Source organism: Nuphar pumila, chromosome 8 (assembly GCF_984573655.1).
Source record: "Nuphar pumila chromosome 8, dmNupPumi1.hap1.1, whole genome shotgun sequence".
NCBI lineage: Eukaryota > Viridiplantae > Streptophyta > Magnoliopsida > Nymphaeales > Nymphaeaceae > Nuphar > Nuphar pumila.
In genome coordinates this window covers 54,613,753-54,902,110 of record NC_143256.1, presented here as the reverse complement: position 1 = coordinate 54,902,110, position 288,358 = coordinate 54,613,753, and the positions used below count along the sequence as shown (strand labels likewise).

At 39.4% G+C, this 288,358-nt stretch overlaps 1 protein-coding gene across 3 annotated transcripts; it reads left to right on the top strand.

The window, feature by feature from the left end:
• The first annotated feature begins 70,667 nt into the window (after window positions 1-70,667).
• Window positions 70,668-220,556, top strand: LOC149829939 (putative pre-mRNA-splicing factor ATP-dependent RNA helicase DEAH4). Of its 3 annotated transcripts, none has more exons than XM_090016178.1 (16): window positions 70,668-70,987; window positions 71,740-71,832; window positions 71,938-72,042; window positions 80,408-80,625; window positions 100,596-100,648; window positions 100,767-100,883; window positions 118,172-118,263; window positions 142,938-143,024; window positions 150,931-151,145; window positions 151,313-151,405; window positions 169,845-169,968; window positions 174,522-174,666; window positions 198,662-198,731; window positions 214,267-214,427; window positions 219,736-219,911; window positions 219,999-220,556. In XM_090016178.1, exons 1-16 carry the CDS (start codon window positions 70,791-70,793, stop codon window positions 220,159-220,161), a joined length of 2,109 nt encoding a protein of 702 aa, XP_089872304.1. In that variant the 5' UTR covers window positions 70,668-70,790; the 3' UTR covers window positions 220,162-220,556. The 3 variants fall into 3 exon arrangements, with proteins under 3 accessions (XP_089872304.1, XP_089872303.1, XP_089872305.1); XM_090016177.1 differs by having other exon boundaries at window positions 219,996-220,556; XM_090016179.1 differs by lacking the exons at window positions 70,668-70,987; window positions 71,740-71,832; window positions 71,938-72,042 and adding exons at window positions 78,710-78,884; window positions 79,090-79,172 and having other exon boundaries at window positions 219,996-220,556.
• Window positions 220,557-288,358: the final 67,802 nt, after the last annotated feature.

Sequence of the window (288,358 nt, the reverse complement as noted above, 5' to 3'; positions counted from 1 at the left end):
TTCTTTTGAAAGAAGTGAGGATGTCATTCCTTCTTAAGTTGCTTCCAGCAAGTTGGTTTCTGATGGAGTTTACATGATTCCATTTGCATTACTTATTTGGTCCTTCCCCATACCTTACCTCCTATCATTCAGCTATCCTCACACCTACAACAGTGCTCGGCACTGCTGTAGCCTCTCATGTGCTCACAGCAGTGCCCATGCACTACTGTGTCTCACCCTTTTTTTTTTCATAACGGTGCACAGACACTCTTGTGGTTCTGTTTCAGGCACCCACCAAGGTGCTAATCACCTTTAGCATACACCAGTGTCTACCCTTTCCTCTGCTACAACAACATATAATCATGCTGTCACATATAGCAAAGTCTAGGCATTCCAGTGACTGCCTCTTTGGTACCCACAACAGTGCATGAATACTGCTGTGATTTCATTTGGTCACCTACAATAGTGCTAAATGTTGTTGCAACTGGCTATAATTTAGCAAAGTAATTCAACTCATCATACCTAAGCAAGGTATGTGCACCCCTTCATTCGATACATGCATTTTTAGAATATCCCTCCTCACTAACCTAAACATGTCATATATAAAAGGCACATCTAAAATTTTCCTTTCATGAGCATATCACTTACAATATGTGTATATAGGTTTATATATATATATATATATATATATATATATATATATGTATTTAAGCATTTCACTTAGTATATACACTTCTTATTTAATATGATCATTTTAGCTCAAACATAGCATCTCACATCCTCCTCTATATCTTGTATTAGGCTAACTAAGTGTTTTGCAGGGAATATGTGGAAAAGGCCATTTCTTGGATTTGTATTTCAATTTTCAATATTGTAATAAGTTAGGCCTTAATGAGAATTTACATTTCTTGTTTTAGATAGAATGAATGAGCATTGTAAATATCATGAATTGCTTGTTTTCATGCATTTTTGTCTTTATTTCTCAAATTCTCACAAATGGCAACACGAATGGCACGTGCACCATTTCGTAAGAGGTAATTGATCCTAAGTCGATGATCCACATCAATGGCCATAGTCAGAGTGTGGACAACACTTAGGATTTTTATCTTTTACGAAATAACATTGGATCCACACTGGATCCGTCTTCAAAATTCATCATATTTTCCTTAAATATTTTTCTTTTATCAGAATTTAACTTAAAATTAATTCAAAATATATACCAATGGCCATAGTCAAGGTATATTGAGAATTAATTTCATTTTAAGTTCTATAAAAGCACCAAATGTATTTCAATCTTCACCTGAATTTAAATATAGATTATTATATAATACATTCAATGACCATAGTCAAGGATGTATTATATCTTCAATCTTGTTTTAATTCATTTAAAGAATGGAATAGCTTTTCAAAATCCAATTTCAAAAATTTAAATTCATTCATCATTTAGGATAGAACTGCATCATGACTTCAAAATTTTCTTTTTCAAAACTCCAAGTAATGTAAATATCTTCTTCAATCTATCTTCAATTCTTATAAAAACCAATTCATCCTTTTCATTTTCAAATTCAATTTCATTTTCAATCTCAAAAGTTCAAATTTAACTTTGAGATTTCAAAGTCATTTTTATTCAAATTCAAATCAGATTTCAAAGTTCAAATTAACTTTGAAATTCCAAATCCATTTTATATTCAAGACCCCAATCAAAATCAAAGTTCACTTTAATTTTGAGATTCTTGATTCATCTTATGAATTTAACTCCAATTCCTCCTTAGGATTCAGACTCCAATTTCACTTTGGATCTTAGACTTCAGATCCACTCCCTTCTAGGGTCCAGAACTCAAAATCTACTTTGGATCTCAGACTTCAGATCCAATTCCTCTTTAGGATCCAGAGTCCAATTCCACTTTTGGATCTCAGACTTCATATCCAATTCTCCTTTAGGATCTAGACTCCAATTTCATTTTGGATCCCAGAACACAGATCCAAATCCATGTTAGGATCCAGAATCCAACTCTATATTGGATCTCAGACTTCAGATCCAAATCCATGTTAGGATCCAGAATCCAACTCTATATTGGATCTCAGACTTCAGATCCAAATCCATCTTAGGATCCAGAACCCAATTTTACATTTGGATCTCAGACTTCAGATCCAAATCCATCTTAGGATCCAGAACCCAATTTTATCTCGGATCTTAGATCTCAGATCTTAAATCCATCTTTAGAACCAATTCCATTCCCAATTCTAGATTTCAAAATCCAAGTCTATTTCCAGATCTCACTTGAACTCCCCAAACCCATTTCTATTTTTAATACCATTTGATCTTCTCAGATCCATTTTTTTCAAATTCAATATCACTTCCAAATTTCATCTTCCTTCCCTAAATTTGAGATCAAATTCAAAGTCCATTTCCGACTTTAAAACTTCACTTCCTTTCATTTCAAAGCTTCAAATCATTCTTTCTCAAAATCAAGATTTGTTCTTCCAACTCTGATTTACTTCAAAGACTTAGAACTTCTTTGATCTATCTCAAGATCTAAAGTTAGATTCAACCATTTCTTCACTCCTTTTACTTGAAAATTTTCAAAAACATCTTTCAAAAAGAACATACATTTTTTGCATCGCACAAGCATGATTCTCTGTGCATTTAGAGTTAGAATAAATTCTTAGATTATATTTAGGCAAAATCAAAAGGCATAGATTCGATCCTTGGTTCGATTACCCCTAGTAAAGGCGCTAGGAACGGTCGAACCTCGTACCGACGAGCAAATCCCGTCTCTCCATTTTCCCACAAATTTTCAAAACGGAGGCGAGTTAAATTTCTAAATATTTTCAAATTAAGGTCAAGTGAGACCGCGCAAAATAGTTCCTCTTCTCTCTTTCTTTCTTTCTTTCTTTCTTTCTTTTCTTTTCTCTTTTTTCTTTCTTTTATTTCTCTCCCTTCAAAAAGGAGGAAAATAGAGGTTAGAAAAGGGGAAGAGAAGGAAGAGAGAAAAACTACAAGAGAAGGAAAAATTTTGCGATGATCACAGTTTTGGCGACCGAGATGGGACACGTCTTCGTCCGGTTGGACCTATGCCTTTGCTTTGCTTTTATATAATCTAAGTCTTCATTCTAACATATGTCAGCTACATTTCCATGCAAACCTTAGGAGCCTAGACTCTGTCCTAAGCTGACATTATTGCATATAGGATCTAAGTATGGTTTGGTAGGACCATATTGAGGAGATTATTCCATGTTCACATTATATCTAGGCCTTAAAATACAACTCTCCTCAATTTTAGGGATTGAATGCAAAACAATGTATGCAAGTGTATGCTTCTCTTTATTTAAATCTATCTCTTTAGGACTTGCATTAGAGCCTTCTGGTTTTATTTGCATGATTGATCATATTTTGAAAAACATCCCTACCTATATTGTCCCGGTCTTCAAGTTGCTGGGCTGTCTCACTGAACCATAGTTCGGGAGAGAGCCTCACAACTGGACCACTTATTTGGGTTCGCGCCCCCCTACCACGTACCTAAGGGCCTTAGTCCGAGGTATATCGGTAGGTGCTCAAAGGATGTTGGGAAGCCCTTACCTTAGAACCGGAGAAATATCTTATATGCCACGTACTTCGAGCTTCGGCTTGAGTATATCGGCATACCTTGATTGGAATCAGATAATCTGAACCGTAGAGTTAGGATTAAGGTCCTACGAGCTATTTCAAATATTGCATATAGAGTCAGCCTTTAGGGAGTGCTGTGTGCACATCCTTGTTTGTGCAGCTATGATTATGCGATGTTTTCCTTGTGTTATCCTATATATATCAACCTCTTTTAAAAACCCTGGGTGTACTCTTCAAAACTTCCTCTATTTTCAAAAACCTCGAGTGTATATTTTCTCCTTCACCTATGTTCTTCTCTCTTTTGTTGTCAATCTTTCTTTAAAAACCCTGGAAATTCTTTCTTTAAGTCCCTTGATCTTTTACAAAATTTCCAGGAAATTATGTCTGTTCCTTCTCTCATCAAAAGCCTATCCGTAAGTCTTGCATTCTATCTGACTCTTTTCCTCTTTTTGCCTCAGTATCACTCTGATGGCATCTGAATCTCCCGATGCTATCTTTCCTTGGGATCATGTCTTCTATCAAATAAGGGATGGAACCCCAGATCATCGGGTCATCCAGTCTCGTACCTTCTTCCCTCGGTGGTACTATTCTTGGTTCACTGCCTTCTCGCGTATGTTCTCAGACCACTTGGATGATTGTGGATTGGAGATGGCATCGGCAGTTGGCAGGCAAACCATCAACGGCAGTCTGATTCAAGCTATGGCAGAGCGGTGGAATCCACGAACCTGTACATTCTGGTTTCCATGGGGAGAGATGACTATGCTAATGGACGAGTTCAGTGACATCATGGGGCTGCCAGAACCAGCTGGCCAGCCAGATGATCCGGTCGAGCAGCAATTCTTGATCAATATCAAAGGAATAGATGTTCGAGAAGCATTGGCCAGAGCTACAGGGAGCAAATCCTGGCCCCTCGCAGAGATCAACGGAAGTCAGTTCATCGATCTGTTGGAACTCTACAACAAGTATGGAGCGTATGAAGAAGTCGATACCTTGTCTCGGGCAGCAAAAGAAAGAATCCAGCATGCCATGGTCCTATGCACAGTAGGATTAGCATTCTTTCAGGATGGTCAGAATTTCATCGACATCAAAGTCGCTCAACTCTTTCGAAGATGGGGAAGCAAGCAGACCCGTCAGCTTTCAGTATCCATGGCAGCTCTAGATTTTCTCTACAGAGATTTGGCTCGATTTGCCCTCGGAGAAACCATTTTGGTAGAAGGGTGCATGTATGCCTTGTAGTCGTGGTTCCTGCGACATGTGCCGTCAAAAGCCAGTTCTTTCAGATTCAGCAACAAACAGCCAAAGTCAGCCATTGAGTGCCGAACTTTGATCGAGAAGCTGCATCAGGAGGAAATCGTTTGGGATTGCTTCGACAGAAGAGAGATCGTTCCTCGGTACACCTATGCTTGTGACAAGCGCTACAAACTGCTCGGCCCTTTCTTCTGCGCAGACTATCAGCCAGAGAGATGTCTCAGACAGTTTTCGCAGCGGCAGGTTCGTGTCAACACTCGCTTCTCGACAGGCCGCATGCCAGAGTTCGATCTACGGTCGGATCAGTGGTCTGGAGCATACCATGTTGCCAAATACACTTGGGACTCTTTCATTCCTTTGTCTATATTTCCCAGTCCTAATGTATCATCAGAGTATCGAGAATGGTGGCAAACTGTCTGCCCACCTTCTCTTTGTATTTAAAATTTTGTCATTAATGAAAATGCAAACTTTTGTTCTGATAAAAAGCTTTTGTGGCCAAAAATCTTATTTTGTTTCATATAGTTACGAATTCATCCCCAGTGATGAGACCCATTTTTTGTATATTCTTTCTTCGATTATCTCTCGTCATGATAGACGACCTCACCTAGGTCATAAGGCGCATTTTGTTGCCGCAAAAGGTGACACAATCATTGCAAAAATGTGTGATAACCCATTCCCTGGTGGCGGGATAACTTACCTAAAAAGTTGTCTATCAATTCCTTCTTTCATGTCTTTTCTCAAAAATCGCACTTTCAAAATCTCCTCTAAACCCTAACCATTCCTTTCACCTTCACAGGAAATCACTAGCATTGGCAAAATGGTTGTAACAAGGGCAGGAAAAGAAACAGTTCCTCAACATGGCGACAGTGAGGCCGAAGGGATGGATTCCCCCAAATCAGTCAGGGGACAAAATCAGAATCAAGCAGATGATATAGATCCAGCCATGTATAATCTATTCAAAAGAATGATGACCAAAATGATGGCTGAGCAGGCCGAGGCTAGTCAGAAAGAAGTTGCTCCAAAAAGCAAGCCAAAGAAGAAGGCTGTAAAGAAGCCAGTCAGGATTGTTAGAAAGCAAATACAGCTCGACACCACTTCTGAAGAAACAGAATCAGCGGAAGAATCGGAAGAGGAAGAGCAATATGTTTATCATCAGAATCCTCCACCGCAGTTTGTAAAGACCGCTGCAGAGCCTGAATCAATCAACAAGCCTGTTCCGGTTAATGACCCAATGCAAGAACAGATGAAAGAAATGAATCGGGCTATCAAGGATATTCAGGCCAAAAGCAAGGGCAAACAGACCTACTCCGGTGAAGATTTTTACCATGGCCTGGACGGGGATGACAATCTCGAGAATCTCCCTCGGAAGTTCCTTAAATTTGATGGAACCAGCAACCCCAAGGCTCATTTGGCCACCTTTTATGCCGAATGCGGTCATTTCAGGAAAGACAATCGGGCGTTATTCATATGCTTTCCTCGCAGCCTTGAAGGGGTAGCGGCCAGGTGGTATGCAGACCACATTAATCCTATCGAACTACGAGAGTTCGATAAAGTCGTCAACTTGTTCATTGAGCGCTTCATGTTTAATGTCGAAGCCTCACCAACCCTCAATCATCTGTACAATTTAAAACAGATGGAGAATGAGAAAGCCAGCGAGTTCATCCACAGGTGGAGGAGCACCTGTAACAGAATGAAGGTTCCCATCCCAAAGGAGCACGCCCTGCAGATTATTCTGAATAATTTCGCCCAGCCCCTGAGGAACCTCATCTCCACTTCGCCGGCCAAGTCATTCATCAAATTGATTGAGAGAGACGAGTGGCTCTAGACCGGCCTGGATAATGGCCTGTATGAGGGTTACCCTTTCGTCCGAGGAAACCCTGAGCAGAAGAAAAAGGCTCATGTTGCTTATTCCACAGATTTTTCAGACAACAGCGGTAGTTCTGGCAAAAAGAAAAGCAAGAAGAATCGCAGCAAGAACTCAGGTCATCCCAGGGCCGAAAGGACAAACTCAGCAGCCTAGAAAGGGAAAATTGTTAAGCCACAGCCTGTTCAGTCAGCGCCTCAGCCAGAAGCAAAGCAGTCAGAAAAGCCGAAGCACGAAGGTTGGAGTTATGATCGGGAGTTTTCAGCTTTAGAGCAGTCCCGCAAAGACATCTTAGAATATATGATGTCGAAAGGAATGATCAAACTTCCCAAGGTGGCGGACCCTCCCGTCGCTATGGGTAAATGGACTGACAAGTTTTGCAAGTTTCACCGGACTGTGGGACATGACACCGAGCATTGCTTTGTCCTCAAAAACATCATTCAGGATTGTATTGACAAGAACATGCTGATTGAGGACGAGGATGAGCAGCAGCCAGAAATCTTGTCCAAGCCATTTCCTAAACATTCAGCTTCGGTCATCACGGAGCAGGCATTCTCTCTTCAAGATAGCATCCAACCATGTTCTAAACAGGATATTCAGGATCAACATCAGGTCCTAGTCCTTCGCTAGACACAGTCATCCGTCAAGAGAGCGGATGCCACTACATCTTCCAGCAAACCAACAAAGGCAGCGGCGGAAACTGCCAAGATAATCCCCAAGATCCCGAAGCGCTTTATCAAGGCAGCTTCGAAGAAGGAAGAAGCTTCAGGGTCAGTTCAGAATCCAATCACTGCTTTATCCAATGTTTCTATTTTAGACCTGACCCACGCTTCACCTGAGCACCAGCAAGTGTTAGAAGATCTGCTCAGAAAGATCAAAGTCAAGCCTAGCACGACTCCGCAAGACATGGCTCAAATCGTCAATCAGGCCATGACGAATGCACCAATCACCTTTTCTGATGAGGATTTGCCAAAACCTCACTCTTTTCATAACAACGCACTTTACATAGTGGTGCGAACCAGGGGCATGACAGTCCCTCATGTGCTCGTCGATGGAGGCAGCAGCCTCAATATTTGTCCGGAGATGACGGCCAAGGCTTTAGGATTGAAAGAAGAGGAATACACCCCAGATCCGATCACGATCTATGGTTTCGACAACCACGGGCAGACAGCCAAGGGGAAGATATTTCTCGAAATTTTTATCAACTATTCGGTGCATACGGTCCTGTTTCATGTAGTGAATGTGCCACCTACGTACAATCTATTGCTTGGACGCACTTGGATTCACAATGCCAATGCTGTTCCATCAACCTAGCACCAATGCATCAAGTGGTCGAAGGGAGGCTTGATCACTACGATCCTAGGAGAGGACCCGGAAGAACGACTCCCGCAGCCGATGATTCCCCGCCCTACTTTCACCGCCGACATCCCCAGCATCAGGGAAGTCGACGAGATCAATCTGAGTGAAAGCCTGGATATGCTGAAATTGAAAGAAATCCAGCCGACAGCAAATGTCACCGCAGTAGTTCAGTGGCAGGGACCTCGCTTCTTCAAGCTAGGAGGACGCCTCGATTGCACTTCATTCAAAGATCACCCTCTGTTTCCTCAGTTTGCAAAAGCTAAGAAAGGGTTTGATCTTCTGATGAAGCACGGGTATCAGCCCTTCAGGGGCCTGGGCAAAAATGAAGACGGCATCCTGGAGCCGATCACCCCCGCTCAGCATGTCACCGGCACAGGCTTGGGTTTCACAGGTCAGTCATCCGGCAGAAAGACCATCTTCGTCAAGGGAGCCCAGTGACGAAGACAATGCGAGTGTTTTCTGTTTTCTTTCCTTTCTATCATCTTGTAAGGGCAAGATCCGCCCCAGTTTCTTCAACAATCGCTTGTAAATATCAAAGTTTACTTAAATCAATGAAAAGTTTGTTTGCTCTATTCATCTTGGTGTACACGAATTCTTTGCTTATATTTTTTTTCTATGTTGTCATTCTCCGTTTCTGTACAAAAGGCTATTTTTCGAACATTTTATCTTTTTCTCAAAAGCCTTCTTTTCGCTAACAGGATTGCCAGAATCATGGCTCTTAAATCATTCAAAAAGCTCGTTATCAATACCAACTTTTTTCAAAATAAACCAGCCAGAACCTGCAAGGCGAAGGCAGGAACAGAAGTCAGCAAAGTGACAGGGCAGATCGGAGAAATAGCAGGGTTCGATCCAGCAATTCAAGAATTGTCAGAATTTACCAGTGTTCAGAAGCAGGATGAACCATCGTCGTTGGTTCGGGATCCGACAGAGGATGTCAATATTGGTTCGGAAGACGATCCAAGAATCCTCAAAATTGGTTCCAGTCTAAGTTTAGATGAGAAGGAAAGGCTCATCTACTTCCTCAAACAACATCAGGAAGTCTTCGCTTGGACTTATGAGGATATGCCAGGCTTAGACTCCAAATTAGTTGAACATTGCCTTGTGTTGAAGCCAGATTGCAAACCGATCAAGCAGAAACTAAGAAAAATGGATCCTCGGGTAGCACCGCAAGTCAAAGAAGGACTTGAAGATTTGTTAAGAGCAGGGTTCATTCGGACCATTGAATATCAAGATTGGTTGGCAAACATTGTGGCAGTCCCCAAAAAGAATGGCAAAGTTCGGATTTGTATTGACTTCAGAGATCTGAACAAAGCCACCCCAAAGGATGATTATCCACTCCCCAACATCGATCTTCTGATCGATAGCACGACAGGCCATGCCATGTTCTCCTTTATGGATGGATACTCAGGCTATAATCAGATCAAGTTGGCCTCTCATGACCAATCCAAAACTTCCTTCACCACGCCTTGGGGTACCTTTTGCTATGCAGTCATGCCGTTTGGACTCAAGAATGTCGGGGCAACCTATCAGAGGGTTATGGCAGTGATCTTTCATGATCAGATGCACAAAAACATGGATGCCTATGTGGATGACATCCTAGTCAAATCAAAAGAAGGAGAAGATCATCTTGATGCTCTTGGCCAAGTCTTTGAAAGACTTATCCCCTACAAGCTGAGGCTCAATCCACAGAAATGCGTCTTCGGAGTAGAGTCAGGCAAGCTACTTGGCTACATGATCAGCAAAAAAGGCATAGAGGTGGATCCTACCAAGGCAAAGGCGATCATTGATATGCCGCCTCCCACCAATCTTAAAGAGCTGCGAAGCCTTCAAGGTCGTATTCAGTCAATTTGGCATTTTATCTCCAATTTGGCCATGAGATGCGATCCCTTCAATCACTTGCTAAGAAAAGAAGTGAAATTTGAATGGGGACCAGAATGTCAGCTCTCATTTGAGCGCATCAAGCAATACCTTCTCAATCCACCAGTTCTGAAGCCACCCGAACTTGGAAAGCCGCTGCTCTTGTATATTTCTGTCAACCACAATGCTTGTGGTGGATTTATTGCGCAGTATGAGGAAGGCAGCCGGATAGAGCATGCCATCTACTACATCAGCAAGACTTTCATCGATTATGAGAAGAGATACTCTCAGATGGAGAAAACATGTCTAGCCTTAGTATGGATGTATCAGAAGCTGAGGCATTATCTGATGGCTTCAGAAATCAAAATTCTGTCAAGACTCAATCCTCTCAAATACATCCTTGAGCAGCCTTTCCTTACTGGACGAATTGCGAAATGGCAAGTCCTCCTGATGCAGTATGACTTGGAATATGTTTCTCAGAAGTCAGTCAAGGGTCAGTCCATCGCATATCAGTTGGCAGATTTCCCGTTGACAGAAGAAATCAAGGCGGAAGATTATTTTCCTGACGATCGAATTTGCAGTATTCAGGAATCTCCAGTCTGGACTCTATTCTTTGATGGAGCCAGAAATATGTCCGGTATAGGGATTGGGATCTTGTTGATCACTCCTGAAAAGGAGATGCTCCCTTATTCCCTTAAGCTCGATTTTCAATGTACTCACAACATGGCCGAGTATGAAGCTCTAATACAAGGCCTCAAGATTTTGCAAGACTTTGATGTCAAGAGAGTACGTGTCTTTGGCGATTCATTGCTTGTTGTTAGCCAAGTTAATGCTGAATGGCAAGTCAAGGATTCAAAGTTAATTCCTTATCAGAAGATTGCCTTAGCTCTCATAGGCAACCTTGAAGAATTTCAGCTCAATCATGTCAAGAGGGAATACAATCACATGGCCGATGGCTTAGCCTGTTTAGGCTCTATTTTGTCCTTTAAGGATAGTGAGTCTTGTCGTTCCTTCGAGATTGGCAGACTTGATCAACCCGCCTACATTCCAACTGAACAAGTGAACCAAGCCGCTCAGAAAGAGAAGCCATGGTACCAAGACATTAAAAATTTCATCAGAACCGGTGAATTCCCAGCGGAAATGCCAAAAAAGGAGCAACACGCGATTCAGCGCATGTCAACACGTTCTTTCATCCTCGCTGACATTCTCTATCGTCGTGGTTTCAGTTCTGAGTATGCTAGATGCTTAGATAAGGATGAAGCCATGGAAGTTGTCCAAGAGGCACACTAGAGAATTTGTGGTGGCCACGTCGGCTACCAAACACTCGTCAAGCAGATTATCCGTGCAGGATACTACTGGAAAACCATGCAGCAGGATTGCCATCAATTCGTAAGAAAGTGCGTCAAATGTCAGATGCACGCGCCTTCCATTCATGCGCCAGCCGCATACTTGCAATCTGTGGTCTCTCCTTGGCCTTTCTCAATGTGGGCCTTCGACGTGGTGGGTCCGATCACTCCTTCTGCATCAAATGGCCATAAATACTTCCTCGCAGCTACAGAATACTTCACCAAATGGGTCGAGGTTGTAACTCTGCGAACAGTAGAGGGCCGACATGTGGTTTCATTTATTCATAAAAATCTTCTTTGCCGCTTCGGCGTCCCACATGATATTGTGTCAGATAATGGCAGCCATTTCAAGAATGAGAAGATGAAGACTTTCTGCTCAAAATTCAGGATTCATCACCATTTTTCAGCTCCCTACTATCCCCAAGGGAATGGCCAGGCTGAGGCCACCAACAAGATTTTGATCCGCATTCTGGAAAGAACTGTGGAAACAGGCCGTGATTGGCATGAGAAGATGCATGATGCACTTTGGGCATACCGAACCACCATTCGGACTCCAACCAATGCTACGCCTTCAGAGCTTGTTTATGGGACGGAGGTAGTATTACCTCTACATGTTCAGAAGCCCGCACTCAAGTTTGCATCGCTAATTAAACTTCTGCTTGATCAGTATCAGCAGCAGAGATTGGTGCAGCTTGATCTATTAGACGAGAAAAGACTCAAGGCAGCAGAGCACGCTCAGGTTTATCGTCAGAGGATAGCTAGGCACTATGCCAAATCAGTTATTGAGAGAAGGTTTCGAGTCAATGATCTTGTGCTCAGATCAACAGCTCATTGCAAGCATCGGCCGAAGGGCAAGTGGTCACCCAATTGGGAAGGCCCTTATGTGGTTAAGGAAGCGTTACCTCGTAATTCCTATTGTCTGATCAACGCAGATGGGGTGGAACTGCCAGATCCTATTAATGCTTTACACTTGAAGAGATTTTTCACTTAAATTGGTCATTCTGAGCCTTTTGTACTCTTCAAAATGTCTTCTTCAATAAAGCAATGATCTTCTATTACATTCTCACATTTTCTCCCTGATACTGGGGCATTTTATTTTGATCTTCCTTCGTCATATGCAGGCAGGACTAGACGAACCCTTTTTCTGAAAAACTTGTCAATTTTTCAGTTAATCTTTTTATCTTTATTTAATTGCATCCATTTCATTTTCCGATTCAATTGAATTTTCATCGATTTGTTATCCATTTTATCATTTTTGTTAAGATTTATCAAGTTTTATCAAATTTTTAAAATTTTATCGATTTTCTATTCCACAACCCCTTCAGGTTAAGGGATAAACCTGATGCCTCTTTCCCATGAGGTATTTCCTTTATTCTTATTTTTCCCCTTCAGGATAAGGGATAATCCTGAAACACCGGCAATCATTCTCGCTTAATTCTCAAAGTATCTTCGAATGTCGGTCTCATTTTTCAAATCCACCTTTTGAAAAACCCAGTGCTCGTACTGGTATGCATTTCGAAAACCCAGTGCTCGTACTGGTGTGCATTTTCGAAAACCCAACGCTCGTACTGGGGCATTCTTTTTTTTGAAATCCAGCGCCCGTACTGGAGCATCTAGCGCTCGTGCTAGTGTTTGGCTGACTGATCAGTTAGCCCCCCAGGTTCAGTCTTTGTACTAACCAAACAACAACTCAAGTCTTAAATTCTCAATTTCAACCTTTGGGTTATCATTTTATCAAAAATTGATCTTTTCTTGCGAAGGACCCTCTTCAGGGAGAGTTCGAGGGAGCTCGTTCCTTTCGCATGCAACCATCTTCAGTTCGCAAGAACCCTCTGCCAGGGAGAGTTTGAAGGGACTCGTTTTCTTCGCGAACAATTTGCAAAACAACAACCAACTTTACACAAGAGAACCCTTTTTCTAGGGAGGGCTTCGACGGAAGCTCGTTTCTTTTGTGGCCCATGTTTTATCATCTTTGGCCAACCCCTTCACAGAGGACCCTCTTCTAGGGAGAGTATGATGGACTCGTTCCTCTGTGATACTTTCTCAACTTTGTTTTTCGGCCGCCTTTCCATAAGAGAAGCCTAGAGATAGGGAGTTTTGACGAAAACTTAATTTCTCTTCGAAAGTTCTATTTTGCAAACACCTCCTCTTTCAGGGAAGAGAGGAGTATTTCCAACTTCCCATTCAGGTAAGGGCTTAAGCCTGAGTCTCTCTTTTTGGAGAAAAAAGAGAGGAGAATTTTGTCATGGATGTGTCGATTCGATATCAAGTGATTTCTTTCATCAAGGATTTTTAGAATACATTGCCAATTCGCTATCAAAAAAAAAATCATCGTTGATCTCAAAGTTTTTATCACACAAAGAATTATCTCAAACTACCTTCAGTATCATTTTCAAAAGAGCAAGACTTTGGCGAAATAAGAATTAAATTCAAGCTTATCTGTTGGTCAACCAAGAGGATGAAGAAAAATCTTTGATATGACCGGCAAAGGAAAAATCCAATGATGCTGAAAAGCCATAAGTGAACTGATATTGATCTTAGCTGTGGCACATTCTTAAAGACTATTCTTTTGGCGATAAGATAGTGGAAATATCCTGGGCAGTAAAAAGAACCTACCCAATCCATATCTCCTCAGTCATCCCAGCTAAGCTGCAATCAAATATCCGCAAAAGGGATCTCTCAATTGTCGTCAAGATGAAGGCGAATTAAGCGAGTGGACCCCCGGGGCCAAAGAAGATTTGAAACATCTCCAAGATGACGGAGTTTGTGACGGATCCTTCCAGGGAAAGTTCGGATCACCGTCGAGATGAAGGCGGATGCGATGAACCTACCGACAAACCCTAAAAGATATCTGATTTATGCTATCATTTAGAGACTTCAACCCAAGAACCAATGTCATAATCCCTGAGAAAGAAAAGAAGGATCGGAGCATCTCCAAGATGAAGGAGTTTGTGACGTACCCTTCCTCGAGAAAGAGAGAAAAAGTCAAGACATCTCCAAAATAAAGGAGGATGTGAAAGAACCCAGAAAAGATCCATGGGTCAAAAGAGTGCAAAAAGATCATCATGGGAAATGCCCAGGATATCAAACTGCCTGAAACTGTCAAGAATCATCTTTATCTATGTGAAAATCTTTATCAATACCTTTTCACTTAATTGCTTTTATGAAGCTAAGAATGTTTCCTCTCTTCCATATCAAGGAAATTGATATCTTCCTTGAAGAAACTCAACAGCAACAAATTTGAATTTTAGTTCTCAAATTCTACAGAGTTAGCCCAATTGAAGCTAATACTCTAGGTAGAAAGAGGTGATATTTTCACACATGAGCACAATTCAATCATTCTGAATCAACTACAATTTTCGGCATCTTATTGGCAATATTTTCTGGTTATCCCAGCATGAAGTGTGAACTTGAAGATCGTTTTGACGTATTCTGACGTCATCCCTCCTTAGGACTGAAAAGTCCTTTCCTTCCGTCTGATCTGAGCGCTCTCAGATCCGCACACTTCCCTGTGCTCCCCACTGTCCCGCCATGGACAGTACCCGCTCAGGATAAGGGTTAAACCTGAACTTTTTGCAAAAGGTCTGTTATTGTCAAAAGCTATTTTCAGTCTCAGCAATGAGACGCCCAAGAACAACCCCTTTTCAAGCTTTAGGGACCCCCATTTTTATCCTTTTGCAAAAACCCCTCTTGGACTTGTTGTGCAAAGTCTAGAGGCCCATCACAGTTTTCCTCGCTCCTCGAGGATTCTGTATCCATTCAGGTTAAGGGTTAAATCCTGAACCTCGCTCCACGAGGTACCTTCCATTCAGGTTAGGGTTAAACCTGAGTCCCATTCCGACTAGATATCTTTTCTAGTCCCCCCATCGTTTCCTCGCTCCTCAAGGATTCTATATCCATTCAGGCTAAGGATTAAACCTGTTACCTCGCTCCTCGACGTACCACCCAAACCTTCTGCGAGAGGTCATCTGTTTTTAGAAAGCTGATTTTAGTCTCAGCAATGAGGCGCCCAAGATCATCCCCTTTCCAAGCTTTAGGGAATCCCTTGTTTTTCTCTTCTCGCAAAACCCCTTTCGGATTTGTTCGCCCAAGTTCTGAAGGTTCCATCACGGTTTCTTCATCCGAAGATTCTGTATCATCCCCCACTCAGGTCAAGGATTAAATCTTAAATCTTCTTCTGATAATATATTCCTTTCTGTCTCATCACGGTCTCTTCGTTTGAGGATTCCATATGGTCATCCCTTTCAAAATAAGGGTGAAGCTTGAATCTCGCTCCGCGAGGTATCTTCCTTTCAGGTTTAGGTTAAACCTGAGCCTCGTTTCGATGAGGTAATCCTTCCGCCCCATCATGGTTTTCCCCATAAAGGAATCCATGCTCTTTTTACTCCACCCAGGGAAGGATCGTCCTTGAGTTTTACCTCACGAGGCATTTCTCTCAAAATGTCCCATCGAGGTCCGTTTATGTTCCATTTCCCCATCCAAATTATCCTGATCTATCTTCGTCCCATCCAGGTTTAAGGGCTAAACCTGAGTCATTCCAAAGGGCTGATCTTATCTCACCCATGAAACTTGATCAAAATTCTTATCTTTCACCATCCCTGGGATTTTCACCCAAAGTCCCATCACGATTTCCTCATTTCTATCATTCAGTCGTATCATTGTCGAGGATTTCATCCCCCAGGACCATTCAGGATAAGGTTTCAAGCCCAACAAAGTCGTGTTTTCAAAATAATTCTTCCACACCCAGCTCGGATCAGCTAACTGGGGCATTTTTCAAAATTTGGAGTGTTTCTTTGCCACTAAGCTCGGCTTTCAACCGGCTTAGTAGCAAAGAGGGGCATTTGTGAACACCCCAAATTTTTTTAAAATATTGTAAATATCCCCTTTTTGCCCTTTTCCCCCATCTTTTGGGTAATTGAGTCGGTTTTAAATCTAAATTCCATTTTTATTTCTCAAATTTTGTTGAAATTAAATTCATTTTACATATCTGACTCAATTTCGGATCCGGATCTACATCAAAATCCAAATCTGAGCTTCATTATCCAATTTTAAATCAAATTCTCAAAATTATCAAAATAACTTTTTGAAAAGCTCAGACACTTCGTCCGGTATCCGTTTGGATCCATCATATTATAGTCCTCAAATCGAGGTTTAAAACTCGAATGTTTTCTCAAAACTTGGATCCAAACCCATTCTTCTGAAGAAATTTCCCCAAAATGGTCTGAAATTCTCAGAAAAATACTCTTGTATATATTTCTCAGAAAAATACAAAAAAATAGTGTTTAATCTTTGTTTTCGTGTAAAAAACTTAGATTTTGTTCCAAAAATACAAAAAAATGGAAAAATCATGCAAAAAAAACCAAAGAAATTAGGAAAAACTACGTGTTTTTTTGAAGATTTTGTCGAAAAACTCACCCTTAACCACCTTTTTAGAAAAACCTGAAAAGAAGGCCCCTTTTGGAAAAAATGACTTTCAATGTTTAAGGGTCGAGTTAGGGTTTTGAAAACCCTAACTCGCCTTCCTCCCTCGGTCGCCGCTCTCCTTCCCTCTCCATGATGCTCTCCCTCTCCATGGCCGAACCCTCCATCCGCCCTTCATCTACAGCGGCTTCCACCGATCTTCCCCCATCAAGTTCCTCCAAACCCTCCATCGCCAACAGAATTCCCCTTTCATTATTCACCTTCCGATCAATGGCTCCAGACCATCCGCCCTCCATCACCAACAAACCCTCTCCTTCTCGATGGTTCACCTCTTCCTATACGAAGAGGCATCGTGAAGGCGGAAGGGGATCTTTTCCACCACTGCTTTCCGGCCTCTGCATCCTCTTCCCCTCTGCTCCCTGTTGAGATACTGAAGAGAACTCTCGACCCTGCCTGATTCACGCCTTCGTTCTCCTTGTGCCATTTCACGATCCGTCATTCACCTCTTCGATCATCGGTTTCCATCCTCGGCTCTTCCTCGGATTCCCTCTGGTTGGACGAAGGAGATCAAATTCCCAGCAACCATCACAGTTCCTGCAAGCAAAAGACCCCTCCCAGTGCCACCGAAGGAGTATTGCCTTTCCCTTATCTGGATTTCTACAGCACTCCGGTAAATACCCCTTTCCTCTTTGTTTCCTCTAAATTTTCCTTGGGGTTTCTCTTGTCCTAATCCTCATAAACGCACCACGGATGGAATGGGATCGCCTATAGCCATCTCAAACTATCCTCTGTGCAATAATAAGGGAATTTTACATTCCAACATATTTTCTCTTTCTTTCTTCTCCACACTTCACCACTTTGTTTAATTCGCATTCTAGGCCATGGTGTATTTTGTCTCTGTTCTTTTTTTTCCTTTTTAATTTCTGGTTTATGCCCATTTCATGCTTTTCTGTTGACGATCGGCTTGTATTTCTCTTTCCCTTTTGATTTTCAAGCTTCTGTTTACCTATCGGCCATTCTTTGAGGTTAAATTTCCTTCTCTCCTACTTTGAATATTTTGCTGAACTTGTCATTTTCATGCATTGTTAGTTTCATCAGTTGTAGCCTCTGATCATGAACTTCTGTTATTCTTCGCATCCACCATGGTTCAAGTACCGTGCTTTGTGTTGGTTTCCAGCCTCATCGGATGTGGCTCAGCACTCCCTTGTGCTTCTGTATTTTTTTTTTCTTGTTAATAGTGATCTCCTCTTATTCTGTCATGGGTATACGTTTGTTTTATTAATATATTCAATGTATTTCATTTTGCCTGGTGTATCTCCTTCACAACAATTCTCTGCTAGGATGGGATCAGATGTCATTGCATTTTCTATTTTTGATGTGATCAACGACTATTGCAATGTTATTAATCTCCATGCGTCGAACTTACTGCTGCTTTGGAAGTTCATAGTCCAAACTGACATCCTCGATTTGATTGTTAAAAGTCGCACCCTTGAAGAAATCATCTGTTTGTTAGTCGAGAACCTTCTGCTAATTTATCATATTGGCATGGGGTCTGGAATCGGCAGATTCAGGCCATGTAGAGTTGGAATCCCAGTTGATAACCAGCGGGCATTGACCCCCAACCTCTGTCTTATTGGGATGATTGGTTAGCTCAACTATGCCATTTAAGTTAGTTGTAATGGTTCAATTAGATGGCTCGTCTGGTTCTCACCCCCATCTGCTATCTTTTCCTATCACGTTGTCTTCTTGATTTTTTTTTTTGTTCATTCATGCTAGGCAGCAGTTTCATAAGCTCTATGGTGGCGTTACCTGCTAAAATTGGCATGTAAAATTTGTTTCAACAGGACCCCTAAAACCTGCCATATGGTTGGTATCATTGTGTTATTAATGTATTTCACTATTAAAAAGGTGTGGCATGAAGCTTTTTTACATTTCCTTTTAATTTGATGATTGTCTCTCTTTCGATAGCATTGTACATTTCTTTTTCACAGTTAATTTGCTACAGGAACCTGAACATTCTGATATTAAAAGCAGGATTATATGAAGATGATATTTCTTGATTAGCTATGATGTCTAGATCTGCCTGTTACATTTTTTCCCTTTTTTTTATCATTTATTTGTTCTTATATGGTGTCATATTTATTGAATGTAACAAAGAAATGATCGTTTTGAGGAAAAGGATTAAATCAAAGGAGTTAAGGGATCTTAGATTCTGGGATGGAAATTCCAAGGTTGTTAGCACAGTATATGACTGCAATTGATTCTGATGTGTATTACTATGAGCCTCAGCCACCAATGAAACAAATTTATCTGCTGTAAATTCTCTTCAAGATCTTCTTATGCTGGGAAGATTGACGAGAATGTTGACTCCTTTTCGCCTGATGTCAATGTCGCTGGTATGATTAGGGCTCTCCAAGGTGATGGAAAGGAAGGACTTGTGGTGGTGACATCTGACAAACTCGAAAATCATTGAAATAGTTGATGCTCTTTCAGAAGGATTTGTGTGACCGAGCATCATGGCATGACAAGGATGTTGTCTGGCTGGCCGCAGGGCCTATATGTCTGGTGTGTCATAATTTAGAGTTTATGATGGCCCTATTATCTTCAGTAGTTTAGAGAGTGCCATCAAAACCATCAGTGGAGGCTTTATTTCTTTTGAAAGAAGTGAGGATGTCATTCCTTCTTAAGTTGCTCCCAGCAAGTTGGTTTCTGATGGAGTTTACATGATTCCATTTGCATTACTTATTTGGTCCTTCCCCATACCTTACCTCCTATCATTCAGCTATCCTCACACCTACAACAGTGCTCGGCACTGCTGTAGCCTCTCACGTGCTCACAGCAGTGCCCATGCACTACTGTGTCTCACCCTTTTTTTTTCATAACGGTGCACAGACACTCTTGTGGTTCTGTTTCAGGCACCCACCAAGGTGCTAATCACCTTTAGCATACACCAGTGTCTACCCTTTCCTCTGCTACAACAACATATATTCATGCTGTCACATATAGCAAAGTCTAGGCATTCCAGTGACTGCCTCTTTGGTACCCACAACAGTGCATGAATACTGCTGTGATTTCATTTGGTCACCTACAATAGTGCTAAATGTTGTTGCAACTGGCTATAATTTAGCAAAGTAATTCAACTCATCATACCTAAGCAAGGTATGTGCACCCCTTCATTTGATACATGCATTTTTAGAATATCCCTCCTCACTAACCTAAACATGTCATATATAAAAGGCACATCTAAAATTTTCCTTTCATGAGCATATCACTTACAATATGTGTATATAGGTTTATATATATATATATATATATATATATATATATATATATATATATATATATATATATATGTATTTAAGCATTTCACTTAGTATATACACTTCTTATTTAATATGATCATTTTAGCTCAAACATAGCATCTCACATCCTCCTCTATATCTTGTATTAGGCTAACTAAGTGTTTTGCAGGGAATATTTGGAAAAGGCCATTTCTTGGATTTGTATTTCAATTTTCAATATTGTAATAAGTTAGGCCTTAATGAGAATTTACATTTCTTGTTTTAGATAGAATGAATGAGCATTGTAAATATCATGAATTGCTTGTTTTCATGCATTTTTGTCTTTATTTCTCAAATTCTCACAAATGGCAACACGAATGGCACGTGCACCATTTCGTAAGAGGTAATTGATCCTAAGTCGATGATTCACATCAATGGCCATAGTCAGAGTGTGGACAACACTTAGGATTTTTATCTTTTACGAAATAACATTGGATCCACACTGGATCCGTCTTCAAAATTCATCATATTTTTCTTAAATATTTTTCTTTTATCAGAATTTAACTTAAAATTAATTCAAAATATATACCAATGGCCATAGTCAAGGTATATTGAGAATTAATTTCATTTTAAGTTCTATAAAAGCACCAAATGTATTTCATTCTTCACCTGAATTTAAATATAGATTATTATATAATACATTCAATGACCATAGTCAAGGATGTATTATATCTTCAATCTTGTTTTAATTCATTTAAAGAATGGAATAGCTTTTCAAAATCCAATTTCAAAAATTTAAATTCATTCATCATTTAGGATAGAACTGCATCATGACTTCAAAATTTTCTTTTTCAAAACTCCAAGTAATGTAAATATCTTCTTCAATCTATTTTCAATTCTTATAAAAACCAATTCATCCTTTTCATTTTCAAATTCAATTTCATTTTCAATCTCAAAAGTTCAAATTTAACTTTGAGATTTCAAAGTCATTTTTATTCAAATTCAAATCATATTTCAAAGTTCAAATTAACTTTGAAATTCCAAATCCATTTTATATTCAAGACCCCAATCAAAATCAAAGTTCAATTTAATTTTGAGATTCTTGATTCATCTTCTGAATTTAACTCCAATTCCTCCTTAGGATTCAGACTCCAATTTCACTTTGGATCTTAGACTTCAAATCCACACCCTTCTAGGGTCCAGAACTCAAAATCTACTTTGGATCTCAGACTTCATATCCAATTCCTCTTTAGGATCCAGAGTCCAATTCCACTTTTGGATCTCAGACTTCAGATCCAATTCTCCTTTAGGATCTAGACTCCAATTTCATTTTGGAAACCAGAACACAGATCCAAATCCATGTTAGGATCCAGAATCCAACTCTATATTGGATCTCAGACTTCAGATCCAAATCCATGTTAAGATCCAGAATCCAACTCTATATTGGATCTCAAACTTCAGATCCAAATCCATCTTAGGATCCAAATCCATCTTAGGATCCAGAACTCAATTTTACATTTGGATCTCAGACTTCAGATCCAAATCCATCTTAGGATCCAGAACCCAATTTTATCTCGGATCTTAGATCTCAGATCTTAAATCCATCTTTAGAACCAATTCCATTCCCAATTCTAGATTTCAAAATCCAAGTCTATTTCCAGATCTCACTTGAACTCCCCAAACCCATTTCTATTTTTAATACCATTTGATCTTCTCAGATCCATTTTTTTCAAATTCAAGATCACTTCCAAATTTCATCTTCCTTCCCTAAATTTAAGATCAAATTCAAAGTCCATTTCTGACTTTAAAACTTCACTTCCTTTCATTTCAAAGCTTCAAATCATTCTTTCTCAAAATCAAGATTTGTTCTTCCAACTCTGATTTACTTCAAAGACTTAGAACTTCTTTGATCTATCTCAAGATCTAAAGTTAGATTCAACCATTTCTTCACTCCTTTTACTTGGAAATTTTCAAAAATATCTTTCAAAAAGAACATACATTTTTTGCATCGCACAAGCATGATTCTCTGTGCATTTAGAGTTAGAATAAATTCTTAGATTATATTTAGGCAAAAGCAAAAGGCATAGATTTGATCCTTGGTTCGATTACCCCTAGTAAATGCGCTAGGAACGGTCGAACCTCGTACCGACGAGCGAATCTCGTCTCTCCATTTTCTCGTAAATTTTCAAAACGGAGGCGAGTTAAATTTCTAAATATTTTCAAATTAAGGTCAAGTGAGACCGCGCAAAATAGTTCCTCTTCTCTCTTTCTTTCTTTCTTTTCTTTTCTCTTTTTTCTTTCTTTTATTTCTCTCCCTTCAAAAAGGAGGAAAATAGAGGTTAGAAAAGGGGAAGAGAAGGAAGAGAGAAAAACTACAAGAGAAGGAAAAATTTTGCGATGATCACAGTAGGAAAGCGAAAAATCGTAATCCTTAAGAAACTCGAGCCATCGTCGCTGACGCATATTTAGATCTTTTTGAGAAAAGAGGTATTTGAGACTCTGGTGGTCAGTGAAAGCTTCAAACTGCACACCATATAAGTAATATTGCCATACCTTTAATGCAAAGACTATCGCGGGTAACTCAAGATCAGGCGTAGGATAATTCTTTTCGTGCGGTTTGAGCTGACGAGAGGCATATGCTATCACTTGGTTATTCTACATAAGCACCCCACCCAGGCCCGTGCCAGAGGCATCGGTATAAATCACGAACCCTTCCTGGCCAGAAGGCAAGGCCAGGATAGGAGCAGAGGTAAGTCGCTCCTTCAGAGACTGAAAGCTTGCCTCGCAACTATCGTCCCATACAAACTTAGTCTCTTTCTTCAGCAGCTTGGTCATAAGTTGAGCAATCTTGGAGAAATCCAGGATAAACCGGCGATAGTATCCAGCTAATCCCAGAAAGCTTCGAATGTCACGCACATTTCTTGGTTGTTGCTAGTTCAACACGGCCTCAACCTTCGCAGGATCCACGGACACCCCATCTTTCGAGATGACGTGCCCTAGAAACATCACTTCCTCGAGCCAAAATTCGCATTTGGAGAACTTAGCAAACAAGTGCTCCCTTCGCAAGGTCTCCAAGACAATGCTCAAATGCTCTCGGTGTTGCTCCCAACTCTCTGAGTAGACCAGGATGTCGTCGATAAATATGATCACGAAGGTGTCTAAGAAAGGCCTGAACACTAGGTTCATAAGGTCCATAAAAGCTGCTGGGGCATTAGTGAGTCCAAAAGGCATAACAGTGAACTCAAAATGCCCGTACCGAGTACGAAAATCTGTTTTCGAAACATCGCCTTCCTTAATCCGAAGCTGATGATATCTGGATCTAAGATCAATCTTGGAAAAACCCTAGCTTTCTGTAGTTGATCGAGCAGATCCTCAATACGCGGTAACGGATATTTATTCTTGATCGTGACCTGGTTGAGCATTCGATAATCAATGCACAACCTCAAAGATCCGTCCTTCCTTTTCACGAATAAAACATGAGCTCCCCAGGGTGACACACTAGGGTGAATAAACCCCTGAATCATAAGCTCCTGAAGCTGCTTTTTGAGCTCTTCAAGCTCTGCAGGCGCCATACGGTACGGAGCCTTCGAGACGGATGCGGTGCCGGGCAACAAATCAATACAAAACTCCACCTCTCGGGGAGGAGGAAGACCAGACAACTCTTGGGGAAAAACGTCGGGGTAATCACGTACTATATCCAACTCGCCAAGGGGGATAAGTGACTCAACTGACTGAATAAGATTCACGAGAAAAGCGGAACATCCCTTCTGTAAGAAGCTTTGCGCTTTAAATGCTGAAATCATCTTGGTCTCCCGCACCGACCGTGGAATTCGAAATTCCACCTTCGAAGAGCCTGGAGGAGACAGAACAATTCTACCCTCACGGCATAAAACCTTGGCATGGTATTTGTGCAACCAATCCATGCCCAGGACAACATCAAATTCAGTCATCTCGAGCAAAATGGCACAGGCTGGCATATGTCGCTCAGCCACGACCATATCTAAATCTGGCAAGTAGGTGACGCAAACTGTATTCTTCCCGATCGGATTATAAACATCTAAAGCAGAGTCTAATCGAGATACCGGCAATTTCAATTATGCAGCAAAACTTGCAGAAATAAATGTGTGAGTGGCACCACAATCGAAAAGAACAAAAGTTGCACGATCTGCAACTAAAATCGTACCATGCACAAGATCTCCTCTCGTCAACTACTCTGCCGTAGCTGCATAGACTCGCGCAGGAGCTTTCTTCACGCTGCTGGTATGTGGCTGCTCTGGCTGGGTCGACGGTGGTGCCTGCAGCTGCAGGGGAGGCTAGGACGCACCAGTGGCCTGCCTGAATTCGTCTGCCGCCTTCTTGCGACAATCGCGGATGAAATGGCCCATCTTGCCACAATATAAACAACCGCCTGTCTCGCGGGGACAAGGCTGGCCCGCATGAAATCTCCCACGGTACTGGTTTTGCTGCCTTTTTGTTGGGGGACTTGACAGTTTCTCTCCTTCCATCTTCACAGGCAGAAATGGTTGCTTACCTTCTTCAATTTTAACGGGCAACAATGGTTGCTTGGCCTGACCGCGTGGCAGCATCCGTCTTCGATCGCCACTTGTCGAAGGTGGCTTCCGGGTCTGAATGCTCTTGGAACGCTCCCAGTCATCATTGAGGAAAGTAGCTGTCTCGACAGCCGCTGCTAAGGTTGCAGGCATGCTAGTAAGAACTCGGTGCTTGAGTCCTTCCTTCAGGCCTCTGATAAACTTCCTTGCCCGTTCACGCTCATCTTCGAAAAGGTTGGGACAATGCCTCTCCAGCTGTTGAAACTTGGCCGCATATTCATTCAAAGTCAAGCTGCCCTAAGACAGCTCCAAAAACTCGATCTTCTTTTTCTCCCTTGCATGAAGGGAAAAATAATTGTCGAGAAATGCCTTTCTAAAAGTCTCCCAAGGCACAGTGTCGATGCTTGAGAATCGAATCCTTCGTGTGGTATCCCACCAAATACGAGCCTCATCCTTTAAACGAAAGGACCCAAATAAAGTCTTTTTCTCCTCAGGAACTGTGAGGACTTCAAAGACTCGTTCGATTTCACTGACCCAATATTCTGCTACATCCGGGTCTGCTCCACTGGAAAAAACAGGAGGATCTAACTTTAAGAATTTCTCGAAAGAGGCCCCCTGCTCCGGAGCCTGACTTCTCTGCGTAGTCCCTTGATTTCGGATCGCTTCAGCTAACGCATTTAGAGAATCCATAATGAATCCCCTGCGCTCGAGCCCGTCCTCTAACAAATCCTCATCTGGTCGACGAGCCATCCCTAAAAACAAACATAAGATACGTCAGAATACACCAAGACAATTAAGAAACAAAAGATATTTTATAGATCTTCAAGTCACCGCATATACAAAAATCCCAGCACTGCTGGTATACAAGCCAAAAGAAAGAACTTTATCCGCATGAGAGTTCACAGCCTCTCTTATAAAAATTGAACAAAAATTTACAAACACTCCTTTCTAGAGACGTTCAAACTGTCAAAGGTATTCTCTCTTATTCCCCGTACGCCTAAACCTGCGTCGAGGGACAAAAGGGAGTGGCTCATCCGAGGGAACCTCCACATCATACATCAGAGTCGAAGGCGTGTAGTCCAGTTAAATCGAACCACTAGTGGACGAATCTGAAATGTTGATTGGAAAATCGACACCAGGAATAGGGAGAGCAGGGCCCTCAGAGACCACTGGGGGCAAAGGTTGTTCGAGGACCGCCAAAGGTAAATCTGGCACATTAAGGTCAGGGATGACAGCTTCAGCAGAATCCTGGACTACAGTTGCTCTATCCTGCTCCTCTTTAAGGAGACAAAACTCTAAGGTGTGTCCGGAATCGCCACAAAAGACGCACTCAAGTGGTACAAGGGTGGGACCACTACCATCTGAGAATTCCGGCGTAGCTTGCCGACCTGCCTGTACTTGCGAGGGTAGATGTCCTCCCATCCGAACATATACCGAGGACCAGGTTGCTGCCAAACGTACCTGAAATTCTAGGGGCAGTGAGCTACCTGTCTCATCTGTGAAGACCGGTGGGGGTGGGCGATTAGCCCAACACTCTTCCCAAGACACCATACGTCCTCCTCTCTCAACATAGAGGCCCCTACCTCTAACCGAACGAGTGCGCATTCTACGCCCACCCCTGCCGTGGTGGCCACTCGGACCAGCTGACGGATCCATTACACACAACTACTGTTCAAAGTAAGAGCAATAAATTAATTTTATCAAAGCAAGAAAATTAAGCGTCTACTTACAGTACGGTGGGAAGCTCGATGATCAAGGTTCAACCGTTCTCATCCTGGCTCTGATACCAAAAGTTGTAACGCCCCAAAAGTTTGACTTGAGAGAAAAAGGTTTGCATAGAAATACGTTCAAAAATCAGAGTTTACAACAAGGATTTTCAAAGATACCAAAGGATTTTAAAAACATGAGTCAAATCTTCTGGGTACGTTAGCAAAAAAAGTCATCGCAAATACAAGTTCACATTCTAAGCCAAAATAGTGAGCAGAGAATAAAAAGTACATTTATAAAAGAAAGAGTTTAATTTATACAAGGCAGAAGGGTGACCACCCCCAAAACAACAAAAAGGTAAAAAAAAACCAAATAGCCAGCGTGTCGACGAGAGAGGCAAAGCTTTGACCATGTAGCATCTGCACCACCGCCTATAAGAAGAGCTACCTGTCACCTACACCCATAAAGAATGGGGTCAGTCCTGAAAACTAGTAGGTACGCAAAAGGAATAAAATGAACTAATCTAAAGCATGATTGAACAGAAGCAAGCAGAAACAGATACCATCTACACAAGTAACCAGTAAGACTAATCGATATATCATAAATTCAAGCAAACTAGTGGTACAGTGATATTAATGTAACTGTAAGCAATCATAACCAGGCTTATCATGCATACCTTCCAACTATCGTAAACAACAGACGAATAGTAAGGTAAAGGCAAGCAGTACGAGAATAAATAATTGTGAGCATGCCACACTGTGATCTGATTATTATCTGGACATTGTGGGTATGTGTTATCGTCGCAAAATTCTCCCGTCTTCCCTTGTGGAAGAGAGAGGGAATGCTTTCGCGATTCAAACTTGACCGGATTTTGGAAAATGTTTTTGAAATACTCGCCTCCGTTTTTAAAAAAAATTATGGGAAAATCCATGGGATGGGGCTCGACCTGTCGGTACGAGGTTCGACCGTTCCTGCCGCCTTTAACAGGGGTAATCGAACCAAGGACCAAAACTATGCTTGACTAAGTTAAATCATCAAAATCGTGTTCTATCCTAAATGCACAGAGAATTCAGGTATGTGCTATGAGATTTTGGAAATGTAAGTTGGAAAAACATGATGTATGCTCAGAAAACATTTAGAGTTGAAAGATATTTCTCAGGAAAAAGATGGAAATCAATTTCTCAGGAAAACTCAGATGGAAAGGGGTTTTGAAATCACGAAAAAGTTCATAAAGTTGTGGGAAAATCATGAATGGTTGAAAATCTTGGGAAAATGGAAAGGATTCTTGAGAAAATGTGAACATTTGAAAAGGGAAACACTTCTCAGGAAAACTCAGACTTTGAGAATTTTCTTAGGAAAATGATGGAAAATTTATAGGAAAACTCATTGGAGAAGAAAAACTGGACTTGGAAAATTGAAATCCTGGGAATCTTACCTTTGAAATACTTGGAAATCGATTTTGATCTTTGAGAAAAGTGAGAGACTTCTTTTGAAAATCTTGAGAAAATAACTTTTTCCATGGAAAACTGTGGAAAAACTTGACTTGGAAAAACCGATTTCAGAAAATCCTCAGAGTTTCTTGAGAAATTGATTTCTTGAGAATGAAACTTTCTTAAGAAAATCATGAGAAAACCAATGATTTCATGATGCAAATGATATGAGTGAATGAATGCACTTTGAAAGATTTTCTAAGAAATTTGTTGGAAAAATGTGTATTAAGTCAAAATAAATCCTTCACATATTCTGACTGTGGCCATGAATATGTTCAGAGTTTGATTGATTTAATGCACAATACTTTGAAAATATTAGAAATATGATGTGCATTTTAAGATAGCCTAAGAGTGTAGGCTCAATGTGACTGGTAGAAAGATGATGGATCTGGGTCTCGTCCATATTCTGACTAGGGCCGTAAATATGGATTCCACCATGTTCATCAACTCCCTAAGAGTTGGTGCACGTGTCATTCATGTACATCCATAGTGCTTTTGAAATAAAATGCATGAATCACATAAGCAGGATATTGCATAAATTCAAACTATATGATATGCATCCTAGTCTAAGTAGAAAATTAAATCTCTTATTCCAAAATTTACATTATTACATCACTAAATAAATGAAATAAAAGGAAATTGCAGACTTCAGCTCCTTCTTTTGAATATCCCTGCCAAACTTGAAATAAGGTTAGCTCAAATATGTTAGTTTTTCCAAGATTTTCCAATAATATTGTAAAATTATTGGACTTAATTGGATATAAACTCTATTCTCAAGCTTCCTTGATATTTGAAATGATGAAAATGCAAGAAATTCAGTAGAAAATAGTTTAAAATCCGAAATGGTGGTCAAAATGACAAAAATACCCCTAATTATAAAGTTATACCTTTAAAATCAGGGTTTTTTGAAGGAAAACTTGGTAAAATTGAGATTTCGAAATTCAAATTGAATCAAATGATGATGAAATGCAGTATGAGTCATGATGACATGCTGCTAAAGACATTAGGACTGTAAAATCAGAATTTAACATTTTGCAATTTATCCAAAATAACGAATTTCGCTTGTTTTTCGCTTGGATCCGGGTCTCGCGGGGCCCTGTTTTGATGATATGGCTAAAATAAACCTCAAATGAATTCCAAATTACATCAAATTCGGTATGAAGCATCTACATTCTTTGATAAACAGCCTAGAATGCTAAAAATCATGAAATGATATGATTTGAATGCTAAAATTTAAAGAAAGTCCTAAAATGGTGGATTTCGCCTACGGACCCGAACCAAATGCAATGCTTAATAAGATAATGCAAAATTTACACCTTAAAAACTTCTGATATTTTTTAGACTGCTAAAGGACCCTAAATGGAACATTTTTGGTTTTTACAGCTCCGGGATTTGAGCCATGGTGTGTTCGGTAACAGGCATTTGATTTTGTCGGAGGTAAAATCGACCTAATCTAATATAAAAATGCTACAAAAATAGAAAACAGCCATGGAAATTTCTGATATTTAACTGAGTTACTCACTACACATAGAGAAACAAATTACATGTTTATGACTTCGGCATTCAATCAACATAAATATGGATAAAAAATACAACTTTTCATGCCTGAAGCAACAGAACAGACAAATGTGACAAAACAGAGAACTGACAAGAAAAATCCGAAACAGATCTTAAAACTGTTCTAAAAATCAGAAGCTTTCAGATGCAAACAGAAGACATCTCTAACATAACATTCACTTTTTATAGATTCGGATTTGGAGCAATACCCAAAGAGAACCCATCGACCTAAGTTGATCCAAAGTCTCAGAGGCCCAAATCAGGCTCTGACATGTGTCCCGCACTCTTGGATTGTTTTCAGACATATAAAACATTAGAAAACTTTGAGAAAATCATGTTAAACACTAGACACCCTTCTGAGCTCATAACATCTTTTGGAACAAAAATCGGATCTCCCATGAGGGAGATATCGATTTTATAAGTCGGAAATAAGTTTTTAAAATACATCCCCGGTAAGAAAACACGACTTTCCATTTCGAATGTTTACCATAGTAAAAAAATTCAAATCCTTCCTAATTTTTGGCACATTTCTAGGGACACCTAAAGGCGCATTCCATGATTTTTTTGGATTTTTTAACAAAAATTAAATGCATAAAATGACGTGTGGACTGCCTGACAAAAACAGAGAACTACTGAAATTGAGCAGAATTGAAATAAATACCTAATTAAACCTAATTAACCTAAAAAAACATGCTAAATTAATGAAATTAAATACAAATTAAATTTAATTAAATGCATGAATGCTAAAAATCATCAAGGAAGTATAATTATATATTTTTATATTTGTCATTTTATGAGAATAGCTCAATTCATTCCTCGGATGAGCTCTTTCTTCAAACGACACATGAATCAAATCATGATATTATGAAATCAAGAGGAAAAGAGGTGCACCTTGCTTCGTTATGCAGCTTTGAAACTCTTGAAAGGGATGGCTACCAATGGCTTCATTCGTCCTTCGATCCGGACTTCGAATGATTCACCAAGATCGACCCACGCTTGAATCGAATTGGCCACTGCACGAGCAATGTAGGTACTTCACTGCACCTTCTCCACTAAGCCCAAGGGGGGCATGAATTCCAAGGAACACAATTGAGTTCTAAAAGGGATCTAGGCTGAAGTTCAAAATCAAAATTGGAGTCTCAAATTTGGAGTCCTCTAGGCTGGGTGTGAGCCCTTGTATTTGTAGAATTTTTTTGAAAATTTTGAATTTCAAACAGGCTCAATCTGAGCCCTCCATGTGGCGCCATCTCAGGGGGTGCTATTTTGATTTTTTGAGAAAATAAAATGGGAAATTTGTGGGTGAGACACCTCAGCAGAATTTGAAAATTTTCAAAATTGGGGTTTGCTTGATTTTCTCTGCAGGAGGCTCCCAAATTGCGCCACCTCAGGGGGTGCTCTCTTCGAGTTTGAAATTCAAACTTTGCTTTTCTGAAGCTTCTCAAATGGCGCCACCTTAGGGACTACTTTTATTAAAAAATATAAAATAAATATCAAAATAGAGCCAAGTGGGGTTCTTGAATGGCGCCACCTCAAAAGGTGTTCTGAGGTGTAAAGTTGAAAATAGTAGGAGCATGCCATGTGACGCTACCTCTAGAAGCTCTTGACACATGTCAGAAGTACAGGAATGGAAGAAGCAGACTGTGCCACCTCAGAGGAGTTCAAATTTCTACTTTTCTGCAGGAAAGGAGAGGCTGACATGTGGCAGTTCATGATGATCCTTGGTTTTGACAAGTGTCAGCTGTCTAGAGGAGCCTTCTCAAATGGTGCCACCTCAGAGGGAGATTTGAAATTCAAATGGAGGTTGTCCCTGGAGAAATGGAGGGTGGACATATGGCGCCACCTCAGGGTGGCTCCTACAATGCCATGTGGCAGTTGGGAGGAGCAAAGAACATGTGGCGCCTTCATAGACAAAGTAGGAAAAGCATAATTCAAGATTTGCGCCACCTAGGTCTTGTCTGAAAATTTTTGAATGGTTTGCTTTTTCTGAAGAAGGCCAAGAGTGACATGTGTCCTCTACTTTTTCTGAAGGAAGCTGGAGTGACACGTGTCCTCTGCAGGAGATACACTTCAAATGGCGCAAACTCAGAGGAGACAATCTTTACTTTTTCTGAACAGGACAACACATGACACTTGGCATCTCAAGGTGAACCTTGGAATGACACATGGTGCATGGTGAAGATGGTGGACACTGACACATGGCATGGAATGACATGTGGCGGCTTCTTAAGGTAGCCCCACACTGACACTTGGCAGATAAATGGGAGGAGAGAGAAAAGACAAGTGGCGCCAATCCAGGGGACAAGGCTCCTATATTTTTGGGTTTTTCAAAATTCAGGTTTTTTAAAAGAAAAGCCTGTGTGACACCACCTCAATGTGGGTCCCACATTGCTTCTTTATTGAAATAAGGACAAAAAAACAAAACCTCTTTTTGGAATTTTCACAAAATCTGGAGTAATTGGTAAAACAGATTTTTTTTTTTTTGGAAAAGAGTTTGTTCCTGTAGGGCGATTTTGTAAAAGAATGATAGTTGAAATAGATGACAAAAGGGCAAAATCTGAGGTGAAGTGGCTGAAATCCATATTGAAAACTATCCAGATCGTTTTCCTGAGGAAATATTTTAAAATTCAGAGCCTTGGGGGTAAAATGGGAAGACTTGATAATTTTGAAGACCTAGGGTTTTGAAATCGATTTTAAAAATAGTTGAAATTCTAATCTGGATTGAAAATTTTGAAATCAAGAGTTCTGGACCTCGAAATGACATGATGTGCAGTGCAGTGATATGAGATGCTCATGCAATGATATGCAATGTCATGTCTTATGCAATATAATCTTGAACCAAGACTTGGAGATTCATGTCTCCTGTTAGGAGTAGAATTTTGAACATCTGAGCTAAAATAGAGAAATTTTGAGAGTTGTAGATGAAATTTGGACTTTTGCGGGTTCCAAGCTCAGAAAATGACCATTTTGTCCTCTGGCGATCTCCGGGGAGGAGTTGTGATGTTTGGTGGAAATGTCGGGGAGGTGAGTGAAAATTTGGGGTGTTTACAGTACGCACAATGTATAAACGTAGAAACAGCCGAGATCCTTCTGAGGGTTCATTATGCCATGTATTTTATTATACCCTGAAGGACTGACTGAGTCCGCTCCTAAGGGGACGACCTGTGGTCGAGAGAGCAAGTCCCCAAAGGCTAGAAAGGGCCCACGAATGCATCCAACTTCTGCAGAAGTGTAGGGCGACTACCATCTAGGATACTTATGGTGACGCCATCTCCCTTACCTCTAATGACTGGGGAAACCGAGTCTTTGCCCGAAATGGCCATGAATAGCCTATCCACCGGAGGGTTTGTAACATCCATCCTCTCTCTTGATGAACCAGCCCGAACAAGCACGATGAAGGGTTATTCATCATCATCGCCTTGCTTTGTATGCCCTGGTCTATTCGACCCACTCGAGCATCTTGCCTGTGAAGGCGCATGTTTATCGTTTAGTGAGATATTCAGAAAGCAGAAGATGAGGCTCATTCACTTTGTGCTACGCATCATAGCATCGTATAGCACTGCCAAGAGATGTGGCTAAGTTTATAGCCACAAGTCACCAAGAATACTCAAAGGAGCTCAAGTGCTGACAGCAATTTTTAAAGGCACCTGCAAGGCAGAACAATAGCATAATCGAAGTCTATATGGCACAAGCAAGAAATAAGTCAGCATAAGTAAGCAAGGCAATAAGTAAGGTGCGAAAACATAATAGCCAAGGCACATAAAGCGCGGGGCAACAGAAAGTAAAGTGCTATAAAAGTAAACAGGACAAGGATCGCGAAACCGCATCCTTGAGTTTAAAAGACAGAAAAGAAAGCCTAGGCACATATAGCGCGGCGGCAGCAGAAAGTAAAATACTGAAAAGTAAACAGGACAAGGATCGCGAAACCGCGTCCTTGAGTTAAAAAGACAGAAAGGAAAGCCTGGGCACATATAACACGGCGGCAGCAGAAAGTAAAATGCTGGAAAGTAAACAGGACAAGGATTGCGAAACCGCATCCTTGAGTTAAAAAGACATACATATACGTATATAAGCAGATTGTTTAATTATCTTTCCTTTAGTTCAGTTTAGTTCATTTGAAGTTCTTTCACGCAACTTTCTCCTACCTTGGGGAGTCGTGGGTTCCTGTACGCCCGCGGGCGTAAGTTCAAAGGGTCTCAGGCCACGAGACACACGGGAGCTCCGTCGTGCAACCTGCACACGCTAAAGAGGTTAGCAGAAGTCAAAAGTGAAACAACCTGAACAGGAAGCGGCAGCAAGGGGCTGAGCCTTGCCGACAAACAGAAGAGACGACAGGGGGCCTCTGCCCCCTGTCGGCAAACAGAAACAATGACAGGGGGGGCGCCCCCTGTCAGAAAACAGAAAAGATCACAGGGGGACTTGCCCCCTGTCGGCAACCAGAGCAATGACAGGGGGCGAAGCCCCCTGGGGACATGCCAAACAACGATAGGGGGCTCTCCCTCTGCCTGTCGGCAAACAAAACAGTGACAGGGGGCGAAGCCCCCTACCGACAAACAGAAACAATGACAGGGGAACTACGCCCCCTGTTGGCAAACCAAAGCGACAAGGACACGACCCCTCTGTCGGAAAACAGAACATCAACAGGGGCCAACACCCCGTCGACAAACCGATGGTGACAGGGGGCCTGGGCCCCTGTCAACAGACCGAACAACGACAGGGGGGCAAAGCCCCCTGCCGGCAAACAGAGGCGACAGGGGGCTCTGCCCCCTGCCAGCACACAAACAAAGACAAGGGGCCAAGCCCCCTACCGACAAAATCGCTAGCGACGGGAAGCTATCCCTCTGCCAACCCAATGTCGGTGTCAGGGGGCCAAGCCTCCTCCTGACACACCGACGGTGGCAGGGGGAAGCCCCCTGCCGACAAACGGACCGCAGCAGGGGGGGCGAAGCCCCTTGCCGACGAACTGTCGGCGACAGGGGGGCAAGCCTCCCCCTGACACACCAACAAACGGCCGGCGACAGGGGGCTAAACCCCCTGCCGACCCACGAACAACAGCAGGGGGACGAAGCCCCCTGCCGACGCACCGTCGGCGACAGAGGACTAGACCCCCTGTCGATCGACGAACGCACAACAGCAGGGGGGGCGAAGCCCCCTGCCGACGCACCATTGGCGACAGAGGACTAGACCCCCTGCCGACCGACGAACCCGAGCTACAAGAAGGGGGAGTAGGGCGCTTACCTGCAGCAGTCCGGCGGCAAGTCGTCGGAGAAGAGGGAGAAGGCAGCGGCCAGCACAAGCACGGAGGAGGGGACACCACCCAGGTGGCTGCCGGAAGGCCCATCGAACCCTCTCCGGTCGGTGCGTCGCCGGAGAAGAGCCGAGGATGGGAGAGAGAGAGAGAGAAGAAAGAGAATCGAGCGAGGGCAAATGCCCTCGCCCGAGGCACCCTAACCCTTTTAAAAAGGGGGGTGTAGCGGCTTCTCAAAAATTCGAGAAGCCGGGTCCGGGTCCGGCTCAGATCCGGGTCCAGCTCGGATCCAAGATCGCCAGCTGACCAAGACACGTGTCTGACACGTGCCTGGCGCATGTTCGACACGTGTCGAACTCGGGTTTTTTTTTCAGACATTACAGATTGAACCTGTGCTAATGATGAAATGTATATACAATGATCAAAGTTTATGCCTATGCTAAATAAGGGATTCCTAGGCCATGCTTGAGGATGTTACTTATGCTAAAGGAGAAGCTTGTAGGTCATGATGGATTGGAGGCAAAGGCCATGATATAACATATATAGATGCTAAAGGGATCATGCAATTATGAAGGAAAGTATATATATATATATTATTCAAATTTATTCCTTAACTTCATTGTTGGGGACAAGCTCAAATCAAATGCAAAAGGCTCACATCAACAGACTGAAAATAGAGCTTGTGATCAGAGGTATCTGAGACAGGTATTTTGCCTTCACAGTTTTGAGTCACCCAGGCATCCTTACATTGGGGATCAACTTCTGAATTCTACAAAGCCAATAGGCATCAGACAGGCAAGGGACAAATGAAAGACAGAAACTCAGGCAAACATGGCCATCCCTCCTCACTCTACACCAGCAGATGTACACAACCATCAGCAGAGGGCAAGCTTCAGATGTGCTTTTGAGTAAACAGTGAGATGGGCATCAGATGTACCATCGCTCATTAGTTCAAGTTCAACCACTTTCAGCATTAGTGAACTTTTAGGAATACAGTGTCAGGGAAATCAGGTGTGTCGTCACTTAACAACACAAAATCAGTCATTTTAACACTAGTAAGTTTTAGGAACCCAAACCATCATACAGATTTTGAACACCTTGAATCATCCCAGCGAATCCATAAATAACTTTTTTTTAATGACATCCAGTCAATGTATATAGCAACCTTATAATTTACAGCAACTAAAAAAAACATAACTCTGCAGCTACCATTAAGTGACTTCAGTAAACATGCTGGGCTGCACAGAGACAATTATTTGACCAACTGATGGGTTGCGTGAAGGGGTTCCAATAGGCATATAGAGACTTAACCAAACTTGGAAAGAAGATGGCATGCGGCACTGTGGATTAACAGGAGCAAAGACACTGTGAGTGCTGGATATGCAAAGGCGATGCGAAGGTAATAATGTTATCATGTAATGCCATGTGTAAAAGGCAAGAACGATGTATACGGTGAAGAGGATGATGGACTGTCTCACTACATTAGCTTCGATACCAGCAAGCATATCATCCTGACTATGCTAGCATAGCAACATAAGATCTATCAGGTAAGTTCATAAAAAAAAACTAGTTATACAGAAATGCAACTGCAGTTAATCTAAAAGGCTGCAATATAAATTTTGAAAAGAGCATAAAGATGAGGAAGCATGGTAGATCTATAACGGTTTTAGTAGGCAACCAGTTTGGAACTAATAGAAGATTATTGAAATACAGAATCATTCATGCAATGGAAGTGATATCATCAGCTGCAAAGTGAGATGTGGTACAGAAGGTTGTGGAAATATTGAAAACTGACTATGATTAAGAAGATTTGAACCGATAAAAGATGTTGTGCCTGAGTTAGAGACAATTCATTTCACGATGGATTCGTATGGACATCGTTTAGATGCATACCCCTAATCAACGTTTTACGCAAATACAGAAAAATGAAAACAGTGAGAAGAGAAAGAGAGTTAAAAGGAGGTTTTATTTCATTGAAATGTTCTCTTATAGAAGGACTCTTCAAAAACAAAAGATGAAATAGCATTAATCTGTAGGATGACACTAGTAGGACCATGAAAATGATGGATGAAAAGCAGTTATTGTCTCATAAATCTTATGATGCTGGAGCTATCGAGAGAAGATTTTGGTCATGCGATGAGAGGTAATGTTTTAATGAAAACACAGTATTCAAATGGATCGATGAAGTCATGGCCAGGGCTCCTCGATCCTCAGTGAAAAAGCAACTAAAGATGCAAAAACACATTGATTAAGACAATGAATTTGCATGATATGTAATGCTTAAAATCACAGCTAATGATCCTGTAACCTAGTTATATCATGACAACGAATGTCAAATGACATAAATGAAAATCACACCTGATCTTTGTGTTGTGCAGCTCTCGGATGGGCTCTTGAAGACCGATGTAGTGAAGGAAAACAACCCAATGTACTAGATTGGTTGTTAGGAGCTGGTACTTCCTCAGGGTCTTGCGGCCTTTTCAACTTTCTTGACTCTCTCGTTGAAGAACGATGGAAGCAGGCGATCATGAGGGGGGGCACGAAACAAGTGCGATCAGGAGAAGATCAAAGGGGTTTGCCAGAGGGATTCGTGAGAAAAGAGCTTTCAGCCGATAGGAGGTCTGGAACCGTGCATCTCCCTTTTGCTGGAAGGAAGGAAGCAGAGAAGTAACAGGGGATTCCAGCGAAGAGGGGGAGAAGCTGCAGTCCAGGAAATCGTAGATTGGGTCCTTCCTCTCCTGTAGCAGCAAAAGAAAACGATAAAAAGGGGGATTGGGAGCAGAGGTCAAGGAAATCGCCGATCCCCCCCCCCCTTTTGGATGCTCCAAATCGTCACCTTTTAAAGATCATCAGCAGGTTTCCAAAAAAATCGGTCCTTTTTGAAATCTTCTAAACTGGATTTTGAAAACATTTGAAATCTTTCAACAGGTTTTTAAAAGGTCGTCAATCTTTGAAGGAAAAGGGGGCTGGCTCATTTTGAAGAAAAATTCTGAGTTCACCTTACCTAAAACTTAGGTAAAGTGAAAAACTCGGGTAGGGTTTCACGATGGCTCCTTTTTTGGGGCTGAAAAGTAATTAAAAAAAACAAAAAAAAATAAAAAAATGATAAAAATGAATTTTTTCTTTCTTTTTCTTTTTCTTTTTCTTTTTCTTTTTCTTTTTCTTTTTCTTTTTCTTTTTCTTTTTCTTTTTCTTTTTCTTTTTTTTTTTTTAAGGTGGTGCCACCTCACTGGATTTGAAAACTTTTTGGAGTATATAAGAAAGTTTGCTTTTCTTGGCAGGGAGTCTTAGTGGGGCGCCACCTACGTGGGCCCACTAATTATTTCATTAAAATTGAGTTAAATAAATAAATAAAAAATTATAAATCGGTGCCACTCCCGAATCGGCACTGTTTTGAAAATAAGAAAAAAATTTGAGAATTTGAGTGTGACACCACCTCGAGGCGGGTCCCACGTCACTTATTTGAAATCAAAGTCAGATGAGATATTTTGGAATTTTCACAATAGTAGGCTAGTTTAGAAAACACGAAGTGAATTTTGGTTTGATTTTAAAACTTGGAAGAAATGGTTCTTCAGGGCAAAATTTAGAAAGATGCGGAGAAATTCGGAGCCCTTTTTGTAAAAGTTTGAAATAAGGTCTTCTAAATTTGAAATTGTGTCCCCCTCTTTCCAACTGACGAAATCTTGAAAATCAATGTCCAAAACTAACCAGATTGTTTTCTTGAGAAAAACTTTTATAATTCGGAGTCCTGGGGGTAAAATGGGAAGAATTGGTAATTTTGAAGGCCCAGGGTTTTGAAATCAATATTGAAATATTCAAAACTCGAATCTGGATTGACATTTTTGAAAATCAGGAGTTCTGGATCTCAAAATGACATGTTGTGCAGTGAAATGATATGAAATGCTCATGCGATGTTATGCAAAGACATGTCCTACAAAATTGCCACTCTGAATTTGAATTTAAAAATTTTGACTTCTAGTTAAGCATGAGATTTTGAAAATTTGCAGTTTGAAGATGTCTCTGAGTTTAAATAGAGAAGTTTTGAGACTCGAGAATGGAATTTAGGACTTTCTGCAAGGTTCAATCTTGGAAAATGATCATTTTGCCCTTCATTGGTTCTGGAGATCCGAAATGTGATGATTGATGGATATATCAAGAAGGTGAGTGAAAAATTGGGGTGTTTACAGTTGTCGGTTTGCTTGAGGTCATCAGCTGCTTTCTTTCGGCAATCGCGTATGAAATGACCCATCTTGCCACAGTACAGGCATCCGCCAGTGTCCCGCGGACAAGATTGTCCTACGTGAGGCCTCTTGCACTTGGGGCAGTTATCTCCAGACGGTAGTCTGGGCAGTGGATGGCCCTGTTGTCGTTGGCGCTTTGCCGGAGGGAACTGTTTCTTCCCTCTCTCCGTCTTCACAGGTAGTGGTGGTCGCTGCCCTGGGCCGCCGGAATAGGTCCTCTTCTGATCACCACCTGTCGCGGGTGTCTTTTTTGCCTGAACACTCTTTGAACACTCCCAATCTTCGTTCAGTAGGGTGGTTGCTGCTACAGCCGCAGAAAAAGTCGCGGGCATGCTGGTGAGAACCCTATGCCTGAGTCCTTCCTTCAATCCATGAATGAACTTCTCAGCCCGCTCATGATCATCCTCGAACAGGTGAGGACAGTAGCGCTCCAACCGTTGAAATTTGGCGATATACTCGTTTAAACTTAAGCTGCCTTGGCACAGCTCCAGAAATTTCACCTTCTTCTTTTCCCTTGCATGAGGAAAGTGGTTTTCGAGAGAAGTCCTCCCAAGGAATCACCTCAGCACCTGGGGACTGCACCTCCCGGGTAGTGTCCCACCACTCGCGAGCGTCGTCCTTCAATCGAAAGAACCCGAACATCGTCTTCTTATCATCAAGAACGGACAACACTTGGAACACCCGTTCCACTTCTTTGACCCAACTCTCCGCCAAGTCAGGGTCAACCTTGCCAGAGAAGGTAGGAGGGTCAAGCTTCAGAAATTTTTCATATGTGGCGGTTGGTGTAATCCCCATAACAGAACATGGATCCTGCTGGGGGCGACCCTGGTTACGAATTGCCTCTGCCAAGGAGTTGAGGGTATCCATCATGAATCCCCTCTGCTCACGCAACTCATCAGTCATGTTGTTGCTTGAGTTCTCCGTCATTCTTAAAAAGCAACCAAGGTTAAGAGTCCAAAATTATTGAAGAAACACGAGAAGACATAAGTATAGGAGCAAAAGCAAAAATATAGATCTTTATTACGAAAGTCATTTATTTTGAATCATGTTGTGCTGATACACAAGCAAAGTTCTATTCTTCTAATGATAAATGAGTTCACAGACTCCAACAAAACTTGTTAGGTGCTACCTCCCCTTAGGGACGTCTAGAGTACTTCCTAATATATTCCTTTCTATTGCCCGTGCGCCTGAATCTGCGCTTAGGGGTGAAGGGAGGTAGCTCCTCGTAGGAGGTCTCCTGTCCGTAGAGGGGTGTCGCCGGAGTATATTCCGATGAGCCAAGACTATAACTTGACGAATCAGTTGCAGGCGTGTATGTGGGTGATACACCACCCACTGGGTCTGCTGGAGGTGGTGGTTGCTCGCCTATAGTCGAAATTGCGATCTTGCCATCGTGCTCGGCCTTGTGGAGGCAGGCATCCATGGTGTGCCCTGATTCTCCACAGAATACTTACTCCTCTGCTAACTCAGGGGGAACAAAATCTCTCGATGACTATTGTGGTGTCTGATGGTGCATCCGTACATGCGAAGGCGCGAATCCACCTTCTCGAGCATACACCTCAGCCTACGTTGCTGTCAAGGGTATTTGATAGGCGATCGGTAGTGGGAAGCCTTGATCATCCGTAAAAATGGGTAGATGAGGGCGGTTAGCTCAGTAACCACCTCCGACCATCCCATGCCCGCCCCTCTCCCTTACGGAACGGTCATGCACCCTACGCGTGCCCCTACCGTGACTACCACTAGAACCAGCAAACGGATCCATCTTTCGGACGGTACTACGAATAGAAGCAAGAATATAATTTAGTCTAAACATGCTATAAAATATTAAAGACTTACTTACAGCACAATGGGATGCTCAATAGTCAAGATTCACCTCTTTCTGATCTGGCTCTGATACCAAGTTGTAACGCTTCAAATTTTTAACTTGTGATTTCGAAAACATTATCGAAAAACCTTTCAAAGATTTAAAGTTTTCACTTTTAAAAACGACAGCGGAAGACATTTAGAAAAGAGCACAAGTCAACAATCCTGGGTACGTTAGCTGAAAGACCATCATTCACATAAACAACCACTAAAAAGGAATTAAGGAAATAATGCAATAGATTATTAATAAAATCTGGAATTTATTACAAAATGAGCAATTTCCCAAAGTTCCATAATCTAAAGAAAAACTCTAAAATTTAGAGCAAATACGCCAGCAGAAAGAAGAGAAATCTTCAACTATATTGGACCACGCCATCGGCCACCTGTGAAGTCCTACTCCTCACCTGCCCATGAAATGGGTCAGTTTCATAACAAACCAGTAGGTGCACGAATAGATAAGTAGAATGAAAATAAAGCAGGACATTCATAAGATAAGCAGTTATTATATTAAAACAATCAATACAATTGTAATCTATTCTAACAAGTGAAATATGTGCAAAGAGCTATTGTTTGAAGCATTTTAAGTAGTGTAAGTCTCAATCATCTACAACTATTCAAAAAGATATTCTTTAAGTTCTGATATTAACTGGTCTTAGGGTACGCACAGACGCGAGACGTAGAAACAGCCGATACCGATCAAAGGGTTTATTATGTCAGGTGTTTTCATTGACCCGGATGGCTGACTGAGTCTGCTCCTAAGAGGATGGTCAGTGACCAAGAGAGTAAATCCCCAAAGGCATTTGTGGCCCATGGATGCATCCAACATCTGCAGAAGTACCTCGGAGTTACCACCTAAGATAATTTATGGTAATCCCAATTCCCCTAACTTTGATGACTCGGGAAACCGAGTCTTTTGCCCGTGGGGTGGTTGTTAACAACCTGTCCATCAGAGTTTTTGTACCATCCATCCTCTCCCTTGATGAATCGTGAAAGTCGAATGGGTACGACGGGGGTTTCTTAACGCGGATCCAGAGCGGGGTTCGATGCAAAGTCTGCAAAAGTATGAGTATTCAGCACTACATTACTTATTATGCGAAGAATAGAAAGTCAGGCCTATCGATCGAAAAAGAGAGAGGCAGCAGGTGTGTTCCCCTGTTGGCCGAAATCAGAAAAGCGACAGGAGGTGAGCCTTTCTCTACTAACAACAGCGGGGCAACAGGGGATGAGCCCCTGTCGAAAACAGCGAGGTGGTAGGGGGCCAGCCCCTACCGATAGCAACGAGGCGGCAGGGGGGCCAGCCTCTGCCGACAACAACGAGGCGGCAGGGGTTGAGCCCCTGCCGACAGCAATGAGACGACAGGGGGCCAGCCCCTGCCGACAGCAACGAAGCGGTCGGGGCTAAGCCTCTGCCGACAGCATCGAAGCGGCAAGGGCTGAGCCCCTACTGTCAGCATCGAAGCGGCAGAGGTTGAGCCCCTGCCAACAGCATCGAAGCGGCAGGGGCTGATCCTCTGCCGACAGCAACAAGGTGGCTAGGGCCAGCCCCTGCCGACAACCGAGAGGCGGCAAGGGGCCAACCCCTGCTGACAGAGAGAGAGAGATCGGGACGGGGGTGACAGAGGGCAACCGACCTCCCGTCGGTCTCCCTATCACCCACAGGGGAGAGGGGGTGTCGCAAAGGCATTGGTACCCTACCGGCACTCCGGCGAACCCTCAGAGAAAAAAGGGAAGGACAAGGGGCCCCGTAGGCCACCTGTCGGGCCTCCGATGGGCACAGGGGAGGTGGGAGGTCGTGGCAGGGATCGTGCGCCACCTGCAGGCCTCCCGACAAGGTGACAGAGAGGGGGGGCGTTGAAGAGGCAGGAGAAGAGGGAGGGTACTAACCTGGGAGGAGACCAACGGTGGTGGCCGGCGTCGTCTATCGGCGTCGGCGAGAGTCACAGCGACGGCGGCGTTGGTGGTCTGCGCAGCGAAGGAGGAGGTCGGCGTGATGGGAGTAAAGGGCATTGAGAAGGAGGTGTGCCTCCCCTCGCACAGGGGGGCGATGAATGGGGAAACCCTGGTGGGTTTCCCAAATCCGCCTGATTTCGCAGGCGGGGAGCAGGACTCGAGAAGGGGGTTTTCTCAAAATCCCCTTCTCGAGTCGGGTTATTTTAAAACCCTATCGATGACGGGCCCAGTTCGGGTCCAGACCCGACCCGGCCCGGGTCCGATACAATTAAAATTTTTTTTGAACTGTGGGTTTTACATCCTACCCCCTCATAAAAGAATTTCGTCCGCGAAATATTTATTTCCTTGAAGAGTCAAAATACAGGTCAGGATATTTTTCCCTGATATCGCTCTCAGGTTCCCAAGTACATTCATCAATTCCATGATGTTGCCACCGAACCTTTACAAAGGAAATGATTTTTTATCTTAGCACTTGGTCACGACGATCGACGATTTCCACTGGTCTTTCTTCGAATGTCAAGTCCTCTCTAATATCCACATCATCATAATGAATAATGTGCGATGGATCATGAACGTACTTCCTCAACATGGATACGTGAAAAACATTATGGATCTGAGCGTACTGAGGAGGTAACGCCACGCGATAAGCTGCTTCTCCAATTCGCTCCAAAATTTTGAATGGTCTGACGTATCTAGGACTTAGCTTTCCCTTCTTCTCGAACCAAAATATGCTCTTCGTCGGAGATACCTTAACAAAAACCATCTCGCCAATTTCGAAGGTAAGCGCTCGTCGGTGTCTATCTGCATAGCTTTTCTACCGACTCTGAGCGGTACGGAGTCGTTCCCGAATCATTTGCACTTGTTGAGTCTATTGTTACAAGACTATAGGTGCCTCCAATCTTCGTTCGCCAACCTCGTCCCAGTAAACAGGTGATTGGCACGGCCTTTTATATAAAGCTTCATATGGGGCCATCCCGATGCTCGCATGATAGTTGTTGTTGTACGCGAATTCCGTCAGACTGATGTGGGAATCCCACTCTCCCTTCCAGTCCATCATACAAGCTCGAAGCATGTCTTCTAAGGTCTGGAACGTACGTTCCGACTGCCCGTCAGTCTGAGGGTGAAACACAGTATTGAACTTCAACTTTGTGCTCAAAGTCAGCTGAAGTTTCCCCCAAAACCTTTAAGTGAATCTAGGATCACGATCGGAGATAATCAAGACCAGAACACCGTGCAGCCTCATAATCTTTCTAACATAGAGATCAACGAGACTATCCAATGATTGGTTGAGACGGATAGGTAGGAAGTGAGCAGACTTGGTGAGTCTATTGATGATCACCCAAATCGCATTGTGCTTCCTCCGCGTCCTCGGTAGACCGACTATGAAGTCCATGGTGACATCTTCCCACTTCCATAGAGGGATCTCTATCTGCTGCATGACCCCACCGGGTCTCTGGTGCTCGATCTTGATCTGGTGACACGTCAAACACTTCGAGACATACTCAGTCACGTCGCACTTCATACCGTTCCACCAATAACTCTGTTGTAGGTCCTTGAACATCTTTGTGCCGCCAGGGTGAATGGTGTATCTAGACTTATGGGCTTCTGCAAGAATTTTATTTCGTAAGACCGGGTCATCAGGAACCCAAAGGCGCTCCTTTAACCATATACTTTCATCCTCTTTCAGACGAAACAGTGAATCTGCCTGTATCGCTCCAGCCTTCAACTTTTCGTAGTGTGCATCCGTTTTCTGCCCATTGATGATCCTCGCTAGTAGCTCAGGTTGGGCAACAAGGTGGGATAAACCGATTGAACCTTGAGTGATTGTGAAAGGTTTCCAAGAGGCTAGGTCTTCGACCAACCTCCATCCAGCAAATAAGGCATTAATCGAAAGTTCTGGTGCTTTGCGGCTGAGGAAGTAAGCCACGACGTTCGCCTTTCCTGGGTGGTAGGAGAGGGTGAAGTCGTAATCCTTGATAAAATCAAGCCAACTCCATTGCCTCATGTTTAATTCTTTCTGCGAAAATAGATACTTAAGGCTCTTATGATCGGTGAATGCTTCAAACTACTCCCCATACAAGTAGTGTCGCCATATCTTTAGTGCGAACACCACCGCAGCCAACTCTAAATCATGAGTTGGGTAGTTCTTCTCATGAATTTTAAGTTGCCGAGAGGCGTAAGCGATCACTTTCTCATTCTGCATCAGCACGGCCCTTAAGCCTGACCCAAAGGCGTCAGTATAAATCACGAATCCGCCTTTACCAGAAGATAAGGTCAAAATAGGAGCACTGGTAAGTGGCTCCTTCAATAACTGAAAACTCGTCTCGCACTTCTCGTCCCATAAGAATCTAGCCTCTTTTTTCAGCAACTTCGTCAGGGGTAACGCAATTTTTGAAAAAACCTGAATGAATCTTTTGTAGTAACCTGCTAGTCCAAGAAAACTCCTGATATCACGTGCGTTCTTTGGTTGCTGCCAACTGAGTACAGTTTCAACCTTTGCAGGGTCCACAGACACTCATTTCTTAGAAATAACGTGTCCTAGAAACATGACTTCCTCGAGCCAGAATTCACATTTAGAGAACTTGGCATACAAGCGTTCCTTTCGCAAGGTCTCCAACATGATGGTTAGGTGTTCCCGATGTTGCTCTCAACCTTCTGAGTACACCAAGATGTCATCGATGAACACAATCACGAAGGTGTCCAAAAATGGCTTGAACACCCTATTTATTAAGTCCATGAAAGCTGCTGGGGCATTGGTCAGTCCGAACGACATGACTGTGAATTCGTAATGTTCGTATCTCGTCTGAAAAGCAGTCTTAGGAATATCATCATTCCTAATTCTGAGTTGATAGTATTCAGACCTATGGTCGATTTTTGAGAAAACTTTAGCCTTTTGTAACTGATCGAACAAGTCTTCGATGCACGGCAATGGGTACTTGTTTTTTATTGTGGCCTAGTTGAGCATTCGATAGTCGATGCACAAACGCAAGGTCTCGGCCTTCTTCTTCATGAAAAGCACAGGAGCTCCCCAAGGAGATACGTTGGGGCGAATGAATCCCTGATCCAACAACTTCTGCAACTGCTTCTTCAACTCTTCAAGCTCAGCTGGCGCCATTCTGTAAGGTGCTTTAGAGATTTGTGTCGTACCTGGTAGCAATTCAATATTGAATTCTACCTCACGAGACGGTGGAAGTCTCGACAGCCCTTTAGAAAAAACGTCGGGATAATCGCGAACAACATCCAGCTCACTATTGGGAATAGGCATTGGATCCAATTGGATAACACTAACCAAAAAGGCAGTGCATCCCTTCCGCAAGAAGTTTTGCGCCTTAAGCGCCGAGATCATCCAGCTTGCTCGTACAGGTCTGGGAATTCTGAATTCTACTCTTGGAGAGCCTGGAGGTGATAAAACGATCTTGCCATCACGGCAAAATATCTTGGCATGATACTTGTGCAACCAATCCATGCCTAGGATGGCGTCAAATTCTGTCATCTCAAGCAAGATAGCACAAGCAGGCAAGTGCCGCTCTGCCACAACTACGTCCAATTCAGGTATGTAAGTGGTGCAAACTGTGTTCTTCCCAACGGGGTTATACACGTCTAAAGCGTTGTCAAGAGGTTTTACAGTTATGTGCAATTGTTCTACAAATTTTTCTGAAACAAACGAGTGTGTAGCACCATAATCAAAGAGTTTAAAAGCGGCTTGACCAGCAACAAGAATGGTACCTTGAACGAGATCCCCTTTTGTCAATTGTTCGACTGTGGCTACATAAACTCGACCCGGCTCCATGACACTGCTTGGTTATGCTCGCTGTTGTTGCTGATGAGGTGGTCGGGAAGGCTAAGATGCGTTGCCGGTTCGCTTGAGGTCATCAGCTGCTTTCTTTCGGCAGTCGCGTATGAAATGGCTCATCTTGCCACAGTACAAACATCCGCTAGTGTCCCCGCGGACAAGATTGTCCTACGTGAGGCCTCTTGCACTTGAGGCAGTTATCTCCAGACGACTGTCTGGGCAGTAGATGGTCCTGCTGTTGTTGGCGCTTTGCCGGAGGGAACTGTTTCTTCCCTCCCTCCATCTTCACAGGTAGTGGTGGTCGCTGCCCTGGGCCGCCGGAATAGGTCCTTTTCTGATCACCACCTGTCGCGGGTGACTTTTTCTCCTGAAACTCTTTGAACTCTCCCAATTTTCGTTCAGTAGGGTGGCGCAGCTACAGCCGCAGAAAAAGTCGCGGGCATGCTGGTGAGAACCTTATGCCTGAGTACTTCCTTTAATCTATGAATGAACTTCTCAGCCCGCTCATGATCATCGTCGAACAGGTGAGGACAGTAGCGCTCCAACCGTTGAAATTTGGTGATATACTCGTTTAAACTTAAGCTGCCTTGGCACAACTCCAGAAATTCCACCTTCTTCTTTTCCCTTGCATGAGGAGGAAAATGGTTTCCGAGAAAAGCCCTCCGGAAGGCCTCCCAAGGAATCTCCTCCGCACTTGGGAATTGCACCTCCCGGGTAGTGTCCCACCACCTGCGAGTGTCGTCCTTCAATCGAAAGGACCCGAACATCGTCTTCTTATCATAAAAAATGAACAACACTTGAAACTCCCGTTCCACTTCTTTGACCAAACTCTTCGCCAAGTCAGGGTCAACCTTGCCAGAGAAGGTAGAAGGGTCAAGCTTCAGATATTTTTCATATGTGGCGGTTGGTGTAATCCCCACAAGAGAACATGGATCCTGCTGGGGGCGACCCTGGTTACAAATTGCCTCTGCCAAGCAGTTGAGAGTATCCATCATGAATCCTCTTTGCTCACGCAACTCATCAGGCATGCTGTTGTTTGAGTTCCCTGTCATCCTTAAAAAGCAACCAAGGTTAAGAGTCAAAAATTACTGAAGAAAGACGAGAAGACATAAGTATAGCAGCAAAGGCAAAAATATAGATCTTTATTACGAAAGTCATTTATTTTGAATTCAGCCGTGCTGGTACACAAGCAAAGTTCTATTCTTGTAATGATAAATGAGTTCATAGACTCCAATAAAACTTGTTAGGTGCTACCTCCACTTAGGGACGGCTAGAGTACTTCCCAAGATATTCCCTTCTATTGCCCGTGCGTCTGAATTTGCGCTTAGGGGTGCAGGGAGGTGGCTCCCCGTAGGAGGTCTCCTATCCGTAGAGGGGTGTCGCCGAAGTATATTCCGGTGAGCCAAGACTATAACTTGACAAATCAGTTGCAGGCGTGTATGTGGGTGATACACCGCCCACTCGGTCTGCTGGAGGTGGTGGTTGCTCACCTACAGTCGAAATTGTGATCTTGCCATCGTGCTCGGCCTTGCGGAGGCAGGCATCCATGGTGTGCCCTGATTCTCCATAGAATACGCACTCCTCTGCTAACTCAGGGGGAACAAAATCTCTCGATGACTCTTGTGGTGTCTGATGGTGCATCCAAACACGCGAAGGCGCGAATCCACCTTCTCGAGCATACATCTCAGCCCATGTTGTTGCCAAGAGTATTTGATAGGCGGTCGGTAGTGGGAAGCCTTGATCATCCGTAAAAATGGGTAGAGGAGGACGGTTAGCCTAGTTACCAGCCCCGACCATCCCATGTCCGCCCCTCTTTCTTACGGAACGGCCACGCACCCTACGCGTGCCCCTACCGTGACTACAACTAGAACCAGCAAACAGATTCATCTTTCGGATGGTACTACGAATATAAGCAAGAATATAATTTAGTCTAAACATGCTATAAAATATCAAAGACTTACTTACAGAACGATAGGATGCTCAATAGTCAAGATTCATCTCTTTCTGATCTGGCTCTGATACCAAGTTGTAACGCCCCAAAATTTCAACATGTGATTTAGAAAACATTATCGAAAAACCTTTCAAAGATTTAATGTTTTCACTTTTAAAAACGGCAGGGGAAGACATTTAGAAAGGAGCACAAGTCAACAATCCTGGGTATGTTAGTTGAAAGACCACAATTCACATAAACAACTACTAAAAAGGAATTGAGGAAATAATGCAATAGATTATTTATAAAATCTGGAATTTATTACAAAATGAGCAATTTCCCAAAGTTCCATAATCTAAAGAAAAACTCTAAAATTTAGAGCCAAGACGCCAGCAGAAAGAAGAGAAATCTTCAACTATATTGGACCACGCCATCGGCCACCTGTGAAGTCCTACTCCTCACCTGCCCATGAAATGGGTCAGTTTCATAACAAACCAGTAGGTGCACGAATAGATAAGTAGAATGAAAATAAAGCAGGACATTCATGAGATAAACAATTATTATATTAAAACAATCAATACAATTGTAATCTATTCTAATAAGTGTAATATGTGCAAAGAGCTATTGTTTAAAGCATTTCAAGCAGTGTAAGTCTCAATCATCTATAAGTATTCAAAAAGATATTCTTTAAGTTCTGATATTAACTGGTATGTGGGTACGCATAGACGCGAAACGTAGAAACAACCAATACCGATCAGAGGGTTTATTATGTTAAGTGTTTTCATTAACCCGAATGGCTGACTGAGTCTGCTTCTAAGGGGACGGTCAGTGACCAAGAGAGTAAATCCCCAAAGGCATTCATGGCCCATGGATGCATCCAACTTCTGCAGAAGTACCTGGGACTTACCACCTAGGATAATTTATGGTAATCCCAATTCTCCTAACTCCGATGACTGGGAAAACCGAGTCTTTTGCCCGTGGGGTGGTTGTTAACAACATGTCCATCGAAGTTTTGTACCATCCATCCTCTCCCTTGATGAACCGTGAAGGTCGAATAGGTACGACGGGGGTTTCTTAACCGTCGCCCCATCCTACATGCTCTGGTCTATTAGACCCACTCGAGCATCTTACCTGTGAAGGCGAGTTGTCACCATTTATGTGATCTCAGCATTGTGCTAAATGCACGCATCGAGGTTGCTACAACCTCATCATTAAACCATCGTAATACACATGACACATACTTGTCCAAAAGTACGATCGTACCTTCCTAGAGGTACGACTACGATAAGAGGGTAACAATCAATGTTTTATTATTCTTTTGGTTCATACATGACACGTATTGCTCTTTGAGCAATTGGTCTGTGGAGGCCGACATTATCTCATCTATATCAATAAAGTGTTGATTTCCCACTTCAAGGTACTCTATGACCTCTCATAAAATTTATATCGTACCTGCCTTAAGGTTCGGTTACAATAGCAATGGCAGTAGGTTTCTCTCCAGAAATGAGTCTATTCACAAAGTTTATATTAAGTATGCAATTTCAAAAGAACAAGCATGAGGAAACGCAGAACAGACAATCACAAGTTAAGTAATCCTACAGGTAAGCATGTATGTCAATTAAACTATTTGATTTTTGCTAGAATGAGTCTACCCATAGAGTTTACATTAAGCATGCAATTTCAAAAGGATAAGAACGAGAAAAACACTGACCAGACAATCATAAGTTAAATACTTCTTCAGATAATCAAGTATGTAAAATAACTATTCTATCTCAGAAGTCTTATATGTTATTTCATTCATCCAAAATCCTTGTGTGACTTTCCCCTACATCAGGATGTTGTGTCGCTGCGTGCGTCTACGGGTGTAGATGATACGAGGCTCAGGCCGCGAAGCCAGAGCAGGGTTCGATGCAAAGTCTGCAAAATTGTGAGTATTCAGCGCTACATTACTTATCATGCGAAGAATAGAAAGTCAGGCCTCTCGTTCGAAAAAGAGAGAGGCAGTAGGGGTGTGCCCCTGTTGGCCGAAATTAGAAAAGTGACAGGGGGTGAGCCCCTGTCTGCTGACAACAGCGGGGCAACAGGGGATGAGCCCCTGTCGAAAACAGCGAGGCGACAGGGGGTCAGCCCCTGCCGACAGCAACGAGGCGGCAAGGGCTGAGCCCCTGCCGACAACAACGAGGCGGCAAGGGCTGAGCCCCTGCCGACAACAACGAGGCGGCAAGGGCTGAGCCCATGCCGACAGCAACGAAGTGGCAGGGGCTGAGCCTCTGCCGACAACATCGAAGCGGCAAGGGTTGAGCCCCTTCTGACAGCAACAAGGTGGCAGGAGCCAGCCCCTACCGACTGCTGAGAGGCGGCAAGGGGCCAACCCCTGCCGACAAAGAGAGAGAGAGAGAGAGATTGAGACAGGGATGACAGAGGGCAACCGACCTCCCGTCGGTCTCCTTGTCACCCACAGAGGAGAGGGGGTGTCGCAGGGGCCATTGGTCCCCTGCCAGCACTCCGGCGAACCCCCAGAGGAAAAAGGGAACGACAGGGGGGCCCGTAGGCCACCTGTCGGGCCTCCGATGGGCACATGAGAGGTGGAAGGTCACGGTTGGGGTCGTGCGCCGCTTGCAGGCCTCCCGACGAGGTGACAGAGAGGGAGGGCGTTGAAGAGGGAGGAGAAGAGGGAGGGTACTAACCTGAGCGGAGATCGACGACGGTGGTCGGCATCGTCTATCGGCGTCGGCGAGGGTCGCAGTGACGACGGCATTGGTGGCGTTTGCAGCGAAGGAGGAGGTCGGCGCGATGGGAGCGAAGGGCTTTGAGAGGAAGGCGTGTCTCCCCTCGCCCTCCTATGATGTTCTTAAAGGGCACAGGGGGTGATTAATGGGGAAACCCTTAGTGGGTTTCCCAAATCCGCCTGATTTGGCAGGCGAAGAGCGACGCTCGGAAAGGGGGTTTTCTCAAATTTTCCTTCTCGCGTCGGGTTATTTTAAAACCCTATCGATGACGGCCCCGAGTCGGGTCCAGACCCAACCCTGCACGGGTCCAATACAATTAATTAATTTTTTTTTAAAACTGTGGGTTTTACATTTGACGTACCTTCGTGAGTCACGAGAAGAGTATGTCACATTTCATTTGCTATAGAGCATTGAGAGTTGTGATTGAACTCTACCTTGTCAACGGCACAATACAATGCATTCATAGCTTTGGCATTAAGTGAAGCAGTCTTCTTTTCTTCATCGGTCCATTAGCTGAAATCAATTGATGGCATTTGGTACTTTTCTGAAACAACTCTCCAAATTTCAAGATCCATGAATTGTAAGAATAGTCATTTTTACTTTCCAGTATCCATAGTTTGTTCCGTCGAAGAGAGGAGGACGAACAAAGGAGCATCCTTCTTTGTGCTGAGATGATGTTGTCATGCTAGATGATAGTCAAATCAAAATAATAGCAAACCTGCTCTGATACCAAATGAAAGTGCAGTAGGATCGAGACAACGAGCACTAGAGGAGGGGTGAATAGTGCTTTTAAATTTTATCTTCAGAATTTTGACGGATTTTGAAATTCACAAAGCAATCACACAAATAACACAAGAATTTATCATGGTTCGGTCTTTCCCGACCTACATCCAGTCCACAAGCAAAACCAGCTTGAGATTTCCACTATCAACCATGTGTAACTACAAGATCATACAGACCAAAACCGGTCCCACTTTCAGTAACACACCTACTGAAAGCAAACAACTCCTTTAAACAAATGAGTCCTTCCTTTTACAAAAAATAAAAATAAGTAACAACTTACAAAACAACCTACGAGCCCTTCTTATGAATGCAAATAAGATACAATTGGCTTTTGAGGTTGTTAGAATACTCAACTCACAAATTCACTGTCTCTCAAAGGAATTTGAGTGAAAAACTGAAGTGAAAAATATCAAGTGAGTGAGAAAATAAATATTAGTGAAAAGCAAAGAGTAATTCAATGTAATTCGATTCAATTTGATTGGATTTGATTGCTTTTGAGTGTGGAATGCATTTATATTTATAGTTGAAAGATTTCATACGTTGAGGGTATGAAAGGGTGTCAAAACAGTCTATTTTGAATGATCTAAATGTTTGGAAAATGAAAAGGCACGCCTTTTAAAAGTTTCAGGAAAAACGGCAAAATTAGTCGACTGAAACTGTAGTTAGTCGACTGATAATTAGCTATTAGTAGACTGACAGTTATCGTCGGTTGACTAATGTGTTTATCAAGCCGTTTGAAAATATGAAGTTTTGAAACTTAATCGACTAAAAAAAAGTCAATCAACTGATAATATCATCAGTAGACTGAAAAACCTTTCAGTCGACTGCTGCTAAATTTTTCTGAAAATACATGTTTTGTTCAGTCGACTGATAAAATCATTAGTCGACTGCTGCTAAATTTCCAGAAAACAGACATTCTGTCTGGTCGACTGATAAAACCTTCGGTCGACTAATTTGACAAAAATGACATTTTGTTTAGAAAATTTGGCACGAAAGGATTAGTCGACTGGTGAGTCTATTGGTCAACTAATAAACACGAAAAATTAAATAAAGAGTTTTCTAAAAAGATTTTCATGAAGGGTTCTTTTAGAAAAGTTTTTATAAAGATTTTTTAGGTGAAATGCAATTAAAATATGCACTCTAAGTAAGGCTCTTACAAGAATCTAAGACTTTTAATGAATTTAACATTTGCGCACTAGTCTTTAAAGATTTTTTATTGAATTCTTCAATGCTTGTCATCTTTCTTCATTGCCTTAGCTGAAATGCAGTTGATTCATTTGTTCATCATCAAAACCTTGTACTTGAAGTATCATGTACGGCTTCATTGTCGTAACAGATCCCCCTTTTGCCTCCTTTTTATATATTTTCAAAGACTATTTTTAGAAAGAAAAAATACTTTCCCAATTGGTTTAGAAAAGCACATGTGGGGGGCAATTTTTTGGAAGATTACTAACCTACCCCTAGCTCTAACTAGCCTATCTATATCATAATTAAACCCTAAAATCTATCCAAATATGGCGCCAACCTCTATGGCCCATATTTGGTTTTTAAAGATTTAAATTCAACAGTTAAAAATAGAGTTTTAAAGATATTAAGATAAAATGAAGTTTAAAAATCAATTTTGACTCTGCTAACCTAGCTAGGACACTCACTAATCCTAAACTAACCAAAACTCTCAAATGTGGTGCCACCCAGTGTGGGCTCCACTTGATTCTTCAGAAAACGATTTTGAAATTTTGAAAATAAAGGGGGTTAAAAATGATTTTTTTCAAAAACTTCAAAAAGACACCTAGATCCACTAATATTTTTTGTATTTTTGAAATATGTAAGACATGAAAATGAGATGAAATCAAATAAAGATAGAAAAATTAGGGTTTACACCCCTGTACGGTGGGTCCCGCTTGAAGAAAGTTGAAAACTGATGTGGAAATCAGGTTTTTGAAATGAAGGATTTTAAAATGGGAAGTTTTTTAAGGAAAGTTTGAAAATAAAATCGAGGTTTTAAACCAAATAGAGTCCTAAATGGATTGGGGCTCTTTCAGAGGTGACGCCAATTGTGTGGCCCCTACATCAGGGTTTTGAAAAAGTAAAAATAAAGACTCAAAAGAGTTTTAAAATAGAGTTAATCACCAGATGAGAATCAGAGGTTTTAAAATAGAGTCCTGACCAGGTCAGAACTCTGGGAGAGAGTTTTAAAATTTTGAAACTCTTCATTTTTGGATTTTTTAAAAGAAAACAAAGAGGTTTTGAAAGATCTTTTCAGAAATTGGCAAAAATAAAAAAAAAAACACAAGACCAGAGTCAGAGTCCTAATCCAACTGGGACACTAGCATAGAGTCCTAAATCAACTAAGACTCTAGGATAAAATCCTAGAACTTTAAAATTTGATTTCTGAAAAGATAAATGAAGAAGTTTTTGAAAGATTTTCTCAAAATTGAAGTCAGGGTTAGAGCCCTGATCCAACTGGGACTCTGGGACAGAATCCTAATTCGACTAAAACTCTTAGAATTTTGAATAATCAAGGAAGTTTTAGAAGCTTTTCGCAAAAACAAGTGAAAACAAGATGAAAATTAGAATCAGAATTAGAGTCTTAATCCAACTAGGACTCTGAGACATAATCCCAATTCGACTAAAACTCTTAAAATTTAGGGTTTTCTAGAAAACAAATGAGAGGATTTTAGAAAACAGGCAAAAATAAGATAGAAATTGGAGTCAGGTTCAGAGTTCTGATCTGACTAACACTCTGGGGAAGAGTCCTAATTTGACTAAAACTCTGAGAATTTTTGGTTTTCTGAGATACAAATGACGAGATTTTAAAAAATACTTTTAAAAACAAGTAGAAATGAAATAAGACAATAAAATCAGGATAGAGTCCTGATTCGATAGAACTCTGGGATAGAATCCTGAAATTTTGAAAATCTTTATTTTTGGGGTTTTTTAATGGAAAATAACAAGATTTTGAAAGATCTGCCCTAACAATTTGAAATTTGGGTTCTGACGAAATAAATGAAGAGATTTTAAAAAATTCTCTCAAAATTGAAGTTAGGGTCAGAGTCCTGATCCAACTTTTGAAAGATTTGGTTGAAAATAAGTAAAATAGCAACAAAAGATAGAGTCCTAATCCGATCAAGACTCTGAAAAAGAGTCCTAATCCGACTGAAACTCTGAATTTTGGGCCAAACGAAAGATTTAAAAAAAAAATCTCAAAAACAGGTAGAAATGGTAGTAATACATAGAGTCCTGATCCGACTGAAACTCTAAAAAAGAGTCATAATCCAACTAAGACTAAACTTTTTATCTTTTTGGAAGCCAGATGAGAAAGTTTTTGAAAACAAGTAAAAACATGAATAAAGGATGAAATTGGGATAGAGTCCTGATTCGATTAGGATTCTGAGAAAGAGTCCTAATTTGACTCGGACTCTAAGATTTTGACCAAAATGAAAAGAATGGGCAAGGGATATGGCTACATCTGGTTTAAAATTAAAATAGAGTTTTGAAAAGGTTTAAAAAGATAAAAAGACAGAGTCCTTATCCAACTAGGACTCTAGAATTTTGAGAAATTTGATAAATGAAGGAATCTAGAAGTGACACCACCTAGCTGGGTCTCATCTGAGGATTGAAATCAGTTAAAATTTGAGTATGAAATAAATCCAGATTATTTTCTAAGGAAAATATTTTGAAATATAGGATCCTGGGGGTTGGCAAATGGTAAATGTTGATCTAAAACCCAAGTTTTTGAAATTAATTTCAAAAGAAAGGTTTTAAAATTGAATCTGGATTTGAAGATTTTGAGAAACCAGAGTGTTGGATCTCGAGAATGGTATGCAATACGATGAAATGCAATGAAATGATATGAAATGGTGAGAAATGATAAGAAAATGATGATATATGACATGGAATGTCATGTGAAATGCAAACCCTGGATAAAGGATTTTAGGTATTGGACCCCGATCGGCAGTTGTACCAATTAAAAAGTGATAAAATTGATAAAAATGAATAAAATGAATCAAGAAAAAGATGCACAGGGTGTCATGGTGAGAAAGGCATATGTTTTTTCTAAGCAAGGTTGGAAGAAGTCAAGTGGAAATCCAACAAGGAGCAAGCCAAATTCAAGATGTGGCTGTCCAGCGAGAATGGTGTTAAAAAGACTTTTAAATGGAAAATATGTAGTTTGTACTTTAATCAATGATTATAACCATGAATTAGTCGCTTCATTTATGACTCCTATGTTAAGGTCACATCATAAAGTAACTGAAGCGCATGCTGTAATTGTTGAAATAGCTGATATCATCAACATTGCCCAAGGAAGACATACAATTTATGCGCACGTAGATGGTGGTCACAAGAATGTACCATTCACACCTATGGATCTAAGAAACCACTTGAGAAGGAAGAGGTCATAAAACATGAAGAATGGAGGAATATGTTCTTTGGTTGATTACCTACAGAAAAAATCAAACATTGACCCTGGTTTCTTTAGTGCAATGCAACTGGATGAAAATGGGTATGATGTGAATATGTTTTGGGCAGATTCAAAGTCAAGAGTGGATCATGAATGCTTCAATGATGTGTTTGTTTGTTTTACGATAGTGAAGATTAATACGGAATAGTGGTCATTTGCGCAGTTTGTCAGAGTGAATCATCACTCACAGAGTCGCATATTAGACGACGCTTTTTTGTATGACCAGACCAAGGAAACTTTTGAGTGGTTGTTCAAAGTATTTACACAGGCAATGAATAGAAAGCACCCTGGAGTTGTACTTACAGATGGTGATCATGCAATTGCAGTTGCAGTGTCTCATATATAGCCATATGCACATCATCGCCTATGTTTCTGGCATATCTTTCAAAATGCAGTAAAGAACATAGGACACATTTTTAATCAGAAGACAGGGTTTGATAAAAAGTTTAGACAATGTGTACTTAAGAGCATAAACGAGGTCACCTTTATGTCTGATTGGGAGCAAATGATTTAGATGTATGACCTTAAAGACTGTGTATGGTTACAACATTTATATGCAGACAAAGAGAAGTGGGCATTGGCATATGGAAGACAATACTTTTGTGCAAGTATGATAAGCATACAAAGAGCTGAATCTATGCATGTCACACTGAAAAAAATATTGTATTAATGTTTAACAATGTGTCATTTCATGGAACAATATGAATTATTTGTAAATGGTCTTAGACAGAATGAGCTTGAACAAGATGTGAAATGCTTCAACACCCGCCTTGTAACTTTGGGCATGAAAATATTGACGCGACCTGCAGATCTGTATACACTAACTGTATTTGAATGGACTAAAAAAGAGGTTATACAGGTCATGAATTGCAATATAGAAGGACGTATGCAATATAAGAATATACACAAATACCATATTGTATGGGATGTCAAAGAGTATCTAAAAAGGCAAGAAGCATATGTTACGTATAATGTTGACAATAGAACAGTTGAATGTACATACAAAATGTTTGAATTCAAAGGTATTTTATGTCATCATGCATTAACTTTCATATCTTACAAATCGTTATAATGTTTAGCATTCTATAATTCTTTGTTGTAAATTGATAATTTTTTGTTGTAATTATATAATTCTTTGTTATAAATAGATAATTTTGTGTTGTAATATTATAATTCTTTGTTGTAATTCTACAATAGAAATCATACTACAAATATCATAAAAATCGACGCTAGAAAACACATAATGCACAAGCAACGGACCCGCCTTCTCATTTATTACAGAAAAAATAAACTTTCATCGATGAGAAATTGCCTCCACAAGAAATACACTCATGTCATTCCTTCATCGACATTCCTAGAAGGGTCATGCAATTGTCCCTTGGGTTATAGTTTGAATCCCATGTTTAGACAACATTTCCATGGCACTTAAGACTTGTAATCCATGCCACATCTTGTGGGGTCATGGTCATCTCAAAACCCCCAAACTGGAACGTGTTCATCATATGGTTTCACTTATTGACCAGGTGGGTCATGGTGTTTCAGCAATTTTCAAAATAATGTTGGTCCAGAAGGCCGCTGAAGTGCATCTTTCGTAATCGGTCCTTCTGATATTCACTCAGCTTTCTGAACCACGACAAAACTACAAGCCACTGACACGGCCCTCTCACCTTTTCATCTGCTGTTTTGCTTCCCTTCTGACCTGCCTGTAACACAAAATATCAAATCACAGTTAATCGCTATATATAGTAATCGCTATCGCAATAATTGCTATACAAAGTAATCGCTATCACATTAATCGTTATCGCAGAGTAATCACTATGCATAGTAATCGCTATACATAGTAATCGCTATACATAGTAATCGCTATACATAGTAATACCTACAACAGTATACCGCGACATACAGTAGCGATTAACGTACCTTGGTCACACTTTTCTCCTCTTTATCCCCTTCCTTCCTCTGCTTTTGTACTTTTTCCTTCCTTTCATCCTTCGTGACCATTAAATGCATTTTCTTTTCTTTTTTCTTCTCTTCCTCGTCTTCCTTTTTCTTCCTTTGTCTTTCCTTCTCTTCCTCGTCCTCTTTCTCCTTCCTTTGCCTTTCCCTCTCTTCCTCGTCCTTCTTCTCTTTTCTTTGTCTTTCCTTCTCTTCCTCGTCTGCCTTCTCCTTCCTTTGCCTTTCCTTCTCTTTCTCATCCTGATGCTTCTTCCTTTGCCTTTCCTCTTCCATTTTCATCATTTGGCTTTCCTTCTCCTTCTTCTTCTTCAATTGTCATTCCCTCATCTCATTCTTTTTTTGCCTTTCCCTCTCCTTATTCTTTTTTGCCTTTCCCACTCCTCTGCCTCATTCATTTCCCTTATCCTTCTTTGCTTTTCAAAAAAATTATGCTTCATCAGTTCTATTTCCTCCTTCTTCTTCAACTACCTTTCCCTCTCCTCCTCCTCTTCCTCCTTCTTCTTCCTTTGTCTTTCATTCTCTTTCTCATCCTCCTTCCTTTGCTTTTCCCTCTCCTCCTCCTCCTTCTTTTGCCTTCACTTCTCCTCCTTCTCCTTATTCTTCCTTTGCTTTTCCCTCTCCTCCTCCCCTTAACCTTAAACTTTAAACCTTAAAACCTAGACCATAACTCTGAACTCTGAAACCCTAAACTCTAAATCCTACACCCTAAACATCGTGTCGATTTGTTCTTTAGTAAGTCTAAACATTGTGTCAATTTGTTTACAGCTATTTCCTTTTCGCCTTTTATGAATCAGTCATTAGGTATATCGTGATATGACATATCGTTTACGTAGAAAACGCTCGTAAAATCAAATCGCTATAGGATATCGTTCACATAGATAAAGCTTGTAAACGCAAATCACGATAGGACAAATCATTTTCGATTTAGGTCCGTTGTTGTACAGATCTTGATAGAACACTTCTTCTATAAAACAGTGATAACGATTTGTAACTTTAACTTAATGTTTGTTGTTGTACAGATCTTGATAGCACAGTTCTTCTATAAAACAGTGATAACGATTTGCAACTTTAATTTAATGTCTGTTGTTGTACAGATCATGATAGAACACTTCTTCTATATAACAGTGATAGCAATTTGCAACTTTTTAATAGTTATCAAGTTGTAAATCGATTTGTACTTTACTAAGTCTAAATGTCGTGTCGATTTGTGTACACATGCATAAAATCCTATTCTATATAAAACCCTAATATAGATCTGTGTAAAACCCTAATCTATGTAAAACCCTACCCGACTCGATCCGACCCGTTGTCCATGTCTAAAACCCTAATCTATTTATCCTCTTTTCTGCAGTAGCACAGCTTCTTTTTCTTCTTCTTTCTTCTTCTTCTTTCTTCTTCTTTTTTCTTCTTCTTCTTCTCCTTCTTTTTCTTTTCCCTTGTGTTTTTCTTTCTTCTTTGTTCTTCTGTGTTCCTTCTACCTGTGCTTGATAGATGGGTTTTGATGCTGATAACATAGTTGTTTCACGTATAATCTTTGATGATGATTATGGTTATTATCTTCTGTGTATACATCGATATATTCATGACACATACGACTATGGTGTATTTGTCGTGAAGTATATCGAAGCTTATGTAGAATATAACGATTATAATCATCTTTAATGGTTGTTGTCATACCGGAGCAGGCACAAATATTCTGCATGATAGACAGGGGGTGATGTTGATGTTCATCTATTTGATCTATTCCTACTGTCGGACCCTCCATTGTTCGCAAACCATATTTCATAGTTGAAAAAATATTTGCCTACTTTCGTTATACTTCATGACAAACATGCACATAGAATCGATTCCTTCTAGAGGTGAGTGTCTGAGCTGAAGTTTATGAAGCATATTCTCAAGAGTGCGCTCAGTTTTTGCTGCAAAGAGATTCTATGTGCTGATCGAATATATCTCTCTCTAGAGCTCTTGCTAGCTGGAATATGAACTTTGTGCCAAGAGTGATAACAATGGAGGATCTCTGAAAACAAAGAATGTGCAACACTCTGAAAGCAAAGAATGTTCAGTTGAGGATATTTGCATGAGAAGCAAAGAATGTGCACCACTCATATATTTTATAATGAATGTGGTTGTAATATATCGTTGAAGTTAACTCAATTTATAGTTTACTATGCCTAAACATCGTGCTGATTTGTTTATTGTATTTTCTTTTCTGCCTTTTCTGAATCAGTCATTATATAAATCGCGGTAGAACATGTTGTTTACATATACAAAGCTTATAAAATTAATTCGCGAAAGGACAATCAGTATCAAGCAAATCACTATATCAATTATCGTACAGTGATATCGATATGCTACTAAGTCAGGATTTATAGTTTACTAAGTATAAACATCGTATCGATTTGTTTATTGTTTTTCTTTTTCTTCTTTTATGAGTCAGTCAGTGTGTAAATCGCGATAGGACATATCATTCACATAGACATTGCTCTTAAAAGCAAATCGCGATTTGTTTAGTTTTCTTTTCGCCATTTATGAATCAGTCATTTTTGTAAATTGTGATGGAACGTATCGTTCGCTTAGACAAAGCTCTTAAAGGAAAATCGTGATAGTTCATAGTCTTTATACATAAAAATCGTTTATACATTTAAAGCAGCAACGATTTATATATTTAATGATTTATGATTTATACATTTAAAGCATCAATGGTTTATGAATTATATAATGAGGATTGAGAATGATAAAGAAAGGGATTTACAAATTGTGTCATATCTTACTAAATCCTATCACTAAGCCCTAAACCCTAAACCTAAATTCTTATACATAAACCCTAAACGAGGTGTAAATTTGAAGGCTAGATGAGACAACGATTTGGCCTTACAATTGTATCACAATTTGTACTCATGTCAATAGCGATTTACATCCAGTTGTGGCAGACATAGACGTCATTGTGTAGGTCGCGATATGACAATACATGGTATAACATCTTAAAATCAATACTAGAAAATACCTAATACCTTACACATTGATATACATATCGCATAATATATTAATCATCAATACGACAATTCAACATAATATTCTTAATATCGATTTAAGATATTGTTTTGATTCGTAATATCGATTTTTATCATGATTCTATATATCGATTTAAGATATTGTTTTGATTATTAATATTGATTTAAGATATTGTTTTGATTCTAAATATCGATGTTTAAGATATCAATACGAATTTTCAAATCGATTTAAGATATTTTTTTGAATCTTAATACTGATTTCTATGCTGATTCTTAATATGGATTTAAGATATTGTTTTATTCTTAATATCGATTTATAAGCTATCAACAGTAATTTTCATATTGATTTATATGATATTTGAATATCCGATTGCGTTATACTATGAAAATATTTTTGCAACAACGGTAGATCTTTGTGGTCGACAATGATGTCATTATAAAATCTTTTATTATAGGACGTGAACCGACAAAAAATCTTTGGCGGGTCCCATAAGCATTAAACTCCTCGGCTATAAAAGGAGTTCTTCGCAATATTTTTTCCTAAACGTTCCACAAAAATTCTAACGCTTCATCTTCTTTCGCCGGAGCACCCTTTGCCATCTCGGTAAGTTTTTGTGTTGTATAGGTTTTTAATGGCTTGCATTTTTAATAGAAGAAACACTTCATCGTCAGCGGAGAAAACTCTTGACGTAATCATCCAAGAGTATGCTTTGTATGAGCAAGTAGAAGCATACTACAGAATAATGAAGATTGAGAATGATAAAGAAAGGGAGCAATTGCTGGTAAAGTATAGATCAGAGCCTAATCTGTCAGATATTGAAGATGATAATCCAACGATAAAAAGAAGAAGAAGGATGACGAGGACAAGCAAAATGAAAGGAAGGAGGAGGATAATGAAAAAAAGCAAAGGAAACCAAGGCAAAGGAAGGAGGAGGTGGAGGATAGGAGAAAGCAAAGGAAAAATAAGGAGAAGGAGGAAGAGAAGCGAAGGCAAAAGGAGGAAGAAGAGGATGAGGAGAGGGATAATGTTTAGGGTTTAGTAATTTATTAAGGGTTTAGGGTTTAGCGTTAGGGTTTAGTAAGATATTAAGGGTTTAGGGTTTAGGATTTAGGGTTTAGTAACAAATCGACATGACATTTAGACTTAGTAAAGTACAAATTGATTTACAACTTTATAACTATCACGATTTACTTTTACGAGCATTTTCTACGTGAACGATATGTCGTATAGCGATTTACTTGATACTGATTCATAAAAGGTGGAAATGAAAAATAATAAATAAATCAACATGATGTTTAGACTTACTAAAGAACAAATCGACACGATGTTTAGGGTTTGGGGTTTAGGATCTAGGGTTTAGGGTTTCGGGTTTCGGGTTTCGGATTTCGGGTTTCGGGTTTCGGGTTTCGGGTTTAGGGTTTAGGGTTTAGGGTTTCGGGTTTAGGGTTTAGGGTTTAGGGTTTAGGGTTAGTGTTTAGGGTTTAGGGTTTAAGGCTTAGGGTTTAGTAATATATTAAGGGTTTAGTGTTTGTCGTTAGGGTTTAGTAAGATATTTAGGGTTTAAGGTTTAGGGTTAGGGTTTAGGTTTAGGGTTTAGTGTTTAGGTTTAGGGTTTAGGGTTTACGGTGAGGGTATAGGGTTTAGGTTTAGGGTTAGATATTTGTAGTATGTAATTGAAACCTGTGCGTGAGGAATAACAATTGTAGTGACATAAGGTGGCCATTTGCGTGTTCAAAACGTTGCTCATTTAGGGTTAGTATAAATCGCTATTGCATCAAACGTATAAATCGTTCATACTTTAAATGTACAAATCACTGCTTCAAACTTACAAATTGATGTAGAAATTGCACCATTCATAAGTACATGTTGTTGTAACGTTTGGGCTTCAACAGTAAACCTCATTGTAAGATTCAACAAACTTACAAATCTTGGTAACTTTATATATCATAAATCGCTATTGCATTAAATGTATAAATTGTTGCTGCTTTAAATGTATAAATCATAAATCATGAATCATGTCTATTTGGCTTTGTTACCAAAATATCGATTTATAAGCTATTATGCTTACGTTTATCATATCGATTTATAATATGAATAAACGATTATTCTGAATTGTCGTATCGATTTGCAGTATATTATGCAATATGTACATTGATGTGTGTGTTCAAATCAGTGCTCATTTAGCGAATTTTATTAAAATTGCTGCACATTATTTGAAGTATGAATCGTTGTAAATAGATATTATGTGTTTGCTAGTGTCAATTATTACGATATTTATCGTATGAATCGCATCAAAACATGCTAATACTATAAATCATTAGTTTTATTGACATGGTAAATAATAACTCGAAGATCATTACAAATAACTGAATGACATTGAATGTTGAACAAAGTTTACAAAGTTTGTATACTAAGTTAATAAACTCCAATTTATTACACTCCTCACGAGTGATACCTTATCATGCTTCCAACCACCTTATCATGCTTTGTCATGCTTCCAACCACCTTTCCTTTGGCAGGGTGAACCCATTCTTTATAAAGATCTTTAATTATTTCTCTTCGATGAGTATGTACAACCACTACAAGAAAAATGTGTATTGGCGACAGATGTTATCCGCCGATGTACATCTTTGCGACAGACTAGCGACAGATAGCATCTGTCGCATAACCTTAGTCGCTAAATTGCGACAGAATTTATCTGTCACTAATTTGTCGCTATGTTGCGATGGCTTAGCGACAGATTATGTACATCGCGAATTCATTGTTAAATGGAGATTGATTTGGTTAAGCGACAAAATTTAATCTGTTGCTATTTTTGTTGCTACCATTTATCGACGGATGCATATCCGTCGCTAATTTTTGCCGCTAATTTGGCAACAGAAATTAGCGACGGCTTAAATTTCATCATAAATCGATGACTGCTTCAAATTGGTGATGGAGTAGCGACAAATAATGTCCGTCGCCACTTCGTCGCTAATTTGTAATAAAAATTAAAAAAATTTAAAATATTTTGAAACTCGAGAAAAATTTCTCATACAATTCATATATCCTGCTTATAAAAAAACAGTACAAATAAAAAATGCATACAAATTAAATAGAAATGCTAAGTTAAGCAAACTTTAACTACCAAGTACAATCCTTGCGAAGTTATAAATAGTTACAAGTTTGTCAAATAAATTAAACAAAAAAATCTAATCCTCGCCAAGACTTTGGGCATCATCCTCTTCATTTTCTCGATTTGCCCTTTCCTCCATGCCTCCATCAGCTCCTCTACGCTGATCATCTCCAGCATCCTACAAAAGAGAACCAAAATATTAGTATTTATAAACAAAACATAATGAAATAAATTGTATGCAATCCATCTAATCTAATGCAACAAAGTAAATGGCTGAATGACACATAAACTAGTAATAAACTAAAGTGCATTAACAAAATTATAAGAAAAAATTTATAGCAGTTCAATCATGCATACCTAATGGGCACCTGAGCTCATGTTGAATGCAGATGAAGTTCCCCTGTCCAGAAAAAAGTTGCACAACTCATTACGGATAAGGTTGAGAATGGATTAATTTAAAAAGTGCTGCATTTTGTCCTCAAGACGGTGACAAACACCATCCCAAGACATAGCATGGTCAATAGGACGTTGGGAGTTGATGTTGGCGAAAGAACTCTGTGAGCTCGGGTTGCAGGAGGAAATGACTGGTGTGGTGTTCATGTTACTCCCAAACTCGAATACACGATTCTTTTTGAGTTCACTTGTAGCAGTCACTCATGTTGCATGATCAAGAAATGAATGTTAAGTGGAGTCAACGCCATATCGTTGTATCATTTGTTGCTCGTATGACTCCTACAAAGTAATAATTAGAATATGTAGTAATTAAGAATTACAATGTTTATGATAACATAATTCAAAATAACTTGTATATTACAATGTTTATTAATACAATAAATACATACAGTTGACACTCTCGTCTTCTCTAATACAAAATCTTTCGTGCTCTTATGTTTATGTGTTTCAACAAACATATCCTTGTAAGGCACAATGCTTCCTTTTTCTGCTTCCTACAATGTGACATGATATAAAAAATCGATTAATAAGTATGCATAAGTACTTACAAATTTGACAATATATATATATATATATATATATATATATTGATGACTTACCATTTTCTTTTTGTGGCTGCCAAAAGTCCTAGATCCACCTGTGTGTAGATGTGCATCGGGCATCGCTGCTCGGTTTTATGCAGCCTTTGCTGAGCGGTTTCGAAAATCATTGATCGCCCACTTGTCGCACATGCCCTCCCAATAATCTCTCTTGACAGTAGTCGGCCCATGACCCTTCCACTATAGTGGATCATCTATCCCACCAACTGTTTTTTTTGCTACAGTCTTCATATTGTGCAGCATGTCGGCAAATCGATTGGCAGCCACCTTCTGCTACACTACCCTCACGTCATTCTCCTCGTTTGTATCCGCGAAGCGATGGGAGACCTACAAATACTTTCAGAACGTTAGCACACATAAATATAAAACATTGCTTGTTATGATAAATGATTGCATACCATGAATGAGAGAATTAAGTTGTCCAACACCTCTCTCGGGTACTCTTTTCATTGTGCTACTGGTCCTGGAAGATGATGCAGTAATGACTTCGTAATTCCTCGTATTACTTCTTGCTGCTCAAACTTCGCACTGCACATGAAAAGATACACATTAACAATAGACCGTCAATATATATTTTTTATAAGTTAAATATTGAATAAGTGACAATGAAATACTTACGATCGACCATCGATATATACAATTTGAATTACTTGTCGTGGGTCACACTGAAAAGACCCTGCATCCGGCGTAGGTGGGTCATGTGTAGGCGAAACAGCACCTACAGAATAATGAGTTAGAAATTCATATAATGTATATTTCAATTAATCAAATATATAATTATTTAAATGATATACTTATCGAAGGAGCCCGTGAAGATGAAGGCTCAGTCTGGCTACCACTGGGTGCTCGACTAGTGTGTCCTCTACAAACCATATTATAACAAATAAAAATGTACTAGCAATACATTCAAACATTGCAATACATTTCAATATATTCAAATCAATACAATATATTTCAATATATTCAAATCATTCTAATCATTTAGATCAAATTAAAAAAAAATCATGCAAGACATTCAAATATTGCAATACATTCAAATAATTCTAACACGTTACATGTGCATTCAATTCATAACTCTATACCTATTGAACATACATAATTAATTCGAAAAATATCTAAGACATGCAATATATTCAAACATTACAATACATTTCAATATATTCAAATCAATACAATATATTTCAATACATTCAAATCATTCTAATCACTCAAGTCAAATTGAAAAAAAACTTCATGCAAGACATTTAAACATTTCAATATATTTCAATATATTCAAATCAATACAATTCATTTCAATACATTAAAATCATTCTAATCATTCAGATCAAATTGAAAAAAACTCCATGCAAGACATTCAAACATTGCAATACATTTCAATATATTCAAATCATTCAGATCAAATTGAAAAAAACTTCATGCAAAACATTCAAACATTGCAATACATTTCAATATATTCAAACCAATACAATACATTTCAATACATTCAAATTATTCTAATCATTCAGATCAAATTTAAAAAAACTCCATGCAAGACATTTCAAACATTGCAATATATTTCAATATATTCAAATCAATACAATACAATCATTGCCAGTTATATTTCACTGGCTCGTGAATGATTCGTCATCACTTGTCTGACTTTCATACTCTTCTTTTTCCTCCTCCTCCTCCTCTTCGTCATCATCTTCTTCTTCTTCATTTAGCGCCCATCCACATCGTATATCATTTGGATCACATTCTTCCATGCATGTGCCATCAACCAATGAAGATATGACATGCATACCATGTGCGACATTGTGACCATAAGAGAAGTCATACATATCATCTGATAGATAGTATTCACCCTCTTCAGCAATCTTGTCTTCCTGTAACTGATCATACTCGGGGTATAGTTTAAACTTCACCTTACAAACTACCCACAGTTCATTTCTATCTGACTTTCTTGTACTTGGATATGAAGTATAGTACACTTGTTGAGCTTGCGAGGCTAATATGAATGGTTCATATGTTCCAAACATTGACTTACCATTCACCTCCACAATGCCTGAGACTTTGTTGACTCTTGTTGCTGTGGGATCAAACCATTGACACTTGAATAAAGTTAAGCTATTAATTGTGCCTAAGTAAGTCAACTCCATTATTTCTCCTATAACATCGTAGTAGTCACGTTAATTCCCACCATAGCTGCTACCCTTGACACACACGCCACTATTCATCGTTGACTTGTTAACACCGTAGTCTTTTGTATGTAATCGATAACCATTTACGATGTACCCGTTGTAACACTGCATAACTTTAGATGAAACATTTTGTAAATCACATATTCCTTGATCTTTAACATCATCATGGCGGACCAACAAGCACAAACAAGGACTATGATCACGACAAATTAAGTATCTTATTGTCGTATAAAGGAAAAAAATGTATACAATCATCATTACCAACTCTTTCAAACATGCCACAAATTTATTTTTACATTCTTTCTGTACTTCTGCACCAGTGAGTTGTGAAAGTTTTCTTCGTAACTCCATATCAAATTGTATACACTTAACATAAACTTATTTTACCGAACCATGTACACACATATAGAACTTAATGTTACGTATTAAGTATACTTACTCAATGTATGGGTCGATTGCTAAGCAATTGAAAATGATATATATTTGTGTTGCGTCTTGCTCTCGATCTTCCAAGAGTCTTGACCGACAATTGCCAAATGCATGTCCAAGTGGTTGAAATATAAACAATTTGACAGTTATAGTTAATTGTTCTCTATCATCATTACCAGGTGGGCATGTGTAATGTGTTGAAATGTGAGGTTCAAAGTACATAGAGGAGAATTTTGAAATCTCTTCAAAGGTGTACATCTCACAAATATAGCCCTCTACTCTTGCTTTATTCCTAACCTTTTTTTTGAGGTCAAACATGCATCTGTCAACAATATACATCTCGGATTACAATAAATTTCTCAATAGTATTTGATGGTATTTTGTAAGCGTTATTTTTTAATATTATTTTTATCGTTAAAAGCGTTTTGGAAAATCACCAATCAAGTAATAAAACCGACTTTCCACGAATGTGGCGAGTACGGGTTGAATCCACACGAAACGAGATACACTCAGATTAAATCTAAAACCTCAATTTATTAATATCACGAATGTTTACAACTAAGTTAACAATATAATTCTAATTAAATTACAAACTACAAATGGAAATTAACAGAAACATATTCTAAGTCTTCTCCGGATCGCTAGGGGTAATCCTATCTTTTTGCCACATGTGCATTCACACTCACATTCTGAATGCACCTGTTGATATGTTTCTAACTTATACAACCTAACACAACAAAAATAAAAAGTCAGTCTCTAATCAATTATGAATTTTAGATTACATCTACAACAGCTTCTGAACTCATTACTAAATTAAACTATAATTAAAAACAAAGATAACTAAAACTGTAATTTCTAACTAAACTAACTAAGTAAACAAACTCTAACTAGTCTAACTACTGCTAGTAAATTAACTACATGCTAGAAAACATAAAAAACTATAAAAAATCAAATAAGTAAGTAAATGACTGTTTTACCTTTGCTATAGTGTAAAATGGATTCTGATAGGTTTTCACAAACTGAGAGTTTAAAGGGGCAAACTAAATCCGATTTTGAATATTTTTCTTTTGTTCTCTTTCTGACAGACTCACAAGTCTGTCAAACATTACATAATTGAAAAACTCACCCGACAACTCCGGATATAAGTGTTTCAGGCAGAAGGTGCCACCCCTTGCTGGAGAAATCAAGCAAAGCACGGGGGCACCCCTTGTCGAAAAAAAAAGGAGGCAAGGGGGGCGACCCCATGCCAAAGAAGAAGCAAGGCAAGGGGCCACCCCCTGCCAAAAAATAATTAAGATAGGGGGCCACCCAAGCGAGGCAGGGGGTGCCACCTCCTGCCGGAGAAATCAAACAACGCAGAGGGCCACCCCCTTCTGGCGATCCCGAAAGAAAGGGAGAAAAGGCGATAGGGGGTCATAGGATTTACCTGGGAGACGTCGGGAAAGACAGCGACCACAAGGATGGCACGCAGGACCGTGACCGAGACATTGCCGGTGTGTCGACGACAGCGGCGGTGGCTCTGCTCGTAGGATTTTGCCGGTGGTGCTTGCTGAGAAGGGCGACGGAGGTCAGCGAAGGAGGAGTGTCGGGCGACGGCTGTGGGTCGGCGATTGAGAGGGCGATGGGCGGCGGACTGGGGGTGATGGGCCGGGGAACATCGGGCGGCAGAGAAGAATTGTGTCGGGCGGGAGAGATGAAACAGGTAAGAAAAAGAAAGGGTTCTGATTAGGGATTTACGGGAAAACTAGCCACGAATTAGCGATGGTCAAATATCGTCGCTTATTTGGCGACGACCTAGTGACAAAAAGGTTTTGACACTAATCCGTCACTAAGTTGCAACAGATATTATGACGGAAAGCATTCCACCGATTATCCGTAGCTAATGAGCGACAAATTAGCGACAAATTGATTTTCGACGCTAATTTCATAAAGGTTAGCGACAAATATCTTTCTTTCACTAATCCGTCGTTAATGTACGATAAATTATTTTCATCGCTAATTAGCATTTTCCTTGCAGTCAACAATTACGAATGAGCTCGTTTGCTTGCAAATGATATGTGGGATCTAACCCCTGATACAGAGTTGTCAGAACTTCTGCAGAAGAACATGAAGCTACTAGCTGCAGAGTATACTTTTGAATATGTTTTTGTTGATTTAATATCTGATAGATCTTCAGCTGCACGACAAAGGGTGGTCCGACAACAGACGACGATAAAAGGTGGTTCGACAACAAACGACGGTAAAAGGTGCTCCAATAATAGACGATGGCAAAATGCACTCCTGCGGCAGCAGACGACGACAAATGGTGCTTCTCCGGAGGTGCAAGGGTGATTAGGAACGGAAAAGGCGATATATTTTGAGGTTGAGACTCTTCACGCAAAGGTGATTACTGCTTAGAGTGAAAACAAAAGGTTATCCCCAGTTTTTTGGCTAAAATATATTTTGATGCATTACTCAAAACGTTATTTTATAGCGCTAATGGCAAGAAAAGATACGCAAACACACACGACTTCGATGCTAAGGGATGCACACACACGGGAAACGAGCCCCGTGCTTAGGTACGTGGCCCTCGTTCAGACCCAAGAACACGCACCTGCGTGTTCCGTGTGAAAAATACTTCGGTCTTTTATACTGTTTCAAGGTTTCCCCGCGTTCCACCCCGAACGCCAAAAGCTCACTTCGAATGTCCCCTTCGTTGGCTGCAACTTCCATCCTTTTTCTTCCTCTCGTGCCAGAGCGAACGGTATATATATCCTCGCCCGGAGAAGGAAGGCTCTCTTTCTCATGGAGCTACCGATCCTCAAATTTGAGGATGAGATCGTGGAAGCGGTGAAGAAAAACCCCGTCGTCGTCCTGATCGGTGAGACGGGCTCCGGCAAGAGCACCAAGCTCTCTCAGATCCTCCACCGCCACGGCTACACCAAGTCCGGCGCCATCGCCGTAACCCAGCCTCGCCGCGTCGCTGCCGTCTCCGTTTCGAGGTATTCTTTCTTCCCCTCTTCCTCTTTGGTGTTCCCCCAGTTCCAGGATTTTCCATTATTCCCCCGTCGTTCTTCTTCCTGAAATCTCTATGTGCTAATGCAATTTCCTGACTTGTCCTGAACGTTTGGTTCATCTACTAGCCCCTCAATGGTTTCAGCACTGGCGCCCTTAAACCGCCTATTAGTTTGATGGAAATTCGATGAGTCTAGGGTTTTTCGTTTACCCTCCACAATTTTCCCCTTATAATAAATTTCACTGACGAAGGATCTTAGGGTCTTAAAGAAAAAATGATCTCAAGATGTGTTCTGTATCAGCTTGCCATTGAGCTCAGGAGCTTTTGTTAGTAATTTTCAGTGTTTGAATACTCAATATGCAGAATTTGCTTTCCACCATATGCAAAAAGAAAAAGTTCAAATTCCAGATTTTTTTCCCTCTGATTCAAACATTCAGACGCTCAACTTTGGAAATACCCAACATCCAGGGTTTTAAAACTCATTGACGCGATATACAAGTTCTGGGATTCAATGGTAATGGAATTCCAACTTGAATGGAATTCTGGTGCAAAAGAATCAGGATGCACCGGCATTTATTGACGACAAAAAATCGGTAAGGTCCAACTAAGTAGATAACACTTGCAGCTATGTCTTTCTACTAGATATTGTTGTACTATCAATAGTATATCAATTGGAATGATATATTAAGACATGCAATAGTCTTTCAAATTTTCATCAATGTTTGGATGTGCATTCAGGAGAGTTGCATCTGAGCTGGGAGTTAACATTGGTGAAGAGGTTGGATATTCCATTCGCTTCGAAGACCGTACATCGGACAAAACATGCATTAAGTAAGTTTTTTTTTTCCAAACTCATGTATCAATATTAGACAATGGGCTCTATGCTTTATGTTTGTTTCATCAATAATGTTCTATTCAGAGCTTGGGAATGTTCAGGTACCTTACTGATGGTGTTCTCCTTCGTGAAAGCCTTTCTGACCCTAAACTGAGTCATTACTCTGTTATTATATTGGATGAGGCTCACGAGAGAAGCTTAAATACGTAAGTTTCTCTTTATTTTTTTTCCCGCAAGCCTTTCATGCATAATTGTTGAGCTTAGCATGATTTTTGGTTAGGTGCTTATCGTGTTTGAAGTAACTTGCTTTAGTCTCAAATGATACTTGAGTCTTTATTTGTTCTCTGACTTAAGTCTCTATTTCATGTCATGTATCCAATTTTTTCTCGTTTTTGTGTTATCCATATTTTTGCCTTCAATTGAGCAGCACCTTCGCGTAGGTATGGCAGCTTATGACTTATGAGAGGAAGGGTCTGAGCACATGCAAGGCTTGGGTAAGCTTCTTTTCTAGGGCTAGCACTCAGGTATATGATTTCTAGATCTAGCCCCCTGACTCTAGGGGTCAGCTTTTATTTATAGAAGTCCTCTATGAGATATGGATCCAGGGTTTCTAGATAAAAATCCAACCCAAATGGATCCAGGCTTATCCTCAATGGGGATAAGGCTTATCTAGGGAGAGTCCCACACAAAATGCGCAAGGAGAGGTTGAGTCCAAGTGGGATAGGACTTTTTAGAGGCTTATTCGTGTATTTGACGAGACCAGACTGTACACCAGAGTGCCATCCAGTAATGAGACCCTAGACTGGATTGCCGTTCGGTAGATGGGGCTGTAGACGGGATTGCCGTCTGGTAGAGGGGGCTGTAGACTGGATTGTCGTCTTTTGGCTCCACGCTTAGGTTCAAACTCTTTTGACTCGTCCCCACATGATTTTAATGAAAAAGACATCATTGGATAGGTTAGAGAAAACAAAAACAAGGGGTTTAACAAAAGCTTCCTTGACCTTGTCGATATGAATAGCATGCTCCTGCAACGAAGGTGATAGTCTGGGCCTCAAAAGAGAGAAGTTTTTTGGATTTTAAATTTTATTATTTTTTTTTCAATTTTTTACTTGTTTGCTCTTTATTTTTTATTTTTCAAAAACTATTTTACAAAATCTATTTTATATGGTACGGAATGTTGGGCTGCCAAGAGACATCATATTCAAAAAATGAGTGTAGCTGAGATGCGTATGCTGAGATGGATGTGTGGAAATACAATAAAAGATAAGATTCAGAACGAGAAGATACGTAAGAAGGTAGGCGTTGCACCCATTGAAAATAAGATGAGAGAGAATTGTTTACGGTGGTTTGAACATATTCGGCGAAGGCCTAATGATGCTCCAGTTAGAAGGATGGAGAAATGAGAAAATATATTAGTTAAAAGAGGTCGGGGTAGGCCTAGGAAGACATGCATGGAGGTGATAGGAAAGGATATGAATGATTTGAACCTCACCGAGGACATGACATTGGATAGAAATGATTGGAGGAGAAGGATTCATGTGGAAGACCCAAAATGATTTTCTTTTTTGGTTCATATCGCCGACCCCAATTGTTTTGGGATGAAGGCGTTGTTGTTGTTGTTGTATTTTACAAAATCTAGGTTTTTGAAGGCTTACCTGGGGTTGCGGGATGATGACCTTGTAATGAAGTATGCATAATTATAAGAACAAAGTGCAAAAGCATGTTCAAGTCCAAGAGTGAGCAATACAAAGGCACAATATAAGCACAAAAGTTCATAAGTACAAGTCCACTATGGGACAATACAAAGACCCAACAAAGGGCAACACAAACAAGTAAAAGAATATGATGTTTATTGATAATATGCTTGGAAAGACATTAAGTAATAGCGGGAACACATCCTCTATTTATATAAAAACCACAAGGGAGGCCATTGGGAGCTCCCCACATAGAGTCGCTGGGGAGCTCCCAATGCTCATATTTATGACTGTTGGGGCCCCAACGATTTTGTGGTCTTTAGATCATAGAGGCCCCAATGGCAAGGGTAATTACATAAAAGGAAACAATTGTTTTTAATAAACAATTATTATTACATGTGAAAAGACTAAAATGCTCCTACAGGGCATTAACTATTACAATATTGAATATATATATGTATGTATATACATGTGTATATATATACATACATATATATTTTATCACCCCCTCAAACTTACGGTGAAATGACCGAAAGATTGTTAAGGAGAAAAATAAATTCAGGGACAGGAAGAGTTTTGGTAAAAAAATATGCAAGCTGGTACTTCGATGTGACATACGACAAAGTAATAGTTCTTCTCATATACTCATCACGCATATAATGACAATCCATCTCAATATTTTGGTTCACTCATGAAAGGTGTGGTTGCTTGCAATGTAGATTGCACTTTTATTGTCACAACACATCTTTGAAGGTATTAAGATGATTACTACCATATCACTAAGAACACTTTTTAGCCACACAAGCTCCATTGTTGTTGTAGATATTGCATTATATTCAACTTAGGTTGACGATAATAATACCTTTTGCTGCTTCTTGTATCTCCATAAGATGAGTCACCTAAAAATACACAAAAACCCGCAGTTGAGATTCATTTGAGATTTTCACCCCAATCAGCATCATAATAAGCATGTAAATCCAATGAAGAAGATGAAGACAAAAAACCCCCTTTGTTATAGTATTCTTGATGTATCTAATAATTCTTAAGACAACACTCATGTGCACAGTGGTCAGAGCATGCTGAAACTAGCTGACTGAGTGACCTGCATGAGCTATATCTTACCGAGTGATAGACAAGTAAGTAAGCGACCTAACTAGTTGGCGGTAAGGTGTAGGATCTTCAAGCAAAATCCCATTTTCCAACCTTAATTTAACATTAATTACTTCTGAGGAGAGTGCACAACTTCAGTACCTAAGAAATATCTTAAAAAGCCTAAATTAGACATCATTTTTTTTTTAAAATTTGTAACAGTTTTAAGTTAACACTACGTGTATGTGTGTGCATTTATGTATTTATCTGTATAATATAAATAAAAATGGACTTGATTAGGGTTAACTGAATCTGCTTTTGAATAGAAATGGACCTCAATGTGGTTGACTTCACCTAACATAAAGGAAGCTATGTACAAGTGTCGCACCCGCCTGTGTGCGGGTGCGACGTAGGTGTGGTGCCCTGTTAGAAGAGTCCATGTTACATAGACTGATACTTGGTCTGAACTGGATGATGTTGTACTCATTATTGAGCTTGATAATGAGATTGTTTCTTCCATTGACCAAATAGTCGACCTGTCAATTTGCCCCTCAAGACTAGCCAACATAGGCTGTAGAGGGAGACCATCCTTTTCCGTAATGGCCTATTTGTGACAGGACACATGGGAAGGAACCTAGGGTGTAACCGTTGTTTGGTGGGTCCAAACAAATCACTCTTATCTACGAGTTCTCTCGTGAAGTTTCTTAGCTTTCCCATGGAATCTGTCTTCTTTGCACCCTTCTCCCTCCTTGGTAGTAGATTTGGGGAACCACTAGTAGTGGACAAGAACATGTATTGCAAATTAGGGCTCGGGGAATGCAAACCATTGTGTTGGCATATGGTCCTTGCTCTATGGCCTTTTCGGGAAGCCAATTCCCCTTCGGTTCACAGGCTTGGACCCCCTTCTTCAATGGTGTGGTTTGAGAAAGGCCCATAGAAGATGCCCATATTGTTACTCTTATTCTATTGGTCCGGGTCCACAAGTAGTTCACCATTGTCAATGTTATCCTGTAGAATGTGCTTCAAGATAAAATACTCCTCAGTGTCACGACCCACGACTCTATGGTATCAACAGTATTTGGATGAGTCTTTGACCTTCATCTGTGATGGGTTTGACACCTCAAGCAACTTGACTAGGCTGTCTCGTAACAGGAGATCTAGGACCTGTGATTGAGGTTATTTGAACTTTATAAATGTTCGGTCCCTGGTCAACTTCAGATTTCCACCATATCCATTCTTATTAGTGTTCGACTACCTTGGGGCAGTCTTTTGATTGCTTGTCTTTTGACTTTGATTGCCATCTTTTTGCGCAGTCTGTGTTGAGGTTCAAATAGTGTTGACCTAACTTTTGGATGAGTATGACTTCCTGCATATGTTGTTGTCCCTATTGTTTTTTAGGAACCCGTTATATGCTCTTCTTTTGATGTCTACCTCAAAGGCGATAGCCTAAGTTTGACATAGGTTTCAACTTAAGCCATGTTGATTAGGTTCCTCAGAGGTTGAGAGAAGTTGTTCGTGATTATCATCAGGGCATGGGAGCCTAAGATCAACTCTTTTATGTTGTTGGCCATGAACCGCCATTTGTTTATGAACTCGCGACAACTCTCATCTATCTTATGCTTCAGGTCATACAATTGATTTATGGTCGGGAGGGCTTTAAGATTAAATCAGAAACAATCCATTAAAAGGTTAATGATTTGTTTAAATTCCCTGACCTGCTGAAGGTTCAGGGTGGCGACCCATTCCAGACTCTTGGGGACCAATTGATCAGCCTCCTATCGTTATTCCGATATTTAACTACACTTCCCATGAATAGGGCCATATGTGTTCTTCGATCTCCTTTTTCACTAAACTTTAGAAACTTTGGGAGAGTATCCTCATCATTATGGTCACATTCCTCCAGTAAGAAATCTTCCAATGAATATTCTCTCCGATCCATATCCATGTATTTTATTCTACCACTATGGTTTCATACCATATCTTCCAAAGACTTGATCTTCCTGCTCGATTCTTATGACGAGGTTTGGACTAGGTGAGCCAACCGGGGTTTGTGATTTTTTCTCTCCTAATCAAACACCTGGGACTCACTCCATTGGTTATAACCCTCTTCATAATCTGATTATTGTGCTCTCCTGACCCTTCTATCTACTCGTGCCTCTTCTTGGGCTCTCTTGGCCCTTCGTTCGACTTGTGCCTGTTTTTGCTCCAACATTTCTTAGATCGCTCTCATTTTCCTTCAATCACTTTTATGCTCTGTCTTCTTTGTGCTAGCACGTCCCCTTCTTTGGACCAAGCTTTGAAATGTGAGGTTGTAGGGATTCGTCTATGCTAGAGTTGTCTGTCTCGTAACCCGTGTAGAGACCTTTACGAGATCGATAGGGATACCGATGTTCTAACACTTCCATTTCTTTGGACCACACTTTGAAATGCGAGATCCTGAGGATTCATCTTCTAATGAACTCATCCTTGCTAGAGCTCTTTGTCTCGTAACCTGTGTGAGGGCTTTTATGAGACTGGTAAGGGTATCAATGTGAATTGGACTATCGAAACCTTAGGTTTTTTTTTTCCGGTCGTCCTTCGCTCATTTGGGACATCGATATGGGTCCTTTCTTCAGGATCCTCATCGAATATGATGTTTTGCATCATATGGGGTGGCATCCCGTATGTGAGATTTTTCAGAGATTGTTCCTCTGGGATGGAGATGGACTTAAGTTTTTAGGTTTTGAATCAGTTATTCATTATATCCCACACAATGGTTCACACAAGCCAAAATAAAGTGACGAGAATTTTTTCAAAAAACAGTGGTACCCTAGTTCTCCTCGAAAAGTGTATCCACGAATGTGAGGTTTCTCTGGGTTCCTTTTCGGATCCACCACTAATATACCCAAGCTAACAACTTAAAGGTACTAATATGTGAATTATTCGGCTCCAAAGTACCATCACCGATATACCCAAGCTAACAACTTCAAAGTATTGGTAGAGAGATCCGAAGATCCAAATGATAGGGCGAAAGTTTTTTTTTTAAATTCCCAATAAAGGAGGGGCTCTAATCCTAAGAGGGATAAAAACGAAGAGCACATAATCAGATCAAAACAAGGTCTCCAGTAAAATTTTAACTTGTTGGAGGTTGTATTTTCTTACTTTTTATGTGACATGAATTTTCTTCAATCTAGTGTTTTTAAAATGTGATAGGCCTAAACCTAGTATATATGCATGAACCTAATGCAAAAAGACCTAAAGAAAACGAAAATAAGGCCCTAAAAAGGATAAAAATCAATTGAAAAGCGGGTAAGATGGTCGTGCACGGGTTCCAACAACAAGCCTTTCACCGTTTCCTGGTGTACGATCGAAAACAAACGCACGACAAAACGGTTTGTCATCCAGTATATGGACAACACTTGGCAACGGGGATTTATGCCAGGTGATGGGCCCTTTTAGGGCTCCAAGCAACAGACTCTATGAGAGGGGTTTCTCATATGGTAATGTGGTCTGCAGGTGCTATAGACGATCAGGGAGGATTGCACTGTTGGAGTGCAGTCCCATGCCGAACGACAGAGGACCGGACGACACTATTGGAGTGCAGTCCTACATTGGACGACACTGTTGGAGTACAATCTCATGCTGGACGACACTGTTGGAGTATAGTTCCATGGTGACGACAAAGTTGATCGTTATCCACTGTGTTGAACGACGAGCTAAGTGTGGCACGGTGGTTGCTAGGCGATAGGCCTTGTGGGAGCCTAAGGTAGGAGTTTTCCAGGGTCCGAGACATTCAGATGGACCGACCAATCCGCAGAGGGTGCAGAGGACATAGGGGAAGCCAGATGGCAGAGTGGTCTGTCGTCTGATATATTGGACGATAGAGTGGTTTGTCGGTCTGCTGACAGGGCGGTTGCTGGACGACAGGCCCTTTGAGGCCCTCAGACAATTTTTGGGTGGTCTGCAGGTGGTACAGACGACTGGGGAAGGAGCAAATTGCACTGTTGGAGTGCAGTCCCACGCCGAACGACACTGTTAGAGTGTAATCCCATGCCAGACTCCAGGCGGTCCGCTGTGTTGGACGATGGGCTCTATGTGGCAAGGAGGTTGCCGAACGATAGGGAGAGATAGGCTCGGCTGGATCTGGGATCTTCAGAAGGTCCGACAGGTCTGCAAATGTTGCAGACGACTAGGGGAAGGAACATACGACACTCTTGGAAGTGCAGTCCCACGCCGGACGACAGAGCTAACGGTAGTTCACTATGTTGGATGGACGACAGAGCCAAGTTAGTGGCAGGCAGCTACCCTCTACTATATATATATATATATATATATATATATATATATATATATATATATATATATATATATATATATATATATGGAAACTGGAATATGTTTACCAGCAAAACATGTTTGCTGCTATGACCTAGGCATTCTTGACGCTTTTTTTGAATATCTAATCCTGCATATGCATTCTGCGTGGTCCAGTTGCTAGGAATCAACTATCGGAAAAAGAGAAGAACCCGTACCTTACTGCAGCAAAAACGTGGAAAAAATAGAAAAAGAAAAAGGTGACACCCTTATCTCTCTTTTTCCTCTCTATCTTTCTTTCTCTTCTTTTTCCTCTCCATCTCTCTCTTTCTCTTTCTTCTTTTGCCTCTCTTTCTCTCTCTCTTCTTTTTCCACTGTTTTTGAGAGAGTGAGGCTTAGCCTCTCTATTTATAGAAGAGGGACTCTTCTAGGGGGTGATGCCCCCTCCCCTTCTTATTATGCTTGGGATGGAGTTCTATTTGACATATAACTCTTCCCTAACTTAATTACCCTCATTAAAATATATATATATATATATATATATATATGTATGTTAAAGTTTTAAATTCATTCCTTTATTTTAAGGATTTATAGGTGGGCTATGGTCTAGGCTTGACCCATGACCCAAATTTACTCGGATTTCAGCCCATATATATGTATTTATATTCATCGGTATCGGTCAATATGGATCCTGGACCATGTCCAGATCCATATTGACGTCATATATATATATATATATATATATATATATATATATATAAACACACGGGTTTTTAGTCGATATGGATCATGGACCAGGTCCAGATCCATATTGACGTCAACCTATATATATACACGTACATGGGTTTTTTAGTCGATATGGATCCTGGAACAGGTCCAAATTCATATTGACGTGAACCTATATATATACATGGGCTTTTTAATCGATATGGATCCTGGACCAAGTTCAGATCCATGTTGACGTCAACCTATATATATATATACACACACACGTATATTGATCTCATCAATGGGCCCTGGACCATGTCGAGGCCCACATTGACGTCAGCCCATATATAATAATTTATTATTTTCAATTTCAGACATATAAAATATAATTATTTAATTAAAAATTGTATTTAAAAAAACTTGAAAATATAGGGAAAATTACGAGATATTACAAAACCACTTCTTGTAAAATTTGATTCAGATGCATGGATAGGTTTTTATAAGGTTTCAAAATCAACGGCTTACAATTTTCATAAATTTTTGAGGCTCCAAATACCATTTTTTTTCATAAAAAATGCATGATCCAAGTGTCGATTTCTAATAAATCAATCATGCTGAACAGATCTATGGGGTCAGAATTTCCAAAAAAATCACCAGAAATCCATTATCTTGTTTCATTTAGTGCAGTGCCAGTTTTGTAGGTTTTCATTTCCTTATATATATGTGTGTGTAATATGTATATATTTTGCTGACATCATATTGCTTCATTATAACTTTTTTTTTGCAGTGACATATTATTGGGTCTGATGAAACACTTGCTTAAGATACGTCTCTTAGATCTGAAAGTTTTAATAACCTCTGCAACTCTGGATGGTGCCAAGGTATCAAACTTTTTCTTGAATTGCCCGGTGTTGACTATCCCTGGGAAGCTGTTTCCTGTGGAGATATTATACAACAAAGAAACCCCTGCCAGCTATCTTGAATCTTCTTTGCAGACTGCACTTGGTAAGCCAAAAGTCTACCATCACACATGTGGGATGCATTTCCTTTCAACTTTGTTTATTGGCTCCAGCATATGCACGCAACTGGATGCAAACCATAGTCACAAATATCGGTATCGGCAATATCTCAGGCTATTTCTCACGATATTATAGGTTTGGTGATAATTCTCAAAAAAAACTTGGGGTTCAAAAAAAATGTATAAAAATAACAAAAATAAGAAAGAGAATATCATGTTTTGATAATAAAATACATATATAATAAAAGAAATAAGTAAAAAAATGCAAAATAAAGAGGAAAAACACATTTAAGATGTAGAAAATAAATAAAAACAGTAACAATAATTGATAATATTGGGATATTATCACGAGAATATTGCGATATTCTCGTGATAATAACACAATATAACCAAACTATTGATATTTTCAAAATATCACGATATTTTGCCTATAATATCGTTTGCTGAAAATGCAGCGATAATATCACGATATTTTGAAAATATTGCCGATATCTGTGACCTTGATGCAAACTATATCATTTGTTAATGATTGCCATTGATGGCTTCTCTTTGCTTATCGTTTAGGGTGATTTTTTCCCTCCCTGCAACCATGTGCTTCATGCTTATGTGTGCACTCCAGCTATTTTGACTTTGCACAGTTACTAAAGTTTGTGCTGTTTATAATCTACAAAGGAGGGACTGACTGACATCGATTGCCTATTATGTATGATTTATTATGAAAGCATGGAAAATATGTTAAATGTAATTAACCTTTTCTTGCTGGACTTTATATAACTTATGAACTTGTCAAATATGTTGCATAATCAAATGCTATGGAGGAAAAAAAAGTGAACTCTTTATTATTTGTGCCGGTCCTTTTGCAAGTAGAGTTGCTAGGTCTCTGTGGATCTTGTTGTTACATATTGTAGATTAATTTCCCTTTATTCTAAAGGAAATATATGGAATACTGATGAAGGAAGAGGAAAAAAATGATAAGTAGCTTCTATTTCTTCATTCATGTTATAGTTGAATTCTTATTTTTAAAGTTGTAAAATATCGAATATTTTTTATTTTTGTTGCATTTGTGATAAGATTTGTAATTTTTCTCTTTGATATGCATTTGTTGATCTAAATTCAAGTATTTGCTTTTTCTCATATAACTATTGTATTGTCACAAACATATGTTTATGAGGCTTTTGCAGATTAAATATTATGAAGGAAATCTTGAAATATATTACCAAGTTTGGTTTCTTTTTCCACTGGGGGAAATCTTGTCCTTGTCAAGCCTAGGAGTTTGAAAATTTGTTTAGCCTCTTTATTTGCTGCTATAAAGGACCCTTTTTGGTGAAGGGTGCAAGTCTCAGTATAACTGTTGTACAAGATAAATAAAGGGAGGCACGTAGGCAAGACTTTTGCAACGAACCATGATAAGAGAACGCTGGTTAGTACCTAAATGAGTCACAGCCCTGCCACATTGTCATTCTATCTGTTGTCCAGTGTTGAGGCAGTTCCACCCCCTAATATCCCTCCCCCAACCCTTCTTTCAGTGTTTATCTTGGAAACCCATTTTACCCTTCTACTAGACCCTACCCGGACCCTCTTTCTGACTCTACATTTCTCTTCTTCTAGATCCCTTTGCCTATGTCATCGACCATCTCATATCCCAACAATATTCTTCTTGGTAGATCTATCTTGAGTCCTCTCTCAATCTCCCTCACCTATGACTGTAATAACTGTTGCTTGTGCTTGTAGTGCATTACCTTGAACTTTAAAAGGCGACAGTGGTTCATCTGATGCTGCTGGAACTTGAAAGCCTACAACCCAAACCTTGTCAAAGCAATTCATGATCAACATACCATATCCATGGCAATAGGAGCTGTAATAGGTTTTCATGTCTCCACACCACCAGATGGAGAAGCATCACATGGACTTGAACATGGGATACACCATGGATATGGAAAATTTACAAAGTAGAACAAAGATATGTTCATGTATTTAATTATTTGAATTATATATATATATATTGCATAATTCTTATTGACTGATAACAAATTACCAAGTCAAGACTTAATAACATAAAGAGATTCAAATGTATCCATGTCTGTAAAGCCCAAATTTTAGAAACCGAAAATTTAGGAAATTATTTTTTTATATCCCTTCACACGATTTTCAAGAAGTACAATGAAAACTCTTTTAAACACGGTTCAAGCCTTGGGTGGGTTACAATTCTCAACTCACACATATAAGACTAGAATTAATTGAATCAAACCATCAATTGAATTGAAATAAATCAAATTCCTAGTCTCACTTAATCAGATTTTACAATTCCAATCAACTCAAACATAACAAATAAACTAACTCAAGTCCTCTCAGAAGCCCTAAAAGAATGTCTCTTTTGACCCCACCTCGAGCCTCCTATCATCACCTGTCAGCTTACTCATTACCTGAAAATGTTAAAGGTAAGGGCATTAATAACCCACAACATAGGCATGTGAAGAATACAAATACACAAAGCATACATCTTTTCAAAAATAGTTAATTCATAGCATAACATTAACATAGTATACAACCATAATAAGGATCATGATTACAATGACGATAAACATAAACATACAACTACAAGCTTTCACAATTAACCATTCTTATCCCTAAGCAAGACAATATCATTAGTAATCAAGATCATAACAAAACAAAGCCAACTCCTAAGAAAATAAAAAAGAAAAGGAGAAAGAGACGAGAGAATTCTAACGAGAATGAGAGAGGGAGAGAAAACTAACCTTGTTAATCCTCCTCATGAAGACCTCTATTTATTGATGGTCTTAGGCAAGAGTCCCATAATATAAGAGCTTAGTATGTATTAATCTCTTTTATTAATAAAAAAATAAATAAATTATGGGTTCTAACTTATTAAATTTCAAAATTAATTAAGTTATAGAAGAAAGGTGGAGACTTCTAACCCTAGCTTGGGTTTTAATGATATGGTAACTTTTCGAGAGACTTACATACCTAAATACTCAATAAAATTTAACGTTTAAATAGTCGATTCGATAGCCCTCGAAACGTAGATCGTCGTGGTGGTCTTAGATTTAATTGTACATGCACAAATAAAAAAAATAGTATAGATTGTCGATCTTGATGCTCTCGATATAAGGAACGTCAAAGTTGACTCTGATTAAATAGGTGAGCCACCGATCAATCGAAATTTCTACCGGACCAGTAATGACGTTTTTCACAATGTCCAACCCTATGGATCCAATCTATTTGATATTGGATCAAATGACCAAATCAAGTCCGGTCCAAACTCCTTAATTAAGAGTTCATACCCAAAATCTAATTCAAACCCACATTGAGTCCAGTTAATATGGTTTAGAGTCAATCCAATATATATGAAATCCATTAATTAATCCAAAATCCAAATACTAATGTTTGGATCCATATATGACATTTCCAGAATCCACTATTTAAATAATTAGCCATATTTTCAAGTGTCATGGGACCCATATGAAAGATCTCTACGTGTTTCGAAATTGCCACTTGATATAGAGAGGGTGCATTTGACTAAAATACCCCTGGCTACCTCCAAGGCCCCTGTGAACCCCGCATTGATACATGGTGCTCCACTGAGCTAGGTGTGATCCTCTGGGCACCATATACCACTGTGACATCCTACTAAGACTATGGGTTAGGTCCAAAATACACTTCGACCAATTTTAAAAAATCAAATTCTGGATCCAATCCAGGTTGAAAAAACCCAAAATGGATGCCAATCCATTTTTAAAAATGCATTTTTCGAACCAACCCATATTCGAAATTGCCAAATCGGATCTCCTACGAGATCTACAAGTTATAACAGATCCAACTAGAGCTCTAGTCCTAGTTCAATTTAAACTCTTGAATTTCACTTGAATTTAACTCAAATTTAACTTGAATTTCGCTCGAATTTAAAAGTTAAAATAAATAAAATTCGTAGGTGTTACAATGCCAGTGGCAAATTTAACAAAGAAAATATCAAATAACTAAAAACTAATTGATCCTCTATTCTACCTCTTACTTCATACACAAAAACTTCTTTTCCATTCGTTTTGTTTCAAGAACAGTCTCCTACCTGCCCCAGTGAAGAAGATATTTACTACTATCCTCACCAGGAGATCTCTCCTTTGGCTCTTTTGAAGTCAAGTCCGAGGTTAGTTCCGAATCTCCTACTAAAGCATATGTAGAAACTGCCTCACTGCCCCCAGTCAAGCTTGCGCTGAAATCTACTGCACAGATGTTGATGGCTAACTCTTAGACGCTGGTTTATGGTGCACATGGTAACAATCATGGATTAGATTTAGACTCAATGTCTAATTTCATGAACGTGGTTTTCTTGTAGCCTTTTAGGTAGGTACTCACCCCAGATTGGTGTAATCACCATGATCTTTATTTCATCATAATATAATTTTTTTTTCTTTCCTTTAAAAAGAAAGAAAACTACAAAGTAGTGGATAATGATAAGAAAGAAAAGAAAAACGTAGACGAAAATGTCATGTTGTATTTTGTATTGATGTTAGTGTTATATTGTGCGGACAAGAGCTACGCCACATGGATACCGATGCAGGAGCGGGACACGATGCACATTTGCTCAGTGCAATTCAATAATTTTCAATAACACACATGTAGATGTATGTACGTGTGTGTATAAAACAACAATTCTAAATTGCTATAATTAAGATCATCAAATAATGAAAGTAACTTCAAATTGAATGTAATGTAATTGATGACAACTTTTAAAAGAAAAATATCCTAGTGAATATGAAATAAGTAAATAAGATCATAAAAGAAAACAGATAAAGTTAATGACACATTGTTGACTTTGTGAAACTGGTTTGACGGTGCCCAAGAAGTGTCTTGCCATGTCCATCAAGTGTCCTAGTGTCATCTATCACTAGTGCAAAGAACAATGTCACAAAGTGACTTACAAGTGATGCACAAGCATACAAGCAATGAGCTACTAATGTGTAAAATACAATAACAAACACACACAATATGACAGAGATCTTTAAAATATAAATAATCTATTTTTGAAAATGCTTTAACAAGCATTGCAATGTGGTGGGACAAGTCCCCTTATTTATACAACAAATGGAAGAAAAGGGGCTCAACTCTTATGTGGGCCCATTTCAAAAGCAAAATGAAAAAAATAAAGAAAAACAAGAAAATAAAAAATAATAAAAAAAAGGTCCTTAATGGACATGCGTATTTACAAGTGAAAAGACTAATTTGCCCTTAGTGGGCATTAGAATATATAACGTCCATATATTTTAACACCCCCCTTAAACTGACTGTGAGATCACCGAGAATTTGCTTAGGAGAAAGTAGAAACGGGGTGATGTAAGGCTTTGGTGAAGAAATCCGCTAGCTGATACTCTAAAGTAACATATGGTAGTTGAATGGTGCCCCGTAAAAAAATATTTCGAACATGACAGTCCATCTCGATGTTTTTTGTTCGTTCATGGATGGTGCGATTGCTAGCAATGTAGATGACACTCTTATTGTCGCAACACATTCAACACACTTCTCAACCAGACAAGTTCAGTGGTACTTGTGACCATCGCCCTATACTCAGCCTCCGTGGAGGATAGAGACATTTTTTGTTGTGTCTTACATCTTCAAGAGATTAATGATTCTCTAAGAAAAACACAATAACTTGTAGAAATACGATAATTGGGGTTACCACCCCAATCAGAGTCAGTATAAGCAATTAAATTAGGAGATGAAGTGGAAGATAAGAATAATCTTTTGGTTATGGTTTTGTTTAAATATCTGATAATTCTCGTGACGACAACCATCTGAATAGTAGTATAAGCATTTTGAAATTGACTTGCACTGTAATATCGCGTATTTTCACACTTAGTTAAATTTGAGATTTTCGAAAATTTGGCCAAGTATAGAAGAAAAATTGGTAGATTCTCGATTTTAGGCCGATGCTTTTGAGTTTGGGCTTGGCCCAGGTCTCATTGCCAAGGCCTAAACGAGCCACTTAAAATGTGAAAAAAGTTTTATTTTCAACCTTTAAATTCAGGAAAAATTCGGGTTATTTTTAGATCAATTTCAGAAGCGAAATTCGAGTTATATATCGTTGGATGCACCTCAAAATTCTGAGCGTAACGATATTTTACTTTTTCGGATTTGGGCTACGGTTAGCCCAAAAATCGTGTTTTTTCAAAAAAGGAACAGTTTGTCGGTTCAAGTCCAGATTTGGATCGGACTGGATCCAATGGATTTCATCCAAATTAATATGGATCTGGGCTCTATCTAAGACTCATTAAGATTTTTGGAGATGGATTTGGATCTTGGATCTAGATCCAGATCGAAATCCATGTCCAACGATTTTCCAACTTTAAATTCATTAGATACCTTTAAATTGAAGTTAATTAATGTTAAGAAGTCTTCCAAGTTAATATGGCAACTTTTGGAAGCTTCTGAAAATTTATTTATTATTTAATATTAAACAATTAATTAATTTTATTTAATTCCGAAATTTTATTTTGGTATTTGTTTAGGACTCTTAGTAGAGCCCTTAAACACACGTAGAAGAATCTAAGAAGGTTTTAGAAAGTCTATTTGAAATGAAAACTTTAAAAAAGTCAACACTTAAGAGTTTTAAAATTTTTGGAAGTTTAGAGTGTAAGAGTCCATTGGGGAGAGCACTCTCTCTCTCCAGCCCATCTAAAAGGGGCTGGAGAGGGCGGGGGGTCACCCCCTCTCCTATTTATAGTTCAAAAAAAAAAAAAAGAAAGAGAAAGAAAGAGAGAAGAGGGAGAGAGAAAAAGAGAGAAGAGGGAAGAAAGGAAGAAGAATAGGGCTTTCTTCTTCAATCATCCGACATTTCCAATTCCACCATCCGTTCTCAATTCTTTTTCGATCTACGGTCATGGTACGGGTTTCCTCTCTTGAATCAAGTGAGAAATTGAATATAGATTGGATTTGCATGCAATATTTGGGTGGAAATCCATGGAAATAGAGTAAATCTAGATATTTACTCTAATATGGGTTTTTTTGCTTGGTAAATCTAGAAATCCATGGGAACACACGATTACTTCATAGATTCTTTTGAACAACGTGATTGTTCTTTTTGCTTTATTTATACTTTATTTGCTTATGTCTCAGACTTTAAGTATTTTAATAATTAAAGTTTGTGCTTGGTTTGGATGATGGGTATAAGATCCCTTGTGGTGGTGGTTGTGTTAAATTGTAAGGGCTCGGGTCTCTAGGAATGTCTCCACAATTAATTTTTTTTGCCACTTTTTCATGGGTACGAGTTGGGGTTGTCACAGGTTTGGTATCAGAGTCCACCACAAAATCTTATATATTACCATCTTTTATAGACTAAAAGTCACCTTTGGTAATTGTGTCCTGTCCAAAAAAGTCAGCAAGTTGTGTCTCGTGCTCTAGAGCAGTCTCCTTCACTGTTAAGGCTATGAGACACTTTTATGAAAGTACGTGAATTTCTTATGTATTCATGGTTTTATTCTTAATTTTTGCGATATGAATTAAATTTTTTTGATGTGCTTGTATAATTGCATTTATTGTAAGCGTACATGATCAATCCTAAGAGGGTAAGATCGATCAAGGTATGAGTCTCTAAAAATTTTCATGTTTTAGATCTATTGCCGCAACCGCGCTTCAACTTCTGCTTGTGCTCTCGCAGACTCGCAGGAGCAGAGGGATTTCATGATGAATGCTCCACACACTGACAGAGACTGTGACGCAGACGGTACAGATACCTAGGTGTGCCCATCCCACCGAGGTTGCTTCGAACCCCGATAGCGTTACCTACGAGCAATTCCCGAAGTTGAATCCGTCAACTTTCATAGGGAAGGCCGACCTAGAGGCAACTGAGAGCTGGGTCGAGGAGACTGAGCGGGCGTTTGATGTCCTACCTGTCTCGAGGACAGGAAGACCGCTTTTTGCACGTATCGTCTGAAGGGCGATGCCAAGAAGTGGTGGGACACCCTGTGAAGGGTGACGTACGATGCAGTGGTTGTGATTCCCTTTGAGGTGTTTAGGAGGAGTTCTTGGACACCTATTTTCTCTCCTTCGGTCAGGAGCAGATTCAGCAGCGATTCCTCGAGCTAATTCAGGGGAACATGAGCTTGGTGAACTACGCCACCAAATTCAGGAGTTTGGAGCGATACTGCCCCAACTTATTCCTTGGTGATAAGGCGAGGGCGACCAAGTTCGTGCACGAGCTGATGGACGAACTTCGAGTCTGTGTGATGATGAGCCGACCTACTACGTTGGCCAATGCTATAGAGTCGGCGACAGTACTGACCGAGGAATAAGAGAGGTCTAGAGATGGGTTGCGGCAACGAAGGTGGTTCTTCGGGTGGAGCGAGGAAGAACCCACCTGTAGGCTACAAGATGCAAGGGGGTAAGAGACAGTGGACTCAGCAGGGTCGACCCCAGCAGAGGCATCAACAACAGGGGAAAGCTCAATCAGTGTGTCGCAGGTGCTACAACAACCATCCTCTAGGCTTTTGTTTGATGTTCAAGGGAGTTTACTACCTGTGCCAGTTGCCTGGGCACGTTGCGACTTATTGTCCAAGCAGGCTGAGGACTCAGGGAGGACAACAACAGGCGCCGCAACAACAACATGGTCAACGTAGGACCAACGGGCGAGTTTACGCTGCTACAACAACCACACAGGGTGATCAGATTGACCTGATCGAAGGTATCTTTTTAGTTGTCGATCATTATGCTTGTGTGATGTTTAATTTTGGTGCTACTCACAGTTTTATATCCTTGTCGTTTGAGAGTTTACTTGATTTAGTTTCGTCTAGCCTTCAGAAGGCTCTCGATGTGATGTCACCTATGGGTGCATCTTCTTCCTGTGGGAGGTATTTTCTTGCCGTTTGCGTGGTGATCGAGGGGCATGAGTTGTCTGCTGACTTGGTCATACTAGATATGACTTTTTACGATGTCATTCTGGGTATGAACTGATTGTCTAGACATAATGCTACCCTCCAGTATTGGGGTAAGAAAGTTATTTTGGAGCGTCCCGATTTGTCTGCGTTATTTCATTCAACTAGATCAGCGAGTGAGGTGAAGATAGTTTTAACTTTGAAGATCTCGAAGTACCACAAGCAGGGTTGCATGGTGTTTTTGGCTAGTGTGTCCGCGCAGGACAGTCAGGCGACACCCTTGGAGCAGTTAGACGTTGTTCGTGAGTTTTCGGATGTCTTTTTCGAGGACTTGCTGGGTTTACCACCACAGAGAGATTGAATTCTCGATCGAGTTAGTGCTTGGTACGACACCTGTTTCTCGAGTACCCTATCGCATGACACCTGCAGAGTTAGTGGAGCTGAAGAAACAGTTGCAAGAGCTTCTTGACAAAGGCTTTATAAGGCCGAGTGTATCTTTCTGAGGTACAATGATCTTCTTTGTCAAGAATAATAATGGTTCAATGCAGCTTTATATTGACTACCACATGCTGAACCAAGGGACGGTGAAGAACAAATATCCTTTGCCTAGGATCGATGATTTGTTCGATCAGCTGAGGAAACTAAAGGTGTTCTCAAAGATCGTCCGTCGTTCTGAGTACCATCAGTTGCGGATCAGGGCAGAGGATATTCCGAACACCGCATTCAGGTCCAGATATGGGCATTATGAGTTTCTGGTGATGTCTTTTAGACTCACTAATGCCCCTGCAACATTTATGGACCTTATGAATCGGGTTTTTAGTTTGTGGCTGAATTATTTTGTCATCGTGTTCATCGATGATATCCTTATATACTCGGAGAGCGTATAGGAGTACTCAGAGCATCTACGGATCGTATTATAGACACTGAGAGAACATCAACTTTATGCTAAGTTTTCAAAGTGCGAATTCTGGCTCGATAGAGTTGATTGGACCATGCCTTATATATCTGCACATAAATGCATATAAGCTTTGGATAATGAGAATGCTGTATTGTATATATATATATTATAATGATAAATGTGGGCATTTTATGCTGTTGGTTTTGAACAGGCTGGCAGGCTGCCTACTATTGTGTAGGTCTCACAGCAACAAAGTTTCCTTATGGACATTTGCTCTATGTATCTATGTACTTGTATAGTTCTTTGTAAGTAGTGGCGTGGTGAACTTTTAATGAAAGAAATAAACTCAAACCCTTTAGGAGGAGGATTTGGAGTTTTGACAGGAGCCACTTCAAGTGGGATCTGATGGAGGATATAGAAGAATAACAATGACTTTCATCTTGTGTTTCAAGTTTCAACCACCTGGTATGCAGTAACAATATGCAAACAAAGTCAGTGTTGTTGAGGGGTACTGGGTTTGATTCCTTACCTGGAGCTACCAAAAGGAATGAATGATGGACATGTGAAATTTGATAGACTTTTACTAATTTTGTGATTTTATATTAAGTTGGTAAGCCTATTGTTATTATGCTATTTGTTCTTTGAAAAATGGACACTTACATATGAAAAAATTGCCCATAGCCTTTGAAAAATGAAAAAAAGAAAAAAGTGCCCAAAACTCGCCCGAGTCAGCCCGAATCATGCCGAGTCAAGGCCGAGTTTTCGCAAAACGAGTTTACCTTGCCGGGTTGACTCGTTGGAGGGCCGAGCCGAGCTGAGTCACCGAGTTGACTCGGCGAGTTTTAAAACCCTGCTCATAATCAATTCCATATTCTTGTGATTCTCTTTAGCAACTAACCTAGCTTTGTATTTTTTTAATGTCCCATCACTATTGGTTTTGACTTTATAAACCCATTTACATCCAATAACCTTTTTTCTTAAAGAAAGACCTACAATTGTCAAGTGTTAGCTTTGTTGAGTGCTTCTAAGTTAAGTCTCATGGCATCAATCCAATGTGAATGTTGCTTAGCTTTAAAATTGGAAGGCTCGTGAAAAGAATGGATCATCATTAAACAAGTTCTATAATTTGGAGAAAAGGAATCATATGACAAATTTTTAAGGAGGTCTACTATTCCTAGAAGATCGCCTAGGTAGGGATTCTTCAACTTGATCTTCTAAAGAAATGTCTTGAGAGTATATATCGAAAGCATTTTGATGTTCATTGCCCTCTCGCCGAGTATATACATGTATATCATTGGGATTCTCATTATGAGAATCATCATTTTGATGCAACAAAGCATCATTTTGATAAAAATTGTCATCACGAATAGTATCACCAAAATCTTTAGACTTATTTCTAGGCAATAAGTCAAAGAGGAAAGAATATTCAATTTCTTCCTTAGATTTTTGAAACTCAAATTCATTTTGTTCCTTAAGAAAGGTTACATTTCTTCAAATATAAAGTTTGTTATTTTTAATATCATAACTATTAATATATATATATATATATATGTATATGTATATGTATATATATATACATATACATATATGTATATGTACTTGATGGGTATTTCAGTATTTTCACTGCAATAGGCATCAGCCCATTAGGGGCTGACAATCTATTTTTCTGTTTTTTACTTTTTCAACTTTTGAAGTATTGGGAGCAGCTCCAAATCATATTTATGACTGTTGGGAGCAGCCCAACAACTACTTTGGGCTACTCCCCATGTGGCTTTGTATTATAAATAGGCCTTGAAGGCCTTTTAGTTTCTTAACTCATTTTCATGAGTAAATATATGCAATAACAATTCTTTAGACCCTTGTGTGGGTGGATCAGTGATTCAATCAAGTATTCTACTTGATTGAAAGTGTGTTCTTGCATGAGAATTGTTAGATATATTAAAAAACCTATTAATCTTGGCTTGTTTTTATCATCCTCTTCCTTACTAGAAGTCATTGCATATTCTGATTCTGTTTGGAGAGGGGATGCCAATGATAGACGTTGAACCACTGGTTTATGTGTATTTGTAGGTGATGCAAAAATTTCATGGTGATGCAAAAAGCAGTAGAAGGTGTCACTCTCCTCCACTGAAGCTGAGTATCGTGCCATGGCGACCACTACGTCTGAGTTAGTTTGGGTGAGACAACTTCTCGAAGACTTGGGGGTTTATACTGCAGAACCTTCAAAATTGTGTTGTGACAACAAGAGCGATGTATATATTGCAAACAATCATACATTTCATGAGAGAACGAAACACATTGAGATAGATTGCCATTACGTTCATGAAGAGTTCCTGCGAAAGACTATCACATTGCCTTATGTTCCATCAGAATACCAACTCGCGGATTTTTTCACCAAAGCACTACCGTCACCCAGATTCCACTTCCTACTTGGCAAACTCTCGGTGGTTGTACCATGAGTTTGAGTGGGGTGTTAAGATATGTATATATATATATATACATATATGAATATGTATATATATACATATACATAGAGGAAGGCATTCGATTTATAAGATAAGTTGCGCTAAGAGCGGCTTCGGCCCACAAGTTCTTTGGAACAATTTTAGAGACAAGAAGAGTTCTTGTTGTCTCAATGAGATGCCTATGTTTTCTTTCGGCAAGACCATTTTATTGAGGGATTTTAAGATAATATCTTTGATGAATAATGCCATTTTGTTTAAGATAATTTTTAAATTTATTGGACATGTATTCACCTCTGGTATCGGATCTAAAAATGGTTGTGTTGTATTGAAATTGATTTTGAGTAAGAATATGAAATTCTTTAAAGATAGAGAAAACATCAGATTTGTTTTTGATAAAATAAACCCACGTGCATCTAGAAAAATCATCAATAAAGACAACATAATATGAATATCCTCCTTTAGCGATAACGGGTACCGGTCCCCATACATCCGAATGCACTAATTCAAATGGTCTATTGAAAATAAAATTGTTATACGGATAAGGAAGAGAATGCACCTTTCCAAGGATACTGTCATTTTTTTTCATTACAAATTTTTTCCAAAAAAGAAAAAAGAGACAACTTAGAAATGCTAGGGTGACTAAGCCTCTTGTGCCAAGTACCAATATCTTTAGATTGAATATGATTACAAAATGATTTGCATAACAAAGACAAAAAAATCCATGTAATATAGGTCTCTTCTTCTGTGACCTTGCCCAATCTGCTTCTCAGACCGAAGATCCTTCACATAGTAACTGGTTGGTGAAAAAGAGACACTACATTCAAAATCAGTTATTTGAGAAATGAAAAAAAAGATTTAAGTTGAGTTTTGGAATAATCCTAATCTTTGAAACATGAAATTCTTTGCCTTACAAAAAACTTTTTTAAGGTTTCTCATTCCTTCGACATTTAATGATGTTCCATCGGTCGTGAAAACAAATGATTTAAAAGAAATAAAACTTGATTTGGATAAAAGAGATGCATTTAAAGTCATATGAAAGGAGGCACCCGAATCAAGGATCCAAGAAGACATACTCGGAGTTGATGAGATCGCGACACTGGAGGTGAAAGGTGTGGAAAAGTTGATTCTCATGAATTCTTGGAGAGTTTTCGTAAGTTGAGCAATGGAGTCTTTTATGTCTCCATCCCTCTTTGATTCTTCACTTGAATTGCTTTGATTATCTCCAACGGAAGCCACCTTCCTTTTAAGCTTAGGAGAATCCGGTCTAAGATGACCCGGTTCATTACAATGGTGACAAATAAATTTTCTTCCTCCATTGTTATTTTTTCAAAAAATGAGGAGGTTTATATGTCCTCATGTTATTTCTTGGTCTAGATACCGCATGGACCTCATCAACGCCCTTTTTAAGAGCCAAGCGAGTTTCTTCTTGGCATAAATTGGCAAAGATTTCACTAAGAGGAGTAGAAGCCCAACGAAGAAGGGATCCTCTTAATTGTTCAATTTCGGGACGAAGCCCATGAATAAATTGAAAAAATCTCTTTTTATTTGCTCTTGCCTAATGGCAATAGCGCTTCCTTCTCATTGTGGTTCGAGCAGAGTAAGTTCATCCCATAAAGGGGATAGCGTACTATAATAGTATCTAATACTCATATTCCCTTGCTTGGTTCATCTTATTTTTTCCTGTAAAAGAAGTGCCTAGCAAGGTCCTTTTGAGTGTACATACCTTTCATAAGAACCATGTTTTGTTTGCTTTTTTGAATTTGGCTAGCTTAGCAAAACTCTTAAGTTCCACGTTATATGAACCATGCCAATATTTTGGCGCGCCCATTTTCTCAATCTTCAACTTTAGATTGATATTCCTGAATAGCTTTGGCCTTTTTTTCATCACTCAAAGCTTTTTCTTCATTCCCCTCCTTCTTGGTGAGCTTCAATTGTGGTTTCGGAATGGTTCCACGTACATATCCTCAAAGTTTCTTAATTTTGAGGTTGTTTTCTATAGCGGCCACCCACATTCTATAGTTGGTCCATTTAATTTGAATGAGATTAATTTTTGCATTTTTGTCGGCCATTGTGGAAGGAGTTGAAGAAGAACAAGGGTATGAATCTCAATACCACTCAAACATAAGAGAGAGTAGTCCCAATAATGCTTCCAATACCTAGTGGCTCTGATACCATGTACTGAAACACTAGTGCAAAGAACAATGTCACAAAGTGACTACAAGAGATGCACAAGCAAGAAGCCACTAATGGGCAAAATACAATAGGCAACAAAGTGGCAAGTGACAAACACACACAACAATAGAGAAAGAGCTTTAAAATATAAATAATCTATTATTCAAAATGCTTTAACAAGCATTACAATGTGGTGGGCAAGTCCCCTTATTTATACAACAAATGGAAGCAAAGGGGCGCCTATAGAGTCGTTGGGAGGCCCTACAACGGTCACATTTGTGACCATTGGAGAGGATCTCAACGTCTCTTACGTGGGCCCATTTCAAAAGCAAAATGAAAAAATAAAGAAAAACAAGAAAACAAAAAATAAAAGAAAGGTCCCTAATGGACATGTGTATTTACAAGTGAAAAGACTAATTTGCCCCTAGTGGGCATTATATATATATATATAACATCCATATATTTTAACATGATTTTGTGTTGATATGTGATACTCATGCTAAGTGAAGAGTTAATGTGACATAGGACACAAGATACATGTCAATAAAGTGTCCAAGTGACATAGGAAGAGTGGCCTGCTCTTGCATCGAGGGCTGACTTTGCATAAGGTGTTGCCTTCTCTAGGAGATTTATAACTATGAGTTGTTGCTTTTCTATAGGCCTTTTATGAATGGCTTTTTAGTTTGCATAAGGCCCCACCAAACACATCTTTGAAGTGAGCTCATACCATCCTAGAGCCATGACTGCCTCAAATCAAAAGCATGACTAATTGAGATCTGGGAAAATGTTGTACATACATCCATTTGTGCTGACTGATGCTCACTCTGTGGTAAGGCATGCCTAATTTCTCCATACCTAGCTAGCAAATGCCTCCATCCTAATTTAATCAGTGTGGTCCCTCCTCCCTTGTTTGAGGCAGTTGCTGCTTTGGCTTGATCTTAAAAACTCCTTGAACCCAACCCTGTCTGCCTGTCCCTCACCCATCTTCACTCCCTTTCTTGGGAGGCTTAATTTACCTTTTCTATTCTCCCTCCTCTCCTCTTTCATGTGACTTTTGTACTTGCCAACCACATGGTTTCCTTTTCGGGCTGCAGCCATATCCATCTTTCATGGAAGCCCTTTTTTTCAATTTGGTTATATTGAGGAGTGTAGGATCCTCAACCATATTTCTAGATGGAATTTTTTTTGGCATCCTTTACATGTCTAAGCTTTTACTTCATCTTAGTAGATTCAAGTTGCCAAAGAAACCACTTGGCAGAAACAAACCATCTTAGTGGATTTCTATAATTGCCCATCAACATGGTGATTTGCCAATGGATCGTAGATGATGTTATATCTAAAGTTCTCAAAGTTTGCCCTTGTTCATCCAAGTTTGGGTCAACTGAATGACAACTTCGTACTGGCCTTATCTGTCAATTGCCTTTTTTTTTTCTAGGGTTGTGTAACGACCCCAACTCATACCCGTGAAAAAGTGACAATTATTTTTTTTTTAAACAAATGCGAAAATATTCTCAAAGACCCATGGGCCTTTACAGTTATAACACATCCACAACCACAATGGATCTTATACCCATCTTTCAAACCAAACCAAACTTTATTTATTAAAGTGCATAGAGTCTGAGACATAAGCAAATAAAATATAAATAAAGTAGAAAGAAGAGCTACACTGTCCAAAAGAATCTGCAAAGCAGTCGTGTAGTCCCCTCGTAGCTTTTCTCAAAAGCAAATCGCTTCACTGGGCCTCTGAGGCTGCGAAAAACACAAAAGTAGGGGTGCCAGAATTTCGTGTACAAATCTCTCTAATGAAACAAATAAGTAAAAAGAACACAAATAAGTTTCATGCAATATTTTAGAGGGATGCAATTATAACAAATTCATAATCTATTTAATAATTTTTGCAATAGTGAACAAGTGCTAAATAAGAAAGAACAATTATTATCAATACGGAACATCAATTATGCAATAAAAACATTTATCATGCAATAGAAAGCACGTATCATGCAATCACCCATATAACACAAGATAACAAGTAAATATGCATGATTTTAGTGCACATGCATGAATACATTATTATCTTTTATCAGAGTTTTTTTTTCGTATGTATGTCCCTATTAAATGCACACAATTTAAGTTTTTCTTTTTATTACCGTTGCCCGCGGATACTCCAAACAGGTAAAAGTTTCTGAGGTCAAGTTAGGTTCCCAGTTGTAGCTTAATACACAATTTGTATTTTATTTTTAGGTTTCAAACTTAGCCCTTGATCGAAACAACCTTCCGAACATTAGAAATCAACATCTAATATCGGGACACTATGAAAATCAACAACCATAATGCTACTTTCTTGGTATATCAAAACAACAGCTATATCTACACATCACCTCTAGGTAAAGTGACAAACTCTTCTTAAAACCGTTGCCAGGAGAAGAATCTCAATATTGGGTTTAGGAGCACAACAACGCACCCTTTAGTATTCTCATGGTTCCCCAAAATCGCAATGTCTAAGATTCCCATACTATAGAAGGGACATCAAGGAAATGTAGATTCCACTGTTCTTTTAATTTCTTTTATCTTGTTATTAATTCATCTTCTTTAATTCGCAATTCAACATGCAGAATTAATAACATAAGCTCGCAAATCAACATGCAAAGCTCTTTACGGACCATAGCCCGTGGCAACATAGAACAGTGCAAATAAAACCATAATATCACATTTGATTTTTGCAATGCATAGAACAACTAAAACAAAGAGCAACACATGCTCAAGGCTCACACAACCCATGATGATCCATTTTGATCATCTATGCATTCATATGCAAAAAATCATGAATAACATGCCACTATGCATTCCTTTTAAATGCTTCTCAATGCACATTCATATATGCCAATTTAAAGATGTGCATGAAACAACTATATTCATATGCATGTGCATGAGTTAACGCTTTTTTGTTGAATGCATGCTTTCATTCAATTCACATATTCATGTCAAATGCATGCTTTCATTCATGAATCATAATAATTAAAACTGTGAACATTCATGCAAAAACATATCAATTCAAGTATGCACATGTACATGAAACAACTTTGCAGTAATCATAACATAACAAGTCTAAGTACGTGAGAAATATCACTCTTTTGCATGCATGCGGCTATGTGTAATACAATTAGTAACTCTGAAAATTAACATGCAAAATCTGTGTTTCCATTCAGGCAGTATGCATAGACTAAGAGTATTCATCATGTATTAAACTTGCATGCACCTTGTCAAAACCTAGGCATGCAGTGAATGTTAAGAATAGTTTTCACCTTGAATTCTTTAACCAAACTTAATTTCAAGCAATTGACTCGACCAGTCGGCTGGGTTCGGTATGCGGTCAACCCCACCTAGCTGACTGAGTCGGCTGGGTCAAGCCCACTGCCCAGTCGGCTAGGGATGACCTCGCCAAAACAGCCCAACCGATAGTGGGTCGGCTGGGGCCCCAAGTGCGTAACATAAAGCAACAGAAAAAAAAATAAATTAAATTTCTGTTCAAAAGTGTTTCCTGTGTTTTTTTTTTTACATTTGCACCCTCGGCTGCGGTTCGGCTCGAGCCCAGTCGAGCTCAGTCGGCTGGGTCTGACTTGGGCAGACCCGGCAAGGCCTGGCAGGGGCTGCCAGACCTGCACCGGTCCAGCCGAGTGGCTGGACTGGGCCTGATAGGGCCCAGCCTGCACAAGGCCAAGTCTGACCTGGCCCGACCAGAGACAAAAACATATATATATATATATATATATATATATATATATATATATATATATATATATATATATATATATATATATATATATATATTTTCTGCCCAACACTTGGCTGGGCCTAGAAGGCTTGGCTGGCCTGGCAGGGGCTGTCAAGCCTACACCTACCAGCTGACTGCTGGACCTGGCAGCGTGCTGGTTCCGCCCGAAAGACCGATAAAAAAAATATGTATGCTTGCTGTTATGCATGCGTATGCAAGCTTATCATCGAGGTATGCATGTATATGCATGTGCATTTTCATGTTTCATGTATAGGAAAAGCTTTATATCCCACGCATGCACGAATATGTATATTTACATCAGTTATGCATGATTCACCACAAGCAAATGTCTTTATAGGTTTCCAGTTAGGTATGCATACACTAACAAAGTTACTTACAAGAAAACATGCATCCATACATGCTAATCAAACTGTGAACCATAATCAAAACAAGTTTTCTGTTTTACATGACCATAAGCGCAAACAGATTTTTTTTCTAACTGTGCAGGTTGCATTAAATCTTTTTTTTTTTGTTTTCAAAACTTTGGACACTAGATTTGGACCAGATCTGCACATGTTAAATACATGGCAGATAGGTCCAGTAGCTTCACCGATCATTAAAATATATACATATATATATATATATACATGCACAAATTTCAAAAAAGAGAAAAACATGAATCTAGAGTAAATATTTAGATTTTACTCTTTTCTCATGGGTTTTTGCTAAAATCTTGCATGGAATACAAATCCATGCTCATTTTCTCATTCGATTCAAGAGAAAGACTTGTACCATACGTGTAGATCGAAAAAGAATTAAGAACGGATGGTGGAAATGTTGGTTCTGGATCTACGCCTGGTCTAGATCCATATCACATGTTTTAGTATTTCTATTTTGCACATGTGCACTTTTTGTGTAGTTTGTATTTATAAGAAAGAAAAAGAAATTAGGGCGATAAAAACCTGAAAAATGATCAAATCATGATATGGAGATCCAAGGCCATGAGAGAGAGAGGGTTGGGGTTTGAGAGAACATGCATTTTTTGAACCTCATGCACATTCTGGTTGTCCGGGGTATAACAGTTATTTTACACTGCTAACAGTCATTTTACACTGCAATCTAACCATGGTCAATGTCTGACCATGGTAAATCTAACACCCCTGTAACAAAAGGACGAGTTTAGCATAACGGTACAAAAGGTAGGGACCTTTTTGCAAAACAGGGATAAGACGGACTAATTTGCAAAAACAATTTTTTTGGAAAAGAATGTTCAGGGTTGTCATTATTCTGCACGATTTACATACAGTTAGGGCTGTTATATAACTAATTTTCTTTTGAAGTCGTATTATATAGCTACCTTACTTTGGAGAAACTCTCCATTGTATAATTTAATCATAAGGGTCATGTTTAGTATTTACAGACCAAGAATGAAGCACATTCTGTGATTTAAATTAAACTTGTAAAATTTATCAAATGACCAGAAAGTAATTTTAGCATGGGTAACATATATAAAAGATGCATATTTTATGTTTCCTAACTAAAAGTCTCATAATTTTTACATATGTTCATTTTCTTAGTTTTTATGTTCTGGCATATATAAAAAATGTGGATTCACTGCAGACAATTACTTTTTATGTTCTCTCCTTTGGGGCTGCTATTTATTTGATATTCCATAAAGGATAGAATATAGATTATTAAGGTTCTTCTAGGAAAAGAAAGGTTGCAGATATAGCTTGCAAGTTGTATCTTAGAATTCTATTTTATGCAGATATACATGTAAGAGAGCCACCAGGGGATATCTTATTATTCATGACAGGCCAGGTGATACTTTTAGTGTATGAAGCAAGCGTTGTAATTTCAAATTCTACTACTTAACAGCCCATTATTACATTTTTGTTATTTCATCAAGATGCATGCTATATTCTATTCAAATTCCTAGGATGATATAGACAAAGCCGTTAGAAAGCTGGAGGAGCGAGTTGCAGAAATGGAGGAGGGCTCATGTATGGATGCCATTATTCTTCCCCTTCATGGTTCTTTGCCTCCAGAAATGCAGGCAAGTCTAGAACCTTTGTATCGGCTTTTTGTATATTACATCATCTCTATACATCCATATCAATATAGAAAGTGCAGCCTATACGTGTTTGTGTAGTTGCACATTTCAATATACAAATGAACATTTTTTTGCATGCATACATTCACCTTAAGGGGTTACTATCCAAACTCATCTTTGACTTAATAGGGTACTAGCCAAACCACCTTCCTAGCAGGGTCCGAATCAATTAAGGAAGGTGATCGCAACAATGCAAAACCTATGAAAAAGTAAAATTAGCTAATTTCCCTAGTGCTTCATTTAGGTAAACCATATTTATTCTTTCACTTGAAGAAAGTATTCATTATAAGTTTATAACTAGCTATACAGAATGAGCTGATGCTTTTTGCAAAAAGATTGGGCTCACTTATTCACATACGAGCCAAGCCCAAGCCTACTCTGTGGCTTGTTTCCTTAAACGTATGGCTGGCAAACAAGCTGAACGAACTGTTTAGGGCATGCATGTTCATGCTTGGCTCGTTTACCAGTGAATTGAGCTCGTGCTTGTGTTTAGCTTAGCCGAGCTCGAGCTCGGCTCTTCCCTGAATGAGATGAGCCGAACACGAGCTGGCTTGTGTAAAAACATTCCATGTTATATATAAATATATATTTGTATATTACACTTAAAATATATATATATATATATATATTATATTACACTTAATAGTTCATATTTTATGTATATATTTTCATTCATCTTTTTTTTATATATTTTATGCATTTTTTTTTTATATATTACACTTAAAATATATGTTATATATAAATATCTTTATAAATAAATAAATATATTATCTATACATGCTCTCCCGAGCCAAGCTGAGCTGAACACCTTGTGTTCAAGATCAACTCGTTTAAGCTAAACGAGCTGCTCGTGGCTCAACTCGCCAGCTATACGAACCGATGACAAACGAGTTCGTGATGAGCCGAACCGAGTCGAATCATGAACTGCTCGGTTCATTTACCGGTCCTACTTAAAGCCAATCAGATCATTTATGCTTGGACTTTTTTATAATTTTACATGTTATAACATGGTTATTATCACAAGAGCCGGAATTAGGGAAGCTTCTGTGATAATATCTCAAAAATGAGATAAAGTGTGCGATAAGCACAACACCACCAATGTGCACAAATGCACAAGAACACTTAGAACAAATGTACACAAAGGTACAATAAAGAAACTCAAATGCACAAAGGCATACAAAATATAAAGAATTTTATTGAGAAGAATGGAGAACAAAAGCTCCAAGAAGTGAAGTTTACAAAGGGGGAACTCCCCTATTTATAAGAGGAAAAGGAGCCTTGGAGGGGCTCCACTAGCTGTTGGAGCCCCTCCAACGGTTAGAATTCTAACCGTAACCGTTGGAGAGGCTCAACAGCTAGTGTTGAGCCCTCCAAGTTGACTTTGAGTCAACAAAAAATAAAGACAAAAAAGTGAAAAGAAAAAAGGAAAAAGAAGAAAAGTAAAAATACAAAAAGAATTACAACATATTCATAATTATGAATATGCGCAAAAGGAAGAAAAATGACTAAAATACCCTTGTGGGTTTTACATGAAAAAAGAAACATATATATTTACATATATATATATATATATATAAAGATAGATATATACATATATACATGATGTATATATGTATATGTATCTCTCTTTATATATATATGTAAATATTTACATAAAGAGAGATACATTTTAACACCCTCCCTCAAACTTAGGGCACAATGACCGAAAGTTTGCTAAGGAGAAAGTTGAATCTTGGAAAGCAAAGCGCCTTGGTGAAGAAATCTGCCAACTGATATTTTGAAGTTACATAAGGAAGATCGATGACTTTTTGTAGATATGCCTCTCGGACATAATGACAGTCCATCTCAATATGCTTTGCCCGCTCATGAAACGTGTGATTCTTAGCAATATAGATTGCACTCTTATAATCACAACACAACTTTGTGGGTTCTTGAATTGGAATCCCCATGTCTTGCAGCAACTGATGAATCCAGACAATCTCTATAGTTGTAGACGCCATGGCTCGATATTCTGCTTCGGTGGATGATAGAGACACCTTCTGTTGTTTCTTATATCTCCATTAGATCAGGGATTCACCTAAAAAAATGCAAAAGCCTGTAGTGGAGTGACGATTATTTGGGTCACCTCACCAATCAGAGTCAGTATATGCAATTAAATTTAACTCAGAAGATGAGGAAAGAAAAACTCCCTTGTTTAAAGTTCCCTTTATGTATCTGACAACTTGGAGAACGACACTCATATGAACGGATGTAGGAGCATGCTGAAATTGGCTTGCAGTATGCACGGCATGAGAGATGTCCGGCCTTGTGATGCTAAGATACATTAGAGATCCCACAAGTTGCCGGTAGGGGGTAGGATCCTCCAAAGGTTTCCCATCATCGATCTTCATTTTTGATCCCACAATTTCTGGGGTCTCACAAATTTTATCATCAGTAATACCTGATCTGTCAAGAATCTCACAGACAAGTTTAGTTTGAGACAAAAAATAGCCTCTATGAGAGTAGGCTACCTCGATACCAAGAAAGTAAGTCAGATACCCCAGGTCTGACATTTCAAACCTTTCTTTTAAAGTGGTTTTAATGTTTCTGATGCCCTTTATGTCACTACCTGTTATCAACATATCATCAATATATAACAGCAAAATCACAATTCCTGCATCAGACTTTTTGACGAACAGAGCAGTGTTAGTGTAGCATGAGGAAAAACCATTTTGAACCATTACATCATTAAATCGATCATACCAAGCCTTAGGGGCTTGTTTTAAACCATAAAACGCTTTTTGCAAACGAAGGACTTTCCCCTTTGGTACGTTCATACCAGGAGGAGCATCCATGTAGACTTCTTCATTAAGGTCCCCATTTAGAAATGCATTTTTAACATGCATTTGGTAAATATTCCATTTTTTAATAGATGCAATGATGATCAAACACCTTACAGTAACCATTCGTGCAACAGGAGCAAAGGTTTCTTCGTAATCGATGCCGTATTCTTGACTATATCCTTTTGCGACAAGACGGTCTTTATATCTTTCGAGAGTGCCATCACTCTTGGTTTTGATTTTAAAAACCCATCTACATTCTATTGTTTTCTTTCCTTCTGGAAGACATTGAAAAACCCACGTTTTGGCTTTGTTGAGGGCTCTAAGTTCGTTGTCCATGGCATCCCTCCATTCTATCATTTCCTTAGCTTCTTTAAAATTTCTAGGTTCTTGATATGAGTGAATGGCACTAAGACATGCCCTATGCTTTGGAGAAAAAGACTCATAGGATATAAATCTAGAAGGATCTTTCCTAGATCTTTCAGTTCTTCGAGAGTTGTTGGAAGATTCACTAAGGTCACTATATTTCTCTATTGCACTTCTAAAAGTGCTTTTATCTCTATGTGTATAGGTAATTGGTTCATTTATCATTTCTTCTTCATCATGAATGGTTTGAGGAATACTTTCACTTATATCCTCATTCTCATTTAATTCATCATCGCTAAAAAAATCTTCATTTCTAGATAATAGTTCAAACAAAAAGGAATAATAGACATTATCTTCATGAGTTTTGTGTTCTTCAAAACCACTTATGTTTTCTAAAAAGGTTACATTTTCTTGAAACATATAGTTTATCATTCTTAATATCATAACACGTAAAACCTTTTTGGGTTTCCGAATATCCTAAAAACGCACAAGGAATAGCTTTGGGAGATAATTTATCATTCTTATCGGTGAGAACAAAACATTTACAACAAAAAATTCTTACCCTATTGTAATCGGGTTCTTTTTTATACAAGATTTCATATGGAGATATTTGATTCAAGTTTTTGGATGGAAGTCGGTTGATGAGATAAACTGATGCAAGAGCCGCTTCGGCCCAAAATCTTTTTGGAATTTTTTGAGAAATTAGCAAAGTTCTTGTAGTTTCAATTATGTGTCTATGTTTTCGTTCGGCCAACCCATTTTGTTGAGGAGTTTTGGGACAAGACCTTTGATGAACAATCCCATTATTTTCAATATAACTTTTGAAATCATTTGATAGATATTCTCCCCCGGAATTGGTTCTAAGAATTTGTAATTTACTATTGAATTGATTTTGTATTAACATGTGAAAAACCTTAAAAGTAGAGAAAACCTCATGTTTATGTTTGAGGAAGTATATCCAACTATACCTTGAGAAATCATACACATAAATAACATAATACAAAAAACCTCCCTTAGACACAACGGGTGCCGGTCCCAAACATCCGAATGCACAATTTCGAAAGGCTTAGTTGAAAACATAGTTCTTTGTCCAAAAGGTAAGCTTCTCATTTTACCAAGAATACAATCATTACAATTGAAATTGTCTTTACATAAGGTTTTAGCAAAATGTAAATACGAGAGCTTGACAATATTTGGATGCCCAAGGCGTTTATGCCAAACATTTATATCCTTATGTTGGGCAACATTACAAAAAGAGGTTTTTGGAATTTGAAGAAATTCCATGAGATAAAGATCTCCCTTCCTAGAGCCTTCCCCAATCAACTTCCCGGACCGGCGATCCTGTATCCAACATTTATTTGATGAGAATTTGATATCACACCCATGTTCCGATAGTTGAGAGACGAAAAACAAATTTAAATTTAGTTTTGGTATAAATCTAACTTTTGGAATAGAAAAACCTTGTCTTTCAAAATCACCAATTTCTTTTATTTCAAGAGAAGCCCCATCCGCGGTGGAGACAAAAGAGGGTGACAAATTTTTTGAGTATTTAGAAAGTGAAAAAACACTTGGAGTCATATGAAAGGATGCACCCGAGTCTAAGAGCCAAAGAATCTTACTGGGAGGAGAAAAGGTGGTCATGGCAGCTCCGAAAATGGATCCCTTGAGGAGTGGTTGAAGAGCTTCCATGATTTGATTGAGAGACAAAGTAGCATGATTGGAAGTAGAAGGACCTTCCTCGGTTGATTGGAAAGTAGTAGACATAGCCACCATCTTCTTCCATTTAGGGCATACCGGTTTAATGTGACCCGGTTCTTTACAAAAATGGCATATGATCTTACTATAATCTCTTCTTCCATAATCCTCACCATTTTCTCTTCCTCCTTGATTTTTGTTAAAATGAGGGGGTTTATAGGTTTTAACATTATTCCCCGGTCTTGAGACGGCATAAGCACCCTCATCCTCATCTTTAGAGGGAACGACCAACACACTTAGATTGGTTTTATTCATTCCCAATCTAGTTTCTTCTCCACTTAATTTGGTAAGCACATCTTCCAAAGGAGGGGAAAAGAAGGAAGATAAGAGAGAGGATCTAGTTTGTTCAAACTCGGGTCTAAGCCCATTTAAAAAGTTAAAGAAATGATCCTCTTCTAATTGTTTGACCCTCAATTCAATAGCCTCACCACTCCATTTAGGTTCTTGGAGGGCAAGCTCATCCCAAATAGTGTATAACTCGGCGAAATACTCTCTAACATACATTTCTCCTTGTTGAAGGGTTAAAGCCTTCTTTTGGAGATAGTATTTATGGGACAAATCTCTTGAGGTATACATTCTTTCAAGATATTCCCATACTTGATATGTCTTTTTGAACTTTAGAATGTTGGCATTAATTTTGGTCTCAACGGAAGAGAAGAACCATGAGAGTATTTTGTAATTTTTCATTTCCCACTCTTCATGCTTCTTATTGTAATCTTCAAAAGCCTTTTTTCTTTCTTCTCCCTCAAGAACCTTGATCTCCCCTCTCTCAAGGGTAGTAATTTTTGGTTCGGGTTCGGGAATAGTTCCTTGAACATATCCCCAAAGACCCTTACCTTTTATATGGGCCTCCATATTCCCGGCCCATACATGATAATTCGTTCCATTCAATTTGAAGCCAAGAGAGAAGTGAGAATCCTTTTCGCCCATTAGAGAGGATACAAAGAGAAATAAATGCGTACCACAATGCGAAATGAGTCCCTTCTTGATGTAGGAAGCTTCTAAAATATAGAATGAAGAGCCGAGTCTTCACTCCAGCCACCACAACTTAAGGGCACACTTTACGAGGTACTCCAACGAAGAGAGAAAAAGCACGATCTTCTTTTCCTTTAAGCCTAGCTCTGATACCATGTGAAAATATCTCAAAAATGAGATAAAGTGTGCGATAAGCACAACACCACCAATGTGCACAAATGCACAAGAACACTTAGAACAAATGTACACAAAGGTACAATAAAGAAACTCAAATGCATAAAGGCATACAAAATATAAAGAATTTTATTAAGAAGAATGGAGAACAAAAGCTCCAAGAAGTGAAGTTTACAAAGGGGGAACTCCCCTATTTATAAGAGGAAAAGGAGCCTTGGAGGGGCTCCACTAGCTGTTGGAGCCCCTCCAACGGTTAGAATTCTAACCGTAACCGTTGGAGAGGCTCAACAGTTGAGCCCTCCAAGTTGACTTTGAGTCAACAAAAAATAAAGACAAAAAAGTGAAAAGAAAGAAGGAAAAAGAAGAAAAGTAAAAATACAAAAAGAATTACAACATATTCATAATTATGAATATGCGCAAAAGGAAGAGAAATGACTAAAATACCCTTGCGGGTTTTATATGAAAAAAGAAACATATATATTTACATATATATATATATATATAAAGATAGATACATATACATATATACATGATGTATATATGTATATGTATCTCTCTTTATATATATATATGTAAATATTTACATAAAGAGAGATACATTTTAACAGCTTCAACGAGAAGAAAGAGAGAATAGAGAGAATACTCAAAACTTCATTAACTAAGAATGAAAAAGAAATACACTTTTATGGGGGTCAACTGCTCAGGGTTACACAAAAAGACAAATTGTTGACTCTCTGACCAACTGATAAAATATAACCTTATAAAATAATCTTATATATACATGGGTCAGCTACAAAAAATTCTCACTCGATTTTCAATTGTTTTTGACAGCCATAAACAAAGAAGATGAGCCTCTCACATTTTATCAAGCTGCCAACTCAAAGAAGTGGATTGAAGCGATGAATGAAGAAATGGAAGCCTTACATGAATGTGGTACTTGGGAGGTTGTTCCCAGACCACCCAATAAAAATGTAGTTGGATCGAAATGGGTGTACAAGATCAAATATAAACTTGATGGAAGTATTGAAAGGTACAAAGCTAGACTTGTTGCCAAAGGATTCACACAAGAGCAAGGGCAGGATTTTAATGAAACTTTTAGTCCTGTTGCGAAAATGGGGACCATTCGAATTGTGTTGGGTATGGCTGTTGAACATGGATGGACATTAAGTCAGTTAGATGTTAAAAATGCCTTCCTGCATGCAGATCTAAAGGAGAAAGTTTATATGGAGCAGCCCGCAGGATATACAGAACAAGATGCTAATCAATACGTGCGTAGATTAAAAAGAGCGATATATGGTTTGCAACAGGCATCTTGTTCTTGGTTCGAGAGTTTTTCGCTTGAAATACAAAGACATGGCTTCTCTAGGTCTCTTCTTGATCATTCATTATTCATCTACAAGAAGCAAAGTGTGACCACACTCTTATTGATATATGTAGATGACATCATTATTACAGGAAACTGCAAAACTCATATTGAGAAGTAAAAAAATTGTTGAATCAGAGATTTAAAATGAAGGATCTGGGAGATCTACGATATTTTCTTCGGGTAGAAGTTGACAAGACATGCAATATTTTTACTCTCACTCAACACAAGTACACAGGGGATATTCTCTGTAGAGCGGGTATGCTGAATTGCGAGAGAGTGTTATGTGTTCACCCCCGAAACACAAATCCGTGTGTTCCGGTGTGTACAGAGGAATATCTTGGGACCCACGATAATTCATAAGCCAATGTTGCCCACGAGGACTTTATAATAAAATAACATATAAAAAAGGTAGATATGCTTTTGACGGAAATGTCCTCCCGTAAGATAGATATGCGTTGGACGAAAATGTCCTCCCGCTCCCCATATATAGATTTGCACGTCCCGCCTGATCTGTCTAGGCTGCCAGCCAACCAAACAATATCCATTTTTTTTTCTTTATTCTTTTTTTTTTGTAACAGGGACTCAGTCCTGGCCGATCAGCTGGTTGGGACTGGACAACAAATCTGTCCTGTCCCAGCCGACTGCATCGGCTGGGACTGGACAGAATTCTGTCCGGTCCCTACAAACACTCAGTTTTCTGTGTTGTTTTTTTAACTCTTAAGCAAAAGGATCATCAAGAACATACTATGGTTGCTCGGTTTCTTACAGGTTTATCTTCAGAATTCTCTGTTGTAAAAGTCTAAATGTTGACTGGATCAAATGTACCTACTCTTGCTGATGCATACAATCGTCTGAGTAGACTTGCGATCTCTCTTTCACAATCTCAGCCTGTGACTCAGTCATCTGCTCTAGTTGTCTCATCTGGTTATGGGCGTGGAAATATTCAGAAGATCAGAGGACGAGGTCGCGGCCGAGGTATGAGAGGCAGAGGAAAGCTTCAATGTACATTCTGTGGAAAATCTGGACATTTAGAAGATCGTTGTTGGGATAAGCATGGTCGGCCAACCACTTCTTCATCAAAGCCATATGCTCCTAAAGCAAATGTTACTACACTAGCGGCAACAAATGTACATGATAATATATCTGCAAGTGACAGTATCACCCTCAATCGAGCTGAATATGATGAGCTGATAGCTCTTCGCCCCTTGAGTTCCGCCCCTCCTGTAGTCGGTGTTGCCTACTTAACAGGGAATCATCTTCATCCGAATGACAGTAAGTGGATTATTGACTCTGGTGCATTCAGACACTTGTGTCAAAATTCGCTTGTTTTTTCAGATCTAAAGGATATTACTGTTCATCGAGGAGTCTCATTAGCCGATGGGAGTTCCTCACCGGTTCTTGGTCAGGGAAACATTTCTATATCCTCCTCCTTACAGTTGAAAAATGTTCTTCATGCTCCCAATTTTCCTCAAAGTTTACTCTCTGTTAGCTGCCTTACAAAAGAATTAAACTGTAGAGTGATATTTGATCCCATGGGTTGTCATTTTCAGGATTTGCTGACGGGGAAGAAGATTGGTGGAGGCTATAAAGAAAATGGAGTCTACTACCTACATCATTCAGTGGGGATTGTTCATGCTGCAGTGGAACACTCATCCAGTCCTGTTCAGTGGCATCAACGTCTTGGTCATCCTTCATTGTCAAAGCTTCGGTCTGTCTTTCCTCAAATTCCTTCCACTACATCATTTCAGTGTGAAGCATGTCAGTTGGGCATGCATCATCGAAGTTCGTTCCCTTCAAGTCAGAGTCAGTCTAGTCATAAAGTCTTTGAACTTCTTTATGCAGATGTATGGGGTCCTAGTAAGATTCCTACTAGGACTCAGTGTCGATATTATCTTGTTATTGTTGATGACTTCTCTAAGTTGTCATGGGTGTTTTTAATAAAAGAAGGATCTGAAGTTCCAAGTATTATGAGATCCTTAATTCTTGAAATAAAAACTCAGTTTGAATCTATTGTCAAGATTGTTCGCACTGATAATGCTCTTGAGTTTAAATCAAAAGTTATGTTACAATTTTACCAAGATCATGGCATTCAACTTCAAACTTCCTGAGCCTATTCCTCTCAACAAAATGGGGTGGCTGAGCGAAAACATAGACACCTGCTTAATGTTGCTCGGACTATTATGATTCAATCCAATGTTCCTGCGTTATATTGGGGTGATGCGATTACCACTGCTTGTTATCTGATCAACCGCATGCCTTCATCTTCTGTGGGTGATCAAATTCCATTACATATCCTAAAACCTAATGCCCCACTCTTCTCTCTCACCAAAAATATTTGGATGTGTTTGTTTTATACACAAACTTGGTCCTGATCGTGATAAATTATCTGCTCAAGCTATAAAATGCATATTTATAGGTTATCCAAAAAATCAAAAGGGATATCGATGTTATGATCCTATTTCTCGCCGAGAGTATGTCAGTGCGGATGTATTTTTCTTGGAATCCACTCCATATTTCTCTAGTACCGGTTTCCCGCTGCAGGTTGGTCCAACTGACCCTTTTCCCTTACCTATACCTCCTTTTCCTTTGGAATCTGTGCCCTTGGTACCGAACCAAACTTCATCCTCTTCACGATTTAATAATCCTCCATTGGTATATGTATGTAGAGCTCCACCTCTGCCCGTGCCTCCATCCTCTTCTTCTCCTGAGGTAAGTACTACTGACAATAATGATCTTCATGATGATGATAACAGGCCTATTGCTCTACGCAAGGGGACACGATAATGTACCTTATATCCCATATCTCATTTTGTCTCCGATGTCAGAATTGAAAATCAGATGAAAATTTTTATTTCAGTCTTATCTGTTGAAATGATTCCTCTGAACTATCAACAGGCAGAGCTAGATAACCGCTGTAAGCTGGCTATGCAAGAAGAAATGGAAGCTTTAGTGTCTCAGCATACATGAGATTTAGTTGATTCCCCAGTAGATGCTGACATTGTTGGATGCAAATGGGTATATACAATCAAGTACAAATCAGATGGATCTATTGAAAGGTACAAGACAAGATTAGTAGCAAAAGGATATACTCAGACATATGGTATTGATTTCTTTGAAACCTTTTCTCCTGTTGCACGGATGGGCACCATTCGTCTTGTTCTCTCAGTAGCTATTCATCATGGTTGGAGCTTATGTCAATTAAATGTGAAGAATGCGTTTCTATATGGGGATCTATCTGAGACAATTTACATGCAACAACCTCCAGGTTTCGAGGTTGAGGGGGAGTGTCAGAAGCTGTGTAGATTGAAAAGGCGATTTATGGCTTGAAACAAAGTCCTCATGCATGGTTTCAAAAGCTGTTTGAAGTGATGTCACACTTTGGCTTCAACAGGTCAGCTGCAGATCATACGCTATTTATCAAGAAAACTAACTCAGGCATAGTTGTTATGGTGGTATATGTCGATGACATCATTCTTACAGGAGACAATGTGAAAAATATTGAAGCCACAAAGGCTCATCTTCAAAAACACTTTGTTACAAAAGAGCTTGGTTCACTTAGATATTTTCTAGGTATAGAAGTTGCCAGGAATCGTGAAGGGATGGTTTTGTCTCAATGGAAGTATGTTGTTGACTTATTAAAGGAAACATGAATGTTGGGAGCTAAACCAGCAAATATTCCCATGGACCATAAAGTTCAGTTGTTTGAAGAAGGGTCAAAACCGGTTGATAGCAAAAGCTATCACTCACTAGTAGGGAAGCTACTCTATGTAACTGTTACCAGGCCGGATATTGCTTTAGCAGTAAGCAAAGTCAGCCAGTTTATGGACAAACCAACTGAGGTACACTGGAATGCAGTTATAATGATTCTTAGGTATTTAAAATCGTCTCCTGGAAAAGGGTTATTATTCAAGAAAGGTGGAAATCTGAAGATAGTTGCCTATTCTGATGCTGACTATGCAGGATCTATAGTGAATAGAAAATCTACCACAGGATTCTGTGTGTTTTTGGGAGACAACTTGATTTCATGGAGAAGTAAGAAGCAAAATGTGGTTTCTAGATCGAGTGCAGAATCAGAATATCGGGTTATGGCCCAAACAATTGTTGAATTGATGTGGGTCCGTACTGTTCTTCATGACCTTCAGGTGAAGGTTTCCTCTCCTGTGACCATGATGTGTGATAACAAGGCTGCCACATATATAGCGAACAATCCTGTCTTTCATGAGAGAACAAAGCACATTGAGGTTGATTGCCACTATGTAAGAGATATGGTTCAAGCTGGTTATATCTCTACCAAATATTTAAAGTCGGAGGACCAAGTTGCAAATATGTTTACAAAGCCTCTTGCTAGACCAAATTTCTCAAAATGTTGTGACAAACTGAGCATGATTGATATCTATGCTCCAGCTTGAGGGAGAGTGTTGAGATTAAGAGGTTTTAAGTTTAAGTTTTCTTAGATTAGAGGTTATTTGATATTTTAATTTAATGAGGGACTTATATGTAATTTCTCCTTTTGGCCTCTCTCTATTTAACATAGAAATTAGCCCTAATAACAGTTAACGTGTTCTCTTATTTTTGTAGCCGTCTCTCTTTCTCTTTCTCTCTCTCTCTCTCTCTCTCCCTACCTAGGTGTCTGCGCATCTCATCTACCTTCTACAGTTAGCAACATTTAAATATCCCATAACCACAGATATGAATTCATGTAATGATTCATAGGAATGCAATTATGACAATTACATAATTCAGGTGTGCATTCATACAACATATAATAATTAAGGGAATATATAACATAAATATGCATCATTTATATGCAATGCATGAACACTTTATTATATTTCATAAAAGTTTTTCTTTCTATACGCATGCCCTATTAAATGCATTCAACTTTAAGTTCCTCTTTTTAATTACCATTCCCCGTAGATAAACCCAACGAGTACAATCTCAGAGGTCAAGTTAGGTTCCGCTTAGCACACAATTTGTATTTTATTACTGGGTTCCAAACTTAGTTCTCGACCGAATCACCTTCGGAACATTAGACCTCCACATCTAATGTTGGGGACATCAGGGACACCCCACGCCCACAAGTGCCACTTTTTTGGTACAAAAAACAACAGTTGTGTCGAACACACCACCCTCAGGTAAAGTGACGGACTCTCCCTAAAACCGTGGTGAGAAGAAGGAACCTCAATATCGGGTTCAGGGGATAAAATTTTAGCACACAGAGTTTTTGTAACCTCACAGTCTCCCCAAGACCGGATCTCTAAGATCTCCATTCTCCAGATGGAAGATCTCAGAACATATATTATACTGTTCTTATTTCTTATATTTCTATTAAAGTCAATTCTTTAAGTTTGCAACACCATATGCAAAAGTAAAGTGAACACCCGCATTCTCCCTTGCGGGGACCCTTACGAGACTCCAACCCGTGAGGACAACTAGAACAGTATTGTAGTGTGCCATACCAACTTGTGTGGTTTAAGTGATGCAATCAAAATATATATGAAAATGAATCAACCCATGGCTCTCCAGGCCGCTGATGGTCCATTTAGGCCATCGATGCATCACATAACCAAACCAAAGTAGTGTTTCATTCATAACACTAGGTCAAAGTGCCAAAAACATGTGCACTCATGAAAACATAAACCCAATTATAAGCATGTCATTTTTCAATCATATGCATTATCTCTATGTGTGCTACCTCCATCACATACGTGTATCCACCAATGCATATCTCCTTCGAGTGTGTGCATGTACACATAAATTACACATTTTTATCGAGTGTACGCTTACATTAATTGCACAATATCAATAACTTGGCAGTTAAATGACAACACATGCTCATAATAATGATGGCATAAACAAGACAATGAACCACTGCTTAGCAAGATCAATCACATGTACATATCACTGGGCAAAACTTATAAATTTCGTACGTGAGCACCTATGTCAACCTAACATGGATGAACAATATTAGCATTATGAACAATACAATTAAAACCATGGTATAAATGTGATTTTTGCGATGTATTTGAACAATTTAAGAAAGAGTAAACCAAGGCTCAAGGCTCTCCAGGCCTATGATGATTCATTTAGACCATCGATGCATCGTATGTAAAAGCATAACAATATGCAATTTATGCAATGATACCAACATGATTCCAAATGCACATTCATTTATACCAATTTAACAATGTGCATGAGCTCTCAAGACAACACTTCCTCCACCTTAACTGGATCAACCTCCATGCCTTTAAGTTCACGTGGTCGAGCAACATCACCCGATCAAGCCAAAACTCACACTTCGAGAACTTAGCATATAACTTATGGTTTCTCAATGTTTGCAACATGATTCGCAGATGCTCTCGGTGCTCCTCCACACTCTCAAAATATATCAGAATGTCATCGATAAATACAATGACAAATAAATTCAGCTACAAACTGAAGACCCGATTCATCATATCCATAAATGTTGCAGGTGCATTGGTTTGTCCGAAAGACATCACCAAGAACTCATAATGCTTGTATTTGGACTTGAACGCAGTCTTCAGAACATCCTCTTCCCTGATCTGCAACTGATGGTACCCGAAACGAAGATCGATCTTGGAAAACACCTCCGCCTTTCGCAAATGGTCGAACAAAACATCAATCCTAGGCAAAGACTTATTGTTCTTCACGGTTACCAGATTCAACATGCGGTAGTCTATGTAGAATCACATGAACTCATCCTTCTTCTTGACAAAACACCCCAAGGGAACACTCTCGGCCTGATAAAGCCTTTGTCAAAAAGTTTCTGCTGCTGCTTTTTCAACTCAACCAGCTCTGCAGGTGCCATGCGATATGGCGCACGCGAAACTGGTGTCGTGTCAGGCACTAGCTCGATCGAGAACTCGATCTCCCTATGAGGCAGCAAACCCGACAAGTCCTTGGGAAAGACGTCTGGAAACTCACTAACCACGTCCAACTGCTCCAAAGGTGTCACATGACTAGGGGTGGCAATTTCTGACACGACCCGCCAACCCGTTTCTTAGCCGGGTTCGGGTTTGGCTTAAATGGGTTCGTGTCGTAAACGGGTCGACCCGCCTAACCCACTTATTAAACGGTTCGGGTTCGTGTTAGGGGTATGCCAACCCGCCAACCCGTTTAATAAACAGGTTAGGCGGGCGGGTCAACCCGTTTACCCGAACCCGACCCGCCAACCCTCCCGCTAACCCGCCAACCCGTAAACTTTTCTATGTAAAATCCTGAACCCGACCTGCCAACCCGCCCACTAACTCGCCAACCCGTTTACCCGACCCGACCCATTTATTAAACGGGTTAACCGTGTCGTGTCGGGTTACCCGTTTAATAAATGGGTCGGGTTCGTGTTTGCCACAGCCGACTCGTTTAATAAACGGGTCGAGTTCGTGTTGAGGTATGTTGACCCGCCAACCCGTTGACACGACGCGCCAACCCAACCCGATTGCCACCCCTACGTATGATTGTCCGCCGCAGACATGCTAGCCAAAAACACCATAAACCCTGCTTATGATACCTGGAGATCTTCAAAGCCGAGACGATCTTCACCTCACTCACAGGCCTAGTCGACTTAAACACTAATGCAGACAAGTCAGGACACTCCAACAAAACTTTCTTCCCTCGATACTGAAGGGTCGCATTGTATCTGGACAACCAGTTCATACCTAGAATGACCATAAAAAGTCATGTCTAGTATGATTAGGTCGGCAGACAACTCATGCCCCTCGATCACCACTCGGACTGTAAGAAGATACTTTCCATAACAAGTATACACACCCATAGGAGACATCACATCGAGAGTCTTCTCTAGGATAGACGGAACGAGGTCAAGCAAACCTGGATAAGAAGACAAAAAAATAAATGGGTAGCACCTGAATCTATAACACCCCAAAATCCTGATGTAAACTTTTTGGGAAAAATTTGAAGCTTTGCAATCAATCTTTTTTTTCAGAATTTAAAATGGTAGTTAAGAGGAAAACAATGTTTGAAAGAACAAGTCAATGGACCTTGGGCGCATTACAAGCGAACTTTCTTTTCTATAATGGATTTGTATCAACATGCAATCATTGAAACCACATAGATTCAAAATAAGGTTTTTGATAATTAAAGTTTACACAAAAAGAGGAATTTCAAAAGAAACTAAAAAATATACTATGCAACAACAACATGCTTGAGCGTGACAGCATGCTGCTGCGTATACCTATGCAACAACAACATGCTGCTGACAGCATGTTGCTGCCTTCTCTAGTGCAGCAACATGTTGTCAACAACATGTCGTTGGGCATGATTTTTTTGTTATAAATATTAGCTGCCAATATGTATATATGTGCGGTGTATAGTCTGACGAGACCTGCTGCAAAAAATTTTCTTGTCATGCTGTTGTAGACTTGTCTATATATGTTATTCTTGATGCTTATTGGATTTTCCTTATGCTGTTAACGTGATGACTGTTTTTCAGATTTAATAGCATTAGATGTCTGACATTAGATCTAACAATATGCTGTGTTTGATTTAAATATACCATTTTTGGATGACAATTATCAGACTTCAAATTGGATATTTGAGGACCGATATCAAATTGATTTTTTTGAGTGCAAACCTGATCACTTTTGTCGACTCCTAGCAAGTGCAAATCCGATCAGATTTGCAGTCCATTGCTTGAGTGTAAACCTAATCAGTTTTGCCGACTCTCAGTGAGTGCAAACTTGATCAGATTCGCATTGTTTTGGCATTTGTAAATCTGGCCTGACTTGCCAAGTCTCTTGTATACACAAATCTATTTTATATATTTTAAGCATATTTTCTTTTTTTATTTTGTATTTAGAAAGCTTTTATGCTTGTTTCTTTACATTTTAGCAAGAATAATTAATACAAGAGCTTTATTTTTTATTTCTTTCATTGTTTTTTTCTATTTTTAAAATTTTCAGAAAATTGTGATTTTCCCCAAAAGAAACCTTTTTTCTTTTAAAAGAACTCCGAGAAAAACTATCAACGAGAAATTGTTGAGAACAATGATGGTAACTATGAACATATAATATATATCATATGAGCCCACAGATTTCCAGAGATTCTTGGATGTTTCCTAACCTGACTTCGTTTGTGATTGTTAGAATCAATAATCTACACCAAAGAGAATACTGGTATACAGATTGATTTGGCCACCGTTAGAAGAAAGCACATTTTCTTGATAAATGGAGCTTTGCAAAACGAGTGTACACACACACACATTTATATATATTTATGTGTGTGTGTGCATGTCTGTGCGAGTGAGTGCTATCCTCGTGGGTTCCAACCCCCCTAGTGAAAGCTTTATATATATTTTTTCTACTTTTTTTGCAATCTGACCCTCCAGATATGATCTACATATTTGGTTTAGTATAAATGACCCTCTGATCATGTTTCTCCAATGTGTGTGTGATTTTTTTGGGGTTTGAAAATAAAGAGCCTACAATGTGCCAATTTTTCAATCCTCAAAACTTCATATTTTTATGTCAAAATAATATGATCAAAGGGTCAATTCCTACTATTTTCACTATGCTGAACACATCCATGGGGTCAGATTTGGTCAAAATGACCTTCCCCATATGAGTTTGATCAAGGGTGTTTGGAACCCATGAGTGTGTCATTTTGGCAACCTCGTGCTATTTTCTCTTTCCTTTGTCTTGCACAAATACACAGCAATGGACTGTTGTTGCTAATTCTTGTTGTGGATATGATGCCTTGCGTACATCTTTGATTGTTCAAATTTTTTGCTGTTTCAACAGGTAAGGGTTTTCCTCGGAGCACCACCAAATTGTAGACGGATTATTGTTGCTACAAATATTGCTGAAACATCATTGACTGTTGATGGTGTAGTGTAAGAACCTTGGACTTCTTTTTCTCTCATATTTGTGCATTTTGTACTCACAATTATTGTAACACCCTTAAAATTTTAACCCAAAAATACATCAAACTTTTTTCTAATATATAATAATGCAACGGCTTTACCAACGGATAAGTTCCAACCGTACCAAATCATAGATGCACATAAAATTCATCTTTATTAGTTAGAATTTCAGAGAAAAATCTCAGGTTTTACAATTACTCTTGGGTGTTAGATGTTAAGGATATAGGTTTTAGATTAAAACTGGATCTTTTCGATCCAGACCCTAATCTGTACATTATGAGTCAGTTGTTTTATCGTCTATCTTGTAACATTACAAGGGTAGTTTAGGAAATATGCATGCAAAGTATCCTCCATGTAATTTTAAAAAGTTTTAATATATATATATATATATATATATATATATATATATATATATATATATATATATATATATATATATATAGAGAGAGAGAGAGAGAGAGAGAGAGAGAGAGAGAGAGAGAGAGAGAGAGAGGAACCTGCTAAATGATTTTCACTTTTCATACAAAACCTGCTAAATCAACTTGAGTCATCCGATCACCTTTTGATCAGACGATTCAAAAGCAGCCCTCATAAACCCCCTTTTTTTGCTGCCCTAGCCCACACCTGATCTCTCTCTCTGCAACACCTCCTCCGATGGCGCTCCGGCGAGCCCTACTGTGCTGAGCGACGCTGCAACCTTGCTTCGTCGAACCCTACCGTGCTAAGCGACACCCCAACCACCTCTTCCTTCTTTCCCTCACGGTAGCACCTCCTCCGACAACGCTCCGACAAGCCCTACCTTGCTGAGCGATGCCCCCACACCCCCAAGACTGCACAGAGCCTCCAGCTTCCACTCTCTCCCCTTCCCCTCTCTTCCTCTTCCCTGATGCCTAAGACACTTGTTGCTCCAACGGTACCCCAGCCGTCGGCGACCACCACTCGCTACTCGTTCTTTCATCGGAGGCATGAGATACCAGGCTGCTACAGGCCACATCCCATGACTCAGGCTACACCTCTGGTGGCTGCTCTCTCCGTTCTCACTTCTGCCCTCACCACTCCCCTCGTCACAGAGAGAGAGAGAGAGAGAGAGAGAGAGAGAGAGAGAGAGAGAGAGAGAGAGAGAGAGAGAGAGACCACCTAGAAGCCCCCAGACAAGGGGGAGTAGGGGCGAGAAGGAAGAGGAAAAGAGTTGAGGGAGCGAGCTGGAGAGGGAAGAGGGTGAGTCGGGCTGCTATTTTTGGGAGGGGTAGGGCAGCATAAAACAGGGCTTTATAAGGGATCATCCTATCATAATTGGACAGTCCAGATACTTTTAGCTGGTTTAGAATATGTATCATTTAGCAGGTTCCTGTTTTTTTCTCTCCCTCTCTCTCTCTATATATATAAATATATATATATAGAGTGGGGATTATTCTGCTCTCCTGTTTTCATTAGGTCACTGTTAGGTCCCTTCAAAAACCATAGTTTTAGGCCATCTCTGAACCATTACAGGTGAAAGAATCTGAATAGGGCTTCAAGATAGTGCGCCTTCAAGCTTTGGAGAATAGCCTTCAATCTGAAAATACAAAATAAAGAGAAGAGAGGAGAGGGGGAGAAGAGGAGGATGCCAAATGGAAAGTAGGGCACGTTAAAAGTATCGTGACCCTCTCTTAATAAGATATATATAGGATCTAACACTACTGAACAAAATACATGAAAAATATACAGGATTACAAGTATGCCACTGCCCAAGCATGGGGAAAGCATACGCTCGGATATGGATCCAATATCGGATCCATATCCGATACAAATACAATTCTAACATCCCCCCTCAAGTTGTGCATGAGTTTTCATCATGCCCAACTTGTTCTTCAAATGCCAAAACTGTGATCCAGTGAGTCCTTTGGTGAAAAGATTAGCAACTTGTTCAGAAGTATGTATATATGCAGGGGAGATTTCCTCATCTTCTATTTTCTGACGAATGAAATGTTGATCAATCTCAATGTGCTTGGTACGACTGTGAAGTATGAGATTGAATGAAATTTTAATGGCACTTTGATTGTCAACCAGCATGGAAGATTGAGCAATAGGAAGAGATAATTCCCCAAGGAGGTGACGAAGCCAAGTAGCATCGGCAGTGCCAGCAGCCATGACCCTATATTCAGCTTCTGTGCTGGATTTTGCAATGGCGCGTTGTCTGCGACTACTCCAACAGACAAGATTAGAATTGAGAAAGACACAATAGCCAGAAACAGATCGGCGTTCATCAAGATCGCTTCCCCAATCAGCATCAGTGTAAGTAGAGATAATATGACCATCCACAGTAGGAGACATGCGTTTATAAGTAAGTCCATCGCCAATAGTCCCCTTGAGATAACGTAAGATACGCTTGACAACTTCCATATGAGTGTCTGTGGGAGCATGCATAAACTGGGAAACTTGATTGACAGCATATACAATGTCGGGCCGAGTGAATGTCAAATATTGAAGTTTCCCAACAATACTGCGGTAAAGGGTTGGAACAGGATATGCAGGACTGCCATCTGAAACGTTCAACTTTGCATGCAAAACGCTGGGCGTGTTAATGGGCTTACAATCAGACATACCAGAGGATGTGAGAATATCAAGGGCATACTTGTGTTGAGAAAGAGTGAGGGAATCCTCAGTCCTGTCTAATTCAACACCCAAAAAATATCTGAGGTCGCCGAGATCTTTCATTTTGAAGTGTTGTTCTAACACTTCTTTGATTTGGACGATATGAGAGGAAGTATTTCCCGTGAGAACAATGTCATCCACATATATCAATAACCAAGTAGTGATCCCTCCTTTGTGATAGATAAAAAGAGAATGATCAAGAGCACTCTTCTGAAAACCAGCTTCTTGAATGTGAAGGGAGAACCTTTCAAACCATGAACGAGAAGCCTGTTTTAACCCATATAATGACTTGTGCAACTTGCATACCCATAGATTAGAATCATTAGTAGCATATCCTGGTGGCTGTTCCATGTAGACGTCCTCTTTGAGGAAACCATGAAGAAAAGCATTTTTGACATCAAGTTGATGTAATGACCATCCAAAAGTAACAGCAAGAGAGAGAATAACTCGAATGGTACTCATCTTAACAACAGGGCTGAAAGTCTCATCATAATCTTCCCCATGTTGTTGAGTGAAACCTCTAGCCACAAGACGAGCTTTATACCTATCAATACTGCCATCTGGTTTATATTTGATTTTATAAACCCATTTAGACCCAACAACATTCTTATCCCTTGGCCGTGGAACGACTTCCCATGTTTGACATTCATTCAAGGCTTCCATTTCTTCATTCATGGCTTCAATCCAACGGGAATTTTGAGAGGCCTGAGAATAACACTTTGGTTCAGTCTGTTTATGCAAACTGGTCATAAAAAGCTGAAAATCCAAAGTGAAAGTGTTATAGCTTATCCATCTATCCACGGGATGTCTCGCTCGAGTGGACCGTCGTGGATGAGAAGGAACAATGACAGAATCAGTAGTAGAGGCAGGAGTGCGACGAGAATAAACCAAGCCAGAAAATCTGTCTAAAGGAGGATCAGCCATCTGAGTATCAGACATGTCTGCTTCAATGTGAGTACTATCCATCTGGGCATCAGACATTTCTGCTTCAATGTGAGTACTGTCAGAAGGGGCTGGAAAAGTGGTCGGTTGAATCCCATCGCCTAAGATATTAGCACATAACCATGGATCATATAGTCTGGACGCTGAATCATGAATAGCCTTGGAAGAAGTGTGAAACTGCAATCTGAGTTCATCAAAAACAACATGTCTTGAAATATGTATACGGCCTGTTAGGGGATTATAGCACCTATAGCCTCGATAATGGTCTGCATAGCCCACAAACTGACACATTATAGCCCGAGCCTGAAGTTTGTTCCGGAGGCTGGAATCAACATGAACATAGCAAATGCATCCAAAAACCCGAAGCTCATCATACTTAGGATGCTCATGATTCAAAAGAAAGAAAGGAGATTTCCCTGCGAGAAGAGCTAAAGGCAATCGATTTATAACATAAACGGCCGTGTGAAATGCCTCAGTCCATAGAGTCATAGGGAGATCAGTGTCATGGAGCATGCTTAAGGCAGTCTCTACAATGTGTCGGTGCTTGCGTTCTGCAATGCCATTTTGCTGTGGTGTGTGTGGACAATATATCTGTCTAGTGATGCCATGATTTAGCAAGTATTCAGTAAATTCAGATGATAAATATTCACCACCACCATCACATTGAAAATGCACTATGTTGGATGAAAATTTATTTTGGATGAGGGCATGAAATTGGCTAAACAAACGGAACACTTCAGATTTGTGTTTTATGAAGTGTATCAATGTATAGCGAGAAAAAGAATCAACAAAAATGACATAGTATCTACTGCCAGAAGGAGATGAGACAGGAGCTGGTCCCCAAACATCAGAGTAAATCGTTTCAAACAATTTAGAAGCTCTTTTATTGATGGAATTAAAAGGAAGGGCATGACTCTTACAAAGTTGACATCTTGAGCACATGCCTGACTCACTAACAGGTCTCAGACTGGATTTGTGCAACAATCCATTATTAACAAGGATAGAAATAAAAGAATGACTACAATGGCCTAATCGATTATGCCAAATGGACGGCATATCAATTTGAGTCAAATTGACTTCATTCGGACTGATAGGAAAAGAAACAGATGAACTGGACTTGGACACTGGAGGAGCTTCTTTGAGGACGTACATGTTGCCTTCACGAATTCCTTCAGCGAATATCGTCTTGGTGAGAGGATCCTTGACAAAAACAGAGGAAGGAGTGAATTCAACTGATGTGGAAGAGTCATCAATGAGTTTAGATACTGAAATAATGTTTTTCTTGACATTAGGGACGACTAAAACATTGTGTAAAGGAAGAGAAGTATGCGGCAAAGAAACATATGCATTACCAATGTGAGTAATTTTGTGGTGAGTGCCATCACCTGTAACTAGAGAACCTTTTGCTAAATATGGAGATGCACTAGAGAGTTTACCTGCATCATCAGTCACATGGGCGGCAGCACCAGAATCCACATACCAGACACCATCTTCATTTTGCTTGAGATTCAGATTAGAAATAGCTGTCATTAAGAGTTGTTGTGCATCGGGCGTGAATGAGGAGGAAGACGCTCTAGAAATGATAGAGGGGGTTGGCCTGTGATCACGTCGACCTCCCTTAGCTTTGTTCTGAGGATTGTGCCAACATTCAGATTTAACATGTCCTCTCTTGTTGCAATAGAAACATGTAGGGATACGCTTTGGCATGTTAACAAGAGTGCTGCCCTGAGGAGTAGGAAGAATACCCTTTCCGTGTCCGGATGTATGAGCCCAAGTATGTGCACACTGTCCTGACACACCATGTGTAGAAGTAACTAAAATACTGGGCGAAGTAGAAATGGAAGCATCATGCCTGTGAACTCTACTAGCCTCATGCTGGATCAATTTTGCCTTTAAGTCTTCAAAAGAGGGTAAGACAGGGAGAACCTCCAGAGCAGTGCAAAATATATCAAACTCTGACCCTAGACCACTAAGAGCCTGCTGAACTTTATCCTTGTCTGAAATAGGATGGCCAATAACAGCAAGTTGATCGCTTACATTTTTAATCTCATAGAGATACTCAAGTACAGATCTGGAGCCTCTATTTATGCTTTGAAATTGACGCTTCAATTGAAGATATCTAGCTTCTGAAACTTGAGAGTATGTATTTGCAAGCGTATTCCATAGTTGAAAAGCTGAGATATCATCATCTATACCTGCAAGCACTTCTTCAGAGAGGGTAGAAGTAATATAAGCAACTAAAGCCTGATCATGTGCCATCCATACGGCATATGCTGGATTAGGGATATTATCTGTAGCAGTCACCGAACTAGTAGCATCCTTTGTTTCACCCAAAATCAATTCAGGCAGGGCTGGAGTAGAGCCATCAATATGACCATATAGACAATGGCTCTTAATGAAAGGGACTATCTGACGTTTCCACGTCAAATAGTTGGAATGGGTTAACTTTTGGGAGATGAGTTGGGAGAGAAAACTCGAAGAGAGGGTGGACATGATTATGCTGATATAATATTTGCGTTTCCAAAGGTACTCGGCTGAAGGATCAGGCACTCGGCTGAAGGATGAGGATCAGGCACTCGGCTGAAGAATCAGGCACTCGGCTGAAGGATGAGGATCAAACTCAGCAGATCGTGGCCTGGTTGACAGGCGTGATGAAGAAGGCAGACGTAACTCAGCAGTTCGTCGATCGTGGCTGGAGAAGACTCGCTCGTGGCTGGAGAAACATGCGTCGATCGTGGGTTGCTCTGATACCATGAAAGAATCTGAATAGGGCTTCAAGATAGTGCGCCTTCAAGCTTTGGAGAATAGCCTTCAATCTGAAAATACAAAATAAAGAGAAGAGAGGAGAGGGGGAGAAGAGGAGGATGCCAAATGGAAAGTAGGGCACGTTAAAAGTATCGTGACCCTCTCTTAATAAGATATATATAGGATCTAACACTACTGAACAAAATACATGAAAAATATACAGGATTACAAGTATGCCACCGCCCAAGCATGGGGAAAGCATACGCTCGGATATGGATCCAATATCGGATCCATATCCGATACAAATACAATTCTAACAACAGGTGTTACCATTGCTTATTTATTAATAAAAAGCTTTGTTTCAAATTCATTTGATGTAAAAATGTGAATATTTTATCATCAAATTTTAGTACATCACCATTGATTTTTCTACCTCTTTAAAATGACATCTGAGTATAAAGATTCTTGATCAATGCATGTTTTTTATTGGATAAACAATGATAAACATATCTTATAGTTCAGATCTAGCATAAAACACGTAAGACTGATTTTTGGAGGGTCTTAAGAGTTACCTAATGAAAAAGAGGGCAGGATAATCCGAATTTCGCTATATTACATGAGTACCAACGATATATTACATGAGTACCAACGATATATTACATGAGTACCAAATTTCGAATTTTGCTTGAAAATAACCCGAATTTCGTTCGAATTTAAAGGTTGAATTTACAACTCTTTTCCACGTTTTGATTGTCTCGCCTCGACCTTGTCGATGAGACCTGGGTCAAGTCCAGACTCAAATATTTCAGTCTAAAAATCAAGCCTCAAACGATTTTTCTCCCATAGCCAATTTTTTGTCAGAATTATAAAATGACTAAGTACCGAAATACGCGATATTACATTCCTACCCCCTTAAAATAATTTCGTGCTCAAAATTAGAACGTACCGAATAAATGGGGGTAGTGTTATCTCAGTGTCTGTAATACGATCTGCAGATGCTCTCTGTGCTCTTCCACACTCTCCGAGTAGATAAGAATGTCATCTATGAACACAATGACAAACGAATCCAGCCATAAACTGAAAACCCGATTCATCAGGTCCATAAACGCTGCAGGGGCATTGGTGAGTCCAAAAGACATCACCAGGAATTCATAATGGCCATATCTGGACCTGAATGATGTATTCGAAATATCCTCCGTCTTTATTCTCAATTGGTGGTACCCAAAACGAAGGTCGATCTTCGAGAACAGTTTTGCCTTTCTTAGCTGATCGAACAAATCATCGATCCTAGGTAATGGGTACTTGTTCTTCACCGTCACTTGGTTTAACATAAGTCGATACAAAGTCACATTGAACCGTCCTTCTTGACAAAGAGGACTGATGCACCCAAGGGAGACACACTCGGCCTGATAAAACCCTTGTTAAGAAGCCCCTGTAATTGCTTCTTCAGTTCTACTAACTCTGCAGGTGCCATGCGATACGGGGCTCGAGAGATTGATGCCGTACCAGACACTAGCTCAATTGAGAACTCAATCTCTTGATGCGGTGGCAAACCCGACAAATCCTCGGGAAAGACATTCGGGAACTCACGAACAACGTCTAGCTGTTTTAAAGGTGTTGCTTGACTGTCCTGAGTGGACACGCTGGCCAAGAACACCATACAACCCTGCTTGTGGTACTTGGAGATCTTTAATGCAGAAACAATTTTCACCTCGCTTGCCGTTCCGGTCGAATGGAAAGACAACATGGACAAATCGGGACGCTCCAAGATAATTTTCTTTCTCCGACACTGGAGGGTAGCATTATGTCTTGACAACCAGTCAATACCCAGAATGACATCATAAAACGTCATATCTAGTATGAACAAGTCGGTAGACAGTTCATGCCCCTCGATAACAATGCAAACTGCCCGAAAATACTTTCTGCAGGAAGAGGATGCACCCATAGGTGACATCACATCAAGAGCCTTTTCAAGGCTAAAAGGAACCAATTCGAGCAATTTTGCAAACGAAGCAGAAATAAAACTATGGGTCACGCCCGAATCAAACATCACACACGCAAAGTGTTCGATGACTAAGAAGATACCTTCGATCAAGTCAGTCTGATCGCTCTGAGTAGCTGCTGTAGCCACGTAGACTCGCCCATTGGTCCTGCACTGACCTTGTTGCTGCTGAGGCCTCTGTTGCTGCTGCTGCGGTGGTTGCTACTACCGTTGTCCTCCCTGAGCCACTGGCTTGTTCGGACAAAATGGAGCGATGTGCCCTGATTGCTTTCACTAATAGCATACCCCCTTGAACATCGGGCAAAAGCCTAGTGGATGGCTCTTGCCGCACTTACGACATACTGGCAGGGCCTTTCCCTACTGCCTCTGCTGCTGGGGTCGACCCTGCTACGTGCCCTGCTGTCGCCCATCACGGGTCCGCTGCTTCTTGCCGCCATGCACTTTCCCGCCTGCAGATGGGTTCTTTCTCGTCCCGCCCGAAGAACCATCTCCGTTGCCACCCCCCTTGTGAAATGTGGTCCTGGACATTTCCCAGTCCTCTATCAGGACTGTGGATGTGGTCCTGGACCTTTCCCAATCCTCTGTCAAGACTGTGACCGACTCTATCACATGGGTCAAGGTAGTAGGCCGGCTCATTAGCACACGATTCCGCAGTTCGTCCTTTAACCTGCATACATAATTCATCGCTCTCGCCTTCTCATTCTTGAAGAGGCTCGAGCAGTACCTTTCGAGGTTCCAGAATCTAGTGGTGTAGTCCACCAGACTCATGGTCCCCTGAGTCAAGTCAAGGAACTTCTGCTGCATCTAGTCCTCGGCGTAAGAGGGAAAGTATGCGTCCAGAAACTCCTCTCTGAAAACTTTTCGTGGAATCTCGTCAATGTCGGCGAACTTCACCTTTCGCAGGGTGTCCCACCACTTCTTGGCATCATCCTTCAGACGATATGTGCCAAATGGTGTCTTCCTGTCCTTGGGGAAAGGTAGGACGTCAGACGTCCGCTCCATCTCCTCGACCCAGCCCTCTGCTGCCTCGCCTTGCCCGCAAAAGTCTGCGGGTCCAATTTCAGGAACCTCTCGAAGGAGACGCCTCCTACGTTCGGAATAACCTCAACAGGTGTAATACCTGTGAATTCTAGCAGGTAAATAAACTAAAGCTAATTTTTTTATTGTTATCCGTAGGTGGATCTCAGAAATTCTATTTGGATCCTCAATATTCAGGTTAGTATTGATATTGGATCCGTAATGATTTATTTGGATCCAGATTTGCTCACATGAAGTAAAAAACAAATAAATTTAAAGTAAACTATGAGAGGATCCGTAAGTTGGATCCATTTGGATCCGACCTGCGGATCCACCTTGCGAAGACCAATGGATCCATTTCACAAGAAATCGTGGATCCGAAGTCTAAACCGCGTCCGGATCCCGGATCCACGTTCATCGTGGATCCAACATTAAAGAGCCACCCCAGATCCACGCTGAAGGTGGATCCAGCATCGCGGGGTTCAGACCCGGACCCGGTTGCACTAAAATGAATAGGGTTAAAGAATCATGCTTAGGGCACTCTTCTTTCAAGTTTGTTGCGGAGGAGAGCGTAACCTCCAGAGGTCACCTCTTGTTAAAAGGAGGAGAAGACCTCGCCCTTCTTGATCTTACCCTCTCTGTTTCACTCCTCTAACGCTCGCCTCCCTCTCTATTATTCTTGCACACGCCGGCAAGAGCTCCGTCATCGGCAAGCCTCCCGGCCACCTGCTGCCGTCATCGCCTGCCACCAGAATCGCCGACGACCTTCTTTTTGCAGCAACATCAACCACCTTCTCCTCCAATCGCCAGGAGCAGGTAGTTTTTTGTGCTTTTAGTTGTTGGTATTGATTGTTATCGGTATATGTTGGGTCGGTCGAGCAAGAAAACCGATTTCTTTTGTAAAGTCGGCGGTTTTGGATGGGGGTTTCGTGGCTGCCGGAAAACCCTTGTCCGTGAAATTGGGTTTTCCTGTAATCATGTCAGCCGAGCTTGAGATCCATGGATGGATTTCTTACCTGGTTGATAATGGGTCGAGCATATGGTGGATGGTTCGAAAAACCCCAAATCAATTGATTTGGGGATATCAGTTGCTCGAGTAGAAAGACTAAATCCAGCTAGGGAATATGGGGTTAATCGGTTGATCTTTACATTAGAGAGGGTAGGAAATGTTGTGTTCTCATTGTATATCCATGCTGTTCCAATTCTTTTTTTGTATTCGATTATGGCAAGGGGTTTCTTTTTCAATTCATATGAGGAGTATTATGGATAAACTAATTTAAGCATGAATATAGGTGGGGAAGAAATAGAAATCCGAGTTCAAAAGCTATATATATACCTACACTTATTATTCATGAGTATTAATTTCCCTATCCTGGTAAATCTGAATAGATACTTAGATACATGCCAGGGTTGTCAGTTTACATAAAACCTGATTTTTTGCATGTTACATTTATGTGCATTGCACAATATAAATTGTTAGGAGGATTACAGATAGATTCTGATTTTGTGGGATTATAAATGGCATATGTTTTCCTTAGTGTAAAGTTGTTTGTGTGATTATTGTTTGATAATTATTTTGTTGATTCTCATCCAATCCGATTACCTAATACTTTGTTCTTTGAACTGTAAACAAATTTGATTTCTATGAGATGTGTTCTGTCATCAAACCAGGGTTTTTATTATTATAATGACTATATGTCTGTGTGCTGACTATATCAAATCTGTTCCTATGCTGGTTTATTAAATGACATCAAGTCTGATTTCGTGTGATCATGTACTGTCTTACAGAGTTGTATATCATTAAAGCATGAATACTTTAAGAATAATTTCTTGGTAATCACATGAATGATCAAGGTCTGAAACTTTAGGGTGTTCGGTAGACACTGGATTTGGGTTTCCCCTGAGAAGTTGATTTTGGAATTGTAATGGAATCACTATGCATGTTTAGTTGTTTGTGTATGCATTCATTCTTATTGCGTCAGATCAACCTGATGAATAGGCTGCAATGTATCATAAACTGCTCAACAACATCTACTGTTATTGTTAGCATTGATTGGGCTGCAATATATTACTTACTGATCAACAACAGTTGGTTTAGAGACAGATTAAACTTCCATTGAATTTATTTGGTGTGTTGTGCATAAAATTGATATTGGTATGAACCAGTTATAACACCATTGAGATTATATGGTATGATTTCAAGTGAACCATTTGGGTTTTTACCTAACACATAAGCACCAATGGGGGTACTTGAGTCCGATGGTTTGTGGACAATGGAAATTGGGTATGTCAAGAAAACTTAAACTTAAATGATGTATGCCTGACTGGTTTAAAGGTACCAGGGCATCAATGGTTGTGTTGTAGAGTTGGTAACACGTGAGAATATTTGATTTTTTTGTTAATATGTTATTGCTTTTGTACAGGTGCATACACGATATGAATGTGTGCAGCTCCGAACATTTAATTTCTATATCCGGATGATGTTCATGTGTGTGGATGTGAATACATGAAAAGTTTCATGTACCTACATTTATGAGACATGTTTGATTATCGTGCATCTATGAATTGGTTTCCAGTACATGTGCATATATGAAATCGATGTGTGTTTGGCATGTAAAATCATGCATAAATGCTCGCATGTACTTATGAATTTTGGACGAATGTATGTGTGTTAAGTGGTTACATGAAAGCACTTGCACATGGATGGTGAACACATGCATATGATTACAGTAACTCACGTACATTGTTAAATTGGTTTGGATGGATGTGTATTTGGAGGCATGCTGGCCTCATTGCATAAATTGCAAGTTATGATTTTTGTATATGATGCATCGATGGTCTAAATGAATCATCGCAGGCCTGGAGAACCTTGAGTTTTGGTTCACTTTTTAGTTAATTGTTTAAATGCATAACAAAAATCATATTTTATATTATTGTTCTATATTGCACTGTTCAATGTGTTTCCACGGGCTGGAGTCTCGTAAGGGTTCTCGTAGGGGTAGATGCGAACTTTTTCCTTGTTTTTGCATGTGGAATTGCAAAACTCAATAATTGGCTCTTAATAAAAAGATAATGGATAAGAACAGTGTAATATACGTTCTGGGATATCTCATCTAGAGTATGAGAATCTTAGAGATCCGGTCTTGGGGAGACTATGAAGATACAAAAACTCTGTGTGCTATAATTTTGTCCCCTGAACCCGATATTGAGGTTCTTTCTCCTGGGTACGGTTTTAGGGAGAGTCCGCCACTTTACTCGAGAGTTGTGTGTTTGACACAGTTGTTGTTTATGGTACCAAGGAAGTGGCACATGTGGGCGTGAGGTATCCCTTGTGTCCCCGACATTAGATGTGAAGGTCTAATGTTCCGATTGATGATGCTGTTTCCTGATATCAGTCGATGGCTATGTTGGAACCCAGTAATAAAATACAAATTGTGTGCTAAGCTATCCTGTGAACCTACTTAACCTCGGGGATTGTACCCGTTCAGTGTATCCGCGGGCAACGATAATTAAAAAGCGGAACTTAAAGTTGCGTGCATTTAATAGGGCATGCATATGGAAAGGAAAAAAAAAACTTAAAGGTAAAATAATAAAGGAATTCACGCATTGAAAATGGTATCATGCATTTTCCTGCTATGCATTAGATCATGCATATGTTATCTGCTCTCTTAATTGTTATCTATTTGGTGAATACATGATATTTAATTTCTAGTGCATGTTAAATGCCCTGTTCTACTTGAACTGTAATTCATGGTATTGATTTATGGCATAATGGATGCATCATATTGTAAGAACGCTTACCTGAATTATGTAATTGTCATAATTGCATTCCTCTGAATCATTGTATGAATTCGTGGTTATGGGATATTTAAATGATTGCTATTGATGATACTTGCCAGATTGCTTCTGACAAATTGATGACTGTTGTAGCGTAGTTCTTTACTTATTCTTGTATGTGTTGAAAATCACATTCGGCACCCACACCATATACTTGATACATGATATATCTGCAAGAAAAATTACAGAAATTCCTACTTAGACAGTTGTAGTCTAATTCCTATAAATTTTCAGATGAAGAGTTGGATTTAGGAGCGACTGCGGGATGAGGCTTCGATCGAGATTTTTGGATTTATTGTTCCAAGGATAGTGTGAGAACTCTGATCTTAATTTTCATTGATATTGAAATGAAAAAAATGTTTTGGTCTTGCTCCATCTGTAATGTTCTGTAATGCTTAGCCCTATGGTATGACTGGTTTCCGCTGTATTGAAAAAAAAATATTCCGCATTTTCAAAGAGTATGGATTGGGGTCGTTACAACAGGAGGGTCACACACAACTGCCTGCGTAGCTTGTGCCACCTCCGCAGCCTGTGTCGCCTGCACAGCCTGCGTCGCCTGCGCAGCCTCAGCCTGCATAGCCTGCGCTGCCTGCACCGCCTGTGCTGTCTCCGTCGCCTGAGCCGTCATGGTCTCGGTAAGGGTGTGGATGACTTCCATCATGAAATTGCTCTGCTCCTGCCAGTTCGCGGGAGCACCAATGAAAGATAAAGCACCTCTACGTGAATACGACATCTACAACACATATTTTTCGCACAAAATTAGACCCGTAGAAACACGTAGAACATCTACAACACACGTGAATATCGGGTTCAGAGGTCAAAGTAAAGCACACAAAGTTTTTGTATCCTCATGGTCTCCCAAAACTAAACCTTTAAGATGCTCATTCTTTTGATGAAAGATCTCAGTTCATGTATTACAGTGTTCTTATTCATTATCTTTTTATTTAAAAGTCATTATTAAGTTTTACAATTCAATATGTAAAATCAAAAACAAAAACTCGCATCTACCCTGATGAGAACCATCACGGGTTTTCCGCCCGTGAAAACACGTAGAACAGTGCGATATACTGCAATAAAAGTAAATGTGATCTTTGCGATGCATAAAGAAAGAGCAAGCCAAAACTTAGGGCCTACCAAGCCCATGATGATTCATCACGATCATCGATGCACCCTAAGCAAAAACCATAACAACATGCCATATATGAAATAAATCACACATCTTCTAGATGCACGTTCATATAGGAAAATTTCAACCATGCTCATGAACCAAGAATAATTAAAGCTTGTTTATGTTTAGTTCACATGATAGTAACACGTGCAAGTTTTCATGTAATGCACATACTTAATTCAATGGCATGCTTTCATTCATTGTGCATAAGTATGTTAATTGCATATTATCAACGTATGCTTCCATTTGATTCACATTCATGTCCATTATATGATTTCAGTCAATGCATTGATTCATGTCATCTGTATACTTACATTGCCGACACATATTCATATCAAAGCATAATTTTTTTAAGTGGGCATACACTTGTCAATGAACTGTTTCCTTTTTTTTTTTTTGAAATAAGCATACACACCAAAATGCACATTGTTATCAAGTGTATACTTAACTGTAAACATGTACACAACACATGATAAAAATTTTGTAAAACAAGGATCCAGCACCCAGGTATATATATACATTTGTTTTTATTTTTTACACCCTGCTGCCCAGCCGAGCACCACTTGGCTGGGTCCAAAGCTTCAGCCAGGCCTGGCAGACCAGGCCGGGCAAGACTGGTACACGCTGGGGCAGGTCAGACCAGCTTGGCCAGACCTCGCAGGCCCCACACCTAACACAAAAAAATATTTATTTTAATATATATATATATATATATATATATATATATATATATATATATATATATATATTGACAGCTTACACCCAGCCGACCTGGTCGGCTGGGCCTGGTCTGGGCAGACTCTGGCCGGACCTGGCAATGGGCTGCCAGGCCTGTCCCAGTCTGGCCCAAGGGCTGGACTGAGTCCGGCCAGTCCCTGCCAGCCCGGGTTAGCTGAGCCACCCCAGCTGAATCCATAGGCTGGGCCTGACAGCGCATGCACAGTTCCAGCCGATGGGCCTGTGTGCATGCTGTCAGGACTAGGCAACCCCTCTGACATAGCTGAAAACAAAGATTAGATACAATTTTTTTTTTTTAACTTGCAAGGGTCACGTTCATATGTGCTTACAACACAAATCCAAACCTATGCATATTCAGACTACCATATGAACAATAAGTATATTGAAGATGCTTTTTCAATGATGCACAAATGTATTTAATGTTTTCAGCAAGCACATCGTTACACGTTTTTTTTTTCTGAAAAATAGCATGCATATACCATGATTTCAACATATAGTTTGGCGCATTTATTCAGTCCATGACATGATTCACCCATAGAACTCGATTCCCACAAGAACAAGGCATTAAACGGATGCATATGCAATACTTAGAAATTCTATTTTAACACAGAAATAAGTAAAAGAGTCAAAAAACACATGCATGAAAAGGGATCCATAGATACTATTTCGTATATCATAGAGTTATCACATAGATCCACTATTTCACCATGATTTTTTATCATGGTATAACATGAGAATCAAATCGTATTAGATTTCTCACTTATGTCAAAAGAAGAACCCATACCTTTGATAAGAATAAAAAAAATAGAGAAAATCAATGGTGGAAAAGGTGCTGTTGGAGAAGAGGAACCCTCTTCCTCTCCTCTCCTTTCTCTCTCTCTCTCTTTCCCTTTTTCCTCGGTTCTCTCTCTCTCTTTCTCTCTTTTATCTAAGTAAAGAATGGGAGAGGGGGTGACATCCCCCCCCCCCCTTTTCTCCAGCTCTCTCTAAGAGAGTTCCCAAAAGGTGGAACTCTCCTTCTCTTAGTTTCCTAATTTTTCTAAATACTACCAGATGTTGACTTTTTCACATTTAGTAGTTTTTCTAACTTTGTAAAACTCTTAAAACTCTTTTTAAGTAAGTGTGAGGGCTCTTTTAAGGAGTCTCTCTCAGTCCTAAAATAAAAATTCGGAATTGATATTATTTAATTCATTAATTATTAAATATTAATTAATTAAAAATATCTAAAAACTTCAAAAAATAACTAAATTAACCCTAAAGGCTCCCTAACCTTATTTAAACCCAAAATAAAGCTTTATATTCAATTTAAAGTTAGAAAAACATTGGGCTTGATTTGGATCCAGATCCAAGATCCAAACCCATACCCAAAACAAAAAATGGAGCAAGACTTGAATCAAATCAAGATTTAAGTAGGACCTAAATAGAACCAAATCCAAAAAAAATCAGATTCATGGGATATAGATGTGCCAAGTATGAAGACTTGAGCTTTGATATCCAACTGAGACGTGGAGGAGGTCAATGCTAAGTCGTGGAGACTTAAGCGAATATTCAAATCACAGCCCTGAAGAGGCTTACGCTAAGTCGTGCAGACTTGGGCGGGATATGCCAATCACAACCTTTAAGAGGCTTACACTAAGTCATGAAGACTTAGCGAAGTGTTCAACTCATAGCCCTGTGGAGGCTCCTGCGATATACGCTAAGTCATGAAAACTTGAGCGTCGTTGTTGTGAGCTATGACCCTGAGCGATCAATGCATTTACTTGAATTGAATGGATGCGTGGATGATTGCTTGCTTACCAGACCATCAGTAGTTCTGACCCCGTTTAATGGGGATTTCAGGTGTTGGACCTGCGTTGCGATATGCAGAGCAAGGCGGCATTGAGTTCCAGGGTTTCTTTAGACAGGTTTGTACTGCTTCCTTTATTAAACCAAATACTGCTTTTTCCAAGCAGTGATGTTTATAATAAACAAATGGTTTTGATAAATGGAACACTTTGGTGGTCAATGAGAGCTTAGTCACATACCTGTGACTTGCCCGAAGTTTTTAAAAATTAATGACTCATTATTGTCTGATTCTACTGCTAAAAGCTTTTCTAAGTTTCACTACAAAGAAAAAAAAAGAAATTCATGAAAATTTTAACTTAGCTTTGTTTTGGAAATCCGAGGCGTTGCATTTAGGGTTTAGGGCTTAGGGTTTGGGGCTTAGGGTTTAGGTTTTAGGGTTTAGGGCTTAAGGCTTAGATCTTAGGGGTTAGGGTTTAGGGCTTAGGGTTTAGGACTTAGGGCTTAAGCTTAGGGTTTAGGGCGGCTTTCGGGATATGGTTTAGGGCTTAGGGTTTAGAGCTTAGGGTTTAGGGCTTAGGGTTTGGGGCTTAGGGTTTAGGTTTTAGGGTTTAGGGCTTAAGGCTTAGATCTTAGGGGTTAGGGTTTAGGGTTTAGGACTTAGGGCTTATGCTTAGGGTTTAGGGCGGCTTTCGGGATATGGTTTAGGGCTTAGGGTTTTGAGCTTAGGGTTTAGGGCTTAGGGTTTAGGACTTAAGACTTAGGGCTTAGGGTTTAGGGCTTAGGGTTTAGTGTAACGCCCAAAAATTTCAACTTGTACTTACGAAAAAAAAATTAATGAAATCCTTTCGAAATTCAAAGTTTTTAAAACTAAAGTTTGGCGGAAGCAAATTCTCTTTTTAAAAAGAAAACAAGTTGATACTTCTGAGCGTGTTAGCATATAAATCCAGCAAAAATGTTTGTAACGAAACAATGAGTGAGCAAAAGGTAGATTTTACTGATAAACATTTCAGTCTGTACAATGCTGGGGGTTTTCTTTCCCTCAGAGCAAAAGCCCAAAACCCAAAACAAGCAGCCAGGATGCCAGAAAGAAGCGTGAGGCCTCAATCCATGTTGTATCGTGCCACCGGCTGTATGGAGAACCTACTCATCACCTGCACCCATAAAATGAGTCAGTTTTGCAAAAAACTGGTAAGTACGCAAAAAGACCAGAAAGAACAACAACTAATATAAAGCATACTCATAACTATGCAGGCCATAATAATTTGATTCCACAGGCAGAGAGCAAGTAACTAGCCACAAGCCGTTATAACAGAACTAACCATAAGCAGTTATATCAAAGCTAACCATGCAGTTATAACATAACTGACCATAAGCAGTTATATCAAGGCTAACCATGCCGTTATAACAAAGCTAACTATAAGCAGTTATAACAAAACTAATCATGAGCAATTATATTAAGGCTAACCATGCAATTATAACAAAGCTAACTATAAACAATTATAACAAAACTAATCATGAGCAGTTATATCAAGGCTAACCATGCAGTTATAACAAAGCTAACTATAAGCGGTTATAACAAAACTAATCATGTATGCCATTAACTATCACAAGTAGTAAGGTAAAGTAGGTAACCAAGATCAAGAGCAATGAATTATCGTAACATCACCAAAGTGCAAGTCTAACTGTAGTGTGAGCAGATTATATTTCGTTCTGATTATTAGCTGGCCATTGTAGGTATGCACAAGGCACAAAACGTAGAAACAACCGCCATCAATCCGGGGATCTATTATGCTATGTATTTTATACTACCCCGAATGACTGACTGAGTCTGCTCCTAAGGGGACGGTCAATGACCAAGAGAGTAACTCCCCAAAGGCATAAAAGGCCTATGGATGCATCCAACTTCTGCAGAAGTGCCAGACGACTACCATTTGGGATAATTATGGTAGCCCCTTTCTCCTAACTCCGATGACTGCGGAAGCCGAGTCATTTGCCTGAAATAGCCATTAATGGCCTGTACATCAGAGTTTTTGTACTATCCATTATCTCTCTTGATGAACCGTGTCGAACAGGCATGACGGGAGTTTCTTAACCGCCGACCCTTCTACGTGCTCTGGTCTATTAGACCTACTTGAACATCTTACCTGTGAAGACACATAGTCACAATTTAGTGAAATTCAACCATTGTGCTCATTGCATGCCATGACATTCATCAACCTCTCGCACTACTCATCGTAGTACCACACAACGTCACTATCAAAGGATGCGACTACGATGGTAGCCAAGGGCTACTCAAAAGCACCCAAAACTAGTCCAATCATGTAAGCATTTTAGAGAAAATCCAAAGTCCCGATAGAATATGTTTTCTCGAGATCAGAGCATCGGTGCTCGATTTCGCATCTTTATCTTAAAGAGTGATCATCGATACACATGTACTCGCACCTTGCGAAGTTTTGCCCTCGAAGCAATCGTAAGAGGCAAAACTTTGCATCTTATACGGCAAAGCCCAAAAGTAGACAACATAAGGATGTAGTAGCAATTATACAAATAAAGCAAGAAGTAAAGCAATAATTAAAGACATGAGCGTAAATATAAGCAAGAGAGTAAACAAAGCCTGACTGCATAAAGCGCGACGACAACAGAATGAAAAGTACCAAAATTAAAAGTGTAAAGTAAATAACCATGGCGCATAAAGCGCGGGGCAACAGAAAGGAAAGTGCAGAAATTTAAAAGCAGAAAGTAAAAGCTATGGCGCATAAAACGTGAGGCAACAGAAAGAAAAGTGCAGAAATTTAAAAACGGAAAGTAAAAGCCATGGCGCATAAAGCGCGGGGCAATAGAAAGGAAAGTGTAGAAAAAAGTAAAGACATAAATTAAAAGCCTGGGCACATAAAGCGTGGCAGCAACATAAAGAAAAGTGCACAAAGGAGATGATGCTATGAAGCTGACACTCTTTCCGTTCTCTCTGAAGGATAAGACGAAGTATTGGTTCAAGACCTTGAACCCGGGGCAAATCGAGACATGAATTCAATTGCAGCAGGAATTACTTAGGAAGTATTTTTCCATTGGTCGCACAAACCAATTTAGGCGAGTCATCACTAGCTTTTCGGAGATGGATGGTGAGCAATTTCACGAGACATGGGAATGTATGAAGGACCTGCTTAGGAAATGCCCACATCATCAGGTGCCTAGGTGGCAGATAGTTCAAAGCTTTTATGATGGTCTTTCCGAGAGGAACAAACAGATGATAGATTCGTCATGTGGTGGTATGTTTATGTTGAAGAATGAAGACGAAACGTGGGGGTTATTTGAGACATTAGCTAAAAACTCCCAGCCTGTCGAGAAAACAGAGAGGGGCGGGCGCTTTGCCTCTGCCGAAAAAGCTACAGACGGCAGGGTCATCACCTCTGCTTGCTGGGGGAAGCACCGTGGCAAGGGGCGAAGCCCCCTCCGAGCCGACAGGTCCCGCCTGCCGGCGAAGAAGAAGAAGACAGGGCAGGGGGGGCGGGGGGTATGGCCGTCAGGCCGAGCCCAGCCTTGCCCGTTGGATAGAAAGGAAAACGAGGAGGGACCGAGCCCCTTCACTGTCACCCGTACCCCGAGCGAGAGAGGGAAAGGGGCTTGACGCCCTCCCCTCTGTCGTAGATGGGGAAGAAAATGAAGAAGAGAGAGAGAGAGAGAGAGAGAGAGAGAGAGAGAGAGAGAGAGAGAGAGAGAGAGAGAGAGAGAGACGGCGGGGTTGTCGTCGCCAGTGGTTGGAAACCGAACGGTAGACGAGAGGGAAGAGGACAAATGGGAGGGAGAAGGGGAGGTCGCCGGCGAGGGCCCCGACAAGGGGAACTCGAGGCGGCATCGGTGGGGGGAAATCGGCCGAGTTCGCCGTAGCGCGAGGGCAGAGAGGAGAAGGAGAGGGTCGACGGTGGTCGCCGGCAACAAAGAGAGAGAGAGAGAGAGGTGGGAGGCGAGGGAGATTGACAGATGGGGGAGGGGGCTTGCCGCCTAACCCTCCCCCTGCGTAACCATTTAAGGACGCAGGGCGGTGCCCCTTCCCCAATGCTTTCTTGGATCCGGGTCGGGTCTAGATCCGGATCCGACTTGGGTCCAACTAATTAGATTTTTTTTCACGTGGATTTTACAGAATATTCCTTCCTAATAGATTTGACCTCAAAACCTATTGAATGTCATATTGAATGTGACTTTGACAATGATCAAAGTACTATTGATCTCGAGCACAATGACAATAATGAAGGCCATAGGGATGTTAGTTTACAATACTCTAGGTGAAGAGAGTCAAATCTTCCATGTGCACTAGAAAAATATTCCGAAGTATCCACCAGACGGTCATCCCGAGTTTCGAGGCCTCCTAGAAAATTTGTGTCATACGGATCCTTTTCACCAACATATAGGGCAGTTATTGCATTAATACACTCATATGAGGAACCATCATCCTATTCTCAAGCCAAAAATCATCTGGAATGGGTAGAAGCCATGAAAACTGAGTTAGATGCACTCGAAAAGGCTTCTACTTGGACTATTCAAGATCTTCCTCTAGCTAAGAAACCTATAGGCTGACGATGGGTCTACAAAGTTAAAACCAAGAGTGATGAAACTCTTGAAAGATATAAAGCCCGATTGGTGGCCAAAGGCTATGCCCAAGAATATGACATCAATTATAAAGAAACCTTTGCCCAGTTGCTCGACCACCGTTAGAACCTTAATTGCTTTGTCTTCCATTAGAAACTTGCCCATATTTCAGATGGATGTCAAAAATGCATTTTTAAATGGTAAGTTAGTTGAAGAAGTGTACATGAAAGCCTCACCCAGTATTAGTATTCCCAAGGGTAAAGTTCTTTGATTAGAAAAGGCTCTTTATGGTCTTAAACAAACACAAAAAGCTTAGTATGATAGGTTTAGTCAGGTAATGATTAATATTGGTTTTCAATCCTTTTTTACTGATACTGCGCAAACGAATAAGTGAGGGAGAGAGAGACGGAAGGAAAAGGAAAAGGAAAAGGAGAAGAAGAAGAAGAAGAAGAAGAAGAAGAAGAAGAAGAAGAAGAAGAAGAAGAAGAAGAAGAGAAAAAGTGTGCGTACCTGGAGGTTGCTGGTGGCGGTGGGTTGTCGGGGGGTCTCCGGCGAGCAGAAACGAGAGAGACAAAGTCAGGGACGAGAGGGTGAGAGAGCGAGGGGGGGTCCGGGGGAGAGAGAGAACGGGAGAGCAGAGGGGAAAGGGGGTTTCTATTTAAAACCCCTCCCCTGCCTCGCTGTCTTTAGAAGGCACGATGGAGGCGGTGGCCTCAGGTTGGGTCCGGGTCTGGATCTGACCCGAATCCAAGTTTTTTTTTCAGGTTTTACAGACTGCATGTGTAACCAGGATTTCATAGCCCATGTACACATGATATACGTATACCCATTCAGTCATGCATGATTCATAATAAACAACCATGCTTTTACAGATTTTCAGATTAGGCATGCATCTACAAACAACTCCAATTACAAGAATACATACATCTACTTTTTTTTACATTTAAGATTTCACGTGCCCTAAATTTGGGCCAGATTCGCGCATGTTATAAACATGGTAAATCTGCCTTGATTTAGGGATTCTCGAATACTAACACGATTATATGTGTTTTCGCCAAAATAAATTCTAAAAATGAGAAGCATAAAACCCATATTAGACTAAATATCTAGATTTACTCTTTTCCCATGAATATTTACTAAAATCTTGCATGGAAATCAAATCCATGCCCTTTTTCTCATTTGAAACAAGAAAAGACTTGTACATTGACCGTAGATTTAAAAAGAATTAAGAACGGATGGTGGAAATGTCGGATGATTGAAGAAGAAAGCCCTCTTCTTCTTCCTTTCTTCCCTCTTTTCCTCTCTTTTTCCTCTCTCTCTCTCCCTCTTTCTCCCTTTTCTCCTTCTCTTTATCTTTTTTTTAAGTATATATAGGTTTCTTCTAGGGAGTGATGCCCCCCCTCTCCAGCCCCTTCTAGATGGACTCGAGATAGAGGGTTTCCCTTTTTGGGACTCTCACACCCTAGACTTCCAAAAATTTTGAAATTCCTTTTTAAGTTGACTTTTCAAAGTTTCATTTTAAATAGACTTTCTAAAACCTTCTTAAGTCTTTTTAAGCATATATAAAGACTCTATCAAGGAGTCCTAAACAACCATAAAAATTAAATTTTGGAATTAATTAAAATTAATTAATCAATTAATTATTTATTAAATAATAAATAAATGTCCAAACGCTTCCAAAAGTTGCCATATTAATTTGGTAAACTTCTTAACATTAATTAACTTCAATTTAAAGTATGTGAAGAGTATGAATTCCACGACGGGAACAACCATGATGGCACTGAGAGAACTACCTCGTCGAAACGAGGAACCTAGTCCGAACGAGACTCAAGTTTAACCCAAACCTTAACGGAAGATACCTCGTGGAGCGAGGTTTAAGCTTAACCCTTAACCTGAAGAGGACGACCGTACAGAATCCTTGAATGAAGAAACCATGATGAGACCTTCGGAGTTTGGACGAACAAATCCGAGAGGGGTTTGCGAAAGGAAGAAAGGGGATTTCCTAAAGCTTGGAAAAAGGATGATCTTGGGCGCCTAATTGCCGAGACTAAATCAACTTTTAAAATTGATGATCTTCCGCAGAAAATTCAGGTTTGACCCTTAACCTGAGCGGGTAGTACCTCGAAGAACTGAAAATTCGTGGGCATGAATTTAGATATGGATCCAAGATCCAAATCCATCTCCAAAAATCCAAATGGGTCTTGGGCTGAATCAATACCAGATTAATATGCATCTTGGATAGAGTCCAGATCCATATTAATTTCGATCAAATCCATTAGATCCAGTCCGATCCAAATCCGGATCTGAACCGACAAGCTGCTCTTTTTTGAAAAAAATGCGATTTTCGGGCCAACCGTAGCCCGATTTTAGAAAAGTAAAATACCGTTATGCTCAGAATTTTGAGACACATAACTCGAATTTCGCTTCTGAATTTCGCTAAAAAAAACCTGAATTTTGCTTGAATTTAAAGGTTGAAAATAAAACTTTTTCTCACGCTTTAATTAGCTCATTTAGGCCTTGACAATGAGACCTGGGCCAAGCCCAGACTCAAAAGCATCAGCCTAAAATCGAGAATCTACCAATTTTTCTTCTACACTTGGCCAAATTTTCAAAAAATCTCAATTTGACTAAGTGTGAAAAATACGCGATATTACAGTTATAAAGTCTGCTCATGACATAGAAGTGTGAAACATGACAATGATATACAGTTAATAATAATTAATGACCAACAAAAAGAATAATTCAAATTTGCAGGATGCATCTTGCATAAGCTGTCAAAGTGAAAACTTATAATGTTAATATATGTATTAAAAAGTGCCCAAAATTTGTTCAAATGAACCCCTGCAACAATTCCTGCACAACCACTTGGGAAAACTTCTTGTATGCAGCAATGAAGTTGATGAGAAATCTTCTAGCTTCAAGTGAGTGAAGGGAGATTGAGCTATGCATGATATCCATATGAAGACTTTTTGTGAGTCTTCAGTCACAGTTGTGCAGCTTATTCTTTTCACTCATGTTCTTGTACATAGCACTAGAACTACATTCCAGCAATCATTTGCCATTCTTTTATTTGGTTTCATATAGTGGGAAACATGGTAGTTTTCAATTTTGTTGACATCCCATATTAGATTTCATTCTTGCCCTGTGGCATACTTTTAATTTGTTTGCCTATAAAATCTTCATTTCCGACAGGTATGTCATTGATTCAGGTTATGTTAAGCAAAGACAGTACAATCCATCAACGGGCATGTACTCACTTGACATTGTGAAGATTAGCAGGTATTTCGTCACTTTTCCATGTAGGTGCATGGAATCTTATATTTTCTTGCATCTTTCTACAATTGCCTGTATTATTTTAATTTTTAAGGTTCAAACCACTTTTTCTTGAGTTTTTCTTTGTGATTTAGTTTTTTCATCTTCAATAAACATGTTTTAAATGGTTTCAGGCTTACAATCTCCTTTAGTAATATTTACTTAGACCAAAGGCTTATCTTGATCCAGGTGGATTTAGGAGTAATCCAGATCAATCTGAAAATCATTTGGGTCCATAAAGAGAGCAAACCGACAGATACAACGTTGACATGCCATAACTTTGTCACCTGATATCGAAATTGGACTATTCTTGAGTTGTTGGAATGTTTATATCGTGTGCTACAACTGGCATACTATCAGATATCGTTTGCCACCATTTTCAGGTCCATACGAGCTGTTTTAGTGGAACAAACGGGCAAGTCAAAGTTTTACGTACTATATATAGTAAAATTTGACTGGGACTTATCTCTTTATTCAAGAAGAGTTCGAGGGTGATTCAAAAAGCAAAGGGGATGTGGTCAATGAGCTCTACACAAATATGGACTCATGTAATTTGAATATGTAACTTAGCTAAATAGTTTAGAATTTTCCTTTGTAATTAGTAGCATGATCCCACCTTAATTTGGGAAGAAAAGTATAACCTAATTAGGAAATGGGATATCCACTAGTATAAATAGGGGTTCTATGTATCAAAGCAAACAGAGTGAGAGTTTTAGGAGATTAGTTAAAGCAAAAAGGGTCTCAATGCCCTACTTTCAAATTTCCCTAATTTTCTTGTTTATCCTTCTTTGATTTTGCCAACTTTTGGTATCCGGTTGAAGAGGATTGGAGGAATTGGTGTTAGATCTGGAGGTTTCAGGTTTGGCATGAGCTCTGTCGGATACAATTATTGTAAAGAGGTTGGACATATGAAGAATAATTGTCCAACTCTTAAGAAAAAAAAGAAGAGCTTTTGTGGGTTCCTCTAGTGAAGGTGTTGTGAAGCCTAAAGAGGTCAGGTTGTTAGCGGTCTCCTGCCATCCTCACCTATCCTGAGTATCACTTCAGATGCTCTGTCAAGTGGCCTGACTAAGGCTCTTAACACATCCAGCAGGAGATCCAACAACTCTTGGCCCAATCAGCCATTATTCCCCACTCTTCTGTATCGTCTTCTTCCTTTGGTACTGCCTTTGCCGGCATACTTGATAGTCCTACTGATTGGCTGATTAATTTAGGGGTCTCATGTCACATGATGACTCATGAATCCATTCTAGCCATTGTTCTCCTTGTAGTGGTTCTTTTCTCATTGCAGAGACATATTTCTAAGATTGGATCTATTACCCCCTCCTACTAGTCATGGGGGGAAATTAAATAGTTTTCAAGTTCATCATGTTCCCTCGCTTGCTATGAATATCTTTGTTGGACAACTAACCAAACTTAATTGTATTGTTATATTTTCTTCTCTTGATTGTGTTGTGCATGATCAACCATCGGGGAGGAGGATTGGCATTGGCCATAGAAAAAGAGACCTTTATTACTGTTATCATCGCAAATTTTTTCCCTTCCCTGTGGGAGAGAGGGGAAACGATCCTGCGAGTCAAACTTGACCAGAGTTTGAAAATTGTTTTGAAATACTCGCCTCCGTTTTGAAAATAGCGGGAAATAGTTCGTGGAATGGGACTCGACCTGTCGGTACGAGGTTCGACCGTTCTTGGCGCCTTTACCAGGGGTAATCGAACCAAGGACCAAATGTATGCTTGACTTAGTCAAATTAACTAAATCGTGTTCTATCCTAAATGCACAGAGAATTCAGGCATGTGCTGTGAAATTTTGTAAATGCAGATTGGAAAACATGATGTATGCTTGGAAAATGCTTTGGAGTTGGAAAATGTTTCTAAGGCAAAAGATGAAAATCAATTTCTCAAGGAAACCCTAATAAAAGGATTTGAAAATCTTAAGAAAGTTTCTAAAGATTTTGAGAAAATCATGAAGGAATGAGAATCCTTAGAAAATAGTGTGAATTTTTGAGAAAAGACAACTCTTGAAAAAAATGTTAGTAAAAAAAAACTCCAACTTTGAAAATCATCTTTGAAAAATAATTGAAGATTCATAGGAAAACCATGTTGGGAAAGGAAATCAAATCCTAGGAAATTGAAATTCTGGGAATCCTCGCCTTGAGGAATTGGAAATCGATTTTGACTTTGGAAAATGATGGAAAGTTTCCTTTGGACAATTGGAAATGAATTCGAAGACAAGAAATATTTTCCGGGAAAATCAGGGAAAACTTAGCTTAGGAAAAACATTTTCAGAGCATCTTGAGAAATCGATTTCCTTGAAATGGAGCTTTTACAGAAATGCACATGATTTCATGATGTGAACTATCCTGAATGAATGAATGTCTTTTTATGAAAACATCTTTTTAGGAAAATATGCAATTTTAAAATTAAACTAAGGCAAGATTACCACATATTCCGACTATGGCCGTAAATATGCTTGTAATTTACTTAGTTAATTCTAAAATATTTTGTAAAAATTAAAGTTATGCAGTGAATTTTGGAAGATAGCCTAAGAGTGTAGGCTCAGTGTGACTAGTAGGAAGATGCTGAATCTGGGTCTCGTCTATATTCCGACTAGGGCCGTAAATATGGACTCCATCGAGTTCATCAACTCTCTAAGAGTTGGTGCGTGTGCCATTCTTGTTCATCCACAGTGATCTTTTAAATAAAATGTATGAATCACATAATCACTATATTGCAGAAATTTAAACTATATGATATGCATCCTAATCTAAGCGGAAAAGTAAATCTCTTATTTCAAAGATACATTATTACATCACTAAATAAAATGAAAGAAAGAAAATTGCAGATTCCAGCTCCCTCCTTTGAATGTCCTTGTCAAACTTGAAATGGGGTTAGCTCGAATATGTGGGGTTTTCCAAGATTTTCCAATAATATCCTGAAATTATTGGATTGAGTTGGATATAAACCCAATTTTCTTACTTCCTTGATATTTGAATGATGCAAATGCTTGAAAATCAGGTAATAAATAGTTTGAAATTCGGAATTGTGGTCAAAATGACCAAAATACCCCTAATATTGAGGTTATACCTTTAAAATCAGGGTTTTTGAAGGAGTTTTGACAAAATTTTGGGATTTTAAAATGCAAATGGAATCAAACGATGATGAAATGCACGATGGCATGCTACTAAATATGATGACTATAAAAATCAGAATTGACATTTGAAATTTGGACAAAATAACGAATTTCGCTTGTTTTTCGCTCGGATCAGGGTCCCGAAGGAACCATGATTTGATGATACGGCTAAACCGATCATCAAACGATTCTCAAATCATGCCAAATTCGGTAGAGAACATCCCTCTACCTTTAGGAACAACATAGAATGATAAAATGCATGGAATGACATGACCTAAATGCAAAATCTCAAAGAAAACCCTAAAATAAGCAAATTTCGCCTACGAGTACGAACCAAACATAGCATTTAACACAATAATGCAGAAATCCACCATATAAATGTCTGATATTTTGCAGGCTGCTAAAGGACATGGAAATGAACATATTTGGCTTTTACAACCACGGGATTTGACCTATGGTGAGTTCGGTAGCAGAGATTTAATTCTGACAGAACTGAAATCAATAGGATGTGCTGTGAAAATGGATAAAAAATGATAATTGACCACCAAAATTTCCGAAAATTAAAAGGGGAACTACTGACATGCATATGAACAACTTTCATTTGTATGGATTCGGCATTTGGCTAACCGCCAGAGAAATGAAAATACGATATTATACGCATAAATCCGAAGAGCAGGTATAAACACCAAAACAGGAGACCGAAATAAAAAATACGAAAAGGGCATGCAGACTGTCCTAAAAATTACAAAATTTCAGAATCAAATAGAGGACATTTAGAACATGAAGTTCTCTTTTTACAGATCCGGATTTGGAGCTATATTCAGAGAGAACCAATCGAACCAAGTCGATCCAGAGTCTTAGATGCTCAAATTAGGCTCTGACACGTGTCCCGAGCTCTCGGATTTTTGACAGACAACAAAAAAATTCGGAAAAATCTGATAAAATCAGATTAAATACTAGACTCCATCCCGAATCCAGAGCATCTTTTGGATCAGGAATCAGATCTCCCATGAGGGAGATCTTGATTTTACAAATCGGAATCCAATGTCCCGAGCGTTTCCCGGGTCATAAAACCCGACTTGGCATTTCGAATTTTGAACGAAGCATATGAACTCAAACAATTCTGATTTTTTTGCAGATTATCAGGGACAACTTTTCGCCCACAATGTGATTTTTTTTTTTGGAGAAAAGTAAAAGCATAAAATAATGTGTGGACTGACTGCTAAAAATAGAGAACTACTAAAATGAAATAGAATTGAAATAAATACTAAATACCACCTAATTAACTTCTAAAATATGCTAAATTAACGAAAAAAAATATGAATTAAGTCTAATTAATGCATGAATGTTGGAAAATCATCAAGGAAGCATGATCATACTTAATATATGTCGTTTTAAGGGAATGGTTCGATCCATCATTCGGACGAACCCTTTCTTTAAAATGAAAAATCCATGTGATTCAATATGTAAATTGAAACAAGAGCATTATTTCAATAGAATCAACTCGAATGGGAGCTCACCTTGTGTTCTTTTGCTGTTTTGGAACTTCAGAAATGGGCGGCTACGGATGACTTCTCTCACTTTTCGAACCAAGCTTCAGAATGCACATGGAAATCGACCTCTGCTCCTAGGTCGAGCTTGGAATGGCGTGAGCCAGGTAGGTACTTTGATGCAATCTCTTAGATGGGCCCGAGGGGGCGTGAACTCAGAGGAGAAAAAGTGAAATTGAAAGTAGAATTTTGATTGAAGGTTCAGATCCCAAAAGAGAGCTCCCGCTCTAGCTGGGCGTGGGCTAGGGTATTTATAAACTTTTTGGAGAGTTTTGAAATTCAAACAGAATGAATGTGGACCCTCCATGTGGCGCCATCTCAGAGGATGTTACTTTGGATTTTTTTGAAATAAATAAAATGCAAATTTTGTAAATAAGATACCTCAGCAGAATTTGAAATTTTTTGAAATGAGGTTGGCTTGATTTTCTCTGCAGGAGCTTCTCATGTGGCGCCACCTATGTGTGGGCCCACTTTGGGATTTGCTTTTTCTGGAGGAAGTAGAGATGGACATGTGGCATCAACTCAGGGTGGCTCTACACTGCCATGTGTCAGAGGGAAGGAGCAGAGGAAGCATATGGCGCCGCGTCAGAGGCCTTTTGAATTTTGGTTTTACCTTTTCCTAAAAGCAAGCTGCAGAGCTATTTTTGAGGAGAGCTCTTTTCAGAGATGACGCCACCTCAAAGGGGGGTGATTCTGCTTTTTCTGAAGAAGGGAGAGCTGAACATGTGTCGGCTGCAGGAGGAGGCATCTCAGATGGCGCCACCTCAGGCTCATTTTGAAATTTGAACTTGGTTGGTTCTAGAGGAAGGAGGGATGACCATGTGGCGCCACCTCAGGGTGCCCCCACATTGCCATGTGGCAAGTGAGAGAGAAGCAAGGGGGTGGACATGTGACACGTGGCATGAGATAAAGAAGATGACTGAAGACACGTGGCGTCTCTTTCAATAGGCCCCACATTGACACATGTCAAAAAGTAAAAAGAAGAAGATATAGGGAGGACAAGTGACAATTAATGGAGGTGCAGGGAGGAAGACACGTGGTGTCACCTCAGGGTGACCCCACACTGACACATGAAAGAGAAATGGAAGGTGGGAGAAAGTGACATGTGGCGCCACCTCTGGGTGAACCCCACACTGACACATGGCAGAGGATGGAAGGAGAGAGAAAGGGCCAAGTGGCGCCAATTCAGAGACAAGGCTCCTACATTTGAGGCTTTTTGAATTTCTGCTTTTTCTGAAGGAGGACACATGTGGCGCCACCTCAGAGTGGCCTCATATTGACACATGGCCCCAAGAAATGGGGAGACACCAGATGGCGCCACCTCAGGGGAGGCTATATATATATATATATTCTTTTTTTGGCCTTTTCAAAAGCTAAACCTGATTTGAGAAAGGCTAGTGTGACACCACCTCAGGGTGGGTCCCACCTTGCTTTTTATTGAGGTAAGAGCAAAAAGGTAAAACCTCTTTTTTGGAATTTTTATAAAAACTTGAACTAACTAGCAGATAAGACATAAACTTGGCCTAATTATGAAAATTTTGAAAAGAGGTGGCCCCTGCAGGGCGATTTTGTAAAAGAATGATATTTGAAATTGCCGACAAAAGGGCAAAATCTGAGATAAAGCTTCGTCCACTTTTTCAGACAGAGCTGATCCAGTTGATAAAATTTGAAAATCCATATTAAAACTATCCAGATCGTTTTTCTGAGAAAATCTTTTGAAATTCAGAGTCCTGAGGGTAAAATGGGAAGAATTGGCAATTTTGAAGACCCAGGGGGTTTGAAATCAATTTTGAAAAAGTTAAAACTCGAATCTGGATTGAGAATTTAGAAAATCAGGAGTTCTGGATCTCGAAATGACATTCTGTGCCGTGCAGTGATACGAAATGCTCATGCGATGATATGCAATGACATGTCTCAGGGGATTTCATACTGCATGAAGAACTAGAGATTTCAATCTCTTGATGTGAATAAGACTTTGAGATTTTGTGACTGGAGATAATTCTGAGCAAAATAATAGGAAAATTTTGAGAATCGGGGATGAAATATGGAGTTTTGCAGGATTCAAACTCAGAGAATGACCATTTCGCCCTCCGGTGATCCTAAAGGATGGTTCACAATGGTTGGTGGAGATGTCGGGGAGGTGAGTGAAAATTTGGGGTGTTTACAATTACCTAGATTAGCTGATTATAAATTTGCAGAAGGGATCAAAGGTTAGTCTAGGAACCAAGTTTTGGAGGATTTTATGCTATAGCATCAGCGTCTTGGTTACACTTCTAGTTCTCACATTTAGTGTCTTTTGTCCTTTGATAGTTTTAAGGAGTTCACAGTCTCCGTGTCTGAGCATGTAAAAAATTGTGAATGTTGTAAATTGTCAAAGAGTCATGCTCTATCTTTTGGGTCTAGGTTATTGGAGTTAGAGCTTTTAATATTGTACATTCCGTTGCTTGGGGACCTTTACCAGTGTTATCGAAAGGAGGTTCTTCTTATTTTGTTACTTTCATTGATGATTGTACAAGACACTCTTAGATTTACTTGATGAAAAATAGATACAATTGTACATGCTCCTATTACACTAAAAAATATTTTATAATTTGTAACTTGACACATAACCAATTCATTGATGCCACAACATGGACTGATCCAAAATTGCAGCTCCAAAATCAATACTAATAGAAATTGTTCTCATAAGAGCAATAGCATCCCATTTTTTGATGAGTCATGGAAAAAACTGTTATGTTGATCTATTCTCCCATCTTAAACTCCTTTAAAAAATGATAGGTAACAAACAGAGTTTGGAGAAATATCTCATTTCAAGTACAGTTAATATTTTCTAAAGGAAAAAATCACTAATGAGTATTGTGCTGTCCCTCTGAAAAGGTACTATGTCTAAGAGTAGGTAGTTTTCTCATATTTTCAAGTTACTCCTATTTTCCATTGGGGAAGATGGCTTTCTGGAGATTAACATGCTTGAAGAAGACATCAGGTACTAAATGGCCAGAAAAATTTTAAGTTCAAAGGTTTTGTAGATCCAAATATTTGAAATTCCAAAATTTTGTTCAAATGCTCTTTTTTTTTTGGGTAGAATTTTCAGGGCACATGTACTATAGTACATCTGATATTTTGACTATTATAATGTTCAGCTAGATTTGAATGAATGTACATGATTAGAGTTGTTTTTCATTAATTTACAGAGTGCAAGCAGATCAACGTGCTGGCAGAGCTGGAAGAACCCGTCCAGGAAAATGTTTCCGACTTTATCCATCGACCGTCTACCATGAGGAACTTCTAGAAGCAACCGTCCCAGAAATACAGCGATCATCTCTTGTTGGAACCGTTCTCTATTTAAAATCACTAGGCCTTGCTGATATCGATGTTCTCCGATTTGATTTTCTTGATCAACCATCATGTAAGAATTTCATTATGATATCCTGCATCTTGATGTACAGATATTAGTTTGCTAATGTAGTAGATTACTTTCATTGCTTCAATCATATTATTTCTTGTTTTGGGTTCTTTTTGTGCTTGTTCTGCAGGAATTATGCTAATTATGAGAGCTTGGTAATATTGATGCAGATGAGTCACTAGAAGATGCTTTGAAGCAGTTATACCTCATTGATACAATTGATGGAAGTGGTTTGATTACAAACATTGGGAAAATGATGGTTGGTATGATATAAATTTAACCTACGTTTTTTTTTGTAATTATTCACTTGACTCAGAAAGAGTAGTTTCAATGTATAATGGATATTGTATTTAAATTCAACTTATAAGTCATATTGGTATATATTACCAATGTCATATTTTTCATTATCTAGTTCATATCTACTAATTTAGGGCAGCCAACCAAGGATATTATCTTTAAGGATTAGTTGCATGACATAGGCAACCTTAATGTGATAGATTACTTGATGATATTGTTTAAGGTAAACAAGTTTTTCAAAAATCTTTCTTTTTCCAAAATTTAGTTAATTGCCATTAGATTTTATTATATAGTTGGCGTCCCTTCAGGAATGTATTGACAAAATATATGAGTCTTCCTTGCTTAAGTGATTTTGAAATAAAGTGCTCTGGGAAGTGGTGTAAAAATTGGTTCAGGAACAATAGTTTTTTATTATATGATAAAAATTCAGACTGAATCAAAAATTATTTTTTGATCGATGTACAAAAAATGATATATTATTTTAATACTGATGAAAGTATAATTAGTAAAAATATTTAAAAATAATCAAATAGCATAAAATAAAGAATTAACTGACGTAGATAAAATTGAACTAAATAATGAAAAAAATATGAATGATAACCAATGGAGTTAAATCTAATTCTAAAAGAGGCATTCATATGTACAACCCATGGCACATTATTTTGAAATCACATGCACAATGATATAGAGTATATCATGATTGTCATCACAAAATGCTAATATCCTGCACCATATTCCTAAACACAATGGCATTATTAATGTATCTTGACAAAGTATAAACATAGTATAAAAAATCTGATGATTTCAAGCTTGGCCATGAGTTGTGTGTACAGGTTTTTTCAAACGCGCGCACACACTATAAACGTGAACAATGTAGTTTCCGCTAATCATGATTCTAGATTAAAAGCCATAGTAATCCAAACAAGCAATCACCGTAGCAGGTGATGATTGATGTGAAGCAGCAAGATCTTTCTATTGTAGGACTTCATGTGATTTGCTATTTCTTGCCTTATGCTTGCTTGGACTAAATTTTGTAAGTTAAATGAATAGGTTATGTGCGTCATTGCATAAGTGCCTTAAAGAAAGTCAAGCTTAATTATGTCATGATCACTTGGTAGATAATCGGTAGGAGATTAGACATACAAAACAAATATATAAGTTGATGGTTCATGATTCATTCTTTAAGATGCATATCATTGATCTGGTAAAATTGGTAAAATCGAAAGTTATTTGAGTTGATAACATCGTCTTATGTCCTAAGCAAATCAATTTAATGATGCGAGGAAAATGGTTGGCATTCATTCACAAACAAGACTAAAATAAAGAGAGACAGAGTGGAGGCTTTCACTTGAGGACAAGAGAGAGAGTAGGATATATTCAGGTTAAGGGTCATCTAGGATTCTAGATGACATGCTTAAAGTCGGGTTCATCAGACCAATAATTTGGAATGCTGCCACCTTAGTAGTTGTCACTGTACAAAGCGATTGGTATGGTGCACATTTGCTTCAACTTCCACAATCTAAATGCTGCTACTCCCCACTACTGTTCTTCCATTTCTGCCTGGATTGTCTCAAATTCACTTGCAGTCTCTTTCCTCTCCACTTGTATGACATATTTCAGATTATGAATAAATTTTGGTTCATTAGAATGAATTTCATTCATTTTTGTGGGGAACTTGTTGAAATGAAACAAGAGTGAAAAATACAATGCCAACAAGGGGCTTATACAAACACACTAATCGTGGTCTCTAATGGACCAATTACAATTTCAAAAGAGATGAAATACAAAATAGCAACAAAGGCATAAAAGCCTATAGGAATAGAGAGAGCTAAAAAACACCAAAATGCTTCTAAGCGCATGCCTTTTGTTGAGAGTAGGTGGTTTAAGTTTAAACCTTCTTAGTTTGGAGGTTATTTGAAAGTTTTATTAAATAAGGGACTTAAATGTAATTTATTATTTTGGCCTCTCTCTATTTAACATAGAGAGAGCCCTAATGTTAATTAACGAGTTTCTCTACATGTGCAGCTGTCTCTCTCTCTCCCATCTCTCTCTCTCTCTACCTAGGGTGTGGTGCAACCTTCTACATGGTATCAAAGCATCGATCGTGGGAGCTTAATCGATCATGATCAAACTGTTGCCGAGTTTCTCTCTACACCAACGAGAAAAAAAAAATTCCAGGTCAGCTGTTTATGTTTCTGTGTAAGATCTGATAACAGATCTGGGTTTTGACCAAGGTCATGGCCCAGATCTGTCATCAGATCTAAGGGAACAGGATGCGTGCTCCTCGTTTCCTGTTTTTTTTTCTGTTGCCGTGATTCCCTGCTGCCGTGATATCCCTGCCGTGATTCCTGTTGCCGTGATATCCCTGCTGTGATCCCTGTTGCCGTGATTCCTGTTGCCGTGATATCCCTGCAGTGATTCCTTGTTGCCGTGATATCCCTGCCGTGATTTCCTGCCATGATGTTTTGATTGCCAAGTTTTATGGCCGTAATATCCTGATGTTTGGGCTTTGGTAGCAATCTTCTTGTCGATTTTTTTTTTCTGTCGTGACTTCCTGTTATTTGGGAGAAACAACAATCGCACTTGTTATGCTGTGCTGGTGATTGAGATATGACTGTCGAGCTCTATATGTTTGGGAGCAGCCTCTGTTATGATTCAGTTTATGCATATGAAGAGTTATGTTGGTCGTGACTCCCTGCTGTGCTGAAAAAAAAATTGGTACTATTATTCATGTGTGTGGGCTGCTGTTCACTACTGTCGTGGAAACTGCAGGCTTGATTCCCTGCTGTGTTGGGAAATTACGCTTGTTGTGGGCTGCTGTTTCTTACTGTCGTGGTTTTGTGTGTGTGAACAACTGCTGGTTGTCGTGTGAGTGCAACACACGCTATTCCCTGTGTTGATTGAAGTCTGTCCAGATTTTTTATCTCTGCTGAAACAAAAGTATATCTTCAGTATGGTTGAAACTTCGAAATGTGATTCCAAATTAGAAAATATTGGAGAGTATAAGGCATTTGCCAATCCCTTTTCGTACGGATCTTCTGTAAGGTTGAATGAAACTAACTATGCCAGGTGGTCCAGAACGTTCATGATGTCGGTATCTGGACATCGTAGAAAACATATCTTGTTGGAAGAAGAACCCACTGAAAAAGTCGGAAAATATGTGACCTGGGATGAAGATAATGACATAGTTATGTCATGGATCATGAATAGTGTCGAAACCCATATTGCAGATGGTTTAATTTATTATAATACAGCCAAACAGATGTGGGAAAATCTTAGAGATACGTATTCACAAGAGACTAATGTGAGTCGTATCCTGCAAGTCGAACAGGAGATATATAATTTACAGTAGGGAGATCAGACCTTGGCCCAGTATTATGCATCAGTAAAAGCTGCGTTTGAAAGACTCAATACTCACAAGCCTCTTTGTTGTTCGAAGCAGAAGGATCATCAAGAACAGACTATGGTTGCTCGGTTTCTTACAGGCTTATCTTCAGAATTCTCTGTTGCAAAAGTCTAAATGTTGACTGGATCAGATGTACCTACTCTTGCTGATGCATGCAATCGCCTGAGTAGACTTGCGATATCTCTTCCACAATCACAGCTTGTGACCCAGTCATCGGCTCTAGTTGTCTCTTCTGGTTATGGGCGTGGAAATATTCAGAATATCAGAGGACGAGGTCGTGGACGAGGTATGGGAGGCAGATGAATGCTTCAATGTAAATTCTGTGGAAAATCTGGACATCTAGAAGATCGATGCTAGGATAAACATGGTCGGCCAACCTCTTCTTCATCAAATTCATATGCTCTAAAAGCAAATGTTACTACTCTCGAGGCAACAAAGGTACATGAAAATATCTCTGCAAGTGACAGTAGTATCACCCTCAGTCGTGCTGAATATGATGAGCTGATAGCTCTTCGTCCTGTGAGTTCCACCCCTCCTGTAGCTGGTGTTGCCTATTCAACAGGAAATCATCTACATCCAACTGACAGTAAGTGGATTATTGACTCTGGTGCATCCAGACATTTGTGTGGAAATTCTCTTGTTTTTTCAGATCTAAAGGATATTAATGCTCATCGAGGAGTCTCATTAGTTTGGGAGTTCCTCCCCGGTTGTTGGTCAGGGAAATATTTCTATATCCTCCTCGTTACAGTTGCAAAATGTTCTTCATGCTCCAAACTTTCCTCAAAGCTTACTCTCTGTTAGTTGCCTTATAAAAGAACAAAACTGTAGAGTAATATTTGATCCGATGGGTTGTCATTTTCAGGATTTGCTGACGGGGAAGAAGATTGGTGGAGGCTATGAAGCAAATGGAGTTTACTACCTACATCATCCAATGGGTAATGTTCATGCTGCCGTGGAACATTCATTCAGTCCTGTTCAGTGGCATCACCGTCTTGGTCACCCTTCATTGTCAAAGCTTCGTTCGGTCTTTCCTCAAATTCCTTCAACCACATCATTTCAGTGTGAAACATGTCAACTGGGCAAGCATCATCGAAGCTCGTTCCCTTCGAGTCAGAGTCAGTCTAGTAATAAAGTTTTTGAACTTCTTCATGCAGATGTATGGGGTCCTAGTAAGATTCCTACTAGGACTCTGTGTCGATACTATCTTGTTATTGTTGATGACTTCTCTAAGTTGTCATGGGTGTTTCTAATAAAAGAACGGTCTGAAGTTCCAAGTATTATGAGATCCTTAATTCTTGAAATAAAAACTCAGTTTGAATCTATTGTCAAGATTGTTCGCACTGATAATGCTCTTGAGTTTAAATCAAAAGTTATGTTACAATTTTACCAAGATCATGGCATTCAACTTCAAACTTCCTGAGCCTATTCCTCTCAACAAAATGGGGTGGCTGAGCGAAAACATAGACACCTGCTTAATGTTGCTCGGACTATTATGATTCAATCTAATGTTCCTGCGTTATAGTGGGGTGATGCGATTACCACTGCTTGTTATCTGATCAACCGCATGCCTTCTTCTTCTTCCGTGGGTGATCAAATTCCATTACATATCCTAAAACCCAATACCCCACTCTTCTCTTTCTCTCCCAAAATATTTGGATGTGTTTGTTTTGTACACAAATTTAGCCCTGACCGTGATAAATTAGCTGCTCAAACTACAAAATGCATATTTATAGGTTATCCCAAAAATCAAAAGGGATATCGATGTTATGATCCTAATTCTCGCCGAGAGTATATTAGTGCGGATGTATCTGTCTTGGAATCCACTCCATATTACTCTAGTACCGGTTCCCCACTGCAGGTTGATCCAGCTGAGTCTTTTCCATTACCTATACCTCCTTTTCATTTGGAATCTGTGCCCTCATTACTGAACCAAACTTCATTCTCTTCCAGATTTCATAATCCTCCATTGGTATATGTGCGTAGAACTCCACCTCCGCAAGTGCCTTCATCTTCTTCTTCTCCTGAGGTAAGTTCTACTGACAATAATGATATTCATGATGATGATAACAGGCCTATTGCTCTACGAAAGAGGACACGACAATGTACCTTATATCCCATATCTCATTTTGTCTCCGATGTCAGAATTGGAAGTCAGATGAAGTCTTTTATTTTAGCCTTATCGGCAAAAACTATTCCTCTGAACTATCAGCAGGCAGAACTTGATAATCGCTGGAAGCTGGCTATGCAAGAAAAAATGGATGCTTTAGTATCTCAACGTACATGGGATCTAGTTGATTCCCCAGCAGATGCTGACATTGTTGGATGTAAATGAGTATATACAATAAAGTACAAATCTGATGGTTCTATTGAAAGGTACAAGGCCAAATTGGTAGCAAAAGGGTATACTCAGACATATGGTATTGATTTCTTTGAAACCTTTTCTCCTGTTGCATGGATGGGTACCATTCGTTTCTCTCAGTAGCTGTTCAGCATGGTTGGAGCTTGTACCAATTAGATGTGAAAAATGCGTTTCTATATGGGGATCTATCTGAGACCGTTTACATGCAACAACCTTCAGGATTCGAGGTTGAGGGGGAGTGTCAGAAGGTGTGTAGATTGAGAAAGACGATTTATGGCTTGAAACAAAGTCCTCGTGCATGGTTTCAAAAGTTGTTTGAAGTGATGTCACGCTTTGGCTTTAATAGGTCAGCAACCGATCATACATTATTTATCAAGAAAACTAGCTTTGGCATAGTTGTTATGGTGGTATATGTGGATGACATCATTCTTACAGGAGATAATGTGAAAGCTATTGAAGCCACAAAGGCTCATCTTCAAAAACACTTTGTTACAAAAGACCTTGGTTCACTCAGGTATTTTCTGGGTATAGAAGTTGCCAGGAGCCGTGAAGGGATGATTTTGTCTCAACGGAAGTATGTTCTTGACTTACTAAAGGAAACGAGAATGTTGGGAGCCAAACCAGCAAATATTCCCATGGACCATAAAGTTCAGTTGTTTGAAGAAGGGTCAAAACCGGTTGATAGCAAAAGCTATCACTCCCTAGTAGGGAAGCTACTGTATGTAACTGTGACTAGACCAGATATTGCTTTAGCAGTAAGCAAAGTTAGCCAGTTTATGGACAAACCAACTGAGGTACACTGGAATGCGGCTATTATGATTCTCAGATATCTAAAATCTTCTCCTGGAAAGGGGTTATTGTTCAGGAAAGGTGGAACTCTGCAGATAGTGGCCTATTCTGATGCTGACTATGCAGGATCTGTAGTGGATAGAAAATCTACCACATGATTCTGTGTGTTTCTGGGAGACAACTTGATTTCTTGGAGAAGTAAGAAACAAAATATGGTTTCTAGGTCGAGTGCAGAATCAGAATATCGGGCTATGACCCAAACAACTGCTGAATTGATGTGGGTTCGTACTGTTCTTCATGATCTTCAGGTGAAGGTTTCCTCTCCTATGACCATGATGTGTGATAACAAGGCTACAACATATATAGCAAACAATCCTGTCTTTCATGAGAGAACAAAGCACATTGAGGTTGATTGCCACTATGTAAGAGATATGGTTCAAGCTGGACATATCACTACCAAATATCTAAAGTCGGAAGATCAAGTTGTAGATATGTTTACAAAACCCCTTGCTAGACCAAATTTCTCAAAATGTTGTGACAAGCTGAACATGGTTGATATCTATGCTCCAGCTTGAGGGGGAGTGTTGAGAGTAGGTGGTTTAAGTTTAAACCTTCTTAGTTTGGAGGTTATTTGAAAGTTTTATTAAATAAGGGACTTAGATGTAATTTATTATTTTGGCCTCTCTCTATTTAACATAGAGAGAGCCCTAATGTTAATTAACGAGTTTCTCTACATGTGCAACCGTCTCTCTCTCTCTCTCTCCCATCTCTCTCTCTCTACCTAGGGTGTGGTGCAACCTTCTACACCTTTAAAGAGTGGAGTGAGGCTCTATTTATAGAGCCTCACAATGGGAGGTAGTCCAACGTCTAGTTGGACTGTCTCCCAACAATAAAAAATCTGACAGTAAAAGAATTAAAGTAGAAAAAATAAAAATAAAATAAATATTTACATTTTAGTCCCCAGTGGACTATTCTACGTACAAAAAGACTAAAATACCCTTGTTGGGTATTCAAATACATATAATTTTTAACACCCCCCCTCAAACTTACAGTGAAATCACCGAAAGTTTGCTAAGAAGATACAAAAATCCGGGCAACGAAAAAGCTTTGGTGAAGAAGCCTGTAACATGAAATTCAGACTGAACATATGGCAACGTAATAGTCTCCTTCAAATATTCTTCGCGAACATAGTGACAATTCATCTCAATGTGTTTTGTTCTCTCATGAAATGTGTGATTGTAGGGTATATATATGGCGCTCTTGTTATCGCAACATAGTTTTGAAGATTCGGCGATATCAACACCCATGTCGGAAAGCAGCGGTCTCATCCACACAACCTCAGTGGTTGTTGTAGCCATTACCCTGTACTCGGCTTCCGTAGAGGATAAAGACACCTTTTGTTGTTTTTTGCAGCACCAAGAGACGAAGGAATCACCTAAAAACACACAAAAGCCTGTAGTTGAGTGATGATTATTGGGATCTCCTCCCCAGTCAGAATTAGTATAAGCAATAAGATTTAAGGATGAGGAAGATGATAAGAATAACCCTTTAGATATGGTTTTCTTAATGTATCGAACTATTCTTAATACTGCACTCATGTGAACCGTCGTCGACGCTTGTTGAAATTGACTCGCAATGTGTACGACATGTGCAATATATAGCCTTGTAATAGACATGTACATTAATGATCCAATAAGTTGTCTATAAGGAGTTGTATCATCTAATAACACTTCATATTCAGCTCTCATTTTGGCATTTATCACTTCAGGAGTATCATCAAATTTTGTGTTAGTGATTCTCGAACGTTCAACAATATCAGTTGCAAACTTGATTTGAGATAAAATGTATCCTCTTGGCAAATAGGCTACTTCAATTCCTAAAAAATATCTCAAAAAACCAAGGTCGGTCATATAAAACGATTTTTTAAGCAAGATTTTAATATCTTCAATTTCCTTTTGATCATTCCTAGTGATGATCATATCATCGACGTACAAGAGAAGAATAATCAATGAGGTACCTGTAGATCTAACAAAAAGAGCAGTGTCATTGAAACAAGATTTAAATCAAAGCTTTAACATAGTACCACTAAATCGATCATACCATGCTTTGGGGGCTTATCTAAGCCCATATAGAGCCTTTTGAAGGCGAAGAACCATGCCATTTTCAATAGTCAGACCAGGAGGGGGATCCATGTATACTTCCTCTAAGTTTTCATTTAAGAATACATTCTTAACATCTAGATGATATATAAGCCATTTTTTGATAGATGCTACTGCTATTAGAGTCCTAACTGTAGTCATACGAGCAACTGGGGCAAAGGTCTCATCGTAATCTACACTATATTCTTGAGAGTATCCTTTTGCAACTAACCTTGCTTTATATCTTTCGAGAGACCCATCACTTTTTATTTTAATTTTAAAAACCCATTTACACTGTAACGGCCTCAACTCGTACCCATGGCCAAGTGACAACATTTTTTTTCAAGTGCGGAAACATTCCCAAAGACATGAGGCCTTTAAAGTTACAACACATCCACAACCATAAGGGTTCTTATACTCATTTTTCAAAGCAAACTAAACTTTATTTATTAAAATGCATAGAGTCTGCGATATAAGCAAAATAAAATATAAATAAAGCAAAAAGAAGATCCACGTTATCTAAAAGAATCTGTCAATCCATCGTGTGGTCCCCTCGCGACTCCTCTCAAAAGCAAGTTGCCTTACTGGGCCTCTGAGGTTGTGAAAAACACAAAAGTAGGGGTGTTAGAATCCAAAGAATCCTATGTACGAATCCCTCTAATGAAATAAATAAGTAAAAAGAACATAAATAAGATTCATGAAATATTTTAGAGGGATGCAATTACGACAAATTCATAACTCAATTATTCATGCAATAGAAAACAATTTAATAAGCATCAGAGACAACAAATTAAGCACTACGGAACAAACCTCATAAACAAATTATTATCTTTTATCAGAGTTTTTTTTTTCATATGCATGTCCCTATTAAATGCACACAATTTAAGTTCCTCTTTTTAATTACCATTGCCCGCGAATACTCCAAACGAGTAATAATTCTTGAAGTCAAGTAGGGTTCCCAGGGTAACTTAGCACACAAGTTGTATTTTATTACTCGGTTCTAAACTTAGCCCTTGACCGAAACAGCCTTCGGAACATTAGACATCTAAATCTAATGTCGGGACACCAGGGACATCCAAATTCACAAGTGCCACTTTCTTGGTATATCAAAACACCAGCTGTATCTACACATCACCCCCAGGCAAAGTGACAGATTTTTCCTAAAACCGTGACTAAGAGAAGAACCTCAATATCGGGTTCAGGGGCAACAACAATGCACACAGAGTTTTAGTATCCTCACGGTTCTCTAAAACCGCAATGTCCAAAATTCTCATATTATACAAAGGACATTAAGGAAACGTAGATTACAATGTTCTTTAATTTTTTTTATCTTCTTATTAATTCATCTCTTTTAATTTGCAATTCAACATGCAGAATTAATAACACAAGCTTGCAAATCAACATCCAGAATTAATAACACAAGCTTGCAAATTAACATGCGAAGCTCTTCACGGGACCACAGCGCGTTACAACATAGATTAGAGCAATAAGAACAATAATATCACAATTGATTTTTTTGCAATGCATAGAACAACTAAAACAAAAAGCAACTCAAGCTCAAGGCTCACGCTGCCCATGATGATCTATTTTGATCATCGATGCATTCATATGCAAAAATCATGAATCACATGCCAATATGCATTCATTCCTTTTAAATGCTTCTCAATGCACATTCATTTATGCCAATAAAAAGATGTGCAAGAAACAATAATATTCATCTGCATAAGTTCTCACCACCATACCAAGTGCATGCTTTCATTCATTAATCACTTCACTTAAAACATGTGGGCATTCATGCAATCACTTACATGCAAAACATATCTATTTCATGCATGCACGTGCACATAAGAACAATGGTGCATTAACACTTTGATTAAGCATGATATACTGCAATGCAGAGATTTCGTTCCTTTACATGCAAAGGCACCCATATTTAGGTTCGATGATGCATGCATATGCATATACAAATTCAGGCTGCATGTATAAACAACGTTCATCCGTTAAGTAAACATGATTCCATTCCATTTTTGCAACGTTCATCCGTTAAGTAAACATGATTCCATTCCATTTGTGCATGCATATAGCCTAAACATTTATAGTGGCAAAATCTGTAAATCTAGTGCATCCGACTGAATTTTCTTTTAAGCTCAAATCAATGCATTTAATGTGCAAAATGTTGATTATTTGTCATACTCAAGCATGAACATCAACTATACATAAATATGAACACAACAACCGGACTCGAAGCATGAACTATATCAAAATGTGAATATGTAGCAAACGTGAATCAACATAACCATTAGGTTCAGCATATGTGGAAGATTTCTGGGTTTTTAAATCAGTAAAACCCCTTGTGTTTCATTATTTGCTAACACTTTTTTTTTTTTGAAAAAGAATTAACTGCACCCACCTGCTCGGTTGGGCCTATAAGGCCCGACAGGCCTGGTAACCAGGTCTGTCAGCACCTGTTTAGGTGCTGTCCCGGTCTGGCCAGATTGCCCACAAGTCTGCTAAAAGAAACTCTTTTAAGCCCCCCCCCCCCCCCCCCCCCCCCCCTTTTTTTTTTTGTGTGTATAAAACAGTCCAGCACCCAGCCGACCCAGTCGGCTGGGGTTTGACTCCGACTGGCTCGGCTGGGCCTGGCAGGGTACTACACAACCCAGGCTGGGCCTGTGCACCACCTGGCAGTCCAGCCAGCCCAAACCACAAAAAAATTGCTTCTTTTTTTTTTCTTTTATCATGCCCAGCCAACACATGGCTACGCTAATACGAGTGGCCAAGGCCTGACAGGCCAGCCGAACCCAGTTCGGCTGGGCTGCCAGCTGGCCCCAAGGTAGCAATTAAGTACCCATTCGGCTGTTTTTTTTTTGTTTGAAAAGGAAAATAAACAAAATATATAAATATAACATGCAAAAACGCACATATATAGATTCAATAATTCATGCATATGCATGTTCAACTTAGGCTGTATGCATATGGAATTTCATTGCCCAATTATGCATATGATTCCACTCAGTTTTTACATGCTTGCACATATTCATATATCAAGTAGGCATGAGTATGCATATATCTATTCTGTTATGCATGATTCACAAGCAAACACGATTTTACAGATTTTGAGATTAGGCATGCATCTATCAACAAAGCAAATTACAAAAATACATGTAACTACTTATTATTGCACCCCGTTACCAAAATTATGCATGCACTAAACCTGAACCAGATTTGCGAATGTCATAAACACGCAAATCTGTCCCGATTTAGGGATCCACAAATACAAGCATCAATATATATATATTTCTCAATATAAACTTCGAAAACGAGAAACATCAAACCCATATTAGAGTAAGTATTCAGATTTAATCTTTTTCTAAAGATTTCTGCTAAAATAGTGCATGGAATACAAATCCATGCTCTTTTTCTCATCCGATTCAAGAGAAAGACCCGTACCTTACACAAAGATCGAAAAGAAACAAGGAAATAATGGTGGAAACGACGGATGATTGGAGAAGAAGCTCCCTCCTTCCTCTTCCTCTCTTTTAATTTGGATCCATATTAATTTGGATCAAATCTATCCGATCCGATCTAAATCCGGATTCGAACCGACAAACTGCTCTTTTTTTGAAAAAATGCGATTTTGGGTGAATCGTAACCTGAATAACGGAAAATAAAATATCGTTACACTCAGAATTTTGAGACGCATCCAACGATATTTAGCCTGAATTTCACTTTCAAAATTTGCCCAAAAATAACCCGAATTTTGCTTGAATTTAAAGGGCAAAAATAAAACTTTTTCTCACGTTTTGAGTGGCTCCTTTAGTTCTTAACAATGAGACTTGGGCCAAGCCCAAACTCAAAAGGATCGACCTAAAATCGAGAATCTACCGATTTTTCTTCTATACTTAGCCAATTTTTCAAAAATCTCAAATTTAACTAAGTGTGAAAATACGCGATATTACATCCCTAGCCCCTTAAAAGAATTTCGTCTACGAAATTAGAACGTATCGAATATGTGTGGGTAGTGCCAGAATCAAACATCACACAAGCATAATAATCTGCAACTAAAAAGATACCTTCGATCAGATCAGTCTGATCACCCTGCGTAGTAGCCATAACGGCATAAACTCTCCCGTTGGTCCTTCGCTGATCCTGCTGCTGCTGTCCTCCTTGAGCCGTCGACTTGCTCGGACAATAAGTAGCAATGTGATCAGGCTGCTGGTACTGCTAGCATACTCCCTTGAACGTCATGCAAAAGCCCAGAGGATGGCTCTTGTTGCACCTGTTGCACACAAATGATGCCTTCCTTTGCTGCTGTCGCTGCTAGGTCCGCTGCCTCTTATCCTCCTGCGCCTTGCCACTCGCAGAGCTATCTCCACCGCCGCCTCTCTTTTGCGACCCATCCCTAGAATGCTCCCACTCCTCGTTCAGGACGGTCACAGACTCTATCGTGTCACTCAATGAAGTCGGTCGACTTGTCCTCACTTGGACTCAAAGTCCGTCCTTCAGCCCGCGAACGTACTTGGTTGCCCTCGCCTTATCATTAAGGAATAAGTTCGAACAATACCGCTCTAGACTCCTAAATTTAGTGGTATAGTCCACCAAACTCGTACTCCCCTGAGTCAGCTCAAGGAACTTCTGATGCATCCTTTCCCGTGCGTAGGAGGGAAAGTACATGCCTAAAAACTCTTTCCTGAAAACCTCTCAAGGAATCACGTCCACTCCAGCCTACTTCACCCTTCGCAGGGTGTCCCACCACTTCTTGGCATCACCCTTTAGACGGTACGTGCCAAAGGCGGTCTTCCTGTCCTCAGGGATAGGTAGAACATGAAACGCCTGCTCGGTCTCCTCGACCCAGCTCTCGGCTGCCTTTGGGTCGACCTTTCTTGAAAAAGTTGGCAGGTCCAACTTCAGGAATCGCTCATAAGTAACACCATTGGGATTCAGAGCAACCTTGGTGGGATGGGCACACCTAGGTATATGTGCCGCCTACGCCGTCTGCATCGCCTGCGTCGCCTACGCCGTCTGCGTCGTCACAGTCTCCGCTAGTGTGTGGAGGGCATTTATCATGAAATCCCCTTAGTTGTAGCATTGAAAAAAACCGGAGAAAAATGATGGATGTATGGAAAAGCTAGATTTTCTTCTTCTCTTTCTTCTTCTTTTCTTCCTTTCTCTTTTCTCTCTTTCTTTCTTTTCTTTTCTTTCCTCTCTCTCTCTCACACAATTTTGGGTTTCCTCTTTTTTTTTTCTAGCTCTCTCTCTCTCTCTCCCTCTCTCTAGAACATGACTTTCTAGAGAGAGGGGAGACCAACCCCTTTTTATAATATTCTTTAATATTTTGTTTTATCTTTTTATTTTTTTCTATTTTAATTTTTATCTAGAAGGTGACGTCCCCTCTAGATAAGGCTTTAGTGTGTAGAGTTCTACTCAATATAGAACTCCACCTCTTCTAGATAATATCCTTTTTTAATTAATTAATTATTTTATTCAATAATTTATATAATATTTCAGATGGTGTCGCCCCCCTCTAGAAGTCTCTATGGGGTAGAGTTCTACCCCAGGTCGAACTCTACCTTATCCAATTTAAATTTTAAATTGATTTTGAAGTTTTAAATTGACCGTGTATGGATTTCAAATCCAGATCTGGATCCAAGATCCAAATCCATATGGATCATACTTGGACCAGATCCTTGTTAATATGCGTCCTGGACTGGGTCTAAATTTATATTAACTTGGATCAAACAGAGTGGATTCTGTCCGATCAAATCCAGAAAACGGCAAAAATAGAGGTGGGCCATTTTTTGAAAAATGCGTTTTTCAGGCAAACCATAACCCGATTTCATAAAAACAAGACACCACATGGTTAGAACTATGAGGCGCATCTAACGGTCTACATACTTGATTTTTGCTTGAATTTCGCTCGAATTTAAAGGTTAAAAACAAAAAATTTATCAAATTATAATTGGCTCATCTAGGTCTTGTTAGTGGGCTCTAGGCCACGTCCAGACCCAACTGACTTCACCTATATTTTAATATATTTTCATGATTTTTATCAATTTAATTAAATATTTTATTTTAAAAAAATCATATTTTTTAAAATTAAAAATCATGAAAAAATATGTGATATTACAGTAGAGGAATTGAAAGATGAACATGCCTTTATGTGCTATTCTTGGTTGGGACTATAGAGGGTGCGATAAGCAGAAGAGTGCCAACAACTGTAATGACCCCAAACTGACCCTGAAAAAATATAGAATTCTTTTTAATGAATAAATAATTTTAAAATATTGCAGACAACCCAACACATATCCCACACATAGAATAAATCAAACCATGAATTTAAATCAAATTGAATTTAATAGAAGAGTCTCAATTTAGGGTTCAACAAGTTCCTCATAAACCACCAACTCCTAAAAACCATCAGAATTCGGTCCATAAAAAAATAACACTTGATTCCTCCAACAAGTCGATCCCATCACTGAGCCTTAGTACCTTAAAAAGGTTTCTAAAAATGAGGTAAGAACTGAAGTTCTCGTACGAGATCCTCTGAAAATCTAACAGTAAGTTAATTAGCATAAACCAAATCAAACATAAGTTTAAGAGGGCTCTACAAACATCACATATTCAGAACAAACTTATAATATAAGCAGTTCAATTAAAAATAATCAACAATCTCATGCTAAATTAAACATTTATGTATGCATGAACCAATGTAATATATATGAATGACTTTTTAAGTTCAATTATAAAGCATTGCTTTTGCGTGGATGTTCCTACTTAATGCACACAATTAAATTTCATCTTGATTCGTGGATACTCAAAGCAGGCCAAATCCCGAGGTCCAAGACAGTCTCTGTAATATCTCATAATTTTTAAGCCTAAAAATATAATTTTAAATTAAATATTTATATTTAATATGAAAATTATGGAAATAATTAAATATGAGATGATGTCCACCTAGGTCTCGACTTGGTCCAGAGCCCATTGATAAGATCTAAATATATTAAGAAAAATCTGCATAAATATTTGTTTTTAACCTTTAAATTTAAGAAAAAATTGAGTTAAATTCAGGTGAAATTCGAAAGCGAAATTGAGCTAAGACCATCGTTAGATCCGTCTCGGAACGTAGATCTCGTAGGAGATCTGTTTTATCGAAATCGGGTAATGGTTTGCTCAAAAAATGCATTTTTCTAAAATGGCGGGCCTTTATTTTTGGATATTTTTCGGTTTGGATCTGACTAGACCCACTCCGTTGGACCTATGTTAATATGGATCTGGACCCACTCTAGGATCCATATTGACTAGAACTCGGTCCGGGTTAAGATCCAATTGGATTGGATATGGATTTGGATCATGGATCCAATTCGGATACATAATCCATCCATGCCAATTTAAAACTAAAATGAATTTAAAGTTTTAAAAACAAATACTTTAAATTAAAGAGTAAGGGTGACGTAGAGTTCTACCTTGGTAGCATTCAACTGTTTGTTTTATCTTGTCCATGCTGCCGATATCCTCTAACCTATGTAACACAGACTCTTCTATCAGGGCACCGCACCCGCGTCACACCCAGGCGGGTGCAACATTTGGACACAACTTCCTTTATGTTGTGTGAAGTCAACTACACTAAGGTCCATTTCTATCCAAAAGTAGATTCAGTTAACCCTAATCAAGTCCATTTTTGTCTTATTATATATATAAATACATAAATGCATACACATAAACATAGTGTTAACTTAAAACTGTTTAAAATTATATATATATATATATATATATATATATATACCACCCCCGTACTCCCGCACCCAAGTTTTTTTAAAGTGCCTCATCGCCGCATCCGCACTCGTACCCACATCCGCACCCGAATCTATGTGACATAGCCTCTAACACGAGGGCTATGCAGTGGGCAGCACAAGGGATCCAAAAGAATGTTCCATAATTTTCTGCCAATTCTTTACCTGCTGCCCTATAATTTTTTGCATTATCAGTGATAAATTGAATTATATTTTCAGGCTTCACCTCATCCACAACCTCATTAAACACCTTGTGCAATACATTTGCCTCTTGGGCGTATTAGATAAATCTATAGATTTCAAAAATATAATTCCTTTTGGATAATAGACAAGAAAATTTATCAAGGTCCTTGTCTTTCTGTCAGTCCACCTATCTGCTAGGATGCTATACTCAATTTCCTTCCATGATTGCCTTATCTCATTACAATATTTCTTCACTTCATTCATATTAATATCTAGAATTTTTCATTTCAAATCATGATATGAAGGTATTTTATATGAAGGTTTGATACCGATTATGATATCTGCCATTACTTGAAAATGAAATAAATTTTTTGCATTAAAAAGAATGCTTACATGATAAAACCATCTCCCAACTACGACATTTGCTTGCTCGACTAAATGTTTTGGGCCCATAGTAGTGTGAATGTCGGGCTGCAACTTAGGGACAGGAGAAAAAAAATTCCTAATAGAGCCTCCAACTCTACCTCCTCTAGAGGAACTTCCTCCTCTTCTCTTTCTACTCTCATAGCTACTGCTAGCACTAACTATACCTTTGCTCTTTGGTGCAAAGCTTTCTACTTCTGATGCTATGCTAAGGGTTGTTGGATCGGAAGTGAGGAGGTCATCATTTACATCATAAACATTATCCCATAGGTGCACATACCTCATTTTCGCTTCATTCATCTCCTTTTTTTTTCTCTCTCAAAGTGGTAAGCAACTAGTGGCCTTGCCATTTCATGGTCTTTGGCAAATTCTTTGACTTGCATAGGGCAACATTATAATATATTCCAGCAAAATGATGCTTCAACTGAGAGATACCACCTGAAAAAATATTATGGCAAAATTTTCACTTGATTTTCAATCGCTTCCAACTCGTTACTTGAGTGCCCCATTGCCATGCAGGGTCATTTGATGTCATCTTCCTCCAAAAAAACTCAATAAGAAGCAAAAAAATAGGGATCTTTTACCTTAACCCACTTCTTTGAGTGAAAAAATGGTGAAAATGCGCTCTTAATTGAGCAAACCGCAATAGCCCTCTTTCTTATGCACAGATCGACCCCCAAATCGCTTGGGGATCTTTTACCTTAACCCACTTCTTTGAGTGAAAAAATGGTGGAAATGCACCCTTGAGCAAACCGCAAAAGCCCTCTTTCTTCTGCACATATGGACCCTCAAATCGCTTTCACGGCTCCTAGGGTGCATGGTTTCCCCTCTAATGTTTTCTACACAAATGAGTAAATCGGCCCTCAAGATATCTTCAAAACCCAAAAAGTGAAAAATAAGATTCGGCCCTTTTTAAAGTGCGCTGAAGGTGTATCATGCTATACACCCTGTATCGTATAATATGGTATGATACAAGTCTATATTGTATGATACATAGATACACACTACGAGTGTATCGTATCAAAAGTGGTAATAGTAACGATACATATCATACGATATGGTACGATACTTACAAAACTGATTATCATCGTTGTCTTCATCATTAGTTCAGTACTATTATTGCTATCACCATTATATGGCTGTCATTGCTATACTGTTACTAGTTGTATTATTCTTAGTATTGATATTAACCGTAATATTATCATCACCATCACCATCACCATCACCATCATATGCTTTGATTACTATTATACTCTAGTGTTCCTAGTTCTATTATTTCTTATTTACCAACTCCTTTCTTGTCATATATTTATATAGAACTGCCATTGGAACCATCACTTTCAAGGACTTTGATTGCTGCGAATGAGCTAGGATGTTTGTCCCAAGCATTAACAGTTGCTGCTATGCTATCTTCAGAGAATATTTGGGTTCACACTTCCAGGTTTTTGAGTTTACTACAATGGTTCTTTCTCATTTGACTGTATCACTCATTTGGTCTGTGGTAATATTTTTTGGTATCCTCAATGTCCAAAGCGATCAAGAGAGAATAAAGAACAGACCTTAGAGGGGTCTTTGCTGCATGATTCCCAAAGTGGGATATCGTGTGAATAACCTCTTTATATATTGAAACTGTTACATGTTGAACAATTACAAAAGTTACCCAGCCTTAATGCATGTACTATACACAATACAGAAGGGTAATACAGGAAAGAACAAAAAAAGAATATGACAGGTCACACGACAATCAGATTCCGATCCAGATCTCGATCTTGGATCCAATCCAGATCTACCAAATCCAGTAACCAAATCAGGACTTAGCAAAATATTTGCTTCTTTTGATTGCATCTGAACATTAATAGATCATATGACCTTTGAAATTTGGCGCCGGTACCATGCATTGGACGGTTTTAGTATTTGACTGCAACTTATTATGATCAGATGTCTTTATTTTCACACTGCTACTGCTTTGAAAGTTATCGTGTTCTATACCAAAATGGAAAAGTGGAATGATAAGATGCCCATAAAAAAAAGCTGTCATATTGACACTTAACATGCATATCATGTGTGGACATGGTTGACACACCATGACACTTCATCGGATGTAGTCAAACCAGTATCAAACACCGTCAATATTGTCTTCTTATAATATTATCTATTTCTTTTTATGATCTTGACTGTTTATTTTCTGTTCACTTGTTTTCTTTTCTTTTTTTTTAAAGTTTGTCATCGATTGCATTATATGTCATTTTTTAGCTTAGTTTTATTGTTTGATGTTTTTACTTGTAGTGATTTCGAATTGTTGTTGAAGACTATGCACTTAAGATGATATTCATGTTTTACTGCTTTAGATTAAGAATTTTGAATATATACAATGTCTGGTTGTGCCCCCTTGTCCTAGTTTTGCAAAACTCTTGCATCCTACCAATTGTGACCATATCTTGTCCCATACCCATGTCTGTGTGACAACAAAAAGGACCAAGTTGACCCATAGTTACCTGGATGCGAAATGGTGCAGGTGGCGATGCATGGAGTGGAAGTGGGAAAGTGAGTGTTAAAAGTAGTATGAAGCATGGATCCAAATTCATTTTGGAAGCTTGTGACAAGAGAAAAAGGAAATGGTGAAGGAAACAAGGGTGAAACGAGAGGAAAGCGAGTGAGAAACTAGGGAAAAGCGAGTGCGAAGTGGAAAATAATGAATATTAACATAAACAAATACAAAAAGATGAGGGTGAAGTGAGAGACGAACAATTTAAGAAGCGACTGGAAAACGGGCGCTTCCCTCAAATGGGAAGCGAGTTTCCCAACGACTTCTCCTTTTTTGGGGAAAGCGTGGTGCTTCCGACTTTGGAAGTGCGCTTTCCCTTAAGGTGTCTCTTCCGGTAACTATGAACTGACCATGCTTGTCCATCCCACAAAGGACCGATTTAATTGGAACATTGTACTTTTCTGCTTTTTTTTTTCTTGACTTCATAAGGTATTTCTTTCTCCTATTTTTCTCGTTACTTGCTATATATATATATAATAGTCACCTATGTCATTCAAGGTATTATCTCCGTGAGGGTATTTCTCGGAGGGATTTTCAAAAGTTGAAAAATCTCTGGAGTTTAGAATTTGAAAAAAATATAAATATTAACGAAAATGATAAGAAAACAATAAGTTTTGCATTATTTTTCTTTCAAACATGTAAAGAAACTACTTTTATAGGTTTTAAAAATATAAAATAAACAAAAAAATAGGAAATGCAAACTTAAAATATAAGAGTTTTTTTTTTCAAAAAATATTGTGATGTTGTCACGGTAATATCACAATATTTTGTCTTCTGGATATATTTTGAAAATATTGTGAGATATTTCCTTTAATATCGGCTACCTTAAAATATCAGTATTTCTCGTGATATTTTCAACATATCGGTAAATTATATTTATCGCGATAAATATTGCTACAGAAAGGGAAGGAAGGAATGAAAGGAAAGAAGGAAAGAAAAAGAAGAAAGGGAAGAAAGGGAGGAAAGGAAAGAAGGCAGAGAAGAAAGGAAAGAAGGAAGAGAAGAAAGGAAAGAAAAAGAAAGAAGGAAAGGAAAAGAAGGAAGAGAAGAAAGGAAGAAGGGAAGGAAGGAAAGGAAAAGAAGGGAAGCAGGAAGAGAAGAAAGGAATCGAGGGAGGCGAAGAAGGAAAGGAAAGGGAAAGAAAGGAAGGAAGGACGAAAGAAATGGATGAGAAAAAGGGAAGAAGGGACTGTTTCTTTCATTTTTTTTTATTTTCGGTATTTTTACTTATTTTTTAGAATTTTTATTTAATTTTTTTTTTATATATTTTGAGATATTCCCAAGATTTATCAACTTTTGAAAATCTCTTTCAGAAATACCCTCACTGAGAAATTACCTTTAACGATACATGTGACTATATATATATATATGAACGAATATCGATGTGTGTTTACCCGCACCTACATGTGTGTGTAACAGGTTAAAAAAATAGACAACATGACAGGCATGATAGCAAAATATAATGTCCTAAACTGTTTGTATATCTATTTTCCACACAAATACACACAAGTTTATATAATTAATTAATGAAAAATGACCATACTGTATGATAAATATGACGTGTTTCCCCAAGTGCTATAAAATTTTCGAAATCCTTCCGCTGTTCAAACTGTAAATAGGAAACTTTTTAGTATCTTTTTACCCTTCACACAAGCGAACCTCACGAAGTTCGCGCGATATATTGTTCCACCCGTGAGTTTTGCTTGTGTGAGGGGTTAAAAGGTCCTAAAATGTTTCCTATTTGTGGTTTTGGATAGCGGGAGGATTCCCTAAATTTTAGGGCATTTGGAGAAACACATCATATTTGTCATACAATACATTAATTTTTTGATTAATTAAATATATAACATATATAATTAAGAGACATTATTTAACTAATCAACTGATTATATAACTCAATCCCACAATTAGATTATATATGAATTATATAATATATATCTGTGAAAACACTGGTTGTATATTATAGAATTATATATATAATATATACACCGGTCCAAATACAAACTATATATATTACTGGAGAACAGAAATTGAAATTGGAAAAAAGGAAAAAGAAGAAGGAAAAAAATGAAGAGTGGAGGGCTAGAGTGTGAAAATGTCTACGAAGAGACAATACGCATACAAGCACTAATACCTTACAAGAGATGTGCATAAAGGCACTCAAATAACACTTGAACAAATATGCCCAAAGGCATAAAATAGCACAAATATGCACAATGGCATGTAAAGAATCTCTATATTCGAAAAAAGGAAGGAGCTTGAGCTCTCAAGCATACATTCAACAAGGGGAAATACCCCTATTTATAAAGAACCAAAGGAGGCCTTGGAGGGGCCTCCAACATAGTTGTTGGAGCCCCTCCAACGGTCACAAATGTGACCGTTGGAGGGGCCCAACGACTATATTGGGCCCCCCAAGGTTTGAACAAAAAGAAAAAAGAAATAAAGAAATAAAGAAATAAAGAAATAAAGAAATAAAGAAAATAAAATAAAAATAAAAGTACAACATATTCCTATTGGAATATGCGCAAAATAAAAAAAGGATGAAAATACCCGTCGGGTTTTACAAGAAATACTATATATATTTATATATATAGAGAGATATATCTACATATATATACATGGTATATATGTAAGTGTATCTCTCTCTCTCTCTCTCTATATATATATATATACACACACACACGAGATTACATTTTAACATAGAGCTCATAGGAGGAGGAGAAAAAACATCAGGAAAAAAAAGAAAAGGAAACGGGAAGGGAAAAGAAGAAAAAAAGGAAAACAGAGAAAAAAGAGAAGAGAGTGGAAAAAAGGGAAAAAAAGAGAATAAGAAGGGATGGTGGAGAAAATGAAGAGAGAGAGATAAAAGTAAAGGAAGAAAGGAAAAAAATTTGCGTACCTCGTGCTAACGGGTTTCTTCTTCTTCTCACTGGCTGCTGAGAGAGAGAGAGAGAGAGAGAGAGAGAGAGAGAGAGAGAGAGAGAGAGAGAGAGAGAGAGAGAGCCTTCTTATATTTGCCCTAAAGGGCAACAACTTTATTATGTTGACCAGGTTTGGACAAGTCCTAACCTGGTCAAAAAAGTCAAATAATTAAGAAAGGAATGTAAATGCCCTTGGCATCTATGTGAGCACAGCCTAGGCGGGCAAAAAAGGGCCCTACTGCCCCGACCCATAAGCCTATGGGATGGGGCTGCACCTAGCTCGCCTAGGCACCGCCTTTGACAACTAAGATTGTGATTTTGTTAGCTATGAAAATATGCTTCTAGGGGTAGGAACTATGGATCCTTCCGTTGACATCCTTGCTTATTATGTTCGCACTTTTTTCTAGTAAAGATGATCTACCATGAAATGTCAATTTTGTTTTATTGTGTTCCCCTCTTATTTGTTTGTTTTATTTATGAATGATATTCTATATCCCTGTATCTCTGATTGGCTTCCTTAATCTTTAGTAAGAGCAAGGATAAGAAGAGAAAGCCTGTTTTGAATTTGCCCGATGGGTCAGGATGGGGTGATCACATACAGTTGCTACAAACATATGAGAGTTGGTGCCAAGCTGATTATGATCCAAGATGGTGCACCGACCATAGCCTCCAGGTGCTTGTTTATTGACATTTTATGAAGGGTACTGATACAAATAAAGTTTCCTGCTAATTGAGAATATTAGCGTATCTCATGAATATTCAATCTAACATTATACATTGTCTTTTTGTCTCTTGTGGTGCCAAGGCAGTTGTAATTTCATTAGTATGAAATCTGCAATGTCACATATGGAGAGCCTTACTTTCAGCAGAAAATTTCATACATACACATTTACTTACATACATACATACACATACATAAATAATTGCAACTATTGGTCTCAACGATATCTTAGTGAGAAATTTCTCATGAGGTTATAGGATTATCTATAAATTGAAGTAAATTTCAGCATTTAACAAGTAAAGAATAATAAAAAATAAAAAGCGCATGTCTTGGTAACATTTGGTTTTACTTTAATGTAAAGAAAAAGCAAAACCTTATTTGAACAAAACCTAAGGAAAAAAACTCGTTAAAAAAACTAAATAGTGCTAATATTGTGTTTTTTGATATGTTGAGTATATCATGATGATAAACCTTTGAACACACCAAAATATTTCAACAAGAAGGTAAAAGGATGCAGAGATAGAGATGGATGAAAGGTATGATTCCCAATGTGGGTCGTGGCCTAGGATTGCTTCATTATATATTGAATCATATAAAGTTACATTGACAGAACTACCACTAGTTGTGTAACGACCCTAACTCATACCTCTTAAAAATGCGTAAGTTTTTTTTTTAAAAAATCTTTGCGAAAATATTCTTAGAGACTCGGGTCTTTACAGTTCCACTCCTAGTTGGATAACCAAACAAACCACCATAGATCTTACATTTATCATCCATACCATAACAAGCCAAATTTTATTAATTAAGTAAGAAATGTCTCGAGACAATTGCATAAGAAATATTAGAGTGCATGAACAATTAAATGTAAAGAACAAGAAAAACAAGCAGAGCCACGTTGTCCATATGTGAAGATGTCTAGCAAACGTATAACACTTATAGCTCTTCCAGAAGTGAGTCACTTTACTGATCCCCTGCGGCTGCGAAAAACCATAGAAGTAGGGTGTTAGAAATCAGATGAATTCTGCGTACGAATCACTCTAATGAAATAAATGAGCATAAAGAATACAAATAAAAATTCATGCAATAATTTAGAGAAAATGCATTTATGACAATTTCATAATTTAGGCAATCATGCAAGTAACATGGAACAATTGCTAAACAAGAGGAAACATATTAAATCAACAAGAAATATTAAGTAAGCATTAAAAACATGATATTACACAAAAGAAAATACATATCATGCATTCATTCATATATCTAAAGTAAATATGCATGATCTAATACATAGCAGGAATATACATGACTTCAGTGCAATGCATGAGTAAATTATTATATTTTATTAGAGTTTTCTTTTCATATGCATGTCCTTATTAAATGCACACAATTTAAGTTCCTCTTTTTAATTAGCGTTGCCCGCGGATACACCAAACGGGTAAAATTTTTCGAGGTTAAGTAGGGTTCCCAGGGTAACTTAGCACACAAGTTGTATTTTATTACTGAGTTTCAAACTTAGCCCTCGATCGAATCATCTTCGGAACATTAGACCTCTATATCTAATGTCGGGACACTAAAGACCTATACATCCAATAATATCACTTTCTTAGTATACCAAAACAACAACTGTGTCTACACATCACCCTCAGGTAAAGTTGCGGACTTTCCCTAAAATCGTGATCAGGGGAAAGAACCTCAATATCGGGTTTAAGGGTAATCTTTAGTGCACACGGAGTTTTTGTATCCTCGTGGTCCCTCAAAACCGAACTCTAAGATTCTTATTCTTCTGACGAAAAATCTCAGAACGTATATTACATTGTTCTTTTATTTTTATTTGATTATTGTTATTCCATTTCTTTAATTTGCAATTCAGCATACAAACAAAGACAATAACTCGCATATTTCCCTGCGAGAATCATCACGGGACCATCGTCCACAGAAAAACATAGAACAGTGCAGCACAGTGCAATCTATTTATGTGATTTTTGAGATGTATTTAAAATATATAAAGAGGAGCAAAACCAAAGCTCGAGGCCCACAATGATTCATTCCGATCATCGATGCACCATATACAAAAATCATAATGATATGCAATATATACAATGTTGTTAACATGTTTACAAATGCACAATCATTCATACCAATTTGATAATGTGCATGAGCCACCATAATCATATGCATGTGTTCACCATCCATGTGCAAGTGTTTGAATGTAGTCATTTTTTGATATGCTTTTATGCAATTCATATACTTATGACAAGTGCACACATTCACTTAATGCACATATTCATGTCAATGCATTCTTCCACCCTTAAACATTCACTCAACTATATACATGTAAACACACATAATTTCATGTATACTCAAACAGTGGAAACTAGCTTCATATTAACATTATACTTATGTCATATCCCATCAAAGCAAGTGAAAAATCACATTCACAATATAAATGAGATTCAACGTGCATATTTACAACATAAGCTGAAAGTCTTATGACGAAGCCAAACCCATTCACTCTAGGTTTGCACATGCATTGATAACAACCTGGAAGTAACATAATACTAAACCATGTCATGTCAAGCTAAAACATGTGAATAAGGCATTTCCATTTTCGGCATGTGCTCAACTCAAAATGCACACTCAATTAAACCTGAAAAATTTTAGATACATCACACGGCATATATATATATATATATATATATATATATATATATATATATATACTCTTCCCTTTTCTTTTTTTTGTGAAAGAAGTCTTAATCAGGCTGGGGTCTTGATCAGGCCCAGCTGGGCCTGGCAGAAGGTTGCCAGGCCAGCGCCAGTCCAGCCAAGGGGCTGGACTGAGCCTGGCAAGGCGCTGCCAGCCCTAGGCTGGCCCAACCAGCCCAACCAAGACACTCGGTTGGGTCTGGCAGACCATGCACAGGCCCGGCTCGGGCCTGTGTATGCTCTACCAGGGCTTGGCAGTCAGTCGGGCCTCCCTCGGCTGGCTGCCAGCCGGCCCAACCACCTTGTTGAAAAAAAAGTTTTATTAAAAGCTCTTTTTTTGTGTGTGTGAAAACAAGCCAGCACCCATGATATAATTTTTTTTTTGTAACACACCCAGGCCAGCACCCAGCCGACTGGGTCGGCTGGGCCTGACAGGGTACCGCAAGGCCCAGGCTGGGCCTGTGCACCCCATTCATTCATCAGGATGAAGTCAGTATAAAGGTGCATATGACAAAAGGTATAAAAATAGCCAAGAAATAGAATAGATTGTAATACATGTTTTAAAAGCAAGTCCAGCAAGGGAATTTTTCTGCACAGATCATCACCATGAAAAGAACATTTGATCTTAATAACATAAAATCCTTTTTTTTTTTTTGCTGCCCAACCGAGCCACTCGGCTGGGCACCAACAGTATGTCAGGCCTGACCAGCTGAATGGATTCAGCTGGGCCTGCGGCCTATCAAAGTGCAGCCATACCTGGTCACCCTGGCCAGCCGAGTCTCGGCTGGCATGCTGCCCAGGCCCGCATGCAGCCCCTATACCTAACAGCCTGCTGTGATTTTTTTTTTTGAGATATACTCTGCACCCAGCCCAGCCGACTCAGTCGGCTGGGCCTGGCAGTCACTACACAGGCCCAGCCGGGCCTGTGGGCATATTCCCAAGGCCTGGTAGCCAGCTGCCAGTCGGCCCAACCAAAAGGTGCATATAAAAATATTTTAATCATGCAAATTTTCATTCACAGACTCACATGTGGGCCCTGTAACCTTCCAATATGCATGCATTAAGAAAATTCTTTTTCTTTAAAGTATGCATGATTGTATTGATTTCATGCAGCTGTACATATATTTGCAGACTTTTATACTTCAGGTCTCACATGGAACATATGTAAAGACAAATTCACCATGGAGTATCTACTAAAGCACCACATTATAGTTTGAACATGTGCACAAGAAATCTCTGATTTAACAGAGCAACACGCATGTATGGAAATCGCTGAGCAGTTTATGACTGAATGAAAATTTTAATACTATTCGTTTCTTTTCCATACAGAAGTGTACCAAACCCGGGCCAGATCTGCACATGTCTACGACATGGCTAGATCGGTCCAGGTTCAGGTATTCACTGTGCTTTATATATATATATATATATATATATATATATTCATACAACTATCTTTCTTCAGGAAATCGTGAATCTCATAAGTCATAACTAAATAATACCTATACGTAAAGGGTATGAAAATAACAGCCGATTCATGTGGGCAACATGCATACATATTCAGATTTATGAATGCATGCAAACAACCTTGATTCAACATCCTTTTATATGTATTTAAATTAATCTACTACATGATCAATCCATGGAACATCGATTTCCACCAAGAATAGGCTTTAAATGAACGTATATGCGTTACTTAAAAATTCTGTTTTAACTCAGAAATGGACATGTACAGATTTTTAATTTAAAAACAAATGAAAAGAACCTTCAATGCACCCATGGAAGAGGATCCATGAAGCCTCTTCCATGTACATAGGCGTATCCATCCATATTTTATCATATTATATGAATTTCCAGCAAAATATTGCATAGAAATCTCACCCATATTCAATACCTCATTCGTTTCAAGAGAGGAGACTCATACCTTTTTGAGAATCGAAAGAAAAAGGTGGGCTGAGGTGCAAAAACGTGGGTGGTTTTGGAGAAGATGCTCCTCCTCCTCCTCTTCTTCCTTCCTCTCTTTTTCTCTCTCCTTTTCCCCTCTTTCTCTCTTTCTTTCCTTTTTTTTGTTTCCTTTGTTTAAGAAGGCCAAAGAGGGGGTGACGCCCCCCCCCCCCCCCCCCCCCCCTTCCAGCCCTCTTTAGATGGGTTGGAGAGGGCGACCTTCCCTCTTGGGCCCTTTCAACTTTCCTTTCTCCAAAATTTTTCAAAACCAACCCTAATTAAAAAATCGGAATTAATTAAAATTAATTAATTAATTATTTAGTATTAAATAATTTAGAATTATCTAGAGGTTTCCAAAAATAGCAAAATTAACTTAAGAGGCTTCTTATACTTAATTAACCCCAATTTAAAGCTCCTAATTAAATTTAAAGCTATATAAACGTTGGGCATGGATTTGAATCCGGATCCAGATCCAAGATCCAAATTCATCTCCAAAAATCCAAATAGATTTTGAACTGGACCAAATCTAGATTAGTATGGGTCATGGATAGAGTCCATATTCATATTAATGTGGATCAAAACCATTGGATTCTGTCCGATCCAAATCGACAAACTGCTCCTTTTTCAGAAAAACTTGATTTCTTTGCCAATCGGGACTCGAATTTGAAAAAGTAACATACCGTTGCGCTCAAAATTCTGAGACGCATCCAACGACATATTACACAAATATCAAATTCCGAATTTTGATTGAAAAATTCTCGAATTTCGCTTGAATTTAAAGGTTGAAAATAAAACTCTTTCATACACTTCAATTGGCCCACCTCGATCTTGTTGATGAGACTTGGGCCAAACCCAGACTCAAAAACACCGGTCTAAAATCGATGCTCAAACAATATTTCTCCCAGACTTAGCCAAATTTTTGGCAAAACAAAAAAATGACTAAGTACTGAAATACACGACATTACAAGTTGCATAAAACAAAATAATACACATGAAAGGTGTAAAAATGAGAATGAGAAATACAACAAAAAATTAGAATGCAAATTGAAGCACGTTGGAGCATAACCCTGAGATCCAAAAGCCAATTCACGTCTCAACAGCCTCCCTCAAGTTGTACATGATCCTTTATTAGGGACAACAAGGATTGGAGAAACCAAAATCTTTGTCTTATAAATCTTTTTATAAAAAGATCTATCAACTACTTTTCTGTCTCAACAAACATAGCCTCCAATTTTAGTCTTCCTTCTGACTGGTCTATTTCGATGTGCTTTCTTTTTTCATGACAAATCAAATTAAGTGAAATCTTAATTGCACTCTGATTGTCACTAAGCAAAATTGATTTCAGGATAAATACATCTAAATCGTTCAATAAATGTCTGATCCATATGATTTTTGTAGTCACAACTGTCATAGACCGATATTCTGCTTATGTACTGGATCTAGCCATTGCCTTTTGTTTTCTACTGCTTCAAGAAACCAAATTTTGTTCCAATAAAAAAAAAATCCAGATATTGACCTCCTTTCATTTGGATTATCAGCCCAGTCAATATCAGAATAAACCATAATAGTGAGGATGTCCTCTCCTTGTGATATTTTATATAACAAATCATCCCCAATAGTTCCTTTCAAATATTTAGGTATCCTCTTCACAACTTCCATATGAGTAATTTTTGGTTCATGCTTGAATTAAGATACTTGGCTTTCTGCATATATAATATTTGATCCGATAAAAGTAAGATTTTGAAGCATGCCAACTATGTTGTGATATCTTGTTGGATCATCACATAATTCGCCATCCTTTGTGTTCAATCTTTGATGAATAGGGATAGGTGTTCAAACTGGTCTGCAATCCTTTATACTTGTTTTGGCTAATAAATCAGTAGTATATTTGTACTGTCAGAATTAATTCCTCACTTTTCTATCAAGTTCAACTCCAAGGAAATATTGCAATTTTCCAAGATCCTTCATTTTGAATTTTTTGCTCAAGAGATCTTTTACCTTTTGTATATGCCATTTTGAACTCCTAGTTATGATTATGTCATCCACATATATTAATAAGAGTGTAATAACATTCTCACTTTTGAATATGATCATACAATTATCTAAAGGAGAACGATAGAGTCATAGAACCCATATCTTTGAATTTCAAATGAGAAACTCTTAAGCAATGAGCAAGATGATTGTTTTAAATTATATATAGCTTCCTTTAGCCTGCAAACATTTGCCCTTTGGATCTTCACTATATCTCAGAGGTTGATCCATATATACTTCTTTCAAGTTCCATACAGAAATCCATGTGATTAGGTAAGTGCCATAACAAAAATCCAAATTTCAAGGTGTACATTTTCATTTCATGCATATGTACGTAGACAATGCTTTAAATGTCAAAAGCATGCATAACCGACATTCCCTTGCCATTTTGGCAAGCTCGGGGTACGACACTCGTACCTACCGAGTCCAAACCATTGCTACCTGCACACGGGACAGCATTGGTAGGTATAAGAACACATTCAAATGTTCTCATGACATATGCATTACAACCCAGTAAAGATCATGTAAAAATCTGCACATGTATGTTTACGCAAAACTGCATATAATGTATGTCTACATCTATAGATTTACTTGCATGAAACTAAACTTTTTAACATATGTCAGTCCGGAAATAACATGAGCCTTTTATACATGCGAATCTGAACTTTTATAACACAAGCTTGTGTAACGTGTAAATCTGGATAATGGTAACACATTAATCAGAATTTTATACATGCTCAAATTTGTACATTTACGAGCATAATCCGAGTATTTATTCCATCAAAATCTAAACATGTAATGAGGAGAAATTTGAATACTCAACAGGTACCTTGATATGTATATATGTTTCTTTTTTCTATGGATAGAGTATATATATTTTAATATGGCTCGGCCCAGCCTACTCAGGTCGGCTGGCCTGGCCCAGCAGGCCAGTTCTGCTGGGCCTAGCAGGCCTCTTTACCTGCCCAGCCAAACCCAGTTTGGCTGGGCTTGACAGGGCTCCTATTTGCCCAAAAATCTAACAATTTTTTTTTCCACATGCTGTTTTTTTTTTACAGGGTTCCAGCCCCATTTTCATACTCTCTTTTTTTTGTGTAGACTCGGCCGAATCAAGTTCGGTTGGGCCTGACAAACAGCCCATCTTTCCAGCCGAACCCAGGTCGACTGGGCCTGCTGCAACTATAATTTTTTTTATATTTACCTTTCTCTTTTTTTTTGCTTGCAGGTACCTGGCCAGTTTGGCTGGGTCTGTGCTCTGCTAAGACTCACCCAGCTAACACAGTTGGCTGGGTCCGGCCACACGCATATCCCCAGCCGAACCCAGGGCTCGGCTGGGCCTGGTAAAAACATGACAAAAAGCCTTTTTTTTAAATTCTAGAACAAAAAATCTTAGCACCTCGTTGCAGACCTGTCCAGGTCTGTCTATCATTGCAGTGGACAGATCTGTCCAGATTCGGCAGTAGGTGCACTGGGACATATCTGTCCCGTCTGTTCTGTCTGTCCCGTCTGTCCAGGACTGAAAGGGATCAGACCTGTCCAAATCTGTCTGATTATTTCATGGACAAATCTGTCCAGTTATATATATATATATATATATATATATATATATATATATATATATATATATATATATATATATATATATATAACCACAAGCTTTGTTGCACATATATATGTATTTTCGTATTTATATATATGCGCATATGCACGTAAATCTAAAACAAAGCACATTATTATATGGGTATTGCATCGTAAATCCAAAATACAACTAGATCACCATGTATATGTCGATTTTTCCTATTTTAATTATAGAAAACCGGGCCAGATTCATGATCTTCTTTATAGAATGTTGCTCCAATCATATTTAAGTTATTTTTCCCTATTCGAATCGAAAGAGATGAACCCATACCTTTTTGAAGCTTAAAAAAGAGGATTGGAAGAGCTTCTTCGGAGTGGACGATGGCTTCTCCCTTCTTATTCTTCCCTTCTCTTTTTCTTCTTTTCCTCTTTTCCTTTCTTTCTTTTCTTTCTCTATCTCTCTAGTTCACACACCCCCTTATTTTTTTTTTACTTTAAATAATGAGAGGCCCTAGAGGTGACGCTCCTTTAGGGTTTCTCATTTAGGGACTGGAGATAGAGTTTCCACTTTATCTCTACTTTTGCTACTTTTCCTACTTTTTCTGTAACTTTCCCCTTTTTGCTAACTTTTTCAAACTTCAAAATTTTTTCTTACCTTCTTTTACCATAACTTACCTTTTTCTCTCCTTATTTTAGGGTCAAGGTAGATTCTTCTAAAGACCCAACATTTGGTAAGCTTCAAAAATAAGAATTAATTTATATTTAATATTATTTTAATTATTTATTAATAAATAATTATCCAGAAGCTTCCAAAGGGTGCTTTATCTGTCTGGGAGTCTTTTTAACTTTCAAATTTACTTTATTTTAACCTGAAATTTGAATTTAAAATAGTATGATAATCAAATCTGGATTTTGGATTTGGATCCAGATTCAAGATCCAAATCCATACCGAAAATTCATTTGGATCCCAAACTTGATCAATTCCTAATTAATATGGGTCTTGGACTGAGTCCAGATCCATATTAATTTGGATCACATGGATTTGGATCCATCCCGATCCAAATTCGAACCCGACCCATGGAGGCAGTCCCTTTTTGAAAAAAATGATTTTCGGGCCAACCGTAGCTCGGATTGGGAAAAGTAAAATATCGTTGGACTTAGGATTTTGAGACGCATCCTTCGACATATACATTAAATTTCGCTTCTGATTCGACATATACATTAAATTTCGCTTTTGAAATTCGCATAATTTTAACCTGAATTTTGCTTGAATTTAAAGGTAAAAAATAAAACTCTTTAGCACCTTTTTGTTGCCTCATATCGACCTTGTCGATAGGATTTGGGCCAAGCCCAGACTCAATTAATGCATTCCTAATATTGGAGGTTCATCAATTCCCCCCTACACGATAAATTTTTCAGAAATTTCAAATTGACTAAGATGAAAATACATGACATTACATCGCTAGCTCCTTAAAAAGAGTTTCGTCCATGAAATTAGAACGTACCGAATAGGTGCGGGTAGTGTTGACGCATATCCGCCTCAGGCTCCCAGGTGCACTCGTCCAGTCCGTGATGCTTTCAATACACTTTCACGAACAAGATCGTCCTACTGCGTAGTGCCCTCTTCTAGTGGTCCACAATCTCCACCAACCTCTCGTCTGTCGTCAAGTCAAGCCGTACCTCAATTGCCTCGTAGTGGATCACTACGTTGACTTTCTTTAATTTCCCAATAATCAATTTTATAATGTTGTTCAAAACAAAGATATTCATGTATGACATAAGAGACTGGGACATCCCAACATTGTTAAAATCTCTTATTTGCCTTTTATTAAACATCTTTGTAAATGAGATTTTGTTTGTAATGATTGTATTCTTGGGAAAATGAAAAGTCTACCTTTTCTCAAAGATCCATATTTTCAACAAAGCCCTTTGAAATTGTTCATTCCGATGTATGGGGACCCGCTCCTGTGATATCTAAAAGAGGATTCTCGTATTATGTTATTTTCGTGGATGATTACACTAGGTTTTGTTGGATATACTTTCTTAAACATAAACATCAAGTTTTTTCAATGTTTAAAACGTTTCATATGATGATTTTAAATCAATTTAATAGAAGTTTAAAAATTCTTAGGTCTGTCTCTGTGGTGAATACCTTTCAAATGAATTCAAGAGTTACCTTGAAAGTTATGATATTATCCATCAGAAATCCTGCCCGGAAACCCCACAACAAAATGGGTTAGCTGAACGAAAGCATACGCATATTATTGAAACAATTAGAACCTTACTCATTTCGCAAAATATTCTAAAGAAACTATGGGCTGAAGCCGCTCTTACCTCGGTATATCTCATAAACAAACTTCCATCGAAGAATTTGAGTAAAATTTCTCCTTTTGAAAAGTTGTATGAAAAAGAACTTGATTACAACAGATTAAGGGTGTTTGGATGTAAGTGCTTTGTCCTTACAGATAAAAATGATAAGCTTTCCCCAAAGGCCATTTCGTGTGCCTTTCTTGTAAAGCCCGTGTAAAAAAAAATCGCGTCCGACTGGTGTCAGACACGTGGCCTGCACGTGTCACACACGTGTCGGGGTCTGGATCGCAGTGTCAGCCCCGGATCCGGGTCCGAACCAGACCCGAGCCTAGCTCGGACCCGGGTTCTCGAAGCCTCGAGAACCTGCGTCTTTTAAAAGACGCAGGCGTCTCGGGCGAGGGTTCAAAATCCTCGCCCCTTCTCTCTCCTCTGCTCTGTCTCCCTCACGCTGCCACCGACGATTGGAGACGCCAGCGAGCAACTCCGTCAGGCCGCCTCCTCTCTCAGTCCGGCAGGCCTCTCGACGACGCGAGCACCCCTCTCTGCCTCCTTGTCGTCGGCGATCGCAGTCGTCGGCCTTTCCCCTCTTCGGGCCGACGCCGACAACTCGCTCCCGACCACCATTTCTTCTTCTCTGCCGGCGATCGACGCAGACGGCAAGGCTTCGCTCCAGGACTCCTCCTGTTTGGCTGTCGGCTGCGCCAGGGAGCCTGACGCCACCGACCACCGCCTTCGTCCTGGGTGCTGCAGCCGCCGGCGATCGCCACCACCCAGCATCGGAGCTCCCTCTAGCCGTTAGACGGCGCGCGCCGGTGAACCAGAGAGCTCCGTTGAAGACCTTCTAGCCCGACGACTCCCTCTTCACCGCGGTATCCTGAGGCAAACCCTCCCATCCTTTTCTTCTCCTTTGTGAGGAGTCGGTCGACAGGGGGGCTGAGCCCCCTGTCGTCACCTCTTGTCAGCAGGGGGTTACCCCCCTGCCTTTTTGCAGTCGCTCGACAAGGGGGCTGAGCCCCCTGTCGTCGCCTCTTGTCGGTAGGGGGCTCCATCCCCCTATCACCTTGTTGTTTTTCGGCAGGGGTTTCGCCCCCTACCTCTTGGGTTCCTCTGTTAGGGGGCTTTGCCTCCCTACCCCATCTTGTGTTCGGTAGGGGACAAGCCCCCTGCCTTCTTCTGTTTCCCGGCAGCGGGCGAGGCCCCCCTGTCGTTGCTCTTGTTTTTCGGCAGGGGGCTTCGCCCCCGTGCCGTATGTTGTTGTCCCGGCAGGGGGCGCAATCCCTCTGCTCTCCTGTTGTTTCTCGGTAGGGGGGCTTCGCCCCCACTGCCTTCTTTTGTTTGCCGGCAGGGGGCAAGCCCCCCCTGCCTTCAGTTGTTTTCCCTGCAGGGGGCGGAGCCCCCCTGCACCCTCTGTTGCTCCTCGGCAGGGGGTTCTGTCCCCTTGCCTCTTGCGTTTTGCCGGCAGGGGGCAAAACCCCCCTGCTTTCCTGTTTTCGAGCAGGGGCTTGCCCCCTGCATTTCTTTTGTTCTCCGGCAAGGGGCTTTTCCCCCTTGCCTTGTTCTTGCTGCCGACAGCCCCTGCCTGTTTGTGTTCCCCGCAGGGCGGCGCCCCTGTCCTAGATCATGTTCTGGCAGGGGTGTTTCCCCCCTGTCTTGTTATGGCATGCCTCGTTGCGACAGTTGTGGCGGGGAGCCTTTGCTCCCTTCCCTGCCTTTCTTTGTGCCGGCAGACAGGGAGCTCCTGCTCCCTGCCTCTGGCACCCTTGTCTGCGGGATGCAGAGTTCCTGCATCTGCCTCCTGCAGGCAGGAGGCCTTGCTGCCTTTGTTGCTTCTTGTTTATCTTACGGCATATACTAACGTTCTAAGCTCTCTAGGTTGAACGGTGGACCCAACTCTCCTTCGTGGCTCGAGCTTGCGCTTGCCTACGCCGCTGGTGTATGAGGACCCGCAACCCCTTAAGGTAGGGGATTCTTGCGTGAAAGGACAATGAACAAATAAATGCTAAAATAAGGAAGATAACTAATAGAGGATGATATATGTATACGTATAATATATATACATATGTCTTTACCTTCAAGGACGCGGTTTCACGATCCTTGTCCTCTTTACTTTCTCGCACTTTTTTTCCTGTCGCCGCCGCACTATATGTGCCTAGGCTTTTCATTCTTGTCTTTACATTCCATGTCTTTTAACTCAAGGACGCAGTTTCGCGATCCTTGTCCTCTTTACTTTTTCGTACTTTACTTTCCTGCTGCCCCGCGCTTTGTGCTTTGGCATTTACTTGCTTATGTCTGCCTTGTCCTCTAGGATGCAAATCCTGGTCCTCCTTTACGTTCTTGCACTTTACTTTCTTGTATTTACTTGTTGCCCTGTGCTTTATGCGCTTTGGTCTTGCTTCTGCTTTACTCTCCGTACTTTACTTTTCTGTGCTGTCGTGTTTGCTCTTGCACTTACCTTTTGTATGTGTTCGTGTTTACCTTGTTGCCGCACTTCGTGCATATGCTTTGCTCGTGCATGTATTCTATCTCTGTCTCATGCTTCTTTACTTGCTTACGCTTATCGTTTAATCGAGGTGCAACCCCATGCCTCGTGAGTCGTCCTTTACACTTGCGTAGTCAGTATAGGATCTCATACCTCACGAGTTGCTTACGTAGTTGCTTGCTTGTGCGTTTCGATGATCGAGGTATGATCTCATACCTAGTACGCAGCTCTAGCGTTCTACCCTCGCGGTGCAGTTTCGCCCATCGAGTCTTGCCCCTCGATTTGCCATTGTATTAGTATGTGCACGAGTTTGTCCCTTGTCAGCTTGCACTCCCTGAGTGCAGCTTCGAGTGTATAGTGTATATCGTTCTACTTGTCTTACAAGACACGACATACACTTATGCACTTCGGTTCTCCAAAGACATCGTCTTAGGCGCAAACCTATTTTCAAGATGTATAGCTTTGTAAAACAAAGATAGCAACTGAATCTCTCAAAGGTGTGTCACAACCTTAGTTCGTCAATCCGACACGACTCAGATAGCCTTGTTTAGGAGCCTGTGCACAAGTAGGGCGGGGATCCTAGCGAGGTACTTGCGCCATCGCTAGATCGGCGTTACCTCACCTCTAATGCGAGACCTAGTTTCTAGGATTTCTGGTTCAACCAAGATAGTAGCGCCTTCCTTCCTTCGTGAAGGTATTGTTGGATCTCTTACGAGGGATCCATGTTCCTCCTCTTGTAGTTGTACCCTTAGTCACGTACGATATGTTTGGACTACGAAGAGCAGGACGAAAAGTCTGTATTAACCTCTAAGCGTGTATTGGCACATTAAGCTAAATCCTGTTATGTTGTTTTCACCTGATAGGCAGAATGCTTGCGATTGTCTAAAGGACCCGAGCATGATAAGTTGGAACTTGAATGAGTTCACTGTAGACTTCTGTAAAGCCGAAGTATTAGGATTTCCTGCGAGAGATCCATGCCCCTCTTATCGTGGTTGTATTTTTGAACATGTACGTTGCGTACTACGATGAGTAGGATGAGAGGTTTATGTCTGCCTCGAACATGCAATGACATGTTATGAATGCTTGTCTTATGCAATTGCTTTGCTTGACTGTGGAATAGAGTTAGTTACTCTTCACCTATAGTATCTGTTGGAGTGCTATAATTGCTTGTTTAGTACTATGGTTCTCACTGCTCTTGTATGTAGCTGTTTGCTTTACTAGAGCTTTGCTCACTTTATAGTACTTTTTGTTAGATCTGCTAGTCTTGCTTTTCCTGCTTGATCTAGCGATTATCTTGCTTATTGCAACCTTTGTTCTTTCTTGTCCTTTGCACCCCTGCTAGTCTGTTGTGAGACTGACCCATTTCATGGGCAGATGTTGGATAGGTTGAGACAACTTGCGATGGCACAATGACGTGATGCGTTCAAGGCAAGATCCTTTCCTGACATTGCGCTCCTGGGGATACTTTTGATAGATGTGGTATAAAGTTTCTTTAAAAGCATCTCTTCTGATTTAAACTCTGGATTTCTAAAACTGTATTACCAAAACTAGGTTCTTCATTTCATTTTAATAAAATATATATATTTGAACTGCAAATCGGTTAGTAAGGGGAAGTCTGCATTTGTGTTGTAATGCGCCCAAGGTCTAGGGATTTACTAGTTTAAACCTGATCTTCCGCTGAACTTCTGTTTCAAACTTTCATAAATTGATTTCAAAGCTTTCAACCTTTCTCATAAAAGGTTTCAAGTCCACGATTTTGGGGCGTTACATTTCTTGGTTATTCTGAAACCCATAAGGGTTTTCGATGTTATGACATTAAAAATGACAAACTTTATGTTTTCAGAAATGTGAGTTTTTTGGAAAATCGTAGTGGTTTTAAAAGTCCAGAATTACATAATGAAAATGTTGATTATTCTTTTTTGTTTGAACTATTAGCCAAAGATGATGATTCTAGTGACGATGAGTCAAATTAGAATGACTCAAGTGATATTGATATTGATATTGAGGAAATCATTTCTTCACTTTACTCCTCTCACCAATCTATTGATGAAGGGCCATCTAGAGATCCCATCACCTATATTCATAGAGATAGGAGCACTTTTAGAAGTGCTCTTGAAAAATATGATGATAGTCAGACTATTCCTCAAAGTGAGGAAAATCTTCGTAGAACCGAAAGATACAGAAAAGCTCCCTCTAGGTTTATATCATATGATTTTTTTTCACCTAAATATAGAGCATGTCTTAGTGCCATTCACTCCTATGTAGAACCTAGAAACTTTGCGCAAGTTAGTAAAAGTCCTGAATGGATAGTTGCGATGGAAAGTGAACTCGGAGCTTTGAAAAGAGCTAAGACATGAGAATTTCAAGTTCTTCCTAAAGATAAAAAAACAATAGGGTGTAGATGGGTTTTTAAAGTTAAAACTAAGAGTGATGGATCTCTTGAGAGATATAAGGCTCGATTGGTTGCCAAGGGTTATAGTCAAGAGTATGGGATTGACTATGAAGAAACTTTTGCGCCTGTGGCCCGAATGGTCACTGTTTGATGTCTCATCACTGTTGCATCAATTAACAATTGAAACATCTATCAAATGGATGTTAAGAATGCCTTCCTGAATGGTGATTTGAATGAAGAAGTTTATATGGATGCTCCACCTGGAATTAAGACTCCCAAAGGAAAAGTGTTTCATCTTAGGAAAGCGCTCTATGGCCTAAAACAAGCCCCTAAGGCTTGGTATGATAGGTTTAACTTAGTAATATTGGAAAATAGTTTTTCTTCTTGCTTTACTGACATTGCTTTGTTTGTTAGAAAATCCAATGCAGTGATTGTGATTTTGCTGTTGTATGTGGATGATATGCTCATCACCGGAAGTGATTCTAATGAGGTTAAGAGTTTAAAATCAATTTTAAAAGATAAATTTGAAATGTCTGATTTGGGTTTTCTAACTTATTTTTTGGGAATTGAAGTAGCATACTCTCATAGAGGGTATTTCTTATCTCAGACTAAGCTTGCTTCTGAGATCATACAGATGAAAAGGTTTGTGAAACTCCTGCCATAGTGGGAACTAAAATGAAGATTGATAATGGTGTTCCTCTTTCGGATCCTACTCCCTACAGACAACTTGTAGGATCATTGATGTATCTGAGTATTACCAGACCAGATATCTCTCATGCAGTGCATACTGGTCAATTTCAGCATGCACCAACATCCATCCATATGAGTGCTATCTTACGAGTCGTAAGATACATTAAGGGTACTCTAAACAAGGGAGTTTTTCTATCCTTTTCGTCTGATTTAAAGTTAATTGCTTATACTGACTCTGATTGGGGAGGTGACCCAAATAACTCACTCCATCACTGGTTTTTGTGTGTTCTTAGGAGATTCACTAATTTCATTGTAACGCCCCAAAATCGTGGACTTGAAACCTTTTATGAAAAAGGTTGAAAGCTTTGAAATCAATCATTTATCAGAGATTCAAACAAAAGTTCAGCGGAAGATCAGGTTTAAAACAACAAGTCCCTAGACCTTGGGCGCATTACAACACAAAAGCAGACTACCCCCTTACAAACCGATTTCAGTTCAAATATATATTTTATTGAAATGAAATGAAGAACCAAGTTTTAGTAATACAATTTTAGAAATCCAGAGTTTAAATCAGAAGAGATGCTTTCTAGAAACTTCATACCACATCTAAGCACAAGTATCCCCAGGAGCACAACGTCAGGAAAGGGCATTGCCTTGAATGCATCGCGTCATCGTGTCATCGCAAGTTGTCTCAACCTGTTCACCACCTGCCCATGAAAATGGGTCAGCCTCACAACAGACTAGTAGGGGTGCAAAGGTCAAGAAAGAACAAAGGCTGCAATAAGCAAGATAAACACTAGCTCAAGCCGTAACAAGCAAGACTAGCAGATCTAACCAAATATGTTGTATAGTAAGCAAGGCTCTAGTAAAACAGCTACACACAAGAGCATGAAGGATCAGAGTGCTAAACAAGCAACTATAGCAATCTCATAGATATAATAGGTGAAAAGTAACTAACTCTATCCACCAGTCAAGCAAAGCAATTGCATAAGACATGTATTCATGACAACACTCGTAATACAAGTATCATTGGATCATAAGCAATTCATAAGCTATATATGATAAACAATCATACGGCAGCAGCTATATTACAAAGGTAATAACTAGTATAACGCTACTAGTATAAGGAATTGACTAGCATGAGAAGCTAGTCATTCCTTAGCAGAACTGCGCAAGCAGTTTAACCAACTAGAGTAACGCCTTGACAGGCGTACATAGCTCAACGGGTAACGTACCTAATTACTGAGCTAACAAGTAAGCAAGCAATGCACGTCACGACATGCGTACCTCAGGATCATGTGTATGAGTTATATCTTGTCTCATTACTGAGCAGTCCGTTGTGGGTACGCACAAGGCAAAACGTAGAAACAACCGAAATCGATTCGGGGGTCCATTATGCTATGTATTTTATTATACCCCGAATGACTGACTGAGTCCGCTTCCTAAGGGGATGGTCTGTGACCAAGAGAGTAAATCCCCAAAGGCAAACAAAGGCCCAATGGATGCACATTCGAACTTCTGCAGAAGTGGCCTAAAGGATTTCCCCTAACCTCCGATGACTGGGGAAGGTCGGATCTTTGCCCGAGATTGCCATTAATGACTGTCCATCAGAGTTTTGTACCATCCATCCTCTCTCTTGATGAACCATCCCGAATGAGCACGACAGAGGGTTTCTTAACCGCCGTCCCATTCTTATGCTCTGGTCTTTCAACCAAATCGAGCATCTTGCCTGTGAAGCCGCATTATTATTATTCAGGTGAGTTATACGCGCCATTGCGCGTTCGAGGCAACCATACAATTCACATCCTACTCACCGCAGTACGCATCGTACCTATTCAAATGTACAATCACGATGAAAAGGGCCAATCCAAAGTGAGGGTAGAAACATCACTCTTATGATCTCAAACACATGCCATTGCATGTTCGAGGCAAACATAGACCTCTCATCCTACTCATCGTAGTACGCAACGTACCTATTCAAAAGTACAACCACGATGAGAGGGGTACAAATCTCTTGCAGGAAATCCCAGTGCTTCTACTTTACAGAAGCCTATAGTGAACTCATTCCAGTTCCAACTGATCGTGCTCGGGTCCTTTAGACAATCGCAAGCAATCTGCCTATTAGGCGAAATCAACATAACAGGATTAGCTTAATGTGTCAATACACGCTTAGAGGTTACTATAGACCTCTCGTCCTGCTCTTCGTAGTCCAAACATATCGTACGTAACTAAAGGTACAACTACAAGAGGAGGAACATGGATCCCTCGTAAGAGATCCAACAATACCTTCACGAAGGAAGGTGCTAAAATCATGGTTGAACCAGAAAGCCTAGAAACTAGGTCTCGCATCAGAGGCAAGGTAACGCCGATCTAGCGATGGCGCAAGCACCTCGCTAGGGTCCCTGCCCTACTCATGCGCAGGCTTCTAAACAAGGCTATCTGAGTCGTATCGAATAGGCAAACTGAGGTTGTAACACATCTATCCCAAATACATCGATTTGGGAGGTCCGGCCGCTACCTTTGCTTTACAAGTTATACATCTTGAAAATAGGTTTGCACCTAAGACGATGTTTTTGGAGAACCGAAGTGCATAAGTGTGTCGTGGCTTGTAAGACAAGTGAAACAATATACACTATACATTCGAAGCTGCACTCAGGGAGTGCAAGCTGATAAGGGACAAACCCGTGCACATACTAATACAATGGCAAATCGAGAGGCAAGACTCGATGGGCGAAGCTGCACCGCGAGGGTAGAATGCTAAAGCTCCACACGAGGTATGAGATTATACCTCGATCATCGTAACGCACAAGCAGACAACTACGCAAGCAACTCGTGAGGTATGAGATCCTATACTGACTACGCAAGTGTAAAGGATGACTCACGAGGCATGGGGTTGCACCTCGATTAAACGATAAGCGTAAACAAGTAAAGAAGCATACGACAAAGATAGAATACATGGATGAGCAATGCATATGCACGAAGTGCGGCAACAAGGTAAAGACGTTACATACAAAAGATAAGTGCAAGAGCAAGCACGACAGCACAGAAAGCAAAGTACGAAGAGTAAAGCAAGAAACAAGGCCATGGCGCATAAAGCGCGGGGCAACAAGTAAATGCAAGAAGGTAAAGTACATGAACATAAAGGACCAGGATGTCCTGGAGTAAAAGACACACATGTACAAGTAAATGCCAGGGCGCAAAGCGTGGGGCACTTAGGAAAGTAAAGTGCGGGAAAGTATAGAGGACAAGGATCGCGAAACCGCGTCCTTGAATTAAAAGACATGAAATGTAAAGACAAGAATGGAAAGTCTAGGCACATATAGCGCGGTGGCGACAGAAAAGAAAGTGTGAGAAAGTAAAGAGGACAAGGATCGCGAAACCGCGTCTTTGAAGGTAAAGACATATGTATATATATTATACGTATACATATATCGTCCTCTTTTAGTTATCTTTCTTATTGTAACATTTATCAGTTCATTGTCCTTTCACGCAAGAATCCCCTACCTTAAGGGGTTGCGGGTCCTCGTACGCATGCAGTGTAGGCAAACAAGAGCTCGAGCCACATAGGGCGAGCTGGATCCACCGTTCAACCTGGGGAGCTTAGAACGTTAGCATATGCCGAATATAAACAAGCAACAAGGCAGCAAGGTCTCTTGCCTGCAAGAGGCAGAGGCAGGAGCTTCTGCATCCTGCAGACAAGGGTGCCAGAGGCAGGGGCCTCAGCCCTGCTTGGCAACAACAGCAGAGGCAGGGAGCAGAAGCTCCCTGTCTGCTAGGCACAAAGAAAAAGGTAGGGGAGGGAGCAGAGGCTCCCCGCCACGCCTGCCGCAACAAGGCAGGGGGGGGGGGAACACCCCCTGCCGAGGAACAACAGGAGAGCAGGGGGCTTCAACCCCTGCTGAGGCAAAAAAAAAACAGAAGGCAGGGGAGGAGCTTCTCTCCCGCCCCCCCTACCCGGAAACCACAAGGGAGCAGGGGGGGCTTCGCCCCCTGCCGAGGAGCAACAGAGGGTGCAGGGGGCTCCGCCCCCTACAGGGGAAACAACAGAAGGGCAGGGGGCTTCAACCCCTACCGAGGAAAAACAGAAGGCAGGAGGGCCCTCGCCCCTTGCCGGCAAACAAAAGAAGAGAGGGGGCGAAGCCCCCTATCGAGAAGCAACACCAAGGCAGGGGGGACCCTCCCCCTACCGAGAACCAAACAAAAGAGCAGGGGGGCTCAGTCCCCCTGCTGACCCACTGCAAAAAGGCAGGGGGGGGTAACCCCGTGTCGACAAGAAGCAATAGGGGGCTCAGTCCCCCCCCCTGTCGACCAACAACAAAAAGGCAGGGGTAACCCCCTGCCACAACGAGAGGCGACAGGGGGCTCAACCCCCCCTGTCGACCAACAACAAACAGGGAAAGAGTGACAGGGGGTGGAACCCCCTGCCAAGAAGAGCCAACGACAGGGGGCTCAGCCCCTTGTCGACCAATAACACAGGGAGGCGGGGGGGGGGGGGGGGGTTAGCCCCCTGCCAACAAGCGGTGATGACAGGGGGCTCAGCCCCCCTATCGATCCACCCAACACACAGAAGAAAAGAAGCAACGAAGAGGGGAGGGCTCACCTCCGAAGACGGCAACAACAGGGGAGTCGTCAGGCTGGAGGGTCGAGGGCCACTGTCGGCACAGGCTCCAAAGAGATCGAGGAAGACGATGACGACGACATCAAGACCTCCTTCGTCTGGCAAAAAGGGGACGAAGGAAGGAAAGGAGGTTCTCAGGGTCACTGGCGCGCCCTCGGACTGGCAGAGGGGAAGAAAGGGTGGCTGGCCAGGCTCGAAGGTCACCGACACACGGGGTCCCTGGCACAGCCGATGGCCAGACAGGAGGGGACGAGCGGCAACCGACGGCGAGTTGCCGGCACTCGGCGACTGCAGGGAGGAACAACAGAGAGGGGAAAAGGTCGGCGGCGAGTCGCCGGTGCTCGAGGTCCCTGGCGCAACCGCTAGCCAAGCAGGGAGGTCGGCGGCAGAAGGGGGGAGATGCCGACGACAACGATCACCGACGACGGGAAGGCAGCGAGGGATGCTTGCGTTGCTGGGAGACCTGCTAGACTGAGCTGCTCGCCAAACGGGGAGGAGGTTGGCAGCGAGGATCGTCGGTCGTCGGGGAGGCTGCCGGACGGAGATGCTCACTGACGTCTCCAATCGCCGGTGGCGGCGGCGTGAGGAGGGAGATCAGAGCCGAGGAGAGAGAGAAGGGGCGAGGGGTTCTGCCCCTCGCCCGAGACACCTGTGACGTATTAGTCACAGGCTTCTCGAACGATCGAGAAGTCGGGTCCGAGTTCGGGCACGGGTCCGGGTCCAGCTCGGATCCGGGTCCGACACGTCGGACCGACTGTGACACGTGTCCGACGCGTGCAGGGCACGTGTCCGACGCGTGCAGGGCACGTGTCTGACACAAATTTTTTTTCCCACGGTCGTTACATTCATAGAGATGCAAGAAGCAGAAAAAAATATCTCTATCATCAACTGAAGCTGAATATCGTGCCATGACAACTACTACCATGGAAATTGTATGGATTCATCAGTTGCTGGAAGATATGGGGATCACAATCGAAGCACCTGCCAAGCTATGCTGTGACAACAAAAGTGCAATTTATATTGCTAAGAATCACACTTTTCATGAGCGGACCAAACACATAGAGATGGATTGTCACTATGTTTGTGAGGTGTACCTCAAATGAGTCATTGACCTTCCATATGTCACGTTAGAATATTAGTTGGCGGAATTCTTCAACAAAGCTTTGTGTGCTCCGCACTTTAACTTCCTTAGCAAACTCTCGGTCATACTGCCCTAAGTTTGAGGGGGGTGTTAAATTATGTAATCTAATCATGCAATGTAATATATTATATATATATATAAAGTAATACATATACATATACATATATTTATATATATATGCATATGTATCTACTTATTATATATATAAAATATATATTTCTAACTGTTTAGCCGTAAGGGTAGTTTAGTCTTTTTACAACATATTCTTTTTAGAATATGTTTTTGTAATTTTCTTTTTTCTTTTTTATTTTTGTTGCTTTTTGTAAAAGGTGGAAAGCACCTTGGAGGGGCCCACCATCTAGTCGTTGGGCCCCTTCTAACGGTCACATTTGTGACCGTTGGAAGGGGCTCCAACGGCTAGAGGTGGATCCTCTCCAAGGACTCTACCTCCTCTATTTAATTGGGCTCTCCCCTTGTGTATTCCTTAAGCTTTTGGGATTATAGCCCAAGCTCCTTTTCAATCTTATGACTCTTGGGTATGCTTTTGCGCATTTGTGAGTTTGTGTTGTGCTTTTTGTGCATAAGTGTTTCAAGTGTTCTTGTTGTGCGTATGTGTACACATTTGTTTCCAAGAATATTGTAATATTGCTATTAGTATCTTGTTGAAGATACTTTTACAAGAACCACTATATGAACCTACGGATCATGCTTCTTAACAGGGACTAAACAATAGCAGGGAAATCGCATTCCATTAAGTTTATCAAAAAAATGTTACCAACTAGCTTCACCCGATAAAAATACCCCCTTTGTATCCATATGCAAACCCCCGTCATAAAAAAAATCTGAAACCCCCAAATCGTAGATTTGGGGTTTTTGGTTTAGGGTTAACAGAAACCCTTTCCCCCCCCCTTTTTTTTGTGAATGCATATTGCACACTCGACTCACGCTACACCCTAATGAAAAAGACAGTACCACCTACCTCGTTCGGCGTTCTGAAGGTGGCTGTCGCGATTTGGATGCAGTCGCGCTCCCTTCGTCGTTGCGAGAGGCCGACATCGTCAGCGCCGCCGCACGCAGAGGAGAGGTCAAAGAGGAGGAGATGGAGGGTGTACCAGAGAGAGCCGGTGTCGAGGCCTTATCGCATGTAGGGAAGGAGGAGAGAGAGAGAGATCAAGAGGGAGATGAGTGAGAAGGGAGTCGCAGGTGTGAGGGTCCCCTCCTCCCCTCTTGCGACTACTTGAAGGCTCGGGGGAGCTTGATTCAGGAAACCCCGAAGGGGTTTCCTTTCTCAACGTAAGGGGAGGCGACGGGGGTTTGAAACGTGCGAGGGTTTTAACCCTCGCATTCGCATTTCATAACCCTAATGGGTTTCGGGTACGGGTCGGGTTCAGACCAGACCCGAGTTCGATAATTTTATACTTTTTTTGTAACTCGCCTCATTACACGGGGGGGGGGGGGGGGGGCTTGGGTACGGGTCCGGGTCCCAGCTGTAGCGTGGATCCGCGGTTTGGATCCGTAGGTCTCGCAGTGTGGATCCGTAGGTTGGATCCAAATGGATCCACCTGCGGGTCCGCACAGGTTATATATGTATATATTATGCTAAATATTATTTGTATTATCCTTAGTTATTTTTCTTAAAAACATATATATATAAGTTATTATACATATATATATGGATGCTTTGTGGATCCTGGATCCGAAATGCGGATCCCACGCCCAACTTTAGAAAAAAAATACCTATTATTTTCAGATAAATTTAAACAATTAATGTCAAAAATCGAGGTTATTACAATTATGTTAAGACATTTTTTTCCTTGAAGACCACATGAAATGTATAACTGCCTGGTTTGAAGAGTAAACTAGTGAACCATGTGGACCAGAACAGTTCAATGGTTACTGTTTTACTTGTTGAAAAGGTTGATTTGATAATCTTTTATGCTGTTATTTACTTAAAATATAAACCATAAGAAAGAAGAAAAAAATATTTAAAAAAAAAATAAGCATGTCTTAAAATACATTTCTTCCCTAATGAAATATCTTACTGGGACATTTTTCTGCATGTAGGTGCGTGGGATGATGTTTGCTAAGGAAGTCAGAAAGCAGTTATCTCAAATAATGAAGAAAATTGCTACAGGTTGGTGATAAAAGCGTCAATACTGTGCTTGTACTCTTATACTCACTCTCATGCTTAGCTTGTTCAAATATAAGAGATTTTAGCTTTAGTTCCTCGATCAATATTATTTGAATTATTGTCTGAACAAGCCTCTACTACTTGGTTCTGTAACTTTCATGATAAGAAAGAGGCTTTAAAAGGGCAGAAATGGATCATTATCTTTTTTGGTGATTATACTGTAATATGTAGATGATATAATTATTACATGCAACTCCTTAAAATTAATTACAGAAACTAAGTTATTTCTACACATGAAGTTTCAAAGAAAAGATTTGGGCAGCTCACATTATTTCTTAGGCATAGAAGTTGATAGGACGAACAATGAATTAAAGATTTGCTAACAGAAATATGCCAAAGCTATGCTAAAAAAAGTGCAAGCAATTGCAAACCTATTGAGACCCAGATGCTATGAACAAGATATTATCAAGAGAGGATGCTCAAAGACTCAGACAAATATAGAAGTACAGTAGGAGCATTGCAGTACTTTATAGTAACATGACTAGGCATTTCTTATGTTATAAATTAGGATGTCAATTTATGCATGCACCTACTTCTAACCACATGGAAGCCCTAAAGAGAGTAATGAGGTATGTTAAAGGCACTATTAGTCATGGGTATTGTATATAAAAAGAATCATCCACAAAGTAACACCATAGAATCAGTGATTAGTTACTCCGACACTGACCAGGCTGGGGACCCAACAAAAGAACAATTTCTAAATATTGTGCTTTCTTGGAGAGATTTAATTTCATGGAGAAGTAGAAAGCAAAAGAACATGACTAGGTCAAGTTACAGGGCTTTAATAGTTATTGTAGCTGAAATTGTTTGGATTAAGGGTTTGATGAACATATTGCGATTAAAGCCACTGCATTCAACTATGTACTGTGATGATAAAAATGCTCTAGCTCTTGCTATGGACCTCGTGTTTCATGATAGAGCTAAGCACTTTGAAATTGATTGCCATTTTGTGAGAGAAAATGTTCTACTTGAAAAATGAATTGATTTCATTTTGCCAAGGATACATACAATATCTTTTTCATTCAAAAAAAAAATCGCAAAAGGGAAAAAATGCATTTTTGATAATCTTCATTGTCCAAATCTTTTGTATCAAGTTACAATATCCTTATCTTGGACATAATTACAAAAAAATTTAGAAGATAGAGATGAAAAATGCATGAAGTAGAGATCTCCTCTCCTATGGCTTTGCCCAATCAGCTCCCCTGACTGGAGATCATGCACGAAGCAACCCTTAGTTGAGAAGGAGATTTCACACCTATGGTTGAAAATTTGAGAAACTGAAAAAATATTCAAATTCAATTTAGGAACAACTCTAACTTTTGGAACAAAGAATTTTTGACAATTTTTAGAATCTAAAGTTTCAATACACGATAAATTTGAGTTAGTGAATAATTCAGAAAGAACATTCTCATGGGCAGTCATGTGAAAAGAAGCTCTCGAGTCAAGAATCCGAGAGCACATACCTGCAGGAGATGATGAGGCAATAATGGCACTGGAAGTAGAAAATGATGCCGTGAGAAATTGATGAAGTGCCTCCGTTAATTGACTAATGATATCTTTGAGATCTTCTCCATTCTTTTTTAATGTGGATTCTCCAACGGAAGCCACCTTTCCTTTGAGCTTTAGGCATACCGGTTTGATATGACCGTGTTCATTACAAAAGTGGAAAACAATCTTTGTTGGTCCTCTGTTGTTTGAGAGAAATGCAACTTTGGATTCGTACCTTGCAGCCACAAGAGAATGAGAGATGAGAAAGAGAGAGAGGAATGTGTGAAATAAGGGTCATATGTCCCCCTGCTATTCACGCCCCTTTATACATAAGAACATTGTACAATAATACCCTTGCACATAGGGGAAAATACAATACACTAACAGTTGTACATAAAGAACACAAATGCCTTTACACGAGTTACAATCTTAACATCTTAACACACACCATCAAACCGAACATGATTCATTTGTGATGACCATGGTCAGTCTACGCTTAAGAAGCCAATGTCAGTCTATGTTTTATATATAAGAACACTGTACAATAATACCCTTGCACATAGGGGAAAATACAATACACTAACAGTTACACATAAAGGACACAAATGCCTTTACACGAGTTACAATCTTAACATCTTAACACACACCATCAAACTGAACATGATTCATTTGTGATGACCATGGTCAGTCTACGCTTAAGAAGCCAATGTCGAGCACAAGTTAATGGTTTAGTAAACAGATTGGTTGCTTGGTCATCACCCTTGATAAAAAGAGGTTGAATCTCCTTGCTTTCAACCTTCTCTAGTATGAAGTGTTGATCTAGTTCAACATGTTTCATTTTTCCATGTTGAACAAGATTAGAGGCAATGAAAATGACATTTCTATTGTCACAAAACAATAGGGATCCATTTCCATGTTGAACAAGAAGAAAAGAAAAAAAATATTTTTTTTCTCAAAGCATCCATCGATTTTCTATCTTTTTCTGATCTACGAATCAAGATATGGGTTTCTCTCTAAATTCACTCGGGGAAGGAAATCGTATAAATCAATTTAAGCATGAGTTTGTTGGGGAAAGGAGAAATCGGATTTCATGTATATATATATATGTATAGATTTATTTTTTTTTATGATGGTCGATTTCCTTTATGCATCAAAGTCTGAAAATATAGATGTCGATTTCATGGTTTGTGCATCTAAATATGTATAGGCATATACATATTTAGGTTTGACGATTTTACATCTCAGAATAGGCATGTCAATTTTCAATTTTTATTGCTTATGCATATCAAATATACATATGAATTCATAATGTTGATTTTCTTCATCATACATCGAAAAATATCCATGTAGCTTAGGTTTATGGAAGCATTTGAAAATATATGCGTAGTTCAGTCTTGGTGATATTTTTGCTCAGTTATGCTGAATATGTATATATATATATATATATATATATCTATATATATATATATATATATATATATATATATATATATATATATATATATATATATATATATAGGTTCTATCAATTATATGAGCATGCATCTGAATATATTCTTTGATTCAGATTTTATCGAGTTACATATACATGCATGTGAACATATTTTGTTGATTCAGGTTTGCCGAGTTATGCACATAACCCTGCATCTGAACATATTTTGATTTAGATTTTGCCGAGCTACACAATCATGCATCTGAATACATGTTTTGAGTCAGATTCTGAATATACATATTGTTTTGATTTAGATTTGCCGAATCACATGCTTATACTGTTTTGGTTTAGATATGCCGAATCACATGCTTATATTGTTTTGGTTCAGATTGTTAAAATATAGTTTGCGTATGGATCTGGATCCATATCCATACGCATGTTAAATGAAACACATGCACAATACAGTTTCATTAATGACATTCTTGTAGTACCTCTGAAATTAAAAACTCATTGTATATCTGCTTTTTTTTTTATAAAGCTTAGGGTTTGGAGGTCGAGCCTGTGCGCGCCGCCTCAGCCATTTTGCATCTCCTTCTCTCTCTCTCTCTACTTTCCTGTGCAAGCTGAACCACACACACATCCATACAAAATCTCATATGGTATCAGAGCTGAGGTTGCAGAATCCTATCAGATGTTCAGCGAGATCTGAAGAAACAGGTTTTGGTTCATCTTTTTCCTTTTTTATTCTCCTTTCCGAACCCTTCTATGCAACTCGTTCTTTTCTGCTAGTTCTCGTTCATCATCTGTCTATCTTCTTAACGTGATACCAATCCCATCTTCGTCTCAGTCCCAGAACTAAACAGGTTCGTAAACTTCTGCTACTCATTTTTTTTTCTTGATTCTCGTTCATCAACGACTGTCAGCCACATCAATGACTGCAGCCATCAATGACTGTCAGCCATATTGCAGCCATCATTTCTTGATTCTCGTTCATCAACGACTGCAACCATCAATGACTGTCAGCCACATTGCAGCCATCATTTCTTGATTCTCGTTCAACTCTTAACGTCTCTGTCACTCTTTCCTCGACAAGGCATCAACTGAAAAGATAGCGTCTGTTTACCTTGGACCGGATCCTTAAGATCCAGATCCAATAATTTATCTTTAATATTCCAGACGTCTCTTGTAAGTGGTCATGTTGTAATTTTTTATTTATTATTAAGGGTAAACTTGTACCCTAATATGTTTTGTAATACCTATATATACAATGAAAAGGGGACGCCCAGGGAAGGCATTCCTCTCTGTTTCGTATACCCCTCTTTTCTGTTGTCTTTCTGTCTTCTACAGGTAAAGGACTGGAGATCTGAAAGTCTAACATGGTATCAGAGCACGTTAGAGATCTGAGCGTGAACGTGATTTCCAGAAGGTATGACTGAAGAGACTCTTTACTCTCCAATAAAAAAAAAAATCTTCCGTAGTCTTGTCTCTCGCCTTTAACCCTTATTAAACTTTTCACGTCCTACCTTCCTCTTTTCTGTTCTCTTTTGATTCTCTCTACTCGCGACAGCCTCGAACTACCTTTCGTTTCAGCCTGTCACAAATTTATTCTGTTTTGACTTCAGATCTGGATTGTTCCAGCCTGTCGCAACCCTATTTTTTTTTCTTCTGATCTACTGTTCTCTAGGTGGGTCAGATCTCCAGATCTGGAACTGTGAATCCCAGATTTGAAAATCGTTGCCTTCTGCATTCACATTCTTTTTCACTGAATATCGTTCCACTATCTTAACATCTTCTATATTCTTCTTACTGCTGAGCCAAAAGATAACCAGATCTGATTAGTATCTGGTCTGTCTATCACCATCCTTGTTTTCTGTATTTCTTTTCCAATATTCCTTTATCTACTATGGATTTCCCCGCTGCACAGTCCAGTCTTTCCGCGAGCTTCCTTAACCAACTTGTGTCTGAAAAACTACACACTTCCAATTTTTTGACCTGGAAAAGACAAATAATCCCTTTTATAAGGAGTCAGGGTCTCCTTTGTCATCTTGATGGATCCGTAGCAGCCCCTCCAAAACTTATATCTCGTGAAGATAAGGATGACAAAGGGGTAACATCTACTAGTCTCATTTCAAATCCAGAATATCTTAGCTGGGAAAAACGAGATCAGCTACTTGTGGCCTATATCACTTCGACCCGATCGCAGGAAGTCCTTATTGCCATTCCAGATGATTGCACAACTGCACAGTTATGGGACAGATTGGTTTGCACATATTCTCAGATTTCAGAGGCTCGAGTGATATTCCTCAAGCATGAATTTCAGATGATGAGGAAGGATTCTTTGACTGTCATGGCATATTTGAATAAAATGAAAAGTGTAGCTGATCAGTTAGCTCTCATGGGATGCCTTGTTAGTGATAAAGACATGGTTCAACAGATTTTGAATGGATTGGGAGCTGATTATCATGTTCTTACAACTTCATTGTTGTGTCTACCTGAATTACCAAAGTTTGAGGATTTACGTGCTAAGTTGCTACAATATGAGATGTCGTTGAAGGGTTTGCCAGAGGAATCTCATACACAAGGAAACAATGAGGATGTTCTTGCCACAAGGAGAGGAGGATATGGTTTTCGAGGACGTGGAGGACAGGGCAGAAATGCCTCAGGGGGACGTGGGCTCTTACCCACCCCTAATACTCTTCCGAATTCTCAAGGATAGAGAAATGTGCCTGCATGTTATATATGCAACAAAAAGGGTCATGTTAAGGCCAACTGCTGGTTTAATCCGCAAAATAAAGGGAATCACCAGCAAGGAGAGCAGAAGAAAAGAACTGAATCAAATGGAGAATTAAAAGAATTGCTCATGTCAGCCCTAGCAGCATTGAATTTAAAACAGAATGAGCAGGGAACATGGTATGTTGATTCTGAGGCAGCAACTCTGAAAGTGCACTAGGATCGAGGCAACGAGCACTAGAGGGGGGTGAATAGTGCTTTTAAAATTTTCTGCGGAATATAGAATGATTTTGCAAATCTCAAAGCAAACACACAAAGAACACAAGATTTTATCCTGGTTCGGTCTATCCCGACCTACATCCAGTCCCCAAGCAAAACCCGCTTGAGATTATCCACTATCAACCTTGTTAACTACAAGATCACACAGACCATAATCGGTCCCACTTTCAGTAACAATCCTACTGAAAGCAAACAACTCCTTTACACAAAGGAGTCCTTTTTACAAAAAAGAAATAACAACTTACAATACAACCTATGAGCCTTTCTTTTGAATGCAAATGAGATGCAATTGGCTTTTGAGGTTGTTGAAACACTATACTCACGAATTCACTATCTCTCAAAGTGATTTGAGTGAAAAACTGAAGTGAAAATATCACGTGAGTGAGAAAACAAATACTTGAATGAATAGGAGTGAAAATCAATAAGTAAATGATTCAAATCGATTGAATTCTTGTTGTATTTGAGTGTAAAATGCACTCATATTTATAGTTAAAGTTTTCCATACGTTGAGGGTATGAAAGGGTGTCAAAACTGTCCATTTCGAACGATCAAAACGTTTGAAAAATGAAAAGACGCGCCTTTTTGAAGTTTCAGGAAAACGGCAAAATTAGTCGACTGAAACATCAGTTAGTCGACTAATAGTTAGTTATTAGTAGACTGACCGTTATCGTTGGTCGACTGATCTGTTAATCGAGCCATTTGAAAATCTGAACTTTTGAAACTTAGTCGACTTGAGAAAAGTTAGTCGACTGATAATATCATCAGTAGACTGAAAAACCTTTTAGTCGACTGCTGCTAAAAACTTCTGAAAAATAAACATTCTGTTCGGTCGACTGATAAAAAGCATTAGTCGACTGCTGCTAAATTTTCAGAAAACACATGTTCTGTTCAGTCGACTGATAAAACCATTAGTCGACTGCTGCTAATTTTCCAGAAAACAGACATTCTGTCCAGTCGACTGATAAAATCTTCGGTTGACTAATTTGACAAGAATGACTTTTTAGAAAATATGGCGCGAAAGGATTAGTCGACTGGTAAGTCTATTGGTCGACTAATAAACATGAAAATTTAAGAAGAGAGTTTTCTAAAAAGATTTTCAAAAGTGTTTCTTTTAGAAAAGTTTTTCTAAAGACTTTTAAGGTGAAATGCAACCTAAATATGCACTCTAAGTAAGGCTCTTACAAGAATCTAAGACTTTTAATGAATTAACATTTGCACACTAGTCTTCAAAGATTCTTCATCGAATTCTTCAATTTCTTCATAGCCTTAGCTGAAATGCAGTTGATTCCACTTGCTCATCATCAAAACCTTGTACTTGAAGTATCATGTATGGCTTCATTGTCGTAACAATCTCCCCCTTTTTGATGATGACAAACTTAATCAAAGATGAAGCATTTAGATGCATAGATGGAGATTTTACTCCCCCTATCAATATGCTGCAAAACATTAAAAGTTAGCACATTTAAAGCACATATATCACATATTGATTGGTTTGCATTTCCATTCATCATTTCTTCATGCATTTAGAAATACATTCATTCAAAGCTTTCTTTTTCTCTTAATTTTGCATTTCTCATGCAAGATCTCCTGCAATGTAATTGCTATCATCTTTTTCTTAAGATCTCCTGAAAGTTCAATGTAATGCTATCTTTATCTTTTTCTCCCCCTTTGTCAGAATCAAAAAGAGTAAGGGCAAAAATAGCATAAGCAAAATAGAGATACAAGTTTAAAAATATTACAACCCATAAAGTATGTATTTCAAAGATCAAAGATCAGAAAAGAGAGTTCCGACGTGTTTTGAAGATGCGCCAGTCACTGCAAGAGGATTCCAGCGTCTCCCTGTTACGGTAAGAAAATCCCGGCGATGATGGAGTCGAACGACACTCCGAGGGTTTTTCGGAAGAGAGAGAGGAAAGAGAGAAAGAGGGGTTTTCGTTTTTTAAGGGTTTCGTTTTTAAGAAAAACGAAAAGGTTCGAAGTGAAACGATGCCTCTTTAAAAAAAACGGGTTTTAAAACAAATCCAAGGGGTGTCGGGTCCCTTCATTTAAAATTTTTAAAAAAAAATTTAGTCGACTAAAACTTTATCGGTCGACTAAAAAGTGCGACTTATTCTAAAAATATCATCAGTCGACTAGAAATATATCGGTCGACTAATATGATGCGATACATTCCAAAATATAAAACACCAGTCGACTATAATTTTATCGGTCGACTAATATAGTGCGATTTTGAGATTTTGTTAAAAAATCAGCATTTTTATAAATCCAAAAATGAGCAAATACCTAGTTCTCTCCTAATTCTCATAAAATCTTCATTTTTAAGAGGTTTAGTGAAGATATCGGCATGTTGTTCTTTAGTGGAAATAAAATTTAACGAAATATCTCCTTTTAACACATAATCTCTTAAAAAATGATGTCTAACTTCAATATGTTTAGTTCTTGAGTGCTGAATTGGATTTTTCGAAAGATTTATAGCACTAGTGTTATCACAATAAATAGTTGTTGTGGAGTAATTCAAACCAAAATCTTTTAAGGTCTGTTTCATCCAAAGTACTTGTGAACATGCTAAACTAGCCGCTATATATTCTGCTTCAGTTGTTGAAAGTGATACTGAATTTTGCTTTTTACTAAACCAAGAGACTAAGGAATTTCCTAAGAAATGACAAGTTCCACTAGTACTCTTGCGATCAGATTTACTTCCTGCAAAATCTGCATCACTATATGAAACTAAATCAAAGGAAGATGATTTTGGGTAAAACAAACCGAAATCTTAAGTATCTTTCAAATAACGAAGAATTTGTTTTACTGCAGTTAAATGAGATTCCTTTGGATTAGCTTGAAATCTTGCACACATACAAACACTAAACATAATATCAGGTCGACTAGCAGTTAAGTATAATAGAGATCTGATCATACCTCTGTAGAGCTTAGTATCTACACTTTTATCATTTTCATCTTTATCAAGAGAAGTAGTTGTACTCATAGGATTCCTTCTTGATTTCGATGAGTCCATCCCAAATCTCTTGAGAAGTTCTTTTGTATACTTAGCCTGATTGATGAAGATTCCTTCTTCAGTTTGCTTTATTTGAAGTCCAAGGAAGTAGTTTAATTCGCCCATCAAGCTCATTTCAAACTATTCCTGCATAGCTTTAGCAAATTCTTTACAAAGAGAATCATTAGTAGAACCAAATATTATGTCATCAACATAAATTTGTACAATAAGAATATCTGAATTAAGATTTTTAATAAATAAAGTGGAGTCTACCCGACCAATGGAAAAACCAGATTGTTCTAGAAAATTTCGTAGTCTTTCATACCACGCTCTTGGTGCTTGTTTGAGTCCATACAAGGCTCTTTTCAATTTGTAGACTTTTTCTGGATATTTCTCATTTTCAAAGCCTGGAGGTTGCTCTACATAAACTTCTTCATTGATGTGTCCATTTAAGAATGCACTCTTAACATCAATTTGATATAACTTGAAGTTCATGTAACTAGCAAAAGCAAGCATCATTCGAATTGACTCTAATCGAGCCACTGATGCATAGGTTTCATCAAAATCTATGCCTTCTTCTTGATTATAACCTTGTGCCACTAGCCTTGCTTTGTTACGAATGACTTCACCATTTTCATCCAGCTTATTTCGGAAGACCCATCTTGTTCCAATTACTAGATGATCCTTTGGTCTATCAACTAGATCCCAAACATCATTCCTAGTAAATTGGTTAAGTTCTTCAGACATGGTTAAAAGCCAAAATTCATCATCACATGCCTCATTGATATTCTTTGGTTCTAATTTAGATATGAAAGCAACATTTGCAATATATTTTTCTAACTGCCTTCTAGTTTGGACACCACTCTTTATTTCACCAATAACTTGTTCATGAGGATGATTAGGAACTTCTTTCCAAACCGGTTGAAGAGGAATATTTTCTTGAGAAGTACTTTCTATCAAGGGTTCTTCTTGAAGTATTGCTTCTTCTTCTTCGCTTAGAGGTATAACCTGCTCACAATTCTCATCAAATGCAACATGTAAAGATTCTTCAATACAAGATGTTCTTTTATTGAAAATACGATATGCTTTACTTCTAGAAGAATATCCAAGAAATATTGATTCATCTGATTTTGAATCAAACTTATCAAGATTATCTTTGGTATTTAACAAGAAACATTTACTACCAAAATTTTTGAAATATGAGATCTTTGGTATACGATCATAATACAATTCAAAACATGTTTTATGTAAAATTGGTCGAATAAGAACACGATTTAAGACATAACATGCTGTATTAATTGCTTCAGCCCAAAAATATTTTGGTAAATTTTTATCTTGAAGCATGGTTTTAGCACATTCTTGTAAAGTTCTATTCTTTCTTTCAACAACTCCATTTTGTGGAGCCGCTCTAGGAAAAGCAAAGTTGTGAGATATACCATGTAAATCACAAAACTTTAGAAAAGATTCATTTTCAAATTCACCACCATGATCACTACGAATTTTAATAATAGATGTAGATTTTTCATTTGTAATTCTTCTACAAAGTTTAGAAAATTCTGAAAAAGCATCATTTTTGCTTTTTAGAAAAATCACCCATGTAAACCGAGAATAATCATCTACTATAACAAAAGCATACTTGCTACCATTCAAACTTTGAATTCTAGATGGTCCAAATAGATCTAAATGTAAAAGTTCAAGAGGACGTTTTGTTGAAACTATATCTTTTGCTTTAAAAGAACTCTTGATTTGTTTACCCCTTTGACAAACATCACATAAGTGATCCTTTTTATATGGTATTCTAGGTAGGCCTCTTACAAGATCATTCTTGGATAATTTTGAAATAATTTTAAAGTTAACATGTCCAAGTCTCTTGTGCCATAACCATTGAATTTCATTTGAAACAATAAGACATTTTTCATTAAAAGAGGGTAATTCATCTAGATATAGTTCATACACATTGTTTATTCTTTTACCTTTAAAAATGATCTTTTTAGATTGAAAATCAGAAATTAAGCATAAATCATTTTTAAAAGAGACATGAAAACCTTTATCTCATAATTGACTGATAGATATTAAATTATGCATTAAACCATCTACTAAAAGAACATTTTCTATCAAGGGAAATTTTGGATGACCAATATTACCAATACCTATCACTTTTCCCTTGTTATTGTCACCAAAGGTGATAGTTCCTCCATCCTTATTTTGGAGGGTGAAAAATAACTCCGGCCTTCCAGTCATATGTTTGGAACAGCCGCTGTCCAATATCCATTTGCTCCTTATGTTGTGTACCTACAACAAAATCAGAAAACAAAGCATTTGACCCCTTTCTATTTTCGGGTCCATGAGAGTTAGTCTTAGGAACCCATATCCATTTGGATTTTGGTTTCCTTTGATAATAAATATTCTTTCTATAAAAGGATTTAGAATAAACATTTCTAGAATAATCATTTCTAGATGCATTTCTATTAGAACTAAAAAGTTTAGTTCTATGAACAAAAGGTTGAGAATAATGTCTTTGATTAGATCACGCTGTGATCAAAACGATAAACAAGGTATATTGATGACAGAATGAATAATGAAAGAAAAAAGTATATTCAATAAAGGGTTTGGGGTCGAAAATCTGGGCTGAGTCACTCAGTCCTCTCTGAGTTAACTCAGATTAGGTAGGGAAGATAGTTTGATCAGATCTGATTAACGTCAGATCTGATCGAGTTCAAGGGACAGAAAAACATAGACAGATCTGATTATCGTCAGATCTGAGTAATGTCAGATCTGATCGAGAAGAAAAGAAAGAAAAAAAATCAGACGAGATTGGGGAGACAGAAAAAGTTTTTCTTGACTTAGAAGAGAAAATCGAGAAGAGATAGATCTTTTAGACGTACGTTTGAGATCGATTCCAGTTTCAGCTGAAGCGTGGCTCTTATACCATGTTAGTTTTTCAATATTCAGGTCGTTCCACACGTGAGAGCTGAGAAACAGAGAGAGAGAGAGAAAGGGAGAGAGAAGCTGGAGAAAAACCGATACCCTATTATCTTAGGGTCGGCTGCTGTGTAAACTCATTTATACTAACATGCTATTACAAAGATTAGGGTACTAAAGTACCCTCATTACAATAAAGAAATTACACAATGCCATTAATGAAAAGTTAATGTCACAGGTCTGGATCTCTAGATCCATGACCCGTAACAAGGGAAAACACTTCTTTTCAATGTTGGCACATATCTTAATATCCACATTATTCATGAATCATACAAGAATTTTGGCATGGTTACTCTCCTAATCCTCTACCTTCAATTGATATTCATAAATGGATTTTGTTCGATCTTCTCCGTCAGGATCCTTTTATTGGTCTCCTTTAAGCTTGGTGAGCTTTAGTTGAGGCTCGAGAGTAGTGCCAATCACATACCCCCAAAGCTTCTTCCCTTTGAGGTGATTCTCTATTACAGCGGACTACATTATATAGTTGCTTCCATTACGTTTGGAAGAGAGTTCAATCTTAGCATCTTGCTCCATGTTGAAGGTGAAAAGCAAAAGAGAGAGAAATAGAGAGAGAGGAAGATGATCACAAACACTTCAACTACGATCATGACGAGCACACGGTCCCTTGATCACCACGAACAACACGTTCTAAGGTCCATGGGCTCTGATACCATGTAATGAAACTAAAAATGTACAAAGACAATGCCCCTAATGGGCTACAAAAGAACAAAGTGTGCACCAACACAAGAGCCACTAATGAGAAAAAACACAATAAGCCGCAAAGGGCTAATACAAGTTACTCACAAAAGCACATAATTGCATATGAATAATAAAAATAATTATATTGAGAATGCTAAACAAAAGCATACATGGAGAGGGGCCAAATGGCTCTTTAAATAGCCAACTATGGGCCTCATAGACCGTTGGGGAGCTCCCAACGGCTCTAAGATCCATTGACTTTAATGCCCTTACATATTAGAATAAAGACAAAAAAGGAAAAATAAAAAGAAAAAGATAAAATACAAGACTGCATCCAATGGTTATCATCTATTATATATGAGTGAAAAGACAGAAATACCCCTAGAGGGTATTACCTATTACATAAAGATATCTATCTATATATATATATATATAGATATGTGAAAATCTCTATAAAAACAGATTTTGTGTATAAACACAATACTAGAAACACAAAGTGTGCACAAAGGCATAAAAGGAGAACTCTCACAAGTGCACAAAGGCACGGATACAAATGCACAAACGTAAAAAAATATCAACTTCAATATCTTGGGTCCCAAAAGTGGGCTTTACAAAAGTGTAAGTTACAAGGGGGTAACACCCCATATGTATAATACAAGAGAGAGAGGGAATGAGGGAGTGTTGGGCTCCCAACAGCTCTCTCTACTTTATGCTTTTTGACTTTGGTCAAAAAAGCATAAAGCCAAATAAGTCCAAAAATAAACTAAAAAAGAAAAAGAAACCTAACCTAGTTAAATAAACTAACCTAATCCTAACTAAATTTAAAAGTAAACTAAAACTATGAGATTACATATTAAATTATGTTACATTATTTAACAATATATATATATATATATATATATATATATAGGAATAACATATTTTAACAGTTTAGCACCGACTTGTGGGTCATCATCATCATCACAACTTTTTGGCTTGAATTAGAGGAGTGATAATTTTTTATAAATAAGATAAGAGCTTATATCTGTTAGCACTATTAATTTGCTTACAAAGATTTTAGCATCATCATAGACAGAACAGGTTAATGTCGGTCATGCCATGCACCTATGTTGAGTTCATGGCTTCTTAGTATGTTCTCATCTCTTATGGCCAGCTAATGAGATAACAATTGCTATATTACATTGTTATTTTTATGCATTGTTTGAAATATACATACTATATTGGACATGATCGACACTTTCTCTACTTTGGTTTGTGTTTTTTATTTCTCAGTTTGATAATTTTCTTTGTAGTTTTTTTCTTTAAAAAATTAATTAGTATAATAGTATGTATATTTCAAAATTCTACTGGATTTATTATTTAGACTTTATTAATAATTATGATTGGAATTGTTTAAGAATTTGTAACTTTAAGACGACATTCATGCTTTGTGCTGAAGTGGTGAACTTCAAATCTACACCATTCATCATATATGTATGTATCTGTGTAGATAATGTACCTAATGTATGACCATGCCTTTTTGTCCTAGTTTTACAACATTCTTTCATCATACCAAATGTATCCATATCCATGTGACATAAGTCCTGACTTGGTTGAACCGTGTCAACTCAATGTCTAGGATGAGTTTGTTAGCTTTTATCTTATATAGATGTATAAGATAATAGAAAAGCATCTGTATAAATAAGAGGAACTTGTTTATATTGTTAGAAAGATGTGTGGCATCGAAACTAAGTGACAATTACACAGCATTTACTAATGTAACTTGTATTATAGTAGCAAAATGTATGAGCTACAATTTAGACTCAAATCACATCTGTAGCATCAAACTAGTATGTCAAGCATCAAAGTCAACTGATAACTACCATGCAAAGCTATTTGATTTCATAATCAACTGTCATGAAACAGGCAGAGCTGATCCAGTGATCGAGACTGAGTACTTTACAGAGTACTTGGGCCACACAAAGCACAGAAAATCGCTGCATATGTAGTGATTTTCTGTGTTGTGTTTTACACAGAAAATCGTTGTACATGTAGTGATTTTCTGTGTTTTGTGTTTTACACAGAAAATCGCTGCACATGTAGGGATTTCCTGCAGCAATTTTCTGTGTATTGTGTTTTACACAAAATCATTGCACACAGCGGTTTTCTGTGTTTTGTGTGCCCTGAGTACTTTGCAAAGTACTTGGGCCTGATTACCTAACCACGCCTCTGAAATGGGAACTTAGGGTGTTTTTGATTGGCTGAGCACAACAATTTGTGGGGATTATTGTATCCCAAACCATTGAAACCCACAGTGCCAATCAAACATGGGACTCTTGTTTCCCACCAAAAATGGGACACAATGTCGCTTGTGTCCCACCTTGGCAGAATGCAAGCATTGACCTTGCTTATAAACCTGTCTTCGTGTGGCTTTGATTGTGTGAATAATGTAGTACATCAGACTCCAGAGCTATCCATAATACCAAGTTGTCCAAGTCAAAACGGTCATGAGTCATGACCAACTTGATTAGGATACTGCTAACTCAACTTGATGCAATTCCACCCTGTTCTACAGACAACAGATTTAGTTCCGAGGTTTCATCCGCTTTTTATCATGCTCAGGTCCAACCAGACAAGTTTTCTGAGATCTGAGTCATGTTTTCTTCTTCAATTTGACTACTTTCAGAGGATTGCTGAAAGCACAGAAAATTGTCAACATTTTAATGAAATAAGTTGTCCATGCTAATAACCGAGTGTTTTGTGTACCGCATAGAGCTAAACCTTGTTGTCTTCTGGTTATTTCTAGAAATTACTTAAGTTCAAAATTTTTTTTAGCATGTGATTTTCATGGTTGACCGGTTTAAAGTTTTAATGAATTCCATTGTTTCCATGTCTAGGGCCACTAGATGTGCAATCGATTTACAAGCGACGCGATAGCTTTGAGGACTATGTTCAATTGAGAAGGGCTTTGTGCAAGGGATTTGGAAACCAACTTGCGGAACGCAAGATGCAGCACAATGGCTACAGGACATTAAGCCACAGGTCACAACTTGTGCAGGTACTTTAAGAAAACTTAAAGTGTGAACCTTTTCTGGGAATGTGGTGTCTGATCCATAGTCACAAATATCAGTATCGACTATATCTTGGCGAGGCTATTTCTCACGATATTATGGGTTTGGTGATAAATCTTGGGACTTAAAGAATATAAAAAAATAACAACATAAGTAAAAAAAAATATGTTGTTTAGACAAAAAATACTTAAATAGTAAAAAAAATAAGTAAAAAATGCAAAATAAAGAAGAAAAACATATTTAAAACGTAAAAATAAATAAAAATAGTAAAACTAATTGATAATATTGTGGGTATATCACAAGAATATTGTGATATTCTCATGATAATATTGTGATATTATCAAATTGGCGATAATTTCAACATATCAGGATATTATACGTATATTATCATTTGTTGAATTTACAGCGATAATATCGCGATATTTTGAAAATATCGCCGATATACGCGACTATGGTATAATCTTATTCAAAGTTAGCAGAAGCTTCTTAGGTATGTTGGAAGCATGCTTCCCAAAAACTCGCTTATAAAACTTAATGGGAATCTCAATTCTTCTACACTTCTCCTATGCTTCCCACACTTCGTCCATGCTTGCCTACAAGCTTCATGTATGCTTCTCTCGCGTTTATTTTGATGTTTTCATGTGTTTCCTCTCATGCTTCCACTCACTTTCCATGTGCTTTCTCTAAATTGGTAACCATCATTGTTAGATTTTAACAAAAAAATATTTCTTACACTAAAAAATCGTGAAATATAAGAATAGTCATTTTTATTTTAGTTTTTATTTGCTTCCTATTTGATTCCTATTGAGTTCTCATATTGCTTCCTTATTTATTCATGTTTTTCTTTTAAATTGATTCCTCACTTCTCGTTTTCTCGCTTCCTATAAATTATAAAATATTGTGTTTCTCACTTCCACTTCCTTTTTCATTTACCGCTTCCTCTTGCTAGTCTGTCAACCTTGATCTTATTAAGGTAATGTTTGTCACTAACAAAATAAGGATCCAACAATGGGTTGGGATCAGTCTCTACCAATGTTGTCAGTATCGGTGCGTGTCGGCCGATACGTATCGTATCGGCAGAAAATTGATACGCGTCACCCCTGAATTGAATATTTTAAAATAAATGCAAAAACTTCTTAAATTTATTTTTTTAATATTATTTTAATGGCTTTAACATGTGTCACGTTCTGATTGACATGTAATATTTTTTTAATTATTTTTTGGCCGATTCAGAACGATTCACTTCAGTATTGGTATCGGCTGATTCACCTGAATCATTGGCCAAACGATACAGGGCCAATACCGATACTGACAACATTGGTCTGGACCGAGATAGGTCAGGATTTGATCTGTCCTTAAGGCTCCCTAATAATGTCCGGATAATTGTCTGATTGGATCTGGTTTAGACAACTTCATATGTGGATCCAACTGCGTAAGAACCATACATGACCTTAATCAGGTGAGCGATATTTTTACATCTAGTTGGTCAGATCTTATTTGGATCTCATGTTCGGTCTGGATTCACATTAGAAACCCCAAAACTGTGTCCCGATCTTTCTAGCAATGGAGCCTACAACCCAAATCGGAAAGCTTCATAAAATGTCTTGACTAGGTCAAAGTCCAATTAATATCAAGTTGGGATAGAGCTGGTTCAGGCGAAACCAGAATTAAAACTTATGGAAGTCCTTGTGAACTCCTTGCAATTTCTCCTGTTGTGAATATAGAAAGCAGACTTTTAAATTTTGGAAAGAAAAAGAAAATTGGAAAAACTGACCTTTCAGAAAATTTTGACAGTAAATACTGATTTTTTTTTTCTTATTTTGGGTTGCTCCTATATTCATAATCATTGAAAAAAAGGAAATTTCTTGTATAATAGTGAGCTAAATATTTATGATCACTGAAAGATGAAGTGGTCAACTGTGGTTTAAAATGAAATTATAGTATTACAGATTCTTTTCCCTAATTCATTATGATTTGTTACCATGGTACATCCACAATCCAGATTACTCAAAACCTCACAAATTAAAAGGAAAAATTGAGTTCCGATATAGCTACAAGTTATAAGATCAAACATATTGATAGTCACAATGGGCTAACCAGATCCAAACAGAGAAACAAAAAAAATTAGTCCTTCAAGTCCGGTCCAAAACTTGGGTCTATTTAAAAAGTAGGTTGGTTCTTAGGTATAAAAATTTAAAACCTGTACCGGTTCATTACCAACCCATTTCTATACAATTTACACCTGAACTGACACGGACCCAATCTCAATTTGTACCTAAACCCACTTGTATTTTAACCAATTTATGCCTGTAGAGATAACAACCTGAACTGATTCATACTCAAATGAATAAAAGGAACTAATACATTTACACCAGTTTAAAACATGCTTGAATATGCACATATGTCCACTGTTATGAAGTGAGTAACTTAACTCTTCCCTATATATTTGTTCAGCATTAATTGCCCTTAAGTTTATGAAGCTTTCTAGTCGATTTCAACTTAACCAGTTTGGGCTGAATCTGACTGGCAACCTCCACAGTTTATATCCAAACCAAATCAAGCTAGTACTTTTTGTAGACCCAATTGATTTATACATGAACAGCTTCTAACTCAAACTGTTATATATATCCAACCCAAATTACATCTATACCAAACCCAATTCAACCTGTTGAAGGCTTTGTCTCAACAAATATCAGACCTGATATACACCTGAACCTCATGACTTGTAGGGATAAATATTAACCCAAAAGAAACCCAAGTGCAGTTCATATCAGTTCAAGGTGGTCCAATTTTCACACTAGGTTCAAAATCGGGTCTGATCAGTGTTGTGAAAAGCGTTGAGGCGTAGCGAGGCACTCCACCAAAATCTGAGACGAGGCGTAAGCCTCAAAAAACAATTTTTAAACTTAAAAAAGACTATAAAAAATATCTAAAATTATGAATAAATAAAAAATGCTTTATTGATGAAGCAACAACTGACGAGAAATAAAAAATCTCAAATAAATACTGAAAAAAATAGAGATTAACATGTAAAAGTAACATTAATGCAACAACTTGATCTATGTAAGTATCTAAGAAATAAAATATGAGCATTCATTCAATTATATATAAGCCAATATGTTTATGTGAAATTCATCAACTATTAATAATCGATGAACTTTTGGATGTTTATCAAGTTAATTAACCTGCACGAGCTTTTAAAAAAAACACCTTTGGATCTAGATCTCAATAGGAGATCCACAAGGATCGACCTCCATGAAACCCAGTTCAAATCATACATTTGACATGTATAGTATCCACTAAATCTCCTAATTAAATGTGTTGGGATCCAGTAATAGGTCCAAAATTGTGAAACATTATGACAAGGACTTGGATCCATTCAATGAACCCTATCCGGGTTTAGAAGAATATATATAGCCGGATCTCTTAAGAGACCCGGACCACTCAAAACCTTTAATGTCATAAAACCATATCCATTTGATAGATCCAATCTCTAAAACAGGTTGGATCCAAGCTAGGTCCATATTGATAAGAACTATGGGTCTAGAGTTGGATATGGACTCATTGTCAAGACATGCAAAGACCTAATTGTAGATGATATATATATATATATATATATATATATATATATATATATATATATATATATATATATATATATATATATATATATATATATATATATAGTGTAGGTGTGGTTTTGGATTTGGATACAAATCTAAATCCATTTTAAAAATCTATTTCTACGTTATATTGCATTGGATTGGATCCAATTCCAATTCCAATTCAATGCAATTGTGTTGTATTTAGAATTTGGTTGGGTTCGTTTGGACCCAAACCCAAAGCTATTCAATGTGAGACTCATTTTGGGTTTTGTTCGGATCTTGGATCCAACATGACCAATCCAATCTGAAATAACAACACCCAAATGATATATATATATATATATATTAAATAAATATGTAATTAGATTGAGTTAGGTCCAAATGGGCCCAACCCAATCCGACCTTATTAACCGATTTCCCTCTCTTAAGATGGTTTGGATCATGGTTGCCAGTTGAGGAAGCGATACGAGAAGCGGGAGCGGGAAGCGAGGCACTTTCAAAATTTTAGGAAGCGGGGAAGCGTGGGACCACTTAGGACCGATTCGGGAAGCGTCCCGGAAGCGACCTAGGAATCGTCTCGGAAGCGACCTAGGAAGCGTCTCGGAAGCGAGGGGGAAGCAAAAAAAAATAAAAATAAAAAATAAAAAATACAAAAAATTGAAAAAAAAAACAGGGGAAGCGAGGGGGAAGCATGGGGGAAGCGTGGGGGAAGCGTGATGGGAAGTGCGCTTCCCATTAAAGGGAAGCGTGTCCCCCATTAAAGGGAAGCGTGCTTCCCAAAAAAGGGGGACGCTTCCCCCCACGCTTCGGAAGCGCGACGTTTCGCGCTTCCGAAGCGCGCTTCCCCTTTTAGCTAGGCGCTTCCGGTAACCCTGGTTTGGATCAAGGTTCGACCCACTTAGATTCAACCCAGATCCAAACACTCTAACCGACCCTCTTAAAACAAAGGGTTTAGATCGAGGTTGGATCCAACCCTGATCCAGACACTAGCCGACCTCCACCCCCGACTCTTCCTCTTCATGACAGTCTCTCTCTCGTTCACTCCTCTCTATGTTTACCCCCACGCTCCCTCTCAGATCCCTCTCTCTCTCTCTCCCTCTCTCTGCTCTGCCTACTCCACTACCACCACCAAGAGCGTCGTAGCCGCCGCCCACTGCGCAGGTGAGTCCCCTCCTCCCCTTCTTCTTCTTCTACTACTACTACTACTTTTCTTTTTTTTGCCGCTGGCGACAACTGCAGCAACCCCTGTTGCTGCTGCCACAAGCTAGGCGGAAGGGATTGGCCAAATGCCACCCTGTTGGGTGAGCTTACGTGGACTGTTTGCCTCGCAGAGAGACGAGCAGAGAATGAGGGCCCTCGATATTAACCCTAACTTTGAGGCGCGCCTCGTCTAGAGGCGTATGCCTCAAAGCGTATGAGGCGTACGCCTTAGGGTATTTATGCTTTTATGCTGCGCCTCAAGGCACAAAGGCCCTCGCCTTGAGGCGCGTTTTTAATTACACTGGGTCTGATGAAACTTACCTGAACTGATCCACTTACACCTCTATGAATTTGGTTCAAGGAATTCCTCTGCCTTTAGTAATGTTAATGGGGTGACAATTTCACATAGCTGTTTTACTAAGTGCTGCTGAAAGGCTAGATTGGCCTCAAATTCTGATAACCTTTGCATACATATTCATTATCCATGTAGGTGCATCCGTCTTCTGTACTGCAGCTGGACCAATATGGTCACCTACCAGATTATGTGGTATATAATGAATTGATCACTACATCTAGGCCATTCATGCGGCATGTATGTGCTGTTCAATTACCATGGATTATGCCCATCTTAGAGAAGCTTGAAAAGATGGATATCAACATGCTAAGGTAATTTTGAATATCATGCCTCGACCTTGTGTCAAGTTTCTTTACTATTCAACTTGTCTTAATGTTAATTCTCTTTTATTTTAGCAGTGGTGGTACTCGATCTGCCAAAGAATGTACCTCTCCAAATACGGTAACATTGACATCCTCAAATGTAAAGAGTACGGAGCATGGTGTTGTGAAGGATTCTGATGAGCATGAGAAGAAAATACAAGCTGCAAGAGAGCGTTTTCTTGCAAGAAAAACAAAGTAACTCTTCACATTGGCATTTCATCTGAAGATCCTTTCTTACCATGTACATGTAAAACTTTCAGCCAACCTGTGTGTGCGTGTGTGCATGCTCTCTTGCATGTGCCTTCATCGTATATGGTGTTTCTGCATTGCTTGTAATGATATTTTCCTTTATGGAAAATAAAAATGATGCAGAAAGCATGGTGGATTTAGCTTTTGACAATAGCTGGGGAATTGAGCTCCTGACGTTCTCAAAGGGAAAATGCGTGCCTTCAAAGACTTGTTTCCTTGAAAATGTCCATGTCCAATCGCTCTCTTTGTAAGAAAGGCCTGTGCCAGTGGAAATATGGGAAAAGTTGAACAAAGATTTTCTGCAAAGGCTTCAAGACGTTCATATTAAGCACCAAGGGTTCTCAATGTGGATGTAGTCTTGATTCAAGTGGAAAGCACTGCACTCATGGTTGCAACATTCAACCCCCTCCAATGCCCTCTAGTTTATAGAAATTCAATTCAGATGATTTGATATGGCCAAGAGCAGTGTTTCCCAACAAAGCTTGGCGACTATTATTCCAGCTTGGCAGTGTTGCTGCTGTATTTTCAATAGATTGCATTCAGTCAGGTTGTTTCGATTATCTGGCTTGCTGCTAGCTCAAGGGTGCAACTAAACCATGCTCCAGCCATCCTGACTAGCTAGCCTGCTACCAGGCAATCATATTTAAGGTTGCTCACGTATTTGTACATGAAGGATGCTAGAAAAACATGGATCGTGCATGTGCACACACACACACACACACACACACACACACACACACACAGAGAGAGAGAGAGAGAGAGAGAGAGAGAGAGAGAGAGAGAGACTTTTTTTTAGTTATATTGAGGTTAAATGTAGATTTGATCAATAGATTTTGGGTTTTGGCTTATCGGAATAAAAAGTTGGATATTGAGTATACATTATCATATACATAACAGACGTTATAACGGTGCCTGTGTTGAGAAGGATTGCCGCATTTCCTCCCACCTTTTTGTATCCTCGCTTGGCAGTCTAGTCTAGTATACCATGATGTGAGCAATTTTGGTCAGACTGTCCGAACTGCCACTACAGTTGCATCATTTGCTGCTGTACTCGCCACTGGTCAGTGAAGTGAGAGGTGTTCTGATGAATCCCCGGATCCATAGAATGGAGAGAGATAGCAAGATAGCTCTTACTGTTTGTGCTATTTCAGCGATCTTTTACCACACCAGGGGCTCTACTTTGCAAGTTCAGATGGCCAACGGTCCAGACACTAGATGAGTTTGGATTGGTCAAATTCCAAAGGTTTCTCCCATTACTGGCAGTTCTAACCTTATTCAACAAGTTAATTTTCAGTTTGGATCCTATGGTTGTTGATGCCTCTCATTGAGGAACGCAAAATTCTGGAATTCTTTTACCAAAATTATGTTTCTAGAAGTATAACCTGCTGAATAACGTAGCATGGGGGATTGCTGCAATAAAATACTAGAGAGAGAGAGAGGGCTTTTATTTAAAGCATCGAGTCTATGCCCATTCATGAAAATGACGCAAACTGGAGGGGTATTTCGGACGACTTGGGAGTTGAGAGTTGTCTAGGATTTTTAGGCTCGTGAACGACTTATTGCATTAGGGCCAGGAACATCAATTTCAAACAAAATTGTATTTTTGCTTGCATCCGAAGTTATGGATCATTTCTCTTAACCCTCTTGTAAATAGAGAAACCAAAAGCTTATTTCTTTTTCAATTTTGGCATGCCATTGCTAATGCTGTAGATGACGTGCAACAAAATAAAGGGCCTGTGTTTCTCGCAGTTTCTTTTACCTTTATTTTCTAAAACTGCATTTATTAACTTAGTCGCCATTTTCAGTTTTGGGATGTGAAATAAAAACAAAAAATGATATGTTTCCTCAAATGGCCTAAATTTTTTAAAATTGGTCTGTTGTCCAAACTCAAATAAGAAACTTTTTAGGACCTTTTGATCTTTTGCACAAGCGAACCTCATGAAGTTTGTGCGATATATCATTTTGCATGTTGGCTAAGGCAAAACTTCACTTAAATATATATTCATACATATTTTTTTGCAGAACAAACAAAATATTATGTTATTTATGTTGTCTTCTCTGTTAATCATAAAGTCACATATTTTATATCAAAGTTGTAGAAAAACATGCAAACCTCCTTTCTCCTTTCTTTAACAGTCACATAAATTTATGTTCACACTTATTTTTTTTCATCTTCATGAAGCGTGTAAAAACAAGTTTTGGCAACCTCCTTATGATTGTAACTTCGTAAATACCATAGTAAAATCTCATATTTTTTATCAAAGTCGTATATTGTGCAAACCTTTTTGTAACTCTTATTTAAATGTATATTCATACATTGTTTTTTGTTGTCTTCATGAAACACACAAATATAACTTATGTGAACCCTCTTTAATTGTAACTTCACAAATAACGAAATACAATTGCATACTTTGTAAGAATACATATATAATTGTGCGGAGAAACGTAAATATGTTACTAACTACGTGAATACCATCGTAAGACCACATATGTAAATATGTGATGTTCATTCATGTTTATGGTTTTCCTATTAGAATAAATGTGACTCTTCGGAGATATAAAAGTGATTGTCCGCACTGCAAGGTTATTTTTACATATTCTAGGGTTTCTTTGTGGTTCCTAACTTTCTCGATCTTTCGCAAAAAATTCTGGTGACTTTTCTGGTAATTATTTTTGGCTATTTTTTTCTAACGATTCATTGGCGACACTTCATTGTTTAGTTTTTCAGATTCATAGAAGGGAAGTTTTTCAGTAAGCACATTCTTAACAACGAGTTTTTCTAGTAAGCACGGTATTTCCAATGAGTTTTTTGGTATCACTTTTCCTCAATATTTATAAAATATCAAGAACACTGAGACTACATATTTCAATATTTTTCTATATTGTTGCATATTCTTTCTTATACCTCTCTTTATCTTTCATAAAAAATATATGCCTACAATCAATACATTAAAAAATATAAGAAACTATAGCAGTACTAGTTTACCTTTCTAAATGTTGGATTTTATTGACATATCTGAATAGTGCTTCAACTGCTTGGTTTAATGGTTTGAGGCTCTTGCTTCTATAGTAAGGCAACAACTTACCCACACCTTGGTGATTATTATCACTTTCGTCTTCTAATGCCTAGAGGCATTGCAATTTTTTTTCTTGTGATATAATTAAAAAGCATGTTTTTAGTTAGCTTTTCTAGAATGCTTATTTTCTTATAAATTGTTTTGTATCTAGTTATGTTACTGCTCATTGATGAATAAATATTATGCTTTTTAGTGTTGTGTATACTTTAATGTCAATGGTAGTAATTTTATATTTGTTGCAAGATATCTTATTAAAACATCTTAAGGTCTATATGTTATAGGAAAGGTTTTATGAGTTGACTTTTGTACAAGTAGATTTTGACATAATATGTTGACTGAGAAGTTTGTGTCTCTAAGGGGCCCACACCCATATTGTCTGTTAGTGTTGAAGCACAACAAGAACTGCCAAAGAAGAAAAAACTATATATTGAGTCATTCTATGCACTATTATGTATGTAAAAAGGTTGACACATGGATAGAGAGAGCATGCTTTGTGGCCAAAATACTAGATGTATGATATTTACCATAAAAAATGTATGCTCAGTTATCAATCACCCACAAAGGAGCATTAGAAAACATCTGAAATGTTGGCCAAATTACAATTAACAATTCGTGCCTGGTGAAAAACTTAAGTAGAATGTAAAAAATAAATAAAGAGTTTATTGCACAATTGTATCTCTTATCTCAGAAGAATCTAAGGAGGGGGACTTAGAGAACTAAAAGTTTGACCCATGCATTAACTCTGAGGTTGTTGCTAACCTCAATTATTAGATAGATGAAGCTTGGGACACGACCACAGAGAATGTGAATGATAGAAGGGCAGATGAGTCACCTTAGCAAGGAGAGGAGGCTGAGAAGAAAGTGCAAGTTTTAAGGAAGAAATCAAAATAGGAAACAAGATTCGATGCTCCAATTGTTAGTTTGTATATACATATTTCAAACATGTTTGTAATTATTTTTTATTTTACATTCAGACATTTATTAAATTGTCATATATATACTTTAAGAGCCGCAAGGCAAGAAAAGTGATCCAATGGGCCACTTGCACATGTTCCACGTTTTCCAAGCACACCAATGGTTCCTATCTTTATTGGAGGATGTGAAGGACATGCATGATTGTATGTATTTCCAAAAAATTTTGAAGATCAAACCATAAAACATCAGTCACCTCCTCCCAGAGGTTATTGTGCAGTTTTAGAATGTAGCAATCAACACATTCGAGTTCGAAGATATTGAGATGAACATCACGTTGGAGGATAAGGCACGAATTACCAGATTAAATGTCATAAAAAACTAGTGAGGGGACATCAGTGGGGAGATTTTAAGCACATGTGATATTTATTTGGGAGCAAAAAATGATACGTTTTTAAGAGAAAGGCTGAAGTTATCATGGCTGAGGAATCACTTTGACCTCAACAGAGCAAGGAGAATAAAGAAGAAAGTATCGTGTATTGAGGGGAAGGTCGGTACTGGTAATATCTGGGATAAGGATTTGAGAGCATTCTTGTTCTACTTCTTTGGCACATATGTATTCATTGACAAGGGTAGGAAGATCCATAGTTCGTATATTGAATAGGTGGGAGACTTGAATCATGTCGACCAATGCACATGAGGAGCAACCACACTTGCACACCTCTATACAGGTCTGAGTAGCATGATAACTGAAAGAATAAACATCACTAGCATGTTGGTGTTGTTGGAGGTAGTTATTCTTTTATTTGTACATAAATTATTGATTTAAACTAAAATATTATTTAACATGGATGATGTAATATACTGTGTATTAATATGTGTTAATCCTTGTATGAATTCCTGTAAGTTTGGATATGAAAACACATATCGATTGGAAGACCCCTGAGCGGTCATATTCTCCTTGTATTTCCACGTGTTGCAATGTGGATTCAATAAAGAAACAAATAGGGGATTGATCGAATAGTGTTTGGTCATCACATTCTCAATAGTGGCCATTACTTAAAATTATTATGAAGGTTGACCAGGGCAAATATAAGTATTTTTTATAATATTTTATACTTGTTTATAAGTAATGCAATATAGGACTAACCATAAATAAAACTTCATTATGTAGGTAAAGTGGTGCCCCTACGAAGATGCAGAGGAGGAGGAGGAGAATCATGATGTGGTTGTATATGCAAAGGCCATTACGAGGATGGACATTTGGTTACACAACATGAATGAAGTTGTGTGACGCCCCAAAGTCCCAACTTGGAAAATCCTTAAGTTTTTAGGGTATTTTTTTTTTGAAAGCATTGTGCAACGCGGAAAAATTGGCAAGGGAAAACAGTTGAAAATTCTGAGCAGGTCACAGGAAGAGACAACAGAAAGAAACATTTTATTTATTATAAATTGGTACATGAGGAATGTACATCATTTCCCTTTTCAAAAGACCATTGCTAAGACCGTAAGTTCTAGAGTGTGGCCCAGTTGTGAGGCTCTGTCTCGAACTAGGGTTCTGGAAGAGAGCCCAGCAATGTGAAGACCGGGTAAAAGTAGGTAAAGGAGGTTTGAAAAATGATCACATGCAAGAAATAGAAGGCTCTAAGTCCTAGAGAGATAGATTTTTGAAAATCTTTGAAGAAGCATACATTGTTTGCATTCAGATCCTAAATTAAGGAGAGTTGTATTTAGACCTAAGTCTATGTGAGGATGAAAATATCTCCTCATTCTGGTCCTACCAAACCATGCCTAAGCTATATGCAGTCAATGTCAGCTAGGTCAGAATCTAGGCTCCTAGGTTCGCATGATAGCAAAAGTAAAGAGCTGACATTTTGTGAACATAATTTTGATAATTGAACTAAGTCAAGCACAATTTTAATCAGACAAGGACAAGTCCCATCACGGTCGCCAAACCTGTTATCGTCGTAAATTTTTTCCCGTCTTCCCTTCCCTTGCGGGAGAGAGAGGAAAATGCTTTCGCGATTCAAACTTGACTGGATTTTTTTGAAATTTGTTTTGAAATACTCGCCTCCGTTTTTTAAAATAGCGGGAAAATCCATGGGATGGGGCTCGACCTGTCGGTACGAGGTTCAACCCTTTCTGTCGCCTTTAACAGGGGTAATCGAACAAAGTACCAAAATTGTGCTCGACTTAGTGAAATCATCGAAATTGTGTTCTATTCTAAATGCACAAAGAATTCAAGCATGTGCTATGAGATTTTGTAAAATATAAGTTAGAAAAATATGATGTATGCTTAGAAAACATTTAGAGTTGAAAAGCATTTCTCAGGAAAAAGGTGGAAGTCAATCTCTCAAGAAACTCAGATGAAAGGATTTGGAAATCACCAGAAAGTTTATGAGAATGTGAGAAAATCATGAATGAATGAAAATCCTGGGAAAACGGAGAGAGTTCTTGAGAAAATATGAATATTTGAAAAAGAAAACATTTATCAGAGCAACTCTGACTTTGAAAAATTTCTATGGAAAACGATTGAAATTCATTGAAAAACTCTTGGGAGGAAGAAGATCAGAGCTTGGGAAATTGAAATTCTGGGAATCTTAGTCTTGAGATACTTGAAAATTGATTTTGATTCTTGAGAAAGATGAGAAATTCCTTTTGAAAATGAATCTTAAGAAAATAACATTTTCAGAGAAAATCCTGGGAAAACTTGATTGGAAAAATCCAACTTTGAACATTTTCAGAGTTTCGAGAGAAATTGATTTCCATGAAATGAAATTTTCTTGAGAAAATCATGAGAAAGCAGATGATGCCATGATGCAGATGATTTGAATGAATGAATACACTTTGAAAAGATTTTTTGAGAAATTTGTTGGAAAAATGTGTATTAAGTCAAAATAAATCCTTCACATGTTCTGACTGTGGCCATGAACATATTCAGAGTTTAATCGAGTTAATTCACAATATTTTGAAAAATTGGAAATATGATGTGCATTTTAAAGATAGCCTAAGAGTGTAGGCTCAATGTGACTGATAGAAAGATGATGGATCTGGGTCTCGTCCATATTTCGACTAGGGTCATAAATATGGACTCCACCGAGTTCATCAACTCTCTAAGAGTTGGTGCACGTGCCATTCATGTACATCCATGGTGATTTTGCAAAATGAGATATATGAATCATAGAATCAGGATATTGCAGGAATCAAACTACATGAGATGCATCCTAATCTAAGCAGTAAAAGTAAATATTATTCCAAGTTTGATTATTACATCTCTGACATGAATTAAAATAAATGAAATAAATAAAAATATATAGTGTAAAAGAATCAACATCCTCCAGATTTCCCTGCAAATGAGTTAACACTAGGAATAGAAATACAAAGTAGGCAAAGAAATCGGAAACCTCATGTTTATACTAAGCTGTACATGATTACGCCTATGCTAATGACTAAATGTATATAGGATGACCAAAGTTTATGCCTAGGCGAAATAAGAGATTCCCGGGGCCATGCTTAAGGGTATGATAGCATTAACTATATGAGTACAATGGATGGAGACACAATGATTTAATGAAATATATATATATATATATATATATATATATATATATATATATATATATATATATATATATATATATATATATATATATATATAATGAGACCCTGTTATATATGAGAGTTGATCAGGTGAAAGATGAAAAAAAAGAAAAAAATGATACATAGGTGATAATGAGTGAACGTAATGAAATAAGAATGTAGAAGGCTAAATATGGCTGTAGAGACATACTATTATACCAAAGGGGGATGAACCTACAACAAGTAAGGGGGATAAATATACAATGCCCTGTCAAGAGGCTAACAAGCAGGCAATTACATGGAATTAACACTTGGAATGAAGAGCCCTCACTAGGGTTGTGACAGTAAGAGATACATATAATGCACAAGGGAAGACATGACACTAAACCGTACGTATCTACTGTTGATATGATAACTTAAAAAAAAGAATTTGTGTATCATCAGAATGATTTTATATAGTAAGTGAACCAAACAATTTTACAAATGGAATAAAAATCAGTAAATGCCATAAGTGGGAAAAGAAAAAGATTACATGATTTGAGGAATACTGATGGTAATGACTATGAATCAAAATCTTCAGAATGATGGCGCAATTCAAGTGACTCAGTGATGACGCGTGTAAGTGGAGATTCATAAATACAAACAACTTTCAATCTTTTCAAGAATGTAGGAAGGAAAATGCTGCAAACTAGAGGTTATTTCCATACCCATTATGTGCACACTAATTCTAAGAGGAGGGTAACCATAGTATATGTAACATATGGCAATGTTCATATAAAATCAACAGCACATGGTACAAACTGCTAAAACTAAATAAGAGGTGTATATACGCAAAGAGAGATATGACATCTGCTATGAAACATCCAGCATAAGAATGATGCAGAAATCTACAGTAAAATATACAAGATGGTAATTGTGGAACTGTCATCATGCAATGAAATTGAGATATAGGCATTAAAACCCATGCATTACCTTCACAGATAATCGATATTACTTCGGCTAAATCCAAGTGGACCATCAATTATAGCAACATAATACATGAACATGAAGCTATTAGGCCCATAAGGAGGACCTAGCAGAATGCAGTATGTGGTTAATGCAATACTTACATAGGTCGGCTGAGACATGGTGATTGAATATTAGAAGGGCAAAAGGAGAAATCACCTAACCGAGGCCACGCCATGGTTGTAGGTGGATAACACACAATGGTAGCATAGAAATCGCAGATACATGAATAGAATCTTACAGGAAGGAATACATCAATAAAACCACCCATTTTAAAGTCTGTGTTAAATTAGCACAACAAATAGATCCTCCATTGGCTCCATTTGTGGCGCCCCAAACCCGACCTTGGAAAACTTGGAATTTTTCAGGAGAATTTTTTTTTAAAGGTTTAAGTGGAAAACCAGCATAAAGCAGGTGTGGGAAAAACAACAAAGCCGCAAGTCTGGGCGGCCACCACAGATAAGTGCAACAAGTAGAAACAGTGTAACCAACGGTGTGTACAAAAGTGTAACTGGGAGGTAAAAAGGGGAAACGCCCCAACAGTTTAAAGAGTTTACAAAAATGTAAGTACAAAGGGCATAAGATCGGGAGTACATCCCAACAACAACCAAAAACCCAAAAACCACCAGGTACAGGAACTGCAGGTCAAGTGTGTGGGTCCTCCGAGCCTCCACCGTGTATCATCGCATCCGCACTACACCTATTCGTCACCTACATCCCCATAAAATGGGGTCAGTCCTCTTGCGAGGTGGTGAAGAAACAACCACAACCACGTATATATATATATATATATATATCTACACTAGAAAAGCAGGAAAAGCTAACAAGTGTAAGTGCCTGTGTCAGGTAAGTGCAAAGTGACAAGTACTAGTCAACAAGCTATAGCAACAAAGAAAGCAAGTGGCTAAAGCAACTAACTGAGCAACGAATAACTAAGGAAGCAACAATAACTGTAAAGTAAGTGTTCAAGGTAGTAACAACCATAACAAGTATTGAGCAGCAAGGTAACCAAGTAACAGCTGAAGCAAGTAAAGCAATTGGAGTAAAGTCCACAGCACAAGTGAAGTAGCAACTACAGTAAGTCAGCTGATTGGTTAGTCTTTTAGTTCTTCTGATTACTTCTTCGGGTACACGAAGGAAACCTCCATTCTGTGAGACATGCACCGGCGTCTATTATTACAAATCTAGTGTGGTAACCGGGGAAGCTACAGACTGAGTCAACCTCATACGAGCAGCACACGGCTAGGAGAAAACACTCGCATAGGCAAGGATTGCAATCCATACTACTGCAGTAGTGAGGTCCTAAGAAGGAAACCTCGACCTCCCTGACTCTGAGTGACTGGAGGCCAAAGGACGCTACAACTCCTGTCAAACACGTGTCGTAGTAACAATAAGTCACTCAAGGTTGTACCATCCACCCTCTCCCGAGGTGAACCATTTTGTGAATGGGGCGAAGCAGGTTTATCTTTCTTAAGACTCATGTTCAATCATACCTCACAACGAGGAATTTCCTCGTGGTCCCCGCAGGGTACGCAAAAATGAGGACTTGGCCTGCCCATCCACGTGTTCAGCCTCCCACGGCCAATGGAGCACACTGCTCGTGAAAGCAGTCAAAACACCATATTATTTTGTTTCTGTTTAGGGTATATCACACAAGAGTTCACACAACACAAAGGCCACTGCCCGAAGACTCCAACTGAGTCCACAACAAAACATTTCACTATTCATACCCTATGGTGTTCAATTTTCTTTCTTTTCATTTCATAAGGTAAGTGCACCTAATGCGCTTACCAATGCCTCAGTGATGTACCTCCTCAGGGTACACACTACTCAATAACAGTGTCAGGATGTGCTAAGTGCAAAGTGAAGGAATATCACAGTTTTCTATTTTTTTGCACAAGTATAAACAACAGAGGCATCACATGATATTAAACTTCACTATATTGCATACTTTAGTGTTATGATTGCATTCATCTATAATTTTCATACTCAAGGGTTTGAAATGGAATATAACCAATCATCCTATCTAAAGAGAATAACATTGGTTTTCCCAAGGTGGATCGTTGCTTCTTGCAGGGAAGATGCAACTGCGACACAAAATACCATTACATGTAATTCAACACATTTAGGTGTTTGAAGCGAATCTTGAATATTCCGTCTTATGGGAACAACATTAGCTATTTCCACGGTATGGGTGTCGTGCCTGCGGACCCGAAGCAAGGATATTTCAACTACACTTGTAGTTCAACGAAGTTTCCAAATATGTGGATCTGCAATTATATTCGTCGGGGTTCTTTAACTAGGCATTGTACGTATCTCAGAGCATAAGGATCTTCCTTATGCAACATGACACGCTTACGTGTCGAAGGTGATACTAAAATAATCTATCTAATGGGGATTACATTAGCATTGCCACAGTTTCAGGGTGCCGCGCCCACAGACCCGAAAACAAGGACATTGCCAACCCGAACAGGACAACTCTACAGAGTTCTACACTTAATTAGGAGCGTAACATCATCTGGGAAAAATAAATTTCTGGACGGGACACAAGAGTGTCGCAAGTCCATTCTGTCATACCAAAGCAAACGTTTATGGGTTTGAAATACATATATATATATATATATATATATATATATACTTTCATGTATGCACGCAACTATATCTAGGCATAGGTGCGCCATAATACACCTAATAACCCGATACAGGGGAAACTCAAGGCATGTGCTCGCATGCCAACACCCTAACCGAGGTGCGAAAGGGTGCGGGGCAACAAACCTGGATTTGCGCTCAACAAGGACCAGCTAATGTTGCAGTTGTAAATCTGGTCATAAACAAAAACAAACATTATTCCTAATAGCCGATTCCTGGAGTGTCTTAGTCTTCATAGGTTTCGACATAGAGGTCGCACACATGCTGCCAAGAAGCCTATGCACAAAACATTGGTCTGGTCATCCGGACCTGACCACTAAGCACAACCATGAGAATCAGATCGGATTCTCTGCTTGGACCCGACTTCTAAATAGGATCGGATGGGGCTGAAACAAGCCGCCAATAGGGCAACCACAAGCACCCCACGAAGCTGGGTACCAAGGGGACTGGACACTGTGGGTCTGGTCCTCAGAACCAAACAACTGTCAGCCATATACGGGTCTGAACCATTCGGTTCAGGCCTGGACCCACAAGGGTCATCTTCCACAGCCCCAGGTGCCCAACACCATGCGGCTGGCGCCCGGCACCAGAAATGTGCGAAACGAGGTTGGCACCATGTGCCAACCCAACTGTCAATCCAACTATCAACCCAATCAGGTCTGACGTTGGTTCAGACCTGAATGGGAAGGAGGCTAACCGATTAGGGTCCAAATGCTCAGCATTAAGCAGAGCACACCAGACCCGAACAAGGTGAACAACAAGAACCGGGCTAGGTCAAGGCTCACTAAAAGTCGGTCAAACCAGACTGTAGTGCTGGTCTGAACCCATGGTTCAGACCGACATTTCAGTCCAAGACGGAAAAAAAAGAATAAATACAAGAAACACGAAAACTTACAAGAGAAAAAGAAAAATCTTGAAAGCCTGTGCTGGGCGCGCGGGCCACCCGCACGGCGCCCAGCTCCCATTATAACGAAACCGGTTGGCCAAAGGGTCTGGTCCGCTGGACCAGGCCGTGCCATCCCCCAACCACCTGAACCAGGGCCCAAGGGCTCGGGTTACCGCTGGCTAAAGAGGCGTTGGGCGCCTGTACAAGGCCGCCCCCAACGATCACTCCCCTATGGTCAATCCTAAAATACCCAACACGCTGGACTAAAAGGGATAAAAAAAAAGATCAAACATAATGGTAGAGCCTGGAGCCCCTTGTTCCTAATGAGGTCTGGTCACACAGTGACCCAGGTCCAACAAGGTTGTAGCGCTAGTCCCAACTCGCTAGGACTGGGTTGAGCCCCAACACACACATGAAGACGAAAAAGAAAGAAGAGTTTCGGGCTGGATGGCCGCAACTGCTCAAGCACGCAAGAAGGTACTAAAAAGAAAGGAAAGGGTGCTGGGTGTAGGCTGGACGAGCCCAGCTCGGTCCGGCACACCCCAGCAAGCTACCCATAGCCACGGGTGCCCCAAGGACCCTGCAACCGAAATAATGAAATATAGCATGCTGGAACTAACAACATAATAAAAAAAAGAAATATACATAGGCATGAAAAACTAAAGATAGAATGGAAAAAGAACAAGGGAAAACAATTTTTAAAAAAAAGTGCAGCAAGTCTAGCAATGTAACTCAGAATGGTCTAATGGAAGGAGATGCATTTTTTCCCCTTTTTTTTTCAAGCTAATCCGCCTTTGGAGTTCGCATGCATGGATGCGTCGCTCCCTCGGCTTCATGTGCAACGAAACCTTGAATAAAAATATGTTGAGTCTTCACCTTAGCGACTTGAAGAATTGGAGGAAATGTAGGGCTGCAGTCCTTCATGCCAAAGGTGGAGCTCCCACGGCTAGAGGGAGGAAGCAAATGAGAGGGAAAAGAGAAGAGAGTTTGGAGAGAGAGAGAGAGAGAGAGAGAGAAAGAAAAATTGCCCAACAAGGGGGGCCCGATTTTTCTAAAGGGTCTTATAGAGTGTGGGATTGAGATAGGTGGCTACAAACCATCCATCCAAGATGGAGGGCTGGGGTGGAGCACGGTTCTCCACCGCCGCCCAGCCCCTCCAATGGATTTTAAGAATTCAAAAGGGTCTTCATTTTGTTACAATGATGCCATGGGGCTAACGCCCCATGCATCCAATAGAGAAGGGTCAAGGTTCATGATGGTCTTACATTGAAAAGGGCTCCTTGGGATCCCTTGAATCCCAAGGCAGCTCAACAACCCAGGTTTCATGCCAAACCCAAGAGGATATGGCGCCAGCCCCAACAATGTCTCCCATACTCTTAATGACAAGACTTTTATAAATTTTAAGATTTTTTTTAAAAAAAATCTTTTTAATAATTTGGGTTGGGCCAATCGTGGCCCTCCCTATTTGAGCCTTAAAAGTCTCTTTACCATCTTGCCACTCACCCAGTTGGTCAATGGGACCAGCTGGTTCCATGGCCTTAGTCGTTCAAGGCCCTCCAAAGAGGACGATTAAGGCCTTGGTCGACCTTGACCAATGGAAAAACAAGTAGTCTGTTATCTTGATTTCTAAGTTTAATTAATTCCAGATGTTTTTCCATGATGCTTACTAATTTCATTTTTTCATTATCATAGTAAATGTCATCACATAGCTACTTGAGCGAAGAAATCTTCGATTTGAGCGAATCGGTCTTGTTTAGGCCCTCGCTAATTTTCTAAGCGATCTCCCATACTTCACATGCACTGACGAGGTTTTTTTGTCATTCGGATATCAAATTTGAGGTGTATCTCTACAACCCTATTCCAAACTTATCCTAAAAGTTTCGGAAGCCAATTCGTTATAGATTTTTCGTAATTGCTCTTTTTACATAAAATTACGCGATTTTACCCGATTCTCAAAATAAGCAAATCTTCAAAAATTTCCAGAACATAAAAATTCATCGATTTCCACAAGATTACACAATATACATCAAAAATGAAAATCGTGGATCTTACACCATTTGTATCGACCAATACCTTAGAGCCATGAAGCTATGAGATGACTCACTTTTCAAGGGATTGCTCTGGTCTTGGCACGCAGCGTTGGATGCTATATTCATTGAAATATAATAGTATATGGCAACCCAAATCTCACCATGGGGATAGCATACAACACCCCTGCTGCAACAGAGTTTTCATGCGCAAACTTAGCTGAAATCCAGATTTGGATTTCACAAGTAATGACTATGAATCAAATGGGAAATAAGTGATTATGCTTCTTGAATTGCAATATCAGCAATCATGACACTTGTGATGAACCAATAATAGATGTTGAGCTAATGTGGACATTACTGCAATTAGTTTAGAGCTATGGAAAGGCTACAGACATGCTGATATAACCAGCGATGCAGTAAGATATAAAATAAGATAAAATGCAGGAAATCGGTAAACCCAGAAAATGGATGTAAACGGAGAGGATTTAAATTGTCGTGCATAGGTTAAGTGCACTATCTGTTGTATGATACACCCTTGCGGGTATCATTTGATGAGATGAAATGCAAATATATGCTCAAACCAGGTATGTATGCAGAAAACAGTAAGATGCAGAGGAGTTAGGCAACGTTAAGAATAGAGAAAAAAAATTGTAAGAAGACAGAGGGGACTTGTGAATATGGTAAGATCAAAAGATTATAATGAAGGTGATGCTATATAAAATCTCATTCTTTGTGTATGCAGAGACTGAACCACTAATCAAACCAATATTTCAAAAAAAAAAATTAATACATTAACGAAGTCGATGATATGCAAGGTGACATGGCCTAAGTATGAATCAGAAAACCTTGGATTGAAAAGAAACTTTATCCCATGAGGCTAATGGTACTGAAACAATTAAGCAAAAACCTTATGGGAAAGGTGATGATTCAGCTAAAACCAACTCTTCAGAGGGATCGATGATGCCATTGTGAGGCATCATCGATCCTCAACGTATGCAACAACCATGGATGTGAATCACACCAATAAATGTAACAAATTCACACTGTACATGACATGAATATGTTGCTTAATTCACAGAAGTTATAAATGCAAGATGATTCCTCACTTAATTTCTTAAAATGTACACCTTTCAGATGCCACCTCTTGAAGACCGGTTTATTGAAAGCAAGAGGCGCAATGCTCAGACCCGATTGCAGGAAGATGGCTTTTTCTCTGTGTACCTTACAAATTTTGCCGAAGCTCTTGGATTCTTTGAGAAAGGGGGAAGCCGATGAGAAAAGGGGAGCTCCTCTTGGCCTATTCGGTTGAAAGGATATATGAAGGCAGGAACCTGTGAAAAGGGGAGAGAATGAGTTGAAGAGCTGGGGTTAGGGGAAATCGCCGATCTGCAAGATGAAAAGGGATTTTGAAAAGGAAGCACTCTCTCCTAAATGGAGGAAACAGGGGAACTTAAGAAATAGGAGAAGACGGAGTCCAAAATCCTCCCCCCTGTGCCATCATTTTGGTCCCTTTTTAAAGATTTTTGGAAGTTTTTATCCGAAAGATCAACATTTTTGAAACTTTTCCACCGAATTTTTGAAAGCATTTGAAAGTCTTTTAAACAAATTTTTGAAAATTTGTCAATCTTTGAGAAGGGGACGGCTGGCTTGTTAGGAAATCTCGGTTCATTTACCTACAACTTAGGTAAAGTGAACCCCTGTTGTGGGTAGGGATTCACGGTGGCGCCCTTTGGGGGTTGAAAAGTAATAACTAAAACAAAAATAAAAAAAAAAGAAAATGATAAAGACAAATTTTGTTTTTCTTTTTTTTTCTTTTTTCTTTTTAAGGTGGTGCCACCTCAACTGGATTTGAAAACTTTTTGAAGTATATAAAAAAAATTGTTTTTCTTGGCAAAGAGTCTTAGTGGGGCGCCACCTACGTGGGCCCACTAATTATTTTATTAAAATTAAGTTAAATGAAAAAGTTTTATAAATCGGTGCCACTTCCGGATGGGCACTGTTTTGAAAATAAGAGAAAATTTTGAGAATTTGAGTGTGACACCACTTCAAGGTGGGTCCCACGTCACTTATTTGAAATAAAAGCCAAGTGAAATTTTTGGAATTTTCATAATAGTAGGCTAGTTTTAGAAAACACGAAGCAAAATTTGGCTTGATTTCAAAACTTAGAAGAAACTGGTCCTTCAGGGCAAAATTTAGAAAGATGCGGAGAAATTCGGAGCCCTTTTTGTAAAAGTTTGAAATAAGGTCTTCTAAATTTAAAATTGTGTCCCGCTCTTTCCAACTGACGAAATTTTGAAATATCAAAAACCATCCAGATTGTTTTCTTGAGAAAACTTTTGTAACTCGGGGTCCTGGGGGGTAAAATGGGAAGAATTGGTAATTTTGAAGGCCCAGGGTTTTGAAAATCAATTTTAAAAAGTTTAGAAATCAAATCTGGATTGACAATTTTGAAAATCAGGAGTTCTGGATCTCAAAATGACATGTTGTGCAGTGCGGTGATATGAAATGCTTATGCAATGCTATACAAAGACATGTTTCCGGAAATGCCGCTCTGAATTCAAAATTGGAAATTCTAGCTTCTTATCGAGAATAAGATTTTGAGATTTTGCAGTTTGAAGCTATTTCTGAGTCCAAATGGAGAAATTTTGAGACTTAGAAATAAAATTTTGGACTTTCTACAAGGTTCAATCTCAGAAAATGACAATTTTACCCTTTTATTGATTCCGTTGAACTAAAATGTGATGATTGGTGGAAATGTCAGGGAGGTGAGTGAAAATTTGGGGTGTTTACACACGTCCAAGTAATCGATCAAAACCATCTGGGGCAATACTGACTAAGAAAGCAGTACCCCCATTTCGCAGATACTTTTGAGCCTTGAAAGAGGATATCATGTGGCTATCGCGCAGAGGTCGAGGAAGCTTGATCTCCAAAACAGGACGATCAGGCCGAAAAAGAACGATCTTGCCTTCCCGACAAAAGACTTGAGCATGATACTCGAAAAGCCAATTCATGCCCAAAATCACATCGTACTCAATCATATCTAACAGGATAACGTCAGTTGACAGGTTCTGCCTTGCCACTGACACCTCAATGTTCGAAATATACGAATCACAAAAAGACTGCTCTCCAGTTGGAGTGTCAATCTCCAATGGAAAATTCAAGGACTCGACTGCCAAAGGTAAGGTACGAGCAAATCTAGCTGCTATGAACGAATGAGTAGCACCACAATCAAACAAAGTAAATGCTTCATGTCTGGCTACAGAAATCGTACCTTAGACCAACTCTGCCTTGGTCACTTGCTCAACTATTGCCGCGTATGCTCGACCGGCAATGACCTTCTGGTTTGCTGGCTTCGGTGGATACGGCTGCTGCTGCTGTGTAGCGGGCTGTCGCTGCTGTACTGGCTGGGAAGTACTCGGCGTATTCCTGTGCTGGTCATCCGCCAGTTTCTTTCTGCAATCCCGGATATAATGACCCATCTTTCTGCAATAAAGGCATCCACCTGTGTCCCGTGGGCAAGGTCACCCTGGATGATCTGTGGTACATTTCAGACAACTGGCCGCGGTAAGCTGCTTTTGCTGCGGCTGCTGGCGTTGCTGGTACTAGGGTCTACAGTTCTGATACTGAATCTGGCAGGTGTTACTGTTGTTGTTGTTGTGTTGCTTCTTTGACTGAGGATGGAACTTCCTTCCACCCTGGTTCTTCTGAAAATGCCTCTTCCTTGGCCAACTCTTTTGGCTAGGATTCTGCTGCTGCTGACGTGGTGCGGGAGTCTTCTGCGATTCGGTCCAGTCATACTCAAGCAAGGAGGCCGTCTCTAAAGCCTCATCGACCGTCGTAGGTGCACGTGTGTACACCTTCATCCGTAAGGCTGGCTTCAAACCTCGAGCAAATTTAAGAGCTCGCTCCTTTTCTGTCGTGTATAAGTGTGGACAAAACCTCTCCAGGCTACGAAATCGCGTGACATATTCAGAAAGAGAAGAACTACCCTGTTGTAGATCAAGAAACTCCTACATTTTCCGGCTCCTCTCATGAGCTGGAAAATAGGCTGCATAGAACGCCTCTACGAATTGGTCTCACTCTACAGGCTGGTTGTCGAATTTTATCTCCCAGGTGGTCGCCCACCACCTCTCTGCATCTTTCTTGAGACGGTATGTCCCGAAATCTACTTTCCGATCATCACCAACTTGTAACACACGAAAAATACGCTCTATTTCTCTGATCCAATCTTCGGTTGCTTCTGGCGACGACTTCTCATCAAACGAGGGAGGGTTCAAGCTCATAAACTGCTTGTATGGGACTGCTGCAACAGGAACCTGGGCAGGTGTTCCTTGTCCCTGGGCGGCCTGCTGGAGGTGCTCGCCCATGTTCCTCATGGTCTCTGCTTGTCGACCCACAACCTCGGTAAGGTTGTTCAGAGTCTCCATAAGATCGTCACACCTGGTTCGCCACGCCATCTAAATACGTAGAAATCTATACGTAAGCAACCAACAATTGCACTGAGATAGGAAAATTTTCATCTTATTAATAGGGAAACTAAAACATTACAGAAGTACCCTTCATCAAGATAGGGTTAAACAAACACTGCCAACAACTTAAACACGATCGAAGCAAAATGAAACACTGACTCAGTGTTTCTAAACATTGCATCACAAATTCATGTTTTGCTGGTGTAGAAGTCCCTGTAGTCCTTCCGACTACCACAACGCCTCAGCCTAACACGCGGAGGAGAAACATCATTCCTCAGCGGTGTGTTAGAGATCTCTTAGACTTCCCTCAGAATCGACGGCACGTACTCCGAAGAAACAACATAGGGGTAGGATTTAGGAGAATATTGGGGAGAATCGATCGCTCCACGCCTTTCTCCGTCCTGGCTATCCACTTCCACAACTAATGGTCCAGAGACCGAAGATACATCCTCGATGTCTTCCGCATTGCTCTTCCAGAGCTCATCCCTCTGTTTCGTCTGGCATTCCTCTTCGACATGCCCACGAAGACTACAGTAGGGGAACTCAGCCAACTCACGGGGACAGATCTGCCCCGCGTGATCTTCCAAACACCTGGCACATGGAGGTGCCAACATATGCACATTACGTGCCAAATGTCGCACAACTCCACTCAGGGCCTCTTCGCCTCGAGTCAGGTTTTGGAGAGCCTCCAAAATCTTGCAGGTTTGTCGACATCTATCACATACACAGAACCAAAAACACAACTATCTAAAAAGCAGAAAATAAAGGAAATAAAGAAGCTTAACTTATACTTACAGTGCGATAGATGATGCACGATGAAGCTCTGACCACACACTTAAACTCTGCTCTGATACCAAACACTGTGGTGCCCCAAACCCTGACTTTGGAAAGCTTGAAATTTCCAGGATTTTTTTTTGAAAGGGTTTAAGTGAAAAATCAGCGGAAAGCAGATGTGGAAAAAAAACAACAAAGCCGCAAGTCTGGGCGGCCACCACAGATAAGTGCAACAAGTGGAAACAGTGTAACCAACTGTGAGTACAAAAGTGTAACAGTGAAGTAAAAAGGGGAAACACCCCAACAGTTTAAAGAGTTTACAAATGTAAGTACAAAAGGTACAAAACTGGGAATTTATCCCAACAACAACCAAACCCCAAAAACCACCAGATACATGAACTGCAGTCAAGTGTGTGGGTCCTCCGAGCCTCCACCGTGTATCACCGCATCCGCACTACACCTGTTCGTCACCTACATCCCCATAAAACGGGGTCAGTCCTCTTGCGAGGTGGTGAAGAAACAACCAAAGCATATATATATATATATATATATATATATATATATATATATATATATATATATATATATATATATATATATATATATGTGTGTGTGTGTGTGTGTGTGTGTGTCATGTGCACATGAAAAGCAGGAAAGCTTACAAGTGTAAGTGCCTATGTCGGGTAGGAGTAAGGTGACAAGTACTAGTCAACAAGCTACAGCAACAGAGAAAGCATATGTCTAAAGCAACTAACTGAGCATCGAATAACTAAGGAAGCAACAGTAACTGTAAAGCAAGTGCTCAAGGTAGTAACAACTATAACAAGTACTAAGCAACAAAGTAACCAAGTAACAGCTGAAGCAAGTAAAGCAACTGGAGTAAAGTCCACATCACAAGGGAAGTAGCAACTACAGTAAGTCAGCTGATTGGTTAGTCTTTAAGTTCTTTTGATTACTCCTTCGGGTACGAGAAAGAAACCTCACATTCTGTGAGACATGCACCCGACATCTGTTATTAATTGTCTAGTGTGGTAACCGGGGAAACTACAGACCGAGTCAACCTCATGCGAGCAACACACGGCTAGGAGAAAATACTCGCATAGGCAAGGATTGCAATCCATACTACTGCAGTAGTGAGGTCCTAAGAAGGCAACCTCGACCTCCCTGACTCTGAGTGACTGGAGGCCAAAGGACGCTACAACTCCTGTCAAACACGTGTCATAGTAACGACAAGTCACTCAGGGTTGTACCATCCACCCTCTCCCAAGGTGAACCATTTTGTGAATGGGGCGAAGCAGGTTTATCTTTCTTAAGGCTCATGTTTAATCATACCTCACAACGAGAAATCTGCCTCGTGGTCCCTGCAGGGTATGCAAAACGAGGACTTGGCCTGCCCATCCACGTGCTCAGCCTCACACGGCCAATGGAGCACACCGCTCGTGAAAGCAGTCAAAACACCATATTATCATTATTTTCTGTTTTAGGGTATATCACACAAGAGTCCACACAACACAAGGGCCACTGCCCGAAGACTCTAACTGAGCCCACAACAAAACATTTCAATATTCGTAACCTATGGTGTTCAATTTTCTTTCTCTTCATTTCATAAGGTAAGTGCACCTAATGCGCTCACCAATGCCTCAACGATGTACCTCCTTAGGGCCATTGGCTTCATCTTAATCCGGAATCATAGGATTAAGGTGAGTCTTCACCTTTGCTATTAATGAAGATGAAAGAAGGTTGAGGTGCTGCAGCTTCTCACGCCCAAGAGAGAGCCCACGACTGGAGTGAGGAACTTGAGAGAAAAGAAGAAGTTTGAGAGAGAGAGAGATAGGAAAAATCGCCCACTAGAGAGAGGGGCCCATTTTTTTTCTAAAGTTTTTATAGAGGTTGAACAAAGGTTTGGACGGCTGGGATGTAATCCCTCCAAGATGGAGGGTTGGGGAGCTCCACACACCCCAACAACCAATTCATGTTGGTCTTTCAAAAAGATTTTGCAGAATTTCAAAAATGCCATTCATTTAGAGCCTTAAAACTTCAACAAATAACAAGGGGCGCCCTTGGCTGCCACCCAACGTGCCCAATAGTTTTTAAGGATTCAAAAGCCTTTAAAAATTTTACAAACCTTCCATGGGGCGCCAGCCCCATGGCTCCCTTTTGAAAATGGCGTCCCTCATGATGGAGCCTAGGCCTCATCATGAGGGTGTTGGAAAGACCCATGGCCAATGAAGGCCTCTACATAAAATCCATGCAAGAAATTTTTGAAATTTCCATCCAGCTGGTCAGCATTGACCAGTTGGTCAACCAAGGACATGGACGTCCACTATAGGGGTCGCCCATGGGTCTTGGACCCACTAGGTGCTCCAGATCCAAAAACCAAAACCGCATATCGTGTAAGTCATAAGAAAATGCTTATTTAATGGATTAAAATAATAATTTAATTCCAACAAATTATTTTATTCTCTTTATAACCTTAATTAACGTAGAATGGTCGATACCTCTTAAGAAAATAGTCTTTGGTTCGTAAAAATTAAGTGTTCTAAGATTCAGGTCCAAAATTAAATCAAGACTCGTAATTCACATGCACTGACGAGGTTCTCTCGTCGTTCGGATCGCCAATTTGGGGTGTATCACTACAGCCCTATTCCAAACTTACCCTAAAAGTTTTAGAGGTTGATTCATTTTGGATTTTCCGAAATTGCTCTTTTTACATAAAATTACGCGATTAACCTAGTTCTCAAAATAAGCAAAACTTTAGAAGTTGCCAAAACATAAAAATTCATCGATTCCCATATAATTACACAATATACATAAAAAATTAGAATCATGGATCTTACAAGATGCATTGAACAATATTCTCATACATGGTTAAACGCACTTACATGTTTATGGTGAAATCTAGGATATTCCCGTCTTATGGGAACAACATTAGCTATTTCCACGGTATGGGGAGCCGCGCCTGCGGACCCGAAACAAAGATATTGAACCACTTGTGATTTTAAATGAACGAAGTCTCTAAGTTCATGGATTTACAAAAAATGTTCAACTGCACACCTTCCTAGTCTGTCGAATGTAAACCAAGGCATAAGGGTTTTCCTTACGCGATACGACACATATACGTGTCGAAGGTGATTTCTAGAATTAACCCATCTAATGGGTATTACACTGGTATTACCATGGTTCGGGGTGTCGCGCCCGCAGACCCGAAACAAACCGTTTGCCAAAACGAATGTAAGACAACACTGGGTAACTCAACTTAGTTCGGAGTGTGGAGTTATTCAAAGAAATTACTTGAAAAGGACACCAGAGTGTCGCAAGTCGATTCGATTACACCAAAATGATCATCATGTGCTTTTAATATATATATATATTTACATGCATATCCATGTTTATAACATATTCGAGGTTCCACATTCATATACGTATATTCACATATACTTGTACACATCCATACCTAGATACATATATATCGAAAATAAGCAAACCAAGGCATGCACTCATGCCAAAACTTAACCAGGGTGCGAGGATAGTGCGAGGCACTACTAAGGCTAGCTCGAACCTAATAGGACCAACCTAAAGTAGGCTCGCTCTTGTTTAGACAGGGAAGAAGGTTGACAACCACAATATGGCATAAACAAGGCTGCAAGGGTGCCAACTTGCCGATCCTCACACTCACTGCCCAAAATCCCAACTAATACGATGGTCTGGTCCTACAAGCCAGACAGTCATACTAACACTAGGGGTTCTGGTCCGACTCTTAGTGCAGACCAGATGGTCGAAGGGACTGGATTAAGATGAGGTAAGCTGCCAACTAGTGCAGCTGCGGCTAGACCTAAGTTTTGGAGGCACCAAGGAATCTGGACCCGGAGGAAGGGACTGGTCCATAGGACTCTGCTGCCCTTACCACAAGCAGGTCTAAACCACTTGGTTCAGACCTGAATCCACAAAAGGGTCGACACACAGCCCGGGGGCCCAGCAACTTGCGGCTAGCACCCGACTCTACCGTGAAGGAGCCGCGGCTAGCAATAGGTGCTAGCAGAACTACCGAGGTGTTCAGATTTGAACCTTGGTTCAAACTGGCTCCCACAAAGCTAAGACAAGAACTAAGGGTGTACAACACCCGCGTGGAGTGCACCCAGCTCCAGCCAAGGGAAACTGCTGGACTGGGCTTCACGCGCACCGCAGGTCTGGACCCAACTATGGTGCTGGTCTGAACCCCCGGTTCAGACCGACACCTAGCCAAGTCGAACCAAACTAAAAGAGGAGGAACAAGAGTGCCATGAACAGACTCGACCTAGGGAAAAAAGAAACCAAAAACTCAGGTTATAAGGGTTGGAAGCGCGGCTAACCGAATGCGCCCAGCTCAACTCAAGTGCATTGATTTACATTGGGTCTGGTCTGCAGAACTAGACCGAGCTACCCCTTTGCGCGTGAACCAGAGCCCAAGGGCGCGGTTCACTGCGAAAAGGAGTGCTGGGTGCACGCCCAAGGCTGACCCCAGCCTACTCCACCACATAGGTTCAATGAGCCGAAATGAAAATAAAAAAGAAAGAAAGAGGAAGATGCACCGCTACCAGAGCTCTAACTTCCCACGACCAAATGGACTGGTCACGCCATGACCCGTGCCTACAACCACGGCTGCAACCCCAATCCCAACATTTTGGGACTGGGTTAAGCCTAGCACCACAAGAGGAAAACACAAAAAAAAGAATGATAACACAACATAAAAAAAGAAGTGTTGATGGCTGGAACGTGCCAGCTAGCATCCAACAATCACAAGGGACTGTCATCTGGCCTGGGTGTAGGGCCGAGCCCAGCTCAGACCAGTGTGCACTCAACTGGGTCTGTCACAGTAGGGGAACAAACCAGCTGCAACACCCGACAACAAAGGAAGGAATAATAAAAAAAATTAATACTATCTATAGGGGAAAAAGCTGGGGAAAACGAGAAATGGAAAAGAAAGGCGGGTGCAATGTTTGGACTAGGCTACGAATGTGCCCAGTTTAGACTCACCCGGAAACACAAGATGTGCCTCAACCATCCCCCATGAGTTTGAGAGGGCCTGAGGTCATCACATGCATATCCAAAATCAGTTGCTTATGCATGCAGGGGTTTAGCACCAAAACCAATAAGAAGAAGAGGACAAACCAAACAAAAGAAGATAACGTTTTTATTTGTTGCATGAAAAACACATAAGGAAGAATCATGCAAAAATAACAAGTATACATGGGCTGAACAAGATATCAACACAATGTACAAGCCTCAAATGATTTAATAAAGGTAACCATGAAGTACAACAAAACCAAATGGAAGAAATGCTCAATCATGTTTGAAATGCCCAAAAATGACTCCTAATCCACCATGAGCCGTGCATTTTTCAAATGCAGCCGGCTCGTGACTTCATATCTCGTAACACATGCAATACCGAAGAGAATAGAGGTAAGACATCGAAGTCCTCCACCTCGATTCGATTGAAGGTGCAACACACTTGCAAAATTCCATGAAGATGGTGGAAGACACCCTCCACTCGGCTAAGGAGGATGAGAGAGAGTGAGAGGGAAGAGAGGGTGTAACGTCCTCGGTGATTTTAAGGAAATATTATGCGAAGTGTTGTTGTGAATGGAAATTTCTTGTTTGAATCACGAATTTTTCAATTTGTAACTTTGTAGATATATGAGTTGGAAAATGCGTAAGTTTAATGAAAATAGAAATTGATGGAAATTTGTGGTGAGTTAACCTTTGAAATATTAAGTGCAAGTTTATTATACGTATATTTGGGTTGTCCCCAAATTTAAGACCTAAACGATGGAAAACCCCCGTCAGTGCATGTGATTTACAGAAGATCGCCTAGCGATTTTACGAGGGCCTATACGAGAGCCATTTCGTAAGAAGAGGAAATTTTCCTCTTGGATAGGGTTGGATAGATAATGGTATTGAAAATTTAAAACCGAAATAAGGTATATGACATAGTTAATTTTAATCTTACTTAAGAAAAAAAATTATAAAACTTTCTTTTTTTTTATAGTTAGTCAAGGGTCGACCAAGCCCTTGGTCGACCACTTAGGACTATCTATAGACGATTTTGGGCCATGAGACCAGCTGGTCAAGATGACCAGCTGGGATAATGGCAGGTTGGTAATATGTATGGGACGAATTTTAAAGGAAGGGCCACAATTGGCCCTACCCAAAACAAAATAATAATAATAATAATAATAATAATAATAATAATAATAATAATAATAATAATAATAATAATAATAATAATAATAATGTAATATGTATATATATGTAAATATGAGTCAACCCTTTTGTTGGGGATTTTGGTTCATGATGGTGCAAGGGGCGCCATCATGAAGATGGGGAATTTTTCCAAGAAATCAGCATGGGGCTGCGCCCCATGGGATTTCAAGGAAATCCCCTTTTTGTTCTTTCAAGAAGGCAATTATGAACCCCTTTTCAAAATACACGAACTGAATGGAGGAGCTGGGCGGCCATGCAAGGATATTGCATCCTTGCCATCGCCTAGAGTGGTGTGAAACCCACCCTAACTGTTGAATCCCTTGGGATAATCCCGGCCATTCATTTGGCATGCAGTGATATAAAAACTTTTTCCTAGGAAGAGCCCAAAAGGGGGCGATTTTTTTTAGCACTCGCTCTTTCTTTTTCTCTCTCTCTCCCTCTCCTTCCCATTCTCCTCTTGTGGTCATTTGAGAGGTGTGAGTGCTTTCAAGTGTAGGGTGCAACTGAACTCCTTAGCACCCCTATTGATTCTACACCTCCTTCACCATCCGAGCATCCAAGGTGAAGTCTCAATATCACATTTTCGGCTTCTTGGAAAAAAAATGTGTGAAGCTATGAACACCCCAAATTTTTCAAAATCTTTTAAATATTCCCTTCTTGCCCCTAAATTCATTTTTTGAGCAAATGAGTCATTTTTTTTTCTTTTCATTTCTCAAATTTTACTAAAATTAAGTTCATTTTATATGTTTAAATTGATTTCGGAACTGGATCCATTGTCCAGATCCAAATTTGAGTCTCCTTGTTCAAATTTTAAATTAAAATTACAGAAAATACCAAAAATAGTTTTTAAATAGCTCGGACAGTCCCTCCGACATCTGTTTGGACCCATCACGTTGTATTTCTCGATTCAAGTTTCAAAACTCGAACATATTCTCAAAGCTTGGGTCCAAACCCCTTTTCTGAAGAAATTTTCCCGAAATGGACTAAAATTCTCAGAAAAATACTTTTGTAAATATTTCTCAGAAAAGTACAAAAAAAGTTGGTGTTTAATCTTTGTTTCTCATAAAATCTTAGTTTTTTATTCCAAAAATACAAAAAATGAAAATAACATAAAAACCAAAAAATTGGAAAAATTACAAGAAAAATGAATGAGTTTTAAAGTCAATTTTGCTAAAAAACTCATTCTAAAACCTTTTTAGAAAAATCCGTTGAAGGGGACTTCTTTTTAGAAATTTCATGAAATCCTGAAGGACCGAACACTCCCTCGCACTCCCCCGTTCTGCTTCTCCCCATCTTCTCGGCCAATCTCTTCCACCCCTCATCTACCAACGGCACCACCTCCCTAAGCCCTTCATCACCAACGGCCCAGCCTCGCACACTCCCACTGTAACTCCCCTTTTCTTCAACCCTCAGATGACTTTCCTTGGTTCTTCATCCGTCGATCTCTAACCAACCCCCGCTTCCAGACCTTTCCTCCTCTCTCTATAAGAGAGGCACAAAAGGAAGGGGAAGGGGCATCGACTATTAACCCCTTTGGGAGCCATTCTCCTTTACACGATCCCTGAATCGAGCATGGCGCTACCTCTTTCTTTCCCTGGTGCAAAGAGCTGAAGAAAGGTCTCTTCCCCCTGCAAGAGATTCCTCGGCTATACCCGGAAAGAAGTTGACTCATCGTGGCCAGAGGTGCCTGCAAGCGAAAGGAAGCCTGTGAGCTTACTCCTCCTGATTTTCCCGCTAAGAGGTAAGAGACCACCACCACCCCCTCCTTTTGATTTCGCATTGATGATCCTCTTCCCGTGGCATTATATCCTCCCGTGTTTTGTTCCATTTTGTCTCTAGTTTTTTTTTTCTTTTCCTCTTTTCTTCTCTCTTTTTCCCTTTTTACAATGCATTGGTGGGAGAGTCAACCTGCATATGACAGGATTGGCTTACACCTCTTGCAAATAGCAATCAGAATCCCCTGATTCCTACATCTCTTTTATATTTCTGCTTTGTTTTCTCAGTTTTTGCTTTCGTTTTGCTCATGCTGCAGGATTCAGAAATCCGACAACTGCAGCCTAATTCTCTTATTCCTTTTTCTCATTTGAGATATTATCATCTGCATTTCATGCTCCAAATGATACCCGACTCGTTTAAGTCCTTGGAGTCTGTTATCGATGACTGTCTATATGCTCATAGATTCCTTTTGTTTCTTCTCTTTTTTTTTTCTTTCTATATGTTATTTTTTTTGTTTTTTTTCTGTATGCTTAAACAGATGATTTCATTACGAATATTAGTCACTTTTTTTTTCTTTTCCTTCTTTGGTTACTTTTCCTTTTGGCTTCTCCCAAACATTGTCGTTTGCTTCCAAAGGTATTCAGATTTGATCAGACTTTCTACTTTGTTTTACCCGCTAAAGAAAAGAGGAGGCGGATTTTGAGTTTATTTGACAGAAGCTCTGGTTTCAGGTTTTAAACCATTGTCAAATAGGATCCCAATAAAAAAAAAATTCCCGGCCTATGGCCAAATTTAAATTTTGCAAAGGGGATTCATGATTGAATCCACTTCACTCCCATTCGTTTGGGTATACGCTTGAGGTGCTCACTGCAAGCAATACTCCCTGATTATCAAACTATCGAGGATCTCAATGATCGCATGATCCCACGCTCCTCCAATCATTCATTGTATATACATGATGCCAGGCCATCATCTGCGTCTTTTTTTAGTTATTCTGTCATGTTCCATGCATAATGGGCAGTCGATCTGGTAACTATATCCATATTTTTTTTCTTTATTATTTATTATTTTATGGTTTTTGCTGATATCGTTCTCCCCATAGTTTCCCATTTCATCAACATTAGACTCTTGAATTCTGTTCACAGACTTTTAATCTAGCATCTCACGTGTGCCATCAACTTCAGCCCTCACCTGCATTATTCCTCTTATACTTACAATTCCTAATCTCATATTTTATGACATGTCGTGAACATGTTTTCCTGATAGCATTTCATCATGTTTGTGTAATATTTTGAGATTAGCATCTTGCGTTGGCTTAATTATATCAGATTATTGTTCCTCTGAACAAATTTTTTTCTTATGTCTCTCTTAATGTTAATATCTGTGCATTCTTGTAATTATTTCCCATGAAGTTATTCCAAGGATAGGTTCACCTGTTCTAGAGTCCAAAGAGTTCATTCCTTTATTCAAGGATGTCATTAGAAGGCAAATCATAAGCAGGACATCTTAATCCAGCAAATCCCGAATAAGGTGATGACTATCTCCTCTGATTCGCATTCAGTCTGTCAAAATGTGAAAACCAAGATAGTTGTAATATCCTCTGCATTAGCTGGAAGGTAAGATGACATCTCCTCCCGTGATGGACCAAGCATGATGGATATGATAATTGGCGAATGGAGCTTTGTATGAGCAGCTCATCTTGATTAGATAGACCATCTCTTATGGCATGTTATTCCTTTTTTTTTGCTTGCACTCACCTTATCATGTTAAGAACTGCATCTGTATGCTCATCTCTCTCTCTTTCCACATTACACTTCAGTATATATATGTTTCTTGCGAATTTTATCAGATGTACTTATTCCTTTATCAAATTTTTTTTCTTTCTCAGCAATGCATCTGTTTTGGTGTGTTTAGCTCTGTCATGGTATCCCCAAGATATGTTCATAACTCTCCTATTCAGAATATCGGTGTCAGGTAAGCCATTTGTTCAGGGAATTAATATTAGCTTGGCAACGAGGAAATCATTCCTTTTCATCAATGGGACAGATTCCCTGTGTTCATGTTGGCCTTACAGGATGGCCAATTAAGCCATCGATAATCTTGTTCATGGTCTAAGATTGAATCAAATCCACATTGTCTTCTTGTTTGCTGTTTCAAGCATTTTTTTTTTTAGGCAGAAGTAATGCTGAGGTTAAGTCTATATCACATAGTTGTTTCCCTCACCTGTTTTAACAGAAAGGCAGGTCTCAGATGCCTACAACTCAGCACAACTTCTTTTTATGGCATTTGCCATATAACATTAAACCTATAGTTCCATAATCACCTCCTCATTATAACTGGGTGTGACTAGGGGTGGCAATTTCTGACACGACCCGCCAACCCGCCTCTTAGGCGGGTTCGGGTTGGGCTTAAGCCAACCCGTTTAATAAACGGGTCGACCCGCATAACCCGTTTATTAAACAGGTCGGGTTCGGGTTGGGGGTATGCCAACCCTCCAACCCAGCTGACCCGTTTAATAAACGGGTTAGGCGGGTGGGTCAACCCACCAACCCGCCAACCCGACCCGCCAACCCGTCTGCCAACCCGCCAACCCGACCCGTCAACCCGACCCGCCAACCTGACTACCTGCCAACCCGATCCGTCAACCCGACCCGCGAACCTGAAAACCCGTTTACCCGACCCAACCCATTTATTAAATGGGTTGGCGGGTCGTGTCGGGTTACCCGTTTATTAAACAGGTCGGGTTTGTGTTTGACACAGCTGACCCGTTTAATAAACGGGTCGGGTTCGGGTTGAGGTATGCTGACACGCCAACCCGCCAACCCGACCCGCCAACCTGACCCGATTGCCACCCCTAGGTGTGACACCACTTTATATCTCCCTCACTTACTGCATTAACCAATGATCCCAGCACATCGTACACTATTGTCAATATCCCCCCTGCTGTAACCTAACTGCCACTCTACATATTTACAACATCCATTTTCCTGCAGTAGTTCATTAATCACAGCATCACCACACCTCATTAACTGTCTTTTCACAGTTATGTTTTACATGCCACAAGGTCCCTAAAACCTACCCTTCCAATAGTTGTACATCATCTGTGATGTAGCACACACACCACCCACTCACTGTGCACATCACCCATTTATTTATCACAGCATGTGCGTCATATGCATACACAACGGTGCTCTGCTGCAGTATATGTTCCTACCCTTGCTGCCTATCATATAGCCATCCTCACACCTACAGCAGTGCATGAATACTGCTGTGATTTCATCCAATCACTTGCGATAGTGTTAAATATAGCCGCAACTGGTTATATCTTCAGCACATCATCAATATCCGCCCAGCACACATATGTATCAAAGCCATTTCCCAGCTCACGATGTCAACACCTCTGTTTCCTTTCTTCACAACAATATTCATCTTTCCTTTACTTCACCTGTGCACCGCTGTCACCACACCGATAGTAGTGCCCCAGCCATGGGTATTCCACTACCCTGCAATTAGGCGACATCCATATTCTGCAAAAGGATATATCCTTCATATAATTAGCATTGATCTAAACACAGTTTCCCAAGGTTACATGTATGTTCCTTCCTCAAATCTAAGCATCATATCTAGGAATATATATGTATGCATCTCAAATGCTCTCATTCATTTAGGATATCTCATATGTATTCAAGGATATACCTTCTGATCATTGTATACATTCTTAAATCTCATTTCATACTTTGCTAACTTTGATCTTTTGCAGGAAATATACAAAAACAAAAAAGAGAGAAATCATTTCTTTCTTAACTTAGGAGTTAAAAAAAAAATTTCTTTTTTTTTAGTTTCAAAGATGTAATAGTTAGATTTTAATAACAATTTACATTTCTTGCTTTAGATAGAATGAATAAGCATTGTAAAATACCATGAATTACTTGTTTTCATGCTTTTGTCTTTATTTCTCAAAATCTCACATTGGTGAAACACGAATGGCACGTGCACCATTTCGTAAGAGGTAAATCAATCCTAAGTTGATGATCCACATCAATGGCCATAGTCAGGGTGTGGACAAAACTTAGTATTTTTATCTTTTACAAAATAACATCAGATCGACACTGGATCCATTTCCAAAATTCATCATATTTTCCTTAAATATTTTTCTTTTATCAGAATTTAACTTAAAATTAACTTAAAATATATACCAATGGCCATAGTCAGGGTATATTGAGAGTTAATTTCATTTTAAATTCTATAAAAGCACCAAATGTGTTTCATTCTTTCACCTGAATTTAAATATAGATTATTATATAATACATTCAATGACCATAGTCAAAGATGTATTATATCTTCAATCTTATTTTAATTCATTTAAAGAATATAATAGCTTTTCAAAATCCAATTTCAAATTATTTAAATTCATTCATCATTTAGGATAGAACTGCATCATGTTTTCAAAATTCCTTTTTCAAAACTCCAAGTGATGTAAATACTTTTCTCAAATCTATCTTCAATCCTTATCAAATCCAATTCATCCTTTTCATTTTCAAATTCAATTTCATTTTCAATCTCAAAGTTCAATTTAACTTTGAGATTTCAAAGTGATTTTTATTCCAATTCAAATCAGATTTCAAAGTTCAAATTGACTTTGAAATTCCAAATTCATTTTATATTCAAAACTCCAATCAAAATCAAAGTTCAATTTAACTTTGAGATTCTTGATTCATCTTCTGAATTTAACTCCAAATCCATTTTAGGATCCAGGATTCAACACTCATATTGGATCTCAGACTTCAGATCCAATTCCTCCTTAGGATCCACACTCCAATTTCACTTTGGATCTTAGACTTCAGATCCAATTTCCTTATAGGATCCAGAATCCAATTTCACCTTGGATCTCAGACTTCGGATCCAAATCCATCTTAGGATCCAGAGTCCAACTCTATATTGGATCTCAGACTTCAGATCCAAATCCATCTTAGGATTCAGAATCCAACTCTACATTGGATCTCAGACTTCAGATCCAAATCCATCTTAGGATCCATAACCCAATTCTACTTTGGATCTTAGACTTCAGATCCAAATCCATTTTTTAGGATCCACAATCCAATTCTACTTTGGATCTTAGATTTCAGATCTAAATCCATCTTAAGATCCAAACTTCGGATTTGAAGTCCAGATTTCAAATCAAATTTTATTCTCAAATCCAATTTTCAAATCCAATTCCAGTTCATTTCCAGATTTCAAATCTAAATCCCTTTACAAATCATGTCTATATTTCTTAAATTAATTTCTATACCATTTGGATTTCTCCGATCCATTCTCAATTTCAAATCTTAAATTCAATTCCACTTTTTATCCTATCTCTTTTCCTTAATCCAAGTTCAAAAACCTTGAAAATTTTCCTTTCCTTCCCCTTTATCTCGGCTTTAAATTATTCTCTTTCCAAAGTCAAGATTTATTCTTCCAAAGACTTAGAACTTCTCTGATCTATCTCAAGTTCTAAAGTTAGATTCAATCATTTCTTCACTCCCTTATCAAGTTCATCTCAGAATACTTGGAAATTTCCAAAACATTCTTTTCAAAAGAGCATACATCCTTGCATTGCACAAGTATGATTCTTTGTGCATTTAGAGTTAGAATAAATTCTTAGATGATATTTAGGCAAAGCAAAAAGGCATAGATTCGATCCTTGGTTCGATTACCTTTAGTAAAGGCGCCAGGAATGGTCGAACCTCGTACCGACAAGCGAATCCCGTCTCTCCATTTTCCCGCAAATTTTCAAAACGGAGGCGAGTTATTTTCTAAATATTTTCAAATCAAGGTCAAGTGAAAACCCGCAAAAGAGTTCCTCTTCTCTCTTTCTTTCTTTTCTCTTCTCTCTCTCTTTTCTTTCTTTTACTTTTCTCCCTTCAAAAAGGAGGAAAATAGAGGTTAGAAAAGGAAAAGAGAAGGAAGAGAGAGAAACCACAAGTGAGGAAATTTTTTGCGATGATCACAGTTTTGGCGACTGAGATGGGACAAGTCTCCGTCCGGTCGAATTATGCCTTTTTGCTTTGCTTTGATATTATCTAAGTCTTTATTCTTTTCAATGTCAGCTACATTTCCATGCAAACCTTAGGAGCCTAGACTCTGTTCTAAAGCTGACATTATTTGCATATAGGATCTAAGTATGGTTTGGTAGGACCATATTGAGGAGATTATTTCATGTTCACATTAGACTCAGGTCTTAAATACAACTCTCCTCAATTTTAGGGATTGAATGCAAAACAATGTATGAAAGTGTATGTTTCTCTTTATTTAAATCTATCTCTTTAGGACTTGCATTAGAGCCTTCTGATTTTATTGCATGTTGATCATATTTTGAAAACATCCCTACCTATACTGTCCCGGTCTTCACGTTGCTGGGCTGTCTCACTGAACCATAGTTCGGGAGAGAGCCTCACAACTGGACCACTTATTTGGGTTTGCGCCCCCCTACCACGTACCTAAGGGCCATAGTCCGAGGTATATCGGTAGGTGCTCAAGGATGTTGGGAAGCCCTTACCTTAGAACCGAAGAAATATCTTATATGCCACGTACTTCGAGCTTCGGCTTGAGTATATCGGCGTACCTTGATTGGAATCAGATGATCTAAATCTTAGAGTTAGGATTAAGGTCCTGCAAGCTATTTCAAACATGGCATTTAGATTCAGCCTTTAGGGAGTGCTGTATGCACATCCTTGTTTGTGCAGTTATAATTGTATAATATCTTCTTGTATGCTCCTGTATATATCAAAAACTTCTTTAAAACCTTGGGTACACTATTCAAAATTTCCTCTATTTTTGAAAACCCCAGGTGCATATCTCCCCTTTTCTTTTCCCTTTTGTATGTCAAAACTTTTCTTAAAAACCCTGGAAAGTCTTTTCCATGTCCCTTGATCTTTCAAAGTTTTCCAGGATTTATGTCTGTCCTCTTCTCTCATCAAAAGTCTATCCGTGAGTCCTGCATTCTATCTAACTCTTTTCCTCTCTTGCCTCAGTATCATTTCGATGGCATCCGAATCTTCCGATGCTATCTTTCCCAGGGATCATGTCTTCTATCAAATAAGGGATAGAACCCCAGATCGTCGGGTCATCCAGTCTCGTACCTTCTTCCCTCGATGGTACTATTCTTGGTTCACCGCCTTCTCGCGTATGTTCCCAGACCAATTGGATGATTGTGGATTGGAAATGGCATCGACAGTCGGCAAGCGAATCATCAACGACAGTATGATTCAAGCTATGGCAGAGCGGTGGAATCTGCGTACCTGCACGTTTTGGTTTCCCTGGGGAGAGATGACTTTGCTAATGGATGAGTTCAGTGACATCATGGGATTGCCAGAACCAGCTGGTCAGCCGAACGACCCAGTCGAGCAACAGTTCTTGATCAATGTCAAAGGGATAGATGTTCGAGAAGCATTGGCCAGAGCCACAAGGAGCAGATCCTGGCCTCTCACAAAGATCAACGAAAGTCAATTCATCGATCTGTTCGAACTCTATCACAAGTATGGAGCCTATGAAGAAGTCGATACCTTGTCTCGAGCAGCAAAAGAAAGAATCCAGCATGCCATGGTCCTATGCACAGTGGGACTAGCATTCTTTCAAGATGGTCAGAATTTCATCGATATCAGAGTCGCCCAACTCTTTCGAAGATGGGGAAGCAAGCAGACCCGTCAACTTTCGGTGTCCATGGTAGCTCTAGCTTTTCTCTACAGAGGCCTAGCTCGTTTCGCCCTTGGAGAAACTATTTTAGTGGAAGGATGCACGTATGACTTGCAGTCATGGTTCCTGCGACATGTGCCATCAAAAGCCAGTTCTTTCAGATTCAGCAGTAAACAGCCAAAGTCAGCCATTCAGTGCTGAGCTTTGATCGAGAAACTGCATCAGGAGGAGATCGTTTGGGACTTCTTCGACAGAAGAGAGACCGTTCCTCGCTATACCTATGCTCGTGACAAGCATTACAAATTGCTCGGCCCTTACTTCTGTGTCGACTATCAGCCAGAGAGATGTCTTCGACAGTTCTTGCAGCGGCAGATTGGTGTCAACACCCGCTTCCCGACAGGTCGCATGCTAGAGTTCGATCTACGGTCGGATCAGTGGTCTGGAGCATACCACGTCGCCAAATACACTTGGGACTCTTTCATTCCTTTGTCTATATTTCCTGGTCCTAATGTATCATCAGAGTATCAAGAATGGTAGCAAACTGTCTGCCTACCTTCTCTTTGTATTTAAATTTTGTCATCAATAAAAATGCAACTTTTTTTCTGATGAAAAACTTTTTATGGCCAAATTTTATTTTGTTTTATATGGTTATAATCCTCGTGACGACCTCATTCCCAGTGATGAGACCTCTTCCTTATATTTTGTCTTCGATTATCTCTCATCACGATGGACGACCTCGCCTAGGTCATAAGGCACATTTTGTTGCCGCAAAATGGTAATACAATTATCGCAAAATTTGTGATGACCCAATCCTTTGGTGATGGGATAACTTGTCTAAATTGTCTATCAATTCCTTTTTTCATGTCTTTTCCTCAAAAATCGCATTTTCAAAAATTCCTCCGAGCTCTAACCATTCTTCTACTTCTACAGAAATCATCTGGCATTGTCAAAATGGTGCAAACCAGAGCAGGAAAGGAAACCGCCCCACAGCACAACGACAGTGAGGTCGAGGCAGTCAGCTCTCCTAAGTCAGTCAGGGGGCAGAATCAGAATCAGGCCGATGATATAAACCCCGCCATGTACAACCTGTTCAAAAGAATGATGACCAGAATGATGTCAGAGTAGGCAGAAGCCATCCAGAAGGAGGCTGCTCCGAAAAGCAAGCCCAAGAAGAAGGCTGTGAAAAGGCCAATCAGGATCATCAAGAAGAAAGTCCAGCCCGACACCACTTCTGAGGAAACAGAGTCAGTAGAAGAGGAATCAGAAGAAGAAGAGCAGTTTGTTTATCATCAGAATCCTCCGCCGCAGTTTGTAAAGACCACTGCAGAGCCCGAATCGATCAACAAACCCATTCCGGCTAATGATCCGATGCAAGAGCAGATGAAAGAAATGAACCGGGCTATCAAGGATATTCAAGCCAAAAGCAAGGGCAAGCAGATCTACTCCAGTGAAGATTTTTACCATGGCCTGGACGGGGATGACAATCTAGAAAATCTCCCTCGCAAGTTCCTTAAATTTGATGGAACGAGCAACCCTAAGGCTCATTTGGCCACTTTCTATGTCGAATGCGGCCGTTTCAGGAAAGACAACCGGGCGTTGTTCATTTGCTTCCCTCGCAGCCTAGAAGGGGTAGCGGCCAGGTGGTATGCAGACCACATTAATCCTATCGAACTACGAGAGTTCGATAAAGTCATAAATTTGTTCATTGAGCGCTTCATGTTCAATGTTGAAGCGTCACCAACCCTCAATCATCTGTACAATTTAAAACAGATGGTGAATGAGAAAGCCAGCGAATTCATCCACAGGTGGAGAAGCACCTGTAACAGAATGAAGGTTCCCATCCCAGAGGAGCACGCCCTACAAATTATTCTGAATAATTTTGCCCAGCCTTTGAGGAACCTCATTTCTACTTCGCCCGCCAAATCATTCATCAAGCTAATTGAGAGAGCTGAATGGCTCGAGACCGGCCTAGACAATGGTCTTTACGAAGGATATCCTTTTGTCAGAGGGAATCCTGATCAGAAGAAAAAGGCGCACGTCGCCTATGCTACAGAATTCTCAAGTCAAGGCAGTGGCAGCTCCAACAACAAGAAGGGCAAGAAAAATCGTAAAAAGAACTCAGGCCACTCCAAGGTCGAAAGGACAAACTCTGCAGCCCAAAAGGGGAAGTTCGTCAAACCACAGCCTGTTCAGTCAGTACCTCAGCAAGAAGCAAAACAGTTAGAAAAGCCAAAACACGAGGGTTGGAGTTATGACTGAGAGTTCACAGCTCTGGAACAATCCCGCGAAGACATCTTAGAATATATGATGTCTAAAGGAATGATTAAACTCCCCAAGGTAGCAGATCCTTCGGTCACTATGGGAAAGTGGACCGATAAATTCTGCAAGTTTCATCAGACTGTGGGACATGATACTGAGCATTGCTTTGTTCTTAAGAACATCATCCAGGATTGCATTGACAAGAACCTGTTAATCGAGGATGAAGAAGAACAACCAGAAATTTTGTCCAAGCCATTTCCCAAGCACTCAGCTTCAGTCATCACGGAGCAGGCATTCTCTCTTCAAGGTAGCATCCAACCATGTTCTGATCAGGACATTCAGGATCAACATCAGGTCCTAGTCCTTCGCCAAGCGCAGTCTTCCGCCAAGAGGGTGGATATCACTGCATTTTCCAGCAAACAGGAATCAACAAAAGCAACGACAGAAATTGCCAAAATAGTCCCCAGAATCCCGAAGCGCTTTATCAAGGCAGCTTCAAAGAAAGAAGAGGCTTCAGGGTCAGTTTAGAAGTCAATCATTGCTTTATCCAATGTTTCTATTTTTGACCTGACCCACGCCTCACCTGAGCACCGGCAAGTGCTAGAAGATCTTCTCAGAAAGATCAAAGTCAAGCCTAGTACCACTCCGCAAGATATGGCTCAGATCGTCAATCAAGCAATGACGAATGCACCAATCACATTTTCGGATGAGGATCTGCCAAAACCTCATTCATTCCACAATAACGCTCTCTACATAGTGGTGCGAACCAGGGGCATGACGGTCCCTCATGTGCTCGTCGATGGAGGCAACAACCTCAATATCTGACCTGAAATGACAGCTATGGCTTTGAGCCTAAAAGAAGAGGAATATACTTCGGATCCGATCACAATCTATGGTTTTGACAACCACGGGCAGACAACAAAGGGGAAGATATTTCTTGAAATCTTCATCAACTATTCGGTGCATACCGTACCCTTCCACGTGGTCAATGTGCCGCCCACATACAATCTGTTGCTTGGACGCACTTTGATTAACAATGCCAACGTTGTTCCATCAACCTTGCACCAATGCATCAAGTGGTTGAAGGGAGGCATGATCACTACGGTCCTAGGAGAGGACCCGGAAGAGCGACTCCCACAGCCCATGATCCCCCGTCCTACTTTCACTACCGACATCCCAAGCATCAGGGAAGTCGACGAGATCAATCTGAGTGAAAGTCTAGATATGCTGAAATTAAAAGAAGTTCAGTCGACAGAAAGCGTAACGGCGGTAACCCAGTGGCAGGAACCCCACTTCTTCAAGTTAGGTGGGCGCCTCGACTGCACCTCCTTTCGGGATCATCCTCTTTTTCCTCAGTTCTCAAAAACGAAGAAAGGATTTGATCTTCTAATGAAGCACGGTTATCAGCCCTTCAGGGGCCTGGGCAGAAATGAAGACGACGTTCTGGAGCCAATCATCCCCGCTCAGCATATCGAAGGTACAGGCTTGGGTTTCACAGGTCAATCATCCGGCAGAAAGACCACCTTCATCAAAGGAGCACAATGAAGACAATGCCAGTGTTTTCTGCTTTCTTTTTCTCTCTTGTAAAGGGCAAAAGATCCGCCCTAGTTTTCTTTCTTTCCTTCTATCATCTGTAAATATCAAACTTACTTAATCAATGAAATTTTGATTCCTATTTCTCATCTTGGTGTACACAAATTCTTGCTTATATCCCCTTTTTATGATTAACATTCTTTGTTTCTGTACAAAAGGCTATTTTTCAAAACCTTTTTTCTCAAAAGCCTTCTTTGCACTTACAGATTGCCGGGATCATGGCTCCTAAATCGCTCAGAAAACTTGTCATCAATACCAATTTTTCTCAAAATAAATCCCAACCGGCCAGAATCTATAAGGCAAAGGCAGGAGCAGAAGTCAGCAGAATGACAGAGCAGATCGAAGAATTCGACCCGACGATTCAAGATTTGCCAGTATTCAGAAGCAGGATGAACCATCACCATTGGTTCAAGACCCAACAGAGGATGTCAACATCGGTTCGGAAGATGATCCGAAAATCCTCAAAATTGGTTCCAGCTTGAATTCGGGTGAGAAGGAAAGGCTCATCTACTTCCTCAAGCAGCATCAGGAAGTCTTCGCTTGGACTTATGAGGATATGCCAGGCTTAGACTCCAAGTTAGTCGAGCATCGCCTTATGTTGAAACCAGATTGCAAACCAATCAAGCAGAAATTGAGAAAGATGGATCCTCGAGTGGCACCACAAGTTAAAAAAGGACTTGAAGAATTATTAAAAGCAGGATTCATTCGGCCCATTGAATATCCAGACTGGTTGGCAAACATCGTGGCAGTTCCCAAGAAGAATGGCAAAGTCCGGATCTGTATTGATTTTAGAGATTTGAACAAAGCCACCCCAAAAGATGATTATCCACTCCCCAACATCGATCTTCTGATCGATAGCACGGCAGGCCATGCCATGTTCTCCTTTATGGATGGATACTCAGGCTATAATCAGATCAAATTGGCCGCTCGTGACCAATCCAAAACTTCATTCACCACGCCTTGGGGTACATTTTGCTATATGGTCATGCCGTTCGGGCTCAAGAATGCTGGGCAACCTATCAGAGAGCAATGGCGGTTATCTTTCATGACCAGATGCACAAGAACATGGACGCCTATGTAGATGACATTCTGGTCAAGTCCAAAGAAGGAGAAGATCATCTTGATGCTCTCAACCAAGTCTTTGAAAGACTTATTCTTTACAAATTAAGACTCAATCCACAGAAATGCGTCTTCGGAGTGGAGTCAGGCAAGCTGCTTGGTTACATGATCAGCAAGAAAGGCATAGAAGTAGATCCTGCCAAGGCAAAGGCGATCATTGATATGCCGCCTCCCACTAATCTTAAAAAGCTGCGAAGTCTTCAAGGTCGTATTCAGTCAATTCGACGTTTTATCTCTAATTTGGCCATGAGATACGAGCCCTTCAATCACTTGCTGAGAAAAGAAGTGAAGTTTGAGTGGGGACCAGAATGTCAACTCTCATTTTAGCGCATCAAGCAGTATCTTCTCAATCCACCAGTTCTGAAGCCACCAGAACTAGGAAAGCCGCTTCTCTTGTATATCTCCGTCAACCATAATGCTTGCGGAGGATTTCTTGCGCAGTACGAGGAAGGCAGCCAGATAGAGCATGTCATCTACTACATCAACAAGACTTTCATCGATTATGAGAAGAGATACTCTCAGATGGAGAAGACATGTCTAGCCTTAGTATGGATGTGTCAGAAGTTGAGACATTATCTGATGGCCTCAGAGATCAAAATTTTGTCAAGACTTAACCCTCTCAAGTACATCCTTGAGCAGCCTTTCCTCACTGGACGGATTGCAAAATGGCAAGTCCTCCTAATGCAGTACGATTTGGAATATGTTTCTCAGAAGTCAGTCAAGGGTCAGTCCATCGCATATCAATTGGCAGATTTCCCGTTGATAGAAAAGATCAAAGCGGAAGATGATTTCCCTGACGAACGCATCTGCAGTGTTCAGGAATCCCTGATTTGGACTCTATTCTTTGATGGAGCCCGAAACATGTCTGGTATAGGAATTGGGATCTTGCTAATCACTCCTGAAAAAAAGATGCTCCCTTATTCCCTCAAACTCGACTTCCAATGTACTCATAACATGGCCGAGTATTAAGCTCTAATACAAGGCCTCAAAATTTTGCAAGACTTTAATGTCAAGAGAGTACATGCCTTTGGCGACTCATTGCTCGTTATAAGCCAAGTTAATGCTGAATGGCAAGTCAAGGATTCAAAGTTAATCCCTTATCAAAAGATTGCCTTAGCTCTCATAGGCAACTTTGAAGAATTTCAGCTTAATCATGTAAAGAGGGAATACAATCACATAGCAGATGGCCTAGCCTGTTTAGGCTCTATTCTGTCTTTTAAAGACAGTGAGTCTTGTCACTCCTTCGAGATCGGCAGACTTGATCAACCTGCCTACATTCCAGTTGAGCAAGTGAACCAAGCCACTCAGAAAGAGAAGTCTTGGTACCAAGACATCAAAAACTTCATCGAAACTGGTAAATTCCCAGCAGAAATGCCAAGAAAGGAGCAACACGCGGTTCAACGCATGTTAGCCCGTTATTTCATCCTTGCCGATACTCTTTATCGTCGTGGATTCAGTTCTGAGTACGCCAGATGCTTAGATAAAGATGAAGCCATGGAAGTGATCCGAGAGGCACACGAGGGAATTTGTGGTGGTCACGTCGGCTACCAAACACTCGTCAAGCAAGTTATCCGGGCGGGATATTATTGGAAAACCATGCAGCAGGATTGCCATCAATTTGTAAGGAAATGCGTCAAGTGTCAAATGCACGCACCTTCCATTCATGCGCCAGCCGCATACTTGCAATCTGTGGTCTCTCCTTGGCCCTTTTCGATGTGGGCCTTCGACGTAGTTGGTCCGATCACTCCTTCGGCTTCTAATGGCCATCGATATTTTCTTGCAGCTACAGAATACTTCACCAAATGGGTCGAAGTCATAACTCTGCGAACAGTAGAAGGCCGACACGTGGTTTCTTTTATCCATAAGAATCTTCTTTGCCGCTTCGGCGTCCCACATGATATTGTGTCAGACAATGACAGCCACTTTAAGAATGAGAAGATGAAAACCTTCTGCTCGAAGTTCAGAATTCATCACCACTTCTCAGCTCCCTACTATCCTCAAGGAAATGGCCAGGCAGAAACCACCAATAAAATTTTGATCCGCATTCTGGAAAGAACGGTGGAAACAGGCCGCAATTGGCATGAGAAGATGCACGATGCACTTTGGGCGTACCGAACCACCATTCAGACTCCTACTAATGCTACTCCTTCAGAGCTGGTCTATGGGACCGAGGTAGTGTTACCTCTCCACGTTCAGAAGCCCGCACTCAAGTTTGCATCGCTCATCGAGCTCCCGCTTGATCAGTATCAGCAGCAGAGGTTGGCACAACTGGATCTATTAGATGAGAAAAGGCTCAAGGCAGCAGAGCACGCTCAGGCCTATCGTCAGAGGATAGCTCGGCACTACGCCAAATCAGTTATTGAGAGAAGATTCCGAGTCAATGATCTTGTGCTCAGATCGACAGCTCATCTCAAGCATCGGCCGAAGGGCAAGTGGTCACCCAATTGGGAAGGCCTTATGTGGTTAAAGAAGCGCTGCCTCGCAATTCCTATCGTCTGATCAACGCAGATGGAGTGGAACTGCCCGATCCTATTAATGCTTTACATTTGAAAAGATTTTACACTTGAATTGTTCATCATAGCCTTTTGTACTCTTCAAAAGTCTCCTTCAATAAAGCAATAATCTTCTGTTAAGTTCTCATACCCTTTTCTGATACTGGGGCATTTTATTTTAATCTATACTTATCTTCCTTCATCATAATGCTGGCAGGATCAGACGAATCCTTTTCTAAATTCTTACCAACTCTTTGTTAACTTGATCATCTTCATTGAATTGCATTCATTTCATTTTATTTTTATCTAATCAAATTTTAATTTATTGTCAATTTTTATCAATTTGTCAAGTTTCATTAAGTTTTATCAAATTTTACTAAATATCATTTCTTTATCTTTAAAAACTACCCCCCTTTCAGGTTAAGGGATAAACCTGATGCCTCTTTCCCATGAGGTATTCTTTTACTTATTTTTCCCCTCAGGATAAGGGAAAAACCTGACCCTCGTTGTCCGAGGTATTCTCATTCAGGATAAGGGATCAAAATATTAATATTTCCTATTTCTTAATATGTCATGCAGTTTCTATAATGGAAATTAAATTTTCCTTTTGTTCAGAACTGTGACAACGACTTGCACTTTGCCTGACTTCTAAAACTGCATATAGTTCTAGCAAAAAAAATATATATACTCCAAGTATGCAGCAAATGCACTTAGAATTCCCTTTAACATCTAACAATTGTATTAGTGTAGATGAAGGTGGACATTTTAAAAAAATGTCATCCATCTATTCCTGGATTCTATTGTTCTCAAGAAGCAAGAGAACCCTTTGAAGGCTATGAGCCTAACTTCATATGCTGCGCAAGTTTCAAACATAAATGGACGATGCTATTCAGGAGCCTGATGACATTTAATGGAAAGGGACCCATTGATCCTTTTTGCCTTTGGCAAATGTAAAAACTGGTTGATAATTTATAATAGCATACATTGTTTTATCATCCAGGTAAGGCGATGTAGTTCATCATCTGAGCCCGTAAGCCTGAGACGGGCAACAACCGAGGCTTTGGCAGTTTCTGGGCTTCTTGAAGGAGCTGGCCGGACTGGTTTGGTCATCCCCAGCAATCCCTATGCTTCCTACTGTTTTCGATCAGTCTACTCTGCTTTGCACCATCTATTTCATTGTGTCATTCTTTTTTTCTTTTTATTTATTATTTGGTTGCAAAAAGCACACAGTAGATCATTTCAGCATCCCTCATTTTAATAGCAGAGATCCATTTACTGCTTAAGCTTTGATGGCAGGATGTCAGAATTAATTTGTTAATTGGTTCAATGCCTAAGCTTTATGTCTAAAACTGATCGGTTAACCAATTTACTGTTCGAATTTTGAGAGTCTAACATCTAAAATTGATTTGCTATTATTACATTAGTTTTGAAGGGTCGATGTCTGCATTTGGTTTACTGTAAATTCCTCTTTTACTTATCGTAAATCTTTATTTTCTTGCCATTAAAATTTATTTATCGTGATACCTTATGCCATTTCTTTGTAATAGTTGGCGCATATTCTGTTTCTTTGTCCTGAACTTCCAGTCATTTATTCTTAATATGCATCCATTGCCCTCTGTTTGACATTTAGCTTTTTTATTATGTGATCTGTTATCATAGGTCAGCTTCATCCATTTTCTCTCTTTAATGTTTTGCCATCATTACGTGAAACCTAGGTTTGCTTCACTCTATGACTTGGGTTCATTAACACCACCACTTTCATAACACCCCCCCTGTGCTGCATATACTTTCACCTGTACACTTTACCCACACTACTGCCCACTCATTATCTGCACACCATCACATCCACAGTACCTTTTCCATCTTCAGCACCTATTACATCCACCACGTCAGTGCATCCCAGCCTCCATTTATTTACAGCATTGCTTAGTATCGCTGTAACGACCATTCTCCCACAGCATGGCTCATCATCTCTATATCAACTACTGCAATACCCAGCATTGCTGTATCATTTCATCTTATCGAGCCACCACCATTCATTACAGTTAGAATCACTGAGGCTGCTGTTTACAATGGCTCATTCAATGTTGTCAAGCTCCTTTCATTAATGCTGCTGGAGGTAGTTCACCACAAGAGATGGTTCATCACTAAAACCAATTTTCATCCAAACTCTACTTCCTTATTCCATTCCTCAGTATGCTCTTAGACTGTAGCTACCCCATACCTTCCATTCACATTCCAAACCTAGCAGAGCTATATGCCCATGCCACTCATCAATATCCTGTAACCCATTCATGACATCCTACTGTCATACACACACTTGTGTTGCCTTGTTAGTTACATAGTTACATACTACCTGTATGCACAATCCCTACTGTCCGAAATCAGCAGATATCTCTCACAGCACCTACTTTTAACTGCTGTATGAGACATTGACCATTTAACTCCCTCAGGTTTCAGACCAGATCTTGGGTTTAGCTGGCAGCACATTGAAGTGTTAGCTCCAAACTAGGCTTTAACAGATACATTTTGCTGATTAAGGTTTTGGGTCGTCACATACTATATTTCCCATGTATTCATTATATAAGGTATATCGGTCCCCAGCCCAGTAGCTAATTTACCACATCCTGCACCTATATGCCCATTGGCTGTAAAAATCTATCATAAGCCTTCACTTGGTTTCAGCTATTGCCTCACTCACCACCATTTATCCTCTATTTTTTAGGCACTTCAATACCATAAGCATCACAATCACCATTTGTCACCTACCATCTTATTGCTACCATTCTACTGCTACAGTGACGTTCTGTTCCTGCACTTTATTGTTTTAAACATCTTAGTCATCAACTACCTTACCCTTGCAACACCTCCATTCACACCCATTTTACATATGTCATCTATCTCAGCCATCCACACTGTCCCTTCACATTCACCATTTCACCTATATATATATATATATATATATATATATATATATATATATATATATATATATATATATATATATATATATATATATATATATATACATACATATATAAGTGAATAAATATTCACATATACCTATATGTATATAGATATAAATATATATATATGCAGGTTTATATGTACATAAATTTCATTTTTCACAATTTAGACCTTAAATGCCTTGGCACGTGAGCATTTTCATCATTGACATCTATATAATATGTGCAGTTTTCTCCCATTTTTTTATATCAACCCAGTTGTTTTGCAGGAATATGTGGAAAATCTCATTACTGGGAGTAGTGAATTCAACTTGATGTATTATAATAGTTAGATCTTAAATGAGAATTTACATTTTTTGTCTTAGATAGAATGAATGAGCATTGTAAATATCATTAATTTCATGCTTTTTACCTTCATTTTCCAAAATCTCACAATGGTGAAACACGAATGGCACACACACCATTTTGTAAGAGGTAATAAATCCTAAGTTGATGATTTACATCAATGGCCATAGTCAGGATGTAAACAAAACTTAGTATTCTTATCTTTTTTAAAATAACACTGGACCCTTTTCAAAATTTATCATATTTTCTTTAAATATTTTCCTCTTTTATCAGAGTCTAATCTAAAATTAATTCAATATATATACCAATGGCCATAGTCAGGGTATATTGAGAGTTAATTTCATTTTAAATTCTGTAAAAGCACCAAAATAGGTTTTATTCTTTACTTGAATTTATATATAGATTATTATATAATACATTCAATGACCATAGTCAAGGATGTATTATATTTTCAATCTTATTTCAAATTCATGTAAAGAATGAAACATGGTTTTCAAAATCCAATTTCAAAGTTATTTAAATTCATTCATCCTTTAGGCTAGAATTGCATCATATTTTCAAAAATTCTCTTCAAAAATCCAAGTGATTTTGAACATCTTTCTTCAAAATTCTATTTCAAATTCCAATTCTATCTCAAATTCAAAGTCTGATTTGACTTTGGAATTTCAAAATCATTTTATATTCAAACTCCAAAATTCCAATTCAATTCAAAATTGAAAGTTCAATTTTGAAATTTCTGATTCATTCTAAAAAACAAAATCAAGTTCATCTTCTTATCTTCAATCAAAGTTTGAGTTTGAATCTCAAAACTTGACTCTTCTTAAAATTTTAAATTCAATATGGGCTTTCAAAACCCAGATCCATCATTAAAGGTCCCATTTGGACTTTCAGAATCCAAATCCAAAGTTAGATCCTAAATCCCAACTTGGATCCAGATTTCCAAGTACAATCTCCACTTTGGATCTCAGATTTCAGATCCAATTTCATTTTAGGATCCGCAATTCAACTCTATCTTGGATCTCAGACTTCAGATCCAAACTCCATTTTAGGATCCAGAATCCAATTTCATCTTGGATCTCAGATTTCAGATCCAAAATCCATCTTAGGGTCCAAAATCCAACTCTATTTTGGATCTCAAATTTCAGATCCTAAATCCATTTTAAGATCCAATTCCATTCCCAAGTCTGAATTTCAAATCCAAATTCCATTTTCAGATCTCATCTGAACTTCCTAAATCCATTTCTATTTTTAAATACCATTTGATTTTCTCAAATCCATCCTGATTTCAAATTTTAAATTCAATCCTATTTCGAAGTTTCATCTCTTCTCCTAAATCTAAGTTCAAAGTCCGTTTTTCTGACTTTAAAATTTCCTTCCTTCTTCCCTTTATCTCAGCTTCAAAAATCATTCTTTTCAAATCAAGATTTATTTTTCCAACTCTGATTATTTCAAAGACTTAGAACTTCTCTAATCTATCTCAAGTTCTACGTTAGATTTTATTATTCAAAAACCATTTCTTCACTCCATTATCAAGTTTATCTCAAAATACTTGGAAAATTTCAAAACATCTTTCAAAAGAGCATACATCCTTGCATTGCACAAGCATGATTCTTTATGCATTTAGATTTAGGATAAATTCTTAGATGATATTTCAGCAAAGAAAAAGGCATAAATTTGATCCTTGGTTTGATTACCCCTGGTAAAGGCGCCAGGAACGGTCGAACCTCGTACCGACAAGCGAATCTCGTCTCTCCATTTTCCCGCAATATATTTCAAAATGGAGGTGAGTTAATTTTCTAAATATTTTCAAATCAAGGTCAAGTGAGACCCCGCAAAAGAGTTCCTCTCTCTCCTCTTCTTTTCTTTTTCATTTCTCTCTTTCTTTTCTGTCTTTTATTTTTTTCTCCCTTCAAAAAAGAGGAAAATAGAAGTTAGAAAAGGAAAAGAGAAGGAAGAGAGAGAAACCACAAGAGAGGAAAAATTTTGCGATGATCACAGTTTTGGCGACCGTGATGGGACCTATCTCCGTCTGGTCGAATTATGCCTTTGCTTTGCTTTAATATTTTCTAAGTCTTTATTCTTAAATGTCAGCTTTTATTTTTTCATGCAAACCTTAGAAGTCTAGACTCTGTCCTAAAGCTGACATTATTTGCATATAGGATCTAAGTATGGTTTGGTAAGACCATATTGAGGAGATTATTCCATGTTCACATTAGATTTAGGTTTGAAATACAACTCTCCTCAATTTTAGGGATTGAGTGTAAACAATGTATGCAAGTGTATGCTTCTTTTCATTTAAATCTATCTCTTTAGGACTTGCATTAGAGCTTTATGGTTTTATTGCATGTTGAACATGTTTTTGAAAACATCCCTACCTATATTGTCCCGGTCTTCACGTTGCTGGGCTGTCTCACTGAACCATAGTTTGGGAGAGAGCCTCACAACTGGGCCACTTATTTGGGTTCGCGCCCCCCTACCACGTACCTAAGGGCCATAGTCCGAGGTATATTGGTAGGTGCTCAAGGATGTTGGGAAGCCTTTTACCTTAGAACCGGAGAATTATCTCTATGCCACGTACTTCAAGATTCGACTTGAATATATCGGCATACCTTGATTGGAATCAAATGATCTGAACCATAGAGTTAGGATTAAGGTCCTACAAGCCATTTCAAATATTGCATTTAGAGTCAGCCTTTTAGGGAATGTTGTGTGCACATCTTTGTTTGTGCAGCTCTGATTGTGCGATATTTCCTTGTATTCTCCTATATATATCGAACATTTTCAAAACCCTGGGTGTACTACTCAAAATTTCCCTTTATTTTCAAAAACCCAGGTGTATATTTTTCCTTTACCTACATTTCTTTCTCTTTTATGTCAATTTTTCTTTAAAAAACCCTGGAAATTCTTTTTCTAAAAACCCTTGATCTTTCAAAAATTTCCAGGAGTCGTGTTTGTCCTCTTTCTCATCAAGAGTCTATCCGTAAGTCCTGCATTCTATTTAATTCTCTTTCTCTTTTTGCCTCAGTATCATTCTGATGACATCTGAATCTCTCGATGCTATTTTCCCCAGAGATCATGTCTTCTATCAAATAAGGGATGGAACCCTGGATCATCGGGTCATCCAGTCAAATTCCTTCTTCCCTCGGTGGTATTATTCCTGGTTCGCCACCTTCTCACGTATGTTCCCAGACCACTTAGATGATTGTGGATTGGAGATGGCATCAATAGTTGGCAAGCGAACCATCAACGACAGTCTGATTCAAGCTATGGCAGAACAGTGGAATCCACGTACCTGCACATTTTGGTTCCAATGGGGAGAAATGACTCTGCTAATGGATGAATTCAGTGACATCATGGGATTGCCAGAGCCAGCTGGTCAGGCAGATAATCCGGTCAAGCAGCAGTTCCTGATCAATGTCAAGGGGATAGATATTCGAGAAGCATTAGCCAGAGCTACAGGGAGCAGATCTTGGCCTCTCACTGTGATCAACGGGAGTCGGTTCATCGATCTATTTGGACTCTATCGCAAGTATGGAGCCTACGAGGAAGTTGACACCTTGTCTCGAGCAGCGAAAGAAAGAATCCAGCATGCCATGATCCTATGCACAGTGGGATTAGCGTTCTTTCAAGACGGTCAGAATTTTATCGATGTCAGAGTCGTCCAACTCTTTCGAAGATGGGGAAGCAAGCAGACCCGTCAACTCTTAGTATCCATGGCAGCTCTAGCCTTTCTCTATAGAGGCTTAGCTCGTTTTGCCCTCGGAGAAACCATTTTGGTAGAGGGATGCACGTATGCTTTGCAGTCTTTGTTCCTGCGACATGTGCCGACAAAAGCCAGTTCCTTCAGGTTCAACAGCAAGCCAAAGTTCATCGTTCAGTATCGAGCTTTGATCGAGAGTCTGCACCAGGAAGAGATCTTTTGGGATTACTTTGACAGACAAGAATTAGTTTCTCGCTACACTTATGCTCGTAGCAAGTGTTACAGATTGCTTGGCTCTTTCTTCTGTGTCGACTATCAGCCAGAAAGGTGTCTCAGACAATTCTCGCAACGACAGATTTGTGTCAACACTCACTTCCCGACGGGCCACATGCCAGAGTTCGATCTACAGTCAGATCAGTGGTCTGGGGCATACCATGTAACCAAGTATACTTGGGACTCCTTCATTCCTTTGTCTATGTTTCCTGATCCTAATGTATCTTCGGAATATCGAGAATGGTGGCAAATTGTCTGCCCACCTTCTCTTTGTATTTAAATTTTGTCATCAATAAAAATGCAACTTTTGTTCTGATAAAAAGCTCTTTATAGCCAAATTTTATTCTTCAATTTTGTTTTATATGATCACGATCCCCGTGACGACCTCATCCCTAGTGATGAGACTTCTTTCTTATATTCTTCTTCGGTTATCTCTCATCGTGATGGATGACCTCGCCTAGGTCATAAGGCCCATTTTTGTTGCCGCAAAATGGTGACACAATTATCACAAAATTTGTGATGACCCGATCCTTAGTAATGGGATAACTTGTCTAAATTGTCTATTAATTCCTCCTTTCCTGTCCTTTTCTCAAAAGGTCGCATTTTCAAAATTCCTCTAAGCTCTAACTATTCCCTTTATCTATGCAGAAATCATTGGCATTGGCAAGATGGTTCAAACCAGAGCCGGAAAGGAGACTGCCCCTCAGCACAACGACAGCGAAGCCGAGACAACAAACTCCTCTAAGTCAGTTAGAGGGCAGAATCAGAACCAAACCGATGATATAGATCCTGTCATGTACAACTTGTTCAAGAGAATGATGACCAGAATGATGTCAGAACAAGCTGAGGCCAGTCAGAAGGAGGTTGCTCCGAAGAGCAAACCAAAGAAGAAAGCTGTGAAAAAACTGGTCAGGATCGTCAGAAAGAAAGTGCAGCCTGACACCCCTTTTGAGGAATCAAAATCAGCTGAAGAGGAATAAGAAGAGGAAGAACAATTTGTTTATCATCAGAATCCTCCGCCGTTGTTTGTAAAGACCGCTGCAGAGCCCGAATCAATAAACAAACCTATTCCGGCAAATAATCCGATGCAAGAACAGATGAAAGAAATGAATCAGGCCATCAAGGACATTCAGGCCAAAAGCAAAGGCAAGCAGACTTACTCTGGTGAAAATTTTTATAATGGCCTGGATAGGGATGACAATCTGAAGAATCTCCCTCAGAAGTTCCTCAAGTTTGACGGAACAGGCAACCCCAAGGCTCATTTGGCCACATTCTATGTTGAATGCGGTCGTTTCAGGAAAGACAATCGGGCATTATTTATTTGCTTTCCTCGCAGCCTAGAGGGTGTAGCGGCCAGGTGGTATGCAGACCACATTAATCCTATCGAACTATGAGAGTTTGATAAAGTTGTTAACTTGTTCATTGAGCGCTTCATGTTCAATGTTGAAGCGTCACCAACCCTCAACCATCTGTATAATTTAAAACAGAATGAAAATGAGAAAGCCAGCGAATTCATCCACAGGTAGAGGAGCACCTGTAACAGAATGAAGGTTCCTGTCCCAGAAGAGTATGCCCTGCAGATTATTTTGAACAACTTTGTTCAGCCTTTGAAGAACCTCATTTCTACATCGCCTGCCAAATCATTCATCAAATTGATTGAGAGAGCCGAGTGGCTTGAAACCGGCTTGGACAATGGCATGTATGAAGGATATCCTTTTGTTAGAGGGAATTCTGATCAAAAGAAAAAGGTGCACGTCACCTATTCTACAGAGTTTTCAGATCATGGCAACAACTCTAGCAGCAAGAAGAGCAAGAAAAACCGCAACAAGAATGACGGATACTCTAGGGCCGAAAGGACAAATTCTGTAGCCCAGAAGGGAAATTTTTTTAAAACACAGCCTGTCCAATCAGCGCCGTAGCCAGAAGCGAAACAACCAGAAAAGCCGAAACACGAAAGATGAAGTTATGATCGAGAGTTTACCGCTCTTGAACAGTCCCGCGAAGACATCTTGGAATATATGATGTCGAAGGGAATGATCAAACTCTCCAAGGTGGCAGATCCTTTGGTCGCTATGGGCAAATGGACTGACAAATTCTGCAAATTTCACCGGACTGTGGGGCATGACACCGAGCACTGCTTTGTCCTTAAAAACATCATTCAAGATTGTATTGACAAGAACTTGTTGATTGAGGACGAGGATGAGCAACAACCGGAAATTTTGTCCAAGCCATTTCCCAAGCATTCAACTTTAGTCATCACAGAACAGACATTTTTTCCACAAGATAGCATTCAACCATGTTCCAGTCAGGACATTCAGGATCAACATCAGGTCCTGGTCCTTCGCCAAGTGCAGTCTTCCGCCAAGAGTGTGGATATTACTGCATTTTACAAGAAAACAACCAAAGAACCAACCAAAGTAACGACAGACATTGCCAAGCTAATCCCTAGGATTTCGAAGCGCTTCGTCAAGACAGCTTCAAAAAAAGAAGAGGCTTTAGGGTCAGTTCAGAAGCCAATTACTGCTTTGTCCAACATTTCTATCCTGAATCTGACCCTGTAAACACCCCAAATTTTCACTCTTATCCAGTGCTTACATTTCATGTGTCATTGCATATCACTGCATGAATTCAGCATACCATTTCATGGCATTGGATAGCATTACATGTCATTACATCTCATTTTCGAGATCCAGCACTCTTGTTTTCAAAACATTTAATCCAGATTTGGGTTTTTAAAACTTTTCTTTCAAAAACAATTTTAAAACCTGGGTTTTTAATCAACATTTTGTCGTTTGCCAACCCCCAGGACCTTATGTTTTGAAGCATTTTCTCAGAAAACAATCTGGATTCATTTCAAACTCAATTTCAATTGATTTCAATTCTCAGATGAGGCCCATTTAGGTGGTGTCGCTTCTGGATTCTTTCATTTATCAAAAATCTCAAAAATTTTAGAGTCCTAGTTGGATCAGGACTCTATATTTTCATCAGTTTGAATCTTTTTGAACCTTTTTAAAACATCATTCTGATTTTGAACCAGTTATGGTCCTATCCCTTGTCCATTTCCCCCATTTTGGCCAAAATCTTAGAGTCCTAGTTGGATCAGGACTCTTTTTCCAGAGTCCTAGTCGGATCAAAACTTTACTTTGCACTACCTTTTTACCTGTCTTTGAAGAAAACCTTTCAAAATCTTCTGTTTTGGCCAAAATTTCAGAGTCCTAGTTGGATCAGGACTCTTCTTCTAGAGTCCAGTCGGATCAGGACTCTTCTTCAGAGTTTCAATTGGATTGGGACTCTAATCTTTTACAGCTATTTTATCTATTTTCAATCAAATCTTTCAAAATCTTTCAAAATGAGTCAGAAACTCAAAGTTTCAGTCAAAGCAGGACTCTGTTAAGAGAATCCTAATTGGATCAGGACTTTGATATTGATTTCAATTTTGAGAGAATCTTTCAGAAATCTTTCAATCTATCAAAACTATTACACTTTTATCAAAGAATTTCAAAATTCTGAGGTTTTATCTCAGAGTCCTCTGCCCCAGAGTCCTGATCGAAGTAGGACTCTATCCAAAATTGATTTTTATACTTCATTTTCACTGGTTTTCAAAAGCTTTACCCAAATTTCATAATTTGCTTATTAGAAAACTAAAATTCTTAGACTTCTGATCGAATCAGGACTCTTTCTTAGAGTCCTAATCAGATTAGGACTCTAAACCAAAACTTCAATTTTATCTTGTTTTTAACTGTTTTTTCAAAATTCTCTCATTTGTTTTCTCAGAAAATCCAAAAATCTGAGGGTCCTAGTTCAATTAGGACTCTGTCCCCAGAGTCTCAGTTGAATCAGAACTCTGTTTTATTTTAATATTTATTATTGTTTTCACTACTTTCACAAGTTCTTTCGTCCGTTTTGTAGAAAAATACCAAAAAATCTAGAGTTTCAGTCCAATCTGGACTCTGTCCCAGAGTCCTAATCCATTCAGGAGTCTGTTTTTACTTCCATTTTCATTTATTTTCATTTGTTTTTCAAAAATTAGGTCATTTTGTAGAGTCCAATTAATTCAGGACTCTATTTCAGAGTTCTGATCGAGTTAGGAGTCTAACCCTGACTGTATTTTCTAACTTGTTTTACCATTTTCGTTGAAATCTTTTCAAAAACTCCTTCATTTGGCTTTTAAAAACCAAAATCACAGAGTCCTAAAAATCCAGGACTCTAACCCGGAGTTCCAGTTCGCTTGAGACTCTACTTTCAAAGCTTTGAATTTCAACTATTGATTTTAACCCCTTTTCAAAGCCATTTTCAATATTTATTTCAAATTTTCAAAATTCTGATGTGGGCTCCACTCAGTTGGAGCCATATTCAGAGGATTTCTGACCCAGTTAGAACTCTATTCCATTTCAAAAACTTTTCATTTCAAGTCTACTTTTGAATCTCTTTTGAAAAACCTCTCATTTTTAAGTTTTAAAATCGTTTTTGAAAATTCAAGTGGGGCCCACTCGGGGTGGCGCCACATTTGAAGAAGTCAAGGTTAGACTAGGGTTAGTCAATGTCCTACTTAGGTTAGGGGTTTAGAGGAGTCAAAAACAATTTTGAAAATCCATTTTATTTAAGTTTTAAACCATTGGTTTTTAAAGGTTTTAAATTCAAGTTTTAAAAACCAAATGTGGGTCCATACTAGGTGGTGCCACATTTGTACTTTCTAGGGTTTAATTAGGTGTTAATTAGGGATTAATTATAGTCCATTTAGGTTAGAATTCTCTAAAAAAATCGTCCTCCCCATGTGGTTTATCAAAAACAATTAAAAAGAGTCCAAAAAAATCAAAACTCTTCCTAAACAAAAAAAAAAAAAATCTATAAATAGGGGACCTAAAGGGGGTCAAAAGGAGCTCTTTTTCTCTCAAATTTTCGTGGCTTCTCTCTTCTCTCCAGCACCTCCACCTTCTTCCATTGCAGCTGCAGCCCCAAGGTGAGTTATTTAATATTATTTTATTAGTTTTTATTAGTTTTTTATGATTTTTCAATAGATTTCACCATGGAAACTCTTGTGTTCATGGATTTAACCATGGATTTCATCCAAGAACCCCAAAATCAATTCAAGAAGATGATCTAACTCTATTCCATGCTGTTTTTCATGATTCTAATCCATTAGAATCGTTTATTGCATTATTTTTTATATTATTAACCGATAAAACATGTGATTTGCTCTTTTAATGGGTTAAATCCATGCTTTTAAAGGTAACATCAAATTCCAGCCATTGATTCCCTGTATTTTATTTATTTATTTATTTATCCATGTTTATTACACATTTTTCAGCATAGAAATAATTTTTATTTTATTGTTTTTCATTAGTTAATGTATGTTTTCTCAAGTTTCTTAGATTTCTGTGTGTTTTTAGTTTAGAACAGAAAAGAGCATGCTGTTTCAGATTGAAATATTCACTGTTAATTTCTGATTTTTTTATATGTGATACATGCATATGTAAGTAAACTACTGTAAAAAAAGCAGAGTTTTGGGGATTCGGGAACCCTGTCAGAAAAATCAGACATCAAATCGGGTTTTTAAAGCTTTAAAATCGTTGTTAAAATCAGGAAGGTAATTTTTGTGATGATCTTTTTCTCATCCTATATCCGATTTGAGATCTGTAAAGCGACATGGATTCATATTGATTATATTTATCTACTGTGAAATTTTGAGATTTTTTGATATCTGTTTAGTATTTTTCCTCTGACAGAAAGTGTGCTTTTAAATTTAAAACTCGTTAGGGTTTACCAAAACCCTAATCAGACTTGTGTTGTTCATAAATCCCAAACCACAAATCCGATTTATGATCTGCAAAAAGTGAGTATTATTATTTTTCTGTCTACTATGTACTGTTAAAATTTCAGAAATTTTTGATTAAGTTTGCTATTTATTTCTGTATTGTCAATCTGAAGTAGTTGTTTTAACCCCTGTTAGGTTTGTTAGATTCTAGTTCAGATTGCCGGAAGGGTTTCTCCCTAACCGGAGATGTTTTTTCCGATCTGTAAATTGGGAAATCTCTGTATTTATTCCTAGTTTATCTCTGTAAAAATTCAAGAAGTTTTTATGGAGGATTGACTCTTGATTTGGGTCTAACTCTGAAACTGGTTGGTGACCTAGGTTAAAAATAGCTTATTTTAGGTTGTTAATGCAATTTTTGGATTAAAATAATGTCAAAAAAATATTTTTGCAATTCCAATCTGATATTAGGGTTATAATAAGTTTTTTTGACAATTTTTATGAAATTTAGAATTCATTTGATGTCTGAATTAATAAAATTGCAAAACAGGATACCTGAAATATCCAAAAACACTGATAAAATCACAATTTTGGTGATATTTCTGAATTTTCGTGCATAAGTGTGTGTTTTTAGGGTTTGTTCATATCTAGAATCATATTAGGGTGTTTCATGTTTGATTTTGTATTTATTTTAATCAAAAATCCCAAGTTTTTACCAAAATCTATTTCAGAAAACCATGATTTCAAGGCCATAGTCTTGCTATCAGGGGTAACTTGGTCATTTGACCTAAATTTCGAAATTCTAAACCCTAATTTCCATATTTTTAATCATGTCACATCATATTTAGTTTGATTTATCTTCATTTGAATTTTAAAACTTGTATTTTATAAAATATCTTTCTGAAAACCCTGATTTCAAGGTCATAGTCTTGCTATTAGGGGTATTTTGGTCATTTTGACCCCAATTTCGAAATTTCATATTTTATCTTCCTTATTTATTAAATTTTATTTCATATTTCATCATTTTGATTTAAGGGAATCATGGCAAAAAGGCTTATATCTAGCAAAATCCAGTAATTTCTAGATATTACTAGATAAACCTAGAAAAGCCAACATATTTTCACTAACCAAGCTTTCTAGTTTTGCAGGAACATTAAAGACTTTACTTTCTTTTAAATTCATGTATTTAAATTCAATAGTGATGTAAATTAAATTAAATTTGGAATAAGAATTTAAATTTCAGCTTAGACTAGGATTGCATTGCATATAGTTTAATTCTGCAAATATTAAATGTCTGATGAATGTATCATTCATGCACATTTTCTTAAATTCACTATGGTCTATACGAATGGCACATGCACTAGCTCTTATGGAGTTGACAAACTTGGTGGAATTTGTATTTATGGCCATAGTCAGAATACAAATGATACCCAGATTTGTAATCTTCGTATTAGCCACATTCAGCCTACACTCTTAGGCTAACTTCAAAATGCACTGCATTTCTCAAAAATACAAAAAGATTTTCCCAATTCTTCAAAATCAAGTATTTCGAATTCATATTCATTCATTTCATTCATTTACAAATTTCAATTTCAATTCAGAGAAATCAGTTTTCTTAAATTTTTCTAAGTCTTATTCAAAAAAATCGATTTTCTCAAAATATTGATTTGCCAATGATATTTCAAGTATTTCCCAAGTTTCAAATTTGATTTTCTAAGTTCTATTTTCAATTTCAAAGTTTGAATTCAAAGAAATGAAGTTCTCCAAAGTTATTTCACATTTTTCAAAATCAATTTTCACAAAACCTCTATATTTCTTCAGAAATCGATTTTTACTTTTCTCAGAAATATTTTCCAAGTCCTAATTCACGATTTTCCATGTGATATCCTTTCCAAGTACTTCAGTTATTCAAAGCAAACATCATGTTTTTAAAATTGCATTTTCAGAAAATTCATAGCACATGCCTGATTCTTTGTGCATTTAGGAAATAGAATATGATTTAGAAAAGTTGAGCAAAGCTAAGCACACAATTGATCCTTGGTTCAATTACCCCTGGTAAAGGCGCCAGGAACGGTTGAACCTCGTACCGACAAGCGAGTCTCATTCTTCGGAATTATCCCGCATTTTAAAACGGAGGTGAGTTATTTTCAAAATCTTTTTCAAAGGTCAGTTTGACTTGCAAAAGTAAAAATTTTGCGATGATAACAGGTTTGGCAACCGAGATGGGACCTGTCTTCGCCTGATCAATTGTGTTCTTAACTTAGTTCAAATTGTCAAAATCGTGTTTCATGGAATGCTAGCTTTTATTTCATGATATCATGTGAACCTAGGAGCCTAGACTTGAACCCAGCTGACATGGATCTCATATAGACTAAGTATGGTTTGGTGGGACCATATTGAGGAGGAAATTTTCATGCTCACATAGACTTAGGTCTAATACAACCCTCCTCAATCTAGGTTTGATTGAAAACAATGTTTGCTTCTTTAAAAAATTTTAAATCTCTATCTCTTTAGGTTTTAGAGCCTTCTGATTTGATTGCATGTGCTCATGTTTTCAAAAACCACCCTACCTACTTTTACCCGGTCTTCACGTTGCTAGGCTTTCTTCTAGAACCATAGTTCGGGACAAAGCCTCACAACTGGGCCACCTATTTGGGTGAAAACCCCCCTGCCACGTACCAAGGGCCATAGTCCAACGTATATCGGCAGGTGCTCAAGGATGTTGGAAAACTTGAACCTAGAACCGGAGAAATTGATTTTATGCCATGTACATCGAGCCTTGGCTTGAGTATATAGGCATAGCATGATTGGACACAGATGATCTGAACCTTAGAGTTAGGATTAAGGTCCTACAGCTATTTCAAAACTTGTGCATCTAGAGTCAGCTTTTAGGGAATATTGTATGTGCATACTTGTTTGTGCAGAATGTGTTATAATCATGTCCTTTTTATTTTCCATATTTTCCCAATTTTCTAAAAAAAAATACTGGACGATTTTTCCAAAAATCCCCAATCCATGTCCATGTACTGTTCATGTTTTAAACCCTGAACGATTTTCAAAATACTTCATTTTATGAAGTATTCCTTCATATTTCATCAAACCCTGGACAATTTTCCAAATTTCCCTTAATTTCCTTCAAAACTCCAGGTGATTTTCCATCCTCACTTTCTTCTGGATCTCGAATTTCTGCGTCATTTTATCCTGCCTGCAATTCTCTTTCAAAATTCCTGTATTTTCCCAAGTCTTATTCCTGTTTTTCAGTCTGATGGCATCCAGTCAGCTTGATTCAGTCTTCCCTGAGGGTCACATCTCCTACGAGGTGCGACAAAGTCTTTCTGAACATCGAGTCCTCAGCACCGGATCCTTCTTTCCCCGGTGGTACTATTCATGGTTCAAGAACTTCTCTCGTATGTTTTCGGACCACTTGGACGATTGTGGGTTAGAACTGGCATCCGCAGTGAGAAAACAGACAATCAACGACAATTTGATCCATGCACTAGCAGAGCGGTGGAATCCGAGCACTTCTACCTTCTGGTTTCCATGGGGCAAGATGATGTTATTGATAGATGAATTTTCAGAAATTATGGGATTACCTGAGCCAGCTGGTCAGCCTGAAGATCCATTGGAGAAGCAATTTTTGATTAGTGTCAAGGGTCTGGACCCCCGAGACGCTCTAGCTCGAATGACAGGACGCAAGTCTTGGCCATTGATCGAGGATGATGAAAATGAATATATGGACCTGCTCGAAATCTACAAACAGTATGGGGCATTTGTGGAAGTCAACTCATTGTCCAGGACAGCTCGAGAGAGAATCCAGCATGCGATGGTCCTGTGCACTGTGGGACTCACTCTCTTTCCAGATGGACAGAATTACATGGATATCAAGATAGTTCAACTTCTGCGAAGGTGGGGAAGTCGACAGACCAGCCGCCTCTCCATAGCCGCACTCGCCTTTCTATACCGGGGGTTGACACGTTTCATGCTCGAAGAATCGATTTTAGTCGAAGGGTGCACTTATGCATTGCAGTCTTGGTTCCTCCGGCATGTGCCAGCCCGAGCCAGTTCATTCAGATACAATGGTGAAAAGCTCCTTCCAGTTGCACGATATCGGTTCTTGATCGACAACCTTCAGGAGGAAGAAGTTGTATGGGACTACTTTGATCGTCAGGAATCACCTCCCAGATATACTTATGCATATGGCAAGCGATTCAGGCTACTTGGCCCCTTCTTCTGCACATACTACCATCCAGAGCGGTGTGTCAGGCAGTTCTCTCAGAGACAAAAGCGTGTAGAGATTCGCCCACTATCAGAGGTCTTGCCAGAGTTCGATCTCACATCAGATCAGTGGTCCGGAGCATACCATTCTGCCAGACATGGCTGGGATTCTTTTGTTACTCTCACTATTTTTCCTGGTCCTCGAGTGTCCTCTGATTATCAGGAGTGGTGGAAAATTGTCTGTCCCCCTCCCCTTTGTCAAGTGTACTATTAAAATCATATTTTCAATAAGATTCCTTTAATCTTCACTTCATCTTGGTTTGACGACCTCGCCTAGGTAACAAGGCATATTTTTAGTTGTTTGTTCTTTTGCAAAGGAATGACAACACAATTGTCGTAATCCCAGCGGCGACTCAATCCCTAGTAATGGGATACTTTTTCAATTGTCTACCAAAATTCTCAACAAATATTTTTCTCGAACCCAATTTCTTTCAAAAGCCTAATCATCAGTTCTGCCTTGTAGAGAGCACCAGTGACATTTAGAAGAATATTTATGATATTCGATGGTTCATACAAGGTCCGGAAAGAAAACCACATCAGTTGAAGGCATCACGTACTCAGTCGCGCAGAAGAGGAAATGGACTCACCCCGTAGTCAGGGTCAGCAAGCAGAGGATGACGTGGATCCCCAGATGTACGTCATGTTCAAGAAAATGATGACCAAGATGCTGGCAGAGCAAGTGAAGCCAGTGCTGAACAGACTCAGATCAAACAGAAGGATAGGGGCCACACGGCCAGGAATGTGAAAAATAGTAAAAAGCAAAATCATCATGAGGAAATGTCTGACGAGTCAGAATCAGCAGATGATACTGACAAAGAGTATGAAAACAAGCAAGAATTCAAAAGGTCGACTCAGGGGCAGGGGTCGGCTTACAAGTCCAAGAATCAGTTTGTTGACGACCCTACGCAGTCACAACTCAAAGATGTGATGAAGATGGTTAAGGATCTTCAAGCTCGTGACAAGGGCAAAAAAGTCTTTACAAGTGAAGACTTCTATGATGGACTGGATGGGGATGATGATCTTGACAATCTCCCCAAGAAATTTATCAAGTTTGACGGTTCAGTTTGGAAGGTGTCACAGCAAAGTGGTACTCAAAGCACATTAATCCAATAGAACTGAAAGAGTTCGACAAAGTGGTCAATTTATTTATTGAGCGCTTTCTATTCAATGCTGAAGCACTCCCGACTCTCAGTCATCCCTGCAGTCTGAGGCAGAAGAAAAATGAGAAGGCCAGGGATTACATTCATAGGTGGAGATCCGCTTGCAACAAGATGTGTGAGCCGATAGCAGGACTTGCACTATCTTTGATCCTGAGCAACTTCTCGCAACCCCTGAGGGGACTGATTTCTACATCTCCATCGAAGAGCTTCATAGAATTGACAGAACAAGCCGAATGGCTCGAGTTGAGTATGGAGAATGGATCTTATGAAGGTTTTATGTTTGCAAAGAATAACAGTCAACAAGAATCAAAGAAGAAAGCCCATTTTACCTACTCTGCCAGTAACAGCAAGAATCAGAACAAAGGAAATGGGAAAAATCACAGTTATGCTTCAGGAGGGTCAAATCCCAACAAAATTGATCAGAAAGGCAAGTCGATTCCTCAATATGACAGACAACCACAACAAATTCTCGAGCAGAGATCAAGACCACAGGAAAAGCCGAAGCAGGAAGGATGGAGTTATAACCGCAAGTTTACTCCTCTAGACCAGTCCCTCGAGACAGTATTAGAATATATGCTCGGTAGTGATATGATTAAGCTTCCAAGGGTAGCTGACCCACCAGTGGTTATGGGAAAAATGAAGGACAGATTCTGCAAGTTCCACCGAACTGTGGGACATGATACCGAGAACTGTTTCGTTCTCAAAAACATCATACAAGATTATATTGACAAAAATCTGTTGGTAGAAGGGGCTAAAGATGAGAAAATGGGAATTCTAAATCAGCTTTTCTTGCAGCACTCAACAACAATGATATCTGATCATCCCTTTCAGCCACAAGATCATATCCAGCCATGCCCTAGCAGCGATATCAAGGTACAACATCAGGTATTAGTGCTGCATAAGGCCCAGTCCAGTTCTCAAAAGATGGACCTCGTTTCAGCATTCAGTAAGTTGAAAGTTTCGAGAGAGCCCGCTGGAGTATCTCTAGAGGTAGCCAAAAGAATGTCGTGGTTACCCAAGAGCTTTGTCAAATCTACTTCGGAAAAAGGGAGAACATCAGAAGAAAAGGTCGATACAGTGCAAAGACCAATCACTGCCCTCTCTAATATCCCTATCCTTGAGTTGGCACATGCCTCTCCTAAGCATCAGCAAGTCCTGGACGATTTACTGCGAAAAATCAAGGTCAAGTCAGGCACCACACCTGAAGACATGGCTCAAATCGTTAATCAGGCCATGACCAATGCTCCCATAACCTTCTTAGATGAGGATCTGCCAAAACCTCACACATTTCATAACAATGTCCTGTACATTATAGTGCGAACCCGGGGAATGACTGTACCCCACATGCTTGTAGATGGAGGCAGTAGCCTCAACATTTGTCTTGAAATGACTGCCAAGGCTCTGGGTATAAAAGAAGAAGAGTATACACCGGATCCGATCACCATTTATGGGTTCGATAATCATGGACAAACAACAAAGGGAAAGATCTTCTTGGAAATATTTATCAACTACTCTGTTCATACAGTGCTTTTCCATGTCGTTAACGTGCCGCCAACGTATAATCTTCTACTGGGAAGAACATGGATTCATAATGCCAACGCCGTACCATCCACTCTGCATCAGTGCATCAAATGGTCTAAAGGTGGCATGATAACTACTGTTTTGGGGGAAGATCCTGAAGAGAGGCTACCTCAGCCTATGATCCCTAGGCCAACTTATACTGCTGATATCCCCAGCATTAGGAAAAGTTTAGAGGTTGTTCTCAGTGAAAGCCTTGAAATGCTAAAGTTAGAAGCAGCATCAGAGACAAACCACACAGCAGCGATGGTCCAATGGCAAGGACCACATTTCTTTAAGATCGAAGGTCGTCTCGATTACAGTACTTTCAAGGACCATCCTCTTTTCCCGCAGTTTGTTAGAACCAAGAAAGGGTTTGACTTGTTACTGAAGCATGGTTATCAGCCTTTCAAAGGATTGGGCAAGAACGGAGATGGCCGACTAGAGCCAGTGGTCCCTGATCATCATCCGCGCAGGGCAGGATTGGGATTCATGGGCAAAAGATCTCACAAAAATGCTGTCTTCATTAAAGGGATCCATTAAAAATTTTCTACCATCTGTCTTTTCTATTTCATTCATTTGATTTCTGCAGTTTGTAGGAACAATGTCCCATTTCAGTTCATTTTAAATGTCTTCATTTCATTTCAAGTCTTCAATAAAGTTATCAATTTTCTCGTCTATCTGGATGTCATCTTTCTCTTATTCCTCTGCAATTTGTCTTCAAAATTCATTATTCTTATCTTTTTTATTCTCATGCAATTTATGTCATAGTGAATGAACTTTTTCTAAAAGCTATTCCTTTTCAAAATTTTAGAATGTCTTCTCAACCGATAAAAAGATTAGTCATCAATCCTTCAATCCTATCGAAACTGGCAAAGATACATCGGGTACGGGCAAGAGCAGAGGACAGTAAGGTCACAAAGCAGTCAGAAGAACATGGTCGACATGGGGATCAGAATCTTGCTGATCACACCAGAGAAAAAGATGATCCCCTTTTCTCTGAAACTGGATTTTCAATGTACCCATAATATGGCTGAGTATGAAGCTTTAATACAAGGTATGAGAATTTTGCAAGACTTCAATGTGAAGAGGGTACACGCTTTCGACGATTCATTGCTTATAGTCAGCCAAGTCAAAGCTGAATGGCAGGTAAAAGATTAGAAGTTGCTCCCTTACCAAAAGATCGTTTTAGCCCTTATCAACAATTTTAATGAATTTCAGCTTTTTCATATCAAAAGAGAGTTTAATCAAATAGCTGACGGTTTGGCCAGCTTAGGCTCCATTATGTCTTTCAGAAATGGAGAATCCTATCGCTCTTTTGAAATTGGTAGACTTGACCAACCTGCCTTCGTTCCGATAATGCAAGTCAACCAGGCGGAACAGAAAAAGAAGCCTTGGTACCAAGATATTAAAAACTTTATTGAAACTGGTGAGCTTCCACCAGAACTATCAAAGAAGGAGCAAAAAGCAATTCAGCATATGTCCGCCCGCTATTTTATCCATGCCAATGTTCTTTATCGTCGTGGGTTCAGTTCTGAGTATTCCAGGTGCTTAGATGAAGAAGAAGCCAAAGAAATCATGCGAGAAGCGCATGAAGGTATTTGCGGTGGTCATGTCGGCTACCAAACCCTTGTTAAACAAATCATTCGAGCAGGATACTATTGGAGAACCATGCAGCAAGACTCCTATCATTTTGTGAAGAAATGCGTTCAGTGTCAGATGCACGCACCTTCTATTCATGCGCCAGCCACGTACTTGCAATCAGTCGTGTCTCCATGGCCATTTTCTATGTGGGCCTTCGACGTCGTAGGACCCATCACTCTTTCAGCTTCCAATGGTCATAAATATTTCCTTGCCGCAACAGAGTATTTCACCAAATGGGTTGAAGCCGTCACTCTGCGTACAGTGGAAGGTCGACATGTAGTCTCGTTCATTCATAAGAACATTCTTTGTCGTTTCGGTATACCGCACGACATCGTGTCAGATAATGGTACTCATTTCAAGAATGAGAGAATGAAGATCTTTTGTTCAAAATTCAGAATTCATCATCATTTTTCAGCTCCTTATTATCCACAAGGAAATGGTCAGGCAAAAGCAACCAACAAGAGTTTGATTCGCATCTTGGAAAGAACTGTTGAGACGGGTCGTGATTGGCATGAGAAAATCCATGATGCACTTTGGGCATATCGAACTACCATTCAAACCCCAACCAATGCAACTCCTTCAGAACTTGTTTATGGGACTGAGGTGGTGTTACCTCTTCATGTTCAGAAGCCCGCCCTTAAGTTCACATCTCTTTTAGAGCTACCACTCGATCAGTATCAGCAACAGAGATTGGTACAGTTGGATTTACTTGATGAGAAAAGACTCAAAGCAGCAGAGCACGCTCAGTCTTATCGTCAGAGGATAACAAGGCAATATGCCAAGTCAGTCATCAAAAGGAGATTCCAAGTTAATGACTCGGTCCTTAGATCAACGGCTCATCTCAAGCATCGTCCACGTGGCAAATGGTCACCAAACTGGGAAGGTCCCTACGTGGTGAAAGAAGCATTGCCCCGTAATTCATATCATCTGATTAATGCAGACGAGGTAGAACTATCTGACCCCATTAATGCTCGACATTTGAAGAAATTCTATACCTAGAAAATCTCTATTCTATCTTTTGTATTCTTCAAAAATTCCCTTCAATAAATGATCAATTATTCTTTTATCGAAATATCTCTCTTCCTCAGAATATACTGAGGCATTCTTGTTATAAAGTTGCCTTTTATTCAAAACAACCTGTGTGCAGGTAGGATCAAATAAATCTCTCATTTTGCATGCATGCGCATCCATTTACATCATTTTGCATTTATTTGCATTTGCATGCATTCATTCACATTCATTGCACCAAATTCATAAGTTTCCCATTTAGGATAAGGGATAATTCCTGAGACCCCGGCAAGTCATCCAAGTCATCGTTAATTGATGACCCTTCAAAATCCAGTGCTCGTACTGATAACCTTTTTAAAAATCCAGTGCTCGTACTGACAATCTTTCAAAACCCAGTGCTCGTGCTGGTAACCTTTCAAAATCCAGTGCTTGTACTGGTAATCTTTTAAAACCCAGTGCCCGTACTGGTGATTTCTTTGAAAATCCAATGCTCGTACTGGTAACCTTTTAAAACTCAGTGTTCGTACTGGCAATCTTTTAAAACCCAGTGCTCGTACTGGCAAACCTTTTAAAATCCAGTGCTCGTACTGGTATTCTTCCCAAATCCGGTGCTCGTGCTAATACTTTTCTAAATCCTGTTGAAACTCTTTTGGTTTTCTTCCTAGTCAATGTTTCCAAACACAAAACATATTGGTCTAGAAAATCCGAGTTCCGACTCGAATTTTCTTCCAAATCCAATTCATCTAGTTTTCTTTCCTTCAAATGTCTTGAATTGGTCTAGAAGATCCGAGTTCCGACTCGAATTTTCTTCCAAATCCAATTCAGAATTGGTCTAGAAAATCCGAGTTCCGACTTGAATTTTCTTCCAAATCCAATTCATCTAGTTTTCTTTCCTTCAAATGTCTTGAATTGGTCTAGAAGATCCGAGTTCCGACTCGAATTTTCTTCCAAATCCAATTCATCTAGTTTTCTTTCCTTCAAATGTCTTGAATTGGTCTAGAAGATCTGAGTTCCGACTCGAATTTTCTTCCAAATCCAATTCAGAATTGGTCTAGAAAATCAGAGTTCCGACTCGAATTTTCTTTTAAATCCAATTCGCTTAGCTTTCCTTTAAAAGTTTGAACTTCTACTCAAACTTTCCTGCAAATTTGGTAATTGGTCTAGAAGATCTGAGTTCTGACTCGAATTCTCTTTCAAAATCCAATCCATCTAGTTTTTCCTTGAAGATTTGAATTTCGATTCAAAGCTTTCGACCGAACCCAGTTTTCCACTGGTCCGGTTAAATCCATATTTCAAATTGGTTCTTTTATGAAATCCAACATCGTCTTGATTGCTTTACCAAATCTTGTGTTTGTATTGATGATCTTTCAAAATCCAGTGCTCGTACTAGTAACCTTTTAAAATCCAGTGCTCGTACTGGTAGTCTTTTAAAATTCAGTGCTCGTACTAGTAATCTTTCAAAATCCAGTACTCGTACTGGTAGTCTTTTAAAAATCCAGTGCTCGTACTGGTATCCTTCAAAAATCCAGGGTTCGTACTGGTAATCCTTTAAACTTCAGTGCTCATACTGGTATTTCTATCAAAGTTCGGTCTTCATGCTGGTCGCAACATAAATCTCATATTGGGGTTCAGACTCAATGTTAATCTTCAAACCTGCGAACCAAACAATCTGTATCAGACCCTTGGGTCATTCTATTCTGTTAATCTGACATTCGGGTTGCCGATTTTGTGAGACCTCTAGTCATTCGTGTTATCAAGCAGTTCTTTGAGTTATCAAAATCTATCAAAATCAATCGTCAAGTACTTCTCTTGCGAGGGACCCTTTTTCCAGGGATAGTTCGAGGGAGCTCGTTTCTTTTCGCATGTCTTTATTGTTCATTCGTTGAACCCCTTTTTCTAGGGAGAGTTTGAAGGGACTCGTGCTTCACGAACAATTTGCAAAATAATCTTTATTGTCACGCAAGGAACCCTTTTTCCAGGGAGAGTTTCGACGAAAGCTCGTCCTCCTTGTAATCTTAAATGTCTTTTGTTAGACCACCCTCGTCATCGAGGACCCTTTTTCCAGGGAGAGTGTGATGGACTCGCTCCTCTATGATATCCTTCCAATCTTTGTTAACGGCCCCCTTTCTATAAGAGAAGCCTAGAAATATGGAGTTCTGACGAAAGCTTAATTTTTCTTCGAAAGTTTGTTTTGCAAACGCCTCCTCTTCAGGGAAGAGAGGAGTATCTTTTTATTACCCGTTCAGGTAAGGGTCAAGCCTGAGTCTCTCCTTTGGGGAAAGAAGAGGAGAATCTAGCCACGGATGTGTCATTTAGATCTCAAGTGATTTCTTTCACCAAGGATTCCAAGAATATTTTGCCAATTTGTCATGAAAAATAGTTGTTGATCTCAAAATCTTTATTGCATAAAATTGTACCTCGAAATACCTTCAGTAATACTTCCGAAATGACAAAGCTTTCGCGAAAAAGGATTCAAATTTCAAAATCTTTCTATTGGCCAACCAAGAGGATGAAGAATAAATCCGCGATATGCCAGCAAAGAAAATTCAATGTTGTTGCAAAGCCAGAAGTGATTGATATTGATCGCAGTCAATGGCATATTTTTAAAGATCATTCTTGAAAAATAAGCAGTCGAAATATCCTGGGTGATACAGAAAAATCCACTCAACCTTCATATCTCCTCAATCACCTAAGCTGCAATTAACTATTTGCAAAAGGGATCTCTCAATTGTCGTCAAGATGAAGACGAATTATGCGAGTCGACCCCCGGGGCCAAAGAAGATTTGGATCATCTCCAAGATGATGGAGTTTGTGACGGATCCTTCCAGGGAAAGTCTAGATCACCGTCGAGATGAAGGCGAGTGTGATGGACCTACTGACAAACCCTAAAAGATATTTAATTTCTGCTATCATCAAGAGATTCCCAATCAATGAGCCAATAATTGTCAAGATAATCCCTGAGAGAAAAGAAGGATCAGAACATCTCTGAGATG

Bases quoted from the DNA above. Each gene is read 5' to 3' on its own strand.
- LOC149829939 (XM_090016177.1), top strand. From the start codon at position 70,791: ATGGAGCTACCGATCCTCAAATTTGAGGATGAGATCGTGGAAGCGGTG. The intron at 151,406-169,844 runs GTATGATATAAA...ATATTTATATAG, and splicing joins CATTGGGAAAATGATGGTTG to AACTGCCATTGGAACCATCA. The intron at 174,667-198,661 runs GTGCTTGTTTAT...TTCTGCATGTAG, and splicing joins GCACCGACCATAGCCTCCAG to GTGCGTGGGATGATGTTTGC.